This window comes from Armigeres subalbatus, chromosome 1, assembly GCF_024139115.2.
Source record: "Armigeres subalbatus isolate Guangzhou_Male chromosome 1, GZ_Asu_2, whole genome shotgun sequence".
NCBI classification, from domain to species: Eukaryota; Metazoa; Arthropoda; class Insecta; order Diptera; family Culicidae; genus Armigeres; species Armigeres subalbatus.
This window is the reverse complement of record NC_085139.1, coordinates 229,259,769-229,548,126: the sequence shown is the minus strand read 5'-3', so window position 1 is coordinate 229,548,126 and position 288,358 is coordinate 229,259,769. Positions and strand designations below refer to the sequence as shown.

At 42.9% G+C, this 288,358-nt stretch overlaps 2 protein-coding genes across 4 annotated transcripts; one reads left to right on the top strand and one right to left on the bottom strand.

The window, feature by feature from the left end:
- Positions 1-56,427: 56,427 nt before the first annotated feature.
- On the bottom strand, positions 56,428-283,444 carry LOC134211603 (carbonic anhydrase-related protein 10). 3 transcript variants are annotated; one of them, XM_062688638.1, is made up of 8 exons: positions 283,390-283,444; positions 199,968-200,769; positions 78,842-78,892; positions 58,937-59,073; positions 58,662-58,874; positions 58,286-58,603; positions 58,031-58,214; positions 56,430-57,947 (listed from the first exon to the last, which is right to left on the bottom strand). In XM_062688638.1, the coding sequence occupies exons 2-8, from the start codon at positions 200,023-200,025 to the stop codon at positions 57,925-57,927; spliced, it is 984 nt and encodes a 327-aa protein (XP_062544622.1). In that variant the 5' UTR covers positions 200,026-200,769; positions 283,390-283,444; the 3' UTR covers positions 56,430-57,924. The 3 variants fall into 3 exon arrangements, with proteins under 3 accessions (XP_062544633.1, XP_062544639.1, XP_062544622.1); XM_062688649.1 differs by lacking the exons at positions 199,968-200,769; positions 283,390-283,444 and adding an exon at positions 78,966-79,498 and having other exon boundaries at positions 56,428-57,947; XM_062688655.1 differs by lacking the exons at positions 78,842-78,892; positions 199,968-200,769; positions 283,390-283,444 and adding an exon at positions 75,551-75,611 and having other exon boundaries at positions 56,428-57,947.
- Positions 151,303-152,561, top strand: LOC134218730 (uncharacterized). Its single transcript, XM_062697729.1, has 4 exons — positions 151,303-151,401; positions 151,545-151,884; positions 151,945-152,394; positions 152,449-152,561. Exons 1-4 carry the CDS (start codon positions 151,303-151,305, stop codon positions 152,559-152,561), a joined length of 1,002 nt encoding a protein of 333 aa, XP_062553713.1.
- Positions 283,445-288,358: the final 4,914 nt, after the last annotated feature.

Sequence of the window (288,358 nt, the reverse complement as noted above, 5' to 3'; positions counted from 1 at the left end):
TTTATTAGTTAATCATTTCTAAAATATTGCTAACTACAACTCTAATATGTATGTGAAGCAAATACATCATTGGTAATAAGAAGCAATGTATGCGGTATGACATCTTAACGTGAGTTATCGATTTAACAGATGTCAAGAAACTTTTTGAAATATTTACTGAACATTTCCTTATTGTTCCACCTTAGTTCACGGATATTTTTTGGTACGAGAACAAGCTCGGGTTTTTATAGTGTACAGTATTGTATGCCATTGCTTCAGCAACGAGAAATAGTGCCGGATTCTTTTTGTGATTTTTTAGGGTTATACCGTTATACAAAATTTCTGCTAGTTCTCCTAATTTCAAATTCAGCCTCTTATCTACTATGTTTTTGATCCAGTTCCACACTATCCCGGATTGAGTGCACTTCTTAGTTCTATGAATAGTTGTGTCCGGTTTGTTGCATATTTCACAAAGATTGTTGTCTACTCTGTTTATATAATTAAACATTTTACTCTGTTTGGTATAACATCATTGAAAATAAGGTACAGCATCGACTTAGTCCTTGAACTAAAAAGGGGTTGTTTAATTTTCCCCAAAATATATTCCCACCAAAAATGGGGAACTTCACTTGAACTTTTGGTTTGATTTCCATTTCATCTATAAGATAATTGTATAAATTCCTATTAGTGCCCACGCACGCATTACTGGATAGTTTTTTGCATCATCAGTCCATTTTTACAATTTATTGACAGGCGACTCGAGTTGCTATTCTTCGCTAAAAAGTGCGTAATCTTTCTCCCGGAATCAAAAAGTACATTTCTTATGAATAATGCTCTACACTGACTCTCTGGGTCGATTAACTTCAAACCCTTTGTAATAGTCGAGTTATAATTGATCCCTATTAACCTTGAAGAAATATGAACTCCACAGGAAATAGCCTGTTTTCTTTTTTAGTTGACCTAGATGCGAGTTATTCGGTGGTAGCATGTGTGAGACATACCATAGTTTCGAGAGTAGATAGGTATTCAAGATAAAGACCTTTTCAAATAAATTTAGATTTCTAGCACTATGAATCTGACATGCAGCAGTAAAAGTATGTAGCAAGGTATCAAAATTTGATTTGATCATATTTTTCCAATTATCCTTAATTATTATTCCTAAGACTTTCAATTCATGTTTTTCTTGAATTATGTGTGGGCCAAGCTTACAATTATTGAATCGCAGAAAACCCGATTTTCTAAAGTTAATATTGATTGCTGCTAGTAATGAGAATTCTGTTACAATAGACATAACTAAGTCAAATTCAAGATCATTTCTAATTATTAATGTCAGATCATCGGCGTAGGCCATTATTTTCAAGAGTTTTCCGTCTATTATTATTCCCATCGTTGAGTCATATAGGTAATTGCCGGATCAGTGGCTCCACGTATAGTGCGAATAACAGCATCGATAATGGACAGCCTTGTCGTACCGAACGGTGTATTTTGAACGAAGGTGTCAAAAACCCATTCACCAATACCCGCGATGACGCGTTGGAATATAGCTTTCGGATGAAAGCCATGAAGTGACCAGGAAAGTTGAATTTCTGTAGTGTTTCCCAGAGTCGTTCATGATCCACAGAATCAAAGGCTTTTTGCAAGTCCAAACTGAGAAGTGCAAATTTAATTCGTTTGCTCTGTTGTGCTCAAAGGATTACAGTTCTTATTTTATCCAGATTCTGTGTACAAGATTTCCTTCCAAGCCAGCAGTTTGACCTTCTCCGATCAGCAGGTCCATACACACCTTCAGCCTTGTTGTACATATTTTTGCTAGAATTTTATAATCGGTGTTAAGAAGACTTATTGGCCGATAATTCTGTAGATCATTGCGATTGCCTGATTTGAAAATCAGAACAATTATGCCGTTAGCAAAATTTTCCTGCATAGGTATTGAACCGTCCAAGAATCCGTTGAACAAATGTCCGGCCCCGGTGATTTCTTTCTAGTTGCGTTCTTTATTGTAGCCAGTAACTCCTCTGCTTGTATCGGGGTTGTTAGGGTGATTCCTTGTTGTCAAACTAATTATAAAAACTGCCTTAAAACGTTATTAAAAATAAGTTAAGGGACAAGTAAAACGATATTGAATGATTTATCAATAAAATGAGGGTGCCCATAACCGAACCAGTGAAGGTACCCACAACCGAATTTCGCAGCCTTTTTGGAACGAGAAGAAAAAAAAATTCGCGCTAAAATTTTGATGGCAATCGACATTGGGCCTGAAAATAGATTAAATTTACTGTGTAAATACGCATTAGAACTCACTTTTTGAATTAAATCCTTTAATTTATGACACTTTGAAAAAGGCCAAAAAAAACTTTCGTGTTGTTTTTCTTGTACGAAAAATTTATTTGTTTCTAGTTCAAAGTAGAGATGCCCATCCGGTTTGATATTGAGCACAAAACATCATGCTATTATAGGAAACAAATGACGGTTGTCAGAATGACAGCATCTCTTATCTGTCAAAAGATACATAGGGGTGCCCATGACCGAACGGTGCCCACAACCGAAGCTCCTCCCCTACCATTCGATCAAGGATGAGTCAACGCTTATTTGTATTCATATGAAAATACTGATTTTTAACTATTTATAATCGATAATTGATAAAAAGTTTAGAAACAGGTAAACCAACCAATCACGTACATGCATCACTAGCACAGACATCAAAATGAAGCAACTTGCGGGCGGACACAGCATCACGGAGGCGCTGGTAACATTTTCAACGGAAATACATCGCATTGGTGATGGTCCTCGCTGTTGCTGCAGATCATTCAACCTCAGCGAACCAGCATTTTATATGAAGAAAGGGTTAACTACGAAAAGCACTGTTGCGATACCGAGACCCCAGTGGCGATGCTGATAATTCATTACAAATGGTGGTGTCAGTTAGTTGCTGGAAGGCGCATTGGAGAAAAAAAATTGATTATTCTCAGGACCAGCATTTTTTTTTTCGGTGGTTTCGGTGGCATCAGCGTTTGGCGTGGAAGCTTGGTTTTTGTTAGTGATTCCATCCATTCAAATTTACGGGCTTGAATACAAGAAAGCTGCTTTCCGACGCGCGACCCATTTTGATCGGGATTCCGCAAAGAGCGGTTTAACCATTCATAAGGCAGTGGCAACTTTATTGCCACCAACAAATTATATGTTCAATCAAAGTTAATTGCCTATTTCCGGGGTTTAAACCACCCGACTTGGACGTTAATTTACAATGTTATGAAAACTCATATGTGAATATGTACATTATGTGGAAGATATTGATTTGTAAAATGTATTGGAGGTAACCACTTTCCCTTCGATGGGACTCGAACCCATGACCCTACAGTACGCTAGACTGGTGCTTTAACCAACTAAGCTACGAAGGACCTCCGTCGGCCTTCGCAACCTAGTGGCTACTGAACGAGCTCGAGATTCCCAAATTGGACGCATAGTCACTCGCAATCCATTTGTCAAGCCAACACTTCCACGAGTCAGTTCGATGAGATAGGAATACGAAACGGCTTCTCCGATATCTGTTGATGGGTGACAGTCCATAGAGAGGTATCTAGAAGGATGTAAAATAGTCATGTTTTTAAGTAAGTGCAGTATGTGAAATCCTTTTATGCACAATTTGCTGTGACAAATAGTGCGAGAAACCAACATTAATGTATTCTTAAATAATTGTTAGTTATAATATCTGAGCTATACCGAATCTCATTCAGTGAAGCCGTACCCTTTTCTAGAAAACGTGTTACGAAGAGTTGAAAAGCAGTTGAAATGATGAAAAGCTGAAAAAAAAATCAAAGGGTGTCACGAAAATATGATAGACTTTGTAAGTTAATATTTCACCCGTTTCTCAATGGATTATCAATTTTTTGGAATATTCGAGCAAGGAAGGGTAAACGCTTCTTTTTATTTATCTGAAAATACTAACTTTTAACTATTTATTATCAATAATTGACAAACGGTTTAGAAACTGTTAAATTTCAGCCTTATAAGCAGGAGGTCGTGGGTTCGATTCCAGGCTCGTTCATTTCCTACTTTGTATCTCTATCTTAGCTCTTCCTGTGTTTCACGTTCAACCAAAACGATTCCTACTGTTATAACCACAATCCCAAAACCTCCAGTGGCACCTATGAGTGGTCGTAGAGTTCTTTGCATCTTCTTAAGTAGGTGTCCAACTAACCATCCTTCCTCTTCCTCAGCATTCGCAAGGACGTGGCCAGGACAGATCTCGACTATTGGAGAGTGCATTGCTTTCATCTAAAAGGTAGTGATTAGTCCTAAATCATTATCTGTGGTAACGGATGAAAGTAATGCTACTCTCGTACAATAGTCTTGGCTTGTACCACCTACGAATTTGTGCGAATTGCTCAATGCTAATGCTAAAGCTAACGGATTAGAAACTGTTAAATCAACCAATCGTACATGCATCGCAATCACAGACATCAAAATCAAACAACTTGCGGGTTTGGATCTAATCCACAGTTCGAACATCCATTCGAACAAATTTATTGCATTATAACCCTCCTACGGGCGCTTGTGATTGTGCTACCAAAGAGCAACTTTCTGTTGTCGCCAATCGATCAATTCAGCGGCATGGCAAACAAATTTTTGACTGCTCTGGCAACCGAGTGAACTCGAATGAATATTAAAATATTCAAATTATTTTTAAGGCGATAGTAGACGTGAGAACTTATAAAATTGCCTACAATCACCAAACTTAGCTGAGAGCCAATGGACGCGTTTAATCGGAAAACGGATATGATAAATATTTAGCAACTAGGAGAACACCAGGATAGATTATCAGAGGTGGGCCTGAAAGTTAATTACCTGATTACCAAGCTATATAGTATAACTTCCGTCAAAGATCGGTTTTAGCATAAGTAAAACTTATGGCCAGTTGGACCATCAAAATCTTATCTCTTGAAGAACTAGAGCATTTCTAAAGTTCGCTTGCAACCATCCAGTCGCGTGTAGTTGTATAACAGAGGTTCGGACGTAGGACTACATCTGTCTTTTTCTATATTGGGGTACATTTTACGATTGCGAAAATCGGGGACCGTCACGAAAATATGATAGACTTTGAACTTCAATATCTCACCTGTTTCTCGTTGGATTTTCAAATCTTTTCGTAGGGGAGGAGGTTCGGTTGTGGGCACCCTTTTGTGTTTGGTCCATAACTTTGGCCCTGGTTGATCTTATGTCGACATTTGCATAGCAATCGAAAGCTAAACTTATAACCTTACTACTAGCAAAGAAATTAATATGATTTCATCGATTTAGAAAAAATATTGACAATTTAGAAAATTTGACATTTTTGGACATTTTCATTTTGTGGTTCGGTTGTGGGCACCCTTGAAAACTTAGCTAAAAATGAAGAAGCATGAATAAAAACCACCCAGATTTAAAGACAAGGAATAGTTTATTCATTCTAAAAGCCAGGAGACGCTAAAAAAACTCAAATCAATTCACCTAGCAGTGATGATGCCTCCCTCGGTGCATTAAGGAGGATGTTGAAAAAAATTACATAAGAAAGGCCTAAAATAGCACTTTAGGTAAATGGGTTTTAATTTTTCCTTGATTTACGTTTTACTGGTATGCATCACAGTCAAAAAATCCTGATTAATCACCCTAGCGGCAATAGTGCCTTTCTCGTTCATTTCAAAAAATAATATTTTGGCCATAAATTTTGATCCCATAGTCCGATCTGACCAATTTTCAATAGGAAACAATGGGAAAGCATTCCCCGTCGAATGCAACTTGTTGCAAGCAAATCGGTCAACGCTTTGTTCCAAAAAGTGTGTGTATAATGACTAGACATGCCCAAAGAACAAAAATATTAAATAAACTCATTATTTCGAACAATTATGTCAAACTAATTATAAAAACTGCCTTAAAACGTTATTGAATATAAGTTAAGGGACAAGTAAAACGATATTGAATGATTTATCAATAAAATGATGCCGAACCAGTGAAGGTAGCCACAACCGAATTTCGCAGCCTTTTTGGAACGAGAAGAAAAAAAAATTCGCGCTAAAATTTTGATGGCAATCGACATTGGGCCTCAAAGTAGATTAAATTTACTGGGTAAATACGCATTAGAATTCACTTTTTGAATTAAATCCTTTAATTTATGACACTTTGAAAAAGGCCAAAAAAAACTTTCGTGTTGTTTTTCTTGTACGAAAAATTTATTTGTTTCTAGTTCAAATTAGAGATACCCATCCGGTTTGATATTGAGCTCAAAACATCATGCTATTATAGCAAACAAATGACGGTTGTCAGAATGACAGCATCTCTTATCTGTCAAAAGATATATAGGGGTGCCCATAACCGAACGGTGCCATCAAGGATGAGTCAACGCTTCTTTGTATTCATATGAAAATACTGATTTTTAACTATTTATAATCGATAATTGATAAAAAGTTTAGAAACAGGTAAACCAACCAATCACGTACATGCATCACTAGCACAGACATCAAAATGAAGCAACTTGCGGGCGGACACAGCATCACGGAGGCGCTGGTAACATTTTCAACGGAAATACATCGCATTGGTGATGGTCCTCGCTGTTGCTGCAGATCATTCAACCTCAACGAATCAGCATTTTATATGAAGAAAGGGTTGACTACAAAAATAGCACTGTTGCGATCCCGCGCCGCCAGTGGCGATGCTAATAATTTATTACAAATTGTGGTGTCAGTTAGTTGCTGGAAAGGCGCATTGGGGAAAGAAAATTGGTTCTTCTCAGAACCAGCATTTTAGCATTAGCATTGTTACGGTGTAATTCGTAGATTGGACACTAGTGATACTCATTTTTTTTGAGATCCTTATCTAGAATGCTATCAGAAATCAAGAAGGGGAGTAGTCCTTGATTCTAGTCCTCAACAAAAATAACAAAAGCATGAGGATTACTACTCCTGGCCACGCCCATCTTCACCGTAACTAGGGAGAGGAAGGAGGTGTTGATGTAGAACTTACTTAACGAGAGGCCACCGACTTAGCGACACCCTCATAAGTACTACGGAGTTGGATAATGAGGAAGGTATTCGTTGGGTCAGGATTCGCCTGTAGCTGGCAATGTAACCGTGGTAGATCTTACCCCGTAACACACCACGTAAAGGTGTCTACCCAGCATTACGGGTCACTCTTCTCAGAACCAGCATTTTCTGAACAGAAAGGTTTAATTGCGAAAATGGATTGTTTCGGTGGCATCGGCGCTTGGCGTGGAAGCTTGGTTTCTGTTAGTGATTCCATCCATTCAAATTTACGGGCTTAATGCTGCTTTCCGACGCGCGATCCATTTTGATCGGGATTCCGCAAAGAGCGGTTTAACCATTCATAAGGCAGTGGCAACTATATTGCCACCAACAAATTATATGTTTTTCTGTTCAGGCCGATACAAATATTTAAAAACTATTTTGTTGCCCCTCCCCCTCTCGTTTTTTTTTGCTAGAAAATAATATTTTGAGGGGGCAAAAAAATAAAATTCGGATAATTTTGAGGATTTTCAAAACATTCTTCAACAAATCCGATGATTTTTTTAATTTTACTATTTATTTTTTATTTTCCTTCCGAGACCACTTGGACAAAATGGTAATTAAATATTTGTAACAGCCTATCAACAGGAGCTCTACTTATTGTTTCTTATGTAGTTGGTATATTAACTACCTAGTAACCCTCCAGATAAATTTGAGCCATACAAATTTAAATGTCAATTTGAGAACGTTTTTTTACGAACAGATCGTAAGTTTCGAGAAGAAGATGGATTTTCAGTTATAATTCGTTAAAAAAAAGACGACAAAGATATACTTTTTCCCATAGGAAATAATTATTTTGACGCGCGGCTGCAATTATTAAGACGCGCGGCTACAAAGCAAGACCATGCTGAGGGTGGCTGGGTTCGATTCCCGGTGCCGGTCTAGGCAATTTTCGGATTGGAAATTGTCTCGACTTACCTGGGCATAAAAGTATCATCGTGTTAGCCTCATACGAAAGCAAAAATGGTAACTTGGCTTAGAAACCTCGCAGTTAAGAACTGTGGAAGTGCTTAATGAACACTAAGCTGCGAGGCGGCTCTGTCCCAGTGTGGGGATGTAATGCCAATAAGAAGAAGAATAATTATTTTGAATCTTAGATTATGGCGTGATTAGCGTGAAAAATATTTTGCTTTTCTTTGATTTTAAGATTTTGGACGAAACTATTTGGGATAAAAAAGTGCAAAAAAAACATCACTTTTAATGCATTTTCCAACTAGGATTCTTCACTAAAAAATGTAACGTGCCTTGGTTTGATTTGTATAACGTGAAACCTATTTTTATTAAATCTTTTATTAATTTTTTTGTTGTTTTTTCTCCTGCTTGCAAGCCAGTGACAAATTACATTCGACGTACGGCCCGTTGTCTGCGTCATCCCGATCAATATGGCGCGCGCGCGCCGGAAAGCAGCTTTCTTATATCTAATGAAGTAATTCCATTAGTTCCGCCCCTTCATTAATCGCTATTGGAAGTTGCATGAAGAAGAAGAAGCAGAAAGATGATAATCGAAAAAATCTCCACGGGAAACCATACGGAGTTTTTAAAAGTTTTCGCAAAAATTCTAAAAGCAATTTAATTAAAAACGGTAAGCAGTTGGACTTTTCTTATACTGTGTTTTAAGTGTAATATTAGAAAATAAAATTTCGAATAGAAATATTGTGTTTATTATACAGTAGAAGAAAAGTCCAACCCCGTACTGCTTACCGTATGGTTTCCAGTGGAGATTTTTTCGATTATCATCTTTCTGCTTCTTCTTCTTCATGCAACATCAAAGCGCCAATGAGTGCACATTATATTTACACCCATATCAGATCACAAAGGGGCGGAACTAACGAGCTTAATTTTTTTTTTATTTCTTCATTATAGAGGTTTGCAGCCCTGGGCTGGCTCACCTCTCTACGAGCTTAATTTATTAAATACAAGAAAGCTGCTTTCTGGCGCGCGCGAGCCAGTTTGATCGGTATACCGCAAAGAGCGGTTCGATAAAATTTGATGCAGAGAAGCGAACACAGCAGCACGAAGGCATGGGTAGCAGTGGCAATGCTGAAAATTTATTTCAAATGGTCGAGTAGCGGTCGGACAATTTTAATGCAAGGTGCCGACAAGCGTATGGATGCAGTTAAATATTGGAAAAGCGTAGTGGGAAAAGAAAATTGGTTCTTCTCAGGACCAGCATTTTATGGAAAGAAAAAGCTTATTGCAAAAATGGACTGTTCCGGTGGCATCGTGTTTGGCGTGGTAGTTTGGTTGCTGTTTTTTATAAAGGCTTCTACTTTTGAAGTGTTTCACATTTTCTAATTAGAAACTGCGGAAAATATGATAGAATAATGAATAAAATCAACTACTCCTGACTTGAAATCCGTTCACCTTGGACGGATTTCGAATCGAATTATCAAAATCCGTACAGCTATTTTTTAACTAAATATTTAAATTAAAGCAGTCTCCCGTATGAAGGGGGAGGGAAGAATATCAGTGTGGAAGCTGGCAAAAGGAAGGATATCAGAAAAAAGGAAGAATATCAGTGTGGAAACTGGCAAAAGGAAGGTGGTTTGACTATAGACACTATAGGTTCCATAGACGAGCTGAGGCGAAGGCGAGTGTAGCCAAACGAACTGTCAGTTAGTGTAGCCAAACGAGCATGACGTCACGATTGCAATCCAAGGAACGGAGCGTGTGACGTCAAATTCACGTGGTACACTGTGAAAAAGTGGAAAAACACACTTAATCGAAATGACCCAACCGTTCCTGCGCTCGTCTATGGAACCTATAGTGTCTATAGGTTTGACTTGCTTATATGCCATCGCGTGCGGAAGGATTTGCTATCGACGAGTACTGTCTCAAAATTTCTAATATGACATCAGCATTTAGTCGAATAGGATTTTTGTTGCACAGTTCTGTTTTCTCATTGCGTCCGTCTCGTCGCAACCAACTTGGCTTAGCATTTCCATATCATTGTAAATCGTTTAACTTCACGTAGAAGTAACACACACGAAATCATTAATTTAGTATAAGATAAATTATTTCTTCATTAATTACCTTTAACCCCTTTTAATTCATTGATATCTCATGAGGTGGACGGATTTCGGTCCAGCACGGTAGTCGGATCAACTTTTTTTTGTATAAAATGGTGACTTTTGTATAAAATCTTTAAAGACGCCACCTCAGTGGAAACTATCTACAGCAACAACCCATCGGCGAACGTAGCTCGGATAGACAGGTGCCAAGAGATAATGATTTGTAATATGAAGAAACTTCGTCTACAATATGCATCTTAGATAACCAACAGCTCGTAAACCATAACCATTCTTAGAATTTGTCATTCTTCCAACGGTCCGTTGTCTGTGGAATCCCGATCAAAATGGCTGGCGCGCTGTTGTTGTTGTTGTTGTTGGTGACGGGATTTGAATCCTTTGGATCATTCATCCCCGATGCTATCATTCAAAGTTGGCGTAGCAGTTTTGTTCTGACCAAAAACTGGATCAATATTTCTTCACATGGAGGTTACAAAATCTCTTCAAGTGTGCCGCTCAAATTCAAGGTCAAGCGTTGTTCATTATAACTATTGCATTCGACTAGGACGTGGTTGATTGTCAGGGGGATACCACAAGTAGTGCAGATTAGGGGGTCTTCTTTTGTGATCCGGAGACTATGGGTGAGACGGGTGTGGCCAATTCGTAATCGAGAGAGGGCTCTACGGTATTTAAAGTTGTTATTATGCAGTGTGGAGTGCAGTGTCTCTTTTCGAGAACCAACAAAGGTTCCAACTATCTCAGGTTTTCTCCTTGATCCATCTAACAGCATCTATGGATGGAATGGGAACATCCTCCCGAGGAGCATCCCGGCCAAGGTCGGCCTTCTCATTGCCTTGGATGCCAGAGTGACCTGGGATACAACAGAAGACAATATTATTGGCTAGAGCTCGCCTTTCAGCTACTTGTAACTATGGATGCCTCAGGGAGGAGGAACTCATTTCCCGGAGACAGCTAGCAGAGTCACTAAAAATAACAGTGGGTCTATTGTTTTGAGAAGGGTTTGGGATAGAGGATATCATCAAGGCATAGGCCTCTGCACTAAAAATGGAGCAGGTTGGGGGAAGGGAAGAACTGATATTTGTTGAATCGTTCACAACACCATATCCGACTTTTCCGTTAGACACTGAGCCATCTGTATAGGTATGTTTATGTTTAGAGTACTTGTTGGAAATGAGTTCATGAAAACAAGCCTGAATTTTAGATGGAGGGTCGCCAGCTTTAACCTGTTTTAGAAGAGAAAGGTCGATTTTAGGGGAAGGTTGATTCCAGGGCCTGGATTTGGGTCTGGTCTGTGTTGCTATTGCAGGTAGGTCAAGTTTTGTTAGGGATTTGAATAGGGCTTTGGCTCTTTTCGCTAAGGGGACGCTGTCACGACCACCAAGGCTTAAGCATCTGATAGTCTTGACTACCACGTTAGACGTTGTAAAATATTCAAACGGAAGTTGACCGCATTCGGCCATAATGGCAGAGATTGGACTGGTGATAAACGCCCCTGAGGCGAAGCGGAAAGCTTTGTTATATAAAGGACCCAGTCGTTTGCCGATCTTTGTACCACCTCTACTAAAGAATCCAATTCCGTAGAACATTTTAGGGAGAAGCCAAAAATTAATCACGCGAATAACTGTTGTTCTGTGTGCGCTGCGTATTTTGGAGCTTATGAGTATGAGCTTAATTAGGCGTATACGATTGTCGCTGGACTTCCGAACGGCATTGGCGTAGTGTTTGAAGGAGAGGGTTCTGTCAAGGTGGACGCCAAGGATTTTGAGGGATTGCTTGGATTTAATAACAGTGTGATTCAGGTTGAGGTCAGGTAATTTGCTTAACTTTTTCCTGTTAGAGCTGATGTGAAGAAGTTGTGATTTATCGGGGGAAATAGAGAAACCGTGATGGTCTGCCCATTTAGAGACAGAATTTACAGCGAATTGCATTCGTTTTCTGGCGATGGATTTGAAATTATGAAAGGTGAGGATGACTATGTCGTCAGCATAAACCAGAATATGGACATTAGGGGGAATGTTTTTGAATAGTGATTGCATACAGATGAGAAAGAGGGTGGGTGCTATAACAGAACCTTGAGGAATTCCATTCTCTTGACTCCTCACCTCGGAGCGGTTGTTGCCAATAGCAACCCTGAATCTTCTGTCCCCCAGGAAGCTTTGTACATAGCGACCCATGCGACCTTTGATTCCCCATTCCTCAAGAGATTTGAGGAGGGGAAAACGCCACGCACGGTCGTAGGCGATAGGTCCAGAGAGACAAAGTCGCCATGTCTGCTTGCTTCCAGGTGTGAGTCAATGATATCCTTAAGTTGGTTGGGACGGAAACTGTCGGCCCTCTGACAGTCCTTGTCAGGTTTTGGGATGGGGACTATTAGGCCTTCTTTCCAGGAGTCAGGTATATCACCTTTGTTCCAAATTTCATTATAGATGGTTACCCGATCAGGAATCCATAACAAAATTATAACTCAATTCTATCAATGGTTGTTATTTAAAACAACGTGTGTTATAATTAGATAATTCGATAAAAATATGTATTCTGCCAGTTTTATTTCATATCAAAATTATAACAACATTAGTTATGTATATTTACACAAAATAATTGCCTACATGTTTTGATATTGGAAAAAAGCGGAGGTAATCACCTCCAGTATAACTTGAATCAATGTTCGATGTTAATAGCTAGTACAAAGTTAATTGCCTACATTATGGATGGAAATCCGGCTTTGTAGCGTACCACATTTTTATACGTGATGTAGGCAATTACCATGAAAGTAGATTTTTGTACCTCATAATCATATCAACGGTTGTTATAATGTTGAAATGAAGGTAACAACCTCTGATATAATTATGTTACGGCTAGAGGGAATTTTGATATAATTTTTGTTATTTTAACAACTAACCAGCTAATTTTATAACACATTTTGTTACATTATTTTTCTGAAATAAATAACTCCCCTTGTTATAATTTTGTAATGCATTCTTGATCGGGTAGGAGGAGGGATTTGCCAATCAGAGGAAGATTCTTGAAGAGTGGATACCTGACTTCGTCGGAGCCATCTGACGAACCTTGGACTTTATTTAGGGCTCATTCAAGCTCATCATATGAAAAATCAAGGTTGTACTCGGCATTACTGTCGCTTTGAAAACTAGGGGTAGATGCTTCGAGCTCGGCTTTGTGAGATAAAACCCAGATTAATCCACCTAGCGGTGATGGTGCCTTTCTCGTTTCTTTCGAGTGAGTAATTTCTATGCACTTTTGATGAAAAAAAGTATTTTGACCATAATTTCTGAGCCTATATTCCGATCCGGCCAATTTTCAACAGGAAACAATGGGACCGGATTCTGCATCGAATGCAACTTCTTGCGAGCAAATCGGCTTAGGGTACATATGTGACTAAAATGAGTGAGATTTTGAAAAATGTATTTTGGCCATGACTCCATAATCCGATTCCGCCAATTTTCAATACGAAACAATGGGACAAGATTCCGCGTCGAATGCAACTTGTTGCGAGAAAATCCGTTAAAGATAAGTGCCTGATAAATTAGTCAGAATTTTGTACGTGTGTCTTATGTAAAAAAAATAATTTCAGCCATAACTTCGAAACCCATAGTCCGATTGGGCCAATTTTCAATACGAAACAATTGGACAATATTCTACGTCGAATGAAACTTGTTGCGAGTAAATCAGCTAAGAGTAAGTGCCTAAAAAGTGAGTGAGAATTTTTCTAATACATAAATATATTTTGGCCATAATTCCGAAGCCCATAGTCCGATTGGGCCAATTTTCAATACGAAACAATGAGATTCTACGTCGAATGAAACTTGTTGCGAGCAAATCGGTTAAGGATAAGTGCCTGAAAAATGAATGAGATTATTTTGCGCACACACATACACGCACACATACACACACACATACACATACACACATACACATACACACACACACGCACACACAGACATCACCTCAATTCGTCGAGCTGAATCGATCGGTATATAACACTATGCGTCTCCGGGACTCATATCAAAAGTTCGTTTTTGGAGCGAACATATAGCCTTTACGTATACTTTGTATACGAGAAAGGCAAAAATGGTATAATTTTCGATCCCATAGTCCGATATGGCCAATTTTCAATAGGAAACAACAAGACAGGATTCTACGTCGAATGCAACTTGTTGTGAGCAAATCGATTGAGGATAAGTGCCCGGAAAATGAGTGACATTTTTTACGCGTTTTTTTCGTATGAATTTGTATTTTGGCCATAATTTTCGATCCCATAGTTCGATCTGGCCAATTTCAAATAGGAAACAATGGGACAGGATTCTGCATCGAATGCAACTTGTTGCGAGCAAATCGGTTGAGGATAAGTTCCCGAAAAATGAGTGACATTTTTTACGCGATTTTTTCGTATGAATTTGTATTTTGGCCATAACTTCTGATCCCATAGTTCGATCTGACCAATTTCAAACAGGAAACAATGGGACAGGATTCTGCGTCGAATGCAACTTGTTGCGAGCAAATCGGTTGAGGATAAGTGCCCGAAAAATGAGTGACATTTTTTACGCGATTTTTTCGTATGAATTTGTATTTTGGCCATAACTTCTGCTCTCATAGTCCGATCTGGCCAATTTTAAATAGGAAACAATGGGACAGGATTCTGCGTCGAATGCAACTTGTTGCGATCAAATCAGTTGAGGATAAGTGCCCGAAAATGAGTGACATTTTTGAGTAATTTTGCACACACACACACACACACACACACACACACACACACACACACACACACACACACACACACACACACACACAAACACACACACACACACACACACACACACACACACAGACATCACCTCAATTCGTCGAACTGAGTCGATTGGTATATAACACTATGGGTCTCCGGGCCTTCTATAAAAAGTTTGTTTTTGGAGCGATCATATAGCCTTTACCGTATACTTAGTATACGAGAAAGGCAAAAAGGTATTTGGCCATAACTTCCGATTCCATAGTCCGACCTGGCCAATTTCCAATAGGAAACAATGGGAAAGGATTCTGCGTCGAATGCAATTTGTTGCGAGCAAATCGGTTGAGGATAAGTGCCCGAAAAATGAGTGACATTTTTTGAGTAGTTTTGCGCACACACACACACACACACACATACACACACACATACACACACACACACACACACACACAGACATCACCTCGATTCGTCGAACTGAGTCGATTGGTATATAACACTATGGGTCTCCGGGCCTTCTATAAAAAGTTTGTTTTTGGAGCGATCATATAGCCTTTACCGTATACTTAGTATACGAGAAAGGCAAAAGGTATTTTTGGCCATAACTTCCGATCCCATAGTCCGACCTGGTCAATTTCCAATAGGAAAAAATGGGACAGGATCCTGCGTCGAATGCAGTTCGTTGCGAGCAAATCGGTTGAGGATAAATGCCTGAAAAATGAGTGACATTTTTTACGCGATTTTTACGTATAAATTTGTATTTTGGCCATAACTTCCGATCCCATAGTCCGACCTGGCCAATTTCCAATAGGAAACAATGGGACAGGATTCTGCGTCGAATGCAATTTGTTGCGAGCAAATCGGTTGAGGATAAGTGCCCGAAAAATGAGTGACATTTTTTACGCGATTTTTACGTATAAATTTGTATTTTGGCCATAACTTCCGATCCCATAGTCCGACCTGGCCAATTTCCAATAGGAAACAATGGGAAAGGATTCTGCGTCGAATGCAATTTGTTGCGAGCAAATCGGTTGAAGATAAGTGCCTGAAAAATGAGTGACATTTTTTGCGTCGTTTTGTGCGCACACACACACACACACACACACACACACACACACACACACACACACACACACACACACACACACACACACACACACACACACACACACACACACACACACACACACACACACACACACACACACAGACATCACCTCAATTCGTCGAACTGAGTCGATTGGTATATAACACTATGGGTCTCCGGGCCTTCTATAAAAAGTTTGTTTTTGGAGCGATCATATAGCCTTTACCGTATACTTAGTATACGAGAAAGGCAAAGGGATCAGAATAGTTGGAGGAAGAAGAAGAGAGGGAGAAATGATCTGCAAGGTGTTCTGTGATAATGGAGGGATCATCAGTAGTTTGATTATTAATACGTAGTTTGATGGGTTTTCTGCTTTTAGTTCCGTTGAGTCGGTGGATTTTTTCCCACAGTTCTTTTGATGAGCTATTGGGGTTTATCGAATCAATGAATTTATCCCAGCTGTCCTGTTTTGCCTGCTTGATAGCAACCTTAGCTGCATTTCGAGCTGCTTTAAACTCATTATGGGCTGCAGAACCTTTCCGTTCACCTCTTGCCACTCTTTGAAGAGCACGTAGTTTTTTACGACGGAGTTTAATGACAGAACGAACTTCCGGATTCCACCATGGAACCGATTTTCTCCCGGGAGAGCCTTTTGTTCTCGGAATGTGACGATTAGCAATGGTAAATAGTTGTTCAACAAATTCGTCCGGAGAGGCAGGGGGATTTTTAGTGAAGCATTCGAAGACATCGTTCTGGTAGTTCGTCCAGTCAGCCAACTCATATAGCCATCTTGGACGGCAGGAAGTAACGGGTGGGGCTCTGTTCAAGGAGATGATAAGAGGGATGTGGTCACTACCACAGCAGTCGTCGTGAACACGCCAGGACAACTGGGATGTAAGGCTATGGGTACATAGGGATAGATCAAGTGCGGATGACTTCCCAGAAGAGGGGCAAAGTCTGGTGTGACTACCATCGTTCAGAAGAGTCAGACCACATTCGTCGATGAACTGTTCAAGTAGCCGTCCTCGGAGATTGTTGGAGGTGTGTCCCCAAAGAGTAGAATGTCCGTTAAAGTCGCCCATCAAAAGAGCCGGGGAAGATATTTTATCCATAATTTTAGAAAGACTTGGTTGGATTTGGTTAGAGGGATGATTGGGAGGAATATAAATTGAGACTAGGGTTACTTTTGTGGGGAATTCTATTTCGATGGCTATTGCTTGTAGTGTGGAAGCAAGATCAATTCGGCGATGGGGAATATCAGATTTAATAGCTATAGCTGTTCCTGTCCTGTTAGGGTGAACGGGGTTTTCGCAAAGGTATAACTTATAGTTTTTAATGTAATCGGGTGAAATTCCTGTAGCGCTAATGCAATGGGGTCATATTGAGAGCATTTGTAATTCTGGGAGCCTTCCTCGTAGTCCAAATAATTTTCACTGTAAAGCAAGGCAGGTTAAAGCTGGCGATTGGTCGGGGGAAAATTGATTATTTGTTTGGTTTCTTGGGTTGAACATTGTTCGATTGGGAGGTCAGATGGTTGGGGTTCAGAGTGCTTTGCTTATTGTTGGCAATCGTGTGGGGGTGTGTAAAGTTGTGGTTGGTACCAGTGGAGGAATGATAGTCATCGGAGTTTTGTGTTTGATCGGGGAATTCAGAGCTGTTTGCTGAGGGTTTCTTATTGAAAGGGGAGTGAATTTCGGTTGTGGGGTGTCTTTTATGTTTTGAATCGCTAGACCTTGAAAGAGCGGCACTTACTTGTGAGATGGGGTCGACCTCCTGTGTTAACGGTCCATCTGGTTTGTTGGTGGTTGTCTGCTTAAGGCTGGAATCCGTTTCCATCTCTGACCAGCTACCATCTTCCTTCGGAGTTTGTTTTCGTTTTGATCGTTTCTTCTCCTTCTTCTCCTTGTTCTTCTGCTCCAGATCTTCAATCCTCTGGGTGAGCTTGGAAATGGTTTCTGTCAGCTGCTTAATCAGGTTGTCTTTGGCCTTCAGTTCATCCGATACTTGAGAGCCCACCCGGGCAACATTCAGTCGTTGTTGGACTTGACTGACAGCAGCATATGAACCACCACCAGCTTGGATCTGTTTTGTCGCTTCTTGGTAGGTGATTCCCTTGGTAAATCGTAGTCTTGCAATTTCCTTTTCCAGTGCGTAGATCTGGCACGATCTGCTTGCAGGGCCATGATTTCCTTTGCAGTGTAGGCAGGAAGAAACAGCTTTGCATTCCTCCAGGGCTTCGTGGGTCTCAGAGCAGTTCCTGCATCTGGCAACTGACTTGCATCGGGATTTTGAGTGCCCGTATGCATAGCAGTTGTAGCAGATCAAGGGATCTGGGATGTAGATCCTGGTTCTGATCCGAAGTGGACCAACCTTCATAAACTCTGGTATGGATGTTCCGTTCAGCGTGAGGATGATTGTAGGTGTGTTGATTGTCGTTCCGTCTTGCCTGCGGGTGATGCGTTTGACGCCGATTACACCCTGGTCCTTCATCCAATCGCATACTTCTTCCTGGATAGCGCGCTGGAAAGCAGCTATCTTATATCTAATGAAGTATTTCTATTAGCTCCGCCCCTTCTACAATTGTTATGAGTCCACATTATATTTACACCCATATCAGATCACTAAGGGGCGGGGCTAACGGGCTTAATTTATAGAATACAATAAAGCTGCTTTCCAGCGCGAGCGAGCCATTTTGGTCGGAATTTCGCAAAGAGCGGCTCGACAAAATTTGATGCAGCAGTACGAAGGCGTGGGTAGTAGTGGCAATGCTGGAAAAATTATTCCAAATGGTGGAGGCTTAGCGAAAAATCATCGAGGACTGTGTGTAATTAGATCTTGAAATTCTCCTCACTTTGCCACGTAGGCTTCCATCGCGGGCGAAAACCAAACGTTTCAAACAAATATATTTGGGTTTGGTTTGACGCTACTTTTGATTTTGCTTATTTTTTCTTTATTCTGAACATTTTTGAGGATGGTGTCTTCTAGGGTTGTGATAACCTTCAATGAAAATCAGTCGAGTGGCTTCAGCGGCGATGAGGCCGATGAGTCATGTTAATTCCACGGTTGGAGACTCAAAGTCTATCTAACTGGGAGCAACTACTCATCTTCTTGATTCAGTTGTCCTCCGAGCAGTTTGCAAAATGTTAATAAAAAGTCACAAATGATCATGGCATATACTATCAATTTCGAATAGCTACGTATTCCTACGTCACCTTTGCGTACAACCTGATTGGGCTGCACCTTTGAGTTTTTTTATTCTGGTTGGGTTTAGTCGTCGGCAGTGCCGGTTTCTCTCCAAACGCAATCCCGGTGTGCTTGCCTCCAGGCAATATCGGTATCGTCAACTTCTTCGACATCCCTATTTCGAAGGAACGGAAAGGAAACTGGTCACCCGGGCGAGTTCAGTTTCAAGCCGTTGGCAATTGATCGTTAATCGACCCCACCAACACCCAGAGAAACTGTAAAAACGACCGAAGCCCTGTAACCTACCACGTGTCCGTGAACTGAGGTCCGCCCAAACGGCGGAGACCCGCACAAGTTCCTCGAGGTCCGTAATTCCAGTGGTCATAGACCACCACGATACTATCAAGTGCAGCATCAAAAGAAGAGTAGCAGACATCATCGGCCGCAACGAAAAACCAGGTACCTCTAGTGATAAGCCACAAACAAACACACTCAAATAGAAAACTATCCCTAGCAGCACAAGTCGGACTGAATTGGTTGCTCCAACTAAAATGTAATCAAATTCAGTAAAATATGTTGCACTGACGACCGCCGCGGTACGACCTAGAGCGACTGAAGCAACCTGATGTCGCCACTGCATACGCGCAGCATCTCGAGGCAGCGTTGCCGGAAGAGGGTGAGCTCGATGGGGCCCCTCTTGAGGACTGCTGGAATACAGTCAAAGCAGTCATTAACGACGCAGCGGAGAACAACGTCGGGTATATGGGACGAAGTCGACGGAATGATTGATTTGACAAAGAGTGCAGACAGATTCTGGAGGAGAAGGACGCAGCCCGGGCGGTCGCGCAGCAAGGTACCCGGCAGAACATGGAATCTTATAGACGGAAGCGGAGACAGCAGACCCGCCTTTTTCAGGAGAAGAAACGCCGCCTGGAAGAAGCGAAGTGCGAGGAAATGGAACAGCTGGATAAGAATGGGAGCATCTTGACGAACGAACGTGTGGAGCTAAAGACCAATAAAGCAGCTGGCAAGGATGGTATCGGAGCTGAGCTCATCAAGATGGGCCCAGAAAAGCTAGCCACTTGCCTGCACAAATTGATAGTCAGAATCTGGGAAACCGAACAGCTACCGGAGGAGTGGAAGGAAGGGGTTATATGCCCCATCTACAAGAAAGGCGACAAGCTGGAGTGAGAACTTTCGAGCGATCACCATCCTTAATGCCGCCTACAAAGTGATATCCCAGATCATCTTCCGTCGTCTGTCACCATTAGTGAATGAGTTCGTGGGAAGTTATCAAGCCGGCTTCGTTGACGGCCGCTCGACAACGAACCAGATCTTTACTGTACGGCAAATCCTTCAAAAATACCAGGTCCCAACGCACCATCTGTTCGTTGATTTTAAGGTGGCATACGACAGTATAGACCGCGTAGAGTTATGGAAAATTATGGACGAGAACATCTTCCCTGGGAAGCTTACCAGACTGATCAAAGCAACGGTGGATGGTGTGCAAAACTGTGTGAAGATTTCGGGCGAACACTCCAGTTCGTTCGAATCGCGCCGGGGACTAAGACAATGTGATGACATCGACATTGTCGGCCGAACATTTGCAAAGGTGGCAGAACTGTACACCTGCCTGAAACGTGAAGCAACAAAAGTTAGACTGGTGGTGAATGCGTCAAAGACAAAGTACATGCTTGTGGGCGGAACCGAGCGCGACAGGGCCCGCCTGGGAAGCAGTGTTACGATAGACGGGGATACCTTCGAGGTGGTCGAGGAATTCGTCTACCTCGGATCCTTGCTAACGGCTGATAACAATGTTAGTCGTGAAATACGAAGGCGCATCATCTGTGGAAGTCGAGCCTACTACGGGCTCCAGAAGAAACTGCGGTTAAAAAAGATTCGCCACTGCACCAAATGTGTCATGTACAAGACGTTTATAAGACCGGTTGTCCTCTACGGACATGAAAAATGGACAATGCTCGAGGAGGACTTGCAAGCACTCGGAGTATTCGAGAGACGGGTGCTTAGGACCATCTTTGGCGGTGTGCAAGAAGACGGTGTGTGGCGGCGAAGAATGAACCACGAGCTCGCCCAACTCTACGGCGAACCCAGTATTCAGAAGGTAGCTAAAGCCGGAAGGGTACGATGGGCAGGACATGTTGCAAGAATGCCGGACAGCAACCCTGCAAAGATGGTGTACGCTTCCGATCCGGCAGGTACGAGACGGCGTGGAGCGCAGCGAGCGAGATGGGCAGACCAGGTGCAGAACGACTTGGCGAGCGTGGGGCGTATTCGAGGATGGAGAGATGCGGCCTCGAACCGTGTATTGTTGCGTCAAATTGTTGATTCAGTTTTATCTGTTTAGATGTAAACTAAATAAATGAAATGAATGTTGCAGAAACTTTTATGCCACATATGTGCTACTCGGGATGGTGAAGGGCCGTTTGGCCGAATACTGTTCGGCCGAACGCCATTTGGCCGAAAGTTGTTTGGCCGAATATACCCTTTCGACCAAATAACTTTCGGCCAGATGGATTCCAGCTTAATGGTTTGTTCGATTGGGATGGATAGTTAGGTAAAGAAATACTTTAACTGTTAGAACGCAATAAAAGTAATGGCTTCACTCAAAAAGCAAATGATAGATGGAATTGAATGGAGTTACTTAACTCGTCTTAGACGATTGAACCCATTCCACTAAAAAAAGCTTAAAATATTAAAAAAAAAAAAATTTTATAATAAATAGTTGAAAATCTTTATTTTTAGAACAACACGATGAAGCGTTGACTCTTCCTTGATCGAACGCTCAAAGTCTATCATATTTTCGTGACGGACTCCGATTTTCACTATCGCAAATTGAAAACACCAATAGAAAACACAGATGTAGTCCTACGCCAAAAAATCGCCTGAGAATGATGTATTGTATTGTAAATGGGACTGGAATATACTGCACAATTTATCGGCTATTTTACTCATTACTGATTTTGAAAACACTATTATAAAATTTCATGGATATGATATGAACGTTTTTGATAATTGTACTCATTCGTTGTCACACGGTCACATCTGCGGCCTTTAATTCCTATTCTGTTGCAGCCTCAGCTTTCCCATTTCCTTCACCGCCTTCAGTCGAAGTGGCTTCATCCGGATTGAGCTTTGTCTTATGCTTAGCCTTACGCTTCGATCCCGCCTTTTTACGTTTATGATGACGACCACCCAAAACGGATATAAGAGAGCTCCGCATCGTATCTTCCGACTGATCGTCTTCCGTGGTCGGTGCAGTGTCGTCTTCCTCATCGTCACACATCTGTCCCGGTGGATACATCGTTGCGGTCGGCACGGTGTACTCGGCAGGTGCTTTACGAGTCGATCGTCCACAGCACATTGGGCAGCATGGCTGCGGAATGCCTTCAGATGATGGAGTTTTTGTGACAAGTAGAGTCAATAGAACTCCAAGTAATCGTAATAGAAGTACCATTGCAAAAGATTCGTTTCAGTGGTGTCAAAGGCAACTGTACTGTTGGTCAACATCATGGTGGAAGCAATAACTCACGATTTTCTTGTACAGATGGTTATGAATTGCACTTAATTAGATTCAAGGCAATGTTTAACTTTTGATTTTATAGTATACAAAACACATAACAATCAATGTGTCTGTACCAACCTTCGCCAGACATTCAAAATATAAAAAAAAAATAACTTAAAGGTATGTTGGTGATGTTAGTATGTCAAATGGATGTTTTCCATGCTTGTTCCTTTGAACAATCTATTAATTTATATCCAAACACGAAGGAGTTCCTGTTCGGGGATAGAAATTCAAAAATTAAGGGATTTTATGTTCGGGGATTCGAAGAAATTCCTTGTTTGGGTATTCAAAAGAATTGTTGTCCGCAAATTTGAAAAAAAAAATCTGTCTGGTGGTTCGAAGGAATACTTGCCCGAGGATTCGAAGAAATTCTTGTCAGGTGACTTGAAGAAATTCCTGTCCGGGTATTAGATGGAATCCCCGTCCAGAAGATTCGAAAATATATCTATCTGGAGGTTCGAAGGAATCCCTGTCCGGGAGTTCGAGGGAACCTCTGTTGGGGAACTCAAAGAAATTCCTGTCTAGAGACTTGGAGAAATCCGTGTCCTGTGATTTGCAGAAAATCCGAAAAAAAAGACCTGTCTGGAGTTACAAACGATTATCTGTTCAAGGATACAAAGGGATCCTTAGCCGAGTATTCGAAGAAATTCACAATCGGAAATACGAAAAGTTAATTCAGAGTTCAAAGAAATCCCTTTACGCAGACTTGGAGGAATCTTTGCCAAGAGATTTTTTTCGGATTTACAAGGATTCAATCGTGTGATTCCAAATCGAAAAAATGATATTTTCAGTAACTTCTAAAAAAAAATTCTTATGGTGGTAGACAAAAAAATCATTTGCGTGGTCAAAGAAGTGGTGAAGGAAATCCATTTTTAAAAGTAGCTACAGAGATATTTTTTACTACCTAAGATCGTTTGTCATCCTTAAAAATGATAGAAGCACACTGTTTGATTTGATTGGTAAAACGTTAATTTAACTGAATACATTTATATAATCATTACTTCATCGATTGTGCTGCGTTGGGTCATTGCGGGCTTCATACGGGGTCAGTTTCTTGCTGGTTCTCAGAGGAACTGCAATCCACACCCGGCTCGTAGCGAGTTGGTAACGGAATGGCGTATTCCCGGGCTTCTGCCTTCGGCTTGGGGCGGGAGCAACATGACGGTTTGCAACCGCATCCGGTTGCCGGAGGAACGATGCAGCTTGTTATGAGAAGGAGTGTGACTAGAATCGTCACCTGCAAATCGATGTTCATGGTTGAATAGTAATACGTGTTTTACAAAACTGTTAGAGATGGCAAACTAAAGCAAAATTCTTTCCAGTGCTGCTTATTTTAAGCGGCGAATTGCTACACAATTGCTCGCTAAGTTGATTAGAAAAGAACGAGCTATAAATTCTGTTTTATGTGCAGGTGGTTTCAATCTTGGAAAACATAAAGAAGTTGTACGTCTGGCGATAATAAGTAGAAGAAAATAGGCCTACCTAACTGTAGACAATCGTTTACTTTTTTCAGTAACGCTGTCAGAACCGGTTAATTATTTAAATTATATAATTTATGGAATTTGATCGCATTCATAGAAATTTTACTACTTCAGTTTTTCGTTTTTTCTTGGTTTTAGTTGGAATGTGCCATATGTGCATATTTCTCTCGGATGTGAAAGTTTATTGATTTGTTAGTGCTGGAACTAACTGCTCTCATTTTTTTTTTCGAATACCGTGGACCCCCGGCAGAACTGTAGCGCGCATTGCCCTTGGCGTAATCTGTTTTGGGCGCCCCTCTCTTCACTATTAAAGAAAAAAAAAGTGAAATATTTTACATACCAATTACTATTGGAATGTCACTTAAAAAGAAAATTAAAACGTTTAATGGACTCATGCGTTGGGTTTAGGGTGGTCTAACCGGTAGTACCGAAACCGGTAATACCGGTATTACCGGCCAATTTTGGGTACCGAAAATACCGGTATTAGAGACGGAAAATACCGGTATTTTCGGTATTGAAAATTTTGCTGTCAGTATAAAAAATCTGACTTTTTCTTCAATGAACATTGTTGATATCGTCCAGAATTTTCCCGCAATGTATGAAATTTTGAAAACGGTATGAGAAGTAGTAGTTCTTTTCCGTAGATCACCGTAGATCTAAACGATTTTCTGCAAAAATATGTCCTTTCTGAATTCGGAAAAGAATTTGAATTAGTGGCTGATACCAAGGCACGCTGAAATCATTCAAGCCCTCAAACATGTTCAAGCTGTTGTAGAACTACTGCTCTGTGAGTTCTGCACTCTATATGAAGCCGATGTGGCGTTCCAATTTACGTTGGAACTATTATCAAATCATGCCACATATATTTCCGCTAATATTTCGATGCTTTTAAGGAATGAATCCAAGAGAGAAGATCCAAATACGCCGATCTTTTTGCTTTTTTGAATAATTCTGCCGTGAAGCAATTAATCAGAAACGATTTTGGCATTTTCTTCAAGGCATCCAGACCTACTTTGATTAAGCATGCGAATGGGATCATGAAGCGTCAAATCATTCTTGATGCGATCGTTGAAACTGAGAAAACGAGGAGGAACTTCCGGAGGAATTCCCGGAGGAACTTCCGGAGGAATTCCCGGAGGAACTTCCGGAGGAATTCCCGGAGGAACTTCCGGAGGAATTCCCGGAGGAACTTCCGGAGGAATTCCCGGAGGAACTTCCGGAGGAATTCCCGGAGGAACTTCCGGAGGAATTCCCGGAGAAACTTCCGGAGGAATTCCCGGAGGAACTTCCGGAGGAATTCCCGGAGGAACTTCAGGGGAATTCCCGGAGGAACTTCCGGAGGAATTCCCGGAGGAACTTCCGGAGGAATTCCCGGAGGAACTTCCGGAGGAATTCGGAGGAACTTCCGGAGGAATTCCCGAGGAACTTCCGGAGGAATTCCCGGAGGAACTTCCGGAGGAATTCGGAGGAACTTCCGGAGGAATTCCCGGAGGAACTTCCGGAGGAATTCCGGTGGAACTTCCGGAGGAATTCCCGGAGGAACTTCCGGAGGAATTCCCGGAGGAACTTCCGAGGAATTCGGAGGAACTTCCGGAGGAATTCCCGGAGGAACTTCCGGAGGAATTCCCGGAGGAACTTCCGGAGGAATTCGGAGGAACTTCCGGAGGAATTCCCGGAGGAACTTCCGGAGGAATTCCCGGAGGGAACTTCCGGAGGAATTCCCGAAAGGAACTCCCGGGGGAATGCCCGAGGAACTTCCGGAGGAATTCCCGGAGGAACTTCCGGAGGAATTCCCGGAGGAACTTCCGGAGGAATTCCCGGAGGAACTTCCGGAGGAATTCCCGGAGGAACTTCCGGAGGAATTCCCGGAGGAACTTCCGGAGGAATTCCCGGAGGAACTTCCGGAGGAACTTCCGGAGGAACTTCCGGAGGAATTCCCGGAGGAATTCCCGGAGGAACTTCCGGAGGAATTCCCGGAGGAACTTCCGGAGGAATTCCCGGAGGAACTTCCGGAGGAATTCCCGGAGGAATTCCCGGAGGAACTTCCGAAGGAATTCCGGAAGGAACTTCCGGAGGAATTCCCGGAGGAACTTCCGGAGGAATTCCCGGAAAACTTCCGGAGGAATTTCCCGGAGGAACTTCCGGAGGAATTCGGAGGAACTTCCGGAGGAATTCCCGGAGGAACTTCCGGAGGAATTCCCGGAGGAACTTCCGGAGGAATTCCCGGAGGAACTTCCGGAGGAATTCCCGGAGGAACTTCCGGAGGAATTCCCGGAGGAACTTCCGGAGGAATTCCCGGAGGAACTTCCGGAGGAACTTCCGGAGGAATTCCCGGAGGAACTTCCGGAGGAATTCCCGTAGGAACTTCCGGAGGAATTCCCGGAGGAACTTCCGGAGGAATTCCTGGAGGAACTTCCGGAGGAATTCCTGGAGGAACTTCCGGAGGAATTCCTGGAGGAACTTCCGGAGGAATTCCTGGAGGAACTTCCGGAGGAACTTCCGGAGGAATTCCTGAGGAACTTCCGGAGGAACTCCCGGAGGAACTTCCGGAGGAATTGCCGGAGGCACTTCCGGAGGAATTCCCGGAGGAACTTCCGGAGGAATTCCCGGAGGAACTTCCGGAGGAATTCCGGAGGAACTTCGGAGGAATTCCCGGAGGAACTTCCGGAGGAATTCCGGAGGAACTTCCGGAGGAATTCCCGGAGGAACTTCGGAGGAATTCCGGAGGAACTTCCGGAGGAATTCGGAGGAACTTCCGGAGGAATTCCCGGAGGAACTTCCGGAGGAATTCGGAGGAACTTCCGGAGGAATTCCCGGAGGAACTTCCGGAGGAATTCCCGGAGGAACTTCCGGAGGAATTCCCGGAGGAACTTCCGGAGGAATTCCGGAGGAACTTCCGGAGGAATTCCCGGAGGAACTTCCGGAGGAATTCCGGAGGAACTTCCGGAGGAATTCGGAGGAACTTCCGGAGGAATTCCCGGAGGAACTTCCGGAGGAACTTCCGGAGGAACTTCCGGAGGAATTCCCGGAGGAACTTCCGGAGGAATTCCCGGAGGAACTTCCGGAGGAATTCCCGGAGGAACTTCCGGAGGAATCGCCGGAGGAACTTCCGGAGGAATTCCCGGAGGAACTTCCGGAGGAATTCCCGGAGGAACTTCCGGAGGAATTCCCGGAGGAACTTCCGGAGGAATTCCCGGAGGAACTTCCGGAGGAATTCCCGGAGGAACTTCGGAGGAATTCGGAGGAGCTTCGGAGGAATTCCCGGAGGAACTTCCGGAGGAATTCCCGGAGGAACTTCCGGAGGAATTCGGAGGAACTTCCGGAGGAATTCCTGGAGGAACTTCCGGAGGAATTCCCGGAGGAACTTCCGGAGGAATTCCGGAGGAACTTCCGGAGGAATTCCGGAGGAACTTCCGGAGGAATTCCCGGAGGAACTTCCGGAGGAATTCCCGGAGGAACTTCCGGAGGAATTCCCGGAGGAACTTCCGCAGGAATTTCTGGAGGAACTTCCGGAGGAATTCCCGGAGGAACTTCCGGAGGAATTCCTGGAGGAACTTCCGGAGGAATTCCCGGAGGAACTTCCGGAGGAATTCCCGGAGGAACTTCCGGAGGAATTCGGAGGAACTTCCGGAGGAATTCCGGAGGAACTTCCGGAGGAATTACCGGAGGAATTCGGAGGAACTTCCGGAGGAATTCCTGGAGGAACTTCCGGAGGAATTCCTGGAGGAACTTCCGGAGGAATTCCTGGAGGAACTTCCGGAGGAATTCCTGGAGGAACTTCCGGAGGAATTCCTGGAGGAACTTCCGGAGGAATTCCTGGAGGAACTTCCGGAGGAATTCCTGGAGGAACTTCCGGAGGAATTCCTGGAGGAACTTCCGGAGGAATTCCTGGAGGAACTTCCGGAGGAATTCCTGGAGGAACTTCCGGTGGAATTCCTGGAGGAACTTCCGGAGGAGTTCCTAGAGGAACTTCCGGTGGAGTTCCTGGAGGAACTTCCGGAGGAGTTCCTGGAGGAACTTCCGAAGTAATTCCTGGAGGAACTTCCCGAGGAATTCCTGGAGGAACTTCCCGAGGAATTCCTGGAGGAACTTCCGGAGGAATTCCTGGAGGAACTTCCCGAGGAATTCCTGGAGGAACTTCCGGAGGAATTTCTGGAGGAACTTCCGGAGGAATTCTTGAAGGAACTTCCGAGGAATTCCTGGAGGAACTTCCGGAGGAATTCCTGGAGAAACTTCCGGAGGAATTCCTGGAGGAACCTCCGGAGGAATTTCTGGAGGAACTTCCGGAGGAATTCCTGGAAAAAATTCCGGAGGAACTTCCTGAGGAATTCCTGGAGGAACTTCCGGAGGAATTCCTGGAGGAACTTTCGGAGGAATTCCTGGAGGAACTTCCGGAGGAATTCCTGGAGGAACTTCCGGAGGAATTCCTGGAGGAACTTCCGGAGGAATTCCTGGAGGAACTTCCGGAGGAATTCCTGGAGGAACTTCCGGAGGAATTCCTGGAGGAACTTCCGGAGGAATTCCTGGAGGAACTTCCGGAGGAATTCCTGGAGGAACTTCCGGAGGAATTCCTGGAGGAACTTCCGGAGGAATTCCTGGAGGAACTTCCGGAGGAATTCCTGGAGGAACTTCCGGAGGAATTCCTGGAGGAACTTCCGGAGGAATTCCTGGAGGAACTTCCGGAGGAATTCCTGGAGGAACTTCCGGAGGAATTCCTGGAGGAACTTCCGGAGGAATTCCTGGAGGAACTTCCGGAGGAATTCCTGGAGGATCTTCTGGAGGAATTCCTGGAGGAACTTCCGGAGGAATTCCTGGAGGAACTTCCGGAGGAATTCCTGGAGGAACTTCCGGAGGAACTTCCGGAGGAACCCCTGGAGGAACTTCCGGAGGAACTCCTGGAGGAACTTTCGGAGGAACTCCTGGAGGAAATTCCGGAGGAACTCCTGGAGGAACTTCCGGAGGAATTCCTGGAGGAACTTCCGGAGGAATTCCTGGAGGAACTTCCGGAGGAATTCCTGGAGGAACTTCCGGAGGAATTCCTGGAGGAACTTCCGAGGAATTCCTGGAGGAACTTCCGGAGGAACTTCCGGAGGAATCCCTGGAGGAATTTCGGAGGAACTTCCGAGGAATTCCTGGAGGAACTTCCGGAGGAACTTCCGGAGGAATTCCTGGAGGAACTTCCGGAGGAATTCCTGGAGGAACTTCCGGAGGAATTCCTGGAGGAACTTCCGGAGGAATTCCTGGAGGAACTTCCGGAGGAATTCCTGGAGGAACTTCCGGAGGAATTCCTGGAGGAACTTCCGGAGGAATTCCTGGAGGAACTTCCGGAGGAATTCCTGGAGGAACTTCCGGAGGAATTCCTGGAGGAACTTCCGGAGGAGTTCCTGGAGGAACTTCCGGAGGAATTCCTGGAGGAACTTCCGGAGGAATTCCTGGAGGAACTTCCGGAGGAATTCCTGGAGGAACTTCCGGAGGAATTCCTGGAGGAACTTCGGAGGAATTCCTGGAGGAACTTCCGGAGGAATTCCTGGAGGAACTTCCGGAGGAATTCCTGGAGGAACTTCCGGAGGAATTCCTGGAGGAACTTCCGGAGGAATTCCTGGAGGAACTTCCGGAGGAATTCCTGGAGGAACTTCCGGAGGAATTCCTGGAGGAACTTTCGGAGGAATTCCTGGAGGAACTTCCGGAGGAATTCCTGGAGGAACTTCCGGAGGAATTCCTGGAGGAACTTCCGGAGGAATTCCTGGAGGAACTTCCGGAGGAATTCCTGGAGGAACTTCCGGAGGAATTCCTGGAGGAACTTCCGGAGGAATTCCTGGAGGAACTTCCGGAGGAATTCCTGGAGGAACTTCCGGAGGAATTCCTGGAGGAACTTCCGGAGGAATTCCTGGAGGAACTTCCGGAGGAATTCCTGGAGGAACTTCCGGAGGAATTCCTGGAGGAACTTCCGGAGGAATTCCTGGAGGAACTTCCGGAGGAATTCCTGGAGGAACTTCCGGAGGAATTCCTGGAGGAACTTCCGGAGGAATTCCTGGAGGAACTTCCGGAGGAATTCCTGGAGGAACTTCCGGAGGAATTCCTGGAGGAACTTCCGGAGGAATTCCTGGAGGAACTTCCGGAGGAATTCCTGGAGGAACTTCCGGAGGAATTCCTGGAGGAACTTCCGGAGGAATTCCTGGAGGAACTTCCGGAGCCGGAGGAATTCCTGGAGGAACTTCCAGAGGAATTCCTGGAGGAACTTCCAGAGGAATTCCTGGAGGAACTTCCGGAGGAATTCCTGGAGGAACTTCCGGAGGAATTCCTGGAGGAACTTCCGGAGGAATTCCTGGAGGAACTTCCGGAGGAATTCCTGGAGGAACTTCCGGAGGAATTCCTGGAGGAACTTCCGGAGGAATTCCTGGAGGAACTTCCGGAGGAATTCCTGAAGGAACTTCCGGAGGAATTTCTGGAGGAAATTCCGGAGGAATACCTGGAGGAAATTCCGGAGGAATTCCTGGAGGAACTTCCGGAGGAATTCCTGGAGGAACTTCCGGAGGAATTCCTGGAGGAACTTCCGGAGGAATTCCTGGAGGAACTTCCGGAGGAATTCCTGGAGGAACTTCCGGAGGAATTCCTGGTCCTATCCATTGCCAAAGGTAAGGTCCCTCTCCGTCAATTTCTGTGGACCGGAGCCATCCGAGAGCGCGTGTCGTCCATTACACGCAGTAAGCTCTATCCGTAAGTAAGGATCGCCCCGGGGACATTATCGGCACTTTTACGCCGCCATTGCTCTCGCGGATCAAAACGGAAGCTTCCGTTCCAGCCGCCACTACCTCCGCATCTCTAGTTCGGCCATAACACACACGCGGGTCATCTGTACGTTGCGCGCCAAATCGCAGCGTGAACATTCCGGTGGCAGCCATCGCATCACCGCCATCAACGAGGTTTTCTCGAGCTAGAAGCTGCCAGATTCGTCGAAGTTCGTTGGGCCCCATCGATCATCAAAAACCTGCGCAGGGAAACTGTGGGTCGCGACCCCCAGGGGGGTCGTGGGCTGTTCAGTGGTGGGTCGCGAAAGACAAATCTTAATTCATAATTTTGTTATTATTTTCTCCCACAAATCTAATCCATTTTTTAAATTAGGATCTAAGTAATGATTGGATGATTAAAGAACAACATACCTGACGAGTTCAACGGCCTTTTTTTGTTATACGATATTTGGGCAAGTAGAAAAAAGTTCTATACAATCCAAATCTAAGCCCCGAACTCAATCCAAAACCAATCCTAATCCAATTCGAATCCAATCTAAATCAAATCCAAATCTAATTCAAATCCAATCCTAATCAAATCGAAATCCAATTCAAATCCAATCTGAATAAATTTCAAATCCAATCCAAATCCAACCCAAATTCAATTCAAATCCCATCCAAATCCAATCCACATCCAATTAAAAAAATTGACGAAATTTTGACAAATACAATGATGGGATAAAAAGCAATTTATTATGATTCGTCCAAAATCAATACATTTGGTATCTGGTGGGTCGCAAGCAATATGGGATTCTGCTAGGTGGGTCACATATCCAAAAGTTTGGGAACCTCTGTGTTAGAGCTTAGTTACATGGCCATGTTTGCTCTTATGTTTCCATTTCCGTTGAAAAACGTCCAGCACGAATAAACTATTCTAGAAGTAAAGTGATGTTGATTTAGCTTAATTACGTTTATCGTCAGTTTCTTAAATAAACGACTCACTAATTTCGGGACCCAAACACGTTATTTCTTGGTTGTATGGAAACTTTATGCGGTCCCTAAGGTCTTGCGGTGAATGAATGGGAGGAGATTTAGTTTGCGCTTGAGAGATTTTGCCAATTTCGCTTGCTAACCGTTCTAGGGTTTTCCCTGAGCCAAAAAGTCTCAAAAAGTCGGGCAAATAAAACGTGACCGGTGGTCTCTCGTTGAGACTGGCGCTAAAGCCGCCGATTAATTAAACTCGGTAAACGTATACGGTTATAAAATAACTTCCCTGAGGAATAGCTGCTGGAATCAAGACCTTCTGCCGCTGCCGATCAGACTGCTGCTGCGTTGTTTCGATCAACCTTGCCACTCGCCGCCCAAAATAAGAAAGAGTTAATTAAAATAGTAAGGTTCTTTTCAGAACCAGATGTTCCGAGGCGAACTGAGTGCAGGTTGGAAGGACACGCAGTAGTCGATGGTGGTGACAAGCTATCTCCGTCATCACATCGTTAGTTTTGGCATATTTTAGAACGCCATTCCGCCGGCGTTTTGCTATTACCATCGCCGTTACATTGGATCCGCCATCTTGCTGCTAGTGTTCTGTCTGGACGCTCGTTTTCTCTCCAACCTTTCTGGTTGAGATTTTTGACATTTGACACCATTTTACGCCGACCAACGCTGCCGCCGTCACCGAGAGCTTAAAGTAATCTATCACTCCGTCGCTGAAAATTTTTCATTCGGCACACAGGTCTACTACCTACAAGGTAGTCTTCCAAATGTTATGCCATCGACCAACATAAATTGTTAGATGTACCTGGCGGGATTCTTGGGCGAGCGCTGTACCACGGATCAGACGTTACGTTACTTTTTTGTCCGTTTTGGTAGTACACTTAACCCTCTTTTTACGTCATTAATTGGAGGGACATAAACCGAATGTGACGTAAAAAACATTTTTGCTAGAATTTCTAGTATTTCACTTAATTTATTGATCGTTGAATACCTTTAAATACATTCACTTGCGTCTTACATGAGGTATTGTAAGATCTCTCCAAATCCAGGCATATGAGATGTTACAAGATCTTGATACCGCGGCTGAGGACATCATGAAAGCCTTGGTTGATAGGCAGAACATTTGATTCAAACTTCAGGACAATGTGGAGATCTTGCAACATCTCATATGTTTGGATATGAGACGCGAGCGAAAGACAAATACTTGGAGGACATAATTGGGTTGATACCATGGCTGGTGACATCACGCAAGCCTCAGTTTATTCGGTAGACCATTTGGTCGGGGTTCAGCCAAACCGCACCAAGCGGCTTTTTGACTTACTTGTAATATTTTGTTCGTACAAGGACAACGGAAATTGTTTCATATCAATTCATGCGCACATTTGTTGTAGGATATCCTCAGTTATGGGGTTGAGGGATATCCGATACGATTTGCGATCAATTAAATCTGTTAAACGAAAACTTGGGCAGAAAATGAGAAACTTTTCGTTGGTACTTGGTGTGATTTGGCTGAACCCCGACCATTTGATTCAAACTCCAGAACAATTTGGAGATCTGACAACATGGCATATGCCTGGATTTGAAACGCAAGCGAAAGACAAATACTTGGAGGACATAATTGGGTGGTTACCGTGGGACCTCATGGAAGCCTTGGTTGATTTGACAGACCATTTGATTCAAACTCAAGGGCAATTTGGAGACCTTACAACATCTCATATGCCTACATTTGAAACGCAAGTGAAAGACAAATTCTCGGAGTATATATTTGAGATGAAACCGCGGCTGAGAAGGATGACCAGGATGACCTGGAAAGGTACGGCTGCCTAAGGCATATTGAGTTTGGTTTAGATCAAATAGGGCATGAACCATTTTCAAAAAGAGATAACAGCCCTTCGGTTACGCGGGTAGACCTCAAGAGCTATACTCCGGGTTATTCTTAGATAACCTGGAGCGGAATATGGTTTAATATATCAAATAGGGCATGAACAATTGTTCAAAAGAGATAATAGCTCTTTCGTTGCGCTTGTAGGTCTAGGTCCTTGGTTACGCGTGTAGACTCCAGGAAATTCTTGGATGTTCTGGAATAGAAAAATTGTTGAAGGCAAATGATGACTATACAAAGCATCTACTTTGTTCATTGGATTTCAAAGAGTGCCTTCTTATAGGCTTACTGTTGGATGTCAATAATGTTTCAAATTCTTTCTACGTCATGTACCGTAAAAAGAAGGCCGTAAAACGAAGTGACGCCGTAAAAAGAGGGTTTAGTGTACCACACGAAGCAATGAGGTTCTGAAACCTTCACCGGCTTCAAAAAAAAAATAACAAGGGGGAAATCGCTTGAACATTTAAGCCTATTCTAATACACAATAAAATACATGATGAAGCGACATGATGGGCTTCTACACAATGAAGTGTTAAATTTGTTAAATACTTCTTGAAATCGTGCACAGACACATACATCTTCTGCTTTTTGTAATGCAAAGTAGAGGTAATGATGATGATGTGACGTCTTACCCCAAATTCCCTACGTACATGAAAAATTCATATGAGTTTGTTCACGTAAAGAGATTAAAACCCTTCGATGACTCTCTTCTTATTTATTGCTTAACAATACGCAGAATTTTTTTTAATGCATTTCAAGGTTTGCACTTCAAGTTTTCTTAAATGTTCAGAAAATTTATAGAAAACTCTTTCACTACTGCAACTTTATTTCATTCAGCATTAGATCAACTTATCCTCTCTACTATTTCGGCTTCGTGCCCGGTTCATCAAACCAATACATCGGCTCTTCCTTTTTTGCTTTTATCGCGGACATTGGTGGTGGATCGATCACTGGCGCTGGATCTCCTGGGTCGTTTGCGTAACGAATGGGGCCAACTCCGTCCTGTTTATGCGTTCCCTTAGCTGCGGCAGGAATACCTGGTGATCTGGCTGCAGGTGCGGATTTAGTTTTGACCAGTTCCTTAGATTTGATCGCCCCGAGAGGGGATCTGGCACCCGCAACACTGGACTCTTCTTCTTCTTCTAACGCCGCTCCAATTCCTGATCTGGCACCATCATCTGCTTCCGGAGCTTGAACATGCTCGAAATTGCTTGCTGCTTGCGGCACGTAGGTCTCACTTTTCGTCGCACTAGGATTCCTTCCCCCACACCCTCCTCCGCCACCTCCACCGCAACCGCAACATAAACAGCACGACTGGCAACAGGGAGCTCCGTTCGTTACGGCAAGATACAACCCCATTAGTGCGATTATTTCCACTGCTCGAGCCATAGCGTTTCAGCTTAACAATTCATGCAAACTATCGCCCCACCGCCACAGCAGCGCTAATTATATGGTCTGATTTTTTACTACTGCTTCGATTGTTGTTAATTAAGGCCCCATTCATATGTTTTACGACCAACTGTTTTACCCTCGAACACGTAAGGCGGGTAGCTTCAATTTAAACTTCGGAGTAATCCCACCTTGATTCAGAAGTCCACGTAAAATCCGCCGAAATGAAATCGTTCAACCTCACGACGTTGATCGCCCTGTCGCTGGTGCTGGTGCTTCTCGTCGGCGAAACAATCGCATACTCGCGGAATCTGAAGAGGGATATCGACCGTCCGGATCATGATATCCCCGGGTATCTACCGCCGCGGCACAAGGGACTCGATCCTGAGCTTATTAAACGGAACCGCGAACGGCGCCGGTCGGCCGTCATGAAGGTACGAGCTCCGGTCGGGAAGAGAAGCTCCTCCAACTACAACAGCAGGGGATGAGCGTGATGAACGGTAAGGACCGCGAAACGACGATCAATTGAGCTGTAAATAAATTGTATGCATCATCAGTTCTTTTTTGGCATTTCTAATGCATTAAATGTCGGAAGCCATGAAGATTCGAAATTCCGTTCAGTTATTCAACTTGGTTGTGATGCGATGGTTTGTAGATTGTACAATTTTTCGAAAACCAATTCTCCGAATGAAATATCCCCAAATGAAGCAATTCCTCGAAAATAGAGTATCTCTTACAAACACATTATTGCAATCGACTGAATGCGTCCGTTCAGAGCAACGTTAAAAGATTCGGTATAAAAGGTCTCCTTGAAGATGCATAATCACCGAAATATCCTTCGATAGAATTGAATAGTTTTGATCCTCCAAGATGTATTCTCAAATTATAAAGATGTTGGGAGCAGTATTCCCAAGCATGTGCTTGGCGTAGGATTGCGTCCTTAGGAAAGAGCAAGACCGTCACGAAAGTGGTCAGGAGTACATGGGCCAATATCTCAGCCGTCTTCATACCGATTTCGGAGATTTTGGTATAAATCGATCAAAGAACTCTTCATTTTTTTGCCCAACTTTCTAAAAAAATGCGTCTAAAGCGCTAAACTATTAAAAAAAATTGGCCGTCGCCAACAGCAGCATTGAAAATCAGTTTTTTTTTTTCAAAACCGACTACATACAAGAGAAGGTAGAGTCAAAACAAATTTCCTTCAAGTGCAAATCATTACCACTTGGCAATGGCAGAAAGTTAGAGTTGGTAGCAGTTACCGAGGAAAATGCTGCCAAAATTTATTCGCATGGATGACTCCTCAAATCATCGAGTGACTGACGTTGGCGTCAGTTGCAGTCAAGTTCCATTTTTATCTTAATTCTGATTTCGTTTTAGTTGTTGTTTGTGATTGGAAAGGCATATTATTGAAAACAAACCAGTTTTTTACGGAATAAGGGCTCCCCCAGACCTAAGCGATTTCATCGCCGCGACGGCGACAACTAGTCGCCGCGATTCTATCTTTGGGTCGCTGCAGGCAATGTTCTATTAACGCTTCCATACCAACGGCGACAGAATCGCTGTCGCCAAGCGATAGAATCGCGCCGCGACTGTCGCGTCGCGTGTGTTTGGGGGAACCTTTATCATTTACACAAGAGAGCCGCCGGCTTTCGGTGCCATGATGTTTGGTTGCTCGGTGCTTCGTTCCGGTCGTTCTGCCGATTGGTCGCCAGAGCCCAGACATTTTCTTCAAAATGCAAATTATAAACGCTGAGGCGTTGGAAACAACGCTTTCTAGCACTTATCGGGAAAAGGCGTTGCGAAAATGTATTCGCAAGGATTACGTCTATCACGTTTCAGCGGCAAATAATCGAGTAAAGGAGGTCCCGTTGCGTAGTTGGCTGCACGTTCGCATTATAAGGGTTCGATAAGTTCGATTCCCATTTTCCGATTTGCGGGCAGCAGGGACTATGTCCAAGGGCTTGACGATCCCTCCCCAGGCCATCTGCGAGTTGTGGGGCTTGCCTAGGATGTGGTGGGGTTTGACAGTGGGCCCTGTTAAACCTCTATAAAAAGCTGCATGTATCCGCAAGTAGGCCCCACCAAAGCGACCGTGTGCGGCTCAAAGCGCACAAGCCCAAGTCCTGGTGTTAGGTGGGACGCTAAACAGCCCTGACACGACGGCCCCCCGACGAGACAGGAGGTTTGCGCAAGCCCAATAAGCCGCTTTTAAAACAACTATTACGAACGACATAGAAGATAATACGACTCGATACAATCGGCAACGACCTAGGCGACGAATGAAGGATCACGATTGGAAGCTTGGAACATGGAACTGCAAGTCGCTAGGCTTCGCAGGTTGCGATAGGATAATCTACGATGAATTACATCCCCGCAACTTCGATGTCGTAGCGCTGCAGGAAATCTGCTGGACAGGACAGAAAGTGTGGAAAAGCGGGCATCGAGCGGCTACCTTCTACCAAAGCTGTGGCACCACCAACGAGCTGGGAACCGGCTTCATAGTGCTGGGGAAGATGCGCCAACGCGTGATTGGGTGGCAGCCAATCAACGCAAAGATGTGCAAGCTGAGGATAAAAGGCCGTTTCTTCAACTATAGCATCATCAACGTGCACTGCCCACACGAAGGGAGACCCGACGACGAGAAAGAAGCGTTCTACGCACAGCTGGAGCAGACATACGATGGATGCCCACTGCGGGACGTCAAAATCGTCATCGGTGACATGAACGCACAGGTAGGAATGGAGGAAATGTATAGACCGGTCATCGGACCGGACCGGATAGTCTGCACACCGTATCGAATGACAACGGCCAACGATGCATAAACTTCGCAGCCTCCCGCGGAATGGTAGTCCGAAGCACCTTCTTTCCCCGCAAGAATATCCACAAGGCCACATGGAAATCACCTAACCAAGAAACGGAAAACCAAATCGACCACGTTCTAATCGACGGTAAATTCTTCTCCGACATCACGAACGTCCGCACTTACCGCAGTGCGAATATTGAATCCGACCACTACCTCGTTGCAGTATGCCTGCGCTCAAAACTCTCGACGGTGTACAACACGCGTCGAAGTCGGACGCCGCTGCTTAATATCGGGCGGCTACGAGACGGTAGACTAGCCCAAGAATACGCGCAGCAGCTGGAAGTGGCACTCCCAACGGAAGAGCAGCTAGGCGCAGCGTCTCTTGAAGATGGCTGGAGAGATATTCGATCCGCCATTGGTAGCACCGCAACCGCTGCACTTGGCACGGTGCCCCGGATCAGAGAAACGACTGGTATGACGGCGAATGTGAGCAGTAAGTGGAAGAGAAGAATGCAGCATGGGCAAGATTGCTGCAACACCGCACGAGGGCGAACGAGGCACGATATAAACAGGCGCGGAACAGACAAAACTCGATTTTCGAGACCGTGAAGAAACGGAGCAACTGTACCGCGCTAATAACACACGAAAGTTCTATGAGAAGTTAAACCGTTCACGTAAGGGCCACGTGCCACAGCCTGATATGTGTAAGGACATAAACGGGAACCTTCTTACGAACGAGCGTGAGGTGATCCAAAGGTGGCGGCAGCACTACGAAGAACACCTGAATGGTGATGTGGCAGACGAAGATGGCGGTATGGTGATGGACCTGGGAGAACGCGCGCAGGACATAATTTTACGGGCTCCGGATCTCCAGGAAATCCAGGAGGAGATTGGCCGGCTGAAGAACAACAAAGCCCCTGGGGTTGACCAACTACCAGGAGAGCTATTTAACCACGGTGGTGAGGCACTGGCTAGAGCGCTGCACTGGGTCATTACCAAGATTTGGGAGGAGGAAGTTTTGCCGCAGGAGTGGATGGAAGGTGTCGTGTGTCCCATCTACAAAAAGGGCGATAAGCTGGATTGTAGCAACTACCGCGTAATCACATTGCTGAACGCCGCCTACAAGGTACTCTCCCAAATTTTATGCCGTCGACTAGCACCAACTGCAAGGGAGTTCGTGGGGCAGTACCAGGCGGGTTTTATGGGCGAACGCTTCACCACGGACCAGGTGTTCGCCATTCGCCAAGTACTGCAGAAATGCCGCGAATACAACGTGCCCACACATCATCTATTCATCGACTTCAAAGCCGCATATGATACAATCGATCGGGACCAGCTATGGCAGGTAATGCACGAACACGGTTCTCCGGATAAACTGACACGGTTGATCAAAGCGACGATGGATCGGGTGATGTGCGTAGTTCGAGTTTCAGGGGCATTCTCGAGTCCCTTCGAAACCCGCAGAGGGTTACGGTAAGGTGATGGTCTTTCGTGTTTGCTATTCAACATCGCTTTGGAAGGGGTAATACGAAGAGCAGGGATTAACACGAGTGGTACAATTTTCAATAAGTCCGTCCAGCTATTTGGTTTCGCCGACGACATAGATATTATGGCACGTAACTTTGAGAAGATGGAGGAAGCCTACATCAGACTGAAGAGGGAAGCCAAACGGATCGGACTAGTCATCAACACGTCGAAGACGAAGTACATGATAGGAAGAGGTTCAAGAGAAGACAATGTGAGCCACCCACCGCGGGTTTGCATCGGTGGTGACGAAATCGAGGTGGTAGAGAATTTGGTATTAGAATTTGTGTACTTGGGCTCACTGGTGACTGCCGAAAATGACACCAGCAGAGAAATTCGGAGACGCATAGTGGCTGGAAATCGTACGTACTTTGGACTCCGCAAGACGCTCCGATCGAATAGAGTTCGCCGCCGTACCAAACTGACAATCTACAAAACGCTCATTAGACCGGTAGTCCTCTACGGACACGAGACCTGGACGATGCTCGTGGAGGACCAACGCGCACTTGGAGTTTTTGAAAGGAAAGTGCTGCGTACCATCTATGGTGGGGTGCAGATGGCGGACGGTACGTGGAGGAGGCAAATGAACCACGAATTGCATCAGCTGTTGGGAGAACCATCCATCGTTCACACCGTGAAAATCGGACGACTGCGATGGGCCGGGCACGTAGCCAGAATGTCGGACAGTAACCCGGTGAAAATGGTTCTCGACAACGATCCGACGGGCACAAGAAGGCGAGGTGCGCAGCGGGCAAGGTGGATCGATCAGGTGGAAGATGACTTGTGGACCCTCCGTAGACTGCGTGGTTGGCGACGTGTAGCCATGGACCGAGCCGAATGGAGGAGACTCTTATATACCGCACAGGCCACTTCGGCCTTAGTCTGAATAAATATAAATATAAGTTCGATTCCCAGCCCCTACACCGAACTCTCGTCATTCACCGGAAGGGTTGTCTATATGGTGTCCTCTTGAAAAACACGCCTCACCGGCTGCTTGATGACGACTTACAAAACTGTTCTCCCCGGAGGCATTCCTCCAACGTACCTGGATGAATAGCAATAACGATCATTGGAATTACAATATAGATAAATTTACACGATGAGATGGACTAGCTACGACCGACAACAATAACGAATTATGAATACCTACGATGTGTATATCTGTACAGCAGAATACCACAGTAGATCACGGCACAGTAGCGATTGAAGAACACAGAGTGGAGGAAATAAAAAGAAATGAGAACGTTTAGCTGACACGAAATTTCTCAAAAGTGGTACGATTTCCACTTGGATACGCAGACATTTTTCGTCGGTAGCTGCGCTGCAGAAATTGGTTCTCATTCAGCCGCAAATCACTGAGTGGCTGACGATAGCGCCAGTAGCAGTCACGTTAAATTATCTTTCACAATTTAGTTTAATAAAAAAGCTGCCGTCAGCAGATTCACAAGGGTCGTCGAAGGGTAGCGTTTCAGCCGTAAATAACAACGGTGGATGCGAATTAATCGATATAGAACAGCGGTTCTCCACCTTTTCCCTTAGAAGTACCACTTCGAGCTTTTGCATTCATTGCGGTACACCCTAGTTTTATACTGTGAATAAGCATCTTGAAAGGTGGCTTCCGAGCCTCTTGAAAGGAGGCTTTCGAGCCTCTTGAAAGGAGGCTTCCGAGCCTCTTAAAAGGAGGCTTCCGAGCCTCTTGAAAGGAGGCTTCCGAGCCTCTTGAAAGGAGGCTTCCGAGCCTCTTGAAAGGAGGCTTCCGAGCCTCTTGAAAGGAGGCTTCTGAGCCTCTTGAAAGGAGGCTGCCGAGCCTCTTGAAAGGAGGCTTCCGAGCCTCTTGAAAGGAGGCTTCCGAGCCTCTTGAAAGGAGGCTTCCGAGCCTCTTGAAAGGAGGCTTCCGAGCCTCTTGAAAGGAGGCTTCTGAGCTCTTGAAAGGAGGCTTCCAGCCTCTTGAAAGGAGGCTTCCAGGCCTCTTGAAAGGAGGCTTCCTGAGCCTCTTGAAAGGAGGCTTCTGAGCCTCTTGAAAGGAGGCTTCCTGAGCTCTTGAAAGGAGGCTTCTGAGCCTCTTGAAAGGAGGCTTCCTGAGCCTCTTGAAAGGAGGCTCTGAGCCTCTTGAAAGGAGGCTTCTGAGCCTCTTGAAAGGAGGCTTCTGAGCCTCTTGAAAGGAGGCTTGAGCCTCTTGAAAGGAGGCTTCTGAGCCTCTTGAAAGGAGGCTTCTGAGCCTCTTGAAAGGAGGCTTCCTGAGCCTCTGAAAGGAGGCTTCTGAGCCTCTTGAAAGGAGGCTTCTGAGCCTCTTGAAAGGAGGCTTCTGAGCCTCTTGAAAGGAGGCTTCTGAGCCTCTTGAAAGGAGGCTTCCTGAGCCTCTTGAAAGGAGGCTCTGAGCCTCTTGAAAGGAGGCTTCTGAGCCTCTTGAAAGGAGGCTCTGAGCCTCTTGAAAGGAGGCTTCGAGCCTCTTGAAAGGAGGCTTCCGAGCCTCTTGAAAGGAGGCTTCCGAGCCTCTTGAAAGGAGGCTTGAGCCTCTTGAAAGGAGGCTTCTGAGCCTCTTGAAAGGAGGCTTCTGAGCCTCTTGAAAGGAGGCTTCCTGAGCCTCTTGAAAGGAGGCTCTGAGCCTCTTGAAAGGAGGCTTCTGAGCCTCTTGAAAGGAGGCTTCTGAGCCTCTTGAAAGGAGGCTTCCGAGCCTCTTGAAAGGAGGCTTCTGAGCCTCTTGAAAGGAGGCTTCTGAGCCTCTTGAAAGGAGGCTCTGAGCCTCTTGAAAGGAGGCTTCTGAGCCTCTTGAAAGGAGGCTTCCTGAGCTCTTGAAAGGAGGCTCTGAGCCTCTTGAAAAGAGGCTTCTGAGCCTCTTGAAAGGAGGCTTCTGAGCCTCTTGAAAGGAGGCTTCTGAGCCTCTTGAAAGGAGGCTTCTGAGCCTCTTGAAAGGAGTCTTCTGAGCCCCTTAAAGGAGGCTTCTGAGCCTCTTGAAAGAAGGCTTCTGAGTCTCTTGAAAGGAGGCTTCTGAGCCTCTTGAAAGGGGGCTTCTGAGCCTCTTGAAAGGAGGCTTTCGAGCCTCTTAAAAGAAGGCTTCTGAGCCTCTTGAAAGGAGGCTTCCAGCCTCTTGAAAGGAGGCTTCTGAGCCTCTTGAAAGGAGGCTTCCTGAGCCTCTTGAAAGGAGGCTTCTGAGCCTCTTGAAAGGAGGCTTCTGAGCCTCTTGAAAGGAGGCTTCCAGCCTCTTGAAAGGAGGCTTCCGAGCCTCTTGAAAGGAGGCTTGAGCCTCTTGAAAGGAGGCTTCTGAGCCTCTTGAAAGGAGGCTTCTGAGCCTCTTGAAAGGAGGCTCTGAGCCTCTTGAAAGGAGGCTTCTGAGCCTCTTGAAAGGAGGCTTCCTGAGCCTCTTGAAAGGAGGCTCTGAGCCTCTTGAAAGGAGGCTTCTGAGCCTCTTGAAAGGAGGCTTCTGAGCCTCTTGAAAGGAGGCTTCTGAGCCTCTTGAAAGGAGGCTTCTGAGCCTCTTGAAAGGAGGCTTCCTGAGCCTCTTGAAAGGAGGCTTCTGAGCCTCTTGAAAGGAGGCTTCCAGCTCTTGAAAGGAGGCCTGAGCCTCTTGAAGGAGGCTTCCAGCCTCTTGAAAGGAGGCTTCCTGAGCCTCTTGAAAGGAGGCTTCTGAGCCTCTTGAAAGGAGGCTCTGAGCCTCTTGAAAGGAGGCTTCTGAGCTCTTGAAAGGAGGCTTCCAGGCCTCTTGAAAGGAGGCTTCTGAGCCTCTTGAAAGGAGGCTTCTGAGCCTCTTGAAAGGAGGCTTCTGAGCCTCTTGAAAGGAGGCCTGAGCTCTTGAAAGGAGGCTTCCGAGCCTCTTGAAAGGAGGCTTCCAGAGCCTCTTGAAAGGAGGCTTCCTGAGCCTCTTGAAAGGAGGCTTCTGAGCCTCTTGAAAGGAGGCTTCTGAGCCTCTTGAAAGGAGGCTTCTGAGCCTCTTGAAAGGAGGCTTCTGAGCCTCTTGAAAGGAGGCTTCTGAGCCTCTTGAAAGGAGGCTTCTGAGCCTCTTGAAAGGAGGCTCTGAGCCTCTTGAAAGGAGGCTTCTGAGCCTCTTGAAAGGAGGCTTCTGAGCTCTTGAAAGGAGGCTTCTGAGCCTCTTGAAAGGAGGCTTCCTGAGCCTCTTGAAAGGAGGCTTCCTGAGCCTCTTGAAAGGAGGCTTCCGAGCCTCTTGAAAGGAGGCTTGAGCCTCTTGAAAGGAGGCTTCTGAGCCTCTTGAAAGGAGGCTCTGAGCCTCTTGAAAGGAGGCTTCTGAGCCTCTTGAAAGGAGGCTCTGAGCCTCTTGAAAGGAGGCTTCTGAGCCTCTTGAAAGGAGGCTTCTGAGCCTCTTGAAAGGAGGCTTGAGCTCTTGAAAGGAGGCTTCCTGAGCCTCTTGAAAGGAGGCTTCTGAGCCTCTTGAAAGGAGGCTTCTGAGCCTCTTGAAAGGAGGCTTCCTGGAGCCTCTTGAAAGGAGGCTTCTGAGCCTCTTGAAAGGAGGCTTCTGAGCCTCTTGAAAGGAGGCTTCCTGAGCCTCTTGAAAGGAGGCCTGAGCCTCTTGAAAGGAGGCTTCCTGAGCCTCTTGAAAGGAGGCTTCTGAGCCTCTTGAAAGGAGGCTTCTGAGCCTCTTGAAAGGAGGCTTCCTGAGCCTCTTGAAAGGAGGCTTCTGAGCCTCTTGAAAGGAGGCTCTGAGCCTCTTGAAAGGAGGCTTCTGAGCCTCTTGAAAGGAGGCTTCCAGGCCTCTTGAAAGGAGGCTTCCAGCCTCTTGAAAGGAGGCTTCCTGAGCCTCTTGAAAGGAGGCTTCTGAGCCTCTTGAAAGGAGGCTTCCGAGCCTCTTGAAAGGAGGCTTCTGAGCCTCTTGAAAGGAGGCTTCTGAGCCTCTTGAAAGGAGGCTTCTGAGCCTCTTGAAAGGAGGCTTCTGAGCCTCTTGAAAGGAGGCTTCTGAGCCTCTTGAAAGGAGGCTTCCTGAGCCTCTTGAAAGGAGGCTTCTGAGCCTCTTGAAAGGAGGCTTGAGCCTCTTGAAAGGAGGCTTCTGAGCCTCTTGAAAGGAGGCTTCTGGAGCCTCTCTTGAAAGGAGGCTTCCGAGCCTCTTGAAAGGAGGCTTCTGAGCCTCTTGAAAGGAGGCTTCCAGGCCTCTTGAAAGGAGGCTTCCGAGCCTCTTGAAAGGAGGCTTCTGAGCCTCTTGAAAGGAGGCTTCTGAGCCTCTTGAAAGGAGGCTTGAGCCTCTTGAAAGGAGGCTTCTGAGCCTCTTGAAGGAGGCTTCCTGAGCCTCTTGAAAGGAGGCTTCCAGCCTCTTGAAAGGAGGCTTCTGAGCCTCTTGAAAGGAGGCTTCCTGAGCCTCTTGAAAGGAGGCTTCCTGAGCCTCTTGAAAGGAGGCTGGAGCCTCTTGAAAGGAGGCTTCCAGGCCTCTTGAAAGGAGGCTTCCTGAGCCTCTTGGAAGGAGGCTTCCAGAGCCTCTTGGAAGGGGGCTTCCAGAGCCTCTTGGAAGGAGGCTTCGAGAGCCTCTTGGAAGGAGGCTTCGAGAGCCTCTTGGAAGGAGGCTTCCAGAGCCTCTTGAAAGGAGGATTCTGAGCTTCTTGAAAGTAGGCTTCCGAGCTTCTTTAAAGTAGGCTTCCGAGCCTCTTGAAAGAAGGCTTCTAAGCCTTTTTAAATGAGACTTCCGAGCCTCTTGAAAGGAGAAACCCGAGCCTCTTGAAAGGAGGCTTCCAGAGCCTCTTGAAAGGAGGCTTCCGAGCCTCTTGAAAGGAGGCTTCCGAGCCTCTTGAAAGGAGGCTTCCGAGCCTCTTGAAAGGAGGCTTCCGAGCCTCTTGAAAGGAGGCTTCCAGAGCCTCTTGAAAGGAGGCTTCCAGAGCCTCTTGAAAGGAGGCTTCCAGAGCCTCTTGAAAGGAGGCTTCCGGAGCCTCTTGAAAGGAGGCTTCCAGAGCCTCTTGAAAGGAGGCTTCCAGAGCCTCTTGAAAGGAGGCTTCCAGAGCCTCTTGAAAGGAGGCTTCCAGAGCCTCTTGAAAGGAGGCTTCCAGAGCCTCTTGAAAGGAGGCTTCCAGAGCCTCTTGAAAGGAGGCTTCCAGAGCCTCTTGAAAGGAGGCTTCCAGAGCCTCTTGAAAGGAGGCTTCCAGAGCCTCTTGAAAGGAGGCTTCCAGAGCCTCTTGAAAGGAGGCTTCCAGAGCCTCTTGAAAGGAGGCTTCCAGAGCCTCTTGAAAGGAGGCTTCCAGAGCCTCTTGAAAGGAGGCTTCCAGAGCCTCTTGAAAGGAGGCTTCCAGAGCCTCTTGAAAGGAGGCTTCCAGAGCCTCTTGAAAGGAGGCTTCCAGAGCCTCTTGAAGGGGGCCCAGAGCCTCTTGAAAGGAGGCTTCCAGAGCCTCTTGAAAGGAGGCTTCCAGAGCCTCTTGAAAGGAGGCTTCCAGAGCCTCTTGAAAGGAGGCTTCCAGAGCCTCTTGAAAGGAGGCTTCCAGAGCCTCTTGAAAGGAGGCTTCCAGAGCCTCTTGAAAGGAGGCTTCCAGAGCCTCTTGAAAGGAGGCTTCCAGAGCCTCTTGAAAGGAGGCTTCCAGAGCCTCTTGAAAGGAGGCTTCCAGAGCCTCTTGAAAGGAGGCTTCCGGAGCCTCTTGAAAGGAGGCTTCCGGAGCCTCTTGAAAGGAGGCTTCCAGAGCCTCTTGAAAGGAGGCTTCCAGAGCCTCTTGAAAGGAGGCTTCCAGAGCCTCTTGAAAGGAGGCTTCCAGAGCCTCTTGAAAGGAGGCTTCCAGAGCCTCTTGAAAGGAGGCTTCCAGAGCCTCTTGAAAGGAGGCTTCCAGAGCCTCTTGAAAGGAGGCTTCCAGAGCCTCTTGAAAGGAGGCTTCCAGAGCCTCTTGAAAGGAGGCTTCCAGAGCCTCTTGAAAGGAGGCTTCCAGAGCCCTCTTGAAAGGAGGCTTCCAGAGCCTCTTGAAAGGAGGCTTCCAGAGCCTCTTGAAAGGAGGCTTCCAGAGCCTCTTGAAAGGAGGCTTCCAGAGCCTCTTGAAAGGAGGCTTCCAGAGCCTCTTGAAAGAAGGCTTCCAGAGCCTCTTGAAAGGAGGCTTAAAGAGCCTCTTGAAAGGAGGCTTCCAGAGCCTCTTGAAAGGAGGCTTCCAGAGCCTCTTGAAAGGAGGCTTCCAGAGCCTCTTTAAAGGAGGCTTCCAGAGCCTCTTGAAAGGAGGCTTCCAGAGCCTCTTTAAAGGAGGCTTCCAGAGCCTCTTGAAAGAAGGTTTCTGAGTCACTTTCAGGAAGAACTGTGAAGAATTCTAATAGGCAGGAGACTTCAAAGCCTCTTAGCAGGAGGCTTCGGAGTCTGTTGAAAGGAAGTTTGAGATCTGCTTTGGAAAGAGCCTTGTTTCCAAATTTTATGCAACGATGCTACTAAGCTTTTCGGAACGCGTAAAGGCATTCATGTCTATCATCTGGAGGCTTCCGAACCTATAGATTATAGATTTTAGTTTAGATGCGACATTTTGTGTCGATCAGGTAGATTACATTGAAGATTTTAAAACTTTTTCATACGTTTTCGGTCTTTCATCTCACAGTCCTGCATGCACTGTAGGTATTGCTTGAGGTGGACAGAATTCAGTTACTGATCGCCATGCATATTATGTCCAATAAAAAGTTTCAGAATAAAAAATATCAAAACATTATCAATAAGTTTCTATTGGAATTGTTATACATCCGCTATTACGCATTTTTGTTCGAGGTACCCCATGGAGCCAGCGAAGTAACCCCCAGGGGTATATGTACCCCAGGTTGCGAACCGCTGACCTAGACAACAGAAGAAAATTAGAATAAATGCTGAAGCGTTGCTTTATTTGACTGGGTACCGAAATCTTAGTACACGGAACCATAAAATAAGTTGATTGTATAAACTAATTATTGCTAATGTCGTTCCTGTTCGCGTGACTTACATCTAGGTTACCTCGATCTGGCAGCCAGAGTACCGGAACTATAAGTGTCAAACCGATGTTGGTGATGAAACCAAACATGCACCACAACATGATGCATAATTGATGGCCAATTGAAGCTTGTTGAAGCATAATTTGGCGAAATAATTCAAATGACTACAGATTCAGTAGCGTTCTAGTATTTATGCTTCTACTACAAAATGAGTACTAATTTGCTCTGGCCCCAACATATTGTTTATTATATCTAGAAAAAACATCTACACTGCCGTTCAGAAACAATGAATGGAGGCTTTCCTTGACTTTGTAAACCCGTATGAATCCGCTGCTGAGCTAGGAAAAAAATAAACTCCATCAGCGGAAAGCAGAGGTCTGTCCCCATATATTTGAAGATTCAGAATCAATCTATCTCCAATACTCTGGAAGTTTCCGAAGCATTGAATGAATATTTTTCGTTTCTTGTCACAGTTAGCGCCCCTCAAATCCAAAGAACTATCACCACTGAAACCCTGACCTTGGTTACCTTCTAAATCGCCGGCAACGTAGACACCTCTTATGCTCAAGCAAGGGGTCTTACGCCTACGTCTGCGACATTCTGTTGGTTATTGTCGACGACACACCAAGGCGTTCACAAATCTGCGCCCAAGCTGCAGTTTGCGCAAGCCGCCGTGCTACATATGTAGGGTTCACCATGAAAGCGAGCAAATGCGTTCGTGGGTACCTATATTTGGTAAGGAATTTTTTCCTCACCTGAAGGTTTTCAAAGAATATTGATCAGCGTCTAAGAAGGTTGATCGCCGTATAAAGCTCAACTTGTTCCAGACCAGGCACTCGCCTAGCCTCAAACCAACCTAAGATTGAGATACGTTTTTATAATTTATTCCATTGACTCCATCCAAAAGGTGCATTTTAGATGGATCATCTAAAGGCAAATTATAGTCATTCCATACTCTGCTGACCATCACTCATAACTATTAACAAGAATAGTAAGAACTAGAGCACAGTGTGGTAGATCTTACTCCGTAATACATCACGAAAATGTGTCTACCCCGCATTACATGCTCCGTTAACTGCCTGGCTAATTGTTTCACCCCCATTCATCCCCTAGGCACAGGTCGCCTGACACCTTGGGATTCGGGATTAGGGACGTCATATTGTCAGCTTCAGTGTTGTACCGAGCCTGGCGATATGACCGGATTTACACCGTTGCGCAAGTGGAAAACAGACTGCTGTGAGAACTTAAGCCCATGTACCATAGCCCCCTGAACCTATCAGATATTCTGATGCTATTATTTAATCAATAAGTCCGATCTGCCTTGATCTGCCTGGTCTCCTTTCCTCCACACCAAGTGAATTGCGTTGAAATAGACATCTTGCCATTCTGCCACCGCGTGCAAGCTGCACAAACACCTGTCGAACACAGGATTCGTCTCCTTATTTTTGCGAATTCGCATCAGTCCCCAAGCCCATCCTGCGCTCTGCTACTCGATTACCAAATTCCATGATTGAGCATTCAGAACAATTTTTATTTTCACTCATCCCCAAATGACCGTCCATAATAAGTGTAATCAATCCTATTCAGAATTTTGGGACCGAACATATAGCCTTTTCGTTACATTGGTGCTGTTCTTTGCGTTATGGATTTCGAAGGTAATTGAAAACAACAGCTCAACAACTCAATAGCAATTTTCTTCTTTTTATTTCAAACAATTGATCATTATATATAGTGCGTACTGGTTTTGCCCCGTCCCCACTTGCAGTTTATTTCAGTTCCCAGTACAAATCATTAGCACTTATAACGCATGCAGATCTTCTGCCGCTTCTTACTGCCCTATGATACAGAACTTAACACAACATTCGTCCCCCTGCTTTGTAAGGAGTTAGTAATTCCCGCCACATTACATACACATCAAGTGCGAGTGTACTGGATTTGTTTTTGTGCATTCTTTTGGATGATCACGCGCGCGCAGTTCTTTCTGTTCATAAGCGTTCCCATAGTAGGATTCATAGATTCGATTACTTGGGATTTGTATATCCGAATTTGTCTCTAAACAATTACATGAGATATGTGATTTTCAATATGTGTAACGGGTAGGTATCTGCTTCTTTTGCGGTAGCTACTTAAATAATCAATTGAATAACTAATTTGTTTGCTGACTTTTAACATTTTTATCCGAATTAGCTTAAATTTGTCTTTCGCTTTATCATAAGTTTGATTCGTTTCTCTTGTGTTAAAGGTTGATTTATTTTCAGTTTTGTAATTTAAGAACAACTGATATCGTTTCGCCAAAATTGTATCCTAAGCTAAAGGGTCCTTAGTGTCACTTATTCTGGTTGGATATGATGGTTTTCTTATGTTCAGAGCAGTTATTACTTTAGGTTTGATATTTACACTTCGATTAGTGCCTGATTGATTCTCTTTCCAGTATACTAGCTCAGCAGACTTATCTTCAAACTAAAGCTTCGCACCGTTGCATTGTTCGCTTCATGACTACATCTATTCCCGACAAATAAAAGGAAACAATCAATTTGAAGTTTCAACCTGAGATTTGCGGCTTTCCAATCGAAACGATTTATTCTTATTCCCACGCTAAGGAACTCAACTTAAGTACCGAGACCGCGGGGTGGTGGTCAAACACTGCAAACTTAATCAATTCCTAATCTCCTGTCTCGGCATGCCAGCCGGCATCTTAGCCCCAGTATTGCGGCGACAGCAGCGTCGGTCGGTGGTGAGTTTGATTGATGATGCTTGACCTTTTGAGGCGGCAACTGGCTGGGCTAGGGCCACTATCCGGAGAAGATTTGAAAGGATTTTTCGGTTCAAGATGGGGTCACACGAAGGTCAGGTCAGCCCTGGCAGGAGTCGGTTGCGACAAGATGACATTTATAGGGTTTGTTGAAGCAACAGCACAGCCAGCAGATTGATTAATGGTCAACGCTGTTCTAAATAGCTGCCGTTCCTTTAAAGGAACCGGAGAACCAAACCCATTTTGCGGTTAGAAATTGGGTTGACCGTAATGAAGTACGGTTAAATGTGAAAGAGGATGTTCATCATCATGTAGTTGAAAATTGATAGGCAGAGTAAATGTAATGGTTTGAGTTTTGTTGATGTTTAGATGAGAGATTTGGTCGAACAATTTGTGGTTTTCACATCACAAGCCCTTTCAAATATGGTACCTGGAATTAATTTTGTTTCGTGTTGGTTCATTTCCTAAGAAAATTAACAAAGGTATTCCGGAAAATAGTTTTTGAATGAATTTCAGTTCACTGGAATTCTTGTTACAATTGGCGAACAAATATTTGGAAAAAAAATTCACTATTTACGTTGCCAAAATTTCAACAATTTCGTTATGTACCTAAAAAGCGATTGGATTCTACGTCACGTTTCTCAAGCCATTTTTCAACAGAAGCGCCTCTAAAATCCCTGACAGATAATGAAATATCTCATAAGTCAAAGATTGATTAACTTTACTTCTAATACCACGAAATAAATACCCAATAAATGAACTTAATTCTTTGAAGTAAATTTATACGCCCACTGCCATGTTATATCTCGCTATTTTTATCTCATCGCACATATTTCAAAGAACTGATCAACAAAATAAAAGTTCAAACCATGCTTTTTCCAGCCATCCTTCGTCGCCGCCACAGGGTCATTTTCTCACAATTTATACTCTATCAAACTACCATCCGTGATGCTTATTCAGTAGTAGTATCTCATCTCCACCCGCTGCTGCTTACTCTGCCCACCTGTCGTCGTCCATCTATGAACTTAATGTAAGAAGGATTCCACCATTCCGCCCACCGCCGACTGCTATCTATGGAAAGCTTCCCCTTCCCATGGCATCACTTTTTTCTCTAACTTCGCCTTCACTCTTCCACAAACAAGCTTTTCACAAACTGCTTTCCGCCTTCCTCGTCCAGCTAACATCCCGGCAGCTGCAGTTAACCGAAGCGACGGCAGTAGCAGCTATCACCTTTTTTATAGTCTTCCCAGCTTGAAATTTATTTGCTACAATTTTCCCCCGCCCAGCAGCATCTGCTCGCGCAACTAGTTTCCTCGTCGTAGCTCACGGCCAGAAGTGTTTGCCGTCCCCCCTCCCCATCACATCATCGCCGACATCTTCACCCATTTGATTACCCTGCCCGGTCGTAGCGTATAGCGTTTTTTTTTCTACATTAATATTATTTACAAATTATTTTAAACTTTTAATAGAGTTTGCTTCTTCGCTTCTCTGATTCTGGTCGGTGATGCGGCGCGCCGGCTACTTGCAGCGCTCGTTTCGCGTTAGGGCAACCTCACCAATGGTGGTGGAAATCGGGCAGTTTTGAAACAGGACGAAAAAATGAACAATCAAAAAGCTTTCCAATTCTATTGCTTTGTGTTATTATGAAAAGCATTCGAGTTGAATTATGATAAGCATTCGAGGCCTATTAGTTAATATGAATTCACTTCTGTACAAAAACAACGATTTCGTAAATGTTTTAATTTATTTTTATTTCAACTTTGATTCCGATTCAGTTCCAATTCAGTTTAAGTTCAGCTTTAATTCAGTTCCAGTTCAATTACATTTCAGTTCAGTTTAATTGAGATTAAGTTGAGTTTTAGTTTGTTTACAGATCTGTTTCAATTTAGTACCAATTAAGTTGCTGTTCAGCTCCAAATCAGCCACAAATCCGTTCCAATTCTGTTCCAGTTCAGATCGAGTCTTTTTCGGTTCAGTTTCAGTTCAGTTCCAGTTTAGTTCCAGTTCAGTTCCAGTTCAGTTCCAGTTCAGTTTCAGTTTATTTCCAAACCTGTTTCAATTAATTTCCAGTTCAGTTCCAGTTTCAGTTCAGTTCCAGTTCAGTTCCATTTAAATTTCAGTTCAGTACCAGTTCCAGTTCAGTTTCAGTTCCAGTTCAGTTCCAGTTCAGTTCCAGTTCAGGTCAAGTTCAATTTCAGTTCGGATTCAGCGCAGTTCCAGTTCAGTTTCATTTCAATTTCAGATCCAGTTCAGTTCCAGTTTAGTTCCAGTTCAGTTCCAGTTCAGTTTCAGTTTAGTTTCAGTTCAGTTTCAGTTCAGTTCCAGTTCAGTTCCAGTTCAGTTCCAGTTCAGTTCCAGTTCAGTCCCCGTTAAGTTCCAGTTCGTTTCCAGCTCAGTTCCAGTATAGTTCCAATTCAGTTTCAGTTCAGTTTCAATTCAGTTTCAGTTCAGTTCCAGTTCGGTTCCAGTTCAGTTTCATTTCGATTTCAGTTCAGTTCCAGTTCAGTTCCAGTTCAGATCCAGTTCAGTTTCAGTTCAGTTCCAGTTCAGTTCCAGTTCAGTTCCAGTTCAGTTCCAGTTCAGTTCCAGTTCAGTTCCAGTTCAGTTCCAGTTCAGTTCCTGTTCTGTTCCAGTTCAGTTCCAGTTCAGTTCCAGTTCAGTTCCAGTTCAGTTCCAGTTCAGTTCCAGTTCAGTTCCAGTTCAGTTCCAGTTCAGTTCCAGTTCAGTCCCAGTTCAGTTCCAGTTCAGTTCCAGTTCAGTTCCAGTTCAGTTCCAGTTCAGTTCCAGTTCAGTTCCAGCTCAGTTCCAGTTCAGTTCCAGTTCAGTTCCAATTCAGTTCCAGTTCAGTTCCAGTTCAGTTTCAGTTCAGTTTCAGTTCAGTTCCAGTTCAGTTCCAGTTCAGTTCCAGTTCAGTTCCAGTTCAGTTCCAGTTCAGTTCCAGTTCAGTTCCAGTTCAGTTCCAGTTCAGTTCCAGTTCAGTTCCAGTTCAGTTCCAGTTCAGTTCCAGTTCAGTTTCAGTTCAGTTTCAGTTCAGTTCCAGTTCAGTTCCAGTTCAGTTCCAGTTCAGTTCCAGTTTAGTTCCAGTTCAGTTCCAGTTCAGTTCCAGTTCAGTTCCAGTTCAGTTCCAGTTCAGTTCCAGTTCAGTTCCAGTTCAGTTCCAGTTCAGTTCCAGTTCAGTTCCAGTTCAGTTCCAGTTTAGTTCCAGTTCAGTTCCAGTTCAGTTCCAGTTCAGTTCCAGTTCAGTTCCAGTTCAGTTCCAGTTCAGTTCCAGTTCAGTTCCAGTTCAGTTCCAGTTCAGTTCCAGTTCAGTTCCAGTTCAGTTCCAATTCAGTTCCAATTCAGTTCCAGTTCAGTTCCAGTTCAGTTTCAGTTCAGTTCCAGTTCAGTTTCAGTTCAGTTCCAGTTCAGTTCCAGTTCAGTTTCAGTTCAGTTTCAGTTCAGTTCCAGTTCAGTTCCAGTTCAGTTCCAGTTCAGTTCCAGATCAGTTTCAGTTCAGTTCCAGTTCAGATCCAGTTCAGTTTCAGTTCAGTTCCAGTTCAGTTCCAGTTCAGTTCCAGTTCAGGTCCAGTTCAGGTCCAGTTCAGTTCCAGTTCAGTTCCAGTTCAGTTCCAGTTCTGTTCCAGTTCAGTTCCAGTTCAGTTCCAGTTCAGTTCCAGTTCAGTTCCAGTTCAGGTCCAATTCAGTTCCAGTTCAGTTCCAGTTCAGTTCCTGTTCTGTTCCAGTTCAGTTCCAGTTTAGTTCCAGTTCAGTTCCAGATCAGTTTCAGTTCAGTTCCAGTTCAGTTCCAGTTCAGTTCCAGTTCAGTTTCAGTTCAGTTCCAGTTCAGTTCCAGTTCAGTTCCAGTTCAGTTCCAGTTCAGTTCCAGTTCAGTTCCAGTTCAGTTCCAGTTCAGTTCCAGTTCAGTTCCAGTTCAGTTCCAGTTCAGTTCCAGTTCAGTTCCAGTTCAGATCCAGTTCAGTTCCAGTTCAGTTCCAGTTCAGTTCCAGTTCAGTTCCAGTTCAGTTCCAGTTCAGTTCCAGTTCAGTTCCAGTTCAGTTCCAGTTCAGTTTCAGTTCAGTTCCAGTTCAGTTCCATTTCAGTTGCAGTTCAGTTCCAGTTCAGTTCCAGTTCAGTTTCAGTTCAGTTCCAGTTCAGTTTCATTTCAGTTCAGTTCAGTTCCAGTTCAGTTCCAGTTCAGTTCCAGTACAGTCCCAGTTCAGTTCCAGTTCAGTTCCAGGTCAGTTTTTGTTCAGTTTCAGTTCCATATCTGTTCCATTTCAGTTCCAGTTCAGTTCCAGTTCAGTTCCAGTTTCAGTTCAATTCCAGTTCAGTTCCAATTTAGTTCAATTTCCGTTCCAGTTCAATTCCATTTCAGTTCCAGTTCCAGTTCAGTTCCAGTTTAGTTCCAGTTCAGTTCCAGTTCAGTTCCAGTTCAGTTCCAGTTCAGTTCCAGTTCAGTTCCAGTTCAGTTCCAGTTCAGTTCCAGTTCAGTTCCAGTTCAGTTCCAGTTCAGTTCCAGTTCAGTTCCAGTTCGGTTCCAGTTCAGTTCCAGTTCAGTTCCAGTTCAGTTCCAGTTCAGTTCCAGTTCAGTTCCAGTTCAGTTTCAGTTCCAGTTCAGTTCCAGTTCAGTTCCAATTCAGTTCCAGTTCAGTTCCAGTTCAGTTCCAGTTAAGTTCCAGTTCAGTTTTAGTCCAGTTCCAGTTCAGTTCCAGTTCAGTTTCAGTTCAGTTTCAGTTCAGTTCCAGTTCAGTTCCAGTTTAGTTCCAGTTCAGTTCCAGTTCAGTTCCAGATCAGTTTCAGTTCAGTTCCAGTTCAGTTCCAGTTCAGATCCATTTCAGTTCCAGTTCAGTTCCAGTTCAGTTCCAGTTCAGTTCCAGTTCAGTTCCAGTTCAGTTCCAGTTCAGTTCTAGTTCAGTTCCAGATCTGTTCCATTACAGTTTCAGTTCAGTTTCAGTTCAGTTTCAGTTCAGTTTCAGTTCACTTTCAGTTCAGTTTCAGTTCAGTTTCAGTTCAGTTTCAGTTCAGTTCCAGTTCAGTTCCAGTTAAGTTCCAGTTCAGTTTCAGTTCAGTTTTAGTCCAGTTCAAGTTCAGTTCCAGTTCAGTTTCAGTTCAGTTCCAGTTCAGTTCCAGTTTAGTTCCAGTTCAGTTCCAGTTCAGTTTCAGTTCAGTTCCAGTTCAGTTCCAGTTCAGTTCCAATTCAGTTCCAGTTCAGTTCCAGTTCAGTTCCAGTTCAGTTCCAGTTTAGTTCCAGTTCAGTTCCAGTTCAGTTCTAGTTCAGTTCCAGTTCAGTTCCAGTTCAGTTCCAGTACAGTTCCAGCTCAGTTCTAATTCAGTTCCAGTTCAGTTCCAGTTCAGTTTCAGTTCAGTTCCAGTTTAGTTCCAGTTCAGTTCCAGTTCAGTTCCAGTTCAGTTCCAGTTCAGTTCCAGTTCAGTTCCAGTTCAGTTCCAGTTCAGTTCCAGTTCAGTTCCAGTTCAGTTCCAGTTCAGTTCCAGTTCAGTTCCAGTTCAGTTCCAGTTCAGTTCCAGTTCAGTTCCAGTTCAGTTCCAGTTCAGTTCCAGTTCAGTTCCAGTTCAGTTCCAGTTCAGTTCCAGTTCAGTTTCAATTCCAGTTCAGTTCCAGTTCAGTTCCAGTTCAGGTCCAGTTCAGTTCCAGTTCAGTTCCAGTTCAGTTCCAGTTCAGTTCCAGTTCAGTTCCAGTTCAGTTCCAGTTCAGTTTCAGTTCTGTTTCAGTTCCAGTTCAGTTCCAGTGCAACTTCAGTTGAGTTCCAGTTCCGTCCCAGTTTAGAGTCAGATCAGTTTTAAATCAGATTCAATTCAGATTCTTTTGAATTCCTGTTAGAGGTGGGCGACAGTTTTTACGCTGCCGATTATATTTTTGCATCGGCGCGCCTCTGTTCAAAATAAATCACGCCGCTGATCTAAAATTCCTCACGTCGAATAAAAAATCAGCAGAAATTCCATAGAAAATCCGAAGAATTTCGCGAAATATTTTCTGTGGAATATTTAAAGATTCTTCCGTGGAAATTCCAAAGAATCTCGCGTGAATATTTGCTGATATAAAATCTAAATAATATCTTCAGCGACTTCTTTAGAATTTCCTGAGGAAATTCCAAAAAAAAATACGCCGAGAAAAATTGGCAGAATTTTTCAAGGAAGTTCAAGGAACAAAATTTCCCTAGGAAAGAAAACCCAGAGAAGTATGGCGAATGAATTCCCGAGCAAATGCCAAACAACCTACTGAGAATCTTCCAAAAAGTTTGCCGAGGAACTACAGAAGAACTTCCTGAACGAATTGTGACCAATTTCCCGAGATTTTTTTTGAAGAATATCCCGAGAAAATTTGAAAGGATTTTCCGAGAATCTAAAAAAAACAAGTTTCCGTTGGAATGCAGATCCATTGAAGAAGAAAAAGACGAATCTCGAAAAGTTATCTTAAAAATTCGAGGACTTTGACTAATTTGCCAAAGAAATTCCAATGAAATGGCCGACGAAATTTTTGAGAATTTGCCGAGGAAACTAAAAAAGCAATTTTCGTAGTTAATCCCGAGGAATTCTCAAAGAACTTCCCGAAAAACATCCGAAAAATTTTCCAAGTTATTCCCGAAGAATTCGCCAAGGAAATTCCGTAGAATTGGCCGAAGAAAATTTTAAAGAATTTGCCGAGCAATTCCCATAGAATTTCACGAGGAAATCCCAAAGAATTTGCTATTTTTCCTAATTCCGAGAAATTCCAAAGAATGTTCAGAGGATTTCTTAAAAGAAAAAAAAAACAGCAAAATCATGACAAACGCAGGCGCCTACCGACGATTTCTAGACCGGCAAACAACTCTAATTCCTGTTGATTTTATTTTCAGCACAACTTGAATTTAAGTTCAGCTCCGAATCATTTCCAGTTTATCTTCTTCTTTTTCTTCTTTATTGGTATTACATTCTCCACTAAGATATTGCCGCCTCGCAGCTTATGCCCAGGGAAATCGAGACAATTCTCCAGATCTGACTGGGAATCGAACCCAGCCACCCTCAGTATGGTCTTACTTCATAGCCGCGCATCTTACCGCACGGCTAAGGAGGGTCCTGCCAGTTTATATAAGTGCCCAAAAAACAAACAGATGAGGTTGCCCTTATTCTGGAAACATCTCCCCGATTAGGGTGGCTCTTCACTCTTCACTCCCTAGTCATGAGTCTTTCAACTTTCAATTCCATTTTCCACTCCCGACCATTTTGACTACCCAGCTCGCCCAATCCAATGATGTTCGCACGTGATGCATTTTTATTCTACTCGCGAACTCGGTACCACTATACGAAGGGCAAACACTATTTCGTCTATTTTGACTTCTTCACTCGTTTCCAGCACATTCATTCAAACTCGTACTCGCCCACATACCATTCGAGCCAATTTGTTGGGTCTGAACGAATAATGCGTTCGTGCTGACCACAGCACGCCAACTCAAAGAACCATCGTGATCCGATTGTGACTGGGAGCGTGCGAAAGTTAACTCAAAGTATACAGAACTTAACATTTGTTTGCCAAGCTTACATCCATCTTATTTTCAGTTTCTTATCAAGTCGGGCTGCCCGTTCGTCCGCTTGGCTTGGTTACATTTTGATTTGTTTCATTTCGTTTAGCTACATTTTTTTTACTGATTTCTTTTAGCGACTTTGTAAGTATTGACTTTAGTTTTGTTTCGTTTCTATCCTCTGGAACTCCTCAACTAGTTCACTGTACAATTGGAAGCATGTTTGGATGAAGTTTGGTCAACCGAAGGTGACCAAACTGTCGTCATCGTCCTCGCCATCGTCGTCGTCGTCGTTGCCATTTCGGCCGTCACCGTCGCCGCCCATCTCTTCGAGACTCAGTCCGGCGAACTCAGATTGTTGCCGCTTTCGGCGCTCAGTTGTGTTTCCAACTATTAGCTGTTGGGAGAGAATGAAGAAAATGACATGACAAAAAGTTATTTTAGATTTTTGCGTAATATAATTCATTAGATAGGATTTACCTTTATAGTGAACGTCCTTGTACATAGTTGGACATATTTTTCCCCCTTTTTCCTGTTTATTTCGAAAGTCAATGTTCGTCCGCACGGGACGATGCAACAACGGTTGAGGCGGCCGGAAGTTGTTCCCCAGTGGTGCTTTCGGGTGGTCATTCCCTCCCTGCATCAACCTTCGGAACGCATGCAGCTGTAAAATATTCAATGTTTTCGATTAACATTTTATACGAATCGTCAGTTTCAATATTAGGTAAATTTCACCTGCTGTTTGGTGATGTAGATCGGTTTGTTCATCACGATCCACGTCACAGTTTCGTGACAGGCTGGCGCCGTCGTTGACCCCTCGTACGTCATATAGTGCTCCGTATCGGGTAGGAGATCTCGCACTGAAAGCCTCCGCACCGGGGCCGTCGCTCCGCCGAATCGTATCCTCTCCAGCTGGTCCGTGAGCATCCGAAGCTCTGGATTGGAGAGGTCACCCAGTTGGACCAGTATGGCCACGCCGACGATTCCTTGCGCTCGAAATATGGCATCGCTGAAGTTGGCGTACAGCTGCGAGTTGTATCCGAAAATTTGGATCTGCGAAAGAAAATATAATTTCGACAAAATTTCGAGATTCACTCTTGTTGCGTCAAACCTCCGCCGGAAAGGTGTACCCCTCGACGCTGTGTTCCGATCCGAACTGATCGTGCAGTCCGTAATGGACGTGAATCTCATGGAAGCGATACCGATACGATAGTGGGCCCCCTGTCAGGTTCACCGGAACCTGCAGTATCCCACTGGACGGGGCGGTTTCATTGTTCACGGTGAAGATCACACTGTGGCCGGTGTTGGCTATCGATCCACTCACCTGGAAGATGTTTCATCGTAAGAGAAACGAACCGTCATGTAAGTAGATTTGGTCATACTCACTCGGTGTTTGTCGATATGCAACGATCGGAGGTTGGGATCGAAGAGCAAACGTTGCGGTTCCAGGTTCACCGGACTCTGGCGACGGCCTTTGTTACAGAGGGACCATTCCGGATTGATAAGGCCCCAAAACGCTGGTCCTAAAGGGTGGGAAACATTGTAAATGAAAAGAGAATTATTTTCAGAGCTTGTTCAGTGGAATGTATTCGCTTGTCATTAGACGGACTAGTACTATTTATTCCAATGAATTCCAACAATGAACATTCGTCCGAAATTCGCTAATTAATCGCAAAAGGGCTGAAATGTACGTTTCGGCTCTGCAGCGAGGAAGTGAAAGTGATGCCGGTCAATAGGGACCACCATAAATCCGTCGTAGAGTTCCTCGAGGTCCACAAGACTCCACGACATGAAGGAAGAGGAGCTAAAAGCAGAGCACGAAAGTTGCGGAATGAAGCCAGTGGCCGTGCACAAGATCGCTCGTCACGACAAGGTGAGAAGATATTGCGACCAGCTTTACCTGATCCATTTGGAGCACGGTTCCACCACCTGGAAAATCCTGAAGCAGTTCGGCGTTATAAATTACACCTTCGTTGACTGTAAGCGATATCGACCAGTGCACCGTGACGTCACGCAGTGCACTAACTGCTTCAATTTCGGGCACGGTACCAGGAACTGCTGCATGAAGCCGCACTGCGACACGTGTGGCGAATCCTTTTCGATCAAAGAGTGCGACACGAGGGAGGCGGCCGATCTCAAGTGTGCAAACAGTAAGGGTATGCGATAACACACTTTTTCCTAACGAAACGAAATGAAACGAAATTTAAAATGTCTATGATGATTCGAAACGGAACGAAACGAAACATAGATTTACTTTCGAAAATTCGAAACGATACGAAATCAAGGTCCATTTAATTCGAAATTTTACGAAACGAAACGAATTTTTTTTTTTTTTTTCCGCGGAATTTTTATTAAATTGGTTTTACATTATGTACGCAATTCTGATTTCATTTTTTCAAAGTCCCTCCCCTCGGATTTGTGATCTTGCCGCGGTAGCTTACGGCATTAGCACTGATATGGCAACCAAAGACATATCCTGTCGTGGTGGTATCACATGTTGACTATTTTTGTTTAGTGCCGCGTCACATATCTGGCATTGGCGCACTGATTTAACGCATTGTTAGAACAGTTTAAAGTTATAGGCAACATTGACAAAAAATTATAATAGAACAAACTAAATTCTTTAATAGTTTCCATCAGGCTTCGGAATTCTCACTCATATGAATAAAAACCTGCGATTAATCCATTAAGCGGAGTGTGATTTTTCATGGTCCCCCTGTGAGGAAGTATTCTCACACAACATTTTTATCCGGATAGAATGGCGGGTGATAAATTCATGAGCACCGTGAGCCGGATAATTTAATTTTAATCCACAAATTTTCCTTCTTGTCGCCTCACTTGATAAATTTTACAAGCATATTTACAAAAATTTAAGACCGCAACGGGATTCGAACCCAAAACAATCTTAAAATATTTCGAGCGCCCACTATAACCACACCACCACATGATTTGGTTGAAAGCGTGGGGAATAACTGCTGTATTGAACCTTCTGCTTATCGTGGCGCATCGTCAGATTCAATCAGCTTGGAGAGGCAAAGTAAGCAGCATTTGATTTTCGCGGAACATGGGAAGAAGGATTACAATTTTTCGCACTATCGTTTTTGCCGGAGTGTATCGCACTGTAATTTATCCGGATAAAATGCATGGTGGAGTGATCAGTTGTCGCGTGAGTGAGTGAGAAATCCGAACCCTGGTTTCCATCTTTACATGATATATCTTACATTTAGTTTGTAGTGTCGACACAGCTTAAGAACATTGACGAAACAATGAATTAGGCAAGCAAAGTGATTTGACGAACGCATACCCTACACCCAGACCAAACAAAGTAAATTAATTTTCATTCTACCTAAAATACAAATTATAAAATAGAACACTAATACGCAATATTTTTTTTTTAATTTTCCATGTGGTTACATAAAGCTAACAAATTAAATAACTTATAATTAGACTATTTGACTAAGTAACCTTTCAAACCACATCAGCTGCTTCCAAGGCAAAAGAAGAAGACATTGCACTATGGTCCAGGATACAGATTTACGCGGAAAGATGCATTTCACGGCAAAACTTTATCTTTTAGAAAAAATGTTGTTCCACAAAATTGTTCGAAATAGTAAAGGCCATCATTATGGTGCAACCAAAAATAGGGTGGCCCATCAAATAATAAAAATTAGAAAATATTTTTTATTTCTCAGAATATTGACATGATATGTTCTACAAAGTTGTAGCGCAGCTTACTCCAATTAATTTTGCCAAAAAACTTTTTCTGTGGCTCTTAAATTAGGTGATTCAGAGCAATTTTACTTAATCGGATTAGGGTGTACCTCACAAAACAGTATTTTTGATCTACTTTTTTTGTTTTAGATTTCTCGAAAACTCGTCTTCAGGTGACTTTTAGAGCTCAAAAAGTTGCAACTTTTGATGGGTAAAAATGCTCAATATTTTTTCCCGATCAAAAGTTATAATCGTTATTCTGTCAAAATTACATTTTTTTCATAAGTTTATATCTCCGGTTAGGGCAGACCAAAAAAAATATGTTTTCACGGCATTTGAAAAAGAAATTCATATTCCTTACTAGCAGACCCGACGAACTTTGTTTCGTCTAAAATTGATTTATTATTTGATTATTTCTCGAGTAATGGAGAAGTTGATGTTTCATTTGTATGGAAGCCCCTCTCTCCAAAATGAGGAGGGGTCTCGGACCATCTTAAGAACCTTCCCCGGCCCCAAAAATCTCTGCATACAAATTTATTTTCAAATTTTTATAATAAGGAATATGAATTTCTCTTTCAAATGCCGTGAAAACATATTTTTTGGTCTGCCCTAACCGGAGATATCAACTTATGAAAAACATGTAATTTTGACAGAAAACGATTATAACTTTTGATCGGAAAAAAATATTGAGAATTTTTACCCATCAAAAGTTGCATTTTTTGAGCTCTAAAAGTCACCTCAAGACGCCTTTTTCGAGAAATCCAAAACAAAAAAAGTAGATTAAAAATACTGTTTTTTTATGTACACCTTAATCCAATTAGGTAAAATTGCTCTAAATCAACCAACTTGAGAGCTACAGAAAAAGTTTATTTCAGCAAAATTTATTGGAATAAGCTGCGCTACAACTTTGTAGAACATAACATGTCAATATTCCGAGAAATAAAAACATATTTTCTATTTTTTTTATATGATAGGCCACCTTATTTTTTGGTTGCACCATAATGATGGCCTTATTATTTCGAACAATTTTGTAGAACAACATTTGTTTCTAAAAAATATAGTTTTGGCGTAAAATTAATCTTTCCGCGTAAATCTGTATCCCGGACCATAGTGCATTGCATTTTAAACATTGCTTTTGAAAAGTATAAAAACGTTGTACTACAATTTTTGAAATTATCATTACCATTGACCATAGTTTGCATTCACCTACATTTTGCATTAGTGTCGAGTCGATTCCAAATCCGAACCTCACTTCACCCCATCCTTATCCTACCCCATGGCGTTCAAGTGGTTTGCAATGACTCTTCTGCCATTACCCTCTCTATTATTGGCCTTGGATTGACTTGCGCCCTAATTGCCCTCATTGTTTTTACGGCACCAGATTGCCAGGTATAAAGAAATATTTTTTCCTTTCTCATACAAAAAGTTACACCAAAGGCTATCATTTCCTTCCAAATTCGACCTTTTTATATGAGGCTCGGAGACCCACAGTCTCAGCTCGACAAGCTGCTGTTAGGAGAGGAAAATTAGTTCGACACTTATTGTTACAAGACCGAGGAATGCTCTGCATCTCCGCGAGCGTCACGCGAAAGGAATTCTTTAGTTAGTTGAAAGGGTAATTCAAGGCTTCACTTAATATTTAATATTTATTGAAAACGAAGTTATTTTGAAAACTCGAAAACGAAAATCGTGTTTCAAATCAATCCAACGCAAAATCAATGTGAAAAGGCGCACTAAAAAGACTGTCACAAAGTTTGTATAACATTAGGTTATGGAAACAGCTTTATGATTAAGTTTAGCGACGCAGCCAAATTTGTTGATAATACACGACCATACAAGGCAGTATGGTATAATTAAATCCTAAATTTGTTTCGAAATTCCGCGGAATTCCGTTAAATTTCGTTTAAAGCTAGTTTTTCCTAGCGATTTTTTTTTGTAATTTTACGAAACGAAACGAAATCAAGAAATCAGATTTCACCATGCTCAAATTCCGCGAAATTCCGCGGAATTTCCTTTCGAACCACCTGAAACGAAATTTTTCGAAATACCGCATATGCTTAGCAAACAGCGCAAACATTGATGCGGCTTTCATCACCGAAGCCCACCTAAAGCCCGAGGTAAGTGCAACAATTCCCGGTTTTAGGCTGGTGAGGTTCGATCGAACATGCTCTAGAGGGGGAGGAGTGGCAATCGCCTTGCGGAGCAACATCGCCTGCCGCTTGCTGTCGGACTTCAAGCTTAGAATTATCGAAGTCGTAGGAGTGGAAGTCACCACCTCCGTCGGAGTCGTCACGTTCATCGTGGCTTACTGTCCTACAGAAGCCAAAGTCGATTACGGCACGTCGTTCGAACTACAAAGGGATATTCCCAAGCAGCACGTGCAACATCTTTCAAATAGCTGTATGTTCCTAATGAGTTGCATTGAAGACACTCGCGATACATCGAGTCACTATCCAGTTTCAGAAACACACAATGTTTCATTTATGTGGCGTTGCAATATGCCACGCATCTGACTTCTTGGGTGATTTTGAATTAAATGTGTTTTATATCCGAATCAAAAGAGATAAGTTGCAGTTTCAAGAACTCTTCGGTTCATTGATGTTACGACAATGTTTCTGATATGTTGCGAAACACTTTGAGTTTAGCTGAGCAGTATTTTATGTTTGACAGTCCCCTGCATGTTCCCTATAAAATACAATGAAGTTACAAATGACTTTGTTGTTTATGTAGTGCACTCGTAGCAGTCTCCAAATAGAATTGATGGTGTGATGGTTATAGTTGAAGGTTACAAATCTCAAGGTCTATGGATCGATTCCCGGTTAATTTTTGTGTTTTTGTTTTCATTGTAGCCGCAAAATGTTGCAAATAGGCGCTTTTTGTGTCACAAAGGAGTTCCAAATACGACGCGTTGTGCATAACTTAGACCTTTAGTCATCATTGCCGGAGACCTGAACGCAAAGCACCAATCGTGAGGAAATACCGTCTCAAACCGGAACGGAGTCGTCTGGTCCAACGACGAGCCAGAAGGCCACTACACCATTCTGAGCCCTGATAGCCCTACCCGGTTGACACGGTCCGGGGCCCATGCAACGCTCGACATCTTCATCACGAACGTGAACGATCGCGTCTCCCAGCCGGTCGTCTTCCAGGAACTCAACTCGGACCACTATCCGGTCGTGGCGTAACTATCATCAAGTCGACTGGGGTCGGTTTCAACGGTTTCAACGTGGACGAGAACATCGACTACCAGCGGCATCCGGTGTCATCCGAAGATGTCGACGAGCAGTCGCACACCATCGAAACACTCACCAAAGATTTGATCCGTCTGCGAAATGTCACTCGCAGGCAGTACCAACGTACTGGGCTGCCTGCGCTTAAGACCCGGTGTAATCGCATGACCAAAATTATCCAGGCCAGAATGGTGGACCTCAGAAATAGTATTTTTTCCAATAAGACCCGCGCTCTCGCAGACTGTGCTAAGCCGTTCTGGAAGCTAACCAAAATTCTAAAATCTAAGCCTCGGCCCATTTCACCTTTGATCCCATTAGACAGCAATGGCTCTAAGGATCGCTTGATAACTCCTGCAGAGAAGGTTACCGAAATAGGTCGTCACTTCGTCAGCTCGCACAATCTTGGACAGAACATCGTCAGTCCACACGAAGCAGCCATTAACGAGCTGGGGATCACAGCTGGCGAATTGATGGCCTATAACAAATCATCGAAAAACATGAAGGCCCCAGGCTTCGACAGCATCGTGAATCTCGGGCTCAAACATATGAGAGCTCCGTTCTTTGAGTTTCTCCGTTTCCGTTTCTTTCGCAGATCTTTAATCAGTGTCTCCGTCTCGGCTACTTCCCATCATCCTGGAGTTGAGCCAAAGTCTTCCCCATCCAGAAGCCTGGGAAGGATCCTTCCTCTCCGGAAAGTTATCGTCCCATCCGCCTCCCCTCAGGTTTATCCAAGCTGTTTGAAAAGGCTATTCACAGCAGGTTACTTGCATCGGGCGAACACCACAACAGCTTACTCGAGGAACTGTTTGGTTTTCGACGCGGTCGATCAACCGTACACCAACTGACCCGAGTTACCAACGTCCTCAAACGGAACAAGTTTGTCTCAAAAACTTCCGACATGGTGTTGCTCGAAGTTGAGAAGGCGTTCGACAATGTATGCCATTGTGGTCTGGTGTACAAACTTCATCGCTACAATCCTCCCAGCTACCTGGTGATTTTCTTTCAATAATTACCTGGCAATGAGGCAAAGACATTCCGAGCTTCAATCAGCGGAGCGAGTTCCAATGCATGATATCGTCGCAGGCGTCCCCAGGGCAGTATCTTCGGGCCCCTCCTGTTTAATATCTTCATCTCCATCATTCCAGAACTAGGGCTTCCATTCCGGGAAACAATTTCCCGGGAAATTATGATTTCCGGGATTCACGATTCCCGGAAAATTAATAAACTAAACTGTTTTGTCATTTTTTCTTTCAACTTCTTCAAATACGATGGTGACTGATGGTTTCGGTGAATTAATTAAATTATTTAAAGTTTTTCCTATAGGATCACTTCAAAACCGAACTTTTGATAGAATGCTCGGAGACCCATAGTGTTATATACCAATCGACTCAGTTCGACGAATTGATGTGATGTATGTATTGCAAGTAATGGAGGAGGAATCTGCTCAACAGACTTCCTGGGTTGGACGTCCAGGAAGTGCGGGGTAAGGACCACCAAACGAGAGAGACAGGACTACGACCTCGACCCGCTAAACCGTTTCCATTGCCGCCAAGCCCATCGTCCCTTTGGTACAACCAGAAAGTAATGCTCCAAAGGGGGAGGCCAGTGCACAACGCACCCTCGAGGATAGCTGCGTGTCCTTGCAGCACCGAACATCGTGACTCGCTTTTTTAGAAGAACACCATGTTATCGACCAAGGGGGCCATCGTCCCTAACCCCTAATCCCAAGGCATTAAGCGACCCGTGTCGAAGGGATGCATGGCCAGGGGGTGAAATAATGAGCTAGGCCTTTAACGGAGCCTGTAGGGTACCTGGGCACCCTCCACAGTAATTGTCCCTTACCGCGTCATGCTGGGCTCTGGCGTTCCTAGCAACTTGTGGAATCAAAATGGAAAACCAAGTCAATTCTTCAATTAGTGGTAGTAGTGTAGGCGACAACCCCTTCGCAAGAGGTGGGTTGTTCAGGTCTCCGCCTAGGAGGCCAGAGGCAATAGTCGGCAGCACGGAGCGCAGTGCCAGCGTGGGCCACTTAACCTTCTCCCCGGCTTCGCCGGTAGAGGTTATGGACGGCCCATTGCTTGTGAGCGCGATCAACCGCAAACGCGATAGTCTTTCGGCCTTCGAGGTGGCGACGGAACAGCTGGACGCCATCATCGACTTTGCGTCATCGAAGCATAATATCAGTAATGACCTCAAGGTGAGCTTGCTGAAACTTCGAATGTGGATGTTGGACGCCAAGCTGGAGAGGGCGTTCGGGACGGCCAAGTGAGAACCCGTGAAACCCGTGGAGTCGAGCTCTACCCAGACTGAGGCCCAAGGATTCGCGGGCTCGGGCAAGGTCGAATCGACCGAGGGTGTGCCCGCGAAGACGATGGTGCCAAAGTCTACCTAGAGTGAGGCTCAAGTATTCGCGGGCACGTCGGGGGTGACTGCTCCAATGGAACAGACACAAAAACGGGGAAGACAATCTCCAGGAGATGAGCTCCCTGGGGCCGCTCCAAAACGCGGAGGGTTACTACCCCGAACAAGGGTAGTGGGGCTGGGAAGCTGAACCCCGGCCAGGTATCTTCAAAACCGGGGGAGGAAGGACCTGGAAAGGTCCGTCCACCCAGGAAAGACAATGGTAAGGCGTTACGGCAGGCTGAGAGCTCTCAGCCGCCCCAGACCAGGCAAATAGAGGGGATGAGGCATTCTGGACCCTGGTCAAGAGCAAGAGGAAACCGAAAACGTCAAGGGCCGAAAACACGTCCCAGGCGAATGAGGGTAGCAAGAACTTTAGGGTAGGCGCCAATCACTCCAGGGGCGATGCCCTAGTCATCAAGATGGACTAGCTAAGTGCTCGGACGTCTTGAAGGTGATAAGGAGTGACGTCAAGCTTGGTGAGCTCGGCGCCGACGTACGTCGAATAAGACGTACCTGGACGGGCGAGATGATCCTCTACCCGAGCAACACAATTCAGGCAAAAATGGTTGCAGCAACCTGGTTGTGACTAAATTTGGTCACATATCAGTTGCTGTAACCTATGTGGAACATGTGTGCTGCTAGGGTAGCTCAAGCGGGGCGTCTCGCAAAAGGGCGCCGCCTACAAGAAGTTGGCAAAATCACAGTGCAGGTAACGCAGCTAAACCTGAACCAATGTGATGCAGCCCAGCAACTGCTGTGTCAGACAGTTGCTGAATGGGGGATGGATATCACCATCATAGCAGATCCTTACCGGGTACCCGCCAGGAACGGTAATTGGGTCACCGATGGGTCTCAAATGGCAGCGATATGGACAACGGGGAAATACCCAGTCCAAGAGTTGGTGTCTTCGACACACGAGGGCTTCGTCATTGCCAAAATCAACGGGGTCTTCTTCTGCAGCTGCTATGCGCCTCCTCGATGGTTGATCGAGCAGTTCGGTCGTATGCTAGATTGTTTGAAGGCTAACTTGATGGGGCGTAGGCCGGTGGTGATAGCGGGGGACATCAACGCTTGGGCCGTTGAATGGGGAAGCCGTTCCACGAATCAACGGGGGCAGATCCTGCTGGAATCACTGACCATGTTGGATGTGGATTTGGCCAATATCGGTACCAAAAGTACCTACAGCTGGAACGGGGCCGAGTCGACTATCGACGTTACGTTCTGGAGCCCTGGCCAAAAAAGTAGTTGGCACTGGAAGGTAGATGATGGCTACACTCACAGCGAGCACCTGGCGGTTCGCTACAACACCGGTTCTCAACCTGGGGTACATGTACCCCTGGGGGTACCTTCGCTGGTCCCAGGGGGTACCTCGAACAAAAATGCGTAATGGCGGATGTATTATAATTCCAATAACAACTTACTGATAAAGTTTTAATATTTTTTTTATTCTAAAACTTTGTTTTGTACATAATATGCATGGCTATCGATAAACCAAAAAAAAAATGAATCCTATCTACCACAAGCAGTACAGTGTATGAAGGGCTGTGGAAGAAAAGATCAAAAAGACAAAACGTCGACTGAACACATTTTAAAAATCTGTAATGTAATCTATCGGATCTTGCCAAAATATTGAATAATATATTTCCGAACTGAAATCTAGAATCTAGAGGTTCGGAAGCCTCCAGTTGAGCGACATGAAGGCCTTTTTTTAAAAAAAAAACTTGAGTTTCTTTGCAAGAAGTTGGAGTTGGAAGCCTCCTTTCAAGAGGCTCGGAAGCCTCCTTTCAAGAGGCTCAAGAGGCTCGGAAGCCTCCTTTCAAGAGGCTCGGAAGCCTCCTTTCAAGAGGCTCGGAAGCCTCCTTTCAAGAGGCTCGGAAGCCTCCTTTCAAGAGGCTCGGAAGCCTCCTTTCAAGAGGCTCGGAAGCCTCCTTTCAAGAGGCTCAGGCCTCCTTTCAAGAGGCTCAGGCCTCCTTTCAAGAGGCTCAGAAGCCTCCTTTCAAGAGGCTCAGAAGCCTCCTTTCAAGAGGCTCAAGCCTCCTTTCAAGAGGCTCAGAAGCCTCCTTTCAAGAGGCTCAGAAGCCTCCTTTCAAGAGGCTCAGAGCCTCCTTTCAAGAGGCTCAGGCCTCCTTTCAAGAGCTCAGAAGCCTCCTTTCAAGAGGCTCAGAAGCCTCCTTTCAAGAGGCTCAGAAGCCTCCTTTCAAGAGGCTCAGAAGCCTCCTTTCAAGAGCTCAGGCCTCCTTTCAAGAGGCTCAGAGCCTCCTTTCAAGAGGCTCAGGCCTCCTTTCAAGAGGCTCAGAAGCCTCCTTTCAAGAGGCTCAGGCCTCCTTTCAAGAGGCTCAGGCCTCCTTTCAAGAGGCTCAGAGCCTCCTTTCAAGAGGCTCAGAAGCCTCCTTTCAAGAGGCCTGGAAGCCTCCTTTCAAGAGGCTCAGAAGCCTCCTTTCAAGAGGCTCAGAGCCTCCTTTCAAGAGCTCAGGCCTCCTTTCAAGAGGCCTGGAAGCCTCCTTTCAAGAGGCCTCAAGCCTCCTTTCAAGAGGCTCAGAAGCCTCCTTTCAAGAGGCTCAGGCCTCCTTTCAAGAGGCTCAGAAGCCTCCTTTCAAGAGGCTCAGAAGCCTCCTTTCAAGAGGCTCAGAAGCCTCCTTTCAAGAGGCTCAGAGCCTCCTTTCAAGAGGCTCAAGCCTCCTTTCAAGAGGCCTGGAAGCCTCCTTTCAAGAGGCTCAAGCCTCCTTTCAAGAGGCCTCAGAGCCTCCTTTCAAGAGGCCTCAGAAGCCTCCTTTCAAGAGGCTCAGAGCCTCCTTCAAGAGGCTCAGAAGCCTCCTTTCAAGAGGCTCAGAGCCTCCTTTCAAGAGGCTCAAGCCTCCTTTCAAGAGGCTCAAGCCTCCTTTCAAGAGGCTCAAGCCTCCTTTCAAGAGGCTCAGAAGCCTCCTTTCAAGAGGCTCAGAGCCTCCTTTCAAGAGGCTCAGAAGCCTCCTTTCAAGAGGCCTGGAAGCCTCCTTTCAAGAGGCTCAGAAGCCTCCTTTCAAGAGGCTCAGAGCCTCCTTTCAAGAGGCCTCAAGCCTCCTTTCAAGAGGCTCAGGCCTCCTTTCAAGAGGCTCAGAAGCCTCCTTTCAAGAGGCTCAGAAGCCTCCTTTCAAGAGGCTCAGAAGCCTCCTTTCAAGAGAGCTCAGAAGCCTCCTTTCAAGAAGGCTCAGAGCCTCCTTTCAAGAGGCTCAGAAGCCTCCTTTCAAGAGGCCTGGAAGCCTCCTTTCAAGAGGCTCAGAAGCCTCCTTTCAAGAGGCTCAGGCCTCCTTTCAAGAGGCTCAGAAGCCTCCTTTCAAGAGGCCTCAAGCCTCCTTTCAAGAGGCTCAGAAGCCTCCTTTCAAGAGCTCAGAAGCCTCCTTTCAAGAGGCTCAGAGCCTCCTTTCAAGAGGCTCAGAAGCCTCCTTTCAAGAGGCTCAGAAGCCTCCTTTCAAGAGCTCAGAAGCCTCCTTTCAAGAGGCTCAGAAGCCTCCTTTCAAGAGCTCAGAAGCCTCCTTTCAAGAGGCTCAAGCCTCCTTTCAAGAGGCCTGGAAGCCTCCTTCAAGAGGCCTCAAGCCTCCTTTCAAGAGGCTCAGAAGCCTCCTTTCAAGAGGCCTCGAAGCCTCCTTTCAAGAGGCTCAGAGCCTCCTTTCAAGAGGCTCCAAGCCTCCTTTCAAGAGGCTCGGAAGCCTCCTTTCAAGAGGCTCGGAAGCCTCCTTTCAAGAGGCTCGGAAGCCTCCTTTCAAGAGGTTCGGAAGCCTCCTTTCAAGAGGCTCGGCAGCCTCCTTCCAAGAGGCTCGGCAGCCTCCTTCCAAGAGGCTCGGAAGCCCCCTTTCAAGAGGCTCGGAAGCATCCTTCCAAGAGGCTCGGAAGCATCCTTCCAAGAGGCTCGGAAGCCTCCTTTCAAGAGACTTGGAGGCCTGGCTTCAAGATCCTTGGAATTTTTTTTTATGAGGCTTCCTTTCAAGATCATGTAAAGATACTCAGAAGCCTTCTCTATAGATGCTCAAGAGGCTTGGAAGCTTCCTTTCAAAAGGATCGAAGGGGTACCTCTCAAGAAAAAGGTTGAGAACCGCTGCGCTACAGTATCAGCTATACAACCACCATCGGCGGACGGAAAAAGGCGAGGCCTAGCCTTCGTATGTGAAAGACATCGAACTTCGACGAAGAGGTGTTTAATGGAACGTACACACGGTCAATCAGTTTGACCAACATTGACTCCACCTCTCGTTTGTTCAAACATCCAGCAAGTTTTACCAACAGCACGAACAATCAATTTATTCGACCAACAATATCACACATGAACGACCAAAGCGCCAACTTGAGCACCAACCATCAAAAAATATATGAGTGTTTGTGCAACTTCACTACAAATGCTCAAACATGTTCGGCGAACCTTGACTCCGCCCCCGACAACTCAAACCAAAATCAAACCGTTTTAATTTTTTCCAACCGAGCCGCCAACTGTCAAATGGTTGTTCGAACAACTTCACACACGTTCAAACAAAGCAGCAACCGAAGCGTTTTCTTGGGGGTGGAGTCAATGTTCGTCAAACTGCTAGACTGGTGTGTACGCTGCATAAGGAAGCGCTCCGCCGCGAGCACAATACTCTCGGTCTGAGCGGGGAGCAGCTGGTAACAGTACTCTCGCGTGCATGCGATGCCACCATGCCTAGGAAAGTCCACATTAGGAATAAGAGGCCACCGGCTTACTGGTGGACTCAAGCAATTGCGAACCTGCGCCGTGCCTGCCTACGGGCAAGGAGGCGGATGCAGCGAGCACGCACAGAAGAGGAGCGTGTTGAACAACGGGTGGCGTTCGTGGCTGCTAGAGCCGCTCTGAAGACTGAGATTAGATCAAGCTAAAAAGCCTGCTTCGAGGGCCTGTGTCAAAGTGCCAACGCGAATTCATGGGGTGACGCCTATAGGGTCGTAATAGCCAAGACACGTGGGGCAATGGCCCCTACAGAGCGGTCTCCAGAGATGCTGAGGAGATTCATCGCGGGGATCTTCCCACGTCATGACCCAACTCCCTGACCTCACTTTGCGGAGCTGCCAGGGTGACTGACGAGGGAAGAGTAACCGTGGTGGAACTTTTGGGATTGCAAAGTCCCTTAGTGTGTAAGTGTAAGACGCCAGATGGTATTCCGAACCTGGCCATAAAAGCGGCCATTGCTGAGGCTCCCGAGATGTTCAGATCTGCCATGCAGAGATGCCTGGACGAGGGAGTCTTCCCTGAAGCATGGAAAAGGCAGAGCTTAGTCCTATTGCCAGAGGCGGGAAAACCACCGGGGGATCCGTATATAGACCAATATGCCTGCTTGATACGGCGGGGAAGGTGCTCGAGAAAATCATCCTCAACAGGTTGTTGATACGCACGGAGGGTGCGAATGGTCTATCGAGTAACCAGTTTGACTTCCGTAAGGGTAAGGGACTCTGTCTTGTCTATCTAGGGGAGTTCGCTATTGTGCAGTAGTCACTCTCAACGTGAGGAATGCTTTCAATAGTGCCAGTTGGGCAGCTATTGCAGATGCGCTCCTGCGTTTTGGAATTCCCGAGTACCTGTACAAGATTCTCGAAAGCTACTTCCAGAATTGAGTACTGGTATACGACACGGAGGCGGGTCGGAAGTGCATTGACATAACCTCAGGGGTTTCGCAAGGTTCCATACTGGGTTCGATGTTATAGACGTCATGTACGACGGTGTCTTGAGGTTGAAGTTCCCGGTGGAAGTATGGAAGTGGTAATCGTCGGCATCGCTGATGAGATTACGCGGGAGGTCTACGGTGAATCGGTCGAAGCGGTGGAGTTGACAGCCGCCCACTCGATCGCAATTGTGGAGGAGTGGATGAGTTCCAGGAAGTTAGAACTGGCTCACCACAAAACTGAGGTGTTTGTTGTTAACAACCGAAAGTCGGAGCAACAAGCGGTGGTAAGGGCAGGCAACTGCGCGGTCACCTCTGAACGCTCCATCAAACGACGATAAGCCCACATTTGGTAGCCACGTCAATTACGCCTGCAAACGTGTCTCCACAGCTATAGTGGCATTGCCCCGGATGATGTCCAATAGCTCTGTGGTTTATGCCAGCAAGCGCAAACTTCTGGCTAGTGTTGCTCTGTCCATACTGAACTTCTATAAAAAGTTCATTTTTGGAGTAATCCTAAAACCTTTCGATACAACTTTGCAAAACTGGTTGTATCTCAAATATGAAGTGAGAAGTGATCAGTACGGTATATCTATTATCATCAGATTTCTTTTCGATTTTTTTTCGCGATACAGGTGGTTCATCTCTTCCAGGTCTCGATCTTCCTGCTGCGCTTTATTCTCCAAATAATACAGTTCTGTCTGCGTTTGTTTGTATTGTGCCTCGTTAGCCCTCATGAGGTGTTGTAGCAATCTATCCCATTCTGCATTCATTTTTTTTTTCAAATATCTCTCCAGCCATATTCACGGGAAGCTGCGCTCAGTTACCCTTCCGTTGGAATTGCTACCTGCTGGGCGCAGTCTTGGGCTAGTCCACCATCATGTAGCTGTCGCTACAATATTTAGTCACAGAGTACGACTCCGACGAGCGTTGCACACCGTCGAAAGCTTTGAGCGCATGCATACTGCAACAAGGTAGTTATCGGATTATATATATAGACCAACATTTGAAAAGGGCGTAACAGTCAAAAATTATTCCTTCTGATTCTTCGTCTATATATATGGCTATATATGTGGACGAAGAATCAGAAGAAATAAATTTTGGCGGTTACGCCCTTTTCAAATGTTGGTCTAGATATACGGACGTTCGTGATGTCGGAGAGAATTTACCGTCCATTGGAACGCGGTTGATTTGGTTTTCGGTTAAATGATCTCCATGTGGCCTCGTAGATATTCTTGAGGTTAGAAGAAAGTGATTTGGGCTACTGTTACGTGGGAGGCTGCAAAGCTTATATTCTGTACTGTGATTCGATACGGCATGAAGACTATACGGTCCGATCGCCGTTCTATACATTTCCTACCTTCCTACCTTAGCGTTATGACTACCTATGTCGACGATGACGGTTTTTAAGTTGAGCATCCATCTGTCCATAGAAGACTTCCTTTGACGTCGGGTCGCTCTTTGTTCGTTGCCTAGGTAGGTGCCGATTGTATAGTCTTCTTACTCATATGTCATACATAATGATTGGTTATTGGCCTTTTGACCAGTCGGGAGGCCATCATGTCGTGCTTAACAGAGCCCTCTCTCAAACCATACCATATCCTAGCCCCACAATTAGGGAGATGTCATTAATTTCTTGGACATTGTGCTTGCTACAACTAATTAATCACATGCTCCCTTATTAAAAATGTTCGTATAAGGCGCGGTTTCGGCTCTACTAATATTGATTTCCATTGCTACATATGTATCATGTGTGATCGCTACTGAAAAAAACCACAAAAATAAGAAATAAAACAATTTGCTCTGAAATTCTTTATTGTTTTTCAAGGAGCAGTAAACCTATGTTTGAAGAAGTCAGTCGCAAAACTAAAAGCATACTGATACTTTACTTTTCTCGTATGAAAACAGCTCCAGACAAAACAACGACTTACATCTGATTCAATGATCTTATATCGTCCATCTGATACCTCCATAGCGCCGTTAAAATTTAAATTTCATGACATCCATTCAACAGCACCGTCGAATGGACGTACAAAAGCCAAATAGTTCCTTCCGGTTTGTTTCAAATGAGACAATTCCGCTTTCTCGATTACGGATCAGCCAACAAAAAGTAAGGTGATTCCAGCGACACAGGACAAAAAAAGTGAAAACCTCAAGAGTCAAACACTAGGTTTCAATTTCCTTAGCCTTTCCAACCGAGCACTTGGTTCACCACCTTACCGCATTCCAAAGGCACCACCATCATCAGCAGCAACAAGAGGAATGGAATTTCATTTCAACCGAACCCTCTTCGTTTGTGTCACACTCTTCGGTACTCAAACGCAAATGCTTCCGTTCTGAGCATTTCAGCCTTTGTGCGAAACTACGGAACACGGGGACCAATCTTAATTAAGTCGAAATGAGATTGTTGAGATAATTAATTCGAACCCATACCGGAGCGAGCTCCGGTCTTTTCGATTGATTGATGAAAAACGCTTCCGAAAGAAATTTTATTAGCCTCTTCGTGATCCACCGGGGGAGAATGATTGAAATGCAAATTTCGGCGTTTATTCAAATCGGTCTAAACGACGGCGGCCAGGTGCCTGTTTTATGGTCAAATATTCGATCTTAAGTTTCTTTTAAAGGGAAATCGCTCGGCGCTGTGCAGTTGCAATAAAAGATAATGTGCTTTTGAGAGGGCTTATAGTTCTAGCGAGCGATTAAATTCAACTTTAGAGCTGACCTTTTCGCACGTTTTTCGCCCGAACTTGGCGCGCTAACCGATTTCAATAAACGGATCGTGCAGCTCGATTCAGTATAATTTTCGACCCCACCGCGTGGATGGAAACCAATTCTCAGTTGATGTTCTTTCAATTGAATTTTGCCCGAAAGCAAAACTTCTGTTCCAACAGCCCCAACAGAGCCAGGGAGTCAATCCCAAATAATGTCTTTATCCCCGCCTGGGACATTTTGCCAGAAGCCAGCAGAATGCTTTGCCCTCTTCCCCCGAAAGTCAAAGTTCTGACAAATGATCTTACTGCTGATTGCATGGGTTATCCACTTTGCTGGTCCCGACCGACCCCGGCCGCACAGCATACCTCTCGCCCGGTGATGTCGTTGGCTTTTCTGCTTCATTTTTCCACACAGGAATTTTTATTTGCCGAAAAAAGGGTGGCCCAACTACACGCCTCTTGCATTCCTACGTGGAGGGGCACTCCATCATCTTATCGTGTTAGCATTGTGGAATTTTCCGCCTTTGTGTTGTTGTTATTTCGGTTGGCTCTTCAGTCAGTTTTTCTTTTTCTGGCAAACACATGGGGGGATATGATATGGAATGCAAGGATTGCAAGAGAAGGGTTCAATTTACAGTATTAAATTTTTTCTGTTGTTTTTGTGAAAATTTTACAAACTATATAAATACAGTGTTATGAGCTCAAAACCTGTCAATAGTGGATTTGAATATTTAAAAAAAATATCACAAGAATTCAAACGAACTTCCAAATAATTAAACCAGGACAGCAAACAAATCCTCTTGCTCAAGTCTCACTACTGCAGTGAATTGTTACTGTTTTGTTTTAAATAATAGAAAGCAATTTAAAAATTATTATGAATTTTTGAGCTATCACGATAGCGAAGGGATATAAGAAAACGAAGATTCATAAAACAGAAAGTAAAAACTTTAAGCGAAGCAGCTTGGACCATCCTCCCCGATGACGACGACGACGACGAGAACGAGAGCAATGAAGTTACTGTCGAGGATAGATCGGCAGTCACAACAAAAGACGGGGTGTATGTACTGAGGATTTTCATGTAGGTGCTATGTTGTGTCATATTTTTTTGTCGGGCCCAGATTTGTCCCCAAAGGGAATGCAGGAACACTGTGAGGGAGGGTGGTAAACATTGTCTACCATTCGTTTGAGGATTTGAGTAAACGAAATAAATCTCGTCGGGCCATGCTTACCCAACCAATCATTTTCGGTTGAATTTTGTGGGGAGACGCCGTGCTTTAAGATTGAATGTGGGGAGATGAAGCAACAAAATGCATTATTATTAAAAATTCCAAAAATAATACATGGATTATAGCTCACAAAACAGCAGTAACAGAGTAATGCAAATATGAATAGCACCACAATTTGAATAAGTTAATATATTTTTTAAGTGTAATTTCATTAAATAACACGAAGAATATTACGAATTCAGCAAACAAACCCAGCTAAAGAATTTTAATTTATCTTTCTTAAAATATTCAAATTTTGCAAATTTAAGATGAGTTGCAGAAAAAATTCAAATATTGGATTGGATTTGGATTGGAATTGGATTGAATTTGGATTGAATTTGGATTGGATTGAGTTTGGATTGGATTTGGATTGGATTTGGATTGGATTTGGATTGGTTTGGATTGGTTTGGATTGGTTGGATTGGATTTGGATTGGTTTGGATTGGTTTAGATTTGGATTGGTTTGGATTGGTTTGGATTGGTTTGGATTGGTTTGGATTGGTTTGGATTGGTTTAGATTGGTTTGGATTGGTTTGGATTGGTTTGGATTGGTTTGGATTGGTTTGGATTGGTTTGGTTGGTTTGGATTGGTTTGGATTGGTTTGGATTGGTTTGGATTGGTTTGGATTGGTTTGGATTGGTTTGGATTGGTTTGGATTGGTTTGGATTGGTTTGGATTGGTTTGGATTGGTTTGGATTGGTTTGGATTGGTTTGGATTGGTTTGGATTGGTTTGGATTGGTTTGGATTGGTTTGGATTGTATTGGATGTGGATTGTATTGGATTGGTTTGGATTGAATTCGGATTGGTTTGGATTGGTTTAGATTGGGTTTGGATTGGTTTGGATTGGTTTGGATTGGTTTGGATTGGTTTAGATTGAATTGGATTGGTTTGGATTGGTTTGGATTGGTTTGGATTGGTTTGGATTGGATTTGGATTGGATTTGGATTGGATTTGGATTGGATTTGGATTGGATTTGGATTGGATTTGGATTGGATTTGGATTGGATTTGGATTGGATTTGGATTGGATTTGGATTGGATTTGGATTGGATTTGGATTGTATTGGATTTGGATTGTATTGGATTGGATTTGGATTGGATTTGGATTGGATTTGGATTGGATTTGGATTGTTTTTCAAGCATTTTATTTTCTGCAGTCTTTCAAACAGATTTTTCCTTTTTACTGTAGATAGGAGTTGAAAAAAAAATTGTTTTTCATTTTTTATGTTTGACTCCATAATACAGGCAATCTTAGTCATTTAAGCTGTAGCCTACTGCTTCTTATGGAGATATTTACCTTAATGATAGTATTTAAATAGAAAGCCTATAATTTTTTTTTTTACACTTACTCAAATATTTGTCCCCAAGGTCTATGACTACGTAACGTATTCCTAAATTTGTCTTGCTACACTTCCTTTTATTTGGTGTTCGAAATCACCTTACCGTAATTCGTGAATAAATCACCAACCTTCGCCCACGGGAGCTACCTCGTGAATAATCACACGGCGTGAAAAACAAACCAACCAAAACCGTGCTACCGCAGCAGGCAGGAAGCAAAACCTCACACCGCATGCTGAGCTCGTCCAGCAGCACTATTTGGTCCAATGACCAAGCCGTTTGTCCGATCGGGGCAAGAAACAGCCAACCAACTAACCGCACTGCAACAGACAATGTCAAACAGCTGATCGGGTTCTCACAATTAATTTTCATAATGGATTGTCTTGAGGCGAACCGAATTCGTCGGTGAGCGCCACCCCCAAAGGACGAACAGCGGGGCGGAACGATGCTAATGTTGTCGGATCATCCGCTTTTTGTGGAGCTTCCCCAAGACCGTGGTGCGATGCTGGCAGATGACGACGGTGATGATGAAGATGAGGTAATGAGGGTGACTATGAGAAACGGGGTTTTTCATGCCTGGTCTAGACGCCGCCGCTGCCGCTGGGATTATGTTTACCCGAGTGCGGACAATTAAGCTTTTCAGCGAGATAAGACTAATGACCCTTGTTATGGAGGGGCGAAGAGGCATCCGGTCAAGCGTGGAAACTTTACCCGCGGGAGTTTTCCGAAAAAAAAAAATGGATCAATTCACTGATGGACTGAAGTGGATTCTTGCGTTTTCAAATAGATTAAGAACTTTAATTTTACATCAGCTTGTTTCTTATTAGTTCAACATTTTTTACTACGTTTTGAGGTGTGACTAAAGCAAAATTCTTCTATTGGATTTGTGATACATTACACCATTCTATGGTCAAAGAAGGGTAATTAATAGTTCATTATGACGATGATTAAGCTTTCCCACCTGTGGGGGAAGCAGTTCATTAAGGTCCACTCACCGGAGATTCCATCGTAGGTCCACCACTCCTCCCAACTGACGGCTGACATTGCTGCAATAAAAACGAAACAAAAGAATCGATTGTAATAAGTTTTAGTACCAGGTGGCAAGAAGTTTATTCGTACCATAAGTGCACCATCCAAGCATTTAGTTTCTATTTCTTGCATAAGTCAATCAATCATCGGAGCTATCGATCAACCCCTGAAGGGGGACCACAAGTCTGCTACCACAGCCGACTGATTGGCCAGAGTTTTGAGCGCGGTTTCGAATTCGTGACTTAAAACATTGCACTTCATCAACCCTATGGGAAAAATAGTACGAAAATAAATTCGCAGAGCTGCCAAACTTTTCTGTGTTTATTCCCACTAACAGTTGGCTGGCGGTCGTTACGTGTGTTGAACTCGTTCAGACGAATGTAAGTTTTTGCTCCGCTCACATACGCGGAAAGCGATGGATTGCAAACTTTTGCCAATGGATTTTATAATGGTTTTCTTAGTCTCCTATTCGCGGATGGTTGAACGAGTTTATTTTCAAATTTGGCGAATTTTAACGACTGTGAATTAAATGCTTGTGCGTGACTTTACTGATGGCAGGTGAATTATTCAATTGTTTTCCTAAAATAAACTATAAGGAAAAGCGCCTAACTTTGCATTTAACAGTTTATGATTGATGCCAAACTTTAGTGATAAAGATGTAAAATTTGATAAGCAATCAAATTAAGAAGCAAATTTAAAAGTTCGTTACACTTAAAAAAAAGCGGAGCGAATTCGAGAAGCATGACAATCCTTGAACATTTTAAGAAAGTTTGATATCAAAAGCTTAACAAAGGTAGAAGGGGATGAAGGATTTAAAGATTGACAACTTTTGCGCGATGTATAGGGAAGGATAGTCAATATGCGCCCCTAAGAAAATTACTTAATTAAATGATGATTTCATCCGAAATAGTGTAATTTCGAAGTGTTTATCAATAATCTAGCATATCAGTTATTATATGGTCCAACAGTTTTTAAGAAAAAACAACAACATAACAAGAAAACGATTTTATTCCATTTAAAATGAACTACGCTGGGCAATATGCGCCGCCCAATAACGATAATCCAAATATTCCAATATTTTTCACTAAAATAGTCACATTAAATTAATGATTTCGTGTGTTACTTCTACGTGAAGTTAAACGATTTACAATGATATGGAAATGCTAATATCATCTTCAAAACTTGGACGTACATGTTCATGATAGAATTAGAGGCGAAAGTATAGAATTGATAGTTCCGTTAGGATACGGCAGGCATGAAGAATGTTTTTATAGAAGTCGAAATTAGAAATTTGGAAACAGTACTCGTCGATAGAAAATCCTTCCGCACGCGATGGCATATGAGCAAATCAAACCACATTCCTTTTGCCAGTGGAGATATATCAGCTCCCACACTGATATTCTCCCCTCCCCCTTCATACGGGAGCTTGGCAGAAGGAAGGTCGTGTTATATGTGCCATCACAAATATTGCCCTCCGCTCGCTTTCAAATCGACTTCTATAAAACATTCTTCATGCCTGCCGTATCCTAACGGAACTATCAATTCTATACTTTCGCCTCTAATTCTATCATGAACATGTACGTCCAAGTTTGGAAGATGATATTAGCATTTCCATATCATAGTCACATTCTTTTTAAAAAGATTAGTTATACTTTAAGATAGTCAATATTTTAAAATAATTAAAAAAAGGAGAAAATATGTTTTGTATATAAAGAAAAAGCATTATTGACATAAACACCGAAATTGCATCGGAAAGAGCCAAAAAACATTTTATTTTTAAAAATTTTAACACAGTGTTTTTGACAAAATTTTTTGTGTAACGGCCTGCAAATGTTTTTTGGCTTTAGCCGCTCACGATTTTGAGACAAAACTAGGGGTAATAACCAAAAAAAGGTGGTGGCGCATTTTATCCAGCCGGCGCATTTCACACGTATCTCCCCTACTTTGTGGATTTCCCTTAAACACGATTGAATTCAATTGAAATGAGCTCATGATACCACCGATAAGATTTCAAAGAATTCTTTGGCGCCATCGTTGTTTGTAGCTTGCATTTAAATTTATATCAAGAAATTATTTTGAGCTTTAAGTGGAATGTTTGCACTTGTCATAAGACGAGTTTGTACTATCCAATTTAAACTCGTCTTATGACAAATGTAAATTTAATTCCATCCTGAAATCACTTGGCCATTTATATTCAGAGATTGAACGCAATATTGAATACAAGCTCCATATTGACGTCAACCTGTAATTTTAAAAAGTGATAGAAAAATTAATTGAATCAAGTGTAGCCGTTTTTGTTACATCATAGGGGAACTGTTCCGATCTCAATCTCACTGTACATATATCCATCTCATCGCTAAACAAAGAAATACGGCATCAAATTCGTCGCTTCTTTTTGTCAACATGCGTGCTCACTGCTGAAAAAAATCACAAAAATAATAAACAAACCCAATTCCTTTCCATTGCTTTGTTTTTGATGGGATGGAAATAGGAGCTATGAGATGAAGTGGCGAACCGTTCCCCTATATGCTGTAACATTTTCATACTGTGTACGATAAACTACATTAGGGGCCAGCCAACTACGTGATTCTCGGTTAGGAACGTTACTTACTTACTTATGGATCCTGTACACCTCCGGTGGTGCAAAGGGCCGACTTGAAAGATCTCCATTCTGAGCGATGCCCGGCTATCGCTTTAACCTGTTGCCAGGTTAGATTTCGGTCGACTTCTTTTATTTCTTTATTGAGGCTTCGCCGCCATGAGCCTCTGGGTCTGCCTCTGCTGCGATGTCCCGCTGGGTTCCAGTCTAATGCTTGCTTACAGATTCCGTTTCCGCCCCTACGTAGAGTGTGGCCGACCCAGCCCCACTTCCGATCCCGAATTTCTGTTGCTATCGGCCTCTGGTGACAACGACGATGGAGCTCGTTGTTTGAGATCCAGTTGTGAGGCCACCAGGCCCGAATTATATACCGCAGGCATCTGTTAATGAACACCTGCAGCCGTTGAGTGTTCTCCACTGATACACACCATGTTTCGCTAGCGTATAACAGCACAGATTTCACGTTAGAGTTGAAAATTCGTATTTTGGTGCGTTCACTTATCTGCCTGTTTTTCCAGATATTTCTTAAACTCGCAAAGGGAGCCCTTGCTTTTTTGATCCGTGCGGCTATGTCGATCTTAGTACCGCCGTCTGACGCCATTTGGCTACCAAGATATTGGAAGCTTTCAACATTCTCCACTGGTTGCCCGGCTACTGTGAAACTGGAAGGAGTCACCGTGTTTACATCCAACGATTTGGTTTTGTTGACGTTGATGACTAAACCTGCCGAGGAGGAGCGATCGGCAAGGTCGTTGAGCTTACTCTGCATATCAGAGCGCCGTTGCGCGAGTAGTGCAACGTCATCCGCCAATTCGAAGTCGTTTAGGTGCTCCATGGTTATAGGCTGCCATAACAGCCCGCGGTTTGGTTCACGGTCAATCGCATCTACCAGAATCTCATCGATTACGATGAGGAACAGTAACGGTGATAGAATACATCCTTGCCTCACACCAGCTACGACCCGGATAGGGTCGGACAGGACCCCATTGTGCAGCACTCTACACGAAAAGGCCTCGTACTGTGCTTCGATGAGGCCGATGATTTTTTCAGGAACCCCCTTGCGTCTCAGGGCGCCCCACATATTCTCGTGATTGAGACGGTCGAAAGCTTTTTCGTAGTCAATGAATACCAAGTAAAGGGACTCTTGGAATTCGTTGACCTGCTCCAAAATGATGCGGAGCGTGACAATATGGTCCACACAGGATCTTCCGGGACGCAATCCGGCTTGCTGCCGCTGGAGAGTCGCATCGATCTTCTCCTGAATCCGGGCTAGGATAATTTTGCACAGAACTTTGAGAACGGTACACAGCAACATAATGCCTCGCCAGTTATCGCATACAGTCAGGTCACCCTTTTTGGGCACCTTCACTAAGATACCTTGCGTCCAGTCGACCGGGAAAGTTGCGGTGTCCCAGATATTACGAAATAAACGATGCAGTAGTTGAGCGGATGTCATGGGGTCAGCTTTGAGCATCTCGGCTGATATGCGGTCGACCCCTGGGGCTTTATTCGATTTCATGCTTTGGATGGCTGTTTGAATCTCTAGCAGTGATGGAGCTTCGGTATTGACACGTGTTATACGTCGGATCCTAGGCAGATCATGCCGAGGTGGTGATGGCCTGGTTGGCACTTGAAAAAGTTGTTCGAAGTGCTCGAAGTCCCCGGTTGCGGCGGCTCTCTCTCCTTCGTCGGCCAGAGAGTCTGCCCACGCTCGCTTGTCCCGTCGACATGACCGTTTTACTTCCTTCTCAAGAGCCGAGTATCGTTGACGGGCTAAGACTTTGGCTCCTCTGGTTTTTATTCGCTCTATTGCGGCTTTGGCTTCTCTTCGCTCCTTTATCTTCCTCCAGGTCTCATCGGTGATCCATTGTTTTCTCTGGGTGCACAGTTCTCCCAGATTGTTCTCGCTGGTGGCGGTGAAGGCATTCTTGTTGGCGGTCCATTGGTCTTCCACGCTGCCACCTTCCGGAATATCTGCAGTACGCGTCTCCAGCTCTTCAAGGACCGTTTCACCGTGGCATCTTCCAGTCAGCGCGTGTTGAACCGTCGTCCAACTCTTTCCTCCTGCCGACGAATCCGCGCAATGTGCAGGCGTATTTCGCCGATGAGGAGGTGATGATCAGACGCGATATCGGCACTACGTTTATTCCGTACATCAAGAAGGCTCCGTTTCCATTTTCGGCTGATGCAGATGTGGTCGATTTGATTTTCTGTAAAGCCGTCACGGGAGACCCACGTGACCTTGTGAACCGGTCGATGAGGGAAGAGCGATCCCCCGATCACCATGTCGTTATTACCACAAAATTCTGCGAACAGCTCTCCGTTTTCGCTCATTTCTCCGAGACCATGACGTCCCATAATGCGCTCATGGTTCGAGTTGTCGGATCCGATCTTCGCATTGAAGTCGCCCAAACAGATCTTGATATCACCCTTCTGAATTCTATCTACGACGGCATTGAGTTGACTGTAGAAGTTCTCTTTGTCTTGCAGATCGGCAGCATCGGTTGGCGCATAACATTGGATTATAGTAAGGTTTCGGACCCGTGTTCTAAATCTGGCAACGATTATCCTTTCACTTATAGGTTCCCACTTCATAGGCGCAGAGTGTGCCTGAGCGCTTAGTAGGAAGCCAACTCCGTGATGCCGGGGAGCGTGTTCACCTCGTAAACCAGAGTATAGCAGAACTTGTCCCGACGGCGTTCTGTGTTCTCCAAAGTTTGGCCAACGGACTTCACTCGGTTAGGAACGTTGAGTAACTACAATGCCACTAGCCGCAAGTCTGTCCCATCTGTATATGGCATCCATCCAAGTTAAAAGTGAGAAAAACAAAGTGAGAAGTGAGTAGCGGGAATTACATGAAGTGTACAGCGAGAAGTGAGGAATGGGATACTAATAAAACGTGGAAAACAGGAAGTGAATTGAGAGATGAGAAAGTGAAAAGTGAGAAGTGAGATATGATAAGTGAAGGGTGAGAGGTGTGAAGTAAGAGACCAGAAGTTAAAAGTGAGAAATTCAAAGTGAAAAGAAGAAGAAATAACAGAAGTGAGAAATGAAAAGTTAAAAGTGAGAACTGAGAAGTGAATAGTGAGTAATGAGTAGTGATAAGTGCGAAATGAGAATTGAGAAGCGAGTAGTGAGAAGTGAGAGGTGAGAAGTGAGAAATAAGAAATGACAGGTGAGAAAAGAGGAGTGAGAAATGGAAAGTAAGAAGTTTGGACCAAGTAGTGAGAAGTGAGAAATAAGAAGTGAGTTGTGACAAGTGAGATGTGGGTATTGAAAATTGTGAAGTTTATCCTGATTCCTTCTAACCAGTGGCGTAGCCAGAAAATTGGTCTGGGGGAGTGTTGTTTTCTCAATTGCGTTTGATGGAGCAATTTCGATGCTTCATCTCTTATACTGATTATGGACTTTATTCATACTTTGATTCAGCCCGACTTAGCGTCCTGCGTCTCCCAAATAACATCTTCCAGAATCTTCAAGTTTTTTCCAGTTTCTAGAGCTTGTGCTTGATCCGTAGTTGCTACTCCATTATGGACAAGGCCAGCTGTTATTGCACAGAAAACTTACAGATGTTTGCTTGGAACTAGCATTCATCTTCAAACGAACTTTTTTACTGCTAGAATACTCATGTAAAAGGTATAGATGATAGAAATGGAAGCCGTATGGAAGACCATTTTCAGTTCTAGCGATTGCTAGAACATGAGAAATATAGAGAAAGATACAAATTAGAAGAATTGAATGCGCCTGGGATTGAACCCACAACCTCCTGCGTGTGACGCAGAAACGTAAGCCATATAGCCAACCATGTCCGTTCTTTAAGTTTTCTCAGCTAAGTCTTAATAATACGGCGTTTCTTGACAAGTGTCTATCTATGCTTTGTTTTACTTTGGGTATGCAAATATATCTTGCCTCTTTATTGTTTGGAGTTCTCAATTTCGCAGTCTCCCAAACAACGTCAAACACTTCTGCAGGGATGTTGTGCTCAGCCCAGAGATGTTAATCGAAACATACCACTGTCCGTGAACTTGGTCCGGAGTACTCCACTGTTGATTCGAACGAATGCTTGTCGTGCTCTCCCACCTTCAGAAACGATGGGTTCCTCTACAACACCACGTACCCAGCACTTCAGCTTTTCTCCATTGAAGATATTTACACCGATGGTACACGCAAAAAAGCGTTCCCGAATTCGTGAACCAGCAAAAATACACTGCGATTTAAGTCATGGATTCGGAAGCACCAGTCACGTTCTTCAGAACGCTTCAGAAAACGTCTCTCCCAAACTCCCCCCATGTGGCGAGAGGCCGGAGGATTGAAAGTCCATTTCGTTCCAGATGACGTGAACTCATGGGCGCATTCCATCCCAATACAGCGAACCTTGTCAATTATTTCTCTACTCGCACCCCGCAGATTGGTTCCGTTGTCCGAGAAGATTTCTGTTGGTGTACCACGTCAGCACAGTTTTGGCAAAACTATGGGAAACTAAGGTCAAACGTTAGTCGATCGACAACGCGTTTATCTTTCTACGACAGTTGGATACATATCTGAGGACTATAGTTCATACCAAAACAGCCCATTTCGAAAATCGATGAACATCGATGATCGATGCGAGTAGCTGAATATCATGAGCCAATAGATGTACTTTTACTTCTTCCTGCGTGGATGCATACCTTTTCTGTTTTGGCCAGTCTTCCTCCTCTCGATAGAGAAATTTAGGCCCCACTCGCTGTCTGAATTTAAATTTGGATCGCGGGTCCACTTTGTTAGTTGGTCCGTCACGTTCAGCCTGGTAGGAATCCAACGCCATTCGCAAAGCTTGGAAAGCGTCAGGATCTCACCGATCCGCAATTCAACAAACTCCTTGTATATTCGTACGTCAGAGCTAATCCAGGACAATACGCTTGTAGAGTCGTTCCAGAAAATCTGTAATACCACCGTCTGCAGTTCCAACCGTGGCGCAGACATTGCTTTCAACGCTGCTACTTTGACACGGCTCGACACCAACACACACCGTGTATCCTTCCGTTAATAACTTCTCGAAAATATGCCGAGCATCCGCCTTTACTGGCATCGGTAATGATGTGGAGTTGAAGGTCTTGAATGTTCGCTGAACTTGCTTGCCCGAAATAGCTCCGGGGTATGCGAATGGCCTCGATACTCGGAAGTGCTTTCGTCCATCGAGTCCATTTTTCGAACGACTGACCATCGATGGGCTCGTCCCAGCTGCAGTCAGCTCTCCACAAGTCTTGTATCAATATTCATCCATACACTAGCCCAAGGGGGTCAAACATTGACATCACTGAGCTCAAAACGATCCTTTTGGAAGGAACAGAATCCCCATGAAGCATTAAATGATATTCAGGACGTGTCGCCGAGGAGAAAGAAGGAACATCATCCTCTGGGCTCCAGACAATTCCAAGGACGTGTTCAGTCAACGTTTCCTTGTCTTGATAAAAGTGCACAGTAGAGGTTATCAGCTGTTCTCCCATCGCTTCCAAGAAATTTGGAGAATTTGGCACCCAATTTCTGATGTGAAATCCTCCACGAGAATGGATCAATTTCACATCGGTAGCTATATTGATGGCTTCGTCTACAGTATCTACACTATCATAATAATCATCTACATAGTGTTTGTTGATTATTGGTGCAGCTGCTTCTGGAAATTGATGCTCGAATTGTGCCGCATTCAAGTTTTTTATGAATTGGGCAGAGCACGGATAACATGTCGCCCCAAATGTTCCGACGTCCATCACGTAGATTTCAGGAGAGCTGGCCGGATCTCGTCGGAAGAGGAAGCTTTGGAACTGTCTGTATGCCCTGCTACCTGAGGGATCGTCCACCAAAAACTGTGTACGCATGGCGTCGTGTAGCTCCTGGTTGCTCATTGGTTCCAACGAGTGAATGTTGACTCTGACTTCTGATACTACGGTTCCGCTCGGTTGCGGGCCGTAAATCGTCCAACTCAGCTTGATTTTCACATCGACCGGCGCGCCAAGTGTTCCAACTCGTGAGTCGGAAGGAGCAAACACATTTAGGTTATTCAGTCCAAGGATGATTCTAGGCTCTTCGATCACGTAGCTCGCTGCGGGAATATTGTTCAGATGTGAGTATTGGTCAGCTAATTTTTCATACTGGAGACTCTGTTTTGATAGTTTTAGTTCGGCAGCAGTGCGAACGTCTTTCAACGGCAACTTTTCATCCGAATCGCGCGCTGAAATCATAAGGTTGACTCTTTTGGACGTAGTTTCGAATCTCTTCACATTGCCTGTCCTTATTACTACCAGCGGTTCCGCGAGCTCTCGGGTATCCAACTCTCTAGCTACGGCATCTTCAACGAGAGTAGATGACGAACCTTCATCCAAGAATGCCAGAATATCCAGTGCACAGTCCCCGAAATATAGAGTAACGGGCACCATCCGAAAGATCAAGCTGCGGTTCAGTGCGCCGTGAGCGTTGCACGCAATGTCCATAAGCTGCACGAATCCCTCAGCATGATGCAATAGAGAGGGTGATGGCCACCTTAACATCCATTGATATTGAAGTGAATCCTGAAGGTACAACGACTTTGCCCGTGGTTGTGTAGCACCACGACGTTTAATCTGTTCGCAAAACTTAACTTTTTAAAATTGTCGCAGAAGCTGATGACGCCTACAGGGGTTATTCACTGGACCGAAGGTTGTTTCTTCACCGTAATGAAACGGCAATCAGCGGAATCACTAAGTTATGAGCCGTAGAGTACTGTAAATGGTTCTATCTTCGCTTTTTACCTAAGCACAAGTTTAGCACCGTATTATAGCACTAATCACTAGCTAGTTTGGTCGACAATAATCGAACCAGGTTCTGCTTTCCCACTTTATGACTAAAGTCGCGGACAAGCACTTTCGGACTTGGAAAAGATTTCGAGTTTCGTGTTTGGATAGCGCGCACGGACAGACTTTATTACCTTACTTTGACGACAGGTTGGTCTGAACTAACTCCCGTCACAATACGATCGTATAGGATTCTACATGTATGTGGATACCGACCAGGGGAATAGGATGCAAAACTGCTAGGGTAGTTATATAATAAATTCAACTGTGTAATTTTAACTTAAATAGTCATCTTTGACCACGACGAGTTGTCCAGTTTTTACAAGATGTGGAGTTTGGCAGCCTTGTATAGCCCTTAACTGCAGCTGCTGCAGGTACTCCGGATACCAACGTGCCCATATTCGTTGGAGATGGCGCTGGGTTTGTTCGTAATGGTTGAGACGGTTTTCAGGAACGTTCAATTTACTAAATTCAGGAACAGCTTGGAGATTGGAGCCCACCAAGAAATGTCCAGGTGTCAGGGCTTCCAGGTCGGATGGTTCCGACGACAAGGGTGTCACCGGACGAGAATTGAGGCACATTTCCACCTGTGCCAAAAGGGTGAGCAGGTCCTCGTACGACAAACTGGTGTTGCCGATTTCCTTCAGGAGGTGGGTCTTTGCGGATTTCACCGCAGCCTCCCAGAGACCTCCGAAATGGGGCGCCCTTGGAGAGATAAACTTCCATCGGATTTCATTATTGGCGCACCAGGAGAAAATTTGGTTTCGGTCTTCGTTGGCCAGCTTCAGTATTCTGTACACTTGGTGTAGAGCATGAGATGCTCCCTTGAACGTCGTGGCATTATCGGAATGTAGTTCGCAAATTTTCCCTCTTCGCGCTACCAGACGGCGCAGCTCCGCAAGGAATGCCGCCGTTGTTAGGTCGCTCACGAGCTCTATGTGGATGGCTCGTGTCGAAAAGCAGATAAAAATAGCGACATATACCTTCGTTGGCCCACGTTTCCGGATCGGTGACTTGACGTAAAAGGGTCCGCAATAATCTACGCCACAAACAGAGAAAGGCCGCGTCGGAGTAACGCGCGAAACTGGAAGATCGGCGACGGTTTGCTGGATCAAATTTGGTTTGCTGCGAAAGCAAGTAATGCACTGATGGTAGACGCCTCTGGCGAGATTTCTTGCTCCCAGTATCCAGAATTTGTGACGTAGACTAGCCAACATTAATTATGGCCCAGCGTGGAGTAGCGTGTTATGGTCCTGAACAGCAAGGAGACGTGCCAGCGGATGTTTGGCACAAAGGACAATAGGGTGTTTTGTTTGTTCCGGTAAATCGGCATTATGGAGGCGTCCACCGACTCGAACTCGTCTATGTAGACCTTCAACCACTTCAACGGACTGGATTTGGAAACAAGCAAACCAGCGGACAGATCGCTATGTTTTTCAGGAAAGCTTTCGCTCTGTGCCAAGCGACAAAGCATTCGATCGGCGGATTGGAGTTCTTCAGAGTTGAGTGATGTAGTAGCAGATATAGACAGTGCTGGTTTATTTATTTTTACAGGAGAACAGCGACGAGCGATTGCATGGTCACGCAGGGCTTGGACGTGATTCCACCTTTCAATAGTAGTCGTTGCTTGAATTTGGCTTACGCGATTTGCTACGAACGTTTTCCAACGACCTGGAGATGAACGGAGCCACTGGATCACTGTGGTAGAGTCGGACCAGAAAAAGGCCGGTGGAACGGTTTTGAGAGATGAGGCAACCTTTTTGTACAGCTGCGTCGAAAGATGAGCTGCACACAGTTCCAGTCGAATCTATACCATTTCGTTGAAAGACATTTCGTCGAATGACATTTAGTCGAATGACATTTGGTCGAAACGACATTACGTCGAATGGACATTTGGTCGAAGGGACATTTAGTCGAAAATAAATTTTTAATCCAGTAGAGAATTAGGACATTTTGTCGAATGACATTTGGTTGAAAGGAAATTTGGTCGAATTGACATTTAGTCGAAATCAGATCTTAGAAAGAAGAACCTTCATACATTTGGTCTATGACGTTTGATCGAAAGTGGATTTTCGAATTAATAACCTTGGTACATTTAGTCTAATGACGTTCCGTCGAATGGATATTTGAAAGAAAAGAACTTAAGCCAATATCAATTAAAAAATAAATGATTTATTGCGGTGTTCCTAAAAGTCATATAATTATGTTCCAATATTGTCCAAAGAATGAGGGGTTCAGAAAAAGAATAAATCATACGAAAACGGTGAATATAAACCATTTTATACTGAACTAATTATTGTATAAATATTGAGTGAAAGAAAGAATATCAATGAAAAGAATAAGAAAACCATTTCCATTCGACCAAATGTCAATCAACGAAATGCTCCAAAGCCGACTGCGATGAAGTATTGATATCATTGGTTTTTGACCATGTCCCGAAAAATAGAATAGATGGTATTTCACTATCAGTACCTAATATTTTGCTATTTCTGTAGGTTTTCCAGTTTATTCATGTATTTTGTGGATTATTTATTGAAATTTAACCAAAAATGTCTAAATGTCCTTTCGACTAAATGTCCATTCGACTAAATGTCCATTTGACTAAATTTCCATTCGACTAAATGTCCCTTCGACTAAATGTCCTTTCGACCAAATATCCTTTCGACTAAATGTCCTTCGACTGAACGTCATTCGACGAAATGTCATTCGACGAACTGTCCCAAAGCCGACATACTATAGCCAGACTGGAACGGCTTTGGGACAGTTCGTCGAATGACGTTTAGTCGAAGGACATTTAGTCGAAAGGATATTTGGTCGAATGACATTTCGTCGAAGGGACATTTAGTCGAATGGAAATTTAGCCAAATGAACATTTAGTCTAATGGACATTTAGTCGAAAGGACATTTAGACATTTTTGGTTAAATTTCAATAAATAATCCACAAAATACATGAATAAACTGGAAAACCTACAGAAATAGCAAAATATTAGGTACTGATAGTGAAATACCATCTATTCTATTTTTCGGGACATGGTCAAAAACCAATGATATCAATACTTCATCGCAGTCGGCTTTGGAGCATTTCGTTGATTGACATTTGGTCGAATGGAAATGGTTTTCTTATTCTTTTCATTGATATTCTTTCTTTCACTCAATATTTATACAATAATTAGTTCAGTATAAAATGGTCTTTCAACCATAATTCGATAGTTATTGGACGTTAATTTAATTTCGACCAAATGATCATATGACCTAATCTGCCATCATACGCATATTCGTCCCATGTTTGCTGGAATTTCCGATGTACGTGGGACAGTTATGCGTGTAACGATAGTAATGTCTATTCGCCGTCATGTCTAATGGCGAAACATCATTCGACTACATTTCTTTTGACCAGGTGGTATAGATTCAATGTAGTCGGTTAGAGGGGTTCGCGGAAGTCAATATTGACAGATTTTCTGGATATGATACACTGCGCGGCGTTTGTAATGTTCCCAAATGGGTACTTGCACAAAACTTCACGCGGCGAATAACTGTCGAAAGGTACGGCCGCGCCAAACCCATAAGAATCAAGTAAACGGGGTGCAGAAAGCGCGACGGTACCTTTCCTGAAGGGTACGCCGCGTGCAATTTTGAGAAAATCAGGCAATATCCAGTCGGGAATAACCTCGGAATATTCACCGTTTTTGTATTATTTATTCTTTTTCTGAACCCCTCATTCTTTGGACAATATTGGAACATAATTATATGACTTTTAGGAACACCGCAATAAATCATTTATTTTTTAATTGATATTGGCTTAAGTTCTTTTCTTTCAAATATCCATTCGACGGAACGTCATTAGACTAAATGTACCAAGGTTATTAATTCGAAAATCCACTTTCGATCAAACGTCATATGACCAAATGTACGAAGGTTCTTCTTTCTAACATCTGATTTCAACTAAATGTCAATTCGACCAAATGTCCTTTCGACCAAATGTCATTCGACAAAATGTCCTACTTCTCTACTGGATTAAAAATTTATTTTCGACTAAATGTCCCTTCGACCAAATGTCCATTCGACGTAATGTCCTTTCGACCAAATGTCATTCGACTAAATGTCATTCGACGAAATGGTATAGATTCGGTATGTCTAGCAGCGAGTGGAGAAAATTTCGATTTCGACGCCAGGAGCTTCACACCCACCTCACTGGTTGATTGGGCGTGGACATAGCAGCATGTTCCGTTTGGTCGAAAGGACATTTAGTCGATTGGACATTTAGTCGAATGGAAATTTAGTCAAATGGACATTTAGTCGAATGGAAAATAAGTCGAATGTTGAAAGTGTTTAGTCGGTAGTTAAATGGATAATTCGTCAATAGATTTTCAGTTAATTTGAATAAATAATCCACAAGGTACATGAATAAATTGATTAGAGGAATTCAGTGGACGTGAGAAAGTTCAATTAGCAGCGGAAGAAACGAATACGGATGCCGATGAGGATTTTTCACCTGAGCTAACAGAAACTTCTGGAGACCCGGTGTATTATAGAAAAATTGAAAACCTTCAGAAATAGTCAAATATTAGGTACAGATGGTGAAATACCCTCTATTCTATTTTCCGGCACATGGTCTAAAACCAATGATATCAATGTTATTTTGCCAATACTTCATCGTAGTCGGCGTTGGAACACTTCGTTGATTGACATTTAGTCTAATGACATTTGGTCAAATGACATTTCGTCGAAAGGACTTTTAGTCGAAGGGACATTTGGTCGAATAGAAATGGTGTTCTTATTCTTTTCATTGATACTCTTTCTTTCACTCAATATTTATACAAAAATTAGCTCAGTATAAAATTGGCTTCCAACCATAATTCGTTAATTATTGGCCGAAAATTTAATTCCAACCAAATAGTCATATAACCTAATCTATTCAACGTTATGTCTAATGACAAAACATCATTCGACTAAATTTCTTTTGACCAGATGGTATAGATTTATTGTAGTCGGTTAGAGGAGTTCACCAAAGTCAATATGCAGTCGGGAATATTCTCGAAATATTCTCCGTTTTCGTGTTATTATTTTTTCTTTTTATGATCCCATCATTCTTTGAACAATATTGGAGTGACAATTATGTGACTTTCAGAAACACAGCAATAAACCATTTATTTTTTAATTGTTATTGACTAAAGTACTTTTCTTTCAAATAGCCATTCGACGGAACGTCATTAGACTAAATGTACCAATATTTTTAATTCTTAATTCTAAAATCTGATTTCGACTAAATGTCCATTCGACGTAGTGTCCTTTCGACCAAATGTCCTACGTCTCTAAAGGATAAAAAACATTTTCGACTAAATGTCCCTTCGACCAAATGTCCATTCGACGTAATGTCCTTTTGACCAAATGTCATTCGACTAAATGTCATTCGACGAAATGTCTTTCGACGAAATGGTATAGATTCGACAGAGGTGAATCGGGGTACTCGAACTTCGCGAAGAAGATCGATAGTTGTGTGGAACTCTTTCCATTGTTGCTGCAGATTCGGAGGCAAAGGTTGATCCCATTCATACCGTTCGTTGTTTGGTGTCTTCAACGCCCATAAACATTGCATGAACAGCTTCGCTTTTGCAACAGTGGGTCCTACTAGCCCTAGTGGGTCAAAGATTTGAGCTACGTAGGACATGATTCTTCGCTTGGTGAGAATGGGGGCTGGCAAAGGTAGCTGTACCATGAAGCAGAAAGTGTTCCCGGCTCCCAAATAAGCCCAAGCGTACTAACGAACTGCGGATCTTGGAGGTCATGCCATGACTGAACAGAACGGTCTTCTGGAGAAATATCTTCAAGAACTTCTATTGAGTTAGATGCCCACTTTTTCATCGAGAATCCGGCTTATTCGAGCATTGCTGATACTTCACGTCGTGTTTGAATAGCGGCTATGACATCGGAAAGAAAGTCATCGACGTAAAAATCATTAGCTACAGGATTAGCGGCGGATTGAAATTGGTTGCCGGAATCAATTGACAGTTGCTGGAGAGTTTTCGTGGCGAGATAAGGGGCGGAGGCTGTACCGTAGGTTACGATCTGTAGCTGGTATGTGGTTATCGGGTCGGATGGATTACTACGCCATTTGATGCGCTGCAGCGGTTGGTCTTCTTCATGAAGGAGTACTTGCCGGTACATCTTTTCGATGTCCCCATTTAGGGCGATGCGGTGGAAGCAGAATCTAATAACGAGCGACAAAAGATCGTCTTGAACCAACGGTCCGACAAGGAGAATGTCATTGAGTGTGCTGCCTGACGTTGTTTGACACGAAGCATCAAACACTACCCTAGTCTTCGTGGTGGTACTTGAGAGTTTAAATACCAGATTGTGGGGAATGTAATAGTGCAGCTTGGTATTGTCAACCGGTTCATCGAGCCGTCTCATATGCCCAAGACGTTCGGAATCATCCATAAACTGATGGTAGGCAAACTTGATGTTGGGATCTCACTCTAGACGGCGTTCTAAAGCGAGGAATCGACGCTCTGCAATCAACTCTGACTTTCCCAATTTGATTTGGGGATTTTCTGTTCTGGGTATGCGAACGATGTATCGCCCACTTGGATCTCTGGACGTGGTTTTAACGTAGAATGCTTCACAAATCTTTTCGGAAGCGTAGTGTACGGATTGTTGGGGAATCGTGCCAATTTCCCAAAACCTTTGGAGAGTGGCATCCAGTTGGGCGTCAGAACTGGATAGTTGACAAGCTACTGACCCGACAGATTCTGGTGATGTCGAGCCACATAAGGTCCAACCGAAATGAGTTTCGATGAGGTAGGGCAAGCCAGGACCCAGGGAAAGTTTCTTGCCCGTGTGAAGATCCTAATATACTTCGCCACCAATGACGAGGTCGATTTTGCTCGGGGCATAGAATACCGGATCGGCTAATTCGACCTTGGGGAGTTTGCATTTCAAAGCTTGACTTCAACGGTAGGCAAATTGGCGGTGGGGTGGTCGATGACGAAGAAATGAAGTTTCGTGGAGAAAGTTCCTACTCTTGAACGGACTGTGGCGGCGATGGCACGATGCAACTTACGATGGGATTGGCCAATTCCTTCAACGCATACATCAACTTTGGATTGAGAGATGGCAAGGAGATTGGCAAGCTTTGGTGATATGAAATTCGACATTGAACCGGAATCCAACAACGCTCTTGCTTCGAAAGACTTCCCGTGATCGTCGACAACTTTGAGCGTGACCGTCTGTAGAAGAACCGTGCTGGCTTGTGATTGAACCGAGATGCTAACTTGTTGGGAGGCGGAAGACGGTCCCGGAATGGCCAGCAGGGCAGAATTGGACATCACGTCATGGGGTTTCGACATCACGGCAGGAGCAGCAGAAGACTCAACAGTCTGGATGGGATCATGCAGCAACGTATGGTGGCGATCGCGACACGTTCTACATGAAAACTTAGATGAGCAGCTTCTAGCATGGTGACCGGTTCGGAAAAAAATCCAGCAAAACTAGCTTCGGGCATCTTGGAGAATGTTTGGCACTGGAATAGAAAGTGCCGTTCAGAGCAAGCGAAACATGACGGAACGTTTGATTTACTATCGGATGATACCGCACTGGCGGCAAAAGCTGCTTTTTTGGAGGAAAAATATTGCGGGCCACCTTTGCTTGACCGGGCTAGGAACGAAGTCAGATGCTACGGACTTCAGGACGCGCACACGCTGGTACAAAAACTCAACTAAATCGTTGTATTTGACGTCATCATCCTGGCTGGTCTTCTCCTCTAACGCACGTAGAGAAGCTGGATCAAGTTTTTAGGAGAGGATATTCACCAGGGGGGTGTCCCAGTGGTCGATGGGTTCATTTAGCTTGGCGAGGGTCTTCACGTGGCGCTGAAACTGGTCCACCAACTAATACAGGCCGTTGGTGGTTTTTTTTTGACCGCCGGTAGGTCATAGATGCTACGGAAAAGCTGTTTCTTGAGAAAACGACGATTGTCATACCTTTTGAGTAGGGCCTCCCAGACGGCACCATAGTTATCGGCTTCGATGTCTACGGTCACGAACGGTTTAAGTGCCTCTCCTTCGAGGAACTGGATCAGATACTGCAACTTGGCTACAGTTGGAATGTCGGCGTTCGAGTGCACCATCGATGTGAAGGTGTCCCGAAAGAATAGCCACTTCAAGAAACCCCAGCGAATTTGAGAGGATCAATTTGTGACAATCGAATATAAAAGTTGCCCGGAACAGCTGCTGTTGTATTGATCACACTTTGGTTGTGATCCTCTGCACGCTTGGACAGCAAAAAACCTTTAGCTACACAATATCTGGCCTCAAACCCAACTCGCTCTGCTAGATGCGTGTCCATCATCGCACTTTTAGATTTCCGCTTGCACCTTGAGGAAATCTCGATACACTCTGTCCAGTCCTTCAAGTCTAACAGAAATCTGGAAACTATCACGATTTTCTTCGTAGTGCTTAACAAAATGTTTTGCTCCAGTACAATGGGCTTTCAGTCCTTTCCTCACTACGCTCAAATCGGTTAACTTTTTCTCGCGCTTTTTGTCCGGCATTTTTGCACCGATCTAGAACGGAACGATCGCGAACGAAATCGATTTTCTGCTTCCCGACGCGGACGATACGATTTTGCTACTTCCCGACGCGGACGAATTGCGCGGATTACGTCGCGAATACGCGGATCGGTGCAAACACTATCGTTTTAAGAGTCACTGGTATAACGTTCACTCCTTCCTTGCCGCCACCAAGGCCAAGGATAAACTTGTCGATTTTCACACTATTCTTCCCCACGGGGACCGTACAATGCCTAGACACAAGTGGTACGGTGGCTATTCACTGATCGCACAGTTGAAATCTGGCGCGCTTCAAATATCCACACTTTTTAGTCACTTTACTATGGCGCACTTTCACGGCCTCTGTGCCGACTTTCAGTGGCCACTTGGACCCGGAATTTGGTACACACACTCACTTAATTCCGTCTGACCGGGGTATCCTCGAAGGACCACTGATGACGCCTACAGGGGTTGTACGCTGGACCGAAGGTTGTTTCTTCACCGTAATGAAACGGCAATCAGCGGAATCACTAAGTTATAAACCGCATCTTGAAAATGCTACTGCAGCTTCTTACTTACTTACTTACTTATGAATCCTGTACACCTCCGGTGGTGCAAAGGGCAGACTTGAAAGATCTCCATCCTGAGCGTTATCCAGCTATCGCTTGAACCTGTTGCCAGGTTAGATTTCGGTCGACTTCTTTTATTTCTTTATTGAGGCTTCGCCGCCATGAGCCCCTGAGTCTACCTCTGTTGCGATATCCCGCTGGGTTCCAGTCTAAGGCCTTTTTACAGCTTTTGTTTCCGCCCCTACGTAAAGTGTGGCCGACCCAGCCCCACTTACGAACCCGAATTTCTGTTGCTATCGGCCTCTGGTGACAACGACTATAAAGCTCGTTGTTTGCGATCCAGTTGTGAGGCCACCAAGCCCGAATTATATAGCGCAGGCATCTGTTGATGAACACCTGTAGCCGTTGAGTGTTCTCCACTGATACACACCATGTTTCGCTAGCGTTGAACAGCACATATTTCACGTTAGAGTTGAAAATTCGTATTTTGATGCGTTCACTTATCTGCCTGTTTTTCCAAATGTTTCTTAAACTCGCAAAGGGAGCCCTTGCTTTCTTGATCCGTGCGCCTATGTTGATCTTGGTACCGTCGTTTGACGCCATTTGGCTACCAAGATATTGGAAGCTTTCAACATTCTCCACTGATTGCTCGGCTACTGTGAAACTGGAAGGGGTAACCTTGTTTACATCCAAAGATTTGATTTTGTTGACGTTGATGGCTTTCGACTAAATGTCCATTCGACCAAATTTTCATTCGGTCGAACAGTACTCGGCCATACAACCCTTCCCCGAAATGGAATATATGCTCTGTCTTACGGTGGCCATATCTTGCGTCGTGGTTTTCAGATTTAAGGCTATTCAAAGAATACCTTTGCAGGATACTGCTATTGTAGACATTAGAAGAAAGAAGATATACCACTAAGTGGTCTTTGTTGGAACATTCTTGCTGGGTGATAGAGACTGCGCTGAAGTAGTGGGACGCACCCGAGAGAAGTCTTCGTCCACGTAGTTTTCTGCAGCTTGAACGACCTCCATGATCCAATCCGCTTCACGTGTACCATATTTAACAAAGTTTCCATATTTTTTTATTTTATCCCAGTCCGGCGCTGCTTTTCAAAAATGCCTACAAGTTAGAGGCTTAATACGGATAATAATTATGTACAGATAAATTTTTGTCCAACGATTTTAAACCTTTTATGTTAGTATACGATGTCTTTCTTTTCTCGATTGCTGTCATCCATCACTGAGTCTGCGTCATACTGACGTATTCTAAGGACCATAATCACAAATGTACTTGAATATTTGATAAGATTGGTTCTCGATAACGATTCGACGGGCACAAGAAGGCGCGGTGCACCGCGAGTAAGGTGGTGAACGAAAACGACTGTTATGTACTGCAGAGGTCACTCCGACCTTAGGCTGAATGAATAATAATAATAGCTTGGAAAACTCAATCCAATATAATTAAAATACTGAATGTTTATTTGTTGGTTGAGAGTAGTTGTCGTTGAATTTTGAATATTGTTGCTGTGATACGCCATATCCGACTTACGGCTTCCCCTACTCGGCCATACAGATGACTACTGCAAAAATGCCTTAAACGATTCATAGTATCAACATCAACATTGTCTCTAACGAAACTGTTATGTTGATCATTGCAAATTATTTGTGCATGATTATCGCAAGGCATGTTGCAAGAGCTCCAGCTTTTCTTCTCATCCACCTACATAGAAACGATACAGTATTACAATTTCATCCGGACAATATAATTGAAAAATTGCTTCCGTCCCTGACCTTGCTATAGGAACTTCTCGCACAACCTTCTCTTCCCTAAACACATTCCCACTCCCTTGCCTATACAGGGAGAGAACTGTAGGGCCTCATATGTGAAAGCGTAATTGAATATAAAAGCTTATGCGATTTCAAGTATTACCCGTTCCAGCTTCTTTTTCTGCTCAAGTGCTTTCAGGTGAATCTCTCCCGCTGCATTCGGAGGTTCGCTTTTGGGAAAACTACCTCGGCACCTGACCAGGATTAAAGTGCGGTGCGGAACTTTGTGCTCGTTTCGACTCGACTCGGCCAACCAGTGTAGTGCCGAGGCATTGAACATTTCCTCGGAACATTCCGAACGATTACGTGCTATTATCGTTTGCGCCGCACACAACAATCTCCTTTATGGTGGGCGGAAGATGGCTTTGTAGTTCGGATACTAAAGATACCTTTCTGGAAGCATTGCTCACATTCTCTGCAAGGTGAAAAGGTTTAAAATGGTTCGAGAGTATCGGAAAGTGTTGGCGCAACTACATCAGGATGGTCTTAAATAAAACCAGGTTTATATAATTTTCAATCAAATAGACCAAAAGATAACGCATATTCCAGAATGTAAACCTAAATATATTTCCTCAAAATAATATTTTAAATTCAAAAAAGAAACCTTGAATCTTAAATTTCTGTGAATCTTCTAGAGCTCATATGTTCAGGCTTACAATGCATTTTCGTTGTTGTATCGTTGTAGAATCTTACCGAAAGATTTTCACAGAATTTCATGTAGCATACTTCAACAAATCTATAATTTCTCTAAAAAAATTAAAGATTGATTCAAACTAAATATTAGTACCCCGGATGTTGTTACTCCTATCATGATGCATTCCTTCTTTATTCTCACGGTGGTACAATTTTATACGAAGTGAGCCAAGGAACGAGCAAAATTAGGAATTAATCCTGTGGCTTTTGATGTGATTAAAATTTCAAATATTCATCAAAGCCGCAACGAATTAGCACCCCCTGCTCCACTTGGAAGACAATCACGTAGTTCCCCCTTCTCCTAATGGAGAGAAGGTGAGAAGTTAATTTGTATGCCGTCGTGTCTGGCAGTCAGCCGCCAGACAATTTACTTCACTTCGCTTAAGTTTCCTCAGTCTCAGTCGGGTTTTTACGGAACAAATTTTCCGAAACTTTACTCGGATGAAGCCAGCCAGCCAGCCAGCGTTTAAGGAATCGCGTCGGATGTTCAATCCAAAAACAGCATCACACCAGACGAAGAATTCCTCCCGCTGTGCGAGTGAAAATTTTTGCACCCAACTTATGGTCTTACAAGCTCAAGTTGATAAGCTAGCGAGCGAGAGCCGGACGGAAGCGCAACAAGACAAGAAGTCGTCTGACTTTAACACCTGAGTTCTGCTGGCTGGAAGCTTCTGCTAATCGTGCACTTATATCCGCACCAAGCTAGTTGCTTCCAACCGAGTGTATGAATATGTTCTCACATCGTACATAAACTTTAGGGGAACGGTGTGTGGTGGCGGAAAGTTTGCCGGTGGAGTGTTATGGCCGGGTATCAACTTTCTTCACGCTTCTGACGTTTCTGTGTTTTCATCATCATCATAAATTTACGCTCGTTAGACGTTGCATTCGTAAGAGTTCTCTTCAACAAGTAATGTTCGGAAGATTCACGAAATTGTGCAGGATGGGAAAGAAATGAGATTATGCAATTGGGGTGCGTATCCGAAAATGTGATTGTTATTTCAATGGTTAACCCTGTATTTCCTGTAGACCAGAGCACGTTTTAACAATATCTGCAGTGCACAGCTTAAATATTTTGCGACTTTAAATGTCTTGGTCTAAGTCAGGACTGCCCAACGTACGGCCCGCGGGCCGGATGCGGCCCTTGGCTCCATTTTTTGTGGCCCGCGGCGTTTGAGAAAAAATACTTCATAACCGGCCCGAAAGCTATTCTATCTGGCTTGAGAAGCTCTTTCTTATTGTTTATTAATAAATACTGTTGGTTATTACTAATTAGAATAATAGGCAAGTAGGAAGTCGAATAATACAGAACGAGCCAAGGGGAATTGATGATCATCTTCAAATTACAGGAATTAGCAGTTTTGATCTCAATAAAGGAAACGACTACCTCAGGTATAGACCTGAAGAAAGCTGTTAAGACTCTTCTTTGAATACTTAAGGCCTAAAAACTGATGGAGCTCCGGCAATGACGGGAAAGAACACGAGCGTTGTGATAAATAAAAATTAAAGCAATTTGTTTACTTGTAATACGATTATTGATTTGTGATATTTCTCTGCACATTGCATTTTTTTACCAAAAAAAGATCTATATGTGCAAAAACGATCAATATTCGTGATGTTGCGACGCTCGTTATTAACAAAATCAACTTTACCTACGCGTGGAAATTCAACCACCACTAATTCCAAATTATGTTGACGAATATGGAAGCAGAATACGGAGATTCGCTGTGTTATTGCGAATCTCGTTAGCTAACCAGTGGTACCTTGCTTGAAAATGTTTATTCTCTTGGAAAGGAAATCACACTATTTTTACAAGATAAAGCAAAAACAATGCCCAAGATGCATGATGCTGAATGGGTGAGTGGCTTGGCCTTTATAGTAGATGTCACCAGACATCTCAATGACTTGAACATGAATCTGTAAATCAGGGAACAACACATCGAACTTTTATTATCAAACATGCAAATTATTGAAACAAAATTGAAACAATTTGACCCAATTGATTGTCGAAAACTGACACATTTCTCAAAACTCGGAAGAAAACAGTAGAAGCCTTTCAGCAGAAATTTCCAAGCCTATTCGCTAATTTTTAATAATACAGTTCCTGAACACCGTTTACTGTTGTGAATGTTGGAATGTTTCAAATGGAGATAATTGACCTCCAATGCAGCAACGTGCTCGAATATAAATTTCAGAAAGACACATCTTTCGTAAGATATTTTCTCTGTAGAAGTACATATCTGTATGAACAACTTTACTTCATCGCCGACGTTTCGATCCGGGGTGGGAAACGTCGGCGATGAAGTAAAACTGTCAACGCTATTACCCGTGACTGAAAGCCAATCCGAAAATTAAGTTACAAATTTCACAGTCGTAATCCACTAGCAATCTGTATGAACAACTCTTATCGAGAATGAAATCAGTAAAAGTTAATATTTATTATCTTGCTTGTAATTCGATCAACGATTGTGAAATCAATATGCGTCTAGTATTGGAAGGAAGCTAACAATCCCATGTCACGTAAAAAGAAAAAAATACGCAAAAAAGATTGTTGAATTTAGTTTTCTCTTAAATAATTTTAGCTATTCTGTAAAACTAAATGGCATTCCGAAAATAAAAATTTGCTTTGGTTATTTTGAAAATGTATAAAAAAAATATGTACCGAATATTTTCCGGCCCACCAGCAAGTGGCCATTATGAAAATTGGCCCGTGGCTTAAAAAGGTTGGGCAGGCCTGGTCTAAGTCCTTCAAATCATTCGAGAGTTTAGACGATTTGCTCTACTAAAGCAAATCGGTTCGATACAAAGACAATAGTAACCCATAGGGTACCCGAAAGGATCATCCTGCCGAATAGGTTATTTGGCAGAATATGTCATTTGGCCGAATATGTCATTTGGCCGAAAGGGTCATTTGGACGAAAAGGACATTTGGTCGAATAGATCATTTGAAAAGTGAGAAATGAGGAGTGAGAAGTGAGACGCTCGGATGCTTCCGAGCCTCTTGAAATAAGGTTTTGCACATCTTGAAAAGACGCTATTGAGCCCCTTGAAGAGACTTCCAAGCCTCTTGAAAGAAGAATTCCAAGCCCCTTGAAAGGAGGCTTCCGAGCCTCTTGAAAGGAGGCTTCCGAGCCTCTTGGAAGGAGGCTTCCGAGCCTCTCGGAAGGAGGCTTCCGAGCCTCTCGGAAGGAGGCTTCCGAGCCTCTCGGAAGGAGGCTTCCGAGCCTCTCGGAAGGAGGCTTCCGAGCCTCTCGGAAGGAGGCTTGCGAGCCTCTCGGAAGGAGGCTTGCGAGCCTCTCGGAAGGAGGCTTCCAAGCCTCTCGGAAGGAGGCTTCCGAGCCTCTCGGAAGGAGGCTTCCGAGCCTCTCGGAAGGAGGCTTCCGAGCCTCTCGGAAGGAGGCTTCCGAGCCTCTCGGAAGGAGGCTTCCGAGCCTCTAGGAAGGAGGCTTCCGAGCCTCTCGGAAGGAGGCTTCCGAGCCTCTCGGAAGGAGGCTTCCGAGCCTCTCGGAAAGAGGCTTCCGAGCCTCTCGGAAGGAGGCTTCCGAGCCTCTCGGAAGGAGGCTTCCGAGCCTCTCGGAAGGAGGCTTCCGAGCCTCTCGGAAGGAGGCTTCCGAGCCTCTCGGAAGGAGGCTTCCGAGCCTCTCGGAAGGAGGCTTCCGAGCCTCTCGGAAGGAGGCTTCCGGGCCTCTCGGAAGGAGGCTTCCGAGCCTCTCGGAAGGAGGCTTCCGAGCCTCTCGGAAGGAGGCTTCCGAGCCTCTCGGAAGGAGGCTTCCGAGCCTCTCGGAAGGAGGCTTTCGAGCCTCTCGGAAGGAGGCTTCCGGGCCTCTCGGAAGGAGGCTTCCGGGCCTCTCGGAAGGAGGCTTCCGAGCCTCTTGACAGGAGGCTTCCGAGCCTCTTGGAAGGAGGCTTCCAGGCCTCTTGGAAGGAGGCTTCTGAGCCTCTTGAAAGGAGGCTTCCGAGCCTCTTGAAAGGAGGCTTCCAGGCCTCTTGAAAGGAGGCTTCCTGAGCCTCTTGAAAGGAGGCTTCCGAGCCTCTTGAAAGGAGGCTTCCAGGCCTCTTGAAAGGAGGCTCCTGAGCCTCTTGAAAGGAGGCTGAGGCCTCTTGAAGGAGGCTTCTGAGCCTCTTGAAGGAGGCTTCCTGAGCCTCTCGGAAGGAGGCTTCCGAGCCTCTGGAAGGAGGCCTGAGCCTCTCGGAAGGAGGCTTCCGAGCCTCTCGGAAGGAGGCCTGAGCCTCTCGGAAGGAGGCTCTGAGCCTGGAAGGAGGCCTGAGCCTCGGAAGGAGGCTTCTGAGCCTCTCGGAAGGAGGCTTCCAGGCCTCTCGGAAGGAGGCTTCCAGGCCTCTCGGAAGGAGGCTTCCAGGCCTCTCGGAAGGAGGCTTCCAGGCCTCTCGGAAGGAGGCTTCCAGGCCTCTCGGAGGGCTTCCAGGCCTCTCGGAAGGAGGCTTCCGAGCCTCTCGGAAGGAGGCTTCCAAGTCTCTCGTAAGGAGGCTTCCGAGCCTCTCGGAAGGAGGCTTCCGAGCCTCTCGGAAGGAGGCTTCCGAGCCTCTCGGAAGGAGGCTTCCGCGCCTCTCGGAAGGAGGCTTCCGAGCCTCTCGGAAGGAGGCTTCCGAGCCTCTCGGAAGGAGGCTTCCGAGCCTCTCGGAAGGAGGCTTCCGAGCCTCTCGGAAGGAGGCTTCCGAGCCTCTCGGAAGGAGGCTTCCGAGCCTCTCGGAAGGAGGCTTCCGAGCCTCTCGGAAGGAGGCTTCCGAGCCTCTCGGAAGGAGGCTTCCGAGCCTCTCGGAAGGAGGCTTCCGAGCCTCTCGGAAGGAGGCTTCCGAGCCTCTCAGAAGGAGGCTTCCGAGCCTCTCAGAAGGAGGCTTCCGAGCCTCTTGGAAGGAGGCTTCCGAGCCTCTTGAAAGGAGGCTTCCGAGCCTCTTGAAAGAAGGCTTCCGAGCCTCTTGAAAGGAGGCTTGAGGCCTCTTGAAGGAGGCTTCCAGGCCTCTTGAAGGAGGCTTCCGAGCCTCTTGAAGGAGGCTTCCAGAGCCTCTCGAAGGAGGCCTGAGCCTCTCGGAAGGAGGCTTCCTGAGCCTCTCGGAAGGAGGCTTCCAGGCCTCTCGGAAGGAGGCTTGAGCCTCTCGGAAGGAGGCTTCCAGGCCTCTCGGAAGGAGGCTTCCAGGCCTCTCGGAAGGAGGCTTCCAGGCCTCTCGGAAGGAGGCTTCCAGAGCCTCTCGGAAGGAGGCTTCCAGAGCCTCTCGGAAGGAGGCTTCCAGAGCCTCTCGGAAGGAGGCTTCCAGAGCCTCTCGGAAGGAGGCTTCCAGAGCCTCTCGGAAGGAGGCTTCCAGAGCCTCTCGGAAGGAGGCTTCCAGAGCCTCTCGGAAGGAGGCTTCCAGAGCCTCTCGGAAGGAGGCTTCCGGGCCTCTTGGAAGGAGGCTTCCGGGCCTCTTGAAAGGAGGCTTCCAGGCCTCTCGGAAGGAGGCTTCCTGAGCCTCTCGGAAGGAGGCCTGAGCCTCTCGGAAGGAGGCTTCCAGGCCTCTCGGAAGGAGGCTTCCGAGCCTCTCGGAAGGAGGCTTGAGCCTCTCGGAAGGAGGCTTCCAGGCCTCTCGGAAGGAGGCTTCCAGGCCCTGGAAGGAGGCTCTGAGCCTCTCGGAAGGAGGCTTCTGAGCCTCTCTGGAAGGAGGCTTGAGCCTCTCGAAGGAGGCTTCCTGAGCCTCTCGGAAGGAGGCCTGAGCTCTCGGAAGGAGGCTCTGAGCCTGGAAGGAGGCTTCCAGGCCTCTCGGAAGGAGGCTTCCTGAGCCTCGGAAGGAGGCTCTGAGCCTCTCGAAAGGAGGCTTCCAAGCCTCTCGGAAATAGGCTTCCGAGCCTCTCGGAAGGAGGCATCCGAGCCTCTCGGAAGGAGGCTTCCGAGCCTCTCGGAAGGAGGCTTCCGAGCCTCTCGGAAGGAGGCTTCCGAGCCTCTCGGAAGGAGGCTTCCGAGCCTCTCGGAAGGAGGCTTCCGAGCCTCTCGGAAGGAGGCTTCCGAGCCTCTCGGAAGGAGGCTTCCAAGCCTCTCGGAAGGAGGCTTCCGAGCCTCTCGGAAGGAGGCTTCCGAGCCTCTCGGAAGGAGGCTTCCGAGCCTCTCGGAAGGAGGCTTCCGAGCCTCTCGGAAGGAGGCTTCCGAGCCTCTCGGAAGGAGGCTTCCGAGCCTCTCGGAAGGAGGCCTGAGCCTCGGAAGGAGGCTTCCAGCCTCTCGGAAGGAGGCTTCCGAGCCTCGGAAGGAGGCTTGAGCCTCTCGGAAGGAGGCTTCTGAGCCTCTCCGAAGGAGGCTTCCGAGCCTCTCCGAAGGAGGCTTCCGGGCCCCTCCGAAGGAGGCTTCCGAGCCTCTCGGAAGGAGGCTTCCGCGCCTCTCGGAAGGAGATTTCCGAGCCTCTCGGAAGGAGGCTTCCGAGCCTCTCGGAAGGAGGCTTCCGAGCCTCTCGGAAGGAGGCTTCCGAGTCTCTCGGAAGGAGGCTTCCGAGCCTCTCGGAAGGAGGCTTCCGAGCCTCTCGGAAGGAGGCTTCCGAGCCTTTCGAAATGAGGCTTCCGAGCTTTTTGAAAGGAGGCTTCCGAGCCTTTTGAAAGGAGGCTTCCGAGCCTCTTGAAAAAAGGCTTCCAAACCTCTTGAAAGGAGGCTTCCGAGCCTCTTGAAAGGAGGCTTCCGAGCCTCTTGAAAGGAGGCTTCCGAGCCTCTTGAAAGGAGGCTTCCAGGCCTCTTGAAAGGAGGCTTCCAGGCCTCTTGAAAGGAGGCTTCCGAGCCTCTTGAAAGGAGGCTTCCAGCCTCTTGAAAGGAGGCTTCCTGAGCCTCTTGAAAGGAGGCTCTGAGCCTCTTGAAAGGAGGCTTCTGAGCCTCTTGAAAGGAGGCTTCTGAGCCTCTTGAAAGGAGGCTTCTGAGCCTCTTGAAAGGAGGCTTCTGAGCCTCTTGAAGGAGGCTTCTGAGCCTCTTGAAAGGAGGCTCTGAGCCTCTTGAAAGGAGGCTGAGCCTCTTGAAAGGAGGCTTCTGAGCCTCTTGAAAGGAGGCTTCCAGCCTCTTGAAAGGAGGCTGAGGCCTCTTGAAAGGAGGCTTCCGAGCCTCTTGAAAGGAGGCTTCTGAGCCTCTTGAAAGGAGGCTTGAGCCTCTTGAAAGGAGGCTTCTGAGCCTCTTGAAAGGAGGCTTCTGAGCCTCTTGAAAGGAGGCTCTGAGCCTCTTGAAAGGAGGCTTGAGCCTCTTGAAAGGAGGCTTCCTGAGGCCTCTTGAAGGAGGCTTGAGCCTCTTGAAAGGAGGCTTGAGCCTCTTGAAAGGAGGCTTCCGAGCCTCTTGAAAGGAGGCTTCCGAGCCTCTTGAAAGGAGGCTTCCGAGCCTCTTGAAAGGAGGCTTCCGAGCCTCTTGAAAGGAAAACTCTCATTTCTAGCCCCTGAGACAATTTCGAATCTTTTTGCATTCTTCGTTTAATGATTCGGAGATGGCTTTTCAGTCTTGACAAAATCTTGACAAAGTCTTGACAATGAACACTAGGGGCTCGTTCGTTGTTCCTTCACAAAATTTTGTCACGTTTCCCAAGCTTGCATAATCTATCTGGAGATTAGACGCGGATTGACTTCTCGATAGGACTCCACCGGCACTCCTTTCAGATTTTTAAATTTTACTCGATTTTGTTAATTTTTCTTTATTCAATGCCAGTTCCAATCCTGTCTTTGCAGTGGATGCTGTTTGACTTTTTTTTTTTGACGCGTAGAAGTTTTGTGTCCATTAATTTACCCAATTGTGTATGATTTCTTGCAGTAGTAGCCTTAGTTGCCATTTAGGCTCAAGTTCTTTAGCATCTGAAGTCTTATTTTATTACTAAACATTGATTCGACTATAACTATAAAGGATTTTTGGATTCCGGCTGAAACACGAATTTCTAAGATTTCAAAAAGGAATTTTTCATATGGGTACTTGTGAGATCTGTATCACTCGAACTTTTTTAGAGAATCCGAAAATGGAATATTTGATTTAAGTCATTCTTTTGTCTTCAATGTAATTTTTCAGATGAAATAGATTTAATGTAAATGATTCATGAACTCTATATGCTGAGGACGTTTATTTAAAAAAATTTAATATTTACCCTTCACAACATTTCAGACCTTTTTGAATCCTAATTTTAATAAAAAAAAAAACTCCAAAATCTTGAATGATTAATCATTCTGCTCGAAAATACGACAGGTGTGTCTGTTGACTATTTTATCTAGCTCAAAAATAAAAAGGACACAGTATCTGTTAAGCCTTTTCATTTCTGAAGCCTCTCAATGCCACCACCCGATAGAACAGTTCTATTCGCAGCAATGACCGTCTGCTGCACGGATCCAGATGTCAACAATGATTGCCACAAATCCACCAAATGAAGCCACAAAGTATCGCCAGTACTTTCCACCGCGCACTCACGGCCACAGCTTGACGCCTGGTCCGGGAGGGGAAAACCGGGTGGGAAAACTGTCACCATCCAGCGCGCGTTGTCCCACTGCTGTGTGGTCAGAGAACGTACTCTCTTGACTGTCCCGGGTGCAGTTTGCATCGCACTAGGAATCTACTACTGGCAACACCAAGTGGTTCTGTGGTAGCCGACCCGCCATGTGTCACACCATCATCGTCATCGCCGCTCTGTGTGCCAGCGCGCAGCAGTGCTCTGGGGATGGAAATGGATTTATTTCCAGTGGACATAAAAATGTTACGACCTCTTTGGGAGCGCAACGCGCGTCCATCACTCGATATGCCATTCGAATTGGGTCTACGAGCCATAGTAGGTATATCCCAAATGGCTTAATCTCGTGAAGTCACTAGGTTTATGGCGACAAAGGACAAACGACGACAGCGACAGTGATGATGGTGACGATTCCCTCATAGTCGGTGCCATCTTCCTCGCCGTCGTTGCCGGTCGGTCGTTTCAAAATCGATTTCCCCGAAAAGCCCGAAGGCTTACGGCCGGTCACTAGGCAATTTCCCTTTCCCGCCGAGTTCAACTCACTTAATATTCCATTTGACTTGATACTGTTTGCCGTTTGGCGATGAACTTCCTTCGAAAAATTTCACCGACCGTCAATCCGCACTCAACACAATTTTATGGACGCATCCACGCGGCCGTAGTCGAAGTCGTCTTCGACTTGTTTCGGCGCGTGTTATCTGCCTGGGAATCATCTTTATGCCTACCAAGTGGGGGAGGGGGAGGGGTTGCTCTTGACTGCGTGTATGTTGGTTCGCGCCATTAGGTGGCTTGTAACGCTTCTTAGAGGTACTTGCTCTGCAGTCAGTATGGTAAACGGGAAGTGAAATTGCAGCACGTACGTCTGGCTGTACGGAGGGTGAGAAACGGGGAAGCATTTCGTGGAAATACGATGCAATTACGCCTCAGTTGATATCGCTTCCTAAATGTAGTCGTATACGTTTTACAACACACTAGACTGATGGTAAATATACTGTGCAAGTACTTGTCGATGATGTGCGATTAGCGAAAAATAAATACGCGCGGATCCACAATTAGAAAAAGTTGATTGAGAATTTAAATACTCTAACATTGAAGACGTTGTTTTACATATTAGAAAATAGTTGCGGCACGTACCGTGCGTTATTCGGATTTGCTGTTTTTTATCGATATGTCAATTACTGAGTATATTGCGACGATTGAGAGCAAATCGATATCAAATTGGCCCTTGTATTGTATTTTGACAATTTCTGAACTGTTCAATCAAAGCGGGACATTAATTTACAATGTTTCGAAAAACTACGATGTCTATTATGTGAAATATTTTGATTTGAAAAATGGATTGAATATCACCACTTTCCATCGATGAGACTCAAACCCATGACCCTCAGTACGTTAGACTGGTGCTTTTAGCCAACCAAGATACAAGAGTCCGAGATCCCCGAAGCAATTCGAGAATTCTTCCAAAATCCATTAAAAATCTGTCGTAAATTTTTTAGGGAATATTCATTAAATTTTTGGAGGAAAATTTCTTTCAGTTTCCAAAGAAAATTTAACCTTTGATGAAATTTCGTTGGAGATTCGGATGAACTTCTGTTAGGAATTCGAATGAATTCCCGTTGGAAATTCAAACGAATTTCCTTTGGAAATTCGAATGAATTTCTGTTGGAAAATCGAATGAATTTCCGTTGCAAAATCGAATTAATTCCCAATGGAAATTCGAATGAATTCCCGCAGGAAATTCGGATATATTACCGTTGGAAATTCGAATGAATTTGCGTTGGAAATTCGAATGAATTTCTGTTGGAAATTCGAATGAATTTCTGATGGAAATTCGAATAAATTTTCAATAGAAGTTTTAATGAATTTCCGTTGCAAATTCGAATGAATTGGAAGATTGAATGAATTTCCGTTGCAAATTCGAATGAAAAAAATAGAAATTAGAAATTAGAAAAAAAAATTGAATGAATTTCCGTTGGAAATTCGAATGAATATCCGTTGGATTTCATTTTGGAAATCATTCATTGGAATTCATTCGAATTTCCAACGCAAATTCATTCGAATTTGCAACGGAAATTCATTCGAATTGCCTACGGAAATTCATTCGAATTTTCAATGGAAATTCATTCGGATTTCCAACGGAAATTCATTCGAGTTTCCAACAGAAATTCATTCGAATTTCCAACGGAAATTCATTCGAATTTCCTACAGAAATTCATTAGAATTTCCAACGGAAATTCATTCGAATTTCCAACGGAAATTCATTCCAATTTCCAACGGAAATTCATTCCAATTTCAACGGAAATTCATTCAATTTCAACGGAAATTCATTCAATTTCCAACGGAAATTCATTCAATTTCAACGGAAATTCATTCAATTTCAACGGAAATTCATTTCAATTTCAACGGAAATTCATTCAATTTCAACGGAAATTCATTCAATTTCAACGGAAATTCATTCAATTTCAACGGAAATTCATTCGAATTTCAACGGAAATTCATTCAATTTCCAACGGAAATTCATTCTCCAACGGAAATTCATTCGAATTTCCAACGGAAATTCATTCAATTTCCAACGGAAATTCATTCAAATTTCAACGGAAATTCATTCAATTTCAACGGAAATTCATTCAATTTCAACGGAAATTCATTCAATTTCAACGGAAATTCATTCAATTTCAACGGAAATTCATTCAATTCAACGGAAATTCATTTCAATTTCAACGGAAATTCATTCGAATTTCCAACGGAAATTCATTCAATTTCAACGGAAATTCATTCAATTTCAACGGAAATTCATTTCAACGGAAATTCATTCAATTTCAACGGAAATTCATTTCAATTTCAACGGAAATTCATTCAATTTCAACGGAAATTCATTCAATTTCAACGGAAATTCATTCAATTTCAACGGAAATTCAATCAATTCCAACGGAAATTCATCCGAACTTTCAAATGAAATTCATCAGAATTTCCAATGGAAATTCATTCGAATTTCCAACGGAAAATCAATCGAATTCAACGGAAATTCATTCAATTTCAACGGAAATTCATTGAATTTCAACGAAATTCATTGAATTTCAACGGAAATTCGTTCAATTTCAACGGAAATTCGTTGAATTTCAACGGAAATTCATTCAATTTCAACGTTGAAATTCATTCAATTCAAAATTCCGTTGAAATTTCAATGAAATTCCGTTGAAATTCAATGAATTTCCGTTGAAATTCGAACGAATTTCCGCTGAAATTCGAATGAATTTCCGTTGGAAATTGAATGAATTCCGTTGAAATTCGAATGAATTTCCGTTGAAATTGAAATGAATTTCCGCTGAAATTGAATGAATTTCCGCTGGAATTCGAATGAATTTCCGCTGAATTGAATGAATTTCCGCTGGAATTGAATGAATTTCCGTTGAAATTGAATGAATTTCCGTTGAAATTCGAATGAATTTCCGTAGGAAATTGAAATGAATTTCCGTAGGAATTGAAATGAATTTCCGTTGAAATTGAATGAATTTCCGTTGAATTGAATGAATTTCCGTTGAATTGAATGAATTTCCGTTGAAATTGAATGAATTTCCGTTGAAATTGAATGAATTTCCGTTGAATTGAATGAATTTCCGTTGAAATTGAAATGAATTTCCGTTGAATTCGAATGAATTTCCGTTGAAATTGAATGAATTTCCGTTGAAATTGAATGAATTTCCGTTGAAATTGAATGAATTTCCGTTGAAATTGAATGAATTTCCGTTGAAATTGAATGAATTTCCGTTGAAATTGAATGAATTTCCGTTGAAATTGAATGAATTTCCGTTGAAATTGAATGAATTTCCGTTGAAATTCGAATGAATTTCCGTTGGAAATTGAATGAATTTCCGTTGAAATTCGAATGAATTTCCGTTAGAAATTGAATGAATTTCCGTTGAATTTGAATGAATTTCCGTTGGAAATTCGAATGAATTTCCGTTGGAAATTGAATGAATTTCCGTTGGAAATTCGAATGAATTTCCGTTGGAAATTCGAATGAATTTCCGTTGGAAATTGAATGAATTTCCGTTGGAAATTCGAATGAATTTCCGTTGGAAATTGAATGAATTTCCGTTGGAAATTCGAATGAATTTCCGTTGGAAATTGAGATGAATTTCCGTTTTAAATTCGAATGAATTTACGTTGGAAATGCGAATGAATTTCCGTTGGAAATTTGAATGAATTTCCTTTGGAAATTCGAATGAATTGCCTTTGGCAATTCGAATGAATTTCCTTTGGCAATTCGAATGAATATCCGTTGGAAATTCGAATGAATTTCCATTGGAAATTCGAATGAATTTGCATTGGAATTTGGAATGAATTTCCGTTGGCATTTGGAATGAATTTCCGTTGGGAAATGAAATAAATTTCCGTTGGAAATTAGAATAAATTTTTTGTAGAAAAATGAACGAATTTTTTGCGCATTATATAATACTCTGAAGATATTATCAATTCAGTAGAAAACCGAATTAGCTGCCTGCGAAGTTGGATTTTTCGCACAACCCTTACATTAAATCTAATTTCGGAAGTGGTGCGCTGTATAGCGCATCACCAAATGACAACAGCGCACCACTTCCGAAGTTAGGGTTAGCGTATGGCTTGTGAGAAAAATCCAACTTCGCTAATCGTCCATTTCGGTTTTATACTGAATTGATAATAATTACCGAGAAATTCATAGGATTTTCCTTACCAAATGTAGAAGATTTGACCGCCGTCGCCAACGACGATTTTCGGACCGACGAACAATTGTTAACCTTAGAAACACTGCGCCAGCCTTCAATTTCATGAGGTACCACTTGATGCAAGAACGGTACCACTTGATGCAAGGTGTAACCGGTTTCATGGATTTCACGGAATCGGCCATATCTCAGATGTTTGTTGTCCGATCTGTGACGTCAACATATCAGCTTAGATAAATTAAGTCTATGTATTTAATTAGATCTAGTTTAAAGTTTAAAGTTAAAGTAAAATTTAATCTTACTAGCAAACATGCCTCTGTCGACAAACGGTGGCCAATCCCCGGAAAAGCTGTTACTTTTCAGGGACGCACCTTAAGGGCACCGGCTAATATGAGCTTGAACTCTGAATTCCCAGAGTCGACTACTTTCGAGGGGGTAATCAAGGTATTAATGGCGAAGTACACTACTTACAATCAACATTTGGTTTTTTTGGTGTATGTGTGTGGAGCCGGCCGGTTAAAACTGCGTCGTTTTCCACGAATCGACTTGGACAAAGTTGGGAAAGACCTCATGGGTTGTGGCTGAGTCTGACGTGCGGAGCAACTAGCGTCCGGTGGCCTTGGACGGTATGTTCAACTGGTCGAGAGACACTCGGGGGAGCTGAATTCGAGGGTTCGGCGTCACTGGAGTTCGAAAAGCCTTCCGATGTGGGTTACACGGTCGTATGTAACCCGAATTCATTCTCTGGATGGGCTTCACTTCCGTCAACAACAAGGAAGGCTTAGTTAGAAGTGCTCGACTTCTTAGACCTTGACTCGGCGTCCGTTTCAGGTTACGGTCAATGGGTCCTGATTAATGAGAGCATTTTAAATAGGTTAGGGTATCGCTGGGCTACTGGAATGTGGGATTTGTACGGCATAATTAAATGCTCTGCTAGCATACCTGATTTGATATGGATTTTTCTCGCAGGTCAATTTTGTCCACTCTCAAATACGTGCGTATTATAGCTCACAGCACAAACTGTATAAATAAACTTTTAGCTCTACTACGTATTGCTTGATCGGCGTACGATGTGGAAAAGAGCGCTATCATCGTACAGTACCCAGTAGCTTACCCTTTTTTTAAGAAATTCCCTTTTGCTCATAGTCCTATTCCCAACTCGCGACAAGACGTGTTCTGTCCTCTGCAGCAGTTTTTCTATGTTTTGTGTAGTGTTCATGTTATACAAACTTTGTTTTTAATTCTATTTGACGGTATATTATTTATTGGATTCCATTCAAATATTCTAATTTTATCTAACGTGCATTTTTTTTAAATTATTTTTATCTTTAATTTCAGCATAGATTATTTTTAAACAATATTTATTACCCATGCTTAATGTTTATTCGGTCACAATTGTAACAAAGCTTCGACGTTTGATTCGAAGAACGTAGTCACACTGCCACACAGTGGTAAGTCAAACTATTGCCCTGTTCGTTCCTCTCTCTGACAGTCAAATCTCCAGGTTCCAACAACGCCACCGACGTTTCTGCTCGCCTTCACGAGGGTGTGCGTTTTATGTATTGTAGGTATTTTTTTAATGTTTTTTGAATTTTTGTTGATGTAATGTTAGTGATTCTCCTTTGAGAATCCAGCATGCACACGCGGATCTGTATTGCAAGCTGCACCTATATTCTGCAGACAATGATGTTGACGTTATTGTAGACCAGACTGAAATGCAGAATACTTGACACACCACACTAAACTATCCGACTCTGATGTTGTTGATAGCTCGCCACCCTCTCTGCAACAAGGCTCACCACACCAGACCACTGAAACGCGAATAAGTTCGCTGCTCTATTCGCTTCTTCTTCGATCTTCTACAGTCACAATCAAGATTTCCTTCTTTCAAAAAGAAACACCATACTACACAGTTTCTGTTCTTTCCCGACCAGTCCGCGGGGGGAATTCGTTTTCTTTAATCAACGCTCAAATTGTAAACACTTTTACTAGTCACGATTTGTAGTAGGCACTTGGGTTTCCAGGACGAAACAATAATAATTTTTCTAAGGATATAGAATTTTTCCTCATAAATTACACGGATATGAATGATCTCGTCTGTCGTATGATCTCGGAACACAAAACACTTGTGCGCGAAGTGCCGCGAATTTCTGTTTGTCTGTGTCTTATACGCAGGGGGATCTTCTACTCGTCAAACTGTTCACAAACTGCTACAATGTGATGTGGGCCAATCTTCGCCGTCATCTTCGGAGCTGACGCTACCGGTTCTAAATCTAAGGTTACTATTATCATTCGAATTTCCAACGGAAATTTATCCGAATTTCCAACAGAAATTCATTCGAATTTCCAACGGAAATTCATTCGAATTTCAAACGGAAATTCATTCGAATTTCCAACGGAATTTCGTTAGAATTTCCAAAGGAATTTCGTTTGAATTTCCAACGGAAATTCATTTGAATTTTAAGGAAGCAGTGTCTTTGTGATCTGTGGTGACTTGGTAGCCTGTTTACATTGTACACAGGAGAATTAGGGAATTTCCATAATATTATCAACGCTTGAATATGCTAAATCGCAAGTCGTGTATTATCGATCACTTTTACCATTGAAATGGAGTGATGGACCTTGATTTCAGGCACAATATAAAACTCACGTAGCAAGTTTGCGTTACCAGTAACTCGACAAATATTGTTCACACTAGTCTCCCAAAGACCAAGGCCAAGGTTGAGGGATTTGACCGGGATACAGTCCCTTCCCGATTTTGGCAACACGACCGAATTTTAATGTTGCCAAAATCGGGAAAAAAGTTTCAAAGAAAATATAATTTTTTTTTTGTTTGCATGATTGAAGCTAAATACTTTGAATAAGTACTACAAAGCATGTGATGTGTGTTTAAATGATGCACGTGCATCATAATCGACATTTTTGCGATATTATTCGTTACTCGGATATTGTAGTTCAAACTAATTTGAAATAAACTCAAGAAGGGTAATCTAATCAGCCAATTTCATAATACAAACTTAATAATAAATAATATTTGAAACTAACAATAGCGTCGGTCACGTCCTTACAAAAATGTGTAGTATTAAAAACGATTCTAATGTAGTCCATTGTAGTGCTGACTTAAATCTGACATCTCATATAAATTTCAGTCCACCAAAATGCTTGTTTTAATCATAATTCACTATATAAATCAAATAAGGATCCGATGAATACAAGATGACTAAATGTGCTACAAATTTCAAATTCCTATATAATGGATTTGGATGGAGGCAAACTTTCTAGTGGTCGGTGTGATTAAGAGTAAAGTTCTGTGCACAATTATGGGAAAAATGAACGCAAGGCATAAGATGTTCCATTGTTTTAGAAAATGGTAACGAAAATTGGCATACTGCCCATTGGTCAAGCGTATCAAATGTAGTGTGAGTATGGGGTAACTACACTGGACTCACTAAAACCAAATACCTTTGCACTAGTCGGTCTCCTAGCACTCAACCCAGGAATATTTCAGGCAGCACTACGAGTGACAGTTTGGCCAAGTGGAAGCTGGAAGACCATTTGCGCCGTTCCACCACTGACACTCGACAGAAGTCAACCTACGGACAAACTTGTGCTCGCTGCAGGTCATCGCACTCCAGTTCTCCTTGCACTACTTTCATTATCATAACTTTGAAAAGATGGAAGAATCAGACATCATGCATCAGACTGAAGAGGGAAGCAAAGCAGATCGGATCAAGAGAAGACAACGGCCATTCACCACGAGCTTGTATCAATGGCGACAAAATCAAGGTGGTTGAGGAACTCGTGTACTTGGGCTCACTTGAAAGTGGCAGGAAAGCGTACGTACTTTGGACTCCAAAAAAAACACTCCGATCTAATAGAGTTCACCGCCGTACCAAACGGACTCCCTCATTAAACCGGTGGGGACACGAGAGCTGAAAAATGCTTCTGGAGGACCAACGCGCACTTGGATTATGGTTTAATAAAACGATCCGACAGGCACAAGAAGCGAAGGTGTGCAGCGATCAAGTTCGATCGATCAGGTGGAACACTATTTACGGACCCTCCGTAGACTGCGTGACTGGTGATGTACAGCAGTGGACGGAGACGACTGTTATGTACTGCAGAGGCCACTCCGGCCTTAGACTGAATAAATAATAATAAAACCGCATGTGACGCATCACTCGCCTATCGAAGCAGCTAGAATTATACCAGGGATCTCATGGGAACTTCACAATACCAATACGTTAATACATTTGCCAACTTTTTTTTGTAATGGAAAATAGCGTCAATTAATTATTATGATTGTACGACAATTCCCCGAATAACAATTCCCCGAATGCAATTTCCCCGAATGCAATTTCCCCGAATAACAATTCCCCGAATGTAACATTTCCCCGAATGGAACATTTCCCCGAATGGAACATTTCCCCGAATGTAACAATTCCCCGAATGTAACATTTCCCCGAATGCCTCCCTCTTTTATTTGAATATGCTGAATACGAAATGTGAGAAAATGCGTAAGATGGCCAATCCGGATATAGCGAGTTCGATTCCCGGCCGGCCTAGAACGCTCGTACTCGTTACACAAGATACATACTCGTGCAACTGCTGCACATAGGAAAGCTTTCAATTTAATCCGTGCGAATGCTAATGAAACACCAAGTTGATCAGTAGGCCAAGTTCGAGATGGAAAGTAGAGTCATTGAAGAAGAATAAAACTAAACCGTGAAAGAAGGCAATGCTTTCTTTGAATGAACGCATCTGGCCGGTATAAGGCGAACTAAGAAGAAGCTTTCTTTAAATGAATACGTTTACTCGGTATGATGAAGCATCAGTACGGTTTAATGCAAAGGGGTAAGATAATGCCTTCTTTGAATGACGGCATATGCCCGGTATAAGACAAATCGAGGAGATAATGCCTTCTTCCGGTACAAAGCGAAGGGAGGAGTTAATAAATTCTTCAAATTAACACATTTGGCCTGTAAAAGACAAAGAGGGTAGATACTCGCTTCCTTAAATGAACTCGTTTGCCCGGAATAATGCAAATGGAGGAGATAATGCCTTCTTTAAATGATTTTGTCTACCCGGTATTAGAAAAAAGGAATATTTTTGGAAAAGAAGTCTTTCCCATATAATGCAAGGAGAGAAGATAATCAATTAACTGCTCCTATTCTACACTACATTTATATGAGAAAATGCCAATTCCTCCAAAATGGCATTCCTCCAAAAGTCATTCTGAAAAAGTATAATCCATCAAATGTCATACCACGAAAGTTACATGCCACCAAGTGTTAAGGTTCCCCCAAACACACGCGACGCGATTCTATCTCTTAGCGACAGCGATTCTGTTGCCGTTCGTATGGAAGTGTAAATCAAACATTGCCTGCAGCGACCCAACGATAGAATCGCTGCGACTAGTTGTCGCCGTCGCGGCGATGAAATCGCTTAGGTCTGGGGGAGCCTTTAATCCGCGAAAACGAAATCAGCCAAATGTTTTTCGGTGAATGTTTTTTTTTCCTTTTTATTGAAGAGACTTTCATCCCCGAGCTGGTTCGCCTCTTGAGTGAAATGTTAAAAAATCGATACTCATTGCTTAACCTTCCGTGACTCCCCCCGATGAAAAAATGAAAACACCTTTGAAAAAAGCACGATTGTCGTTTACAAGAGCGGCGAGACTCCGTAAGAGATCCAGGACCATGAGAGTCCCAGAAGGTTAAGAAGGGATCTTATATATATTTTGCTTATTCTGGTCAAACTCGCCTACATCAAAATAAGAGATCACATTCATCCTTATTACGGACAAACACCAGCTCTCCAAAAGGGAAACTCATTTGACTTTGCCTTATTTCGAGCAAATGCCTGCTTCTGAAGAAGGGATCACATATAATATTTCCTTACTTCGTGAAAATGCCTTATTTTAAAGAATGGATCACATCCCCCGTTTCCCTATTCCGAGAAGATATATATCATAAAAGGAAGAATAAAATTCATTCTTTCATTAATCCGGGAAACAACCCAGTTTTAAAGGAGGAACACATTTATTATTGCATCATTCCGGAAGATGCATTCTTTTTGAAGAAGGAATCACATTCACCATTGCCTCATTCAGGACAAACGCATTATTTTTGTTCAAACGGATTCACATTCACCCTTGCCTTATAGTTCTTAAGAAGGGATATACAGGAGAGGATTTTGATGTCAAAGATAGAAATTTACCCAAACGCTATCAGTCAGAATTACTGTTCGCTATTTAACTTTTTCAGAAAATGCAGCCGTTGTTCGAATATTTCTGCAAAAAATTACCTAAACTCTAATATCTTTTCAATTTATGAACACATTTTGGAGGATCAAGAACAAGAAGACACTCTATAACGTATCTTTCAACGCTGCTCTGTTCGGACGCATACAATCGATCGCAAAGTTATTTTTGCAAGAGATACTTTCTTTTCGGGGAATTGTTTCATTCGGGGAAATGTTACATTCGAAATGTTACATTCAGGAAAATGCATTCGGGGAATTGTTACATTCGGGGAAATTACATTCGGGGAATTTGCATTCGGGGAATTGGTTTTCGGGGAATTGTCGTACAATCAATTATTATCGATCATAACAACATTTTATCTCCTACCTGGAAGAGATTGATCGAGTGTTATAGCTTTTTATTATTGATATGATTAAAAACTTCACGAAACTAATAACCATCAAATCACCTCACACCAACTCAACTTACTCTATTATACTTTTACTATACGTACCGACGATAATGAAATTATGCCGCAGTTGTTCCACCACTTTCAATGGTTAGAAGGTATCGCACACAAAGCTCCCATTCATCACACCGAGGCTGAACAAACATACAGATGGACAGGAAGCAACATTGTAGCAAAAAGCGAATCCCAGCTTTAGTGGCCAGCCGGCCGTCCGTCCAGACGTCAGACGGGTTGGTGTCATGCAAATAGACCTTGGTGGCCGCCACCATTCGTAGACCGTGCAGTCCATTGCCGAGCAGTTTCCACCGACAAACGGCAACAGACACCGGGCGAATGCAACTTTTTACATTTCCGCTGCCCACTGAGAATGATTTGAGTCACGCTTCCTGCCACCTTCCGAACCACCGCACCGTCGTCATCGACTACGACGACGACTACGAAGGTAACCATGTGCAAACTGCAAATCTGCGCTTAGGGGTGACGTCACCTGGCTGCGATCCGGTGAAAACGTTGTTCGCGGCCAACCGCCGGATAGTGGTGACGTTCCTACCGTTGCTGCGCCGGTTTGAAATATTGCCCGTAATATCTTTTTATGGCATTCATTAGCTCGCGAAATCGTCCTTCGTTGTTCAGGGCTGTAGGAACGGATTCCATTCAAACCGCGATTTGTAGACGGGAAGTGATGCCAGATTGCTTTTACGACGCGTGCTATTTCCGTCCTTGGTGCCACCTTCGTTCTATATAGTCTTTCGTAGCGCAGTTTTAACCGCGGGAGCCCATAACACAAGCGCATTGTTCTTTGATTAGCTCGGCAGAACTTCATCGCGTGTCCACGAAGGGAAACATTTGTGCAACAATCCGCAAGCCCGGCGACACCACAGGTGATGCACGGCTTTAAATCAGTTTTGATTTGTTCTGTTACAAATGACCCGCACGCGACATTGTAGAGGATTTGTTGGTTTATTGCACAATTTCCCGGAGGGACAATTAATGATGGCTCATCCGCCCGCATCACGAAATTGCAATAGAAAACCCCAGCAGGTTTTCTGCACGGAAAATGCAGTCGCTGCAGGCAGCTGAACGCCACCGGAATACCGTCAGTGATAAAATTCCCGTAAAACGCACATTATTCCACTTTCCAGCGGCAAGCGGCAAATGTTTTCCCTGAATAATGAATGCGAACCGTAAATGATGGAAAGTGGGCTGATGGTAATAATTCCGATGCCACTAAACTGTCTCTCATCCGAGCTCACGTCCGTTGCGGCCCGCTGGTAGCTCCTTCTACATCGTACTCGAAAGTTTATGACAAGTGTATGGAAAATGTATGAATATTGCTTCCTTCTCTTTGCATCTCCGCTCCGAATGACTACGAGGATACATTTGTGGGATTGTTGAAATGTACGTTCTGCTGTGGAAGGTAATAGACTATGCGGTCTCAAAACTTGTTGTGCATTTTTGATACCAAAACGGGAGTAGAAGCACAACTTTTGTTTTAAGAAATAATGATGACAACAATGTGGATGAATATTAAAAGAAAAGCATGATTTAGGTCAAACATGTCATTATTACAAACAAATGGAATGGAAAAGTAATACGAATCGAGGGCAAACCCTAAATCAGAGCCAAAACTAAAACACACCCACATGCAAATCAAAACCAGTCCAAAAAACACAATTCCAATCTAAATAAAATTAAAATATAATCCAAATACAACTCCAATCAAAATTCAGTCCAAATCCAATCTGAATCTAAACCCAATCCAATCCAAATCCAATCCAAATCCAATCCAAATCCAATCCAAATCCAATCCAAATCCAATCAAAATCCAATCCAAATCCAATCCAAATCCAATCAAAATCCAATCAAAATCCAATCCAAATCCAATCCAAATCCAATCCAAATCCAATCCAAATCCAATCCAAATCCAATCCAAATCCAATCCAAACCAATCCAAATCCAATCCAAACCAATCCAAACCAATCCAAATCAATCCAAACCAATCCAAACCAATCCAAACCAATCCAAATCAATCCAAACCGATCCAAACCAATCCAAACCAATCCAATCCAAATCCAAACCAACCAAATACAACCAAATCCAACCAAATCTAATCCAAATTCAATCCAAATCCGATCCAAATCCAATCCAAACCAATCCAAACCAATCCAATCAATCCAAATCCAATCCAAACCAATCCAAATCAATCAAATCAATCCAAATCCAATCAAATCCAATCCAAACCAATCCAAACCAATCCAAACCAATCCAAACCAATCCAAATCCAATCCAAATCAATCCAAATCAATCAAATCAATCCAAATCAATCAAATCCAATCCAAATCCAATCCAAATCCAATCAAAATCCGATCCAAATCCAATCCAAATCTAATGCAATCTAAATCCAATCTCCGCTCCGAATGGCTACGAGGATACATTTGTGGGATTGTTGAAATGTACGTTCTGCTGAAGAAGGTAATAGACTCTGCGGTCTTGAAACTTGTTGTGCATTTTTGATACCAGCACGGGAATAGAAGCACAACTTTTGTTTTAAGAAATATTGATGACAACAATGTGGATGAATATTATAAGAAAATCATGCTTTAGGTCAAACATGTAATTATTACAAACAAATGGAATGGAAAACAATACGAATCGAGGGCAAATCCTAAACCAGAGCCAAATAGGAATATGAATGCAAGATCAAGTTCAAGTCCAAAACTAAAACACACCCACATGCAAATCAAAACCAGTCCAAAAAACACAATTCCAATCTAAATAAAATTAAAATATAATCCAAATACAACTCCAATCAAAATTCAGTCCAAATCCTATCTGAATCTAAACCCAATCCAACCTAAATCCAATCCAAATCCAATCCAAATCGAATCCAAATCCAATCCAAATCCAATCCAAATCGAATCCAAATCCAATCCAAATCCAATCCAAATCCAATCCAAATCCAATCCAAATCCAATCCAAATCCAATCCAATCAAACCAATCCAAATCCAGTCAAGTCAATCCAAATCCAGATCCAAGTCCAAATTGATCCAAGTCAATCCAAATCCAGTCCAGATCAGTCAGATCAGTCAGATCCAGTCAGGTCAGTCCAGGTCAGTCCAGATCCAGTCAGATCCAGTCAGGTCAGTCCAGGTCAGTCAGGTCAGTCGGTCAGGTCAGGCCAGATCAAGTCAGGTACCGGTCCAGGTCAGTCAGATCTAGTCCAGGTTCAGTCAGTCAAGATCCAGGTCAGATCCAGTCCAGGTCAGTCAGTCCAGGTCAGTCCAAGATCCAGTCAGGTCAGTCCAGATCCAGTCCAGATCCAGTCCAGATCAGTCAGGTCGGTCCAGATCCAGTCCAGATCAGTCCAGATCCAGTCAGTCCAGGTCGGTCAAGTCCAGTCCAGGTCAGTCCAGGTCAGTCCAGATCCAGTCCAGATCCAGGTCAGATCCAAGTCAGTCAGGTCAGTCAGTCCAGATCCAGTCAGTCAGTCAGATCCAGTCCAGAGTCCAGTCAGATCCAGTCCAGATCCAGTCCAGATCAGTCCAGATCGGTCAGATCAGTCCAGGTCAGTCCAGATCCAGTCCAGATCCAGTCAGGTTCGGTTCAGGTTCAGTCCAGGTCCAGTCCAGATCAGTCCAGATCTAGTCAATCCAGGTCAGTCAGGCCAGTCCAGATCCAGTCAGGTCCAGTCAAGATCCAGTCAGTCAGTCCAGATCTAGTCCAGGTCAGTCAGGTCCAGTCGGGTTCAGGTCAGTCCAGATCCAGTCCAAGTCAATCCAGTCGATCAGATCGATCAGTCAGATCCGAGTCCAGGTCAGTCCAGGTCAGTCAGATCCAGTCAGATCAGTCCAGATCCAGTCCAGATCCAGTCAGATCCAGTCCAGGTCAGTCCAGGTCCAGTCCAAGTCAGTCAAGATCCAGTCCAGGTTCAGTCCAAGATCAGTCCAGATCCAGTCCAGGTCAGTCCAGATCCAGTCAGATGCAGTCAGATCCAGTCCAGGTCAGTCCAGATCCAGTCCAGGTCAGTCCAGATCCAGTCCAGATCAGTCAGAGGTCCAGTCCAGATCAGTCCAGGTCGATCCAGGTCAGTCCAGGTCAGTCAGGTCCAGTCAAGGTCGGTCAGGATCAGTCAGATCCAGTCCAGGTCAGTCCAAGTCAGTCCAGGTCAGATCCAGGTCAGTCGGTCCAGATCCAGTCCAGGTCAGTCCAGGTCAGTCCAGATCCAGTCCAGATCCAGTCCAGGTCAGTCCAGATCCAGTCCAGGTCAGTCCAGATCCAGTCCAGGTCAGTCAGGTCCAGTCCAGGTCCAGTCCAGATCCAGTCAGATCCAGTCCAGATCCAGTCCAAGTCCAGTCAGGTCAGTCCAGGTCGGTCAGATCCAGTCCAGATCCAGTCCAGGTCAGTCCAGGTCAGTCCAGGTCCAGTCCAGATCGGTCAGTCAGGTCGGTCAGATCCAGTCAGGTCAGTCCAGATCCAGTCAGGTCAGTCAGGTCAGTCCAGGTCAGTCCAGATCCAGTCAAGATCCAGTCCAGGTCCAGTCAGGTCAGTCAGATCCAGTCCAGGTCAGTCAAGTCAGTCCAGATCAGTCAGGTCAGTCAGATCCAGTCCAGATCAAGTCAGATCCAGTCCAGGTCAGTCCAGGTCAGTCAGATCAGTCCAGATCCAGTCCAGTCAGTCCAAGTCAGTCCAGTCAGGTCAGTCAGGTCAGTCCAGATCCAGTCCAGATCAGTCCAGGTCCAGTCAAGTCAGTCAGATCCAGTCCAAGATCCAGTCCAGGTCCAGTCAGGTCAGTCCAGATCCAGTCCAGGTCAGTCCAGGTCCAGTCCAGATCCAGTCAGGTCAGTCCAGATCCAGTCAGGTCCAGTCAGGTCAGTCCAGGTCCAGGTCCAGGTCCAATTGAATCCAGTCCAGATCAGTCCAGGTCCAGTCCAGATCCAGTCCAGATCCAGTCAGAGTCAGTCCAGGTCAGTCCAGATCAGTCCAGATCCAGTCAGGTCAGTCCAGATCCAGTCCAGATCAGTCCAGATCCAGTCCAGGTCAGTCCAGGTCAGTCCAGATCCAGTCCAGGTCAGTCAAGTCAGTCAGGTCAGTCCAGATCCAGTCCAGGTCCAGTCAGGTCAGTCCAGGTCCAGTCCAGGTCAGTCAGGTCCAGTCAGGTCAGTCAGGTCAGTCAGATCCAGTCCAGGTCCAGTCCAGATCAGTCAGATCAGTCCAGGTCAGTCCATCCAGTCCAGATCAGTCCAGATCCAGTCAGGTCAGTCAGGTCAGTCCAGATCCAGTCCAGATCCAGTCCAGATCCAGTCCAGGTCGGTCAGTCCAGGTCAGTCCAGATCCAGTCCAGATCCAGTCCAGGTCCAGTCAGATCAGTCCAGATCCAGTCCAGATCCAGTCCAGATCCAGTCAGATCCAGTCAGATCGGTCAGGTCAGTCCAGGTCGATCCAGGTCAGTCCAGTCGGTCAGATCAGTCAGGTCAGTCAGATCCAGTCCAGGTCAGTCCAGGTCAGTCCAGATCCAGTCCAGATCCAGTCCAGGTCAGTCCAGATCCAGTCAGTCAGATCCAGTCCAGGTCGATCCCAAGTCAGTCAGATCCAGTCAGGTCAGTCCAGATCCAGTCCAGATCCAGTCCAGATCCAGTCCAGGTCAGTCCAGATCAGTCAGATCCAGTCCAGGTCAGTCCAGATCAGTCAGATCCAGTCCAGGTCGGTCCAGATCGGTCAGGTCAGTCCAAGATCGATCAGGTCAGTCCAGGTCAGTCAGATCCAGTCAGATCCAGTCCAGATCCAGTCCAGGTCAGTCCAGGTCAGTCCAAGATCCAGTCCAGATCAGTCCAGGTCGGTCCAGATCGGTCCAGGTCCAGTCCAGATCGGTCCAGGTCAGTCCAGTCCAGTCCAGTCCAGTCAGTCCAGTCCAGATCCAGTCCAGGTCAGTCAGATTCAGTCCAGGTCAGTCCAGATCCGGTCAGGTCAGTCCGATCCAGTCCAGGTCAGTCAGATCAGTCCAGATCCAGGTCAGTCAAGGTCAGTCCAGGTCGGTCCAGATCAGTCCAGATCCAGTCCAGATCAGTCCAGGTCGGTCCAGTCCAGTCAGGTCAGTCCAGTCAGTCCAGATCCAGTCAGGTCCAAGTCAGTCCAGATCCAGTCCAGATTCGGTCAGGTCCAGTCCAGGTCAGTCAGGTCAGTCCAGATCCAGTCAGGAGTCAGTCAAGGTCAGTCCAGATCCAGTCAGGTCCAGTCCAGTCAGTCAGATCAGTCCAGGTCAGTCCAGATCAGTCAAGGTCAGTCAGATCCAGTCCAAGTCAGGTCAAGTCAGTCCAGTCAGATCAGTCAATCAGATCCAGTCCAGATCGAGTCCAGATCAGTCCAGTCAGTCCAGTCCAGATCAGTCAGGTCAGTCCAGTCCAGTCCAGGTCAGATCCAGGTCAGTCCAGATCAGTCCAGATCCAGTCCAGGTCGATCAGTCCAGATCCAGTCCAGATCCAGTCCAGGTCAGTCCAGATCCAGTCCAAGTCCAGTCCAGATCCAGTCCAGATCCAGTCCAGGTCAGTCAAGATCCAGTCCAGATCCAGTCAATCGGTCCAGATCGGTCCAGTCAGTCAGTCGGTCAGGTCAGTCCAGGTCAGATCCAGGTCAGTCCAGATCCAGTCCAGATCCAGTCCAGGTCAGTCAGATCCAGTCCAGTCGTCAGTCAGATCCAGTCCAGGTCAGTCCAAGATCAGTCAGATCCAGTCAGGTCAGTCAGGTCAGTCCAGATCCAGTCCAGGTCAGTCAAGGTCAGTCCAGGTCAGTCCAGGTCCAGTCGGTCCAGATCAGTCCAGATCCAGTCAGAGTCAGTCCAGATCAGTCCAGGTCAGTCCAGGTCGGTCCAGGTCAGTCAGGTCCAGTCAGGTCAGTCCAGTCGGTCTAGGATCAGTCCAGATCAGTCCAGGTCAGTCCAGATCAGTCCAGATCCAGTCCAGGTCAGTCCAGTCAGTCAGTCCAGTCAGTCCAGGTCAGTCAGATCCAGTCCAGGTCAGTCCAGGTCCAGTCCAAGATCAGTCAGATCAGTCCAGGTCAGTCCAGTCAGTCAGGTCAGTCCAGATCCAGTCAGGTCAGTCAGGATCCAGTCCAGATCCAGTCCAGGTCAATCCAGTCGGTCAGATCCAGTCAGATCGGTCAAGATCCAGTCCAGATCAGTCCAGGTCAGTCCAGGTCAGTCAGATCCAGTCCAGATCCAGTCCAGGTCAGTCCAGATCCAGTCCAGATCAGTCCAGGTCAGTCCAGGTCGGTCCAGATCCAGTCCAGATCGGTCAGTCAGGTCAGTCAGATCCAGTCCAGATCGGTCAGGTCAGTCAGGTCAGTCCAGATCCAGTCCAGGTCAGTCCAGATCAGTCAGTCCAGATCCATCCAGATCCAGTCCAGATCCAGTCCAGGTCAGTCAGATCAGTCAGTCAGATCCAGTCAAGTCAGTCCAGATCCAGTCCAGATCCAGTCCAGATCAGTCAAGTCAGTCAAGTCAGTCCAGATCCAGTCAGATCGATCCAGTCAGTCCAGATCCAGTCCAGTCAGTCAGTCAAGATCAGTCCAGATTCAGTCCAAATCGGTCCAAGTCGGTCCCGATCCCGATCCAAGTCAGTCCAGGTCCAGTCCAGATCCAGTCCAGGTCAGTCCAGATCCAGTCCAGATCCAGTCAGGTCAGTCCAGGTCAGTCCAGATCCCAGTCCAAGGATCAAGTCAGTCCAGATCCAGTCCAGATCCAGTCCAGATCCAGTCCAGATCAGTCCAGATCCAGTCAGTCAAATCAGTCCAGATCAGTCCAGATCCAGTCCAGATCCAGTCAAGTCCGGTCAGATCCAGTCAGATCCAGTCCAGGTCAGTCAGGTCAGTCCAGATCCAGTCCAGTCAGTCCAGATCGGTCAGATCCAGTCCAGATCCAGTCCAGATCCAGTCCAGTCAGGTCCAGTCCAGATCCAGTCAGGTCAGTCCAGATCCAGTCCAGATCCAGTCAGATCCAGTCAGATCGAGTCCAGTCAGTCAGGTCAGTCCAGGTCGGTCCAGGTCGGTCAGATCCAGTCCAGGTCGGTCCAGATCAGTCCAGGTCGGATCCAGGTCAGATCCAGTCGGTCAGGTCAGTCCAGTCCAGTCGATCCAGAGTCGGTCAGGTCGGTCCAGATCAGTCAAGATCCAGATCCAAGGTCAGTCGAGTCCAGATCCAGTCAGATCCAGTCCAGATCCAGTCAGGTCAGTCCAGATCCAGTCCAGATCGGTCAGTCAGTCCAGTCCAGTCTGATCCAGGTCAGGATCCAGTCAGATCCAGTCAGATCCAGTCCAGATCAGGTCCAGGTCGGTCCAGATCGGTCCAAGATCCGGTCCAGGTCAGTCCAGGTCCAGTCAAGATCAGTCAGATCAGGTCAGGTCAGTCCAGTCCAGGTCAGTCCAGGTCAGTCCAGATCCAGTCCAGGTCAGTCCAGATCCAGTCCAGTCAGTCCAGATCCAGTCCAGATCCAGTCCAGGTCAGTCCAGATCAGTCCAGATCCAGTCAGATCCAGTCCAGGTCAGTCCAGGTCAGTCCAGATCCAGTCAGATCCAGTCAGATCCAGTCCAGGTCAGTCAGATCCAGTCCAGAGTCAGTCCAGATCGGTCCAGGTCAGTCAGATCCAGTCAGATCAGGTCAGTCCAGGTCAGTCCAGATCCAGTCCAGATCAGTCCAGATCAGTCCAGATCCAGTCCAGGTCAGTCAGATCCAGTCCAGGTCAGTCCAGATCCAGTCCAGGTCCGGTCCAGATCCAGTCCAGATCCAGTCCAGGTCAGTCAAGATCCAGTCAGGTCAGTCCAGATCAGTCCAGGTCCAGTCCAGGTCCAGTCAGGTCCAGTCAGATCAGTCCAGATCCAGTCAGGTCGGTCAGGTCCCAGTCCAGATCCAGTCCAGATCCAGGTCGGTCAGGTCAGTCCAGGTCAGTCAGATCCAGTCCAGATCCAGTCCAGATCAGTCAGATCCAGTCCAGATCAGGTCAGTCCAGGTCCAGTCCAGGTCAGTCAGATCCAGTCAGATCAGTCGAGTCAGATCCAGTCCAGATCAGGTCAGTCCAGGTCAGTCAGATCAGTCCAGGTCGGTCAGGTCAGTCCAGATCCAGTCCAGAGGTCAGTCCAGTCAGTCCAGATCCAGTCAGGTCGATCCCAGTCAAGTCAGTCAGATCAGTCCAGATCCAGTCAGGTCAGATCAGGTCAGTCAGATCCAGTCCAGATCCAGTCCAGTCAGTCCAGATCCAGTCAGGTCGGTCCAGGTCAGTCCCAGATGCCAGTCCAGGTCAGTCCAGGTCCAGGTCCCGGTCCAGATCCAGTCAAGGTCAATTGGTCCAGGTCAGTCCAGATCCAGTCCAGATCCAGTCAATCAGGTCCAGTCAGATCCAGTCCAGATCAGTCAGGTCAGTCCAGGTCAGTCCAGATCCAGTCAGATCCAGTCCAGATCCGGTCCAGGTCAGTCCAGGTCAGTCCAGATCAGTCAGATCCAGTCCAGGTCAGTCAGGTCAGTCCAGATCCAGTCCAGATCAGTCCAGATCCAGTCCAGGTCAGTCCAGATCCAGTCCAGATCAGTCAGGTCCAAGATCCAGTCAGGTCCAGTCCAGTCAGTCCAGTCAGGTCGGTCAGGTCGGTCAAGATCCAGTCCAGATCAGTCCAGATCCAGTCCAGGTCAGTCAGATCCAGTCCAGGTCAGTCCAGGTCCAGTCCAGATCCAGTCCAGATCCAGTCCAGATCCAGTCAGGTCAGTCAGGATCCCAGGTCAGTCCAGTCCAGGTCAGTCAGATCCAGTCCAGATCAGTCCAGATCCAGTCCAGGTCCAGTCCAGATCGGTCAGGTCAGTCCAGATCAGTCCAGGTCAGTCCAGGTCAGTCAGATCCAGTCAGGTCAGTCCAGGTCAGGTCAGGTCAGTCAGATCCAGTCCAGGTCCAGTCCAGGTCAGTCCCAGATCCAGTCCAGATCCAGTCCAGATCCAGTCCAGGTCAGTCAAGATCCAGTCAGGTCCAGGTCAGATCCAGTCAGATCCAGTCCAGGTCAGTCCAGTCAGTCAGGTCAGTCCAGATCAGTCCAGGTCAGTCCAGGTCCAGTCCAAGTCCAGTCCAGATCAGTCCAGATCCAGTCCAGATCCAGTCCAGATCCAGTCCAGAGTCAGTCCAGGTCAGTCCAGATCCAGTCAGGTCAGTCCAGATCGGTCCAGATCCAGTCCAGATCCAGTCAGGTCAGTCAGTCCAGTCCAGGTCAGTCCAGATCCAGTCCAGGTCAGTCCAGATCGATCCAGATCGGTCCAGATCCAGTCCAGATCCAGTCAGGTCAGTCAGATCCAGTCAGGTCAGTCAGTCCAGTCCAGATCAAGTCCAGATCCAGTCCAGGTCCAGTCCAGTCAGTCCAGATCCAGTCCAATCCATCCAGATCCAGTCCAGGTCGATCCAGTCCAGTCAGTCAGTCGGTCAATCCAGGTCAGTCCAGATCCAGTCCGAGTCAGGTCAGATCCAGTCGGTCAGAGTCCAGTCCAGATCCAGTCAGATCCAGTCAGATCCAGTCCAGGTCAGTCCAGATCGGTCCAGATCCAGTCCAGATCCAGTCCAGGTCCAGTCCAGATCCAGTCCAGGTCAGTCCAGATCCAGTCAGATCCAGTCCAGATCCAGTCCAGGTCCAGTCCAGTCAAGGTCAGTCCAGATCCGGTCCAGATCCGGTCCAGGTCCAGTCCAGATCCAGTCCAGATCCAGTCCAGGTCAGTCCAGGTCGGTCAGATCCAGTCCAGGTCAGTCCAGGTCAGTCAGATCAGGTCAGTCCAGATCCAGTCCAGGTCAGTCAGGTCAGTCCAGATCAGTCCAGGTCAGTCAGGTCAGTCCAGGTCAGTCCAGATCCAGTCCAGATCCAGTCAGGTCCAGGTCAGTCAGTCGGTCCAGGTCCAGTCCAGGTCAGTCCAGATCCGGTCCAGATCCAGTCCAGATCCAGTCCAGATCGGTCAGGTCAGTCAGATCCAGTCCAGGTCAGTCCAGATCCAGTCAGGTCCAGTCCAGGTCAGTCAGGTCAGTCCAGATCCAGTCAAGTCCGGTCCAGGTCAGTCCAGATCCAGTCCAGGTCAGTCCAGATCCAGTCAGGTCAGTCAGATCGGTCCAGGATCCAGTCAGATCCAGTCCAGGTCAGTCCAGATCAGTCCAGATCCAGTCCAGATCCAGTCAGGTCAGTCAGATCAGATCCAGTCCAGGTCAGTCCAGATCCAGTCCAGATCCAGTCCAGATCCAGTCCAGGTCGGTCAGATCCAGTCCAGGTCCAGTCCAGGTCAGTCCAGAGTCGGTCCAGGATCCAGTCAGGTCAGTCAGATCCAGTCAGGTCAGTCCAGATCAGTCCAGGTCAGTCCAGTCGGTCAAGTCCAGTCAGTCCAGGTCAGTCCAGATCCAGTCCAGATCAGTCCAGATCCAGTCCAGGTCAGTCAGATCCCAGTCCAGATCCAGTCCAGATCCAGTCCAGATCCAGTCAGTCCAGTCCAGATCCAGTCCAGATCCAGTCAGATCCAGTCCAGTCAGTCAGATCCAGTCCAGGTCCAGTCAGGTCAGTCCAGATCCAGTCCAGGTCAGGTCAGTCCAGTCAGTCCAGATCCAGTCAGGTCAGTCCAGATCAGTCCAGATCCAGTCGGAGTCAGTCCAGATCCAGTCCAGGTCCAGTCCAGGTCCAGTCCAGATCCAGTCCAGATCCAGTCCAGGTCAGTCAGTCCAAGTCAATCCAGGTCAGTCCAGGTCAGTCCAGAGTCAGTCCAGATCCAGTCGGTCAGGTCAGTCCAGAGTCCGGTCAAGTCAGTCAGTCCAGTCAGTCCAGTCGAAGGTCCAGTCCAGGTCAGTCCAGGTCAGTCCAGATCCAGTCCAGGATCAGTCCAGATCCAGTCCAGGTCAGTCCAGTCGAGTCCAGTCAGTCAGATCCAGTCCAGGTCAGTCCAGATCCAGTCAGGTCAGTCAGATCCAGTCCAGATCCAGTCCAGATCCAGTCCAGGTCAGTCAGATCCAGTCCAGATCAGTCCAGGTCAGTCCAGGTCAGTCCAGATCCAGTCCAAGATCCAGTCCAGATCCAGTCCAGGTCAGTCAGATCGGTCAGATCCAGTCCAGATCCAGTCAGGTCCAGTCAGATCAGTCAGATCCAGTCAGATCAGTCCAGTCGAGTCAGATCAGTCCAGATCCAGTCCAGTCGGTCCAGGTCAGTCCAGGTCAGTCAGAGTCGGTCCAGGATCCAGTCCAGATCAGTCCAGGTCAGTCAGATCCAGTCCAGTCGGTCCAGTCAGATCGGTCAGGTCAGTCCAGATCCAGTCCCAGATCCAGTCAGGTCGGTGATCGGTCAGGTCAGTCCAGTCAGTCAGTCAGTCCCGATCGGAGTCTAGTCCAAGTCCAGTCCAGATCGGTCAAGGTCAGTCCAGGTCAGTCTGAGTCCAGTCAGATCCAGTCCAGATCGGTCAGGTCAGTCCGAGATCCGGTCAAGATCAAGTCAGAGTCAGTCAGATCCAGTCCAGAGTCAGTCCAGATCAAGTCCAGATCCAGTCAGATCAGTCAGGTCAAGTCCAGTCCAGTCCAGGTCAGTCCAGATCCAGTCAGGTCCAGTCCAGATCCAGTCAAGTCAAGTCCAGATCCAGTCAGTCAGTCGGTCAGTCCAGAGTCCAGTCAGGTCAGTCCAGATCCAGTCAGGTCAGTCCAGATCCAGTCCAGGTCAGTCCAGGTCGAGTCCAGAGTCCAGTCAGATCCAGGTCAGTCAGGTCCAGTCCAGATCCAGTCAGATCCAGTCCAGGTCAGTCCAGATCCAGTCCAGGTCAGTCCAGTCAGTCCAGATCCGGTCAGGTCAGTCCAGATCAGTCCAGGTCAGTCCAGATCCAGTCCAGGTCCAGTCCAGATCGGTCAGATCCAGTCCAGATCCAGTCCAGATCCAAGTCAGGTCAGTCCAGATCCAGTCAGTCAGTCGGTCAGATCAGTCCAGGTCAGTCCAGATCAGTCCAGATCCAGTCAGGTCGGTCAGATCCAGTCGAGTCCAGGTCGGTCCAGTCAGTCCAGGTCCAGTCAGATCCGGTCCAGGTCAGTCCAAGTCAGTCCAGATCCAGTCAGATCCAGTCAGGTCAGTCAGTCAGATCGGTCAGATCCAGTCAGATCCAGTCCAGGTCAGTCAGATCCAGTCCAGTCGGTCCAGTCAGGTCAGTCAGGTCAGATCCAGTCCAGATCCAGATCAAGTCCAGATCCAGTCAGAGTCAGATCCAGTCCAGTCAGTCCAGGTCAGTCCAGGTCAGTCCAGATCGATCAAGATCCAGTCCAGATCCAGTCCAGGTCAGTCCAGATCCAGTCAGATCCAGTCCAGATCAGTCCAGATCCAGTCCAGATCCAGTCCAGATCCAGTCCAGTCAGTCAGTCAGGTCGATCCAGGTCGGTCAGGCCCAGTCAGTCGGTCAGATCCAGTCAGGTCAGTCAGGTCAGTCCAGATCAGTCCAGGTCCAGTCCAGTCAGTCAGGTCAGATCAGTCAAGTCAAGTCCAGGTCAGTCCAGATCCAGTCAAGTCCAGATCGGTCAGGTCAGTCCAGGTCAGTCCAGTCCAGTCAGTCCAGATCCAGTCCAGATCCAGTCCAGATCCGGTCCAGGTCAGTCCAGGTCAGTCCAGATCCAGTCCAGATCGGTCAGATCCAGTCAGTCCAGATCGGTCCAGATCCAGTCCAGATCAGTCAGATCCAGTCCAGGTCAGTCCAGAGTCCAGTCCAGATCGGTCCAGAGTCAGGTCCAGATCCAGTCCAGATCCAGTCCAGATCCAGTCCAGGTCCAGTCCAAGTCAGTCAGGTCCAGTCAAGGTCCAGATCCAGTCAGATCAGTCCAGGTCAGTCCAGATCAGGTCAGTCCAGATCAGTCCAGGTCAGGTCCAGATCCAGGTCCAGATCCAGTCCAGATCGGTCCAGATCCAGTCCAGATCCAGTCAGATCGATCCAGTCAGGTCCAGTCAGATCCAGTCAGGTCAGTCCAGATCAGTCCAGATCAGTCAGATCCAGTCCAGGTCGGTCAGATCCAGTCAAGATCCAGTCAGGTCAGTCCCCAGATCCAGTCCAGATCCAGTCCAGATCGGTCCAGAGTCAGTCCAGATCCAGTCAAGTCCAGATCCAGGTCAGATCGGTCCAGATCCAGTCAGGTCAGTCAGTCCAGGTCGGTCCAGTCAAGTCTGATCCAGTCCAGATCCAGTCAAGGTTCAGTCAGATCCAGTCCAGATCCAGTCAAGGTCAGTCCAGATCAGTCAAGTCAGTCCAGGTCAGTCCAGATCCAGTCCAGGTCAGTCCAGGTCAGTCAGATCCAGTCCAGATCCGGTCAAGATCCAGTCCAGATCCAGTCAGGTCAGTCCAGATCCGGTCAGTCCAGTCCAGTCAGATCCAGTCGGATCCGGTCAGATCCAGTCCAGATCCGGTCAGGTCAGTCCAGGTCGAGTCCAGATCCAGTCAGTCAGTCAGTCCAGGTCCAGTCCAGATCCAGTCCAGATCAGTCAGATCAGTCCAGGTCAGTCCAGATCCAGTCCAGATCCAGTCCAGATCAGTCAGATCCAGTCCAGATCCAGTCAGGTCAGATCCAGTCCAGATCCAGTCAGATCCAGTCCAGATCCAGTCCAGTCAGTCCAGTCGGTCAGATCCAGGTCAGATCCAGGTCAGTCCAGATCCAGTCAGGTCAGTCCAGATCCAGTCCAGGTCAGTCAGGTCAGTCCAGATCAGTCAGTCCAGGTCAGTCCAGGTCCAGTCCAGATCAGTCAGATCGTCCAAGGTCAGTCCAGATCGGTCCAGGTCAGTCCAGATCCAGTCCAGGTCAGTCCAGAGTCCAGTCCAGGTCAGTCAAGTCAGTCCAGGTCCAGGTCGGTCCAGATCCAGTCAGGTCAGTCCAGTCAGTCAGATCGGTCAGGTCAGTCCAGTCAGTCAGATCGGTCAGTCCAGATCCAGTCCAGGTCAGTCCAGATCCAGTCCAGGTCAGTCCAGATCCAGTCCAGGTCAAGTCGAGTCCAGTCCAGATCGGTCAGGTCCAGTCCAAATCGGTCAGTCCAGGTCAGTCAGGTCAGTCCAGATCCAGTCAGGTCAGTCCAGGTCAGTCAGTCCAGTCAATCAAGTCAGTCCAGGTCCAGTCCAGGTCAAGTCGGTCAGATCCAGTCCAAATCCAGTCAGGTCAGTCAAGTCCAGTCCAAAGTCCAGTCCAGGTCAGTCCAAATCAATCCAAATCAATCAATCAATCCAGGTCAGGCCAAATCCAATCCAAATCCAATCCAAATCCAATCCAAATCCAATCCAAATCCAATCCAAATCCAAATCCAATCCAAATCCAAATCCAATCCAAATCCAATCCAAATCCAATCCAAATTAAATTCAAATCCAATCCAAATCCATTGTTTATGCCAATCAATGTTCATTAGGCACTTTCACATGTGTTGGCTTAGACTAAGTCAAGTTTCCACATTTTTATTCCTATGTTAGTTGGTCTTGCTCTAAAGCAACTGCGCATGTTAAGACAAGACTAAGAAAGAATTATAACACAACGACTAGAATGAAAACAATCAAAAAAAAAGTTTTTCAAACTCTACCATGGCTGATTCCTTATAATCTTTGTTTCGCACCAACAGAAACCACAAAGTACCTTTGACACTCAGCCGTTCTGACAATTTCATTCAAGCGCTCTTACTTGCATAGCCGTTCCGCAAACTTTCATTTCAATTTCCCTCTGAAAAACGAAAAGACAGAAGCAAATTAAACAGTGTTTCGCCGAATATCCACCACCGCCGCCGTTATAACCACTGACAGACTGCCGGGCATAAGTCTCCATCGACCACCCACAGAGCTCTGGAGTCACCCACGGAAAACAAAACGCTTTTCCTCTGGTTTTCTGGTACTGGTCCAGGATTGTTCTTTGTCGGTATAGAACAGCTTGGAGCCCAGGTGCGACAAAGTCGCTGCCGTCTGTGTTCCCTACCCGCTACTCTGAACGCGTTCGAACGGTTGGCGGTTAACAAGGCGCAGTAAAACCACCCCTTGGCCACGTTCTGTACATAGTCGTGGGAATATTTTCGGATTCGGTCAACTGAAATGCAAACATGACCAATGTGCACCTAAATATAGAGCATGTACCTATAGAGGGGACGTTAAAAAGATGAATAGAAACTTCCAGTGGAAATGCTAGTTGGGCGGGAGAGCTTTAAAACGTTTTCCGTACAATTTGCGCTCTACCGGAGCAGAGAGGGGGCAGCTCAACGGAACAGGTGACAATCCTGTCGCGTTCTACTAGTTGTACAACTGTTTCCGAGCGCCGACACAATGGAAACGGTGGTCGGTCGGTGCCTTTCCATACCGGCCGGCACCAGCAAAGAATGCAAATTCCCGACCCTTCCTCCCCTGACAGCGTACGCAAACATGGGAGCCGAGGGGACTGTTTTCATTTGTGCCAAGTTCATGTCGTCTTTTTTTCCACGTGATGCGATCCTTGTCGGAATTGAAATTTTCGTTGTACGTTTTCCGACAGGAATAACGGGAGAGCGGTCTCGGGATCTTCGACTGTCCTCTTGGGTGTCGTGAAATGCACGGGGAGAAAATCGTGGGCGTCATGTCCACGTGGCTAGAGGGGATCGGGAAACCCCGTTATTACGTGTTACATCCATTTCTATTTACCTTAATATTTTCGAACTGTGGCCTCAACTCAATGACTAGATCAATATCGTCAGCATCGCAACATAGAATTAGTCCGAGATTTTTTTCGCCGAAAAAGTTCGTCAGCCGGTGAGCGATGATCCACAGAGAACAGACATGGAGGCTCAAACAAAATTTCTGAAGAACATCAAAAGCTAAAAAGCAAATAATCTGTTTCTAATTTATAAAAGATTTTTATTACTCGAAACCAGACAAAAAATGTTTTTCGAAATGTGACCATAAGTTAAAAGAAAATACAAGCACCAATTATACCGAATCTAATAGTTAGCCATTTAAATTATTCTTTTATATTGCGCCTTTTACAGTGCAGCTAATAATAATATATTAGACCAAGAGTATAGTATCTATTAGATACAGTGTTGATCCGATGTGGTCACTCCCCGATTGTATCACGTCTTCGACCCAATTTTGCCACCCTAAAAAATTTTATTTGATAATTTTAGTCGTTCTTTTTATTTAATAATACCGCATATAAAATGGTTTTCATGAAATAGCTTTCACTGTCTGCGATTTACTATGAATCATTTCTGAATGCCTGTCAAGGATTTTTGTAAGCCTTTGACAAGAAACGGTGGTTGAGCATATTTGTGTTGATTGAGTAGGGTGGTCATTATCTCAGCTGTGCGTACGCCAATCTTCTCACCATAATCCAACGCTTGGAAGAAGAGAAGAGATCGTTGTCGAATCGTCAACGTAGTGATCAATCTACAAATAATGACCACCCTACTTAATTAACACCAATATTTTCAACCACTCATCCACCACCCAATATACACAACACACAGTAATCATCGATCTTTTGGCTGCAAAACACCCTCTATAGTATGTGACAAAATTAGTGTCGAAAAGTGTTCGAAGTGAACTATATTTTATCCAACTAAGATAATTCTAGATAAAGAAAAGCACTTTACTACACTAACTTTTACACCAACAGTGAGGACAGAAACAATTTCCACCAATCATGTCACAAAACTCCGTTCGAGTATAGCGTTAATTAACAAATTGACTGCCATCGAGTAAGTTTATATAAAAAGAAGAAAGTTTGAGTTTGTTAAAAAACAATATTTTTAATAACAACACACCTGAACAACAGAACAACATACCCTGAACAAGATCCCATCCCCGGATCGAAACGTCGGCGATAAAATAAAATTGTCAGCGCTATTATTCACGACTGAAAGCTACTCCGAAAATAGAACTGCAAATTCACAGTCGAAATTCATCTACGTTTCCCATAAAGATTAAGAGAAATTATTATTACATTTGATCAACTAAATATAAGTTTGAATGAAATGATTTGCTACAGTGACATAATCTTTATAATTCAAAATAAGTTGATGTTTCCGTTGTCGCGATGTTATTCGCGAAAATTTTTACCGATTTATACATCTTAGGATCAGCAGTGCTTTGTACCTATATAAAAATGATAGGACCAAACATTTAACTGGGAAATGAAACGTTGTGGTATGCTTTGATGTTGAATCATGAGGTAAAATAGATCTAAAGTACGCTGCTGCTACCAATTCAATGATTCACAGAAAAACCAACCCGGACGGAAAAGCCGGGGACGTTCGTCTAGTATTCAATAAAAGGACGTTAAACTTTTATTAATTCACTGATTTTATTGAAATTCAAAATAACCGGATATTAGAGTTTGTTATTATTTAGTTATTCTTCTATGCTCAATGTTCAACTGACTGTTGTTTACAAGTGATGACCATGGCATTAATATAAACACATTCCAGTAAATAAAAAAAGTGTAGCAAATTTATCACTTTTCTTTCCTGCTTCTCATGTGAGATTGATTGGAATGGTGCCTAGCGGCGGAGCCCTACAGTCGCTTGTTTCGTGTTCGAGTCCCGGTAACTTCATGCATATTTTTCACTGCCTGCCGAAGTCGGCAAAGCACATTCCACTATTTCGATTGGTTAGACAGTGATGACCGATAGCTACGATAACTAAATTTGTTATTTACTTACATAACATGTATACCAAAATGTGTTATAAACTTTGTCTCAGTGTTTACTCAATAATTATTGAGTATTATATTTTGAGTATTATTGAGTTCATTCGTTCATTTATTTAGTTTACATCTAAACAGATAACACTGAATCAACAATTTGACGCCAAAATGCACGGTTCGAGGCCGCATCTCCCATCCTCGGATACGCCCCACGCTCGCCAAGTCGTTTTGCACCTGGTCTGCCCATCTCGCTCGCTGCGCTCCACGCCGTCTCGTACCTGCCGGATCGGAAGCGAACACCATCTTTGCAGGGTTGCTGTTCGGCATTCTTGCAACATGTCCTGCCCATCGTACCCTTCCGGCTTTAGCCTTCTGGATACTGGGTTCGCCAGAGAGTTGGGCGAGCTCATGGTTCATTCTTCGCCGCCACACACCGTCTTCTTGCACACTGGCAAAGATGGTCCTAAGCACCCGTCTATCGAATACTTCGAGTGCTTGCAAGTCCTCCTCGAGCATTGACCAAGTTTCATGTCCGTAGAGGACAACCGGTCTTATACGCATCTTGTACATGACACATTTGGTGCGGTGGCGAATCTTTTTTGACCGCAGTTTCTTCTAGAGCCCGTAGTAGGCCCGACTTCCACAGATGATGCGCCTTCGTATTTCACGACTAACGTTGTTGTCAGCCGTTAGCAAGGATCCGAGGTAGACGAATTCCTCGACCACCTCGAAGGTATCCCCGTCTATCGTAACACTGCTTCCCAGGCGGGCCCCGTCTCGCTCCGTTCCGCCCACAAGCATGTACTTCGTCTTTGACGCATTCACCACCAGTCCAACTTTTCTTGCTTCATGTTTCAGGCGGGTGTACAGTTCTGCCACCTTTGCAAATGTTCGGCCGACAATGTCCATGTCATCCGCGAAGCAAATAAATTGACTGGATCTGTTGAAAATCGTACCCCGGCTGTTACACCCGGCTCTCCGCATGACACCTTCTAGCGCAATGTTGAACAACAAGCACGAAAGTCCATCACCTTGTCTTAGTCCCCGGCACGATTCGAACGAACTGGAGTGTTCGCCCGAAATCTTCACACAGTTTTGCACACCATCCACCGTTGCTTTGATCAGTCTGGTAAGCTTCCCAGGGAAGCTGTTCTCGTCCATAATTTTCCATAGCTCTAAGCGGTCTATACTGTCGTATGCCGCCTTGAAATCAACGAACAGATGGTGCGTTGGGATCTGGTATTCACGGCATTTTTGAAGGATTTGGCGTACAGTAAAGATCTGGTCCGTTGTCGAGCGGCCGTCAACGAAGCCGGCTTGATAACTTCCCACGAACTCGTTCACTAATGGTGACAGACGACGAAAGATGATCTGGGATATCACTTTGTAGGCGGCATTAAGGATGGTGATCGCTCGAAAGTTCTCACACTCCAGCTTGTCGCCTTTCTCGTAGATGGGGCGTATAACCCTTCCTTCCACTCCTCCGGTAGTTGTTCGGTTTCCCAGATTCTGACTATCAGTTTGTGCAGGCAAGTGGCCAGCTTTTCCGGGGCCATCTTGATGAGCTCCGCTCCGATACCATCCTTACCAGCTGCTTTATTGGTCTTTAGCTGTTGAATGGCATCCTTAATTTCCCTCAAGGTGAGGGCTGGTTGGCTTCCATCGTCCGCTGAACTTACGTAGTCATCTCCTCCATTGCCTTGACTTTCACTGCCTGTACTCTAAGCGCCATTCAGATGTTCCTCGTAGTGCTGCTTCCACCTTTCGATCACCACATGTTCGTCCGTCAAGATGCTCCCATCCTTATCCCCACACATCTAGGCTCGCGGAACGAAGGCTTTGCGGGATGCGTTGAGCTTCTGATACAACCTGCATGTTTCATGAGAACGGAGCAGCTGTTCCATCTCCTCGCATTTCGCTTCTTCCGGGCGGCGTTTCTTCTCCTGAAAAAAAGGTGGGTCTGCTGTCTCCGCTTCCGTCTATAACGTTCCACGTTCTGCCGGGTACCTTGCTGCAGTGAGACCGCCCGCGGTGTGTCCTTCTCCTCCAGAATCTATCTGCACTATCTGCAATCGTTCCGTCGACTTCTTCCTATATACCCGACGTTGTTCTCCGCTGCGTCGTTAATGGCTGCTTTGACTGTATTCCAGCAGTCCTCAAGGAATCTATGACAAAAGGTCGAAAGACAAAAGGTCGAAAGGACAAAAGGTCGAAAGACAAAAGGTCGAAAAGACAAAAGGTCGAAAGGACAAAAGGTCGAAAGGACAAAACGTCGAAAGGACAAAACGTCGAAAGGGACAAAAGGTCGAAAGAACAAAAGGTCGAAAGGCACAAAAGGTCGAAAAGGACAAAAGGTCGAAAAAGACAAAAGGTCAAAAAGGACAAGAGGTTGAAAAGGACAAAAAGTCGAAAGGGTCAAAAGGACTATCAAGAACAAGTTGATAACAAGTTGGGTGTATTCCGAAAGAATTTATGAAATGCAGTTAACTTCGAGTAGAAATAACACACTAATCACAACAATCAAAGTTGAAGAATGAGCAATTTTCAAAGAAGGAATGATTACTATAAAACAATATTATGAATATCTAGATAGTTCTGTTAGAGATAAAAATATTGTTGATTTAGGAAATGAATATGTATTGCGCGAGACAGAGTTGTCCTATACAGTTGACAAAAAAAGTTGCTTTTTTATTTTAAACTATTTTTAGCAATTAAATAAAATTAATTCAATGAGTGCAAATAATAGATGAAAATCTGAATGTCTCTTCGATCTGTCAAAATAGTGCACTCCGCAGCCACGCAGGCGCACGCATTGAAAATACACCGGTGTATTTGATGTGCGGCGTGCACCATTTTGACAGATCGAAGAGACATTTAGAAAACTCAACATGCATCTATTAGTTGTACTCACTGAATGTATTTTATTTATTTGTTAAAAATTGTGAAAAATAAAAGAGCAGAGTTTTTGGTAACTGTGTAGGGCAACTCTGGTGCTAGATTGACTCTTGCCGTTTCAGTTCCTTGTCCATTTCGATTCTTTGATCTTATTGATCTTTAGTTTCTTTCGACCTTTTGTCCCATTCGACGTTCTTTCCGTTTCGACCTTTTGTCCCGTTCGACGTTTTGTCCTTTCGACCTTTTGTCCCTTTCGACCTTTTGTCCTTTTCGACCATTTGTCCCTTCGACCTTTTGTCTTTCGACCTTTTGTCCTTTCGACGTTTTGTCTTTCGACCTTTTGTCCCTAACCCGTCCTCAAGAGGGGCCCCATCGAGCTCACCCTCTTCCGGCAACGCTGCCTCGAGATGCTGCGCGTATGATAACTCATTATTGAGTTATCTATTATAATAAATAATAATAAATAATAATAATAATAATAATAATAATAATAATAATAATAATAAGAAGATACTAGCCAGAACCGCCACGAAATCTATCGCGCTGTGTGTGAAGCTGACCACGGATTCAGTGCCCTGCATCTGGCGCAGGAGGACTATCAGCTGAATTGCGACATCAAATCTGTCGACGAGATATTGTTTATTTATTGTCAATCAACAGGCTAAGGCAGCCCCAATGATTGTTTACTTAATCTATTACAGTTTACAATAAATCAGGTAATTAACACATTTTTTTCTAGCAATAAAGAAAAATTAACATAAAACAAATACACGAAAAATTACAATTGCAAACTACATTTAACAAAAAAGCAAATCATTTGTTGATTTATGGCTCCCAAAAGCTATTTTCATGATTCACGAATTCCCTGAATAGCAAACCCGTCGGCCACGTTGATTTCGCCAAAGCCTTCTCTTTATCCTTCCAATTTACGCCAACTTTGAAAGATATGTATCGCAGATCGTCCAGGTTACTCCATCGCGGAATTAGTTTAAAAACTTCTGGTCTATAGCTTGATCCCAAAGCGTTCGAAACCATTTCACGCATAGCATCGTCGGATACATGTTTGGCTACTCTTGTGAAGAATATCCAGCACTTGCGAGTGCCAACGGAAACACTGTCTGAATTCGAGCCTCTCGACAACTGATCCGAAACATTCAAATTAGATGATAAAACATTGCGGTTGGGATTCATTCGGGGCGTTGAAATGCACGGTTCTGCTACCACAGTGTGAGTCGATTGACAATCACTGTTCACCGTTTGTTGCAGCTCTGCAATACTCTGCTTTATCGTCGACATCTCTGATTGAAGCGTACTCACGATCAGTTCGAGTTTATTCCCTTCCTTTTGCTCATTTCGTAGCAGTTCAACAGATTCGTTTCCTGCCGGTGGCGACGACGATTGCTTCTTGCGGAACGAAGATAAACAAATATCGCACAGCCAAATCACGTTGTCGAATTCACGGCATACTCGCCACTGGTATTGGTTCATCTTTTTGCATTGTAGATGGTATCTTTCATTGCATCCATCACATTCGATAAACTCCTCCATACCTCCAACAGGTAAGGAACAACTACCGCATCCAAAGCGCATTGTGAAGCGGGCTGCGGTTAGTTATTAAGAAAACGACGGTACTGCAACTGTGACGGTAATACAACAAAAACACGGCAATAACAATGATTGATACTTTGTCGTTTGCGAATAACTTTCGTGGATTATAGCTTTATAGGCAGTGCAAATCTAACGTTATCTTTTCCACTAGTATCAGATTTAACTATGCTTTTGCCGGTATACACTAAGCAAATTAAGGCGAATCAGATCAACTCGTATTTAACGCGGAATACGACGAACGAATAAAAGACGCACGCACGCAAATCACATCAACGAGATGATCGCATCGTGGAAGCAGAAGGAGTTACATGGGACGCACCCCCATCAACTGGAGCTGGAATATATCGACAAAGCGGCGTCGAATACGTGGCTGGTCCGGGGTGAACTTTTCTCGGAAACAGAAGGATTCATGGTAGCCATCCAGGACCGGGTAATTGCGACGAAGAACTATCGGCACTATATATTGCACGAAAACGTGGAGGACCGCTGCAGGAAGTGCAATTCAGTAGGAGAGACGATCGAACATATCGTGTCCGGGTGTTCAGCCTTAGCTGATTCAGCCTATCTCGGTCGTCATAACGAAGTAGCCAAGGTTGTGCACCAACAGCTTGCTTTATGGCTCACCTTGGTTAACCGGTTTGTCGCTTACTACAAATATGTGCCTGTCGCGGTTCTGGAAAATAGTTTCGTGGAGCTGTACGGGGAGCGCGAGATCATAACGGATGTCCTCATTCGTGCCTATCGGCCCGATATTATGATCTACGACAAAAGGATGAAGCGGCTAACCCTCATCGACATTGCTGTACCGCTAGACCATAATGTCCAAACAACATTCTCCAACAAGATAACGAAGTACCACGACTTGGCGGAGGAGTTGAAGCAGATGTGGCACCTGGAGGACGTGCGTATAATTCCGGTTGTTATCTCAGCAACCGGAATCGTCCCGAAATCTCTTCTGAGATCCTTAGGAGAGCTGGAACTATCTCATAACCTCCATAGCATCCAAAAGACAGTGGTTCTTGGAACTTGCAGCATCGTAAGAAGATTCCTGAGCCACCATAACTAATACATCCGGTGCAAACGTTTATTATAGGATTTTAAGTCAACCGGCGAATGAGATCCACAGAGCCTAATCCCCTTTGGCATTCAGATTGCCCGGGGTAGGTGAAAATTCCCAGCACGCTTGCTGAGGAAGTGCCAAAACTCTATAATAATAATAATAATAATAATAATAAATTATTTCAGGAACTAAATTCTGTTACTATTTTTGTTATTTTGGCTGTTAATTAAATCAAAATGATAATAAACTTAGTTATCAAAATAATAGATAACCGGATAACAGAAATTGTTACCATAAAGTTATCCATCTTTGATAGGGTAGGAAGTAGTTGATATTTAGTTCCGAACAAACGTAGGAGGTGTAAGTCCCCATGCATACCGTGCGGGTCTAAATAAGCAGAAAATGTGGGACCAAAACTGGCTATTATCGAGCATCATCATAGATTTAATCATAAATAATGAATAATGGGCTATTTAATCATTATTCTTCAATCATAATAATACAAAAAATACGATTCAATCATTATTCATTAATCGGTAATCATAGATTTTTGTATTTAATCATTAATCACTACCTTTAATAACATAATTTGGTAGAAAGGTTACTTGATTATCATTTAATTTGATTATTCATAATCATTAATCATTAATCATTAATCATATGGATCGTTAATCATTAATCATACACATATTGTGTCGACATTTAATCACGATCGGTAATCGTTAATCATAATTCAAACATTTTGTTCATTAATCATAATCGCTAATCATAATTCTACCGGCTCCGGACCTCCAGGAAATCCAGGAGGAGATTGGCCGGCTGAAGAACAACAAAGCCCCTGGGGTTGACCAACTACCAGGAGAGCTATTTAAACACGGTGGTGACCCGGGCAAAGTAGAATAACACGTTGGATATCACCTTGATAAATGATTTTGTTATCTAGAACTCATTATGATTTCCTTGTTATCAAATTAAATTGTTATGTGGTAACTAATTAAGTTCTCAGTTGTTATCCTCAGAAATAAGTCAAGATAAAATAAACAGTGTTCATTTTATAATTTATTTTATGAAATACGCACATGACTGATCCTTACAATTCTAATTAATTTGCGTGTTTGGCTTGCATGCTGAAATGTATTGGACACAACTATTGCCTTTTAAAACAGAAATGCTAACACACGGCCGAATTTGCTGCTGGATTAACTTCAGGTGGAGCTCAGTGCTATTTTTATATGAATGCATGTTATTGAAAATTTCGGTTGTGTACAATTTTTTCCCAATTATATAGTATTTATCATTCCGATCGACTAGTACATTTTCAATATTGAAAAATTCAGTCCCAATTTTTATGAAAGAATCATCGTAAGCCAATTGTTTACAACTCTCCCAAGAGCAATACTGAACTCCTTCATAAATTAATTTGCCATGCTGACTAAACTCTCGTTCTGAAATTGTTTCATCGATATGTAGTGTATCAGGCAATTCAAAAACACATTCTGGATTGAATTTGAAACGTCGGCTAGATCTACTGCTCCAAAGTTGAGAATGCCACGCTTTAATCAATTCGTTCTCAAAAAAAGATTGGTTGTGGCAAATACGATTCAAAATAAATTTGTTCGTTATTTGCACAACTGGATGGTTATTTCCCGTTCTGAATCCCAAAATCATCCCGTTCCCATTCTCATATGGAAAAAGTGATGAGTTCCACAAGGCTCCAAAGTATTTTGCACAGTCTGCTAAATGAGTCAACACGTGAACATTGAAGTACATGTTCTCCTCTCCGTATAGTTTTTGGAATATTCGAACGAAATCCTGTAACTGTTTTTTAAGTTTTGCGATCATGTTTTCTGTTAAGTTAGTTTCGAGAAGCTGGAAAATACTTGAGGATAGCAGCATAAAGTGGTCCAAATACTTTTTTGGCAAGATCCCGACGAAACATGGATAAAAGTAATGGAACAACATGTTCTCCCAATCGCTTGCCTTATTTTTTTTCATGTCCTCGATTTTTCCGGGATACCGTGGAAATAAACTAGGTGTCCTGATGTTCATCATTCTTTTCTCGACTACCGACATCTCGTGCCCGATGTAGTATGGTTTGGTGTGGTTTGACGATGCCGTAAATAGTTCCCATAATTGTTTGACAACGCCCAATAAAACTGAATGCATATAATCCGGCGGAAAACCTTTGGACAAAATAAAAATTAAGTACAATCAAATGCATAATGATAAAGAAATATACCTTTTACTACATCGAAATGAGGAACGCTTAAGAATACAGAAAGGCCTTTGATTCCTTTAATGGGTGTCCCAGTGTTGTGTGCTTCTATCATCAGAAGACGAGTTTCAGCATGATTTCTGTTGTCGCTCGCTTTGGATGGATAACGTATCTGGTTGCCCTTAACAAGCTTACCCTCGTGATAGCAAACCGAACATCCAAACTTACCATTAAATTGAGTAGAGTTTTGAAGTTTTGGTCTTGCAACAGAATCCAAGCAATTCTGGACGAGCACTACGTTATATACATCAGATTCGACGGAGAAGTTCTTGCTCAGTTTTATAGTTTCCTCGCAGAACTCTTTAAAGAAAAGAGGTATATTCGGTTCACCCTTACTTAACCAGATGCCGGCCATCAACAAGTTATTCTTATCGAAACGAATACGGGGTGGCAAATTATTAACGACGACAAATATAGGATAACAAGGCTTATTTATACTCCAGCGATATGCAGCCGCGCCATCAGTGTTAACTGACAAAGTTATAACATTCCCTTGGATTTTAGCCCGAATTTCTTTTACCACTTCTCCTTGGTTGATGTCGCTGATATTTTCATTTCTGACATATTTTGCGTAATCTGCTATTTCCTTACGATATTTAATCATTGTCTCTCTCAACTGTTGCTCGATAGGAAGGGTTATGAAAAAATCAAATTTGTTACCACCGCATTCAGCGATCGGACAAACATCATGTTTGGTTGGCGTAGATTTTCCAAGTCCACATTGGCATTCTGTACAGTAGTATACCCTCGAATAGTTGTACGGGTCAGGAAAAGATGCATTGAATGCTTCGAAGCATTCTGGAAATAATTTCGATCCTGCCATTACATTGAACATTTTTAGGAGATCTACCAAAGCTTTTTGCGTGAGACGATGCTTGATGAAATAATTGAGAATCATATAACGGACTTCAGCTGCGGTCAAATCGGAATTGAATTTCATCGATGCGCTTCCGTCAACAAATCCCTAAAAATAAGAATCAATTTGAAAAATAACCAATTACATTCAACATTGAAACTAAAAATATGTTGCACCGCCTTAGGTGTCGAAATTGTTGTAACATAGAACAGTTTAATCAAAAGTAAAGACATAGGATTGTCAATGAAGAATAATAGTTTGATTATCTGTCCGGTCTAGGATATTTTCTGGAGAGAATCATTCTCGATTCCCATTGTGAATCCATTGTTCCTGCCACACATGATAAAACTCATGCAATGGCAGGCATAGAAAAACTTTATAAACTCACTTGTATTAAAACTGTCTTATAATAAAAGAAGACATTCCACTAAAAGCTCAAAATAATGTTCTAATTTTTATTAACTAATAACACACTAAGTTGAAAATTAATTTAAGTTCCCATTTGGAATGTAAAGCCATTGAAAAAAGAGACTTTCGTATAATTTTTATAGAAGAGCATAATTATTACAACATACGACATTTACCGGTTATCTATAAATATTTATTTGGAAAGCATACCTCATTGAGTATGAATCGTTCACTGAGATTTATTTCTGGGCAATCAGCTTCGTTTGCTTCCGTCCCGTTTTCATCACCTGATGACTCTGTTCCTTCCTGATATAAGTCTTCATCGGCATTGGAGTCACTATTCGCACTTTGAATTCCAATCAAAGATATTTCATCCTGCTTACAAGACTTTTCAGCTACACAGTCCGGTACCATTTTCGCACATGCTTTGGGAGTCACTATTTCAAGCTGACTGAAATTTTCCAGCTCAGGTTGTAAGTAAAAATTTGCTTTGGGCTTCTTCCTCTGAAATATATATTCAAAATTATTTATTCTTAAACAAACTTGATCGTTATTATTTGTATAGAAACAAACCTTCTGTATATATTTTTTGTTGTCATACTCGTTTGATAAAAAGTAATGCCGTTTATTACGCCGTTCACTCATTCTAAAACGTTTACTCTTTGAGAGATACGCTTTATCAGATGTAAAAATAATAGAACTTAATTAACTGAAAAACTAAATTTGAGGGTAGAATTTAATAAAAATGAATAAAACCGTTGCTGGTAGAAGCTGATGTCACGGTATATGGAGAACAAGGCAATCCACATACTTATGTAAACATAATATGACGTCACCAATATCGGCGCTTGAATAAACCGAGATAGACTTATGCAGGGGTTCATCAAATTCACTCACCTGACGGATTTTGACATTTGAGCGGGTCTTCCACTCGAACAAAAGTTCATTTTGCGTTCATTATGCTCAAACGTCATAATTTTTTTGGGGGAGTTCATTTTGCGTTAGTCTATAATGCATTCAGTCGTGTGACGTCAAAGTTGTAATGTCATTTCTAGCAGGAGCATACCTTGTATTGTACATACGTATTGAATGTCATTCTTGTTGTAGAAGGTTGTAGGGATGTCCATATTTTTTGCAAATCGATATGAGAAAAATCGATTTTGCATTTTATTTTTAATCAGGATTATATGTCGCACTTCGTTAGCACTTTCGTTCTAAAGCAGGCTACTGTCATGTTATTGTTTAGCCCATCGCCAAATCGTAGCCAGGATGTCCCGGGCACAATTTTTTTTTCATACTACTTTTCAATGATGACAGCGGTCTATGTCTATGGATGATGATGACACCGCCCTTGTCACAGGCTCGTTCTAAAGAGCCCCATACAATGGATACGATTACGTACGTTTTGACAGTTTCCGTTTCCTGTGATTCCTTAACAAAAAAATTTTCGCTCTGCTCTTTGCAGTAAGAACGTGAGTGCTATTAATATTACATAATCGTCAGAGGGTGTTTTCGACAATGCGACGTGAACCATTCAGACCAAAACATAATCTAAAATCACGCATTTGATTAAATTTTCCGAGACCAATGGGAAAAAAAATACATATCTATTATATTTGCAATATTGTTAGTGAAAGTTAGGACGATTTTATACATTCCCAACAAACATTCACTAGTTTAACTAACATCAGTGTGATGATTCAGTTCAGCACTGTGTTGAATTATGTCTGTACTATTTCTTATCGCAACTTCCGTTCAGGCTTTGTTCACACAATTTTGGAGAAGTTATACAGCTACAACATCTCATTTTGAAAAACAATTTTATTACCTGATTCGTTAAACCTCTAATAAGCATTTTACTTAGCCTTAATTCAGCTACATGTAAATTCTTCGAAAATAATAACGCATTGAGAGTAACATCATCAAGATCTCCATTGAACGTATTGCAATTGCTATTTTCATATAATCATTTTAAAATTTTCCTAAATTGGGTCTCGAACTGCTGACATTTGATCATCTGCCGGTAACGTTGCCATCCGCGCCATCCTTGATTTGTAAGTTATGGCTTACCCAATGCAAAACATAAATAATCGTATGGCTGAATATAAATCATAATTGGACTCTTAATCAACAAGTCAATCTGTCAAACTACAGTTTGTTAGTAACTGTACAAGATTTTTATTTCAACCATTGTTCAGCCAGTCATAACGATTTAACACTGGGAGAAAATATAAGAAAATAATGTCAAAACGATAAAATAAAATTCGTCTCCAATGATGGGGTTTATGAAAATTTAATGAATTTATGTTCGACTTTGCTAGTCATCAATTATGTCATCAATACCACACGTGCAGCGAGTAAATAACTACACATATCGATATTTATTCACATATAGAAAAACAACTAGTACATAGGAAATCTGTAACAGACATCCAATATGGTCGATTTTTTATGAATTTGTTTGTGTTCGTTTCCGCACAACTTTACAACAACTGCGTGAATTTTCTTCATTGCTCCAGCAATTTTGTTCGTTGTAATCTCCAACAGCTTTATTGATCAGGAATCAATTATGTATCACGAAATAATTATGTATCACGAAATAATTATGTATTGCCCCACGAATATAAAAAGCCTGATTTTCACAGAGAGTGTGTCTAATTTTATAAAAAATAGGTAGAATATATTGGCATTTATTAAATAGTTATAGTTCCATATACTTTGAAAACGAATAGAGGTTACTTATGTTATTAATCATTATATTATTAATAAATAAATAAAATAAAGATCTGTATATTTTCTTTATAAATAAAAATGAATTTGCTTTTCCTTTGAAGCATGATTTATGCTGCTTCAATTCTGGAATGGACTGTGTTTATATGAAGAAAAAGACGTAGATTTTCACGGGAATAGTTCGAAAATCAACAATATGAAAAAAGATGGCAGGGGGAACAGAGCATTAGAAGAGAGGGTAACTCAAGTAACCTTCTGTTATTTGGGTGGGTTTAGTGGGTCCGGCGGTCTGGTCTTCGGCCTACCGCGTCAACCCCACTCCTTGAGTGATAATTTCAGGTGTCTGTATGCAGATTTGCCTTCATCCCTTCAAATTTAAAATGTTATTATTCTCAATTTGCGAACCACTGAATGTCTTCGGGGAAAGGGAACACTCTGTGAGATATCATACTACATATAAAAAATCCAAGAGATGATATACAACCTTTCTGTTATTCGGTAAAAAATATAATGCTACGTTCCGAGAAATATATCTATTAATTTGCATATACCCGCGCACGCACGCACGCAAAATCTTCAAAAATATGACCACGTGGTTTCTGGATGGGCCCTAGTAGTGTAGGCGAAAACCTCTTCGCAAGAAGTGGGTTGTTCAGGTCTCTGCCTAGGAGGCCAGAGGCAATAGTCCGCAGCTCGGTGCGCAGCGCCAGCGTAAGTCACTTAACCTTCTCCCCGGCTACATTTTTTTTCGTCCAAGTGAGTTGAACTAAAGTGTGTAGACTTTTTATTGACGTTCAAGTCAAGCGACTTGCTTAATTCACTTGTCCGATCTAAACTCATACCAAATTTTATTTCATCGATTAAAAAAATAAAGGTAATCGATCTTGTATTTTCGAACATATTCGATAATGAAAAAATAATAGGCATCCCTATAACTCTATATTTTTCGAGATTTTTCGGTTGACCACATGTCATATCGCCATCGAAGTTTTACAGTGATTCTATTATTTCATCTAAAAGTTAAATATTATAATTGTTAAACAGTATAATTGTTAAATAGTGTACCAAAAGATGGCTCGAAGAAGGTTGAATGCGGCAAAGAAAAATCTTTTGAAAAAGGCAACGAATAAAAACGCAGGGTTCGTTGCCCAAACGATTCCTGAGCTGAAGGTAAACATAACCTCTAAAGAAGGATCCGTTAACATAACGCCAAAATTGGACAAATTGACATCCTGATCCCATCTTTTTGCTTTTTGTGTGACTCTTACAAGTGTTCTTCTCTAATACAGTTTTATTTAAAATTTAACTTATAGCAACAAAACGAAGCGGAGTCAATTGACCTTCCACCTGGACCTTCCGGTGCACAAATGATCACACTCTCGGAGCAAAACTTTGATTTCTATTCCAATTCCGAAGAGGTTGATGCTGAAATGAGTCAAACATCGGTTGTACCAACTCTGGGGCCACTATTGCATACCTATGGCCGCCGACGATCTATTGAGCAGTTGCTGCAGGATTGGGAGACAGTTCCGGTCTCTGATATCAATGTTGATGATAATACGATCCAAATCGTACGTATCGAGTCCCTGAACGAGAATGCCAATCCACTATGCGCATCGTCACCGGGTGTAGTTGTGATGGATGCTCAATCAGGTGATTTTTATTTCCAATTCAAAAACGGTTCATCTATTAATTTATTTGTTTGTCTTTTAGGTTGCGCTTGTGGAAAGTCTGACGAGGTTGAGAAACATAAAGCTTCGATGGAATCTTTGCGGAAAGAGAGGGATGCATTGCTTTTAGAGAACGCTCAGCTAAAAGCTCAAAACTCGAGGCTGTTAGATTCTCTAACATCGAAACTTCTACCAAGGCCAGAGAAGCCATTTAATGAAGAGGAAGAGGGGTTTCTGGATTGTGAAGTTTTAATACGATTGTCCCATGAAGCTGGTGACAGCGACTATTTGTTCCTGAAGTTCCTCCTGATGAAGTTATTCCCAGATGGTTTGGTTGGACGCTCAGTAACGGGGCGCCCATCAAACAATCCTTCCGGCCGTCCAAAGAAAAGCGATATGGGGTCCTCTGAGAATATGCCCTCCATGAACCACGAAGTGAACAGAGAAACAGGAAAAATACAACTGGACCCGGTGAAAGTAAAGTGGATAAAACGTATGTAGATTAGCTTTTGGTTTTATTATAATCTAGTAATTTTTATGTTTATAGGACGTCTATACGAGCGCCGTATTTTCCTACGCGATGATGCTGTAACAGCTAACGTGTGCTACAAAGGCGCAGGCCGCCTGATGACAAGGGTCATTGCAAACGCTTCGCGGTAATTCAATTTTATTTCTTAAGGATTCCATGGAATCAGCGATAATTTTAACATGTCGTGAAGTTGATTTTATTTTAATCAGATTAACGTTGATGTAGTCAAAAAATTGTACTTTTTTTATTTTGAGGAAAATAATAAGATGTTTGGTAAGCGTTCTAAACTCAAAAATATCTGTATCATCCGGAATATGAAATCAATAAATTTGTTATAATTTATTTTTCGTGATATTTTCATTATTTTCGACGCATCATATCACAAAAATAGGAGAAAAAGCATCCTAATTAGTGGTAGCTACAAATATCATGTTGATAACAGAACTTGTTATCAAATCTCCGTAAAATTCCCGTTATCACTGTTTGACAAGAATATCTGCCTGATAACATAATGTGATGTTGAATAAATAAATTAATATAACAAGTTTACTTATCAAGTTGTTCATAACGATAACAATGTGAGCTATTAAAATGTTTTCAGAGCATCAATTTATTGTTATTAATTGTGTTATGTTGGCTGTTTATTCGACCACAATTAGAACAAACTAAGTTTTCGCAAAATTGATAACCGGGTATCAAAAGGTGTTATCAGTTTGTTTGCAAACTTTGCTCGGGGAGGCACTGGCTAGAGCGCTGCACTGGGTCATTACCAAGATTTGGGAGGAGGAAGTTTTGCCGCAGGAGTGGATGGAAGGTGTCGTGTGTCCCATCTACAAAAAGGGCGATAAGCTGGATTGTAGCAACTACCGCGCAATCACATTGCTGAACGCCGCCTACAAGGTACTCTCCCAAATTTTATGCCGTCGACTAGCACCAACTGCAAGGGAGTTCGTGGGGCAGTACCAGGCGGGTTTTATGGGCGAACGCTCCACCACGGACCAGGTGTTCGCCATTCGCCAAGTACTGCAGAAATGCCGCGAATACAACGTGCCCACACATCATCTATTCATCGACTTCAAAGCCGCATATGATACAATCGATCGGGACCAGCTATGGCAGCTAATGCACGAACACGGTTTTCCGGGTAAACTGACACGATTGATCAAAGCGACGATGGATCGGGTGATGTGCGTAGTTCGAGTTTCAGGGGCATTCTCGAGTCCCTTCGAAACCCGCAGAGGGTTACGGCAAGGTGATGGTCTTTCGTGTTTGCTATTCAACGTCGCTTTGGAAGGGGTAATACGAAGAGCAGGGATTAACACGAGTGGTACAATTTTCAATAAGTCCGTCCAGCTATTTGGTTTCGCCGACGACATAGATATTATGGCACGTAACTTTGAGAAGATGGAGGAAGCCTACATCAGACTGAAGAGGGAAGCTAAGCGGATCGGACTAGTCATCAACACGTCGAAGACGAAGTACATGATAGGCAGAGGTTCAAGAGAAGACAATGTGAGCCACCCACCGCGAGTTTGCATCGGTGGTGACGAAATCGAGGTGGTAGAAGAATTTGTGTACTTGGGCTCACTGGTGACTGCCGAAAATGACACCAGCAGAGAAATTCGGAGACGCATAGTGGCTGGAAATCGTACGTACTTTGGACTCCGCAAGACGCTCCGATCGAATAGAGTTCGCCGCCGTACCAAACTGACAATCTACAAAACGCTAATTAGACCGGTAGTCCTCTACGGACACGAGACCTGGACGATGCTCGTGGAGGACCAACGCGCACTTGAGTTTTCGAAAGGAAAGTGCTGCGTACCATCTATGGTGGGGTGCAGATGGCGGACGGTACGTGGAGGAGGCGAATGAACCACGAATTGCATCAGCTGTTGGGAGAACCATCCATCGTTCACACCGCGAAAATCGGATGACTGCGATGGGCCGGGCACGTAGCCAGAATGTCGGACAGTAACCCGGTGAAAATGGTTCTCGACAACAATCCGACGGGCAAATGAAGGCGAGGTGCGCAGCGGGCAAGGTGGATCGATCAGGTAGAAGATGACTTACGGACCCTCTGTAGACTGTGTGGTTGGCAACGTGTAGCCATGGACCGAGTCGAATGGGGAAGAGTCTTATGTACTGCACAGGCCACTTCGGCCTTAGTCTGAATAAATAATAATAATAATCGTTAATCATTGTCGAAAATTAATTTAATCATTAATCATTGTCAAAAATGAATAAATCATTAATCATGATATTTAATCATAGAGTTGAATGATTCAATCATAACAAATTTAATCATTCATTGGAAGCTTTATTCATTAACGCTCTGATCACCTGGCAGTGGATCATTCCACCAGACGGGATCGTTATTTGTGTTGGCTGCCATTTTAGCCGCAGCAACAACTCAATGGACTGGTGCTCTCATACAAGGGGAAGGGTCGTTCGGTCGAGTGCCATTTGGCCCAATATACCATTTGGCCAAACAGACCATTAGGCCGGAAGTAATATGGCCGAAAGGGTCATATAGCCGAATAGGTCATTTATCATTTAGCCAAATAGGACGTTTGGCCGAATAGGTCATTTGTCCGAAAAGATCATTTGGCCTAATAGGTCATTTGGCCGGACAGGTCATTTGATCGAATATGTCATTTGGTCGAATAGGTCATTTGGCCGAATATGTCATGCGACCGAATGTGTCATTTGACGTCTCATATCTTACTCCTCACTGTAAAAACTGATAAATAATAAGTTATAAGTGATGAGCGAGAAGACAGGCTCTCTTTTCTCACTTTACTCTTCTCACTTCACGCAGTAAGAAGTAATAGGTGAGAAAGGTAGCGTGAGAAGTGAGACGTCTCACTTTTCACTCCTCGTTTCTCACTTTTCACTGTAAAAGTGAGGAGTGAGACGTCTCACTACACACTCCTCATTTCTCACTTCTCACAGTGAGACTGGGAGACATAGTGAGACATCTCACTACTCACTTCACACTCACTTCACACTCCAGTAAGACATCTCACTTCTTATTTCTCACTTCTTACTGTGAAAAGTGAGTGGTGCGAAGCAAGAAGTGAGACGTCTCACTACTCATTACTATTGACTTCTCACCACTTCTGTGGCCACTTTCGTCTCACTGTATTTTATACGCTCACCGATGTTAACAGAAGCCAATACCAATTTTTTACCATACCAATTTTTTCGATGAACAAAACAAAGTACAATGATTATTTTCGCACATTTTTATTGTCTCGCCATTAAACATATCCGGTATTTCGGTATTTCGTTTCAGGGCATTCGAAACGAAATTCCGCGGAGTTTGAGTGTGGTGAAATCTAATTTTCTAATTTCGTTTCGTATCGTTAAATTTCAAAAAATTCGACGAAAAAATCAAACTTTTAACGAAATTAAACGGAATTTCGCAAAATTTCGAAATGAATTTTTAATAATTCAAATTTTCATATCATAAAAAAATTCGGCTGCGCCGCTGAATAAAGCCATTCAAACTCTATTCAAAATGTTATACCTACATATAAATTCTTTCACTAAATCTCACTACATAATACAAATCTGTACCATCTACAGGAACGCATTTAGCTTTTCACTTCAATAAAAGTCTATAAAAGTATAAAACGTAAGACATATCTGTTGATTTAATTAAATAATTTTGTTCAGTGAAGTAAATATAAATTGTAGATCTCATCGTTTTGGTATATTTTCACATCATGTCCTAGTTTCACGTATTTTGGCGAGAATTATGACGTTTTTTTGCTAAAACACAGAAAATAGTTTACTGAAAATCAGCAAATAACCGTATTTTTGTTTTACGGTAGTTTGTTCTTTATTTTGCTAAGTTTCAGAAATAAAAAATGACTGTGTACAGTATGACCCATAAATAAGTGTGATTCCTGAAAAAATAATTATGGAAGCAAATATTTTTTATGATTTCCCAAGTTTATTTGACATGTTTTGAATACATTTGTTCAATGTGTCCACCATGATTTTCAATTACCTGCTCCAAGCGGGGTCTGAATCTGAACCACACGGTTGTAATATACGACGCTGACATTAAGGCCCATGCCTTGCGAATGGATGATTTGAGTGAATTCACACTGGGATGAGAGGTTTCACAAGCCTTAGCCTGAATATTGGCCCATATTGTATAATCCAGTGGATTCAAGTCCGGACTGCTGGGGGGGGGGGGCAAAGCTTCTTCGACCAAAAATTCAGGTTTTCAGCCAGCCATGCTTGAGTTCTCTTGGATGTATGACAGGGTGCTCCATCCAGCTGGTAAACTTTAAGTTGGTCTTTTCCAAAGTTGGCCTTGATCCATGGCAATAGATGGTCCTTCAAGATCCCTCCGTATTCACTTTTAAACACTCTTTGATGAATAGCGGGGGCATTGCCAATCCATTGGATGCGACTGCCCCGAACACCATAACTCCTGCAGGGTGTTTGATGATAAACTTAAACTTTATGTGCTCAAGAACTTCGTCGACCTTCTTCGGCGAAATAAACCGGTCAGTACGCGTGTTGGACACCGCATCTATGTTGAATAGCTTTTCGTCAGAGAACATTGATTTTCCCTTTTTAATTTGGAGAGAAGCCGCTTGCTTCTCTCAAGCCACAGTTCCTTAATCCGGTTCGTTATCAGGTAGCGCACAGATGCACAATGGAATGCGAAACGTCCCGGGGAGACCAGTAGGCTGAACCCGTTTGGTCACTGTAGCCTAATGCCTACATGCAGATAGCGTGATGGTATTGCTAAAGTAAGCGTATCTCACAGCTATTTTTGTTAAGGTTCGACTCTCACCGCAGACCACCACCGATTTTTTCTAATTGTTCTCACAAAAGTGAGTGAGAGGTGAAGTGATGAAACGAAAACAAGGGTGACATTGCGCATCTCGAATCGAATCACTCGATTCGTACGTTTTTGCATTCGTTTCGAAAAAATTGCGGCATTATGTATTTCGTTCGACTTCATTCAGTTGCAGTACAAGATTTCGAATGGTGGTGTACTAGCTCAATCGAGTATGTTCTGTCAAACGAAATGTAAACAGAGAGAATGAGAGATAGCTGTCTCCGTGTTTATCATGCCGCCCGCTGGAGAGACAACCTTCAGCGCATTGCGAATGTGAGTATACAAAGAGAATAAGAGTAATTTCATCTGCGTGTAGCATGTTGCCTGTTGGAAAGGCATCCTTCATGGCATGAATTGGCAGTTAATTTATGAACAAGCAAATCGTGCTCAATGACTATGAAAGCAATATTATTTATTGAGCTGTTGAAACCGATTAAAACATTATTAAAACAAACATGTCGTATCGATGTTTTATAAATTGAGATATAGTTACGACACAAATTATAAGTTTTATTATTCGGCAACTCAGCCGTACGAAAACCATTTTGTTTTTGTTAAATGTTTTGGCTGTGCATGGCTTTGCTAAAGCATTTGTTTAGTTTGATTGCTCTAATTGTAATCAAGTGTCGGTCTTCCACCGTCATTAGTCGTCTGAGTACACGCGACCGCATGCGTAGAGCAATCAAACTCATCAAATGCTTTAGCATTTATTATATTTATTCGAGTTTATGCCACAGATCCAATTTTGAGCTAAATAATTTGAAGCTAAAAAAGGATTCGATAATAAATTACTTTGATGTTTCCATGTGTTAGTTAGATGCACTTGGGTCATCTCTTGCGCGTTTTTTTATTTAACTCAACTATTTTTACGTAGATTTTGGAATATATACGTTTTTACGCAGATTTACCCCATAGATTTTTCACACGGTTTATCGAAATCGTCAAGAAATACGTGAAAACTGCAAAAAAAAAACGATTTAAGTTGAAGTCGTTTTTACGAGGATGTCGGGATTATTAGAGATTGCATATTGTCTGGAAACTATAAAAGTAGGTATACTAATGATATTCTTTCCTTCAAGATACAATAATGAAACATTTATACTCTTCCCGTAGAGAAATAATAACAAATATAATGAAAAACTTTCAGCAAGAAATGACTCGAACAACATTCGAAAGCTATAAAGGTGACGAGTGATTTTCATTCGACTTGAGTCGTTTTTCAGTGTGCTATCGAGTCTCCATAATGCCAAAACATCTCGTTATTCTTGTACCTCCTCGAGCATGCTCGAACGATGAGTCGTTTTCGAGATAAATTCGAAAGCCGTAATGCCAAACATGTTCGACTCGATAGAATTACGTTCGAATCGAGATGCACAATGCCACCCCAGGTTTTCTTCTAGCAGTCACGATTTTTGTTTATCTTCCGAGGCTAACTCCATAGAAAAAGTAATGGATGGAAGACCATCTTGGAAAGTATTACAAATTCAATAAATCTTTATGAATTTGGTACTTTATTCATAATGTTAATTGAAATAGAGGGGTGGCACTTTGAATCTGTAATACTTTTCAAAATGATGATCTGATCATTATGAAATTTGTTGATTACACTTCAAAAATCGACTTTTTTTATTTTTACTGAGGTTTGTTGGAAATATTGAGAGTTGAATATTTGAATATATTAATTTGGTGAGGGGCATATGTACTTTCGAAAATGGTGAACAGGTCCAAAACTGATCTGTTACTTATGTCCTTTTGTTAAATCAAGCTAGATTCTCCCTATGGTATTTGGAATTAGACCGTTAAAAACATTTAATAAAAATTATATCCTACTGATCCCGGAAAGGTCAAGGGGGAGGGGGCTAATAAAAAAATTATACTAAAACTAAAAAAAATCAAAAAAACATCTCGGATTTGATAAAGAATCCTTATAATTTCCCGATTTTTTTTAAATATTTCAAATATTTTTTTAGGATAAAAAAACCCAGGGGAGGGTAGGGTAGGGGAGATGATTCTTTCTAAATATTTGTATTGGCTTTATTTGACTCTAAAACTATTGAACAATACTTATTTTTTCTGCGGTTTGTTTTTTATTCGTTTTTTGCATTATGTATATAATGCAAAAAAAAAACTATTCAATAAAAATTCCGCGGAAAAAAAATTAAATTTCGTTTCGTTTTGTAAAATTTCGAATCAAATGGACCTCGATTTCGTTTCGTTTCGAAGTCTCGGAAGTAAATCTGAATTTCGTTTCGTTTCGAATCAACAATAACATTTCTAATTTCGTTTCGTTTCGTCAAGAAAAAATGTGTTATCGCAAGCCCTTACTCGTCATCAAAACAAAGGAAAAATTGTATGGTTTCACGCGACTCATGCTGGAAACGTTCGCCATCATGGCTATCCGAAGGGACATTGACAGTTCGAGGCAAATTCACTCACACAGATCATGCGTATTTGAGACAATACTCAAAATTTTCATTCAGTGTGAGATTCGGCCAAAACGTCGCCGTAATGTGTGAAAGCTATTCAAGCGGATGTGTACTTATCTTTAAATATTCCTAGTTGCAGATGATTAACGTTTTTCTTTTAGAAACACTCGCTCCAGCTCGACAGGCAAACACCTCCGGAGGTTGTTATCGCTAGGTTTTTGCTTGGCTCTTTGTCTTATACCTGCTCGATCACTGTCGCTCTCGGTAGATTTTACTGTTTACTTTACTGTCGTTGTTAGCCAGGGTATTCGGAACCTTGGTTCGAGAAAAACACGCCACGGAACAAATACGATACGAGTTTGAATTTTGGATAAAACCTATGCTTTAGATTGACTTGACAAACGACATCGAGAACGAATTAAAATGTATCATAGTCATGAACTGACGACGGTTCTGAGTCCCAGAGGAACCTGTATCAAAAAAATACTGCTTAAGCTTCTCAATTAGGTAGTACCTAAACTTGAAGTTTAGTTATGTGAAACATAAAATTGCTTACGAATATGTGCTCTGATGATTTCAGCTCCATTTGACTTATAAACATTATTTCTGAAAGACGCCTCGTAAAAAAATATCGTTTTTCTTAAAGACCAGAATTTTATGTGAAGAAAAGGTTGATTGCAAGAATGGCGTCTATTGCGCGGTCCCGCAGTGGCGATGCTGAAAATTTTAACTAAGTGGTGGCGTGCCGCAGAAAATTTATTTTCACCGTTAGCGTGGGTTGAACACTAAGCTGCGAGGCGGCAATTTCCCAGTGGAGGATGTACTGCCAATGAAGAAGAAGTTGGCGTGGGTAGGACTTCGATCTTCACCTCAAGGATGCCGTCTATTGCAGTTTACTGGTGCTACTGGTTCACTTTAGTGCTGCTACTGTCCGACGGCCACTCGATAATTTTTCGCTGAGACGCCACCAATCAGAATAAATTTTCAGCATCGCCACTACTGGTGGCGTGAGACCGCGCAACAGACGCCATTCTTGGATAAAAAATATAATAAATAGTTTAAAATCAGTATTTTCAGAACAATACAAATAAGCGTAATAGTGCTACTCAAATATTTCTTATATGCAACTTACCTTTGCATTGCACGAGAAAGACCGCTAGGTTTTAAAGTAATGTTTCAGAAGAGTTTTATTTAAAAAATAGAGTCAAAATACATCAAACGAAAAATTGGTAGAAGCACAAGGGAATCGGAAATAATTCTGGCACTATCCAGAAAATGAACTTAGTTCGCGATGAAATCAAAACCTAGTCATTGCCTTTTGACCTTTACCTTTTGGATAACGTTTAACCTCAGAAACTTCTAAAGATTTGATATTGAACATGCAGAATAACACCTTTCCAAACACAAACTCCATCTCTGATTTACTTAATTTGATCCACACCATTGAATAAGTCCCAAAATACACATTCCATCTCCAAATCTCTCCACCTTCCTCGAATCGTCTCGATTGTGTATTGAATGGGAACATGATGTAATAAATGTAAATAAACTGAATCAAGTCCTTTCAACTGGATCAAAGCTGATTTACTTTTTTGCTCGTTTCGTCCCCTCCTATACCATCATGTTCCAACTTCCTTGCTTGTACCATGGTCCTACAACCTCCTCAAGGGAGAGCTTCTATCCATTGCCATCCATTCATTCACCGGCGATGACGACGACGACGACGTAAGAGATGGGGCAAAAGCTTGGTTCCACGAAATTTCTTCCTTCCTGACTGCGTTGGTTTGTCGTCATCGCTTATCGTTCTCTATCGATACGACGCAAACTGTTACCCGAGATGCAAATTTGTGAACAAAAATTCGATGTTCCTAAATAGGGGGAATGACGGCTTTGGCAGGTTTTGTTCTATTATTGGCAGGGGGTTTTTTTATGACTGACTAGACTCAAATTTGGCCTTTGCAAATTTGGCTCTTTGCATATCAAAGAATATTGTGGCCAAATTTCATAAAATTTGGTCGACAAAAACCCCTCTGCCAATAATAGAACAAAACCTGCCAAAGCCGTCTTTCCCCCTACCTAGTTGAAATTTGTTTTTGTAGACATTCTTCGTATGGTTGCGTTGCGTATGGTATGACCCAGAAAGTACTTACCTTACCCAAATATTTGTTTTTCATAACATTTGAAAAATCCTGTAGCAAGAACAAAAATTGAAGTATGAAAAAGTTGACATTCTCACACTTGAATGAAACATCTGAAAGTTTAGCGAGGCAAAACGATGCAAACCATCGAAGAACAACGTACACATGACGGATGAATGTCCATACCAAAAAAAATAAAGCGGACGCGTGGTGCTTTGTTCCCCAAACAATGCCAGCTAACAAGCGTTTTGCTTCCATTCCATATCAAATTTTCCGCGAGCGGTAATGGTCTCTGATTTGACATTTGTTAAGGTGAACTGCACCCACCGTCCAATTCAATTGAATATTGAATGTTATAATTCGTTTGTTGGGATTGACTGCAATTTTACACGTCGTTACATTTTTTCAAACCAATTTTTCAAAATCACCGCCTTTTAAAATATAACTATTACTAACTTTCTAATAATTATAGCAATATTTTCTTAGCTGGGACTCCCGAAAACATTCTGCACTTTTGGAGAAAAACGTAATCCTTGGAAATGAAACGTTTCCGTTCACAAATTTCACCCTCAGAACGCACTGTGCAGCGGGGGAGAACCCAGAACGGGTCGAAGGAGGAAATCATCCGGCATGAGAGCATGGCATAACCATAGCGCAAGTGTTTGATTTCTTCCGGAATGGATTTCCATTGCTGCCCTCGCCCCTTCGGGACTCGGGAACTGGAGGGAAAAGTACGACTTTTTGCTTCCCTGCTTCCCAGCTGGTGGTATGGGAGAGCCAAAGTTTGTGCAATGTTGGGAATATGTTTTGCCGCACGCGTCATCGTCGTCACCGGTTGTCGGTAGCTTTGATTGGCTGTCGGCAGCCACCGACCGACCGTCGTCGTTGCTGTTAATGTTGTGCCCCAGTAGGACCGGATCAGGATCAACTTTGCAAGAAGTGGTTGATCTAATTTTTCACGGTGAGCGATATGAGCCTTTGTTTTCACCAGTTTAGGACGATTGGAAAACTGGTCCATTGGATTGGGTGCAAAGCCGAATGGGGATTTACTGACTGCCGGGCGTTTGAAGCATTGAATGGTTTTGGGATTTGCGTTGATAAGCTTTTTATGTCCTGGGAACGACAACTTTGAAGGCAGGTGGAAATCTTTTATTGTGTTCGATAGTCATCATCGTTGTTGGTTGAATGAAATTTGATGTAAACGTAATCGCTGATTTATTTTAAATGTTAACTGATTTATAACTTACAGGGAAATAGGAAGTCAATTTTATTTTATTCAAATCCACCTGAATGGTGTTTATTTTAATTTTTCACGAAGAGTTGAATGACAATGGAATATATTTATATAAATAATGAATGCATAACATCGGAGATTGTTCTCACCAACAGGGCACTGCATTTCTGCAACGAACCACGCGGTAACGAAACAGCTCAACACTTGAATGATCTATACGAAAACATCCTGATTGAGGTTAACCTACAATAAGAACAATTGTTATGAAAACACACAACGATAATTATCGATGAAATAACCGACATAATCGACAATAAAAATAGGATGCCATTATTGAACAGGGCAATAGGAAGCGAACGCTACTGCTCACACTCGCAATGGCCGGCACAATGAGGCACGAAACAAGGGGCGTCGTTTACGCGTCAATGTTGATTAACCCTTTTCACTAGTGGGCAACATAATGGATTATTCCGGATCCGACATTTGTGCGGCAATGAGGCATGTTTGTATACAACTGATTCGCAGAGACAGAGAGGGAAAAGAGTGATCCACTTAGGCGTGAAGTGGACCATAGTCGTAACAGAATGAGATGAAAAATGTGAAGTTACCTGTGGTGAGAAGTGTACCTCAACAAGGCTCTCATTGGAAAATAGTATCAGAACCGACACAAAGTTTTAACAATAACTATCCATATCAAAACATAAAAAAGCTTAAATAGCCATGAGAAAAATATGTTTACTTAGTGAACCCGGTTTTATTTGCTCGACTGTTCCCCGGAGCAGTAAGGTAGAATAACCTGAGGCAATTTAGCAGAACTTCTCTTGGAAGTTTAGGAAAATTTCCCAGTAAAATTTGGGGAAGTATTCAAAAAGTTCTCTTATGATTTTTCCAAAAAATTCCTCTGGTTTTTTACTGCCCGATCTTCAATAGTTTGCACGTTTGCCATCGAGCAAGTAAGTGCAGTGCGTAATTCAGTCGTCTGTCGCATGTATTGCGCTTTGTGCCGGTCGAGACAAGTGCAATCGTCATTTCTTTGCAGTAGCTATCGGGCAAGTAAGTACAGAGTTTCGCACGTCCGTTCGGTCGTCCATAACGCGATTCTCCTCAGTTTTCATATGCCACCGGGCGTGCATGATTTAACTTTTGTTCTCGTGGCGGGACAGCGTATTAGCGTTATTTCCCATCCCACAGATCGCATCACTTACCGAAGTGGATCCAGATAAATTATCCTTTGTAACAAAAACTATACCGTGCGGGACCGAAATCCGTACAGCACCGAAATCCGTCCACCTCATGAGATATCAATCAATTAAATGAGGTTAAAAGTAATTAATGTAGGAATAATTAATCTTTCCTGTTCAGATACTTGACAGTATGCTTTTAGGGCATATAATTGGAAAGAAGGCTTTGAAATTAAATCAACAAAAATCAAAAACAAATCTCCACCCACCAAACGCGGAGTTCGTGCCGCCATTTTGTTTTCAGTTAGAGCATAACTGCACCAAAAGTAACTGTGTATTAATTGCTAATTGCAAATCATTACATAAGATAAGCGGAATATAAATCGAAGAAATCGCTTCTCAAGGTACGTATCGAACTATTTACAGTGGTAGTTTAGTCAATCAGACTGTTTCAATTTAAATATTTAGTTAAGAAATAGCTGTACGGATTTTGATCCATTGATTCGAAATCCGTCCACGGTGGACGGATTTAGAGTCAGGAGTAGTTGATTTAATTCATTATTTTATCATGTTTTTCGTAGTTTTTAATGAGTAAATGTGAAACACTTCAAAAGTAGAAGCCTTCATGCGCCTGTGTCAATGACAAACGTTTTCTTTACATTCGATTCCTATATTCTAATGACTTTTTCATATACTAAGGTGCTTAAGTGTACGGATTTCGATGCCCCACGGTATCCTATCCCGAAACAATAGTGGCGACGCAGAGGTATACTCAGTCTCTAGTAGCAACGAGAGTCGAGTTATTGACTTTAGATATTTGAGCTCCCGAAACGTGTACATTAAGAGTGGGTTGCTAGTCCCAAGGCCCATTTATTGTGTTCTCTGTACAATTTCGCAAGTTCTAGGCAATTACGGAGTAGCAACTATGAATTGTGCGGTCCTAATGTCCATGCTCATGCTCTACTCAGTGACAGTCGAATGAATGACAGTCGATGGAATAGTCATTTGTTTTGAATAATCATGCGATGTTTGTCAAAAATCGGACTGAAGTAGCTTCATGAAGTTGAATATTGTACACTCTGGACATAAATATAGGGTAAGGGAGGTATTTTGGACCACTTTAGGAGATGGACGAAAAAAGTTTCAAATAAAAGTTAGATTTTGTAATAATTCTTGATCAATTCCCTACGCAACTAAAAAGTGGTGAATGCTAGGCAGGATTTGTAGGTAAAAATGTTTGTAAATCCCACCGAAAGAACCAAAATATCATAAATTCTGAAGATATGTAAGATTTAATTTTGGACCACCTATTTAACATATTTTGGACCACTCGAATAATTTTGAATTGCTTGCAAAATTATGTTACTATTAGATTAAATTAGTGATCCCCAGCATTTTTGACGTTTCATCCTTAAAGTCTTTGTTAAGCAATACATTTTTATAAGCACTCAAAAGCTTAGAACAATACCAATAGCTAAGGGTATTGAAACTAATCAATTTCAATACCACTCGGTACAGCATCTTCAAAGCAAAACAAACGTGCGGCCCATGGTCGTGATGTATGTACCTGGTCACTTCTACCCTGCCATATTTTTTATGTAGTTTACCGATCTGTTACATTTGCGTCCTTGATAGTAGTGGGTTGCTCGGTTCTTCCTTGCTCCTTGCGCATTCTTTTTCCAAACGAAACATAATCGTAGAACACGGAACTCTGTTCCATTGAGCAACACGGACGGAGAGCTCTAGCAAAGATTGGTTTTTGTCATGGAGCTTTCTTAACTATTTTCTTATGAAAATAATGAAAACCATTACATGTTGGTTTAATAGACATTTTTCAAGGACTTACAACAATTAACGGTAATTTATAAATTCGGTATGAAAGGTAATTTATGAATGGTTTGATACTAAAGAAATAAATGATCGGTAAAAACAAATTTTTATTATTATTGTTTTCATGCTCTTGGCTGGCTCACCTCGGCACTATGGGGAAAGGGTGGCCATTAATCGAAAAAAATTCTATATCCAATTTGTCTAATTTATATATCATATGGAAGTATATACCCTAGATAAGAGAATCGGAAAATATTGAAGCGCTGTGTTTATTTAGTCAAAAGATATGGGCTGGCGAAGGGAAAAAAGCTGATGAAAATAAAAAATCATTCCTTACTTTGATTTGTATGTTATGAAGTCAATTTTTATCCAAATATAAGGTTTTATATACCATTTCAAAGCTTAAAACCTTAGCTTTGAGATAGTTTGGTTTGTTTTACACGCTAAGATTAATATCAAAAAGTTGTAGAAGAAAAACTTTAGTTATCATAAATCTTTGCTATAAAATGGTCCCGCAAACCTAATGTCCCCAAATGTCCCCTCATCTGTAAATGGAAGATTGAAATATAACCCTAGTATCACCTTTTTGTGAGTGATTTGCTTGCGCATATTTGCGCGTTTACGAGAACGCAGCAATCAAAGTTTTCTTGAAAATTGTGGTTTTTATTCTAAATACCTGGTAATGATTAGAAAATGAACAACATTATCACTAGAAATATGATTGTTTGCTATGTTATGCATGCTGTATTAAAAACAAACAAAAAAAAAGTCCAAAAAAATTTTTCTTTTCCTTTGTGACATTTTTTGCAATGTTAACGATGGCCCTTAAAGGGTTAAAAAAGGTTCCTAAATATGCCTTCATATAATATATGTTGCATAGAAACAGTTTTCATTGAAAAAATATTTTGGCCACCCATTTGTATGAGAATTCCCCATAGTGCTCTGGTAGCAAAAAGGCAAAAGAGATCTAGAACATAAAAAAAGAGAAATGTCGAAAATATGTTCGATTCAATGAAAAATGAACCTATTTTGGACATGCCTCAGAAAACAGTTTTTAAACTTAGAATGTCTTTCTCCAGGTCTGAAACTGCTTCAATTAGGTTCTAATAGGTCAACAAACATAATTCACATGTTTTAAATCTATATACAAATAAACTTACAGCTCTTGAAAGTTGAATTCCATTCTACAATGTCGTCATGGTTTTGGTCTTATCTAGCCGGAATGGGTAAATACGCGAAAATATTCTTAATAATGGCTATATTTTATAAGAAACAAATGTAGGAGATACTTTTTGGAGTTTCTTTTTGCAATAAAATATCAATATTGCATGTTTTATTAAGTTTTATGTGGAACAAATGCAAAATTCAGCAAGGTCGTCCAAAATATGAGCCCGGTCCAAAATACATGTTCAGTATGACCTTGCATGGAGGCGAAAGACAAGGATCGGACCGTCTAGGTAACATAAAACGCCTCAAAATATAAATCAGTTGTGTGCAAACATTTATTTTACATTTATCTGCCCATCTCACAGTAATGTTTTCTCTTGGTGTCTTAACAACTACCCTGCATGCCTGCTATATGTTTCCTACTCTCCTCTCCTCTTCTTCATCTTCTTCTTCCACTTCTTTCCATTTTCTACCACATCTCGTGGCTACTCACATATTCCACTCCATTCAGTTTAAGTTGCTTCCCCTATTTCATTCGGTGAGTTGTTACCAAGCTACCCCTGAGTGCCTGCTCCTGGCTTCCGGTGGGCACTCCTGAGGGCAAACTGGTCCACAGCTGGACTACCTCGCCGACCGTGCCTGAATCTAACTCTGACCACACGGAAAAATGCTGATTGCACAGTATACCGTCTCAGCTTGGACGCACACGACTCCGACTCAGCTTGGACGCAGCCTCCTAGTGGAGGCTCTTCTGGGTGGCAATCGTTCGGCCGACTGTCGATGATGATCTGCTTGATCTGGACCACAATCTGGAGAAGCAAATCGCTTTTTCGTTGAGCTTCGGCCTTGGCTTCCAGGTACCGTCGTTCGCTCTTAATGCGTGTCGCCTAAACCTTCACTTCTATTAAGAAGTTCTCTAGAGATTGGACTGATCGTGAACGTGGCGCAAAACCCCAATCCGCATTGGATTTTGTTGGTAATGTTGTCAACTACTGAGAATGCCCTCTCTGGTTCAACCGAAGTTGGACGAAGGGTTCCAAGGCCGTTAAAAATCACTGTCAAACACTTGGCCTTAATCCCTTCAGATTCATAGTAGGAGAATTCGTAGGCGTCAACGTATTTGCCACCAGAAACGCAAGTGTTTTACTCTGCTGCAGTCTCTTCACAAGTTGTTCTTTAGCCGATAAACCAGAAAAACTATCCATAGACTTTTTCAGATTACGGCAGATCAGGAATGATTAGACGCTTCAAGATCCCGTCCGCTTGCTTAACCAAAGTAGCTCTGGATGCCTCGAAGAAAATGCCAAAATCGTTTCTTATTAATTGCTTCACGGCAAAATTATTCAAAAAATTGAAAAGATCGGCGTATTTGGATCATCTCTCTTGAATTCATCCCTTAAAAGCATCGGATAAGTGGCGGACATTTCTGTGGTTTGATTTGATAATTATTCTAACATGAATTGGAGCGCCACGTCGACTTCATGTAGAGTGCAGAACTCACTGAGGTGTAGTTCCACAGCAGCTTGAACAGGTTCGAGGGCTTGGTTTATTTCAACAACACCAAACAATCATCACTGAAGGTGAATTTGTATTAAAGCTTTAAGGTCACTCCTCACGGAATCCAAGTTTCAAAGTGCTCGCGTTTTCGGGGGCACATCACTCGATACGGAAGCAACGCACAACTGTCATTTTTAATTTTTCACGCATGCTGCAACGCAGCAAAGCCAAATCAACAAAAATGACAGTTGAGCGCCGCCTCCGTATCGAGTAGTGTGCCCCCGAAAACGCTAGCACTTTGAAACTTGATTCCGTGAGGAGTGACCTTAACTCATGGATGCGTTTGAGCATAAATAACATGTTAGTCCAGCGTACCTAATTCAAATTCTTTTCAGAATTCAGAACGGACATATTTTTGCAGAAAATGGTGCTCATTGTAGATAGGCTTTGCCTGTGGACATAGCTTTATATTCGGTGCTTAATCTGTTTTCATGTCCTTTGCCGTTATCACCCTTGCTTCCTGAAACATCTTCTAGCAAGTATGTGTTCGTCCCCAGGATCTGTTTCACCATGGCTGGAACAAATTTAGGGTCTAGCTTTTTGTTGATGTGGTCTATCTTGGAGGATTGCGTGAAGGTGCGTCTCCACACGATGTCACCGATCTTGAAATCCACTTGTCTCGTACGCAGATTATACCTCTGCTTCGTCTTTTCGCGGTTTCTCCTTATGCGCAGCAGTACGAAGTCTTGGATTCTTTTCACCACTGAGAGCCGCATATCTTGAGCTATCTTCGGATCATCTGGACTATTCAAATCTTCCTGCACGTAAAGGTCTGTACTCGGACCTTGCAAGCACTCAGGTATTCGAGAGACGGGTGCTTAGGACCATCTTTGGCGGTGTGCAAGAAGACGGTGTGTGGCGGCGAAGAATGAACCACGAGCTCGCCCAACTCTACGGCGAACCCAGTATCCAGAAGGTAGCTAAAGCCGGAAGGGTACGATGGGCAGGACATGTTGCAAGAATGCCGGACAGCAACCCTGCAAAGATGGTGTTCGCTTCCGATCCGGCAGGTACGAGACGGCGTGGAGCGCAGCGAGCGAGATGGGCAGACCAGGTGCAGAACGACTTGGCGAGCGTGGGGCGTATCCGAGGATGGAGAGATGCAACCTCGAACCGTGTATTGTGGCGTCAAATTGTTGATTCAGTGTTATCTGTTTAGATGTTAACTAAATAAATGAATGAATGACGGAAAGGGCTGTGTGAAGTAGTAGATCTCGCCCAAAATTGGCAAAAAGCGGGCTTACTCCCGTCACTTCATTCTTTGCGCTGTTGATCGCCGCCGTTATTGCTGCCAAGTTTTCATCCCATTCGGCGTGGTTTTCGTCCAGGAGTGTTCGAACACAGGTAATCAGCACGCGGTTTACACATTCGCCGTTGTTCACCATTGGTGAATAGAAAGCTGTTTTCATACATATGTGTTGTAGCTGCGATTTGAAGGTGATCGAGTCGAATTCTCTCCCGTTGTCCGATTGGATGATCTTAGGACGCGAAAACTTCAAGAAGACCTGCTGCTCTAAAATACTCCACCATCTTTGCCGAATCTGCGCTGCGCATGGGATGAACGATGATGCACAAATAGTACGGTGTTGCCTCGTTTCGATCGAGTAAGCGGACCTACAAAGTCTACCGACACAAGTTCCCATGGAATCCTGGCAGGCTTCAGGTCTCCCATGTCTGGCATCATAGTGGTGTTCGTCGCTTTGCTTGCTTTGTATATGGCACAACTCCTGACGTACTGACCTATGTTCTCTCTCATTTTAGGCCAGTAGAAGTGTGACTGATCATTCCCAGTGCGGCATTGGACTGAGTCAGACGTTTGTATCTCTTCACGCGAATCACTCGAAAAAGTGCGCTTTTGTTATTCGGCGCGGTGTGTTTTATTGCCGAGTTTCGCAAGGTGAAATCCTGCCGGCTAGAGGAAGCGGGCTGCATTTGGTAAATCGCCAACCGGTGATCAGTGCAGTGCCGTGAATATTATTGGATTGGCTTCTATCACCATACGAGGACGGTCGTAGGTAGCAGCGAAGCAGCGACGAAAAGACTAAGTACCTAAACGCTTCTCATTGTTCGCATATCATACCACGCTTCTGTTCACACAGCGTGGAGTTGGCTACACTTTTTCTCGAACAGAAAAAATCGGGCAGTGCAAAAAGAGTGGGCATTAGCCTGGTTCAAAAAATTGTTTTTTTTTTCATTAAATAAATTTATTTAAGTTTTTTTTTTTCGCATACATGGACGAAGCGAGTGGAGGCGATTCGCCTTCAACAGACAATGTTGTTCGCACGCGATTTTACCAGGCCACATCACCTGGTCCCTGGGTTTTTATTTCCGTTGTTTATTTTTCTGGTTCGCTTCGGGTGACGTTCGCCGGTTCGATTCTCCCAAAATATGTGGATATTGAAAATATGTTATTTCCGGTGCGGCTTTTTGTGCCAAGGGTGTTTAATTGTACCAACTGCAAACAGTTGGGGCACACTGCCGAGTTTTGCGACAACAAGCCCCGTTGTGGCAAATGTTTTGAGAAGCATAGGAGGAGGCCTGCCAACAACAAGCAACAAAATGTGCTTATTGTGGTTTGGATCCTCCCCATGGTTTGCAAGAATGCCCGGTGTGCATGCTGTTTCAGCTGCCGTTCAAGTTAGTGATTTTTATGATATCATTTCCATTGACGAATCGAACTCTGGCGTAGCCGATATGGATGATTCTGCGGAGGTACACGTACCCGAAAAGAGGAAGAAACTGTCTTCCCCGGGATTGCGCCGTAAGAAAACAAAAATCATCCCTAGAAGCTTGCCGAAATCTGATGGTAATGGGGATTATTTAAAATTCCGAAGCAGCCTGTCTATACTGCTCCTTTTGACCCATGTTGCAGTAAGACATTCCCGCCATTGCCTAAAACTGATGTTACAAAGAAACATCAGTCAAGGAATATCTCTGAGCAGAAAACTGCTACTCGCACTTCCAAGAAAAGAATCTCGTCCAAGCGAGGATTGATATCCTTTAAGGACCTTGTGGATCGTATTTTGAACTTATTCAATATTCCGAATTCATTGAGGCCAATCATTGACCTCTTTATTCCAACAGTTGAAAGTTATCTGAAGCAATTGACTGTTTCATGGCCCCTTATTGCAGGACTTGTATCTTTCGATAGATAATACGACCATACAAGATACAATCACTGTGCTGCAGTGGAACTGTCATAGTCTGAAACATAAATTGGACGTGTTTAAGTTTTTAATTCGCAACTCCGATTGCGATATATTTGCACTCTGTGAAACATGGCTTTCTTCTGAAGATGAAATCAACTTCCACGATTTTAACATTATTCGCCAAGATCGGAATGATCATTATGGTGGCGTTCTTTTGGGAATCAAAAATGTCACACTTTCTACAAAATTCCCATACCGACTGTTAATGGTTTAGAAATCGTCGCTTGCCAAGTAAATGTAAAGAATAAAGACCTTTGCATAGCTTCAGTGTATATTCCCCAAATGCCTCACTTAATCGTCGGCATCTTTGGAGCGCAGTCTCTCTTTTATCATCCCCAGTTTTAATACTGAGGGATATGAATGCACATGGTATTGCATGGGGCGAAACTAGAGACGATAATAGAGCGCCTATTTTCTATGATTTGTGCGACGATTTCAACTTGAATATTTTGAACACAGGCGAAGTAACTCGAATAGGACCTCAAGGTCAGGAAAGTCGAATAGATCTGTCTTTATGCTCTAATTCACTATCATTAGATTGCACGTGGAAGGTAATCCAAGATCCCCATGGTAGTGACCACATGCCGATAGTCACCACAATCAAAAGTGGCTATCAACGATCAGTGCCAGTAAATGTTCCTTTCGACCTCACGAAAAACATTGACTGGCAAAATTTGCATCGGCGGTAAAAATTGGTATTGAATCAACTGATATTCTTCCTCCACTGGATGAGTATCGATTCCTTACCGAATTGATTCATAAAAGCGCACTAGAAGCTCAGAAACGACGCGTTCCAAGTACATCTGTCATAAGAAGACCAGCCACTCCTGGATGGGATGATGAATGTACTAAGTTGTATTCCGAGAAATCTGATGCCTTCAAGGCTTTCCGTAAACACGGAAGGTCTGAGCTTTTCGAAGAGTATTTGAGGCTTGAAAGAAAGCTCAAAAATCTTCTCAAGGCTAAAAACGTAGCTACTGGCGATGTTTTGTCGAGGGACTATCACGAGAAACCTCAATGACAACGTTTTGTTAAAGGACCCACAACATGCGGAACAGCTTCTCCACCAACGAGAGTGAAGAATATTCCAATCAATGCATGTTCAACTTCGCAAAAAAAGGTCTGTCCAAATTCCGTACCAGCAGAACCGCTATTTCCAGAATCAGTAGCTGATCCCGGTTCTTTGGGTGGGCCATTTTCAATGCTGGGCCTAGCTATTTCGGTTCTTTCATCGAATACTTCTTCCCCGGGATTCGATAACATTGAATTCAACCTTCTGGAAAACCTCCCTGATATCGCTAAAAGACGATTACTTGACCTGTACAACTGTTTCATGGAGTACAACATCGTACCCCCAGAATGGCGACAGGTCAAAGTAATAGCTATTCAAAAGCCTGGGAAACCAGCGTCTGATCACAATTCGTACCGACCGATTGCCATGCTATCATGCGTGAGAAAATTATTGGAGAAAATGATTCTTTCAAGAATCGACCATTGGGTCGAAAAAATGCATTGCTTTCAAATACTCAGTTTGGTTTTCGAAAAGGTAAAGGAACAAATGATTGTCTAGCGTTGCTCTCTTCAGATATACAGCTGGCCTATGCGCACAAGGAACAACTGGCTTCAGTTTTCTTGGATATTAAGGGCGCTTTTGATTCAGTTTCCATAGAAGTACTGTCGGAAAACCTGCACAGTAGTGGAATACCAGTCATTTTAAATAATTTTTTGTACAATTTGTTGTCAGTTAAACATGAATTTTACTCTCGGCACCCTGACAACTTCCAGAAATAGCTACATGGGCCTTCCCCAAGGATCATGTTTAAGTCCCTTGCTTTATAATTTCTATGTTAAAGATATTGACAATTGTTTGGAAGGACAATGCACGCTCAGACAACTTGCAGATGATGCCGTGATCTCTCTAAGAGGTCCATGTGCAGCTGTCTTGCAAGGACCATTGCAAAGTACCTTAGATAATCTGACTGTTTGGGCCAGACATTTAGGGATCGAGTTTTCACCGCAAAAAACTCAATTGGTTGTGTTTACTAGAAAGCGGAACCCAGCTCAACTGAAACTAAAGCTGTTGAATGATGACATCAACCAATCTTTATCTTCTAAATACCTTGGGGTCTGGTTTGATTCTAAATGTGCCTAGAAAACCCATATTGATTATTTGATAGATAAATGCCGGAAAAGAATACATTTTCTACGTTCTATATCTGGAACGTGGTGGGGTGCTCACCCGGAAGACCATTGGCGTAACTACAGGGGGGCTAGGGGGGGCTATAGCCCCACCTAGGATCTGGCTAGCCCCCCCTAGAAAATTTGTTACTTTGAATAAGTATTGCACATATCTAGTCCACTGATTATATACGGGGGTAAATGCAGAGAAAGGATTGTCTTCATTATCAAATCCCTCTCTTCCAAACATTACAAGTTGAATCTATTCGCTTAAGTTCTTGAACTTCGAGCAATTCTTATAAGACTTACTCACGACAAAATCTGGACCCCTCAAAACACGTTAGAACTTATGAAATACCAAAGGAAATACCTCATCAACAAGTAAATTAAAAAATATATTATTAATTAGTATTACAATTCTCCTTCTTCTTATTGGCATTACATCCCTACACTGGGACAAAGGCGCCTCGCAGCTTAGTGTTCATTCAGCACTTCCACAGTTTTTAAGCCTGGTTACCATTTTTGCATTCGTATATCACGATGATACTTTTATGCCCAGGGGAGGCTAGACAATTTCCAATCCGAAAATTGCCTAGACCGGCACCGGAGATCGAACCCAGCCACCCTCAACATGGTCTTGCTTTGTAGCCGCGCGTCTTACCGCACGGCCCGTATTACTACAAGTACTTAATGGATAATGGACAATTCCTTGAGATTTTCAAGTTTTTTCAGGGTTTTGTGAGTAATTATTATCTAAATCGAGCGTATGATCTTAACCTTCCTAACTAATACCAATCCTAAAAGCTGCAGCACATTTTAATTATCCCTGTAGGGTTCCTGAGAAAGGTTCGGTAAAACTCTTAGATTTCAAGTAGAGGTAACTAAAAGTGGAATAAGAAAGAATTTTGTATTTTTTCGGATGGATTTGTGAAACAGACCTACTGAGAGAAAAGATGTGTTAAATGTTTCTATGTGTTAACAAATGCTCCTATAAGTTAATTTGTTGCAATTTTTTAAATCAAATTGAAAATTAACGACCAATAAGTTGTATTGGGATGTAAAACTGATTTTTTTTATATCATCTTAGAAGTTATTCTAACAGAAAAAACCCAGATTAATCCACCTAGCGTTGGTGGTGCCTTTCTCGCATTTAGTTAAGACACCAACCTTATATGGGGTTTATATGGTCCGATGTACCATTTTCCTCATAACTTTTAAACGCAATGACCGATTGTTATAAAATTCAATAGTGATCAACAAGGCTTTGTCCCCTGTCGAATGAAACTTGTTGCGAGGAAATCGGTTAAGGATTTCAATACGAAAAATTGTTAAATGTTTTTTATAGATTTTGTGCACACACATACACACACACATACACACATACATACACACGGACAGACAGACATGTGCTCAGCTCGTCGAGCTGAGTCGATTGGTATATAATACTATGAGTCTCAGAGGCTTCTATAAAAAGTTCGTTTTCGAAGTGAAATGATAGTCTTTCGGTACAACTTAGTTGTACGAGAAAGGCAAAAAAGGTTAGTTTGTTGTGGTCAGATTGCCATTTGATAGCTCGTAGGAATTGTCAGGCCAAAGTTGGCGAAAAGAGTTTAACTATCTATTTTATCGAAGCAAATCAAAAAATCCTTTAAAAATCAGGTTTTTCTAACGAGACGAGCCAGCCTCGGGCTGAAAGTCTCGATAATAAAAACTTGCGAACAATATACATACATCAGTTGAATCGACTGAAAATGGTAAACTTTCTATGTTATCAGTGTTAAAATAGAAAAGTTAGCCCCCCCTAGAATTTTTCATTAGTTACGCCAATGCGGAAGACCTCATCAAACTCTATAGAACGACTATTCTCTCTGTTTTAGAGTACGGCTCTTTCTGCTTCCTCTCAGCAGCTGATTGCCACCTAATTAAATTGGAACGTATTCAATATCGTTGTTTGCGTATTGCTCTCGGCTGTATGCATTCAACGCATAACATGAGCCTGGAGGTGCTTGCTGGAGTCACTCCTTTAAAGCACCGTTACTGGGAACTCTCACTTAGAATACTGATCAAATGTGGGACAAGTAACACACTTGTCTTAGAAAATTTCGATAATATGCTTGAACTGATTCGTCAGTCAAGATTCCTGAGGGTCTACCTCAACTACATATCGTCAGATCTTTGTCTTCCATGTTATAATCCACCTCGAGTTAACTTCATCAACGACAGTTCCTCCATTGAATACGATCTGTCCATGAAACACGCTATTCAAGGAATACCAGATCATCTTCGACAAATGTCTGTTCCTCCATTTTTCTGAAAATATGAACATGTCAATTGCAACAACAGATATTTCACTGATGGTTCTCGCATCAACGGATCCACTGGCTTCGGTGTTTTCAATGTAAATTTAACCACCTTCCGAAAACTTCAGGAACCGTGTTCGGTTTATGTTGCTGAGCTGGCAGCAATTAACTTCGCTTTGGGGATAATTTCCGATCAGCCCGTAGACCATTATTTCAGCTTCTCGGATAGTTTTAGTTCTATCCAGGCACTCCGGTCGATGAAACCAGTTAAGCACGCATCTTACTTTCTTACAAAAATAAGAGAGCAGATGCGTAATTTGGTCGAAAGATCATTCAAGATTACCTTTGTATGGGTCCCATCCCATTGCCTAATCTATGGCAATGAGAAAGCGGACACGCTAGCAAAGGTGGGCGCACAAGAAGGTGAAGTTTATGTTAGACAAATCTCGAACAACGAGCTTTTCCCATTAGTCCGTCAGAGTACTCTTCAAAATTGGCAAATGAATTGGTCACACAACGAACTTTATTATTTTATTTATTCAGACTAAGGCCGAAGTGGCCTGTGCGGTATATAAGAGTCTTCTCCATTCGGCTCGGTCCATGGCTACACGTCGCCAACCATGCAGTCTACGGAGAGTCCGCAAGTCATCTTCCACCTGATGGATCCACCTTGTCCGCTGCGCACCTCGTCTTCTTGTGCCCGTCGGATCGTTGTCGAGAACCATTTTCACCGGGTTACTGTCCGACATTCTGGGTACGTGCCCGGCCCACCGTAGTCATCCGATTTTCGCGGTGTGAACGATGGATGGTTCTCCCAACAGCTGATGCAATTCGTGGTTCATTCGCCTCCTCCACGTACCGTCCGCCATCTGCACCCCACCATAGATGGTACGCAGCACTATCCTTTCGAAAACTCCAAGTGCGCATTGGTCCTCCACGAGCATCGTCCAGGTCTCGTGTCCGTAGAGGACTACCGGTCTAATTAGCGTTTTGTAGATTGTCAGTTTGGTACGGCGGCGAACTCTATTCGATCGGAGCGTCTTGCGGAGTCCAAAGTACGTACGATTTCCAGCCACTATGCGTCTCCGAATTTCTCTGCTGGTGTCATTTTCGGGAGTCACCAGTGAGCCCAAGTACACAAATTCTTCTACCACCTCGATTTCGTCACCACCAATGCAAACTCGCGGTGGGTGGCTCACATTGTCTTCCCTTGAACCTCTTCCTATCATGTACTTCGTCTTCGACGTGTTGATGACTAGTCCGATCCGCTTAGCTTCCCTCTTCAGTCTGATGTAGGCTTCCTCCATCTTCTCAAAGTTACGCGCCATAATATCTATGTCGTCGGCGAAACCAAATAGCGGCATAAAATTTGGGAGAGTACCTTGTAGGCGGCGTTCAGCAATGTGATTGCGCGGTAGTTGCTACAATCCAGCTTATCACCCTTTTTGTAGATGGGACACACGACACCTTCCATCCACTCCTGCGGCAGAACCTCATCCTCCCAAACCTTGGTAACCACCCAGTGCAGCGCTCTAGCCAGTGCCTCACCACCGTGTGTAAACAGCTCTCCTGGTAGTTGGCCAACTCCAGGGGCTTTGTTGTTTTTCAGCCGGCCGATCTCCTCCTGGATTTCCTGGAGATTCGGAGCCGGATGTCGCATGTCCTGCGCGCGTGCTCCTAGGCTCATTACCATACCGCCACCGTTGTCTGCCATATCGCCATTCAGGTGCTCTTCGTAGTGCTGCCGTCACCTTTGGATCACCTCACGCTCGTTTGTAAGGAGGTTCCCGTTTATGTCCTTGCACATATCGGGCTGTGGCACGTGGCCCTTACGTGAACGGTTCAACTTCTCATATAACTTTCGTGCGTTATTAGCGCGGTACAGTTCCTCCGTCTCTTCACGGTCTCGATCTTCCTGCTGGCGCTTTTTCCTCCGGAAAATCGCTGCTGGTGTACCATATCGAAATTGAGGCACGGTGAAACAGGTTGCTGTTAAAGTTACCATTCTTTATTCACTTCTTGCATTGTAGTTGCTCTCTGCTCTTACACCATTTTGATGTTTGTCTGTTTTGTTCCTACATCTGCAGCTCGTCTCGATGCAACACTTTTTTGATGTTAAAGTTTTGATTTTTTTCAATATTTAGAGGCATCAAATAATATGTTTTTTTGTGACATTTCACTTAAAATAAGTCAAGTACTCGACTGGTACAAAAAATCTAAATACCGACTCGGAACACTGGGCGTGAGAGAAAAAGAGAGTTATTTAGACTATAACTTGGTAAACATCGATTCCTCCTTAGTTTTTATATTCTGATTGGAAGTAAAAAAATCGAGGAATCTCATGTAATAGTGACGTGGTAAATAATAGACAGTTTTACAACTAAAAGTTTCCGTTTCATGGAGAAGAAAAAAAGTTGTTTGGGAATCCTAGGTAGATTTTTTTTTCAAATAATCACGAAATGAAAACTTAAGAGCTATATTTTCACTTAGAGAAAGTTTTAGCGATGCTCATTTTTTTGTCATAAAGGTCCCCCATACACATGCCGTAGATTAGCTTGATTTTATGAAATCAATGATGATTTTTTTTAATTAACTTGTATGCTTCTTCTTCTTCTTCTTATTGACATTACATCCCCACACTGGGACAGAGCCGCCTCGCAGCTTAGTGTTCATTAAGCACTTCCACAGTTATTAACTGCGAGGTTTCTAAGCCAGGTTACCATTTTTACATTCGTATATCATGAGGCTAGCACAATGATACTTCTATGCCCAGAGAAGCAGAGACTATTTCCAATCCGAAAATTGCCTAGACCAGCACCGGGAATCGAACCCAGCCACCCTCAGCATGGACTTGCTTTGTAGCCGCGCGTCTTACCGCACGGCTAAGGAGGGCCTAATTCGCATGCATAAGCCAATTTTTGAGAATTTCCAAATCGTTATCAATTTTTTAATAGGAGAACGGTTTGGCACTTACTCATAGCTCCCATTTCCATCTCATCAAAAACAAAGCAATGGAAAGGTATTTGATTTGTTATTTATTTTTGTGATTTATTTCAGCAGTGAGCACGCATGTTAGCAAAAAGAAGTGACAAGATTGGTGCTGGATTTCTCTGTTTTGCGATAAGATGAATATATGTACAGTGAGATGGAAAACGGAACAGTTCCCCTATGATTTGACAGAGAGAAACGAAATGTTGTGAACAATCTGCCCGATATGAGAGTCTGATATAAATACAATTCAAACAAAATTATGTTAAGAAAATTATTTTGAGCTTTTTAGTGGAATGTCTTCACTTGCCATAAGACGAGTTTATACAATCCCATTGCATTCCACCACTTAATTGTATCTTGACAGATACGTATTTCGACCTCAACAGTAAGGCCAGTAAGTCGAGTCAAGTACGAGACACTGAAGACGGCCTTACTGTTGAGGTCGAAATATGTATCTGTCAAGATACAATTAAGTGGTGGAATTTAATGGGATTGTACAAACTCGTCTTATGACAAGTGCAAAATTACGTTTTTGGTACAATCGCTATATTAAAAATTAGTTTGCATTTCCTTTGAGGCAATATAACTCACGAACGACTTTACCGATTTGTACGGTTTTCTCACTAATCGATTCGTCTTGAGGTCAGCTGTGTTTCTAATAAGATATCACTAAATTTTGAGGAGAAAGTTGAGAAATTGTGAAAATACTATTTTGATGCGAGTTGTAAGGAAACCCAATACGATCGCGCAAAAAATGATCTAGAGTGCGGCGCTGAATGAACTCAACAATTGACAGTAGGAAAGCAAAATATAGTCGACTCTCTACATCTAGATGTTCTATATCTCAATATCTCTCCCCAAGTCGATGGTTTCCTCGGTCCCTTCAATCTACATACATTTTTGTTTTCTTCATCTCGATACCCTCCCTATCTCGAAATCTCTCTTTCTCGATGTGTTGTAATCGTATTTTGTTCTGGATATTATGTCGATATGTTCAATTTTTTAGGCTACTACTATTATCTTTGGACGATAACAAACATATCAACAATAAGTAATGACATTTGTTTTGCTGCCGTTTTTCATAGTAACAAGCTTTTTTGGATCTAGTACCCATTTAAATTTTCCTATTATTGCATATTATTCGGCAACTCGGCCGTACGAAAACCATTTTTTTGTTAAATATCTTGGATGTGCATAACTGTACCGGTTTTGGCCATGTTCCTAATTTGGCCAATTTCTCGTATAACTCCGAAAATAAAGCATTTTATTTTCTTATTTCTCGTCCCTTTCATACTTTGTATTTCTATCTTAGTTATTTCTGTGTTTCACGTTCTACCAAAACGATTCCTACTGTTATAACCTTCCACACAATTCCAAAACCTCCCGTGGCACCTACGAGAGGTCGTAGAGTTCTCTGTATCATTCTTAAGTAGGCGTCCAACTAACTATCCTTCCCCTTCCTCAGCATTCGCAAGGACGCGGCCAGGCAGATCTCGACTATTGGAGAGTACATTGCTTCCATCTAAGAGATAGTGATTAGTCCCAAATCAATATTTGTGGTAACGGATGAAAGTGATGCTACAATAGTCTTGACTGTTTTATGTGATACTTCGGCCTTTCTGTGCGGTTAGTTCTTCAAAATATACAGCACTCATTTTTGATCGAAGTTAAAACGCAAAGTTGAAAATCACGTCCGAACCATAATCGCCAATCCGATCGATAAATGTGACAATATTAAGCCTCGATTGTTGATGTCGCGCGTTTAAAAGGTGTTGGCTTTTATGCTGTTAAGTGCTTCATTTGAAACAATTAAATGTTATTGGGGAAGGTGTGTATGTTGAGGTTGGCTCCTAGACTCAGTGAATGAAGTTGTTTTTTGCATAGTTTCTGAATTGTTTCATCGCATGTCTACTTTGTGTCACAATTTCATTATTCACAAACAGAAACAAAACGTTCCCCACCCCTTACTAGTCAAGAAGATTTGATCCCCTGATTAGCGTAATCAAAACCATATTTCATAAACGAAGCGAGTGGAAAATCGTTTCCCTGAGTTCGTCTCCCCCGTTGCGTTGTTCTGAACCGGAAGATTATAATTTGCATAAGCGCCAGGTGCCAAACGGTAGTCTGCATTAGAGGGGCGCGAAAAAAAAATCTTCCGCTTCGAAACAAAAATCCTCGAGCCATGAAAAAATTTCACCATGCAGTCTGGTGAAGTTTCATCTTCCGATGGGGCGACGACGTCGTCGGAGTACAAGGCTGCATTCCTTAGTCTGGCCCTCGTCATACAGGCAGAAAAGCGCCACGCGAATGCCATTCTTTCGAAGACCGGCGACGTCGTCGTTTCAGTGCAATACTTGATGGGAAGAAGGCACCCGGCCAAGACCAATGTATGGCCAGTGTTGCCAGTCGATGCTTTACCTGCCCTATATTTAACTGATATTCATGACTTCTCAAGTTTACGGGTCGATAAAAATATATGATCAGCAGACCGTTCCTTGCAATAACACCGCTGAAGCTCAAATGAAGTCTGGCATCATTGCCGCAATGGCACTCCCAAAGGATATGCTTCGCCACATCCAAACAAAAGGAAGCACCCTTTAGCGAGGCGAAGGTGTTGGAGGTTATTCTTACTCACCGTCGTGTGCCAAGGCTAGGACCTCCGTTAGAACGAACGAAGTGCCGAAGCAGTGTGAAAGCAGCACCCCGTAGACGTTTGTATAAGCTAATAATATCGCACCTTCTTCGCGTTTTTTATTCAGATGTTCTTCCGGGTTACGGTGCAGGTGTATGTTCGTTCATTGTTCTTCGGTCTTTTCGATGGAGTGAGCGCCTTTCTTCAGCAACAAAAACAGCGACAGCAGAAGCAGTAGAAAGCAGCAGTGAAATAACGTGTAATTTTTGTTTTCATAATTTATAAACCGTTTATCCCTGGCATATCGCTGTATCGTTTTTGTGCCCGTTCGGGTGCGACTGGGGCGAGTTGGAAGGAAAGGGAACCATTTTCCCGGCCGTTGGAGCTTAATGGATCGTGCATTACGACTACGGGGGAAGGCAAAACCAGACCGAACCAGAGTATATGGTGTCTTCATTATCATCGATGTCGATGATCAGAGGCAATCCTTCGATGACCATCAGCGCGTATCGGTGCAAATGGCGAAAAGGTTCAACGAGTAGATTAAATGATTTGGAAATAAGAATCTGACTTTATATAATAAGCATCAATAAGGAATAATTGACAAACTGATTTATGAAATAACTTTGCTACGGAGAATTAGACGGACTTGTAGGTCTACTGACCACCGCTTCTGCGACGTAAACAAAAATATGCACGTTCCACGACAACAAGATGCCAGATGGTATTATTCATAATCATTTTTATTTGGTTGAGAAGATATATTTACTCATCCAAATTTCTTCCAAACACTTAAAACAATATCTTTTCCACCTTTTGAAATCGAGATAATTATAAATAACATCATTACGTCAACGTATTTGACAGTTTTCCTAGTAATGATGAAGGATTATTTTCATAATAAAATAAGACTTATGGCCTTTTGGCAGTACTGTACAGCTAGAAGTTCTTGGGCCGAGGTGATTTTTGTTCGGTTTGAGGATACATTTTAAATGTATTCCAATATGTTTATATAAAATCTAGTGATACGAACAATTACAAAAGATTGAAGTGCGTGAGTTTAGCATTATTGTGTGGTGATAAACAGCCTGAAGCAATGGTTGTATCGAGCACTGTGACGATTTTCAGGTAAGTGTTTATTTGATGATACCGTTTTGTAAAAGTGGAAAGAATCACTCCGGCTCAGTGGTGTTGCAACGAAGAGCAAAAGTTTGAAATCTACATTTTTATTTTCTATAATTGGATCGATTAGGAGTGAAATAAATGGTTGAAAAATATTGAGTATTGTAAGAGATAAATAGGAGACTTTTTGAAAATCATCAATCATAAACCTACGGCTACTAAACAGTATAAATCATTAGCTTTCTGTGCAGTGAGCCGGGAATAGGGTCCATAGGCCCAAGTAGTGATTTACCCTATTATCAAAAATTTTGGCTGCGCCGCTGAACATAATCGTTAAGTTGTTTTCAAAACTTTAGGTTATAAAATATTCCTATTAACGCTTACTACATAACCTCATACTTAGTCGACAAATTCGTATGTTGTTTTCTTCTATATGAATGCGGAAACGATCATGTGGATGCTGGTCATGGGACGGCAGCTAGTCCGGGAGAACAAAAGATATTTTAGTTACAAGATAAAGATTGTCGCTTCGGTTCCCTTTGTTCTGCTGTCCGAAACATGTGTGGTACCTAACTGTCAAATCGCATGTATTTTGCCTTCATTGACAACTAGATCCCGTATCCTCGCCAGCAAAATATGTTCCGGACAGCGACGACAGCGACAATCTTTATCTGGTTACTAAAATATCTTTTGGGAGAACGCGAAGTGAAAAAAATCTACCTCGCGTAGCAGCAATTTGTTTAACCAGTGTGCAATCGATCGTGTTGATGCTGATCACGCCAACTAGTGTGGGAGAACGTAAAGTGATAAAACTAATGTCTGCATCGAACAGCACAAAATTATTTAGTACAGGATCGATCGTGTTGTATAAGATTATTAAACGAAACACACTGATCTTTTTTTAACTGGTTTATTCAATAGGCCCAGGCGCGTTATAGAAAAACTTCACGGAGCCGATATTTCATTCTTATTTTACTTAGTAAAACATAAAAAAAATCATTTATTTTTCACTTTTGCGAGGGCTATTCCTTGGGAAATGATGCTCCGATGATCCAGATTTAGCTAATTGTGCCCGATGCTGGCTCGCCACAAACTTTCGAGTTTGTTCCTCCATCGTTGAATTCGTTCACCAACTGGGTAGCATTCGGAATACCGCATGTATGATAATTTGTTTTGTTATCGATTATCGCATGTTGCTATTCCGGTGTCTGCTTTTCCAGGTCCAGCTCAAGCTCCTCCTCGAATATTTCTCCTTCCACGCATTCAATAATTTCATCAACTATTGGATCCGGCTTCTGATGTTGGTCTAGGTTTCTAACTATTCCTTCATATGATTTCTGCTGACTCCGATTCAATCTTTTTGGACAGGAATTTTTCTGGTGTCCTTCCGATTGACACACAAAGCACTTGTTTTTAGTCCATCATAGAAAACCTTTCCTTTCCTGTTGTATGCCTCAATCGATGACGGAATATCATCTTCAAGGTCAATATATACACCTCTGACGCCTATGTATACGTGATCGAGACCCAAGCCTGCAGGGAACTTTTCACGCACGATTCGATCCACTTTTCCATATTTTCCAAAGACCGAGGACAGTTCTTTGTCAGTGATTTTCGGATGGAGATCAAACACCCGGACATAGTGTACATTTTGCCCTGCAACCGTCATACACACTTCAATCGATTTTCCGTCACCGTATACGAAATTTTTGGTTGGCAAGTTTTTGACTATTGACTCCGTCATTGCCTCCTTCGTTTTGTACTTTATACAAGGTGGTGATGGCGTACATTGTAGTTTGTTTTTGCCGTGCTGTGTTAATTAGTATTAATTTCGTGTGAAATTGGTGAAGTGCCGCGGGAAAAGTTGTTTTAACGTGTGCCCATAAGTGGATAATATCAGGATAAGTAGGAGATAAATCATCTCCATAGCTTGTTACTGTTTAATTTGTGTTTTATTTCTCGCCACAGCGGCAATAAACGAAAGCCGAACAGGCTAATTCGTGGGCCAGCTGTGGTTGATTTTTTTTTATTGTTTTTCGATCGTCTCTCTGTGTGTATTTGCATGCAGCGCGTCCACTGCTGTGTAAAGGCATAAGCAATGGAGTGCTACAAATGCAAAGTGGGGATAGCGATCAACGCGAGGTCGAGCGTTTGCAGAATAAAGTAATGCGTTTGATTTTAAGATGCAATAGATTCACTTCCTCCTCCTTTTTGTTGGACGCTTTGCAATGGTTATCAGTGAAGCAGAGAATTGTTTATTTGACTATGGTGTTCATTTTAAAATAATAAATAGATTGCTGCCACGATATTTGTGTAATCGAATTAAAAGAGGAAGTGACATTCATGGATATAATACTAGAAACGCGGAAGAAATAAGAACACCTTTTTTTGCATGGTGCTTCACAAAATTCATTGTTTTATAAAGGAATAAATGTTTTCAATTCGATGCCTGCACATCAAGCGAGCAAATACACTATCACAGTTCAAGAGACTTTGCATTTCACACGTGAAAGCTGTTTTTAAACAGCTATTTATTTAAGTTTTTATTATTGACTAATTGTGTATCTTGACGAAGTTTGTGATAACGGATATTTTGTTTGGACGAATGTAAATGATTTGTTATTTTGGCGCTTATAGACTATATTGTTCGCCTCGATGATGATGATGGTATTTTTATTTGTTGATGTGTTTTAACTTTTATTCTTTATGTGTAGCCTACGAAAGTTTGAGACCCGCCCGCGTAATACAGGTATAAATGACTTTTTGTATTTATCACTACAATTTGAAATATTTGAAACTGTTTGAAAGATACTACAGAAAAGTAGGGAGCTCTCAGATAGAACGCGATTTTCTCGAAACTTTTGGTATCTACGGAGAGGTAACACAAGTTTTGAATGTTGTCGAGCTTTGTACAGTAAATTGATTGGTACTAGCGAGAATGGTTTGAGTACGCGCTTCCTGACGAAACTTTTGGCATCATGCGAGAGGTATCACAAGTTTTGTATTTGTATCGGACTCGCTGTATCACTGATGATGCTTGCGAACATCTGCAGTAGAACTCAACGGTTCTTTTACTTATTTATATGTTTTGCTGGAAAGCGATGATAATTTGTATTGTTGTTTATATCTGTGAAAATAATCGGATCGTTTATTGTTTTGCAAAATCTGATTAAATTGATCACAATTAAATATCTTAAAGATAAATCGTCTAGCTCAAACCTTTGTAGGGGTATGTGGCGGGACCATCATCACCATCATCATCATCATCATCACAAATACTTCGGATTTCCGTCATTTTATACACTGTTTCGACGTATGCAACATCAACATCCAATTGTTTGACAAAATTTGCAATTTCGCTCCACGACGGGTGCGGAGAATTGGCAGGAAAGCAAAATTGCACGGTATTGATGATTTCCATCATATCGTGCCGTTGCTGTTTGGATATCTTTGCAAACAAATCCAGACGACCAAGCGCGCGAACCGAGAACAATGCAAGTGCACTAACAATGGGTCGTATGAATAAAAAGTAGTAAGTTCAACTTTACTACATTTTCAGTAGTCACTTGTGGAACATTCTTCTTCTTCTTCTTATTGGCATTACATCCCCACACTGGGACAGAGCCGCCTCGCAGCGTAGTGTTCATTAAGCACTTCCACAGTTATTAACTGCGAGGTTTCTAAGCCAGGTTACCATTTTTGCATTCGTATATCATGAGGCTAGCACGATGATACTTTTATGCCCAGTGAAGTCTAGACAATTTCAATCCGAAAATTGCCTAGCCCGGCACCGGGAATCGAACCCAGCCACCCTCAACATGTTCTTGCTTTGTAGCCGCGCGTCTTACCGCACTACTAAGGAGGGCCAACATGTTCGTATGAATAAAAGAGACTTTACTACACTACACATTTCGAACATACTACAAACAACTGATTCGGTATGAATAAAACAAGAGTTTACTACTGATTTCTTGTAGTCTGCTCAAGACGTTGCTACTCATGTTCCAAATGCATTTTATTCATCAGAATCGAAGCGAATCGGCTTTGTTCTTGAAAATAGAAGTCCAATTTAGGGAAAACAAACAAAACAGACATGTCTTTTGTTGAGCCGCAAAAAAATGATGAAATCATCATCGTCATCATGGGGTCTATTTTGTTTTGACGTTTCTCCGTGTAGTAAATGGTAGTAAACTGTAGTAAAGGCTAAGTTCGAATGTAGCATTTGCCATAAGTTCGAAAATGTTTTTATTCATATCAAACATGTAGTTTTCTCTGTGGACTTTATTTTTGAGTAGATACTACAAGCGATACTACAAGTTTTGCTACTTTTTATTCATACGACCCAATAACTCCAAAACGTCCGAGCGAATATAATTCTGCAGAGCTATCTGCAATCGCGTGCGTCGAACACGACAGATAGAGAACAACTGACACACATTGATCTTGCGTTGGATTGATTGAAACACAGTTTTCGTCTTCTTGTTTTCAAAATAACTTCGTAATACATATTTTGTTGCTCACTAAGGGGTTTCACAAGAATTACCTTCTCAACTAACCAACGATACCTTTCCCGTAGCGCTCACGGAGATGCAGAGCATTCCTTGGTCTTTTATAACAATGAGTGTTAAACTAATTAAAAGGATTAGGAGATCCTAAATTGACTATAAGCACGTGACCAGCATCATTATTGGTCATGAATTGGAAATACCGAAGCAAGTACACAATAAGAATAACTTTTTTGTATCCCAAGAATATTATTTAATTGGTGAGCTGAGCATATTTGCTGTTTCTCGGAAAATCATGATTAGCAACTACGATGTGTACAGTTAATCCATAACCATATTTTGGAGTTGGTTTGTTGGTGGCCGGGGGTTGCCATTGAGCCTATTTGGATCAAGTAAAATGTAGCTTTGGACCACTGAACCCAGTTAGGACAAATTAAATCAAAAATAACTGTATGGTGTGATGATTGGTTGGTGGTCGAATTCTCCAACGGATCTACTTGGATCATCGAAAATTTAACTCAGGACTGTGTCTGTAGATAGTTTGAAGTCACTTCCTGTACATATTTGTGTTGATAAAATTGAACTATGCAGTGGAATTGCCGTCCACCTCAGGACCAATATACATTTGATTATAATAAGAAGAAATTAAAAAAAACTCAAACCGAGAAATTTATCTGAACTATAAATTACACAGAAACCCATACCACTACTTCCGGATATAAGAACAAAAGGCACTTCTAAATTTTGTCAATCGGTTTATTATGAATGTAACCTTTTAAAGATGTCCACTTAAAAAAGCTGAATAAATTCAAACCAATGAATTTGAGTGTGAATTGTCCTTTTTTAGTTAATTAAGTTATTTATTTATCTCATATATTGTATAGTGTCCTACAGGGTTACCCAATAATCGGACCACAATACAATAAAGTTTTAAAGCTTAGCAAAGCTGCTAGTTTCGGATAATCCTTTTGAATTGCGAAAGCTCCATAAAAATGTCCACTTCGTTGTAGCCCTCGTTGTAAGACTGGCATAAACGAGAAAGAGGTGCAGCTTTTCCCAGGTTTGTCCTAGATCAAGGATGTAGAATAGATGCAACTGACGTAGACCATGCGTGGGAAATCAAAACTGGAGGTCACTAGTAATGCTGCAGTGAATAGATCCATGTACAAGTCGATGACGCGTAGACACATCAAGGATGCGCCGAGTTAATGATGTGATCTGCATGCGACTTATTCTTCTCTGATATAGTTCAAAAGGGTAATATAATTTTCTATACAAAAACGCTTAAATGTATGCTGCACTGCTTCAATAACTTCTACATTTCGCGAATAGTCACTGCTATCAAACATTATGGCTCTGGAAATCCCTCGGTGGCCCTAATATGTAATAGCTAAAATTTTAAATAATCCGATTCACACAATGTTGATAATCAAAATCCATGATTGTCAAATAACTTGTTGAATATTATATTTTTGTTTTTTTTTCAACTGACCTCTTGTAACCGGTTTTGGAACTCCTTTAGAAATCGGATTAGCAGTCAAAACTAATCTATATAACATGTTGATGTGGAAAAAAGGCAATATTTTTGGCTTGCTCTAGATTATTCCACATATCTCTTCCTTGTCATAAGACATATCTCTACCATTGTACCAACCCTAAACAAAATAAATTTGTTATTTGCTTATAGCGTAAACCATGATTTCGGCGCCCCCTAAAGACTGGCGCCCTTGGCGGAGGCCAACCTGGCCAACCGCACGCTACGGCGCTGTATGTAAGGAAAATTGCAGATTTGTGGGCATTTCTAGATCTTCGCATGGAATTTGCAAAAATAAAATTCAGAACGGGTTGAAAGATCAATAAAATTACATAAGATTGCTTTCAGCTTATACTGACCATAACAGCTGTTTTCATATGTCAAGAACACACAGACAATAGCTCAGTTTGTCGAGCTGATTGTATATAAGACTATGGGTCTGTTAAATTCAATCGGAAATACATATCTTCGTACATTTTAGAAAGGTGCACAGGATTCTTCTAGTGAGCAAATGTATGCTATATATAGACGAAGAATAAGAAGGAATACATTTTGGCTGATACGCTCTTTCAAATGCAGGTCTAGTGTTACCAATTCTCTATCTGCGTATACGCCTGGCAGATGTGGATACATAATTGAGTATCCCACTAAATAAAAAAATAAATGTGGCGATTTATCACAGATTTCCTTTTCTGTTATTGTGACTCTTTTGGTCCCAAAACAGTTATTCGACTTCGGAACAGTGAAATCAGAATTGCGTACATAATGTAAAAACAATTTAATAAAATTCCGCGGAAAAAAAATTAAAATTTCGTTTCGTTTCGAAAAATTTCGAATTAAATGAACCTTGATTTCGTATCGTTTCGAAATATCGTAAGAAATCTTTATTTCGTTTCGTTTCGATCCGAATCAACATAGACATTTTAAATTTCGTTTCGTTTCGTTTCGTTAGGAAAAAGTGTGTTATCGCATACCCTTAAATATAAATGGAATATATCTTATTAACGCATAATTTTGACGTAAACTACGTCTAATGGGAAGGCTATTATACAGGGTGTAAAATGAAAATTTCAAAATTGGGGCCGTCGTGAAATCATGTAAAACTTTGAACGTAAATATCGTCTTTATCTTTCGATGGAATTTTGAGATTTATATATCAATCGATTCGAAAATTCTCCAAACCCGGTTATTGTACGCTCTCTAAGAACAGACATTGACAATGTTCTTCCAACTTTAGCAGCACAATCCAGATCAATTTGGTTGTAGCAACTCAAATGTGACTAAATTTGGTTGTAAAGAGGTTAGAGTAACTTTTGAGCAACATGTGTGCTGCTCGAAAAAGTATCATCCCTTCACAGTTGGAAATCGACTTCCCAGTTACGGAAGCAATAGGTACGAGATACATAGTCAAAGTACGAAACCAAGCGCATTCCAACACATTGTTCGATATGCAATGTTTGTTTGATGGTATGCCAGTTTTAATGACTGCAATTTTCAAATGCTTGCTAACTTCCAAAGTGTCGGTTCAGAACACTGTTTGCTCTGCTGGGTGCAACTTTTCTTGCTAACAGCATGAAGGATTCCGTTGGTAGCTGGGATGCTAGTGCTATGGACTATGGACAATGCGAAGCATTGCTCTCTTGGTTTACGGCAGCCAAAGTGAATAGTGCGATCAAGATTTCCCTCCGAAAAGTTAATCTGTTAATAGTTTTGTTGGCCAAGCCTGCACTCCTTCCGGATCTGGTTTATTTGGACTGAATTGGAAGCGTTCTGTCTCCGTTGGACAAGTCCACGTAACGCGCCATTCAACGGCCATTCCGGCGAATCACGTCATCAGTCGGCCGAACCCTCCATCGGCAATTCAAAGATTTCCGTCATCCTTCGACCAATTTTGGACATCCTTCAGCCCTCTAATCGGCCACGCCATCCGTCGGCCGAACCATTCATCGGCAAACCTGCGAATTTTGCATCGCTCCATCCGTCGGCCATCCCGACGAGTAACGCCATCCGTCGGCCGAACTATCCGTCGGCAATCCAGCGAGTTCCACCATCCGTCTTGGGCATCCGACAACAAATCGAGGACAACGTCATCCGTCAGCCATTCCGGGGGCCGAACCAGCTAGCCAAGCCAAGCCAATCCTGCGACTATCGTCATCCGCCAGCACGTGCTGCCCTACCATCAGTCGACCGAACCGTCAATCCAAGCCACCCATCGGCTAATCCATCGAGCCGACCCCCACATCGCCATCGGCGATTCGTGCACGCCCTCGAGCAGCAAGCTGGCTTTGTAGGCTGCCTGGCATTGTCACCCCCATACTTACCGTAAGTAAACTGTTCATAACCTTACCTCCAAGCTTCCGATTTTTAGCAAGTCCGAAAACCTCCCCATTACCTCCATCGACCCTGTGACTCGAGGAATAAAAAAGGCCTTGCGTCCCCACGACTACCGTTGGCTATAGACCAATAGTCTGGGGTTTAGGACGGTTCCTCTTGTATGATCTGTCGACGGTTCCCTGAGGGCAAGAGGCCGTACCAGAAACGGTATCACATCCTACACCCAACTTATAGTAGATGTATTGTTGGATGTCTGAAAGTTATGGAAATAACCAGGAGGAGCTGCAGGCTGAACTGGAAACGATCGATAAAGTGAAAGTTAACACCTCAACGTTGGTTTTGATCGTGAATAGTTGTTTTATGACCTCAGTTCATTTATTTCGGTGCGCTGAGAGTGCCAACGCTGATCCTTTTTCCGTTCCGGTGCTGTGTTATGGTTGCCTCGAATCTGGTCACTCCAGAATCAGCTGCCAGAATCCTTCCCGGTTCCCGTAAGGTTCTTCTCCAGATCACAGATCTTCTATTGCAAACAAGAGCATCAACCAACCAGCCGAAACTGCTCTATGTACAAAATGGAGAACGAGATTGTGAAGATCAAGGTGGAACAATGGCTAACGTATCCCGAAGCCAAGAAATGCTACGACAGTCAATTCAACTCGAAATCATACGCAAATGTCAGCAAGAAGTGGGATGAAATAAATCAGAAACCGCCATGCCAACCTGAAATAAGAATTATCCGCTCTCCGTAATCAATAAAACAATGAATGCAAGAAGTGTCAATGAAGCATGCGAGCGAAAGAAGTATCTCCAGAAACGACATCTGGATCAGATTTTCGCCCTCCATCCCTGTAAAAGGTGCTAGTCGCGAGCACCGAGTACAATGAGCTCAAGATACGTTAACACCAACGGAGTGTGGATACGTGAACACCAGCTCTCCATTCACTTCTCGGCTCTCACTTATCACTTCTCGTTTCTCACATTTCACATATCACATCTTTATCTCATTTCTCAATTCTCACTGTTCACTTCTCGCCTCTCACTTCTCACTTCTAGCTCCTCACTTCTTACTTCCCACTTCTCGCTTCTCACTTCCCACTTCACACTCCCCACTTCTATCTTCTCACTTCACCCTACTTGCCTCCACTTCTCACATCTTACTACTTTTCATTTCTTGCTCTTCACTTCTCACATATCAACTCTCACAACTCAGTTCTCTCCATTTCTTTCTGGCTTCTTACATCTCACTTCTCGCATCTTACATCTCACTTCTCGTATTGAATTTCTCATTTCTCATTTGTCGCTTCCAACCCACTTCTCGGCTCTCACTTATCACTTCTCGTTTCTCACTTCTCACATCTTACATCTCACTTCTCGTATCGAATTTCTCACTTCTAAATCTCACTTCTCATTTATAGCTTCTCATTTCTCGGCTCTTACTTTTCACTTCTCGTTTCTCACTTCTCATTTTCAAACCTCACATATTATCTCATTTCTCACTTCTCACTATTCGCCTCTCACTTCTGACTTCCCATTGACATTTTTTACTTTTCACTTCTTGCTTCCTACTTCTCACTTTTGGCTTCTTACTTACTTTTATGGGTCCTGTACAACTCCGGTGGTGCAAAGGGCCGACATGAAAGATCTCCATCCTGAGTGATGTCCACCTATCGCTTTAACCTGTTGCCAAGTTAGATTTTAGTCGACTTCTTTCATTTCTTTATTGAGGTCTCGCCACCATGAGCCGCTGGGTCTGCATCTGCTGCGATGTCCCACTGGGTTCCAGTCTAATGCTTGTTTACAGTTTTTTTTAGACCTGTGCGCCGATTGAAATTTTACCGGCGGCGGCGTGATAGATCATTTTTAGCCAGCAGCGGTGGCGTGGCGGCGTCACGCCGTTAGTGATCGGCGGCGGCGTGGATCGGCGTGAACCAGTTTCACGTGAACCGGAGTTTCTTCAAAAGTTCTTCAACGAATTCCTCAGGAAGCTACTCCACAAGTTCGTTAGGAAGTCCATCAAGAGTTTCTTCAAAAGTTCTTCAACGAATTTCTCAGGAAGCTACTCCACAAGTTCGTTAGTAAGTTCATCAAGAAAGTCCTCTGGACATTCCTCCAGACATTCCTCCGAAAGTACCTCTGGAAAGTTCCTCCAGGAATTCCTCCGGAAGTTCCTCCAGGAATTCCTCCGGAAGTTCCTCCAGGGATTCCTCCGGAAGTTCCTCCAGGAATTCCTCCGTAAGTTCCTCCAGGAATTCCTCCGGAAGTTCATCCAGGAATTCCTCCGGAAGTTCCTCCAGGAATTCCTCCGGAAGTTCCTCCAGGAATTCCTCCGGAAGTTCCTCCAGGAATTCCTCCGGAAGTTCCTCCAGGAATTCCTCCGGAAGTTCCTCCAGGAATTCCTCCGGAAGTTCCTCCAGGAATTCCTCCGGAAGTTCCTCCAGGAATTCCTCCGGAAGTTCCTCCAGGAATTCCTCCGAAAGTTCCTCCAGGAATTCCTCCGGAAGTTCCTCCAGGAATTCCTCCGGAAGTTCCTCCAGGAATTCCTCCGAAAGTTCCTCCAGGAATTCCTCCGAAAGTTCCTCCAGGAATTCCTCCGGAAGTTCCTCCAGGAATTCCTCTGGAAGTTCCTCCAGGAATTCCTCTGGAAGTTCCTCCAGGAATTTCTCCGGAAGTTCCTCCAGGAATTCCTCCGGAAGTTCCTCCGGAAGTTCCTCCAGGAATTCCTCCAGAAGTTCCTCCGGAAGTTCCTCCAGGAATTCCTCCAGAAGTTCCTCCAAGAATTCCTCCGGAAATTCCTCCAGGATTTCCTCCGGAAGTTCCTCCAGGAATTCCTCCGGAAGTTCCTCCAGGAATTCCTCCGGAAGTTCCTCCAGGAATTCCTCCGGAAGTTCCTCCAGGAATTCCTCCGGAAGTTCCTCCAGGAATTCCTCCGGAGTTCCTCCAGGAATTCCTCCGGAAGTTCCTCCAGGAATTCCTCCGGAAGTTCCTCCAGGAATTCCTCCGGAAGTTCCTCCAGGAATTCCTCCGGAAGTTCCTCCAGGAATTCCTCCGGAAGTTCCTCCAGGAATTCCTCCGGAAGTTCCTCCAGGAATTCCTCCGGAAGTTCCTCCAGGAATTCCTCCGTTAGTTCCTCCAGGAATTCCTCCGGAAGTTCCTCCAGGAATTCCTCCGGAAGTTCCTCCAGGAATTCCTCTGAAAGTTCCTCCAAAAATTCCTCTGAAAGTTCCCCCAGGAATTCCTCCGGAAGTTCCTCCAGGAATTCCTCCAGAAGTTCCTCCAGGAATCCTTCCGGGAGCTTCCTTCCGGAAATTCCTCTGAGGGTATTTTCTCCGGGAATTCCTCCGAAAGTTTCTCCAAAAGTTCTTCACGAGATTCCTAAAAATAATCCATCGAAATTAATCCAGCGATTCCTCAGAAAGTTTCTTCAAGAAATTCTTTCCAAGTTCCTCCACGAATTATTCGGGAAACTTCTTCCGGAATTCCTCGGAAGTTTTCTTCCCGGAACTCCAAACAAATTCCATCCAAATTCCTAAGGAAGCTTCGTCAAGAGTTTCTCGAATCCATGACCATCCGCTTGTAAGGCGAACGTGTAGCCAACTACGCTACGGGACCCCCCGTTTTTTTCAGTTTAGTATTTTAAAAAATAGGTGATACAGCTCTTTAACATTTTCATCGGTAATATTTTTTACAGTTGGTCGGAACAAATATCAATTTATCCTTCTGTCCCACTGACGATAATGAAGGGGTTGGGAAATAAAAAATAAATTAACAAATTGATAAAATCGAAAAATCAGTTTCCTTAAAGATTACAGGGTGTTCAATAAGTTCGAATACACTTTCAAAAAATGTTTAAAAATTGTAATTAAATTATTTATTTTCCCGGTTACATTTCATTGAAAGTATAGTTTACAAGGAACGTTTGTAACATTTCTTCTGGAATGACCTTTATTTTGTACTTCTTCACGAGCTTCAAACGTTTCTGGCATTTCGTTCCAGATTTTGAGAATTACGTCTTGAACTGGTCCAAGTTACTGACCTTGTATTCGTACAGCTTTAACATAATAAAAGACCATCGTCCTATTGGAGCATGTAGGACTGATCTCCGTCTTATGGGCCACTGGGGGAATCAATCTTCCCTAAAATCTCAGTTTCGTAGTACACCGCAATGATTTTGACCTACAAAAAATGCGGTTTACAATGCCCCAATCCATTTTCACCGCGCGTAATAAACAAACAATAAGTGACAGAATGTCAACACCACACACATCCGTTAGCGTATATATACCGCTAACGCTGACACCAATACTTGTACAGAATATGTACATTGGGCTTACAAACACAATGATCAAACATTTGTATTCGAACTTATTGAACACCCTGTATTTTTCGAAAGTTTAAAATTTTATTACTTTTCCGGTAAAATTTTGAATTCCTCCCTCAAATAAATAAATTTGACCACGAAACTTAGAGGGGAGTGGTGACAGAAGAATATATTAAAATTTGTTCCCGCCATCTGTGAATTAATGAAAAATTACCGAAACTCAGTAATCTTTTTTTACAGTTTCATATTAACTTGCGAAATATTAACGAAACTTCCGTAAAATTTCAGATCGCTGATCTTTTCAATAAATGAATGACCGAATTTCGAGTCCCTGTTTAAGTGTGTATATTTGACATATCCCGACAATTCTCACAGAAGCTCTTACATAAATTCCTTCCAAAAGTATGGGACAAATATGCGACCATGGGCAGTATACTCCAGAAAAAATTGTGTGGTGTATAATTAACTTTATGCTATACCCGTCCTATCCCTCATGCTATGAACGGCAACAACGCCATTTCAGCAGTTGGTAATACTGACACAATGTTGGCAACTCTGTGTACCGGAGTTGGCATCATCAACTAACGGTTGCTTCCTCTCAAGCCAGCCCGAGTCATTACAGCAGTGAACGTTGATCAGAGTCAGCTCTTCGAGTCATTGAGTGAACCATTCCAAGTGATTTCCCAGTATACGACCAAATACTGGCTTCCATCCGAATCTTACAAAAATCCTCCAGGAACTGCTCCGATATATTCCTCCAGCTGGAGTTCACGACAGAATTTTCTGGGATTATTCAAAAGAGTTCCTAGAAGAATTCTTGGAACGAGTCCTACATGATTTCTTCAAGAAGTTCCTGAAGAAATTCGAAAGGGAGCTTCTGGTTAAAATCCCTAAAGAAATTATAGAATAAATTCATCATTTCACAATGGATTTCCTCGAAGGATTCTCGAAAGAAAATGTGGAAGAATTGTTGATGAAATTTCAGCAGAAATTCCAAAAGGGTTTCCTGGTTTGAATCACAGTATACATTTTTAGATGAAATCTTGAAATAATTTCGAGTGGATTTTCCGATGGGCAGAAGATATAATTAAAGGAATTACTAAAATAGTTTCTGAATAAACTCTAAGAGATATTCAAGAAGATGAAGAATTTTGCACAATTTTCTACGCTGTTCATGTAGAAAAATATAATTATTATCCTATTTGAACTATGACCACTGGTGCTGCGTTTCAAAGTATTACAAAAATAATCTGCAAATAACGATTCTTCCTAATTTAAACATCTGCAAACCACCAGAGATGCAGCTACACAAATAGTGCCAGAGTTTCGCGATTTAATGACCATCTTCATTCTTCCTCCTGGTCATTCTCTTGACTTGCAGCACTTTACCTGCGCCCAGCCAAGAATGTACGTGTGTAAATGTGTCCCTTAATAGTAGTAATTATAGGAAGTCCGGAACCACGGGAAGCGAGAGACCACTTGCTGCAGCAGCCCTTGTGCATTATGCAGAATCCGGTAATGAGTTTAATTGTGCGGATAATTGTCTGCTGGTGCAGCTTCTTTTTCGCTTAGCAGAGTGAAAGAAATAGCTAAGAAGAAAATGGGAAATAAGGGTGGTAATTAAGTGCAGACCTTTGACCAGTTCTATACGAGCGTTGAGGGGGGACTCGCTAATGGTCGATAGCGGAAGCCGGTTGTACCGAACGGTTGTTGAGAAATTGACTTCCTTTTTCAAGGCGCTTTTCATTCTTCCCACTGAGACACTCCAATTCTTTCGCTTCAGGGCAATATTTACACACTGCAAATAAATCATACGGAAGCTCAGCAGTTCCAACAAATAGCACTTTGTCGGGCACAATGCTGGGGCGAGGTGCAGCTATGATTTCCTGCTGATTCATTCCTGGTGGATCGAGAAAAGTGCAATTTCGGTTACGGTTCAATTGGCTGGGTAAACTTTACGGTATGCCACGGGATAGTGTTCTGTGAGGGCATCGGGCACCGTCTTTCAGAGAATCAGCAAAAATATATCACAGTTTAATCGAATAATGCTTCTTCTGAAGTTGGATCGTTTCTCAAGAAAAGAAATGTTTTATTTATGACTGCAATTGTAGATTATGATTGTTATAAATAGGAAAAGAATTCGATTGCATTTTAAAAATAACAAAGGAAGGGTTTCTTTTGATCTTCAACGGCTGTTCACCTCTCCCACCACAAACTTATTAAATTTCTAGCATAAATCCTGAAATACATTCCACGATGGTTGATCACACCTACATCCGGAAATTCCTAACCGCTCCTAACTTAACACAGAAAAATTCTTCAAATCCTTTGCACTCCAGCAATGCTTCGTTGGTGAGAAGGAAAGTCACATGACACCCAACATTATGGGGTTGGTTCGACAGCCATTTACTCAGTCGACGCTTTTTTCATCTTTCGATCGCTAGCAGAGGACAATGTGGTAAATGAGAATCGATTTTCTATCGGCAATCAGCCTACAGGAAATTCTGCCGAAAAAAATGTTTTTTATGAAGCAATTCCAGAAGTAGTAATTCCGATGTCATACATTCAAAGTAATGCCTCATCTAAATGATGCAGATACATTTATTTTTTAATTGTGTCCCCCTCTTCGGACATCGGTTATGTTTATAAATGTATGAAAGTTTCAAGAACAAAAGTGAAGAATAATCTGATTTATTTTCAAATTGGAAAAATTACAATTCAAAGCACTGAATAATCAAAACATGTTTGTTGATGGAACAGCCTGTTCTAAGCAGTAGATGATGAGCACCATAAAGGACAAAATTCCTTTTCTGGAATGCAACATAGAACGAGACACCGACGAATAAGGAACACACCTCACCTTCCTGCTAGTTGCTGCAGCATTAGGTGAAAACGTTAAGTGAATGTGACTGAGGCGAAGGCGTCACACGAAGGTTATAATTTGTTCTTGGCTAATGGGACCGTCGTAAAACCGTCACACCCATTTAATGGCGGACTTCGATCGGCGTGTCTTGGCCTTTTCGCCATTGACTGCGACAGCGAAAATTAAAGTTGATGGAGGTATTTGATGGCTGCAAGAATCTGATAATTAAGTTTCAAACGAAAGTAGGTCAATCAATGCATTTGAGGAATATGTGAAGACATAACCCCAAAGCAATTAAGTTTAACAAGAGATTTTTACATGACTCGAAATAGAATTTGCGATTGTTTATTGGAAATCATCCACAATCTTGTTAACAATCGAATGCACTTTCAGACAAAAAATGATTCTTGTCTATTCCATCAAAATTCAATAGAGAAACAGTCAAACGACTGTCCATGGTAAAATTTTGGCTGATCTATAATTTTCCAAGTTGACTCAAATTTCTAGAAGTCCGCTGAATTCCCAGAATTTTTTCCTTGACATTTGGAAGAATTTCTCATTAAAACCTAAAAAAAATTGATTCGGATTTCGAACAATTCCTTGTGAAAACTCTACAAAAATCCTATTTCTTACCGAAGGTCATTTGGCTATAGAAGCCTTTTGACCGAAATTGTCGTCTGCTGAAGGATATCTGCTCAACATGAACTTTGCTGATCTCTCTTCTGGCCAAAGATCTAAATGTTCAGCCCACTGTAATCTGCCGTATTTTATCAGCCTACCGATGACTGCATTTTTGTACACTTGGTACAACTCGTGATTCATGCGTCTGAATGTCCATGCCGGAAAGTATTAAGCGCAGTGTTTTCCGCTTGAACACTCCGAGAATTTGATAGTCTTTCAACGTCGATGTTCTTTGGCCGTATAGGACGACTGGACGAATCAACGACTTGTACAGAGCTGATTTGTCCGTGTCTGTAAGCTGCGAGACTTCAGCTGGCTACGCAAACCGAAAATTGCCTGCCTGGAGTACATCAAACAGTGGAATACTCCCAGCCAAAGGATTGAGAACCGCTGATGTATCAAAACGCTCATTTTTATTTCTTTATACGCATTCAATGAAGTTATCAAAAAACATTGTTAAAAAGTTCACTCACCTGGAATGTGCAGCAAATGCAGCAACGTCAGCACAGTCGCGTAGCTCACCAATCCCATCGCGGCGTTCTCTCAATCAATTAATTAGCTATGATCCCTTGTATAACTTTATCTACTATAATGCACTCTATTTCCTTTTTTTATGTTTGTTTGTGTTTGTCCTCAGCCGGTGTCTATTTTTTCGCGCTTTTTCACACTTATCCAATTTCCTGCTGTGTTCAGTCCGTACACCATTCACCGCGCTCCACTACACGGCACTTTATGAATATCCCGCCAATTGGGTCCACCGAAACAAAAAAAGAACAACACACTCCGTCCAAACAGGGCGTCCAACCTTCATAAACCACGTATCGTCACCGTGCGCCGCTGACTGTTGTCGGCAGTGAGTCGAGTTAATTTGATTAAATTGACTATCGTCGTCGCCGTAGCTGCCGATGGAGCTTTTGCTGCTGTTGTCGCACCTGATGATGATGATGATAACGGTAGGGAGGATGCCACATGGTGCCGAAAGGCATCGTGGTCCAAAACATGCCACAGGCAGTTTGGTCAGCAATGCTTCTGCTGCTGTTGCTGTTGCTGTTTCCACCAATCCCACCGTAGTAGTTCTCGAAAGCTCAGCGTAGTCATCGGAGTGGTCTTCGTTGTAGGTTTCGCCATCCGTTGTTCACTTTGGGTTGTCGGATTCGTGTATGAGACTTTGTCCGTTGGAGGCAGGAATGGCTAATTCCACACTACTAATATGTGTTTGCGTTTTGGTGGGAGGGAGGAGCATTCCCAGCAGGATGTTGTTCCGGAAGAGCAGACCTATTTTTTGTGGGAGTAGAAATACGAGAGAAGTAAAAACGGATCATGAAGGAGTTGAATTTGAAATTGAGAATGTTAGGCAGAAGAATGGATTTTAAAATTAGAAAGTCATCAAAAAATATGTTTTGTGGGCTGTACATCTCTCAGGTATGTGAAATACATAATATGCCCAAAGCGCGTTCACTAGCCTCTCCAAGACTTTGGGGACACAAGAGGTCAGTGAAATAGACAGGTACTTTAGGATTTCTCGGGAGAGAATGTTGTTCTTGGGAATGGGTACAACAAGGCTTTTCTGCCATTCGTCCGGAAAGATTAGATCAGATCGATTCCTGAAACTGGATTTTGTCGGAAACTTTTTGATCATGGGAAACCTTATCCCATTGAGATCAGGTGATTTCCAGTTATTCCTTGAGAGGGCGAAACACAGATCAGGGGCGGAAAACGAAGAATAAAAATTGGCGTTTTATGAATCCGGGGGGACTTGTGAGTTGTAGAGATTTACACTATCAAACAGTGTCATCACAGATAGGGTAGAGATCCGATCGAAAGCGATCGTTAACTAGAATTTTAGACCATAACCACATAACATAAGTGGATCTTCGAACAAAATCCAATCCAAAAGTTGACCCCCTTTTGATGAGCCAAAACTGTTATAATTTGGAACGGGAACATCTTTCTGTCATTTTCAATTGTAAACAAATACCATATGATCAGAAAATTTTAACACTTTTTCCAAGACTACAAAGAGCAAGATCTGTAGCCGAAGTATAATGATATTTATTTTTCTATTATAAATTTGTAAGGTACCCCGGGGCAAGTGAAAATACGGGGTAAGTGGGTACTATGGCTGCCGATAAATAGGTGAACATTTTTAATGGTAACAATGTTCTAGGAAGATGAAGCAGAATTATCAACGATGTCGCCTGACACAAAAAAAAATTGGAATCAAAACCATTTGCGGCACCATACTAATGATATTGTTTAATCATGACTTTAAACTACTGGCAAAATCTATTACTTTTATTTTAATTCAATGGATTTCCAACAAAATAGTCGTTTCTGAATACATCATTGATGTGGAAAGTGAATATTTTGAGCCATTAAATAATTGTGTTACATCAAAAACGATTTAAAAGTTTTGATTGAAGCCAAAATCTGCAATTTTCATTTTCCCTTGACTTTTAACATACATGGGGCAAGTGGGACATATTTGAACAACATTTTACGACAGAGCCATTTTACCTGTTTTTAGATTCTTGTCTAGTGAAAAATAACTTGGAAACTCATATATCATATGGATCTGAATCAAATGCAGTTGATATCGTTGGTTTAGTTGTTAAGAAGTAGTGTACAGTTGATTTACCAAATGTGAATTTTACTTTCTGAAAATTATCTCCCTAATGGAAAAGAGCAATGGTTATAACTATGCAAAATTTTCCGTTTACAGTGCAAACAATCTATTTATTCTACAATAGATCAACAGGTTTTGTCTTGTGTTTTGTTATTTTTAAACTTCGTATCAGATTAACCGATCTTCAGATAAATAAAGTGCTTAAGACATAAGTTGGCCATTTCGTTCTATTACAAATTTACAACACCGCCTGAATAAAAACGTTACTTTTGAAGTTTTAGTTTATGTAATAATTTGTGTTAAACAGAGAAACATTCATTCGAAAAGTGAACAAAGATTTGCTTATCTCATGAATCTTACACATTTGGTAAGAAAGTAAGCTAATGTAAAGCCAGACAACAGACAATTAAACAGTAAACCGGATGTTGTCTTGTTTTTATATCTGCTAAAATTTTAATCCATTTCATTTGCCAAAAACAAAAGTCGGACAATCAATAAACCCCCATTCATGATCTGAAATACTACGACTCGGAAATTACATGAACATTATATCTACATTCTTCAAATTAGTTTCGTTCGACAGTGTAGAGCAGAATAGGTCCCACTTGCCCCGTTTGAAGGTGTAAGTGGGTCCTGTAGGTAAATTTAGTGATGTCACTACCCATACTTTTGTAACTGAATAAATGGCTTACGACATGTCTGCACTTCAACAACGGAAGCATATAATGATGTATCCATGGTTAATGTCCTGAAATACCCTGTTTTCTAAGTATGCGTTAGCGATTTTGCTGAACTAGCGTTGTTTAGGTCCCACTTGCCCCAGGGTACCTTACATTTTTTTTAAATGACGGATTGCATCCAAAAGAAGGTCTCTCCTATGCTGTTACTAACCAAATTGTATCTGATGAACTCTAATTGGATTCATTTGTAGGGTTAACTTCTATTTTCAGGCGATTTTTGATGAAATTTTCGTCTTTTATCCATTTTAACTTATTTATCATAGGCAGAGCCGTAGCGTGGACTCCCAGCGCCCTTGGCGAATCGTTTGTTGGGCGCCCCTTTTCTACTAAGAGAAATCAAATGCTAAAATTTTACATTTGGAAAGCAATTTGAATCTCATACCAACAAAAAAAGTTTAATGATTCAAACATGCTTTAAATAGCGTTCAATATTCAGAGATGTAGGGCAACCTGATACCTGAAATACACATAGAAGGATTGAATAAAATGACGCAAATAAGCAACCTTGTAGAGCCGGGTTAGAATCTCAATAAATTTGCTGAAACTTTTTACGGCCATCTCTAAATTATATTACGAAGAAGATGGGATTGAGTTTTTTTTATTCTACTAAACAAATAAATTCTTCTTTCAAAAAAAAGTATTCCGGCACCATTCATGAAATTTTCTAAGGAATACCTTAAGGAATTTCTGGGGCAATTCATGGAGGAATTTCTAAAAAGAATTTTTGAAGTAAATTCGCTGATATTACTGGATTTTTTTGGGAGAACTCCTTGAAGACCTCGTGGAAGAAAAATTGGTAAAATTTCCAGGGTAAATTCTTTAGGATATTCTGGGGTGAGTTCCAGAAGGAATTTAGCGGAAAAAAAATCCAGTAAAATTTTCTGGTTGATTTCTTGACAAACTGTTGGGGATTACCTGGAGAACTTTTTAAGGGAATTACGCCAGTAATGTTTGGATATGGGTACCTAGTAATTTTTCATATAAAGAATCAGTTATAAAACTAAGTAACTAAGTAAGTAATAATAAATACGATTTTTGCTCCGAGATTTCGATTAGCCGGATTTGATGAGAAATTTCCGGATGGATTCTCATAAGAATATCCAAAGATATTTTTATAGAAAACTTCGGACGAATTTTTGTAACATTTTCTGAATTTCTGAATTTTGTAGAATAAATCCTTAAGGAACTTTTTGAGCATTTCGAAAAGTTTTCAAGTAGAGTTCTTGGAATTTTTTTGGGGGAACACCTGGAGGAATTTCCAGTAGAATTCTCATGATCTGGATGGGATGGGTATAGATGAATTCTAAGTAAGTGGAATTTTCATGTGAATTTCTGGTGTAGCTCCTAGTGGAACTCCTAGCGGAGCTTCTGATAGATTTCCTGAGAAAATTCTGCAAAAATACTGGACGATCTTTCGGAGGAATTGGGGGATAAACTTCCGGACATTAAGGCTGAACAAATTTCTGGATGAAATCCTGCAATAAATTCCGGAGGAATTTCTTAAGTACCTTTTTTAGGAATTCTTGAAGAAATTTTCAGATATATTTCTGGATGAACTTCCGGAGGAATTCCTGAGGAACTTTTGGAAGAATTCCTCGAGGAACTTCCTGAGGAATTGCTAAAGGAACTTCCGTAGGAATAACTTGAGAAAATTCCGAATGAATTCCTGGAGAAATTCTTGCAGAAACTTTCAAAGAAATTCTTGGAGAAACATTCGGAGAAATTCCTGTAGGAGCTTCTGGAGGAACTAACGAAGGAAATCTTGGTTTCCTGGAGGTACTGTAGGAAGAATTCCTGGTATCAATCATAGGAGCAAAAGGGCCCTCGGGATTTGGTCACTCTCTTTTTTTTTGGACGTATTCATTTGAAGGAACCCACATGGAAAAACTGAGTCATTTGTTCACTATTCACTCCCCAATGCTGAAACATTACAATTCCGAAAAACTCTCGGTGGCCATAACAGTAACTAAAAATTTTACCAATCGCAATGTGGATATCAAACATATTGATTTTCAAATAATCTGATAAGATACTCTCAGATTTTTTCTTATTCAATTTACTCCTTCAACCCGGTCCCAGAGGTCCCTGAGAATATGTAGATTTGAAATAATGGAAAATATTTTTTTTTTTTGCTCCATCAAGATTACGCATCTACCATATACCTATAGATCTTTGGACTAACCGATAGTCGGTATGGTTATTACGTGGCCTTTAAGTAATAAAACTGTTCTATTTATTATAGAGCAAACAGTGATTTTGGCGCCCCCTGAAAGCTGGCGCCCTTGGCGAGGGCCAACCTGGCCAACCGCACGCTACGGCGCTGATCATACGGAAATAAAATTCCTCTAAAATTGATATAATATTTTTGAGTCAGCATGGTAAAAATCTAGATTTTATTCAACATGTGTAGAAACGTATATTCCTTAGAACTGTTCTACATTGGGAACGAATCTTTATATACGCGTTCTTCGGTTTTTTCGAAAGGATGACGAGGGATACACCAATGTTTGTCTACGATGCGCAACAATCACAAAATAGATAGATTAGAAGCAACATTATAAATTATCAATCGTACGAAAGCAAATTCGCTTATCATAATGCAGGAGAGCATCGCAACTGTGAGGTGTTTCCAATTCGGAGATCATATGGTCGGGGTTCAGCCAAATCGCACCAAGCTGCTTTTTAACTGACTTGTGGTATTTTGTTCGCAAAAATGAAACGCAAAAAATGACATCATTCCATACCAATTCATGCGTACATTAGTTGTAGGATATCCACATTTATGAGGTAGAAGGATATCCGACACGATTTGTGATCAATTTAATCTGCTAACCGAAAGTTTGGATAGAAAAATGAGTATTTTTTTTGTTGGCGCTCAGTGCGATTTGGCTGAACCCCGGCCATATAAAATGAAAATGTGATGATTCAACGTTGAAATCAAGATAATCTTTATCATGGCATTTTTTTCATTATTAGAACATTGCTTTTGGGTTGATGGTATTCCGAATACTCTTTACCAAAAGTAAAACAATTTCAACGACATGTAAGAAGGAAACAGATAACACCAAAAATGTGCATTGAACATTTAACTGAGGGTAATCCACCTTTTTAAAAATCGATCTTTCTTCAAAATAATCCGATAAATGAAACTCTAAATGTTGTTTTTGATAGTTCAAGAAAACATAGTGTAGAAGACTTTTGAAAGGCAAAAAGTCGGTTACATACATGTTAGAAAAAAAGTCAAATTCGGAAACTGGGAGAGAATGGGCCACACATAGGAATTGTTTGAGAAATGCGGTTAATATGCTCATGGCAATGAATTCATTCATTCATTTATTTAGTTAACATCTAAACAGATAACACTGAATCAACAATTTGACGCCACAATGCACGGTTCGAGGCCGCATCTCTCCATCCTCGGATACGCCCCACGCTCGCCAAGTCGTTCTGCACCTGGTCTGCCCATCTCGCTCGCTGCGCTCCACGCCGTCTCGTACCTGCCGGATCGGAAGCGAACACCATCTTTGCAGGGTTGTTGTCCGGCTTTCTTGCAACATGTCCTGCCCATCGTACCCTTCCGGCTTTAGCTACCTTCTGGATACTGGGTTCGCCGTAGAGTTGGGCGAGCTCATGGTTCATTCTTCGCCGCCACACACCGTCTTCTTGCACACCGCCAAAGATGGTCCTAAGCACCCGTCTCTCGAATACTCCGAGTGCTTGCAAGTCCTCCTCGAGCATTGTCCATGTTTCATGTCCGTAGAGGACAACCGGTCTTATTAACGTCTTGTACATGGCAATGAATGAGCATTTGATATGCTTTTGGAATAAAAACATAACATTTCCACCAAACAAATTTTTCGTTTACTGGTTAACAGCCCGTGTGCGGCGCTCAAATGGATTTTGTTCGAGTTTGTCGAATCAATATCAATACAATATTAAACCAGTTACATACCTTAGACTCCTTTCTCTTCTTCTTTAATATGTTTTACCCCACCCAAGTAACATTTTATGTTTTATAACGCTCCTGAAGAGCATAATTTACTCTACAAGAGTGTAATAAAAACAGTATAAAACCAAAATGTTACTAGGGCAATCTCAATTAATTAAAAAAAAACAATTTCAGTTCCTAAACACCCAACGCCACTAGGGAAATTTTTTTGAATAATTCCAACGCGAATCGTATTCAGATATACAATATGAGTCGCGTGACCCCTTGTTAGATCAAATACTGTTATACTATCTTCTGACGTTTCGATGTTCCGTATAACAAATAAAAAGTGTTATAAGGGTTCAACTTTTGCTACCCGAGTTACACATATGTTATGTACCATAACGGAACGACAAGAGAATGAAATGCCTTGTGAATGTTAATAAAATCTGTTCTTAATTCGCGATCGCGTTAGCAAGAAAAATAAGCGCTATTTTTAAATAAAACTTTTACCATGAACATTCTGACACGTCGTTAACGATTATATTTAATTAGGATTTCACAATTATATTATACGAAATTTGGAAGACGAGTGAGTTGACTGTTTTGGGGTGTTGAGAATTACGTCTTCAAGCGTGGTTTTGCTGTGGGGTAGAACAATTAAGTTAGCTGGGCACCACGATCTGTAATTCCTAACAGTAGAGGTGTGCGCCGGTCCGAAAATCGCCGGCGGCGGCGTTTGTCATATTTTTTGTCGGCGGCGGCGGCGGCGTGAATCGGCGTGGTGATTATTTTCATTGCGTTCGTTACTTGAATATTTTTTCTGGATTTTTTCAGAACATTTTCAAGGCATTAGGGTAACGGTTCCAATAGTGGAGGTATTAGTAGATCCAAGAAAGAAAATATTTTTAACAAATTGATAATTATGGTAAATTTACAGCTTTAACATCTTATGTCGAATTCGTTTTTAAACCTAGGTCAGTGCCAACCCGAACCCTGAATAAAAAAACATTTTCAGTTCCATATGTTGGTGTGCGTAGCATAGTGTTTGTTTTGATTCGAAACATATGATCCAGGACATCCAGTGCACTGGCAGTGCGTTGGCCTTGACTAATCAGATCATGATAAATAAATATGTTTAAGTGCGTGAACTGATTTTTGCGGATAGTGGAATTTACTTTTGGGTGGATATAAGAAAGGGAACTGCTCCTGGAATTCATCTCATGGCTCCGATGTTCATCCCATTAAAACCAAAGCAATAGAAAGAAATTTGGATTGTTTATTTTTTTTGTAATTTTTTTCAGCAGTGAGCACGCATGTTGACAAGAAGAGGTGACGAAATTGGTGCTGTATTTCTTTGTTTCCCAATGAGATGAATATATGTTCAGTTTGTAGGAGATTGCGACTGGTAGAATGGATATTTTGACGTTGGCTTTCTCAGTCTAATTTAATTAAGACGGCTAGTTTGGCATAGCCCGACGTTTCAGTCCCGTGTATTGGACCTTTTTCAAGGGATAAGCTTATCCCTTAAAAAAGGTCCAATACACGGGACCGAAACGTCGGGCTATGCCAAACTAGCCGTCTTAATTAAATTTGACTGAGAAAGCCAACGTCAAAATATATGTTCAGTGAGATGGAAATCGGAACAGTTCACCTATTTAATTATATTCAATAATCCCGTGCACATTTTTAAACCAAGAATTCCGTATGGAATTTATGTAAAAGGGATTTTATATTCTACAAAAATTCATCTATTTCTGCAGAAGTTTTTTTTTTTAGAACACTCAGAAGCATGTAATAAAAATTCTCCAGGATTCGCTAATTTTTTTCCTCGCTACCTCTCTTGATAAAGGTAGCCTCACACCTCGGGAAAATTTTCCGCCGGATTTTGGGCCCCGTGCATTTTCAATTTTCAAGAATCTACCGGAGGAATTGCTCAAGGTACTTCCGGGGAAACTTATGTACGAAACTTGAGGAGCAATTCTTGAAGGAAATTTTGAGTAAGTTCCTGTATTCCAGAATGATTTCCTGAAGGAATTATTGTAGAAATTTCCAACTTAATACCTGGAGCAACTTCCAGAGAAAATCCTGGAACACTATTTAAAGATATTCCTAGAAGAATTTCCAAAGGAATTCATCTCGAAAGGATCCTTTGGAAAAAATATGGAGGAATGCCTGAAAGATATCGCCAAAAATTCAAGAGAGAATTGAACCGGTGCCAGGGAAAGTGGTACATCTTACATTGAGTAAATTTTTCAGGAGACGCATTTTTCCAAAAACATCGAATAATAAATTCATATTTGCAATTTTTTGTAACTAAACTGTACCAACATGTTATGACTGATGTGCCTAAACATAGTAGTGAAAAATAAGCTAAGTTAATGACAAATTTCAAGTTTATTGGAGCAAATTGCACATGTATTATTATTAATGGGAACAAAAGGAAACAGAAACCGAAAAACGTTGACAGTAAAAGTGGTACATGTACATTTTTAAATTCATTCTAAACAACAGTAAACTCTCTTGAAATTCAAAATAGGATTAAAATCTGTTGTGGAAACAGTCATGTCGCCAAATTTTCTTTAAAAAAATCAGATTTTAGTGGGTGGAACTGTACATGTACCACTTTTTCTGGCAACGAAATGGCCATTGTGATATATACCAGAAAATAAAATGTGCATATCTCCAGATTTAGTTGCCAAAAATCACTTTTTCGTTATTCCCTTACTAGATCTTTGCAAATAGAAGCCGCTGGTATAAAAAACTCAAAATTGACAAAAATGGTTTATGTACCACTTTCGCTGGCACCGATTACTGACAGAATTTCTGAAGTAATTTTTGGCAGAATTCCCGAAGACAATTCTGAAACGCACGAAAGAGTTTTGGAAGAATTTCAAAAGAAATACTGCATGAGAAATAATTCTATTCGGTATTCCTCAAATATATTTTTATGACAATTCTTAGCGGATTTTGTGAACGGGTTTCAAGGGGAATTCCCAAACTACATAATTGCATCCACCGACCTTTAGGACACAATGACTAAGGAAAACCTGAATGAACTTATGAATACATAGTTTCCCTAACAATTATTTTTAAAACTGAATCTAGACAGCAGTACCGGTTTAATTTCATTTGAAACTACAATACCAAATATCACAAAATTATCGGAAAAAAGATTTTCAACGCGCTTTTTATTTTAATAAAGAGACAGTTTCGTTTCTCCCTTCTGCTCGTTTATTCCGCTCAGTCCCACCCACCCACGTGGTTTTGACAGTTGAAGTGCAGTTGTATTGGTGAACCCGGTGCGAAACCGTGAAACAACACAGTGCGAACCCGACAGCTTTTGGGTTGGAACTAGTGCGAACCTAGTTCCAACCTGAGCGAATAAAAAAACACTTTGACAGCACTTAGGTTGGAACTGGTTCCAACCTAGGTTGGAACTTTTTAAAAACGAATTCGATATATTGACTAATAAATTTGCTATCAAAAATAAAATTGATGTCATTTAACATCAACAACGACCAAATATTGTTTGCACCACTAATAGGTACACTGTTCCTTTAGTGGCGGTAAAAATTAGTTTTGGTTCCCATAGTGGTGCTATCCATTGATTTCTTATGGGACTCGCCACTATTGGTACAGTTGCACCACTATAGGTGCAGGGGAGTCAAATTTATTAAGGAAAATCGTTGTTTTCAATAATTTTTCGAGCGAAATTTCAGGATAAGTTGCATTTAACAGTATACGGGAAACACGGAATTTCTGTTGATTGTTCTTCAAAATTTACACAGAAAATTCTATCCGCGGAAAAAGTTTTTAAGAGAAACTCTTTTTAATTTTCATCAATTTATCACGGGAAATTCCTCAGAACTCAAAATAGGGATTTCAACAAAAAAAAATCTGTTAAATGGAACATGATTCGGAATTTCAATACGAAATTCTTTGAATTTTGCAGGCATTTTTTAAAATTCCCTTGGAAAATTATTCGGAATTTCCATGGTGAATTTTCCGGAAATTCTACTAAAACTTCAGAATTGCTACGTTATATTCTAAAATTTTCATGGAAAACTTTTTGGTTTTGAACGTAAAATTTTTCGGAGTTTCTATTGTCCATGAGATTTTTTTGCAATTCCACGTGAAATTTATAAATCCAGCTTTCCACGCTCGGTAATAGCGGTTTGTCGGTGTGTTAAAATCAATCGGTCACTGTACTTTTCGACACTAGCTGGAGGAAAGTTTGCTGGCGTTCCTGGTTAAGGGGAAGGGAAAGAAGGCCTTTTCGCCAGTGAATTTTCCTCCAGTTATTGTGTCAAAAAGTGCAGTGACCGATTGATTTTTGCACACCGACAAGCCGCCATTACCGAGCGTGGAAAACTGGATAGAAGGAAGGGTCATTTGACAAAATCTTTCGGTGGAAAGCCATTTGATCGAATTACGTGTCAAGCCGAAAGTCATCGACCCGAAATGAACGTTTGAACGAAACGGTTTGGCTGAAAATTTCATTTGGCCAAAGCGTTAACCCTTTTTATCATTTGGCCAAATAGTAGTTTGACAGAATAAGTCATCTGCCCGAAAATGCCGTTCGGTTGAAATGGTTGCTTGACAGAAAAGGTCATTTGGCAGAAAATGCCATTTGTTCGAATGAGTCATACGGTCGAAAATTACATTTTCTGAACGGGTGTTCCCGGGCAGAAGTCGTGAGCTTAATAACAAAACATCATATGGACTCGATTGGTATAAGAGATAAAGCAATGTCACAAATTTGCACCGCAAAATCATTTTAATACCAAGATATGCTATTGATAAAAACTAGTAGCTCTAGTAGCTCGAGATATTTATTACTTTATATAAACAACATAACCTGATATATTCATGATATTTCAGTGAAAAATATTCATATTTTCGTCTGATCTTTTTTCTTATATATCTATCAAGTCCATATCTCATTTTGCCATCGAATCACGATTTGTTATTATTGTGCTATTTTCTTTTGCGTTGTATGTCGACCCGTTTGGCCAGAGGGCAAACGGCATTTTCGGTCAAATGACCTATTTGTCCTAACGACCTTTTCGACTAAATGACCAGCCAAACGATATTTTCGATCGCATACCCATTTTTCTAATAGGTATGCCCCTTTCGGTTAAACAACTTTTTCGGCCAGATAGGTTTAGGTAAAAAGATGTATTCGGCTAAACAACTTTTCGGCATTGTGACCTCCTCCTAATCGTTGTTTGGCCGAATGTCCCTTTGGCTGTATGTCGCTTTCAACCAAATGACATTTTCGGCCAAACCATTTCCTAATAACCGTTTCGGACAAATGGAATTTGGCTAGATGACTTTCGGCTTAACGAGCTATCGGCCAATTAGCATTCGAACAAATGGTTTTCCGCCAAATGTCTTTCGGCCAAACGATGGTAATTTGACCAAAAAAGTTGTTCGCCCTCACAGGTCATTTAACTGAAAATGCTGTTTACCCGAAATAATCGTTTGACCGGAAATATCGTTTGATCGAATAGATCATTTGGTCGAAAATGTCGTTTGGTAGAAAGGATGTTTTGGCAGAAAGAGTCATTTGGCCCGAAAATGTCCTTTCTGCCAAACAATCAGTCGGCTAAACGACTTTTTCGAAAAAATGGTCAGTTCAGCCGAACGACACTTTCTGTCGAATGTCCATTTCGACCAAATGACCCTTTCTGACAAACGACCATTTCGACCTGAGAGAGAGAAGCCAGCTCGATGACAAATCGTTTATTTACTATGTTTTCATCTTCTTTATTTGTGACAAAACCGTGGAAACTTATCAAAGTAACATTTCATAACGCCGGAAGCAACATTTTTCACTCCATTGCAAACTGGTTTGAATTAGCTGAATAAACGTGGAAAAGAACGTTTTCTCATAATAACAGGTAGATATAAAAATAGTTGCGAACATAAATCTCCATATAAATTATTGTGGTTACGACCGTTTGAGGTTTTTTTTTTTCTTTTATCTTCTTTATTGGGAGTAGGGAAAAGCCCGTTCGAGTAGTGCTCGTATAGGCACTTTCTCGAATGGGCGCAAAACCTTCTCATCTTTTCGTATCAACAGAATTTACATTGACTCCAAATGATACATTATGGTCTTAAATATACAATTATACACTACTTATAACTAACATATGTACAGAAACGATTTCAAGAAAAACACTATACAATAAAACAAACAAAAAACTTGCTAACGTGTAGAGTTGGTAGTGGTAGTGATAAGAAGGGTGAATTTCTTTTTGAGGGACAATCGCATCGCATCGCTGTATTTACTTTTTCGGTTCGCAGTAACTAATTTACGGTGATATTACGATGAACATAAACAAAGCGAGCTGTTTTCTCGCTCTCTCTGATTTCGAGCTTTTCGGGCAACCGAATTTTTCAGCAAAAGGAACTATTCAGAATTTCCATTGGAAGTTCGCCTTAGTTTTTACGGTGAGCTTTCCGAAATTCCGACAGAAATTTGTATGGAATTTTCAAGGAAACCATTTTCACGTATTTTCACGAAAAAATCTCCTCAGTTTCAATGTGAAATTCACGATGAGCTCAACGGTCGTTTTAAATTCGACTGCTTGCGAATTCCACATCCAGGGCCTTTTGACATCTCACACTAGCGCTTTCTGTTAACATTGTCGTACTAAACTCTATTACGTGCAGGTGGTAGTAAAGTAACTGGGCGATGGATTTTAAAACAAATTGTTCTAGCTGTTACGCCTGTTTGTCTGTGGAATATCTATCTGAAAATTCTATAGAATCTCCATGGAATCTTCGGAATGTCCGGAAAAAATTCTGTGGACTTCTACAAATTTGAATCGGCGTGAAAAATTTCAAACAGCGGCGCGCCGATGCAAAAATCTCGGCGGCGGCGGCGTGCCAAAAACCGTCGGCGGCGGCGGCGTGGCGCCGCACACCTCTACCTGACAGACGATCTTAGATTTTTATTATTTCTTTATTAGCGAGACTTTCAGCCCAAGCCTGGCTCGTCTCGGAAAATAACATTGATATTATTAGTTTTTGAGCTTGTGCCAATCAAATTAATAGAATAGAAGGTATTTCCACACCGGTACCTTATATTTGGGGAATGCCGTTTGGCCGAAGTTTACTAGGCCAAAACTGCCGTAATCTGGAAAAGTGCCGTAACAGCCATTTTACAACATGCATGTTTTCCATTTTTCTGTTAAAGAGCTCGATGAGTAGTACTCGTTAACACCATTTTTGGAAAATGGCGTATACGTCACTTTTTTAGATTACGGCAGCAAAGTTGATTGGTAGAATAGGTCATTTGGCCGACTACGACATTTGACCGAATATAACAATTGATCGAATATGACAATTGGCCGAATAGGTCATTTGGCCGAATACGACATTCGACAGAATACAACATTTGGACGAATTTGACAATTGACCGAATAGAACATTTGGCCGAATATGACATTTGGCCGAATACAACATTTGGACGAATTTGACAATTGACGGAATAGAACATTTGACCGAATATGACATTTGGCCGAATAGGTTATTTGGTCGAATAGTTCATTTGGCCGAATAGGACATTTGGCCGAATACAACATTTGGACGAATTTGACAATTGACCGAATAGAACATTTGGCCGAATATGACATTTGGCCGAATAGAACATTGGACCGAATATGACATTTGGCCGAATAGGACATTTGGCCGGATAGGCTATTTGGTCGAATAAGTCATTTGGCCGAATAGGACATTCGGCCGAATGGGTTATTCGGCCGAATAGTTCATTTGGCCGAATACGACATTTGGCCGAATACAACATTTGGACGAATTTGGCAATTGACCGAATAGGATATTTGGCCGATTATGATATTTGGCCGAATAGGACATTTAGCCGAAGAGGCCATTTGGCCGAATTTGACCATTGGTCCAATAGGTCATTTGGCCGAATAGGAAAATTGGTTGAATATAACATTTGGCCGAAAAAGTCATTTGGTTGAAAAACCATTTGGTCGGAAAGGTCATTTAGCTGAATACGACAATCTGAATACGAATACGAGATTCGAAAATTTCTTTGGCACAAGTACGACTCAGACTCGCTCATTTCGTCTACGAACCGGCTGGAGAGCAAAAGTGCGAGAATAAAATACTTCCGTTAAGTTTTGGAAGGTTAAATTTTTTGGTTGAATGATTTTGTTCAATTAAGTTTAATTTGAAGGTAAAATTAGTGAGTGAGTTTAAAAAAAATAGGTGGTGTTAAATGTTCTGTGTTTTTCTTTCTAGCTTAGTGGACCGAGGTCCAATTGATTGCGTATTCTGTCCAGATATTTTTACTCAAGTGAATGAATACGAAAAAAAGTAATTAAATCTAATTTTGTTGAGTCATTCATAAATTTTATGTGATCATCAATCCAACACAAAAAGCATAGAATCCAAATTTCCATGAACGTAAGATGTCCAAGAAGGGGGCTCTCCTTAGCAGTGCGGTAAGACGCGCGGCTACAAAGCAAGACCATGCTGAGGGTGGCTGGCTTCGACTTCCGGTGCCGGTCTAGGCAAGTATCATCGTGTTAGCGTCATGATATACGAATGCAAAAATGGTAACCTGCTGGTAACAAGGTACTCTCCCAAATTTTATGCCGCTGACTAACACCAATTGCAAGAGTTGATAAGATAGCAAAATCAGATTTGGACATGATTGATAAAAGAGATAAAAGATCAAACGACAATATCAATATTTTGCACTAAAATATCATGAGGAGATCAAGTTATGCTATTTGCAATAATTGATCAATATCATGTGCCATTGATTTGTTTCTCTCCATAGCATATCTGGTTGTAGGACAGAAGGTCGAAGGTCAAAAGGTCGAAGGACAAAAGGTCGAAGGTCAAAAGGTCGAAAGGACAAAAGGTCGAAGGGTCAAAAGGTCGAAGGGACAAAAGGTCGAAACTAAAAAAGTGCGTCAAAAGGTCGAAGGACAGAAGGTCGAAAGGACAAAAGGTCTTTTTTATCCCTTCTATTCTCTTCTTCCTTTTTCCTACTTACTTCATATGTTTCCTTCCTTCTTTCTTCCTTCTTCCTTCCATATTTCATCTTCTTTATTTTTATCTTCTTTCTTTTTCCCTTTTTTCTGCCTTATTTCTTCCTTCTTTTTCACTTTTTTCTTCCTATTTGCTTTCTTCTTTTTTCCTCCTTTCTTCATTATCTCTTCCTTATTTTTTCTCTGTTTCTTCTTTCTCTCCTTCCCCTTTTTTTTCTTCCTTTTTGGTTTCCTTTTTTTTTCCTTCTTTTGTTCTTTACTTCTTCTTTTCGTTTTTTCTTCCATTTTTCTTCTTTCTTTCTTCTTTTTTCTTCGTTCTTCCTTCTTCCTTTCTTCCTTTTTTCTTCTTTCTTTTTTCCGTTTTTATTCCTTCTTTCCATCTTCTTTCTTCTTCCTGTTTTTCTTCCTTTTTTCCTTCTTTCTTCCTACTTTCTTTCTTCATTTTTCTCCTTTCTTCCTTCTTTCTACTCTATTTCTCCCTTCTTTTTTTCTTCTTCCTTCTTGTTTCCTGTTTTTCTTCCAACTTTCTTTTTCTTTCTGCCTTCTAACATCGTACTTCCTTCCTTCTTTCTTCCTTCTTCCTTTCTTCCTTCTTTCATCCTTCTTTCTTTCTTCTTTCTTCCTTATTTATCTCTTCCTTATTCTTTATTTCTTCCATCTCTCTTTTTTTTTTCTTTCTTCCTTCTTTCTTCCTTGTTTCTCTCTTCTTTCTTCCTCATTTCTTCCATCTTTCTTCTCTTTTCCTGTTACTTCTTCCTCCTTCTTTCTTTTGTTTTGCTTCATTGTGTCTTCTCTCCTTCTTCTTCCTTCCTTCTTTCTTCCTTCTTCTATTTTCCCTTTTTCTTCCTTCTTCCTTCTTTTTTCCTTCTTCCATCTTCCTTCTTCTTTCTTTCTTTGTTCTTTGTTCCTCTTCTGTTCTTTTTCTTTCTTCTGTTTTCCTTTTCACTTCTTTTTCCCCTCTAACTTCTTACTTCTCCGTTCCTCACTTCTCACATCACATTTTTCACATGCCACTTTGTACTTCTTATTTCTTCCTTTCCACTTCTCACTTCCCACTTTTCACTTTTCACTTCTCCCTTCTCATGCTTTCTCTATGCTCACTCTATCTCTATCTTCCTAAAAGTACCTTGTTTCTATTCAGTTTCAGGCATTGGAAAACCATCAAAGCACGAAAAAGTTGCATCAAGATGTCAAAAACGTTCGAATTGTGACCAATGTTTCATTGAAATTGCAATGCAATACGTGTTTATTATTTGGAAACAAACAAACAAACAAAGAATACTGAACTTCATGTTGCAAACAGAGTTACCGTGCACGTGCTTTAGTTGCCCGGGCAGAAGCCATAAGCAGAATAACAAAACATGATATGGACTTGATTGATATAAGAGATAAAAGAACAGGCAACAATATCAAAAATTTGCACCGAAATGTCATTATAAAATCAATATATGTTATGGATAAGAACAAACTAATGGCACATGATATTGATCACTTATTACAAATAGCATAACTTGATCTCCTCATGATATTTCAGTGCAAAATATTGATATTGTCGTCTGATCTTTTATCTCTTATATCAATCATGTCCATATCTCATTTTGCTATCTAATCAACATTTGATATCATTGAGCTATTTTCGTCTACTCGGGTGGTGGTGCCTGAGACGCGTTTTAAGCCTTCTCGTACGAACGAAGTAGGTGATGCGCTTCTAAATTGCACGCCTCCGTCTAGTTACTATGCGCCTCATGTGCAGCGCATGCGATCCATCTCATGCGCTCGTCGCATGGGCTGATCACCTTGTGAACGAGCGTTAGGAAGAATAAACAAAGTCAAGTAAATTGCACTTCTGCAGATTAGTTGATGGTACTTGGTACACAATCAGATGACATTGCCGATTGTTACCAAATATACGTTGCGTTACTCAAGGCATTATTAAGAGGTGTGCTTTAGAAATACTTTAGTATAATAAATAACCAATTAAAATATATTTTATAGCTTTCGTTCGCCGTACTAATTAATTGGATTTAAGAGATTCTGTGCTAATTGCATTTTACTGGTACGTATAAAAATGTCGGGATCGAAAATTAGAAACATTTAAAATTTTATTGCTTTCGAGTCCCGTCCAAATATTATCTTCAAATATTTTTCAACTATTTTGGACTACTAGAAAGTGATTAAATTTTAGGATGTGAATCACATACGATCTCATATTTACAGCAAATCAAATGATAAATAAAGATTTATAACTAAGTAAATGTCGTATTCGTCCACCAGAGAATGACTCAAAAACAGACAGTCGCGGATGAGGAATTATTCAAAGTAAATCTTCTGACGAAAGAGGCTATCCCCGGGTAGAAGATAACAGCAAAATAATATCAAATTTTACTATTAATATATGAATAACTAAATAGCAAAATCTGATATTAGTTTGTTTGATATAGTTGCTAAAATAGCAAAAATAATAACAGGCATTGCTCTAGCAAATAACTCATAAATAACTCATTTTGCTATTATAATAACAAACCAATAGCAAAATATTTGAAGAAAAGAAAATATCAAAATCAGTTATTATTGATATGTCTAAAATGCAAATGATAAATGAATAACAAATTTTGCTATGATTGCAAAATGTGTTCTTCATTTGTTGTTCTGCTCTTTCTTACAATAACATATAAATAATTAATTTTACTATTATAACAAAACTTGTTGTTGGGATGCTACTTTATGTCATTTATGAATAACATAATAATAACTAAATTTGATATCATAGTAAAATTTGTTATTATTATGTTATTTGTTTGTCATTCACCTCTACCCGGGTCTGTGTGCAATGTGACAGAAAAATAACCGATTTACGCAACTATAGTTGTTATCGACACTATAGAAGTATGCACATAGAAGTAGCGCGAAAATTTGGATTGTTGCATAACGAAGATGATGAAATCAATGGTGAACCAGCGAAAAAAATTCCAAAAATTCGAATCGGTTCATGCCCGGGTAGAGGTGAATAACAAACAAATTACATAATATGTAATAACAAATTTTGCTGTGATATCAGATTTTGTTATTCCTATGTTATTCATGAATAACATAAAATAGCATCCTAACAGCAAATTTTGTTATAATAGTAAAATTTGTTATTATTATGTTATTGTATGGAAGAACAGAACAACAAATGAAGAACACATTTTGCAATCATAACAAAGTTTGTTATTCAATTATTATTTGCATTTTCAACATATCAATAATAATTGTTTTTGATATTTTCCTGTCTATGAATATTTTGCTATTGGTTTGCTCTTATTATAGCAAAATGAGTTATTTTTAGCTATTCGCTCGAACAATTTCTGCTATTATTTTAGTTATTTTAGCAAATATATCAAACAAATTAACATCAGATTTTGCTATTTTGTTATTCATATATTAATGGTAAAACTTGTTATTCTTTTGCTATTTTCTTCTACCCGGGTGTACACTAACTTCGTCATTAGTGGAACTTCTCATCGTAAATGGACTTCCGTTCAACCTGCTTCGCTATCCTGCTTTTCAACGAATCATAAGACCAATCGAGGATGGTCTCAAAACATCGCGACATATGAACCCCGAGTCAATGAAGCATGTCCTCCATCAAGTCAGCTCTCAGATTAAAAAACATATTATCTCTGACATCGACGGTATGTTCATCTTTGTCAAGATTGATTTGGTGACCCGGATGGATAGGAAATTCATCTGTATAAATATCCAGTATGTCAAGAATAACCGTATTGTAATCCGAACCCTTGGCATGATAGAAATGCATGTTTATCATACTGCTGCAAATTTAACCGACGAAATATTGAGAATTCTACACCCATATGGTATTGATGTACGGAGAATCTTGTCGGTGACTACCGATAATGCCAGCAACATGATTGCAACAGTCAATCGACTTAAACTTGTGCAACAAGAAGCTTTGTTGGCTTTGTTTGATCTGATGGAAGACGGAAATGCAGAGGAAGATACGATGATCCGGCTAATTTAGAGCCGAATGACGATGACCCTGGGAAATCGAATTAAATAGAAGATCAAAGTGAGAAGAAAATGGAACTACTAGAACCAATTCTGCACTGAGTACGATGTGCGGAGCACACACTTCAACTTGCTGTTAATGACACTTTTAACGAAGCAGAGATGAAAAGTGCCGTACAAACGGAAAGCCGTGAAAACTCTGAGAAAGCGACCGTACAAGGGAATGTTCAGTCTGAATAAGAAGAACAGGCCGAAACTCGACTGCGTGACGAGGTGGAATAGCACTTACCTAATGCTCAAAAGCTTACATACGGAGAAGGAGTTCATTTGCTCATTAGTAGAAGGAGATGATGATAAAATAATAGACGAAGCATTGTGGAAGTTCATCAAAGATTTTTGTACAGCATTCTGTCCTGTGGCGGAAGCAACTATAAAATTGCAAGGGACGCAGGTTACATTTGGAGATTTTTTCCTTATTTGGGAAAAATGCACATTTGAACTGAAAAACTCGCAACATGATTTTGCTATTAAAATCGCTCAAAAATGGACGAACGACGAAAGAAATTAATGAAAAATCCTTTATTTCTGGCAGCCATATATTTGGACCGAAGGATAAATTTCAAAAATAGCCCTTTTATAAGTAAAGAAGAAAGGAAATTGCTGTGATAGGTTTTATTCATATTGGTCTCAGGGACACAATAAGTTTTATTTTTATTCATATTTGTAGGACTACTTGGTAGATATATGGAATCAGGTGGGAATAATTTTCAATCCAAATAATATTATTAATGGCGGATCATCTGAAAAATCAATCAACGAAGAATCGTTCGAAGCATATTTTGCAATTCTTGATGAGGCAAACGATATAGCAATTACTACGGATATTCGTGATGAATTGATTAACTTGTCGCGTGGTCCACGTTTAAAGCTATACTCAACAGGACCAGAGGCACAAAGTATTCTAGATAACTGGCAAAGCATGAAATCTTCTAAACCTGATCTTTTCAAGGTGGCTGCTGTTTTCTTGGGAATTCCTTGCACACAAGTCAGTGGCAAAGGGTCATTTAGCGCATTACTTATTCGATTGAATTGCGAAATTTTCAAAAAAAATGATTTTAAGAACATTTGAACGATTTTTCCAAGCGAAATTTTTATTACTACATCTAAGTAACATTCATCATCGATTAAGTATTTATATGAGTTACATAATTGTTTGAATTAGTTTTCAATAAAAACATAAGAGCGACTTCATAAACCTCTTTTAATGGGAAAGTTTCTGTTCAGTTGCATTCTAGAGGCTGTCCATATATCACGTGAACATTTTAGGTCCAAACAAATTTTTGAAAAATTATATGAACAAATGTCCACACAGGGGAAGGAGGGTATTTAAAACTGACCAAAACCTGTCCACGTTGTCTATATTTTGCATCTAATTCTATCATGAAAATTCTTAGTTTGCAAATAATATTAGCATCTCTTCTCCTTTATTTAAGTTAGTTTTAGTGGATACACGGTTGGGAAATTTGATTTACTTTTCCTTATTATCCAAGAAAAAACAATTTTAAACATTGACCACAATTATCCAATATAGGAATTGGAATCTGTTTCCAAATTGAGGCGATTCACATATTTTAATATGCGACATTGCACATTGCCATTACTTTTCATCATTCACTTTTGTTGGTGAAAAAAAAAAGGAATACGAATGATAATCTTTGAAAATTTATTTTGGAAACAGTGCTTGAGATAGCGCGGGGCACGCGCACTTAAGTTTTCTGAGGTGTCACATCCAAAGCACGCTCAAAATTTTGATTGATGCGTCCCTTGATTGCTCAGCATACTTCGATTCTTATGTGCTATGAGCTGGTATAGTATTGGGTCAAACACAATAGATACGTTTGCGTGCGTTTTGACAGTTTTCCCATGGGAAAACTGTCAAAACGCACGCAAACGTATTTATTGTGTTTGGCCCATAAGAGTCTCAGTAGCACATTTGTGTACGCATGAGAATAAAGTAACTCTGGTTGCAAACACGAAACAAAATCATTAAATTGCATATTTTTTACCATGTAACTTCAATGCGTCTTTCAAAATTTAATTGTTTGTTTAAATTAAGTTGCAGATAAGTTGAATGTGTTTGCATGTTTAATCTAGCATCGTTCAACGTTTTGACAAACTCTCATTTTTTCCTATGATAGTGCAATCAAGTAACACGAAACCCGAGTACAAAACATCATAATCATATGGTTTTTATGGTGAGTCAACATGCAGTCCCTTCGAAGTGTTGAATGGTGCTGTGATAGAGTGAAGGACTATCAATCACAAGATCCAAAAATCGAATCCAGTTTCATATTTTAATTTTATTTTTTTCCGCTGTAGTATTTTGCAACATTATTGCAATTTTACTGCAATCGAAGCATGTTTCAGTAAGCTCCACCTCTTGCGCTTTTTAGATTGCAAAAGAGTTATATTTTATAGCACATACGCACAAGATTGTTTCTTTCCGAATAGTTGCAACACAGTGAAATGTTCAGTAGTGAATAGAGTTTCCATTTCCCGGCCATTTTCGTTGTCCCGGGATTCGGGATGAACTTGTTCGTACATCCCGGGAAATCCCGGGATCCCGGGATTTTTCGATGTTTCCTTAGAAAACTTTTTTTTTTTAATTTAAAAACGATTTCATTCAATGTTCAGGGGTAAAGTTCATATTTTAGAAAGGCCAGATAATACAGATTTCAAAATGGAGCTCAATTCTAATTTGAATCGATTCTTTTGAAAAAAAACGACATCAAGAAGCAAATAATATTCACGTTTTTCTCGGAAGGTAGAGTACCCTTTTGGAATTATGATCGCCGAGTCCGAGAAGAAGGGTTCGCTGGCGATTGAAATTGGCTTGACTGTTTGCATTGTTTTGAATATGCATTGGGTTTAGACAGTTGCTGGGATTGAATTCAATACCCTAGTGACGAAAGATGGAAGATGCGCAGTAGAATCGTACTGGGCCCATAACCTATTGGATATATGGGAGCCCCCTCACAAAGAAAACACAATACTAGAGTATCCTCCAATCCATGGCAGGCTACTAATTGATACTTTTGCCAAGCTCTTCCTAATCTTGAACAGATCACTAAATTAATGATTTTGTGTGTGTTACTTCTACGTGAAGTTAAACGATTTACAATGATATGGAAATCCTAATATCATCTTCCAAACTTGGACGTACATGTTCATGATAGAATTAGAGGCGAAAGTATAGAATTGATAGTTCCGTTAGGATACGGCAGGCATGAAGAATGTTTTTATAGAAGTCGATTTGAAAGCGAGCGGAGGGCAATATTTGTGATGGCACATATCACACGACCTTCCTTCTGCCAAGCTCCCGTATGAAGGGGAGGGAAGAATATCAGTGTGGAAGCTGATATATCTCCACTGGCAAAAGGAAGGTGGTTTGACTTGCTCATATGCCATCGCGTGCGGAAGGATTTGCTATCGACGAGTACTGTCTCCAAATTTCTAATATGACATCAGCATTTAGTCGAATAGGATTTTTATTAGACAGTTCTGTTTTCTCATTGCGTCATTCAGGGCTGGCATACTCCTCAGAGTAGTCAAAATGTGCGTGTTATTTGCACTCCTCAAAAAGACCGCAGAGAGTGTGTTTCGCTTATTGCTCATTCTTTCTCTTCCACAACGCAGTGAGTCCTCTTTGTGTTTCTACTCTGCAGCGAATGCATTTGTCAGACACGAAGAGTTGAGGATAAATGATGAAATAAACACACCGTGTTCCTCAATGAGTTTTGACAAAACGGTGAATCAAACAGAATGAGAATAAACATTGTCAAAGAAAGTTAAACGTAGTTGTTGATACTATTTATGCGTAATAAGATGTTTTTGTTTTTGCTGGCTTTTGGGATGTCTGTGGGCAAAACTATTTAGAAGCCTTGTACTACCAACATTATTCCGCCCCACTTGGCTAAAAATAAGTTACTGACGAGACGATTTCTAAATACAATTTCCGTCAGGTAATCTTGGTAAATATAAAAGTTATAAATTCGGAACAAAAACAGGAAACAGAAAACTTCCCTGCCAATGGGTTTTTGTGTGTTTGTCGTCGAAATACTGATCCACCTTTATTATTTGAACGTCACCTTAAATGAAGTTATTTCGTTGTCTACAACCTTCAGAATAATGTTCACGACCGTGTGAAAGTGTTCATACAATTTCATAGCAAAACACTGTCTATTTTGCACAATTTTGTGTAAAATAGTTTAAGAAAAGATTTATGATTCACGCCAAGCTAAAAATAATCAGTTTAAATTTCCCTTCCGTCTCTAAGCGAATAAGGTTGCATGAAGAAGAAGAAGCTGTAAGATATTTGAAAAAGAAAATGACTCGGTGAAATTTTTAAAACTCTTCTCACAAATTTTATATCACAAAATAAAATTCAAAATCGAAATTATGTGTTTTTAATACAATATAAGGAAAGTTCATCCCCGTACTGCTAAACGCTTTTATCTAAATTGCTTCTAGAATTTTCGAGACGCGTTTTAAAAATTCCACCGTTTGCTTTCCCGTGCCATTCCTTTCAAATATCATCTTTTGGCTTCTTCTTCTTCTTATTCTTTTTGTTTCAATCCTTATTCGCCAATGTTATACTTTTTAGCATGGAGCACCATACTTTATTAAAACGCCCTTTCTAACTGAGACGTAGTTAACTAATTTATCAAAGCGAAATATGTTTGTGTTCCAAAAACAAATCTGGGAGCTTCATAGAAAACGATATCGTTTCCAAAAATATTGCACTAAGTGGCACAACTTTGTGTTGGCCCAACTCTCACCGGAATGATTCTCTCATTCTTCGCCTTCGTCCTCACTCACCGTGTTGGCTTTGTTACACAATGAGTATCAGCGTCACTCTATGTGGTGTGTATTAAAATCTCCTCATTGTGCACAGTGTGTGAGGAAATGCCAGCTCTGGCGTCATTGGTACAGCAGAAGTGCCTTTCTCTGCTTTGTTCTCTCCGAGGCAGCCAAGTTGGTTGCGACGAGACGGACGCAATGAGAAAACAGAACTGTGCAATAAAAATCCTATTCGACTAATATTAGAAATTTGGAGACAGTACTCGTCGATAGCAAATCCTTCCGCACGCGATGGCATATCTTCTTCTTCTTCTTCTTGGTGTTCATTTAGCACTTCCACAGTTATTAACTGAGAGGTTTCTAAGCCAGGTTACCATTTTTGCATTTGTATATCATGAGGCTTGCACGATGATACTTATATGCCCAGGAAATCGAGCCAATTTCAATCCGAAATTGCCTAGTCCGGCAACGGGAATCGAACACAGCCACCCTCAGATTGGTCTTGCTTTGTAGCCGTGCGTCTTACCGCACAGCTAAGGAGGGCCCCGCGATGGCATATGAGCAAGTCATACCACCTTCCTTTTGCCAGTGGAGATATATCAGCTTCCACACTGATATTAGTTATCATGCGCCGTTCCTGCTACACATCAGTCGTTTCTGCTGCACATCAGCTAGTCACAACATTTATCAAAACATCCAGCCGATGCCCGCATTCCTTTGACCGGTATCGCACACAGTTCTTATTTCAATTTAAAACACAAACAAAATTGTCAATTATAAAAGAGAAATCAACAATAAATCGCAAGCAGTTCGATTATAACCATCATAGCGTGTAGTCGTTTTAATTTTAATTGTAGTTTTAGTTTTAGTTTTTAAAAACTCTTTTGCACATGCAAAAAGTTTAACTGGCGCCCGAATAGGGACCAGCGCAAGTAATTTATTGTGTCGCGAGTGATAAAACATCGAGAACAATTTAAACTTCAACTTGACCGCCGCATCAGCCGCAGCCGTGAGGAAAGGCCCCCTAGTCACCAGCAGGAAAAACGGGATTTTGCCGCCTACACTGGGAGAGTTGGAGACTCGTGTCTGGTCTCTACCTGAAAGGAATCCAACCGATACAGGATAAGGATCCGAAGGAAAGTCAAAATATTCTCTGAAAAAGGATAGAATATTTGCGCTCTCGGCGAAACAGCATAGAGAGCTATGCTTAAGTTTGTTTTGTAAGTATTACTAATAAAAAATTCTAATTTCAGCAAGGAAAGAAAATAAAAAAAGTGTTTTATCAATTACTTGAAGTGTATTATCAAATAAATTAAATCAATCAAAGTTTTATTGAAGTGTTTGCGTTATCTTTTATCTAAAAAGCCCCAAATTATTTTTAAATAACATAATAAATTCCAAATGGCTGAGGAACAAATAAATTCAATATTAACCAGACTTTTGGCTATTGAAACTGCAATAACTACTGCAACACCAACCACCCCTGACTATTCTGATCCCCACTATATTTGGTGGATCAAAATAATCAACCAGTTGATCCCGAAGCCATAGAAGACATACCCGATCTGGTCAAAGCTCTTCCAACTTTTAACGGCGAGCCAAGTGAATTACATGTTTGGCTTGACGATGCGGAAAAATTAGTGAACTTATATCGGCCTAAAACAAATGGTTCTATCAACCAATTTAATAAGTTTCACATAGTGTGCAGAACCATAAGAAGGAAAGTAAGAGGAGAGGCGAATAACGCCTTGGTCTCCTCGAATGTTAACTTAAATTGGCTTATGATAAAAATACCTTATTAACTTATTATGGAGAAAAGCGAGATTTGGCAACTTTGGACTGTCAATTAATGAGTGTACAACAGCGAGGCAAGGATCCTGAGAAATACTACCACGAAGTGAGTGCTATACTATACCATATAGCTAATCACGTCAAGAGTGAGAGTCGGTATAATCACCCCGAAGCCTCGAAATCCATTATTGAAATGTACAATGAAAAGGCGATTGATGCTTTCATACGATGTTTTGACGGATATATGGGTAAAGTCCTAAAAATTACAGGGCAGAATCATTAGCCCAAGCTTACAATTATTGTAACGCATTTATTAATGCGGAATTCAGGAAAAACTACACAAAATTAAAACCGACACTCCCATCTTTTCACAACACCCACAGTATCAGCAACAAAAATACCACCAAAAATACCACCCAGAATACCAACTACATTCACACCACAATATTTTCAACCACTACCTTCACAACACATGATTAGACAAATTTCGAGACCACAATATAATCCATTCCTTCCAAGGCAACCATTCATTCCTAAAACCCACAATATAATCCATATATTCATAATCGACATGTGGTAAATGCAGCCCCACAACCAGTTGTCCCCAAAAATCCACAATATAATCCATATGTTTATAACAGACAAGTTGTAAATCCTTCCGCGCAACCATTCGTTCCCAAAAATATTAAGCCTGAGCCAATTGATACTGATGTATCTATGAGAACGGTAAACTATATAAACCGGCCTTTAATACATAATAGGAATCCGAAACAATTCCATATTGAAACAGAATGCGATGATATTGATACGCAACAATACTTTGAAAATTTACCTTATACATCGCACGAAGAATGTCCAGCAGGACCTTCATTCGAAAGATATGCTGAAAATTTGGAGTACCAGTATCCTCAAGAATTAGAAGAACATAACGAAGAACCAGAATTAAATTTTTAGAATAAAGTCTGCATTACCATATTTTCTATTCTATGGTAATCGAAGTGATCCTTTAAAAATATTAGTCGACACTGGATCGAATAAAAATTTTATTCATCCGAAATTCGCAAGAATTTCACATCCAGTAAATAAACCTTTCAATGTTTCTTCAGTTGGAGGAAATATTCAAATTCAAACTTATTCCCAAGCAAAACTTTTAGGCCATATTCTGACGTAAATGTGAAATTGTATCACATGGACAAGTTGCGATCATTCGACGCAATTATCGGCCATGATACATTAAAAGAAATGGAAGCAATTATTGATACCAAGGAAAATGTGTTGATAATCAATAAAAATGTTATACCTTTATTAGCGCATCGATTACAGGAGGTAAATCAAATTCGCATCCGAGATGAACATTTGCAACAAGACGAGAAGGACAAGGTACATAATTTGTTAAACCATACCAAGATTTATTTCAACCACCTGATGAGAAGTTAACTTTACCACAAAAATACGTGCAGATATACGTACCACTGATAATGAACCTATTTATTCAAAAATCATATCCTTACCCGCAAGCCTTTAAAAATGAAGTAAACAATCAAATTGAAAATGCTACACGATGGAATTATACGACCATCTAGATCTCCGTATAATTCTCCCGTGTGGATTGTTCCAAAAAACAAGATGCCTCATGTCAGAAAAATACCGACTTGTTATTGATTACCGAAAATTGAATCAAAAACAATAAGTGACAGGTATCCGATACCTGATACCTCTACAATTCTAGCAAATTTGGGAAAGATGAAATATTTCACAACCATTGACCTTGCATCTGGTTTTCACCAGATTCCTTTGAATAATAATGATATAGAAAAAACAGCTTTTCGGTAAACAATGGAAAGTATGAATTCGTTCGTTTACCCTTTGGTTTGAAAAATGCTCCTGCCATCTTTCAACGAGTTATGGATGATGTTCTCCATGAGCATATTGGAAAAATATGTTATGTCTATATAGATGACATTATCATATTTGGTGAAACTTTAGATGAGCAAAAAAAAACTTAAAAATAATATTGGAAACATTACGCAAAGCTAATTTTAAAATTCAACCAGATAAATCTGAATGGTTAAAATCTGAAGTTGAATTTCTTGGATTTATTGTATCCCAAAAGGATTAAAACCAAATCCAAAGAAAATTGAAAGTATTCAAAGATATCCAGAACCCACTAATTTAAAAGAATTACGTGCGTTCCTTGGACTATCTGGATATTATAGAAGATTTGTTAAAAACTATGCCAAAATTGCGAAACCTTTAACAAAATTTCTAAAAGGAGAAAACGGTCATAAGCAAGTTTCGAAGAATGAATCCAGAAATTTTAAAATTGAATTAGATCAGGATGGAAAAAAGCTTTAAATTATTAAAAGATATTTTATCCTCAGAAGATGTATTAGCATTTCCTGATTTCCAAAACCATTTTTACTAACCACTGATGCTTCTAATAAAGCAATTGGTGCCGTATTGTCACAAAATTTTCATGATGGAGAAAGACCCATCACTTTCATTTTAAAAACTCTTTCAAGTACCGAAGAGAATTATGCAACTAACGAAAAAGAGATGCTTGCTATAGTTTGGGCACTGCATACTCTCAGAAATTTTATATATGGTCACAAAATTTTAATTTACACAGACCATCAACCGTTAACTTTCACAATTTCGCCAAAAAATAATAATGCAAAATTAAAAGATGGAAAGCTTTTATTGAAGAGCATGACCATCCAATTTTTTACAAACCAGGCAAAGCTAACGTTGTAGCTGATGCTTTGTCTCAGGTACAAATAAATTCTTTAACTGCAACCCAGCATTCATCTGATGAAGATGATAGCTCATTCATTCCTTCAACGGAAGCCCTATTAATGTTTTCAAAAATCAACTACTGTTCAAAATTGGGAATCGGTCGAGTTATGGCTTAGTAGTTCCTTTCGAAAATTATAAAAGACACATTTTATCGAAACCCGATTCACAAACGAATTTCTAATAAATACATTGAAAAAATTTCTAAATCCGAACGTCCTTAATGGAATTTTTACTACTGAACCAATAATGGCAACTATTCAAGAAATTTATAGGCAAAATTTTAATCCAAGAACTATTAAAGTTAGATTTTCGCAAAAAAGGTTCAAGATATCAATACTGAAGAAAGACAACTTGAAGAAATCAAAAAATTCATCAGTTCGCCCACAGAAATGACGTAGAAAATACAGAGCAACTTCTAAAAGATTTTTATTTCCTAAAATGGCAAAGAAAGTAAAAAGAATTTGTAAAAACTTGTGAGGTTTGCAAAACAGAAAAATACCAACGTAACCCCAGAAGTTTGTACCATTTAAAACCCCAATACCCCAGCAACCTGGAGAAATAATTCATGTTGATATATTTGTTTACAATATAGATAATTTATTTCTAACAACCATTGATAAATTTTCCAAGTTCTTAAAATATAGAGCAATCGACTCTAAATCCCTTCTAGATGTAGAAGATGCCTTATTTGACCTAATTTATGAATGGAGTATACCAAAAATCGTAATAATGGATAATGAAAGTACTTTTAATTCAAATGTTATAGAGCAAAGATTACGAAACTTGAATATTCAAATTTTTAAAACCCCTGTTCACAGATCAGAGACAAATGGTCAAATCGAAAGATGCCATTCAACTTTAAGAGAAATTTCAAGATGCATAAAAAAGATTTTCCAGACATGGATGTTGCTGAATTAATGAGATCAACTGTGTATAAATATAATCATTCAATCCATAGTTTTGTAAAAACACTCCTAATAATATTTACATTGGAGAAATTAATAAAATTTAGATGCAAATGAAATTAATAAAAGAAAAACAAAAAGCCATGAAAAAGTTATTCAGATGTACGACAAAAGAACGAAAAAATTCCCGAAGAAACTTATCCAACTTTTGAACCAGGATCTGATGCATTTGAAAAAACACATGATATCTCAAAGCGAAAAAGTAAATATAAAAAGATCAAAGTTAAAGAAGATTATAGTACTTATATTATTGACATCAATAATCGCAAAATTCACAAAATGAATTTAAGAAAAAACTAATGTTTGTTCAATACTTTATTGTTTCAGAATTTTGATGTGTACTGCAATTCCTATGCAAGGACAAATACAAATACATGATTTAAATAAAACCCAATAGCCATAATACCTCTAGGAAAGCAAAAATTAAAAATGGATACGTGAGAATAATACAACCCATTAATTTATCACAACTACATGACATAATTGTAAAATTTGACGAATTGATAAAAATAATGTATACAATAATCAGCTTTACAAATTATTGGAAAATAGAAACAATCTGTTGTATCAAACCTTTTGAAAATTATACCATCGTTCAGTCGAGTGAAACGTTGAGACACAATTGGAACGATTTTAAAATGGATTACTGGAACACCCGATGCCGAGGATCTCCACATCATCAACAAAACCATGAATGCCCTAATTGACAATAACAATCAGCAAACCTACATCAATGAAAATATCAACTACCGAATTAAACATCTAAATCAAGCCGTCAACGAATTAGTAGACTTGGATTTCAAATCAACACAACAACATGCAATTGAAATCAACCTCCTCACAATTTTGCTAAATCTTAACGCCGCTCAACATCAACTAGAAGTGCTAGAAGATGCTATTTTACTTGCAAAAATGGAATCCCTAGTAGTCAACTCTTAACTATGAAGGACTACTTAAGAATTAAACAGTTCCTCGAACACCAAAATATCCACGTAAAATCCTTTGAAGACTTATTAAGTAAATCAAGTACACAGGTCGCAATGAATAATACACACGTTATGTACATGTTAAAAGTTCCACAGTTCTCAAGTGAAATCTACAGTTATGAGTATGTTAGTCCACTCATTTTAAATGGAAGTCGAATCCACATCAAGTCGAACTATCTTATCAACAATAATTCACACATCTTCGAATCCTCACAACCATGCCAAGAGGACTCAGAAAATTTTATATGTGAATCCGAAATGCTACAACCAACAACTCCTTGTATTTTAATTTGGTCCAATTACATCATGCAAATTGCACATACGAAAAGGTCTATTCAACTGGAATCATCAAGCGAATAAATGACGCTACTATCCTTTTAAACAACGTAAACACAACATTACAATCCAACTGTATTAAATTGAATCAACGCTTAGAAGGATCATACTTAATCCATTTTGAAAAATGTGAAGTAAGCATTGATAACGACAGCTATACGAATCTCATCATACAAACCCCAAAATTATCCTTCAGACCTACAACCGGAATACTAGCCCATGCCGAAAACCTAATGGTTATTCCACCACACGAATATTTGGCAAATCTTACATTAAAGCACAGATCAGTGCTCAAGCACATGTACTTGACTAATAATTCTTTACAGTGGAAACTTCACGTTTTTGCCGCTTTTACAATCTACTTCATCATCACCAAGAAACAATCTAGGATTCCAAAAATAGAAATCAACCTACAGGATCAAATGAAAGCATCTGCACCAGAAGAAAACCCAACGAAATCCCCATATTCGGATATTACCAATGAAAGACTTCAAGTTATCAATAATTATCTTAACATGCCAACAGCCAATCGTCCGATAAGACTTTGAGGGCAAAGTCATTTTAAGAAGGAGGAGTTATCATGCGCCGTTCCTGCTACACATCAGTCGTTTCTGCTGCACATCAGCTAGTCACAACATTTATCAAAACATCCAGCCGATGCCCGCATTCCTTTGACCGGTATCGCACACAGTTCTTATTTCAATTTAAAACACAAACAAAATTGTCAATTATAAAAGAGAAATCAACAATAAATCGCAAGCAGTTCGATTATAACCATCATAGCGTGTAGTCGTTTTAATTTTAATTGTAGTTTTAGTTTTAGTTTTTAAAAACTCTTTTGCACATGCAAAAAGTTTAACTTATTCTTCCCTCCCCCTTCATACGGGAGCTTGGCAGAAGGAAGGTCGTGTGATATGTGCCATCACAAATATTGCCCTCCGCTCGCTTTCAAATCGACTTCTATAAAAACATTATTCATGCCTGCCGTATCCTAACGGAACTATCAATTCTATACTTTCGCCTCTAATGCTATCATGAACATGTACGTCCAAGTTTGGAAGATGATATTAGCATTTCCATATCACTTGAACAGATCGCTTCCTAATCTTGCTGTTAATCGTTAATTTATCGTTATCGCCGATACAGTTAATTCTTTTCAACGTAATTGTTTGCTGCGATAAAGATAAATCAACTCAATTATTATCGGAGTTCGAGAATTTAACGTGAATTAACTCGATGATTTAACGATAATGGGGTTAATATGTTACGCGATTAAAGATGGTATATAATTTTGGCAGAAGCCGAGAATTGGACAAATTGATTGTTGATTTTGGTTGAAGCGATACTCAAAAAAAAAATAGGCAGAGCATCGGGGTCGGATCACTTGTACTTGCGCATTTGCTGGAAAGTTTGTTGTACGACCGTCGATTGGAAGGACATGAAATGGATCAAGAATTGTTTTGGAGGCAAGAAGCTCAGGAAGACTGACTCAATGTTGGGCGGCGCGAGGAGATTAGTAAGGCGAATATCAGCTAGTGTACACAACCTCACTGTAGACGGGAGATGGGTAGGAAGAAGAAAAATTACACTGTTTGCGACCCGGAAATTTAACAGTATTTTTTGTCCCGGGAATCCCGGGATTTTCGGGATTTCAAAAATAATATCCCGGGAATCGGGAAATCCCGAATTTTCCTAAATCCCGGGATTTTTTGTCCCGGGATGTCCCGGGATGGAAACTCTAGTAGTGAAACAATTTGTGCTGCTTGGGTAATTAAATAATATTTCGGTGCAAATTGTGGATATTGCCTGTTCTTTTATCTCTTATATCAATCAAGTCCATATCATGTTTTGTTATTCTGTTCATGGCTTCTGCCCGGGATATGATACAATCGATCGGGACCAGCTATGGTAGCTAATGCAAGAAAACGGATTTCCGGATAAACTGACACGGTTGATCAAAGTGACGATGGATCGGGTGATGTGCATAGATCGAGTTTCAGGGGCATTCTAGAGTCCCTTCGAAACGCGCAGAGGGTTACGGCAAGGTGATGGTCTTTCGTGTCTGCTATTCAACATCGCTTTAAAAGGGGTAATACGAAGGGCTAGGATTGACACGAGTGGTACGATTTTCACAAAGTCCGTTCAGTTATTTGGTTTCGCCGACGACATTGATATTATGGCACGTAACTTTGAAAGGATGGAGGAAGACTGAAAAGCGAAACTAAACGGATTGGACTAGTCATCAACACGTCGAAAACGAAGTACATGATAGGAAGAGGCTCAAGAGAGGTCAATGTAAGCCACCCACCACGAGTTTCTATCGGTGGTGACGAAATCGAGGTGGTTGAAGAATTCGTGTACTTGGGCTCACTGGTGACCGCCGATAACGATACCAGCAGATAAATTCGAAGACGCATCATGGCAGGAAATCGTACGTACTTTGGACTCCGCAAAACGCTCCGATCGAATAGAGTTCGCCGCCGTACCAAACTGACTATGCAGAGTGCAGATGGCGGACAGTATGTGAAGTAGGCGAATGAACCACGAGTTGCATGAGCTGCTGGGAGAACCATCCATCGTTCACACCGCGAAAATCGGAAGACTGCGGTGGGCCGGGCACGTATCTAGAACATCGGACAGTAACCCGGTGAAAATGATTCTCGGCAACGATGCGACGGGAGCACGAAGGCAAGGTGTACATCGGGCAAGGTGGATCGATCAGGTGGAGGACGATTTGCGGACCTTCCGCAGACTGCGTGGTTGGCGACGTGCAGCCATGGACCGAGCTGAATGGAGAAGACTTTTATGTATAGCACAGGCCACTCTGGCCTTAGTCTAGTAATAAATAAATAAAACTACGAGGGGTACATTCAATCAAGCTAAGCTAAGCTAAGCTAAGCGAATAACCTATTCAGCCAAATGCCCTATTCGGCCAAATGTTGTGTCCGGTCGAATGGCGTATTCGGCCAAATGACCTTTTCGGCAAAATGACCTATTCGGCTACATAACATTTTCGGCCACATGACCTTTTCGTCCAAATAACATATTCAGCAAATGTCGTATTCGGCCATGGACATTAAATTCACCTACAAGGAGGAAAAGGAAGATAAATATTTTTTTTTATCTACTGGTTATCCAGGGAACAAATGCAACATTAGACTTTGAGCTGTGATTCCTCCTCGGTCGTAGTCACTTCCCATTCCTGCATTTTCTACGAGCAAGTCTTTGATCCACCCCACGCGTAAACTCCGAAGCTGCCACTATCGACAGATAATTCACTTTGTTCGTCGCTGAATTTACGATTTTGTTCGGGGTATTACTATTTTACCATCGTTCACGTCCAGTACGGGGAGACAAAAAAAGTCATGTCAGTAAGTAATATGCACGCTTCCTGTTGTCCCGACTGGTAAAGGCAACTCGGAAATTATTTGCTCCTACCAGTCTCTGACTGGTCTGGTGCTGTAAAAAAAATCCTCGGACCTCTTCTGATTCTCATAGGTAGTGCTTCACCGTGCCATGGGGTCCTCTACATTGTCGGTCAGCAGCGTTCGTCCGCCGAAGCTCTTCCTCTGTGATACTCTGTGTAGCGTACGTACATCGGATAACAGCGTCGCTGTTTGAATGTGGAGTGAAATGCCCGACTCGGCTTGGCAGGGGCTTTTGTTATTAATGTTTTATGATGTTTTATACGTGCGGAGAACACATAGACTGGGACGCTTGGGCCATCGAAATAGCGCGGGACAGGCTTCCGACAAGCCATCCGGCGACGCGACGGGTCGGTGTTTGTTGGTTGAGACCATATCGCGTGGAACAAAGAGTCGAATCTTGTTTTAATTGACAGCGGCAGAATAGAAGTGGCGCTGAATAGAATCCTGGGGACCGTGGTGTGGTGGATCGCCCGGTCGAATGGCGATACGAGCGCGGTTCAATTGATGGTCTGTGAAAAAGGGGCAGCTGCATTTTAATCTGGTGGCAAGAGTCGAAGCAATAAATTGTTGATCCTTTCGCAGCAGATTGCCCCCTGTTGGGAACAAGCATCCCGACTGTTATGGATATGTTTGCAGAATGTGGAACATATGTTTTTTTTATATTATGTGAAATTTAAGGTTATGGGATTTCTTAAACAAAAACTGTCGTGGAAGTTTATGATATACAAATAATTTAATAGTATCATGATCAGTAAAATTGAAACTTTAAAAATGCTAATTAGAACACTTTGAGTGATTCGAGGGGGCGTCGTTTTTTCACGTTTTGTTTCTATTCAAATTACTTTTTCGCGATTTTCGAAATCCAAAGTTCAGTTTAAGGTTAATTGATGTAGCTGTAAATGAATAAAAGAACTACAATAGAGCTTCATGGATAAGTCCAGATGTCCACCAGATTCTCACTTTGGTGAAAGATACCATTGCATATTGGACAACGCACCTACAGACGAAAAGCAGTAGCAATGCCAATGCTACTCCACTAACAATCTAATTACTGTGCCAAAATATGTACCTTTCTCCACGCACTCAACTAGTACCAATCATATCGTATCATAGGACCGCAAGTTTGATTATTCCAATCGGCAAAGCTGTTAATTACTGATCTAATCTTCCGGATGCTGCTCAGACTCGATAGGTCACCAACAACCCTCACTCCATTTTCCCGCGTTGTCCTTCCTGGGAATTCCTCGTTTGCCACTCGCAAACAATATCAATGCCTCCTACACTACCGACGCCGTTATCCACAGCGGAAGACCAAAGGTATGAGGCTTCTGCTACTCGGCCGACTGGCCGAGTAAATACACGCAACCAAGCGTGCTCCCCTTCCTGGTCGATTCTGTTGGTCAACAGAAGTCACCACGTCATTGTGTGGCGTGTGTTTGATTCCGGATAGCGTCGGCCGAGTGGCAATGGCAATTTGCCACGCCGACTGCCTCGCAGCCATGATATCGAATGACAGCGTTGCAAATTGATGCAATTATAAATAGCGCGTGGGCAATTGTGGCACTAGTGTTACTGAACTAAAAGCATAACAAGTATTTCATATACTGGAGATGATTTCCCCCCAACTTAGAACTTGTATGCCACAGTCCGACAAACCTTGGTTCTACCGCAGAGCTGTCTGTCTATCGCAACCGGCCGGCATCTATCGGCAATGCACAAGTGCAGCATCCACATGATCGGATCTCAGATCTCATATTCTAATCGACACTTAATCTGATTTGGTTCGGGTCATGAGACGACGTCGTTTCGGTTGCAGTGATGCGTCTGCTTCCTCTGGACGTGGAGTGTGGCCCACTTATAGACAGCCGAGCGACGTTGTGTTTGTGTGTCGTGCCATGGCGTTTGGAGAAGGAGAAACTGAATAGCGATTCCTTCCAACGAATGCATGTTGTCGAAATGAATCGAACTGAAAACCGAAATTGGCATGACATGTCAAACTCCGCACTGCGAGGAGGGGGAACACACAAATACATGTCTTTGCGGTAAACGTCGGCCTTTACCTATTTGATGGACTTATCGCCCGTTGTAGTCGATTCGCATAGGTTTGGCCAAGGGTTTGGCTATCTGGGCTGGTCAGTTTGTATAGATTTAAGCAGTGTAAACAATGATTAGGTTAACGACGCTTGCTTCAAAATTAACAGAATAAATTGACTTTTTTGTCATGTCGTCTGCTTCATTTATTGAAGTTCTTTATTTTTTAGCTCTCATATCCATGCCATGGTGCGCCGAGAAACCTTGATGTGAAGTTTTAAGCTAAGAAATTTCAAAAGAACTCGAGTCAAGTACGAGACACTGAAGACGGCCTTACTGCTGAGGTCGAAATACGTATTTGTCAAAGGAACAATAAACTAGTGGAATTGAATGAAATAGTTCAAACTCGTCTTATGACAAGTAAATACATTCCACCAAAAACTTAAAATAATAGATATCCCCAAAATACCTACAAAGCCGTTAAAGGAGAGCCCAACAAACATTGGAAGCTGATAGAGCGCTTATTCAACCAAAAATAGCCTTCTTCAGCCAAAAAACTAGCTTATTCAGCTTAAATTGTTTGTTGGGAGGTCCAAGTTGTGTTCAACCAATTTGCATTTGTTCCGAAAAACTCCGATGTGAATATGCACATTATTTGGAAGATTCTGATTTGTAAAATGTTATCTCCAAAATCACGTCCCCCCTTGCCTTGCTAATTATGAATATTAACAACTGATTAAATTGAAATATTTTGGGTTTTTCAGTCTGAAATATTCAAACGGGTTTATAATTGCATTGTCCGACGTTTCGGCCCGTTTATTGGGTCTTTTTCAAGGGAAAAGCTGTCTGCCGTTCTTCGTACAAAGCTTTTCCCTTGAAAAAGACCCAATAAACGGGCCGAAACGTCGGGCAATGCAAATATAAACCCGTTTGAATATATCAGACTGAAAAAGCCAAAATATTTCAATAAACACCCCAGTCGAACTGTAATCAACTGATTAAACTCACCAAACTGTCTGTATTATGTATGCTATTCGTATGGCTTAAATCGGTCTATCTTCAAGAATGAAACCTCTAGTATAAAGCCGTTCAAGAATTCACGTGCAGGCTACAGACTCTTTGTTTATAAGCTTTCGGGCCTCTTGAAAGGATGCTCCCAGCCCGAGCAGAACAGGTCGGACAACAAAGGTGGCGGAAACTTGATTGTGATCATGAGAGTGGAACATGTGTGCTGTTAGGGAAGTCTCTTGTAAGAAGGCTTTCAAGCCTCTTGAAAGAAGGCTTCCGAGCCTCTTGAAAGGAGGCTTCCGAGCCTCTTGAAAGGAGGCTTCCGAGCCTCTTGAAAGGAGGCTTCCGAGCCTCTTGAAAGGAGGCTTCCGAGCCTCTTGAAAGGAGGCTTCCGAGCCTCTTGAAAGGAGGCTTCCGAGCCTCTTAAAAGGAGGCTTCCGAGCCCCTTGAAATAAGGCTTCTGAGCCTCTTGAAAGGAGGCTTCCGAGCCCCTTGAAAAAAGGCTTCTGAGCCTCATGAAAGGAGGCTTCTGAGCCTCTTGAAAGGAGGCATTCGAGCCTCTTGAAAGGAGACTTCCGAGCCTCTTGAAAGGAGGCTTCCGAGCCTCTTGAAAGGAGGCTTCCGAGCCTCTTGAAAGGAGGCTTCCGAGCCTCTTGAAAGGAGGCTTCCGAGCCTCTTGAAAGGAGGCTTGGAGCCTCTTGAAAGGAGGCTTCCGAGCCTCTTGAAAGGAGGCTTCTGAGCCTCTTGAAAGGAGGCTTCCTGAGCCTCTTGAAAGGAGGCTCTGAGCCTCTTGAAAGGAGGCTTCCGAGCCTCTTGAAAGGAGGCTCCCGAGCCTCTTGAAAGGAGTCTCAGAAGCCTCTTATGAAAGGAGGCTTCTGAGTCTCTTGAAGAGAGGCTGCTGAGCGTCTTGAAAGAAAGCTTCCGAGCCTCTTGAAAGGAGGCTTCCCAGCCTCTTGCAAGGAGGCTGCTGAGCCTCTTGAAAGGAGGCTTCTGAGCCTCTTGAAAGAAAGCTTCCGAGCCTCTTGAAAGGAGGCTTCCCAGCCTCTTGCAAGGAGGCTTCTGAGCCTCTTGAATGGAGGCTTCCAGCCTCTTGCAAGGAGGCTTCTGAGTCTCTTGAAAGGAAGCTTCTGAGCCTCTTGAAAGGAGGCTTCTGAGCCTCTTGAAAGGAAGCTTCCGAGCCTCTTGAAAGGAGGCTTCCGAGTCTCTTGAAAGGAGGCTTCCCAGCCTCTTGCAAGGAGGCTTCTGAGCCTCTTGAATGGAGGCTTCCGAGCCTCTTGAAAGGAGGCTTCCTGAGCCTCTTGAAAGGAGGCTTCCTGAGCCTCTTGAAAGGAGGCTTCTGAGCCTCTTGAAAGGAGGCTTCTGAGCCTCTTGAAAGGAGGCTTCCGAGCCTCTTGAAAGGAGGCTTCCGAGCCTCTTGAAAGGAGGCTTGAGCCTCTTGAAAGGAGGCCTGAGGCCTCTTGAAAGGAGGCTTCTGAGCCTCTTGAAAGGAGGCTTTCCTGAGCCTCTTGAAGGAGGCTTCCTGAGCCTCTTGAAAGGAGGCTTCCGAGCCTCTTGAAAGGAGGCTCTGAGCCTCTTGAAAGGAGGCTTCTGAGCCTCTTGAAAGGAGGCTTCCTGAGCCTCTTGAAAGGAGGCTTCCGAGCCTCTTGAAAGGAGGCTTTCAAGCCTCTTGAAAGGAGGCTTCCAAGCCTCTTGAAAGGAGGCTTTCAAGCCTCTTGAAAGGAGGCTTTCAGGCCTCTTGAAAGGGGGCTTTGAAGCATCTTGAAAGGGGGCCTTCAAGCCTCTTGAAAGGAGGCTTCCAAGCCTCTTGAAAGGAGGCTTCCAAGCCTCTTGAAAGGAGGCTTCCAAGCCTCTTGAAAGGAGGCTTCCAAGCCTCTTGAAAGGAGGCTTCCAAGCCTCTTGAAAGGAGGCTTCCAAGCCTCTTGAAAGGAGGCTTCCAAGCCTCTTGAAAGGAGGCTTCCAAGCCTCTTGAAAGGAGGCTTCCAAGCCTCTTGAAAGGAGGCTTCCAAGCCTCTTGAAAGGAGGCTTCCAAGCCTCTTGAAAGGAGGCTTCCAAGCCTCTTGAAAGGAGGCTTCCAAGCCTCTTGAAAGGAGGCTTCCAAGCCTCTTGAAAGGAGGCTTCCAAGCCTCTTGAAAGGATGCTTCCGAGCCTCTTAAAAGGATGTTTCCAAGCCTCTTGAAATGAGGCTTTCAAGCCTCTTGAAAGGAGGCTTCCAAACCTCTTGAGAGGAGATTTCCAAGACTCTCTAAAGGTGGCTTCCGAGCCTCTTGAAAGAGGGCTTCCGAGCCTCTTGAAATGTGACTTCCAGGCCTCTTGAAAGGTGGCTTCCAAACCACCTAAAAGGTGGATCCCAGGCCTCTTGAAAAGTGGCTTCCAAGCCTTCTGAAAGGTGGCTTCCAAGCTTCCTAAAAGGTAGCTTCCAAGCTTCTTGAAAGGATGCCTCCAATGATCTTGAAAGGAGGCTTCCAAACCTCTTGAAAGGTGGCTTCCAGGTCTATTCAAAGGTGGCTTCCAAGCCTTTTGAAAGGTGGTTTCCGAGCCTCTTGAAAGGTGGCTTCCAGGCCTCTTAATAGGTGGCTTCCAAGCCTTTTGAAAAAAGGCTTCCAAGCCTCTTAAAAGGAGGCTTTCAAGCCTCTTGAAAGGAGGCTTTCAAGCCTCTTGAAAGGAGGCTTCCAAGCCTCTTGAAAGGAGGCTTCCAAGCCTCTTGAAAGGAGGCTTCCAAGCCTCTTGAAAGGAGGCTTCCAAGCCTCTTGAAAGAAGGCTTCCAAGCCTCTTGAAAGGAGGCTTCCAAGCCTCTTGAAAGGAGGCTTCCAAGCCTCTTGAAAGGAGGCTTCCAAGCCTCTTGAAAGGATGCTTCCGAGCCTCTTAAAAGGATGTTTCCAAGCCTCTTGAAATGAGGCTTTCAAGCCTCTTGAAAGGAGGCTTCCAAACCTCTTGAGAGGAGATTTCCAAGACTCTCTAAAGGTGGCTTCCGAGCCTCTTGAAAGAGGGCTTCCGAGCCTCTTGAAATGTGACTTCCAGGCCTCTTAAAAGGTGGCTTCCAAACCACCTAAAAGGTGGATCCCAGGCCTCTTGAAAAGTGGCTTCCAAGCCTTCTGAAAGGTGACTTCCAAGCTTCTTAAAAGGTAGCTTCCAAGCCTCTTGAAAGGATGCCTCCAATGATCTTGAAAGGAGGCTTCCAAACCTCTTGAAAGGTGGCTTCCAGGTCTATTCAAAGGTGGCTTCCAAGCCTTTTGAAAGGTGGTTTCCGAGCCTCTTGAAAGGTGGCTTCCAGGCCTCTTAATAGGTGACTTCCAAGCCTTTTGAAAGGAGGCTCCCGCGCCTCTTGAAAGGAGGCTTCCAAGCCTCTTGGAAGGAGGCTTCCGAGCCTCTTGGAAGGATGCTTCCGTGCCTCTTGAAAGGAGTCTTCCAAGCCTCTTGAAAGGAGGCTTAAAACCTCTCGAAAGAAGGAGGCTTCAAAACCTCTCGAAAGGAGGCTTCCAAGCCTATTGAAAGGAGGCTTCCAAGCCTTTTGAAAGGAGGCTTCCGAGCCTCTTAAAAGGATCTTCCCGAGCCTCTTGAAATGAGGCTTACAAGCCTCTTGAAAGGAGGCTTCCAGTCCTCTTGAGAGGAGATTTCCAAGACTCTCTAAAGGTGGCTTCCGAGCCTCTTGCAATGTGACTTCCAGGCCTCTTAAAAGGTGGCTTCCAAACCACCTAAAAGGTGGATCCCAGGCCTCTTGAAAAGTGGCTTCCAAGCCTTCTGAAAGGTGACTTCCAAGCTTCCTAAAAGGTAGCTTCCAAGCTTCTTGAAAGGATGCCTCCAATGATCTTGCAAGGAGGCTTCCAAACCTCTTGAAAGGTGGCTTCCAGGTCTATTCAAATGTGGCTTCCAAGCCTTTTGAAAGGTGGTTTCCGAGCCTCTTGAAAGGTGGCTCCCAGGCCTCTTAATAGGTGGCTTCCAAGCCTTTTGAAAGGTGGCTTCCAAGCCTCTTGAAAGGTGGCTTTCAAGCCTCTTGAAAGGTGGCTTAAAAGAAAAAACATTAAAAGGAGGAAAAAACTTAAAAGGAGAAAACCACGGAAAATATGCTACAGAATAAGCTTTTCTCTTTCTTATAAGGTAATCAAATTTGGTGAAAAATGCTTGCATATTACGGAATCTATAAAACAATGTTTGATTACAAAATAAGTTACGCCCAAATCGCAAGTCAGTCCTGATATATTTCGTTTTGCATAGGCGACAATGCTCAACGCCGTTATGTGGCGAATGAACAACTAATTCTAAAAATTGTTTCAATCGAGAATTAATAATTTCGTTTATTCATCACCCACCTACCCCTTAAAGTTAAACCAAAAATGTTCCACCGAGTACTTCGACCAAGGTAACGAACGGCTCAACGCGGAATGTTAGCAGGATGAGTGGACAATAGAACAATGGCCACCGGCTCCCGGCATGTCGACGATTCATGATGGTGTGATAATGTTGGGACGGTACGTTGTTGTTGATGGTGGTGGTGGACGGAGGGCGTACCGGGACCAGCAATCGACGGGAGACTCATAATTCATTGGCCCCATTGTTTGCGGTGCATTTTTGCGGCAAAATGAAAATTGTACACACAGACACTCGCTCGGCAGTTTCGTTCGATTCTGTATGATTAATGGGATGGTGCCGAAAGTTAAAAAATAGCATAAATATTTGGGAAGTTTAAATTTAAGGAAGCACTCCTAGGCTGCTGGATTGTGAAAATTTAGTTCAAATGCCTTCTCTCACGATTAAGATGTTCATCGTAAAATTCAACACTATTTTTACCTATGTTGCACCGGAAGGAAACCCAAACGAAAACATCACATTTACCGATCTATCGTACGTGTTTTATAGGCGGAAACGTGTTGTGTCGACTTGTTTTGAGCTCAAGCATTCCATAACGAGACGGTCCACTACCTGAGCACAAATAAATAACTAATTGATAACAAATTCTGTTATCCGGTTATCGGACATATTGATAACTGAACTTGTTATCATTTTGGCTGACTTAACAGCCAACATAACAAAAATGATACCAGAATTTTATTCGTGAAATAACTACATGAAAACAAATTAAGTTATCACTGATACCAAATTGATAACACATTTTGTTATACATATTATTTACTCAAATAACTAATTTAGTTATTATTTAGTTATCAGCCATCACTGTTTTATCGACCAAAATAGTTGAATCTTCTTTGCCGACTTCATTACGCATTGAAAAAAATGTTGTCATTCACTGGGATTCGAACTCGAATCGAGTGATTGCACGGCGTCGTCTCTAGGTACTCACCCAATTACGCTTTCTTGAGGAGCAGAAGAGAAGAGCAATACGCTTTCTACAATCTTGCATTTACTGAAAACTATTTATAATCAAATCATGATGCCATATGACCATTTTATGTAAATAACAGTCAGCTGTACAGAGTTGAGAACAGAATAACTTATTAATAACAAACTTTATTATTAGAAAATTATTTTGAGCTTTTTAGTGGAATGTTTTCACCTGTCATAAGACGAGTTTATACAATCCCATTGAATTCCACCACTTAATTGTATCTTGACAGATACGTATTTCGACCTCAAAAAGTAAGGTTGACTTCAGTGTCTCGTACTTGACTCGACTTAGACAAGAAACTTTATTATCCAGTTATATTGATAACTAGAATTGTTATTATTTTGGTTGAATTACCAGTCAATATAACAAAAAAGATAACCGAATTTAATTCAAATAGCGAACCAGCAATCAATTTGAATAAATACGGTTTATCGTACTTTTATTGATTTTATTGATTTTTCCAATATAATAGGTTTATACATAATAGGCCAAATAATAGGCTTAGGTTAGTTTTTCTCTCTAATTGTCAATCATTAGGTTACTAGCAGCGCCATGCTGTAGATTGATTTCGGTTCTAGTTTTATTCTAACTAAACCACAACCTTGTAATTCGCAGTGAAACGTTTCATGTTTTCATATGCATATATAAACAGCAACACTGCTGATCCCAGCAAGAATTAATCCGTGAAAATTTTGCCATTTGGTGAATCCAGAGTCGGGGTCGACAGTTTTCGGGAGCTCCTAAATGTACGAAAAAGGTTGACTTTGGTACATACGGTTATGTGAGGGCCCGGGGCCATGACTCAAAGCCCCCCTCCCCCCTCTTCCTCAATCCGGCCATGAGTGAATCCTCTCGCTAGTCAAATCAACCTCAAGTAGTTTTTATTTATATAAATTCAAATCTATCAGTTCAGTCAATGTTCTATGACTTAATTCCTTCTGCAGATATGTTTTTATCGTTTCCGGCGGGTTTATATGATATTTGCTCATGCGAAAATCACGAGTAAGGTTGAGTAAATTGTGGAAAACTAAAATTAGGATTCGTATGGGTACCGAGTCCACAACGTGCATTTTAACCTACAATGTCTGCCACGTTTGCCGGGTCGAGTAGTTAAAACATATTTTTTGGGTTACTGTGACAAAACACCTTCCAAAGGATTTTCTATTTCACATCTCAATATTCCCATGCGTCGACCGTCCTTTCAACATCGACTATTGAAGGTTTGGCTGCAGATGATCTAGCTCTGGTTTGTGTTTTTTGTCCAAACCTAGGTTTAAACTGTCAATAGTTGAGCCCATTGCTAGATCGACTAAAGTGTGACCATGATTGTTTCCTCCACAACAGACCAGATCGTTGCAATTTCTTGATTATCCGACATTTCCAGTTAAAATTTCCGCTTCTCAATATATATAAGCACTGTGGATCCCAAGATGAATTATGTTATTCACCGTTCCTGATCCCTTGGATCATATGTTCCGGGAGCTGCAAGGCCATTTTAAGTACTTAATAAACTACAACGCTTAATTGGTTCTCAGATACATATTTCATTATTCAACGATACCTGAAATGAAAGTAAAGTTAATAAGCATAGCATAAAACAAATAAGAAAATTTCAACTCTTGTGTAAATTCCTTTGTTGACAGAGTAATAAACAAATCAATAGATATCGAGGGTAACGGGGAAAATCACTCTCTGCTTAGACAAAAAATTCAGTTCAGTGTTTGGAAACAGTTCTTGTCACAATATTCATAGCATAGGCCGGCTACAGAAGTAGAATGTTGGCAAGGGTAGAATGCTTAGCCCCATTTCTGAACGACGCGAAATTTAGAAGAAAATTTGTATTGATAATAAAATTTGTTATTATTCAGTTATCAGTTAATCACATGATTGATAACTAAATATCAAAATGATAATAAGGATAACTAATCGTGTTATCTGTTTGATATCATTTCAGTTATCTGCCTTTGCTCGGGTACTGCACACATTTTTATAAGCAACTTTCACGTTGGTTAAAAAGTGTTCTACTTCCAATCGATATGCATGCTCATTCATGGAGAATCCACTTGAGTAAGATAGAGATGTTCATTAGTTTTCAAATGAGCAAAAACATAACAAAACATGGTACACTATATTTGATTGTTAATGAACAATGGAATCCATTTTGGATTCAGAGGAACCTTTTTCGACGAATTCGAAGGAATCCCTCAAAAAACTCGTTTGGAATACTCTCGAAAAAGCCCTTGTTTTATATTAAAACAGTTGTCTGCCAAATAATCTCTCCCAACAATTTGAATGAATTTCTTATGGGGGGTTCTAAAGAATTTTGTCACAATAATGTATTTTCTTCTTTCATTTTGAGCATCCCTTTGATGTCATGTAAATTCGTCTGCTTTCGGTCCACCATCATCCCCTAAGGGATACACGTAAACGTTGTTGTTGTTGTTCCATGTCCATCCTCTTTTCCCGAGCAACAACAGCAACCACGAGAGGCCGTTTTTGTTTGTGTTTGGGTCTCTTCCGTTCATCAAACGGAGAAGGACTGTCATGTCGGCATACCGGCGGCAAACTGTGCATCGATACTCCCATGCAACCAAGGTGTCAACCGAATATTTGTGTCAACTTGCACCTGCCCATCTCGTCTGTCCGGAAGGTGAAACCCGTGAGGAGCAACCGTGCATAATAGCTTCCCCGTATGCATGGCCGTCTCGTGTATCCATTCTTCTGTCGTTCTCTAGGTCAAGATCTACGTGTCCACACTCGATTGTGTCTATTGAACCGACTACCGACTGGGGGTGCATTCATACTCGGACCCATATCAAAGCGCACTCACTTCACGTGTGGGAGTATGAATGAGGCGAATGAGAATGTGTTTAAGTTCAAAGGTTAATTGCCGTCGTGCCGGTCGTTTCATAGCATCAGGTTCTACCATTAGCAGCACCACCACTTCCCATATTGCGTAACTTCGGGTCCGGTAGGTGGAAAATTCCGCCTTCCATCTAGATTGAGCAGAATCCCTTTGAAGTGACCTCGACCGGTCAAGCCAAGACCGGGCTGCAGTGCGCAGTTGTTTGCCACTGGAAGTGTTGCAATGCAAGAATTTTGCAATTTATATTCCATACATTCCTCCTCTGGCTAAAACTTTGGTTGTTTAACTTTATCCTCAAATATCCGACCACCGAACCCCGTGCGGACAAATTGCTGCCCTCGTCCACCGGTACGGTGGTGGTGAGTATGAGAAGGGAGCTGAGTTCGTCTTCCATGCATGGGCGTCAATAATACTTTAGCTGTTCAACACCAGTGCAGGAACGGTGCAACAAGGAACAGAGAAGCTGTCTGCCTGGAGCTCAGACGGTACACTTCGGTCCAGTTTTATGCACACCAGCTTTCCAGTGCTAATAGAAGACAGCTCAAGATTGTGTTGGATTTTCCTTAGATTTGTGCATTGGTTTCATGGGAGCATAGGTGTATGAAAGGACGATTTTTGGAGCTCTTCTTTCTTATTACTTATCTTAACGGACTTATCCGTTCAGCGGCAATCGTGTTCATGGGAATAATTGTTGAGTTAGACATTTTCGGCACCGTTAGGATAAGAATGTTGCCGTCTTCAATAAATGTATTCAAAAGGTCGAAATCATGCTGTCGCAAATCATCAATTATAGAATTCATCCGCTCGGCGGCGCTCGTGCTAGTGAGAAAGTCATTGGGATTGAAATTTTGATATAAATTTTTCACAGGAACGTTCATTTCCCGGAGGAATCCTAGGAAAAATTACAGAAGGAATAGTCAAGGGCCGGCGAAATTTTGAAATAATTTCAAGTCGGTTCTGTGAACAGATTTCCAGAGGAACAATCAAAAAAATTCCTGAAGGAACTTTTGGAGAAACTACTGTAGGAAATTACAGAGGAATTCCTCTAAAAACTTCCTGAGGAATTGCCGGAGGAACTTCCGGGGGAATTCCCGGAGGAACTTCCGAAGGAATTCCCGGAGGAATTGCTGCAGGAACTTCCGTAAGAATTTCCTGAGGAACTTCTGGAGGAATTTCGCAGGAACTTTGGAGGAATTCCCGAAGGAACTTCCGGAGGAACTCCCGGAGGAATTCCCGGAGGAACTTCCGGAGGAACTTCCGAAGGAATTCCTGGAGGAACTTCCGGAGGAATTCCCGGAGGAACTTGCGGAGGAATTCCCGGAGGAACTTGCGGAGGGATTTCCGGAGGAGCTTCCGGAGGAATTCCCGGAGGAGCTTCCGGAGGAATTCCCGGAGGAACTTCCGGAGGAATTCCTGGAGGAACTTCCGGAGGAATTCCCGGGGGAACTTCCGGAGGAATTCCCGAGGGTACTTCCGGAGGAATTCGGAGGAACTTCGGAGGAATTCCAGAGGAACTTCCGGAGGAATTCGGAGGAACTTCCGGAGGAATTCGGAGGAACTTCCGGAGGAATTCCTGAGGAACTTCCGGAGGAATTCCTGGAGGAACTTCCGGAGGAATTCCGGAGGAACTTCCGGAGGAATTCCGGAGGAACTTCCGGAGGAATTCCCGGAGGAACTTCGGAGGAATTCCCGGAGGAACTTCCGGAGGAATTCCCGGAGGAACTTCCGGAGGAATTCCCGGAGGAACTTCGGAGGAATTCCCGGAGGAACTTCCGGAGGAATTCCCGGAGGAACTTCCGGAGGAATTCGGAGGAACTTCCGAGGAATTCCCGGAGGAACTTCCGGAGGAATTCCCGGAGGAACTTCCGAGGAATTCCCGGAGGAACTTCCGGAGGAATTCCGGAGGAACTTCCGGAGGAATTCCCGGAGGAACTTCCGGAGGAATTCGGAGGAACTTCGGAGGAATTCCCGGAGGAACTTCCGGAGGAATTCCGGAGGAACTTCCGGAGGAATTCCCGGAGGAACTTCCGGAGGAATTCCCGGAGGAACTTCCGGAGGAATTCCGGAGGAACTTCCGAGGAATTCCGGAGGAACTTCCGGAGGAATTCCCGGAGGAACTTCCGGAGGAATTCGGAGGAACTTCCGGAGGAATTCCGGAGGAACTTCCGGAGGAATTCCGGAGGAACTTCCGAGGAATTCCCGGAGGAACTTCCGGAGGAATTCCCGGAGGAACTTCCGGAGGAATTCCTGAGGAACTTCCGGAGGAATTCCGGAGGAACTTCCGGAGGAATTCCCGGAGGAACTTCCGGAGGAATTCCCGGAGGAACTTCCGGAGGAATTCCGGAGGAACTTCCGGAGGAATTCGGAGGAACTTCCGGAGGAATTCCTGAGGAACTTCCGGAGGAATTCCCGGAGGAACTTCCGGAGGAATTCCCGGAGGAACTTCCGGAGGAATTCCCGGAGGAACTTCCGGAGGAATTCCCGGAGGAACTTCCGGAGGAATTCCGGGAGGAACTTCCGGAGGAATTCCGGGAGGAACTTCCGGAGGAATTCCCGGAGGAACTTCCGGAGGAATTCCCGGAGGAACTTCCGGAGGAATTCCTGGAGGAACTTCCGGAGGAATTCCTGGAGGAACTTCCGAGGAATTCCCGGAGGAACTTCCGGAGGAATTCCCGGAGGAACTTCCGGAGGAATTCCGGAGGAACTTCCGGAGGAATTCCCGGAGGAACTTCCGGAGGAATTCCCGGAGGAACTTCGGAGGAATTCCGGAGGAACTTCGGAGGAACTTCCGGAGGAATTAGGAACTTCCGGAGGAATTCCCGGAGGAACTTCCGGAGGAATTCCCGGAGGAACTTCCGGAGGAATTCCCGGAGGAACTTCCGGAGGAATTCCCGGAGGAACTTCCGGAGGAATTCCCGGAGGAACTTCCGTAGGAATTCCCGGAGGAACTTCCGTAGGAATTCCCGGAGGAACTTCCGGAGGAATTCCCGGAGGAACTTCCGGAGGAATTCCCGGAGGAACTTCCGGAGGAATTCCCGGAGGAACTTCCGGAGGAACTTCCGGAGGAATTCCCGGAGGAACTTCCGTCACGCTTGGATCCAGTGACACGGAGGGGATGGGAAGAGTTTTCATCGTCCAAAGAAACCGATTTTCTAGATGAACTGAGAGAGTTTCTCAACCGACGAGTACACGTTCTGGAGTCAATGTCAGCCGAATCGATGGACACTAGGGGTGTTTAACAACCACCATCGCAAGCGAAACAGAAGCCGTCCTTTTCACGAACAAGTTTTACTTCGGCTCAAGCGTCCGCGGGGCGCTGTTAAGCTTGTTCGGGAAATTATCCACTGTTCCAATGCAGCTCTTTCCAACGGTTATCAGTCTCAGACAGGGACGGCCTGCTGAGAACTCACTCCCTCTGCCGAAACTGCTTCAGGCAGGGGCATTTGTACAGGAACTGAAAGGGTTGTCATCACACCTTGGTCTGTTTTAAGCCAGAAAATTGTGGTGAAGGCAAGTTCAAAGCGGTTGCAAAGAGCAACATTCTATCTTCAAACAAGAAAGCGCAAGGGGCTCCAAATCTAAATTCCTCTCAAGTGGCTAATACGGCAGCCACTAATACAACGGTTTAAAATGCGGCAATACTCCTCTCAAGTCCTTCTGGCTACGGCAGTCATCGTTATGGTTGACAACGATGGTAACCAGCATCTGGCACGTGCTCTTCTGGATTTCGGCTCCGGTTGTGCAGAACGGTTGTGCCACCGTATGAAGGTGACTCGAAATAAGGTGGATATTCCGTTCCTTGGCATCGGACAAGCTTCAACAAGAGTCAAGCAACGGGTTCGAGCCACGGTGCGCTCGCGAGTTTCTCAATTCTCGCGAGAACTGGATTTTCTTATTTTACCCAAGGTAACAGTTAACCTGCCAACAGTTTCGGTCAAAATTGATGGCTGGTCAATTCCAAGCGGGATCGAATTGGCGGATCCGGCCTTTTTTTGAGTCTAAGGGAGTGAACATCGTACTCGGGATTGAGTCGTTCTTCGACTTCTTTCAGACAGGCAGACGGATTTCATTAGGGGAACAACTTCCAACACTCAACGACTCGGTATTTGGATGGGTCGTTTGTGGAGGCATGTCAATTCCTTCCAATTCTCTACAACCAAGCTGCAATATTTCAACCTCCGAAGGTCTGGACTCGCTTTCGGAGCGTTTTTGGCAATGTGAGGAACTTGGTTCGGAAAAGGCATATTCTCTGGACTCTGGAGGAGCGATGCAGTGAGCAGCTATAACCAGCACACAGTTCATCGTGAGTAGGACGGTCGGTATCACGTTACACTGCCAAAGAAAGGACGTCGGGAGTTTCATTGAACGATATTTCGCTGGTGGGGCCAGTGATTCAAGAGGACTTGAGGTCCATAACTTTGCGAAGCCGTACTCGACAAATCATGTTGGTATGTGATGTGGAAAAAATGATCCGTCAAATCAAAATTTGCGAAACAGATAGACCACTCCAATGTATTTTGTGGAGGTCTTCACCGATTGAGGAAGTTGAGCTCAAAACATATGAGCATATGAGCTCAACACCGTGACGTATGAACCAAACCAGCTCCTTTTGTAGCCACACGTACGGTCAAACAAGAAGATGTATACATGGACAATGTCATCACGGCAGCGGACTACGGCTGCTATTCTCCAGAGGCAACTTAACGAAATGATGGCAAGTGGCGGATTCCGGCTTAAAAATGGGCTTCTAACAATACTAAGATACTGAGAGGTGTTGCTCCTGAGGATCTGGCAATCCCACTGTCTGTTGAGGTCAATCTTGGTTTCGATTCTTTAGTGAAAACCGGAGGGCTGACCTGGGTTCCAGAGACAGATGTCTTAAGATTCCAATTTAAAATCCCCCCAGTGGAAGAATATAAGGAATATACAAAGCGCCAAGTTTTGTCAATAATCGCTACACTTTTCAATCCATTAGGGCTACTGGGAGCCGCGATTACAACTGCAAAGATATTTATGCAGTATTTGTGGTCAGTTCAGGACGAAAATGATCAAAAACTCGACTGGGATCAACCACTTCCTTTCGCGGTGGGTGAGGTTTGGAAGAAGCTTCACCGCCAATTGCCGACGTTCAATCTGATCACAATTGATCGCTGCGTCATCATTCCTGGAGCGAAATCTGTCGAAATACATTACTTCTCGGACGCGTCAGAGAAAGCTTTCGGAGCATGTGTTTATATAAGGAGTGGAAATGTCGATGTAGCGGTATTAATCCGAATTCTAACCTCGAAGTCACGTGTAGCACCCTTGAAATGTCAATCGATTCCGCGGCTAGAACTGTGTGGAGCACTACTAGCAACTCAGCTCTACCATCTATTTTTGGACCGATTCGACTTGCGTACTACGTTTGACTGAACTACATACGTGGCAAACCGAGTGGCGAAGATACAAACTATCACCGAAAAGGGTTCACTGGAGGCACGTACCTGGTGTGGACAATCCAGCTGATCTCATATCCAGAGGAATTCCGCCAGCAGAAATCGTGGAAAACCGATTTTGGTGGCAGGTTCCAACGTGGTTGGAACTACGATCAGAATTTTGGCCAAAAGCACCTACAAGTTTTGGAGAAGAAGAAGAGGACGAAAAACGTCGGATGGTAGTTGCAAGCTCAGCGTCACCATATTCGGAGTTCAATGACCGATACATTGCAAGGTTTGCATCATACACCGACTTGATCCGTCGGACTGCATATTGGCTGCGTTTGATGACATAACTTCGCAAACCAAGGGAACAGAGGAAGGATGGGTCGTTCTTGTCCACCGCAGAACTGCGACAAGCGGAAAACGTATTGGTTAGAAGAGTTCAAAAGGAGGTTTTCGGTAGAGAATGGAAGGCGATCATCAATAAAACCGTTTTACCATCTAAATCACCTCTACGGTGGTATAATTCTCTTCTTTCAAAGGATGGAATCATGAGAGTCGGCCGTTTGAACAAATCCCAAGAAGCCGAAGAGAGCAAACATTCCATCCCATTACCAGCTCGACACTCTTTTACTCGTTTGTTATTAAAGCATTACCACGAGAGGCTTCTACATGCTGGCCCACAGCTTATGCTGGCCGTAGCCAGACTACTATTTTTGCCGCTAGAAGGGAGAAGTGTTACCAGGCAAATTGTTCACGAATTCTTGATGTGGTACCGTTCAAAACCAACTGCCATTCAGCAATTCATGGGTGATCTACCAGCGTCTCGAGTGACGGTTGCGAGGCCATTTTCCCGGACAGGCGTGGATTTTTTCGGGCCCGTCTACATCCGTCCAGCCCTACGACGACCCGCAGTAAAGGCCTACGTCGCCCTCTTCATCTGCATGTGTACCAAAGCGGTTCACCTGGAGTTAGTCACAGATTTGTCCACTGAACGTTTTCTCCAAGCTCTACGTCGGTTTGTGTCAAGGAGAGGAAAATGCAGCGATATTTATTCCGACAATGGCACCAAATTTGTAGGAGCCAGAAATAAGTTGCAGGAATTTTTTAAACTGCTGAAGGATCCAACTCACAGGAGAATCCTAGCCAAGGAGTGTTCAGCGCAAGGTATACAGTGGCACTTTAATCCACCCAGTGCACCACACTTTGGGGGCCTCTGGGAGGCCGCAGTTCGTTCGGCGAAGAAGCATCTCTTGAAGGTTGTCGGAAGGGTGTTTGAATTCCCTAGCACTCACCCCTATGCCGGAGGATCCCGAAGACTTGGAACCGTTGACTCCCTCGCATTTCCTAGTCGGAACGTCACTTCAAGGAATACCCGAACCCAACCTTACAGACATTCCCCTCAATCGGCTTGATAAATACCAGCTTATGCAACGAAAGCTCCAAGATTTCTGGCGCAGATGGCGCGGGAATATTATGCCAACTCCAGGCGAGAACCAAACGCTGGAAACCACAAGTTTCGATGAAAGTATGACGGTTGCTCGTAATTCAAGACGACTGTGTTCCTCCGATGCGGTGGAAATTGGGACGAAAACAAACCCTTCACCCTGGCAACGACAATGTGGTTCGAGTAGCCTCTGTAAAGACGTCATCCGGCATGTTTACTCGTCCAGTAGAAAAACTATGCATTCTGCCGTTACCGGATTGCAACGAAGAACCGAAAAGTCAACTTGCCTCGTCCAACATTTAAACGTAATCATCGTTCCATTCTCCCACCTTGTCGAAGAGGATATTCCTGTTTTTATTTTCTTTTCTGAAATTTACCATTTCTAAGCAACAAACTAAGTCTACCCACCCAGAATCCAAAGGAGAATGAGGAAATCTCTCACTTATCATGTCTGTATACACTCTCGATAGGTTTTTCAGTAGCTGTTACGATAATGAACTGATTCGGGGGGCTACAACCCATGATAAATTTCTTAACCTTTCCGTCCCCAACGTCTGTTTTAAGGGCTTTCAAAAATCCAAACTGCTGTAAAAACCGCATTTCTTGACCGATTCTTTCGCAACAAGTTGCATTCCATCCGGATGGATCCCAATTTTTTATTTATACTAGTTTCGAGACTATCCACAGTACGGTTCCAGAATTATTCCAGATTCCGTTGGGGTCAGTTGTCCCCGGAATAAGTGGCCATTTACAATTTTAAGTCAAAACAGGTCGTGCGACACCTCAAACTTCATGATTTTACAAAGCAATGATGGGAATGATATGTTTAGGGTTCCTGGCCCACTCGGATTCAATCCGGCCACATCAGTTCCAATCCGGGGACCAACTGAATGGCCATTTTCTGAATTGATTCAAAACAGGTCGTGCGACACCTCAAACTTCATGATTTTACAAAGCGATGATGGAAACGATATTTTTAGGGTTCCTGGCCCACTCGGATTCAATTCGGCCACAATCCGGAGGACCTACAGAATGCCCATTTTCTAAATTGATTCAAAATAGGTCGTACGACACCTCAAACTTCATAATTTTACAAAGCAATGATGGGAATGATATTTTTGGGGTTCCTGGCCCACTCGGATTCAATCCGGCCACATCGGTCAGAATCCGGAAACCAACGGAATAGCCATTTTCTGATTTGATTCAAAATAGGTCGTGTGACACCTCAAACTTCATGATTTTCCATTGCTTGGGATGGGAATGATATTTTTAGGGTTCCTGACCCACTCGGATTCAATCCGGCCACATCGGTTACAATCCGGGGACCCAGGAATTCCTTCGAAAATTTTTACAGAAAATATACCGTAAGTGAAATCAACAATTGAATTTTCGGAGGAATTCCTAGATTAATTCCCAAAGAAGTCCTGATAGAATTCCGGTGGAAACTTCATGATTTCTACTGGGACATCCTCCAGGAGTTTTTCTGAAAATTCCTCCTGGAGTTCCTCCGGGAATTCCACCGGCAGTTCCACAAAGAGTTCCTGCAGGATTTATTCCGGTAGTTCTATCGGCAGATCCTACGGGGGTTCCTCTTTCGGGAATTTCTCCAGAATTTCCTCCGGGAATTCATTCAAGTTTTCTTTATGGAATTCATTTAGGCTTCTTCAGGAATTTATATAGAAAATCCTTCAGAAGCTCCACCGAGAATTTAATAAAAGAAATTAATAAACTCCGGGAGGTCCTCTGATGATGATGGTAATCCAGCTCAGCTACATACCCCTAGAAAGGTTTCAGCTAGACGAGATTTGTGTATAAGATGAATTATCCAAGAATTTTTTCGAGCATTCTTCTGGTAGTTTCACTGGCACTTCCTTCGGGGGTTCATTTGAAAATTCTCCCGGGAGTTTTTTCAGAAATTCCTCCGGAAGTTATTTCAAGAATGCCTCCGGGAGTTCCACCGGTAGCTCTTCCAGGAAATCATGCAGGTTTTTTTCAGGAAATCATTTAGTCCTTCTTCAGAAATTTAGCCGGAAATTCCTCCCAAAGTTCTTCTAATAGTTTCTCTGGGAGTCCCTCTAGGAATTCTGCTAAAAGTTCCTCCTAAAATTCCTCCGGGAGCTCTTACGGGAGCTCTTTCGGCAGTTACTACGAGAATTCCTCCGGGAGATCCAACGGCAGTTTCTATGAGCATTCCTCCGGAAGTTTCTACGGCAGTTCCCCCGAGTGTTCCTCTAAGAAGGAACTCCTGGAGTAATTTCCGGAGGAGCTCCTGGAGGAATTTCTGGAGGATTTTCCGGAGAAATTATCAGAGGATTTTTCAGAGGAACTTCCGGTGGAACTTTTGGATGAATTTCTTAAAGAACTACAGCGAGAATTTCTACACGGAAACAAATGCATACCCACAGGCATGAATAAAAAATCATGAAATCATGAATCAGGTCAGTTCATGAAACCATGATTATAATTCAAGATTTCAGGAACATTATTCATGGTACTAGGCCATCCTCATCAGTCGACAGTATGCATAACCGGTTATACTTCGAACACTACATATCCAAGAAGTAAGAACGGTTGAGAGGTAGCACGCCGGACTCTCGCTCAGTGTACTCGAGTTCAAATCCCCTGTTGAACTTTTTTTTATTCTGTCGATCTTAACAACCAAATTGTAACGCATTGGTTGCGTTACGCGAAAATAAATCATGAAATCATGATTTATATTCATGGTGTATTTTCATAGCATGAAAGCACGACGGATTCATGGAATCATGAATTATTTTCTCATTTACGGGAGCGGATTTTTACCCGTGTAGAGTAACTCTCGTAAGAACTCTTGGATGAACTCCCAAATGAACTTCCGTAAGAATTCCAGGAGGAACTCCTGGAAGAGTTCTCAAAAAATCTCCCAGAGCAACTCCTAGAGAAATTCTCCGAGGAACTTCTGGAGGATTTTGTAAATAAATTCTTTAAAAAAAAAGCCTAAATGAATTCCCGGAGGAGCTACTGCTGGAACTCCCGAAGAAATTTTCAGAGGAACGGTCGTTGGAATACCCGGAGTTGAATTTCTAGAGGAACTTCCGAAATCCCATTTCCCGTGAAATTTCTGCCGTATATTCTCCTGGATTTCCCTGTGAAGTTCTTGGAGGGATTCTAAGAGGAACTCTTGGAAAAACTCCTGGAGGAGGTCCCATAAGCACTTCCGGGAGAATTCTCACAAGGAAGTCCTGAACTAATTCTTGGAGATGTTCATGAAGGAATTTCTGGACAAATATCTGAAGGAATTTCCGGAAAAATACCAGGAGAAATTATTGCAGAAATTCCCAGATGAATTGCTGAAGAAATTACCGGATGAATTCCCAGAGATAGTTCTGAAGAAATACTTGGAAGAACTCTTGAAAGATATCTTGGAGGAACTCTCAAATTAATATCCGAATGAAATTCTGGAGTGAATTTCTAGTGAAGTCCGGAAAGCATTCCAGGACAATTCCGCGGAAAAAAATCGGGAGAAATTCCTGAAGGAATTCCTGGAGAAGTACCTGAAGCAACTCCCGGTAAAATACCTGGAAGAATTTCCGAGGAAATATATGGACGAATTCCTGGATAAATTTCTATAGAAATTTTTAGATGAATTCTTGAAAGATATTCTGAAGTAATAGCGGAAAGAATTCCAGAATGAAATCCTAGAGGATTTCGCTATTAAATTTATGGAGGTATCACCGGAAAAACTCCTGAAAGTTATCCTGGAGGAATTAAAGGAAGAGTTCCTGGAGGAATGCCCGGAGAAGTTCCTAGAGAAAGGAATTTCTTATAGATTTATAAGTGAAATTGTGGAGCGAAATCGGAGGATTTCCGTCATAAATTTGTGAAGAAACTTCTAGCGGAATTTGGAAGGAAATTCCGTTTGTATTCTTGAAGGAACTTCGAATGTATTCCTGAAGGAAATGCCGGAGGTTTTTTTCTGGGAGAATAGCCAAAGAAATGTCTAGAAGGAAAAATTGGAGAAGAAAAGAAATCTTCAAGGAATTTCCTCATGAATTTCCTAAAAAACTAATTTAGTGAGGGGTTTCTAGATAAGTAGAAATAACAATTACATGAGAAGCTTCTAGAAGAATTTCAAGGAGAATTCTTGAGCCCGAAACTTTTCGAGTTGTTTTGCCTCAACCTGCTCACTCTGGCTACGCCCTTGTATCATTCCCATCATTGCTTTGTAAAATCATGAAGTTTGAGGTGTCACATGACCTATTTTGAATAAATTTAGAAAATGACCATCCCGTAGGTCCCAGGATTGTGACCGATGTGGCCAGATTGAATCCGAGTGAGCCAGGAACCATAAAAATATCATTCCCATCATTGCTTTGTGAAATCATGAAGTTTGAGGTGTCGCACGACTTATTTTGAATCAATTTAAAAAATTACCATTCCGTAGGTCCCCGGATTGTGATCGATGTGGCTAGATTGAGTCCGAGTGGGCCAGGAACCCCAAAAATATCATTCGCATCATTGCTTTGTGAAATCATGAAGTTTGAGGTGTCGCACGACCTGTTTTGACTTAAAATTGCAAATGGCCACTTATTCCGGGGACAACTGACCCCAACGGAATCTGGAATAATTCTGGAACTGTACTGTGGATAGCCTCAAAACTAGTATAAATAAAAAATTGGGATCCATCCGGATGGAATGCAACTTGTTGCGAAAGAATCGGTCAAGAAATACAGCAGTTTAGATTTTTGAAAGCCCTTAAAAACAGACGTTGGGGACGGATAAAGCCCAATTGCTGGGGGCTCCAGTTCTGATGATGCATTTCAACTTGGTTTATACAGCTGTGCGAAAAAAATATGGTCCCCAACATAAAATGAGCGAGAAAAACGTGTTTTATCAAACCCCCTCGGTGGGGGCCGCCTATCGGAATCCGTTTTTTTTTTTCAACTTGTATACAAGTGCGATAGCTTTGTTTTCATGGCTTGTTATGATTCGAAGAGGTTTTACCTCTCTTTTATCGTTGCTCGTTACCTATCGAGAGCGATTTCTGCAAACCCTGCCCAGACTACATCCCTGGTTCAACCTCTGATGAAGACAAGGCTCCTACAATGATAATATCATCACCACTATCCGACCATCAACAATCGATCTGCTGCCGGTCCACGAATGTTCTACGAATCACCAACTAGGATAGGTAACCGAACTAATGTCGGTGATAAGAGAGTGAGTCCCTCGCTCTTCTGTAAGCATTTCGCGGCTCTTCACAAGCCGAACCTTGACCTCGACTCTGAAAGATGCCAGATCGAGTTAGTGGAAACTGGACTGCCGGCAAAAGCACTGGGCATCGAGCTCATTTGTGCAATTAAAATTTGTTTAGCTCGTAAGATCAAATATATGTATAAGTGCGTTGAATATAGTTTTTGTTGTCCCTCAATAAAATGGTCGAGTGTAATTTTGTAAAGATTACACCTGCGAGTTTGTTTAATGAAGTGGATTTGTACCGAAAACTGTTTCATATTTACTTCATTAAGACATTGGTTTGATGAAGGTGAATACTTAAATAAATAGAAAAGAAATAAATCGACCAATGCGTTGAAAAGTTTTACAAACCGGTTCGTTTCATTGATATATGCTCCTTTCCTTTCCTTCATGACACTCCCACCCAGTCTAATATCATCTTCCTATAACAGGGAATATGTGTTCCAAATTTGGTGGAAATTGGTCAAGAGGTTCAGAAGCTACACAGAGTTGATCGAGAACTAAACCTATTTCACCTATTCGGATTCCAATTCAGATAAAAATCTAAATTCCATACCCTCACTAAATGAAGGTAGGTTTGATTATGCTAAAGCATGCTCTTATATCGTTCTATCGGTGTAGTTTTTTCCTGTTGATGAATCATTTCATTTCGATTATTTTAAACTGGTGGGATTCTTCTTTATATCATCCGTGATTTCCACATCTGCCAGGCGTGTACGTAAACAGAAAATAGATAATTGAATGCATAGGTCCATTCCTGGAATCCTCTGAAACCATTCATAACCACCAGAATATATGATTGGATTGTAATCGTAAAGTTTTCATGCCATTTGTTCGCCGGGACCTTAAGATCTATACGTATAACAAAAGATCTGTACCCTTTTCGAAATACCGCATATCCTTAATCGAAACACTACACGCGATCATAAATTAAGGACGAACTTTTCGGGATCCAATTTTATTCCACCTCGCGTTTTCAAGGGCACCACTTGCAATCATAAAGCAAGGACCATCAGTCATATTTTTTCACGCTTTCTTCGACGCAGCGATGCTAAAATAAAAAGATGACAGTTATTCGTTGCTTCACCGGTGAGATTGGTGTCTCTGAAAATGCGAGGTGAAAATTATTTAGATTCCGGATAGTTTCACCTCGAAGATTTTGTTTAATATATTTTATTTAACTGATTTTAATTTTTTACTTCATAATTTGAGGCTTAATAAACATAAAACGTTAAAGTACCTATCACGTGTTCTACATTTGAGTGTGTTAAATAGCCCGAACTTCATAACGTTAAAATATCCATTCCATGTGGCTCACTTCCAAATCTTATGGTTGATTATCTCCTACCGATGCCTCTGATCAGCTTGACCGGTCCAAGATCCGAAGATAATCCCATGCTACCACATAGCGTGATGGAAAGACTTTTCTCTTTCCATGTTATGGTTGTTTTCCAATTTAAATGTTCCCCGGAGTTCAGACCATGTGCTACATGCCGCTAAGAGATAGCTACTTTTACATCACATACGAGTGCAACCGAACTTATAACATTTCTATTTGTAATTGAACTCGAGCTCATAAACGGTAAGTTTTTCGAAAGAGGTATGTAGAAGACTAAAAAACTGCCACAACAACCCTCTTAGCTTGGAGTAACAAGTTGAGAATCAGAAATCGTAGAGTCGGGGTGAACTGAGGGCGAGGGTTTTCATACCACCACCAGTCAGGAGTGGTACCTAATAGAATACGAAAAGGATTGAGGTATAGCTACTTATATGTGCATGTGTAACATTTAGCAAACAGCAAAGTTAAAGTGCAACCAGGAGGGCTTAATCAGATAACATACCACTGTTTGTTCATTCATTCGGCGGGTGTATTCCTGCTGCAGCTTGTGGTTGCCGGTGCGAAAATGCCTCGACCAACTCACATGTGTACGATTCCGACAGACAGGGAGGAGACTCCTACTTGAACGTTATGATGAGAGAGCGTGCCACGTTCGTGGCGTATAACACAGCCAGCACCCGCGCAATTGAAATCCCCCAATGTACCGCAAGGCTGCAACCGAGTGAGGCGGTGAACTTTGTCTGTCGTAATCGCGGGTGCATCCTTGAACTCGCCGACGAAAGCCACTCCCAGCGGTGCTAATCAGCTACCAGAGCTCGTTTCAATTCGAGAATACTGCTTAGTAGCCTATGCAAAGGTTACGTAAATCAATTTTAAAATTAGGTAATTCACAATTGAAACAATAATAAATAAATTCTAATTATTCTTGAATATATTTTATCGTATAATATGTTACGCTTACTAGGAAAATATTGGAAAATAAATCAAAATATAGTTATCAGTAACACAAACTATCAATCAACAAAAAGCTATCTTATTTTGAGCACTTGTCGAAGTCACACCCAACCACACTCCGTAGCTAATATTATCGATCAAATTCGAGACAGGCCAATGTTGAGCTCCTCCGGAGGTTCTTGACTTCCCGCAGTGGATTGTGCTCGTCTCGAAGATGGGGGAACTGGCACCAGCAGAGTGAGAGGATCGGCTTTTCCAGCATGTGTGAAATTGAACTCATCTCTGCTCGGTACCGACGCGACGACCGAACTAAGCGGAAGAAGAGGTGCCAGTTGTAGGTTCTACCGCTTGGGGGTAGCCCGAGAGAGCGGAAAGCAATTACCCAGGATATTGATCCGCCTTCGATAAGCCTCTCCACTTGGTGCTGTGGCGGTGGCGGCCCTTCAGCTGGGTTGTATATGATGATAGTTTTCACGTCTTGCCTCTGTTTTAAATGGGAAAGCTGGAAGGTAGCTTGGTTAATTCCATGCCAAAGGAATCGATTATTCGAAGTTTCGATAAATCGACTAAGAAAACTTTATAGAAGCATAAAAGTCAGGTTTAGTATTGTTTGTACTTAACTTTAATCTGGTTTGTTGGTAACAATACCAGTGTCATAGCATAAAGACAAGATCTTATTTCAAAGTATTTTATCCTTTGCAGGCTTACCATTAATTCCTCGCTCAGTGGAAAACGAGCAAAAGTCATAGAATGAGAATGAGAATTGAGGAGCAGATATTCGCAACAAAACTCATAATACTGACCATCATCAAAACCGAGCTTGAGCACCGCTAAGGAAGAGTGGGTCTGTACGTTCATCTTTGTCTTGTGGTGCGCAAATCACACTCAAAATAACCTCTATGATTTTTGTCACAAACAAAGTGTCGCTCCGGAAGCTCAATGAGTGCTATTTTACCCGACGATAAACTCGTGTTTTTTTTTTTTTGTTGCCTTGGAAAATTATTTCAAAAGTTGTCATTTTGTTGCAAGGCACAATATTATCTCCATGGGGGTCTTCTAATATGCTAAAAATGTGTAACCTTTGCCCGCTGAATTCACCAACTTTTTATACATACAAACCTTACAGGTTCCAAGACGAATTTATTAGGAAGAAAATCTTGCAGATCCGTCATCTCGTTTGTGAGTTAAATCGTCAGGAAGGAGATCTCAACTCATTTTTATTTGAATAGATAGTTAGATAATTTTAACTTTTGGTCGATTCACTGTTCATTTCTCACTTTTCATTAAATAAATAATCGATACTTACTTCCCGTTTCTCTCTTCTCACTTTTACTTATACTATCGACAGACAAGTGATTTCTGCACAATGATTTCCGTATAACGCTGTACGCGTACAGTAACGAGATGACATACATATTTTCTTTCCAGTTTCCACCGTTGTATTGCGCTTTTTGCACTTTATAAGAGATTTTTTTACGAGATTTTTTTTCTCACAGTCATCTTTTTCTCACACTCAATACACTCAAAGAAGATTGATTTTCCGTGTATAATATTTGTGTGTGAGTGCTCAATCTGAAAACAAATAGACGTCAAATCATGGCGGGAATCGATTTAGTGTACACGCTTACATGTGACTAACGAGTAATGGGTTATAATTGGGTAAATTTCAGTAACAAAAATCGATCAACCCGAAATGAGGAGTGAGTGTGAGAAAAAGAAGCTGGCAAATCACAATCTACACATCTCTCTTCAAATTGGTGAAATCGGCAATATCTATTTGACAGCTTGTCGTGAAACTGATTATACCGCTTTCCAAAACTATATTGTTCATCAACATGTATAGAAATCATAAACTGTTACTATAGTTTTTATGAGTATTACACAATATTTACCCATATTTTTTTTAATAAATTATGAATTCGTGTCAGCAGTTCATTCATCGATATGAAAACGTTATAGTTTACCAATTCTTCGTATATTTTAGCAGAAATATGCGAGTTCTTGCAAATATTCCGCAGGGAAATTATTTCTGCGGACGTTAATCACTCTATTCTATGGCTTGGGGTGATTTCAGTGCAAACGACACTGATCGTTTCATTTGAAGGATAAAGCAAGTATCGTTTAATTGGATCATAGATCCTGTAACAGGTTTATTTGGATACGGAACTCCGGGTTTTTCAAACACTTATTTACTTCACGCTGACTACCGTTTATTTTTGCACTCCACTTTTACCTTCACGAGATCCTCCTCTTCTCTCATCCCTCCCTCTTCTCCAAACACTACAGATCCAATTTTGAATTTGTCCAAAACAACTGTCAAGGGGGGTAGGGTGAGGCGAATGACGAACCAGGTTTGCTAGCGAAATGTGCTTCAAAATTTGGTGGGCCTACGCTACTCGGCACACCCTACAGAATTTTACGATGACACGTGTTCTTCACGTTGTTTTTTCTTTTCAGGTTCTATTATTTTATTTTCTTCCAGGTTTCACTAGAAGGATTATCACGGCGGCTATTTTTGCGATTTGGTCTAAACGATCAATCGAAATAAACAACAAATTCACTTCTATTCAATTTACCACTAGAAATTCACTATTCATAGCACTTAACTTTATGCCCAACCGGCCACATTGACTAGCTTATGCTGAATGGTCGAGCCAGTCGTCCCCGGAAACGATCCTGTCAACTGTCAAATGCCTTGTCAAAAACTCTGCGACGCGTCGCGTCGATCCTCAGCGCAGCGACGCGTTGCTTCGCTCGTCGGCGCTTTGACGCTCCGCTTGTGGATGGTGAAAAGTGTTGCCTGCTTGACAACTGTGTCAACAGTCTCCCCCAGGTGTGATCCGGAACTATCCGGAGTCCCACGTACCTCCTGAATGTCGAGCAGTGCCAACCGCGACACAGGTCTGACTAAATGCTTTTCTCTGATCTTCACAACGGCTTGTCGAGGTCGGCCATCATGGTTAGAGATAGTACGGATGATTCGTCCTCGTTCCCAACCGTTGCGCTTCGTTGGTTCGACGACCATGACCAAGTCTCCGGCCTGCAGCGTTCGAGTTTCATCAAACCATTTCGGCTGACGACGGATCACCGGCAGGTATTCCGTCAGCCAACGTTGCCAAAAAACACCTAATTGGCGTTGTATTAGCTCCCAAGATCTTCCCAGGATTGCACGGCGGGTCAGTTCCCCAGGCTGACCGTAAACTAAAGCCTCACTCCTTTTGCCTCGTTGTCTTTCCCCATTCGAACTCAACAACAAAAAATGATTTGGTGTGAGTGCCTCCTTTTCGTCGGACTCGAGCGGTAAATACGTCAGAGGCCTTGAGTTCACCATACTTTCAGCCTCCACGACCAGTGTCTGAAGCCCCTCGTCATCTAACTTTCCTTCTGAATATGCTTCGCGCATTGCAGTTTTGACTGACTGTACTAGGCGTTCCCAGGCTCCGCCCATATGTGGTGCGCCTGGCGGTATGAAGTTCCACTTCGTATTGGTGCTGGTGAACGTCGCAGATAGTCCCTGGCTTATCTGGTGCTGCAGTACTCGATCGGCCCCCTGGAAATTCGTCCCATTATCGCTAAAGAATTCGGCTGGTGGTCCACGGCGGGCCACAAAGCGACGGACGCACGAAATGCAGGACTCTGTTGATAGTGTGTAGGCAACCTCGAGATGAACTGCGCGTACTGTCAAACATGTGAATAATGCGATCCATCGTTTCACGTTCGATCTCCCAAGCTTCACCATCAACGGACCGAAGTAATCCACTCCTGTGTATGTAAAGGCTCGTTCGTGGTGCGCCAACCGCGCAGGGGGAAGTGGTGCCATTGCAGGGATTGTCGGCCTAGCCCGACGGATTTTACAAGTTGCGCAGTTACGACTTACTTTTTTGACCACCATACGAAGTCTCGAGATGGTGTAAAGCTGGCGGACCTCATTCACCACTGTTTCCGCGTTTCCGTGACGATATTGCTGATGGTACCGGAGCACCAGAAGCTCCGTAACTGGATGTTTCCTTGGAAGGATAACGGGATGCCGAACATTGTAATCGACGTCTTCAATTGCATCGATCCGACCACGTTCGCGTAACAGGCCATTGTCATCCAGGATTGGCATCAATCGATAGATGGCGCTGTGTTTGCCGATGTTCTCCCCCCCAGTTTCATTCGGCCCTTTTTTGGAGAGCGCTGCGATTTCATCTGGGTAAGATTCGCTCTGCACTTGCTTGAAGATAATTACTTCTGCGGCCTTCAGTTCAGCTTGCTGAAGATGTCCGGTGTATTTAGGATCCTTTTTGGACAGATTGTGTAGAAATCGAAGGGTGTATGCTGTTGCTCGTAGCAGGCGATTCCAGGAAGAAAACCTTTCGAAATTTATTGCAGGCTCGAACGCGCAGTGGTGTAAGATCGATGCTCGAATCTCTTCGGTAGTGGCAGCTGGCTCGTTGGAACGAGGCCACTCGTTTTCCGGTAGACGCAGGAAGTCTGGACCCTGAAACCACTTAGTGTTGTCGGTGAAGTACGGTCCGCTGCCCCATTTAGTGGCTTCATCCGCAGGGTTTGATTTCGATGGTACCCATCGCCAATCGCTCGCCGTCGTGTGCTCCAGTATCTCACTCACTCTAAACGACACGAACTGCCTATAGTTTCTTGGGTCGGCCTTGATCCATGCTAGAGCCGTTCTGGAGTCCGTCCAAAACACCATCTTGGAGACCGGAATAGTATGGTTTTCTCTGACGAACTTTGACCAGCGAACTCCCAATACGCAGCCTTGTAATTCAAGCCTCGGGATTGACCACGGCTTCAGTGGAGCGACCTTTGATTTGGCCGCAATCAAACAGCATTGTGGATGTCTACCTTCGACGAACGTTCGTAGATAAATCGCACAGGAATACGCCACTTCACTCGCGTCAACGAATACGTGGAGTTCGGATCCGTGGTAGGTTTGTTGGTTGGCGTGGGGGATGTAACACCTTGGAATTCTAATCTCGCCGATGTACGTAATCATCTCAACCCATCGTTGCCACTTGGCGTATACGTCTGTGCTGATTTGTTCGTCCCATTCAGTACCTTCTCTCCACAAGTCTTGGATGAGGATCTTACCGTGTATGATGAAGGGTGAGAGCAAACCCAACGGATCGAATAACGTCATCACGCACCGTAGCACTTGCCTTTTCGTCGGTCGGGTGGCTGTGCTGATCAACGTTTGCACCTCATCGCTCATCTGGGTAGAAAAGCTGAGCTCGTCGGTTGAAGGACTCCACAGCATTCCGAGAACTCTTTCCGTCTTTGCACCGTCGGCAAGATTCAGTCGTTTGTCTGCTTCGGATCGCACTTCGCCGAGTTGTTCCAGTACTTTGGCGCAGTTCGACCGCCAGTTGTGAAGCTTGAAACCTCATTTTCCGTGTACGTATCGTACGTCACGAGCTACTTTCGCTGCTTCTTCCTCCGTACCAAAACTCGCCAGATAATCATCGACGTAGTGGTCGTCCATGATCGCCCTCGCTGCTTCAGGATACAGCTCACGATGTTGCTCGGCGTTCCTATTTTTGACGAATTGCGCCGATGCCGGAGAGCAAGTGCTTCCGAAGGTAGCGACGTCCATTAGGTAGATTGTTGGCTTCTGAACTGGGTCGCTACGCCATAAGAAGCGCTGTGAGCTTTTGTCTGCCTCTCGTATCTGGATCTGATGAAACATCTCCTGGATATCGGAGCTGACTGCCACCCGGTACAATCGGAAGCGAAACAGAACAGCAGGAAGAGAAGATAATTGGTCTGGGCCTTTTAGCAGAGCACTGTTGAGAGATACGCCGGCAACTTTGGCTGCTGCGTCCCAGATGACGCGGACTTTTCCCGGTTTCTTGGGGTTCACCACTGCTTCGACTGGGAGATACCACATTCTCCTTGGATCCGCTGCTTCCAGTTCCGCTTTCGTCGCCTTGTGTGCGTAACCTTTCCCTTCGTATTCGCTAATTTGTCGGTGGAGATTCTCCTTCAGCCCCGGATCACGGTCCATTCTGCGCTCAAGACACTCCAAGCGACGTACCGCCATCGAGTAGCTGTTCGGGAACTCTACTTGGTCATCTTTCCAGATCAGGCCCGTTTCGAAGCGGTTTCCTACTCGACGGGTGGTAGCCTCCATTATAATTAGCGCTCGTTCTTCTTCCTTCGTTGGAGGGACGTTTACCGGGCCTGCTCCAGCTCCTTCAATTGTGAAGAAGTCTTTCACCGCCTGATGTAGCATTTTGTCGCAGGGGCATACGCAAATGTGGAAGCTGAAGGATCCACGATTGTCTCGGCCGCGTGGGCCATAGACGCACCAGCCAAGCCTGGTCTTCACCGCCACCGGGGATAATCCATCGCCTTCTCGTACCTTCAGTGGTAGTGCCAGACGTAGGTTATCGACGCCGATCAGGATCTTAGGTACCGCATTCTGGTAGCTGGCGATTGGGACTCCTTGCAGGTGTTTGTGCCGTTTCACTGCTTCATCCATCTGGAAAGTTTGCGCAGGGAGTCCGAGGTTGTGCACAGTCCGCGCATTCAAAAGTTTGTGCCGCTTATCCTGGCCGAGCCCGTTGATGTCGACAGTGATCTGTTGCGAGCCCTTTTCCACGCGTGATGTGTTGCCAGTCCACCGCAGGCATAGAGGGAGCGGAGTCCCTTTGACGCCAAGTGAAGCAACCAAGTCGTTCTCTATCAGAGTCAAATCAGAACCCTCGTCGAGAAAGACAAATGTATTCACGGAACCGTTAGTCCCGTGTAGGGTCACTTGGACTATTCGAAACAGCGACGACGAAGTCGGATGGCGATGTGTATGTGTTTCTGCCACCTGTAGCGTGCGCTCCGACATCGGCGGACCTCTTGGTGAATGGAGAAGTGGGTGGTGGCGATATTGACAGCCTTCGATATCGCAGATTGTGCGAATTCGGCACGCGCGCCGCCCGTGGCTGAATAAACAGTTCTGGCACAAACCTAGGGATCGGACTCGTCTCCAACGATCGTCGAGTTGCAACTGTTTGAATGCAGTGCAATCGCGCACCCGGTGCCCGCTCTTATTGCAGTGAGCACACCCCAACTGTTTCGGCTCGGATTCTTTGGATTTTCCCACTACTTCTGTCGCGTGGGAGTTGACGAATCCTTTACTGTTCTTGGATCGCTCGCGCGTGATATTCCGCTTCATCTCTGGTTCGAAAGTCACCACGCTAGTCGCGTCGCGGACCACAGACGCCATGTAATCTCCGAACGTTTTCAAGTCGACGTGCTGGAATCCACGTTTATATCCGGCCCACATCATCCGTTGATCCGCGGGAAGTTTCGCGACGAGTTCTTGCATTAGTGACGGGTTGGAAAGATGCTTCAATATGGTCGCATAGTGTCTGCACCGCCATCCCAAAGTCAATGAGCCCTTCCAGTCTGTCGGACCTTGGGGCTGGAATTTCCCGAACTTTCCGAAGCAGGGCGTTGATTAGCAGCTCCGGGCGACCGAACCGCATACGTAGTGTCTCGATTACTTGCGGCACTGCTGCTGGTAGCACCAATCGACTGCGCACCGTTTCGAGCGCGGGTCCGGACAAACACCGCTGTAGGCGAAGCATATTTTCTCCATCGGAGAATCCACAGGCATCCGTGGTATAGCGGTAATTCGAGATGAAAATTGGCCATTCCGCTGGATCGCCGGTGAATCGGGGAAGCTCCTTAGCCAGGGACTGCCTTGCTGCAAGCTGCTGCTGTGTAGGGCGGACTGGATCTGCTTGGGGAATCGCTTGGTTTGGAAGGAAGCTATTTGTTTGACGAGGGGGAATAGACAGTTCAACCGCTCGCGGGGGGAGGTTTCGCGTTTGCGCACCGGTTGAGTTCTGCTTGGGCTGACTTTCTGGTAAGGACATGTCACCCGACCGCGCGAGGGGAGCTCGCAGCTGTTCACGAGTGTTTGTGGGTGGTGAACAAATTTCTCCCGGGTGCGCGAGTGCTGCTCACGGTAGTTTGCAGGTTGTGTACCAGTTTCACCCGGGCGCGCGATGAATCGCGGCTGCTCTCGGGGAATGAATTTATTGGTCGTGGGGCAATGGTTTGGGTTGAGTTTATTTGACATTTCGTTAGAGCTCAAGGCTTGACGCTTACCTGTGGTTTCCAAGTCTCGACTTACCGATGGCCAGCCGGATTGGCTTACCGTTCCTTTCAGTGGCCAGAGGTCCTTCGGCAGGTGAGGCCCTACAACTCCAGCTTTAGGCTGGCGATCGGGCTGCAGTTGGTCGTGGTTTGTAGCTGCTTGCACCCGGCTACCAGATTTCGGAATCGCACCGCGCGGCGGGTTCGCCACTGGCTGCTGCTTTTCCTGCTCCTCTTCCGGTCGTATGACTGCTTCGTTGTCCCTTGTACCGGTCTGGAATCCCTCCAGAAGTTTCCGGCACAATTCCAGCTGAGATTGTAGGTCCATCAGCTGCTCAGGTGTTGGGTTGGCGCGTTGTTCACACAGCTCAACCTGGTTCCTGAGATTTTTTAGTGTAGTTTGGGGATCCTTTTTTGCCTGAAGGTACATCACGGTTTTCGGTTCCAGTGTAGACAGTGGAATCGATACCATGACTGGTTCGGTACCAGCGACAGTTCTTGGTTCCGCTCGCAGAGTATTCGGTTCCAGGGCGCTCAGTGGAATCGATACCATAACTGGTTCAGCAACTGGAATCGGTGGATTACACGGAGCTAGTGGCCCTCCGAGAGGGGGGGTTCGAATATGCGCCGCCGGAGGGGTTTGGAGACGGTTGCTGTCCACTTGGTTGATCAGACCCCCATGGTGGCATTCGATTTCTTCCCCGCCAACAGCATCGTCGATCAGCTTCTGCTGCTCATCCAGATGGCGGCGTTGCATCTCCAGCTCTAATCGAGCTCGTTCAATTTGCTGTCGTTCAACCAGCTGGCCCAGGCAGACGGAGAAGGCTGATGTTGAGCTAGAACGACTGTTTCCACTACGCACCGAAATGACGTCTTCGGGAGCCTGAATTGAACAGTCACCGCAGAGGAATGAACGGCCGGCGACGCTCTCGTTCACCTGCGCACACGAGAAGTGCTTCCATACGTCGCACCGATCGCACTGCACCATGTCCTCCTCATTATCCGGTCGCTGACAGGCCGTGCAACTGGATTCCTCATCGATTCGTCTTACCTTGTTGCTCCGGTAATCCATAACCACAAATTTTGAAGTTTTGTCAAGGGGGGTAGGGTGAGGCGAATGACGAACCAGGTTTGCTAGCGAAATGTGCTTCAAAATTTGGTGGGCCTACACTACTCGGCACACCCTACAGAGTTTTACGATGACACGTGTTCTTCACGTTGTTTTTTCTTTTCAGGTTCTATTATTTTATTTTCTTCCAGGTTCCACTAGAAGGATTATCACGGCGGCTGTTTTCGCGATTTGATCTAAACGATCAATATAAACGAAATAAACAACAAATTCACTTCTATTCAATTTACCACTAGAAATTCACTATTTATAGCACTTAACTTTATGCCCAACCGGCCACATTGACTAGCTTGTGCTGAATGGTCGAGCCAGTCGTCCCCGGAAACGATCCTGTCAACTGTCAAATGCCCTGTCAAAAACTCTGCGACGCGTCGCGTCGATCCTCAGCGCAGCGACGCGTTGCTTCGCTCGTCGGCGCTTTGACGCTCCGCTTGTGGTCGGTGAAAAGTGTTGCCTGCTTGACAACTGTGTCAACAACAACGGTACAAAACATTCTTCCCATCTAAAAAGTAGATGCTGACTAATGACAAATCAAAGATCCCGCATCCTTCCCAATCCCCAGACCTCATTCCAATTAAAACCCATGGGATACTTGCACAAAATGTTCGAAATCACACATTACAGAACTCAAACCATTGAATATCATGCAAAACGGACGGTATAGACCTTCACGGAAACAACCCATAAATTGGGAAAATCAATAGGAAGACATCTTAAGAGCATCATTGTAGCAAATAATGGGCTTACGAATAATTATTTTGCCAATGTTGTGAAAAACATCATCCGGAATTGCAGGAGAACGAATTTTACTCAGTCAGTTTGCAAATGTTTGTATTTATTTCCTATGTCAAACGACGTATTTGACATTTCAGAACAACAAATTATGTTCTGTTTCGTACAATACAACGGTCGAAGGGCAGGGTACGGAAATCATCGTGCTATCGTGATAACAGCGTGATTCTGGGTGACAGACATATGATTTTATGCTGTAAAGTGATATTGATATCATATATGTGGCACAAGTATTACTAACTTATGGATCCTGTACACCTCCTGTGGTGCATGGGGCCGACTTGAAAGATCTCCATCCTGAGCGTTGCCCGGATATCGCTTTAACCTGTTGCCAGGTTAGATTTCGGTCGACTTCTTTCATTTCTTTATTGAGGATTCGCCGCCATGAGCCTCTGGGTCTGAATCTGCTGCGATGTCCCGCTGGGTTCCAGTCTAATGCTTCATTACCAATTTCGTTTTCGCCCCTACGTAGAGTGTGGCCGACCCAGTCCCACTTCCGATCCCGAATTTCTGTTGCTATCGGCCTCGGCCTCGGCCTGGTGACAACGACGATGGAGCTCGTTGTTTGAGATCCAGTTGTGAGGCCACCAGGCCCGAATTTTATACCGCAAGCATCTGTTGATGAACACCTGCAGCCGTTGAGTGTTCTCCACTGATACACACCATGTTTCGCTAGCGTACAACGGCACAGATTTCACGTTAGAGTTGAAAATTCGTATTTTGGTGAGTGAACGCCTGTTTTTTTAGATATTTCTTAAACTCGCAAAGGCAGCCCTTGCTTTCTTGATCCGTGCGCCTATGTTGATCTTAGGAACGCTGTCTGACGCCATTTGGCTACCAAGATACTGGAAGCTTTCAACATTCTCCACTGGTTGCCCGTCTACTGTGAAACTGGAAGGAGTCACCGTGTTTACATCCGACGATTTGGTTTTGTTGACGTTGATGACTAAACCTGCTGAAAAGGAGCGCTCGGCAAGGTCGTTAAGCTTACTCTGCATTTCAGAGCGCCATTGCGCGAGGAGTACAACGTCATCAGCCAATTCGAAGTCGTTTAGGTGCTCCATGGTTATAGGTTGCCATAACAGCCCGCGGTTTGGTTCACGGTCAATGGCATCTACCAGAATCTCATCGATTACGATGAGGAACAGTAACGGTGATAGAATACATCCTTGCCTCACACCAGCTACGACCCGGATAAGATTGGACAGGACCCCATTGTGTTACACGAAAAGGCCTCGTACTGTGCTTCGATGAGGCCAATGATTTTCTAAGGAAACCCTTGCGTCTCAGGGCGCCCCACATATTCTCGTGATTGAGACGGTCGAAAGCTTTTTCGTAGTCAATGAATACCAAGTAAAGGGACTCTTGGAATTCGTTGACCTGCTCCAGAATGATGCGGAGCGTGACAATATGGTCCACACAGGATCTTCCGGCACGGAATTCGGCCTGCTGCCGCCGGAGAGTCGCATCGATCTTCTCCTGAATCCGGGCTAGGATAATTTTGCATAGAACTTTGAGAACGGTACACAGCAACATAATGCCTCGCCAGTTATCGCATACAGTCAGGTCACCCTTTTTGGGCACCTTCACTAAGATACCTTGCATCCAGTCGACCGGGAAAGTTGCGCTGTCCCAGATATTACGAAATAAACGATGCAGTAGTTGAGCGGATGTCATGGGGTCAGCTTTGAGCATCTCGGCTGATATGCGATCGACCCCTGGGGCTTTATTCGATTTCATGCTTTGGATGGCTGTTTGAATCTCTAGCAGTGATGGAGCTTCGGTATTGACGCATGTTATATGTCAGATCCTAGGCAGATCATGCCGAGGATGTGATGGCCTGGCTGGCACTTGAAAAAATTGTTCGAAGTGCTCGAACCAGCGTTTCAGCTGGTCAGTTGGGTCGGTCAATAACTGATCATTCGCGTCTTTCACAGGCATCGTTGCATTCATCTTCGCCCCGCTTAAGCGTCGTGAGACATCGTAGAGGAGGCGAATGTCCCCGGTTGCGGCGGATCTCTCTTCTTCGTCGGCCAGAGAGTCTGCCCACGCGCTTTTCCCGTCGACATGAGCGTTTTACTTCCTTCTCAAGAGCCGTGTATCGTTGACGGGCTAAGACTTTGGCTCCTCTGGTTTTTGATCACTCTATCGCGGTTTTGGCTTCTCTTCGCTCCTCTATTTTCCTCCATGTCTTATTGGTGATCCATTGTTTTCTCTTTGTACGCAGTTTGTCCAGATTGTTCTCGCTGGTGGCGATGAAGGCATTCTTGATGGCGGTCCATTGGTCTTCTATGCTGCCACCTTCCGGAATATCTGCAGCACGCGTCTCCAGTTCTTCAACGAAGGACCGTTTCACCGTGGCATCTTCCGTACATCAAGAAGGCTCCGTTTCCATTTTCGGCTGATGCAGATGTGGTCGATTTAATTTTCTGTAAAGCCATCACAGGAGAGAAACGTGACCTTGTGAACCGGTCGATGAGGGAAGAGCGATTTCTTGATCACCATGGCGTTATTACCACAGAATTCTGCGAACAGCTATCCGTTTTCGCTCATTTCTCCGAGACCATGGCGTCCCATAATGCGCTCATGGTTCGAGTTGTCGGATCCAATCTTCGCATTGAAGTCGCCCAAACAGATCTTGATAACATCCTTCGGGATTCTATCTACGACGGCATTGAGTTGACTGTAGAAGCTCTCTTTGTCTTGCAGATCGGCAGCATCGGTTGGCGCATAACATTGGATTATAGTAAGGTTTCGGACCCGTGTTCTAAATTTGGCAACGATTATCCTTTCACTTATAGGTTCCCACTTCATAAGCGCAGAGTGTGCCTGAGCGCTTAGTAGGAAGCCAACTCCGCGATGTCGCGGACCGTGTTCACCTCGTAAACCAGAGTATAGCAGAACTTGTCCCGACGGCGTTCGGTGTTCTCCAAAGTTTGGCTAACGGACTTCACTCAGTCCCAGGATGTCAAGCTTCATGCTGCGTACCTCATTGGCAAGTTGTGCCAATTTACCCTGCTAGGGCTAGGGTTAAAACGTTCCATGTTCCTATTCGTGTCCGTTGTTTCGCACTAAGAGTCGAGCGCTTTGAGCGGCACACGGTCACTTTGACACTTGGGGGCACATGCAGTTTTTTATAGAAGTTCAACACTGTCGAACCCCACCACATCCTATGCAGACCCCACAGGACGCACCCTTTCACTCTAGCTGATGTCAGAAGGACAACAGGCTACACTACCAGCTAAGTACGCAACCCTTAGCTGGCGATCAATTGTCATCGGAAGACCCGTGGAAGCGTGAGTATTGGAACTTGTGAGGACCAGAGCTATGTTGGGCGCCCCATCCCGGATGTCAACTTCTCACTTTTGACAGTGCGAAAAGAGAGTAATGAGGAATATGCAACAAATAAGAAATGAAATGAGTAGTGAGACATCTATATTCTTTCTTTTCATTATAAAAAGTAAGAAGTGATCAATAAGAAGTGAAACGTATCACTGTAAAAGAAAAATGTGTAAAAGTAAAGTAAAACATCTCACTTCCCACTCCTCATTTTCATTTGTCAATTTTCACTTATCATTTAACTTGTTTCTGTGACAAATGTGAAGTGAGAAATAAGAGATGAAATAAGAGAAAATATAAGTATAAAGTGAACAACGGCTTGATAAGATAGGATTGATTAGTGAGAAACAAAAGGTAAAAAGTTAAAAGAGAGGAACGAAAACTGATTTGACCTAATAAGTAGAATGACATTTTCGGCCAAATAACGACTACAAAGCAAGACCACTTGGGAAAAAATCCGTTGCTGTATTCATGACTAAAAAGTCATGAAAACATAAAACTGGTTGCTTCATGATATTAGGAACACAATTCCTGAAATCATGACCTAAACATGTTAAATGAAAGTCATGTCATGCACAAGCGTTATCAAAAAACATTTCGCCTTTTCATGATTCTGAGTAAGGAAATCATGACGAAAGTTTACGCTGTAACGCGGAAACATGACTCAGAGTCATGAAATCATATGACCTAATTGTCCGAAATCATGACTCCAAATAAACGAATTTGATTGAGTTTTTCTCATGGTGACTCGGCAACTTCACGAATTAGCTACATGGGTCTCCCTCAGGGCTTATGTTAAAGCCCCCTTCTTTCCAATGTTTACGTCAGAGACATTGATGAATGTCTCATGCCAAATTGCTCGTTAAGACAGCTTGCAGATGATTGTGTTGTTTCCTTTTCGGGGCCAACAGCGGTTGCTCTGCAAGGACCATTACAAGATACTTTGGACAATTTGTCTACTTGGGCTTTAAAGCTGGGTATCGAATTCTCTCCGGAGAAAACTGAGTTGGTTGTCTTTTCAAAAAGCATAAGCCGGCAAAGTTCCGCTTCAACTCATGGGTAAGACAATCACTCACAGCATGTCTTCTAAATACCTCGGGGCCTGGTTCGATTCCAAATGCACCTTCAGGAAGCACATTGTGTATCTGGCACAAAAATGCCAAAAGAGAATTAACTTCATGCGTACAATAACCGGTACATGGTGGGGAGCCCACCCGGAAGATTTACTTAGGTTGTATCGAACAACCAAACTTTCGGTCTTGGAGTATGGTAGTTTTGTTTTCAGTCGGCGGCTAAAACGCACATGCTAAAAATTGAACGGATTCGTTATCGCTGCCTCTGCTTCGCGTTAGGTTGTATTAACTCAACTCATACGATGAGTCTAGAAGAACTGACGGTAGTACTTCCTTTTGCCGATCGTTTCGCGGAATTATCGCTCCACTTCCTCATTTGTTGTGAGGTGCTAAACCCAGTGGTCATTGAGAACTTCGAGATGCTACTTGAACGTTACCCTCAAACTCGTACTACCGGTACATGACGTTGAAGGTAGCCCCCTTTTCGGTTAACACCAAACGTGATAACTTCTTAGATTCCCACAGTTAGATTCCCGCTGTAGTTTTTGATACAACCAAGAAACAAGAGATTCATGAAATATCCGGTTCCCATCGTTCGATGGTGATACCAAGATTATTTGCAAGTACGGGCATGTCAGAGCAAACAGAAGGTTTTTCACAGACGGATCGTAATAAAGTTTAAAAAAAAAAAAAAAAAAAAAAACAGACGGATCAAAATTCGAGAATTCCACTGGTTTCGGTGTGTATAACAATTTTCGAAGCGTCTGCTTCAAAATGCAGAATCCATGTTCGGTATACATTGCTGCACTAGAAGCTATAAACAATGCACTGGAGTATATTGCAACACTTCCTGCCGAGCACTTCTTCATCTTAGCCAACAGTCTAAGTTCTCTCGAGGCTGTTCGATCGATGCAGACAATTAAGCACTAGGCGTATCTCTTAAGAGGGATACGAAAAGCATTGAGTGCTTTATCGAAACGCTCCTACACCAGTACTATGGCATGGGTCCCTTCTTATTGCTAAATTCCGGGCAATGAGAAAGCGGACTCCCTGTCTAAGGTGGGCGCTATGGAAGGCTAGCAACAAATCGCTTTTGATGATTTTTTTGTTGCAATAACTTGTCAGGAAACCTTGAGCAGTTATCAGCGAAAATGGAAAAATAGAGATATGGATAGATGGGTGCACACCATTCCCCCTCAGGTATCGAAGAACCATCATTCAAAGGGTTAAACGTGGGGCGTGATTTCATTCAAACCATGTGTGGACTAATGTAATGTCTAATCACTACTTGCTTAATGCACATACGTTTCGAATTGGGCTTCCGGAAACCAATTTCTGTGCGGAAACTATCAGGATATCGAGCACTTCGTGTGGGGGAACGTCGAGCATCGTGACGCCAGGTCTGAGCTGACTGAATCTGTCCGGGTCCGAGGAAACCAAATAAAACCCGTCAGGGAAGTGTTGGCAGGCCTTGATTTAGAGTATATGAACCTTATCTATCTGTTTTTGAAAAAGATTGATGTGAGAATTTGAATCTTTGTGAGTCCCCTGTATGTAGCATTTCCCTTAAAGTGTCCTCTTCTTTTCGTTGTCTCTTTTTCTTTATTTTTGTTTCTCTTCCATTACAGATCAATGCAAAAACCACCATCAAACCAAGTCAACAACATCGCAATCAATAATTTAAAACCCTAAGCCCCTCCTATTTCTATTGTGTATTTGTGATCCCTAACCTGGAGTCTGTCGCGTGTACGTCGGCTACCCAAACTAACTTTAGTTATGAGAATCACAAGAATTGTAAAATAAATTGTACAAAAAAACATATTTCCGGCTCCGTAGCGCCAAATGGCAAATGAGCCGCAAGATTTAAAAAATAAACGAATTTGGAAATTTTTAGCGTAACGCGAATCTATCAGATTTTTTTCATTTTTATCTTGTCGTCTCTTCCAGATGTTTTCGGTGGTATTTTTGCTACAAACTTTAAAAATATTTTGTTTTTGTAATACTAATGTCAGTTTTTTTGCGAGTGAGAGACGAGCTCGGTGGTCTAGTGGCTACCGCTTCTGCCATATAAGCAGGAGGTCGTGGGTTCAATTCCAGGTTCGTCCCCAAGTAGCACACGCAAAATATTCCAAAAAGCACATTGTTTCTATTTAGTTTCATTAAAGGCATTGGAAAAACATCAAAGCACGAAAAAGTTGCATCAAGATGTCAAAAACGTTCGAGTTGTGATCAATGTTTCATTAACATTGCAATGCAGTACGCGTTTGACATTTGGAAACAAACAACCAAAGAATACTGCACTTGATGTTGCAAACACGAAACAAAATCAACTAGCTGCATATTTTTACCATAACATCAATGCGTCTTCCAATTAATTAAGTTTAAATTAAGTTGCAGATAAGTTGAGTGTGTCTTCATGTTTAACTTACCATCGTTCAACGTTTTGACAACTTACAATTTCTTCCGGTGATGGTGCAATCAAGTAACAGAAAACCCGAGTACAAAACTTCATAACCGTATGGTTTTTATGGTGAGTCAATATGCAGTCTCTTCGAAGTGTTGAATGGTGCTGTGGTAGAGTGAAGGACAATCAATCACAAGATCCAAAAATCGAATCCAGTTTTATATTTTTATTTTATTTTTTTCCGCTGTAGTATTTTGCAACATTATTGCAGTTTGACTGCAATCGAAGGATGTTTCCGTTGGCTCCACCTCTTGCGCTTTTTAGATTGCAAGAGAGTTATATTTGATGGCACATACGCAAATATTGTTTCTTTCCGAATAGTTGCAACACAGTGAAATGTTCAGTAGTGAAACAAGTTGTGCTGCTTGGTTCCCTTTCCTTCTTTGTATTGCTAACTTAGTTCTCTCTGTGTTTCAAGTTCTACCAAAACGATTCATACTGTTATAACTGTCGTGATCCGCCTGAAGAACCTGAAATGAATTTGACATATTATATTGTACGTGGATTTCCCTATTGGACCCGACCGTTCGAAATAGTCGCTCCTTGAACGGTCGTTGAAATCGCCGTTTTCACCTTCACACCCGTCTTCATAGTAAAATCTGTCAAAACTGACAAGTCTGCCACGTGTTTTTTGCTGTTTCCCTCGGACTTCTCTTTCTTTTTCCGATGTTTTGACATCTGTTTTGATAGTCAAAGAGCAAAAAAACAAGGTAATCTACCAAACATTTATTGAGTTTGGCAAACCTTGCTGGAAAAGGGAACGTTTGAAATAGACAGGTGAACCGACCTTCGAATCCATTGGTCAAGTACATCCACAATATCTCAACACGAATGGAAATGCTGATTTTCGTTTTGCTATCATGAGTTGAGTTTTTAATGCTCAAGAACAACAATCAAGCAACAAAATCAGAAAGGTATCTCAAGAAGGTATCATTGTTCACGTTGAGTTTTTCAGACTCATGAAAATCAGTCAAGGAACAAATTCAGAAAAAAATTAATTATCCATTCTGTTCAAAAGGAACAAAAATTGCCAACCGATCACTGCAAACGACGAAATTTATTGAGCGAGGTTTTGTATTATCGCTAGGTATTGCACTAACATTTCGTTGCATTTCGTTGCAACGGATGAAAATAGACAAATGGCAAAACGACGATAGTGAATCATTCGAAGTTTTTTTTTTCGTCCAATGTGTATTACACCTTAATCAAACTTCACATGTTAGAAATTATTCGCATCACTTCACCCGAAATTGATTCCGTTCATTGCAACCGGACTAATTTCACTTTTTTCGCCATATCCGCTTTCACTATTACCGTGGAAACCGTACATTGCAACCGGATTTCGATTAATATAAAAGCACTCCGTCCATGACAACCGGATGCTTACAATTCATTATTTGGACTTCGGTCATTTCTTCCGAAGCCTATTCCCTCAATTTCATCCAGAAAATTTCCCTTTCAATTTTCTATGGGATTCAGTCATTCAAGAAAACTCCGTTCATAGCAACCGGAGCTTTGCATTACATCCATCAATATCTGCCATCCTACAAAATATTATTGGATACCGTTCATATCTCCCGGAATCCATTTTGTTAAAAAGCTATCCGTCCATCGCAACCGGAGCTTCATTTTCTACATTAGGCTTTGTTCATCACACCCAAAGCCTGATTCCGTACATTGCAACCGGATTCTTTTCATTATATATTTTTTATACCTTCCTTGGGAGCACTGCGCCATTTGTCGTGATCCGCCGGCCATTTTCGAGGCCCGATCCGGTGGTTCACCTGACTGGGTGACGTCCGTCGCTAACCACATTCTACACCAAACTGATGTCTCATTTCAAATGGGCTTTGCTCAAAGCCCCTTCCGAATCTTTCTTTCTCTTTCTATCTCCATCACGAACTTCTATCGTTGTTCTCGAGCTATTGTTCGCTCCGTTGTTCGTTACCGCCAAAAATCAGATCGGTAGGTTTTACTAACCCATGTCAAAATTTGGATTCGACCATTTTACCGAATGTAAATAATAATGGATTGGCGTAGGACCACAACTTGACTAATTTAATCTGTTTCATATACTTTCCTCTGATCCCTACAATAACCTCCCACGCTAACAATTCCATAACCTCCCGTGATACCTATGAGAGGTCATAGAGTTCTCTGCATCTTTCTTAAGTAGTTGTCCAACTAACCATCCTTCCCCTTCCTTAGCATTCGCAAGGACGTGGCCAGGACAGATCTGGACTATTGGAGAGTGCATTGCTTCCATCTAAGAGATAATGCCGCACGCGATTTTTTTTATATTTTTTACCCGACTAAGGCCGGAGTGGCCTGTGCAATACATAAAAGTCCTCTCCATTCAGCTCGGTCCATGGCTGCACTTCGCCAACCACGCAGTCTGCGGAGGGTCTGCAAATCGTCCTCCTTGATCGATCCACCTTGCCCGCTGTGCACCTCGCCTTCTTGTTTCCGTCGGATCGTTGTCGAGAACCATTCTCACCAGATTATTGTCCGACATTCTGGCTACGTGTCCGGCCCACCGCAGTTTTCCGATTTTTGCGGTGTGAACGATGGATGGTTCTCCCAACTGATGCAACTCGTGGTTCATTCGCCTTCTCCACGTACCGTCCGCCATTTCCACCCCACCATAGATAATACGCAGCACTTTCCTTTCGCAAACTCCCAGTGCGCGTTGGTTCTCCAAGAGCATCGTCCAGGTCTGGTGTCCGTAGCGAACTACCGGTCTAATAAGCGTTTTGGAGATAGTCAGTTTGGTACGGCAACGAAATCTATTCGATCGGAGCGTTTTACGGAGTCCAAAGTATGTCGATTTTCTGCCATGATGCGTCTCCGAATTTCTCTGCTGGTATCGATATCGGCGGTCACCAGTCAGCCCAGGTACACGAATTTTTCAACCACCTCGATTTCGTCACCGATACATGGTGGGTGGCTTACATTGTCCTCTCTTGAGCCTCTTCCTATCATGTACTTCGTCTTCGACGTATTGATGACTAGTCCAATCCGTTTAGCTTCGCTTCGATGTAGGCTTCCTCCATCCTCTCAAAGTTGCGTGCCATAATATCAATGTCGTCGGCGAAACCAAATAACTGAACGGACTTCGTGAAAATCGTACCACTCGTGTCAATCTCTGCCCTTCGTATTATTCCCTCCAAAGCGATGTTGAATAGCAGACACGACAGACCATCACCTTGCAGTAACCCTCTGCGCATTTTGAAGGGACTCGAGAATGCTCCTGAAACTCGAACTACGCACATCACCCGATCCATCGTCACCGTATCAGTTTATCCGGAAATCCGTTTTCATGCATAAGCTGCCATAGCTGGTCCCGATCGATTGTATCATATGCGGCTTTGAAGTCGATGAATAGATGATGGGACATAGCAGCTACAATAGAACACACCATTGATCTTGGCAGAGAAGAATGCAGCATGGGCGAGATTGCTGCAACACCGCACGAGGGTGAACGAGGCACGATATAAACAGGCGCGGAACAGACAAAACTCGATTTTCCGGAGGAAAAAGCGCCAGCAGGATGATCGAGACCGTGAAGAGACGGAGCAACTGTACCGCGTCAATAACGCACGAAAGTTTTATGAGAAGTCAAACCGTTCACGTAAGAGCCACGTGCCACAGCCTGATACGTGTAAGGCCATAAACGGTAACCTTCTTCCGAACGAGCGTGAGGTGATCCAAAGGTGGCGACAGCAGTACGAAGAGCATCTGTATGGTGATGTGGCAGTCGAATATGGCGGTATGGTGATGGACCTGGGGGAACGCACGCAGGACATAATTCTACCGGCTTCGGATCTCCAAGAAATCCAGGAGGATATTGGCCAGCTGAAGAACAACAAAGCCCCTGGGATTGACCAACTACCAGGAGAGCTATTTAAACACGGTGGTGGCTAGAGCGCTGCACTGGGTCATTACCAAGATTTGGGAGGAGGAAGTTTTGCCGCAGGAGTGCATGGAAAGTGTCGTTTCCCCCCCATACAAAAGCAGCGATAAGCTGGATTGTAGAAACTACCGCGCAATCACATTGCTGAACGCCGCCTACAAGGTACTCTCCCAAATTTTATGCCGTCGACTAGCACCAATTGCAAGAGAGTTCGTGGGGCAGTACCAGGCGGGTTTTATGGGCGAACGCTCCACCACGGACCAGGTGTTTGCCATTCGCCAAGTACTGCAGAAATGCCGCGAATACAACGTGCCCACACATCATCTATTCATCGACTTCAAAGCCGCATATGATACAATCGATCGGGACCAGCTATGGCAGCTAATGCACGAACACGGTTTTCCGGATAAACTGACACGGTTGATCAAAGCGACGATGGATCGGGTGATGTGCGTAGTTCGAGTTTCAGGGGCATTCTCGAGTCCCTTCGAAACCCGCAGAGGGTTACGGCAAGGTGATGATCTTTCGTGTCTGCTATTCAACATCGCTTTGGAAGGGGTAATACGAAGAGCAAGGATTAATACGAGTGGTAAAATTTTCAATAAGTCCGTCCAGCTATTTGGCTTCGCCGACGACATAGATATTATGGCACGTAACTTTGAGAAGATGGAGGAAGCCTACATCAGCCTGAAGATGGAAGCCAAGCGGATCGGACTAGTCATCAACACGTCGAAAACAAAGTACATGATAGGAAGACAGGCTACAGAAAGATAGGCTACACGTCGCCAACCACGCGGAGGGTCCGCAAGTCATCTTCCACCTGATCGATTCACCTTGCCCGCTGCGCACCTCGCCTTCTTGTACCCGTCGGATCGTTGTCGAGAACCATTTTCACCGGGTTTTTGTCCGACATTCTGGCTACGTGCCCGGCCCACCGCAGTCTTCCGGTTTTCGCGGTGTGAACGATGGATGGTTCTCCCAACAGCTGATGCAACTCGTGGTTCATTCGCCTCCTCCACGTACCGTCCGCCATCTGCACCCCACCATAGATGGTACGCAGCACTTTCCTTTCGAAAACTCCGAGTGCGCGTTGGTCCTCCACGAGCATCGTCCAGGTCTCATGTCCGTAGAGGACTACCGGTCTAATGAGCGTTTTGTAGATTGTCAGTTTGGTACGGCGGCGAACTCTATTCGATCGGAGCGTCTTGTGGAGTCCAAAGTATGTACGATTTCCAGCCACTATACGTCTCCGAATTTCTCTGCTGGTATCATTTTCGGCAGTCACCAGTGAGCCCAAGTACACAAATTCTTCTACCACCTAGATTTCGTCACCACCGATGCAAACTCGCGGTGGGTGGCTCACATTGTCTTCTCTTGAACCTCTTCCTATCATGTACTTCGTCTTTGACGTGTTGATGACTAGTCCAATCCGTTTAGCTTCGCTTTTCAGTCTGATGTAGGCTTCCTCCATCCTCTCAAAGCTACGTGCCATGATATCAATGTCGTCGGCGAAACCAAATAACTGGACGGACTTCGTGAAAATCGTACCACTCGTGTCAATCCCTGCCCTTCGTATTACTCCTTCCAAAGCGATGTTGAACAGCAGACACGAAAGACCATCACCTTGCCGTAACCCTCTACGCGTTTCGAAGGGACTCGAGAATGCCCCTGGAACCCGAACTACGCACATCACCCGATCCACCGTCGCCTTGATCAACCGTATCAGTTTATCCGGAAATCCGTTTTCGTGCAAAAATGTTATATGCAGTTTTTCAAACAAACGGTTCATTTGGAATTCCGAACGAATTGGTACAACTTAGAAAAAAATCAGTTTTTCAAAGGATTACTAAAATCAGTTACATTTCAGCATGTTTTGTGTTTTGGACAATTTCATGGTATTAAAGGAATTACAAAAAAAAACCTCAAGGTTTACATGACAAGGGCTTACCTGTAACTCCGAGTAATTATGCTCCAAGCTTTCATCCGATTTTGGTGCATTGGACATTTAACATTCGGTAGAGCTCCTGCGAAAGAAGAAAATATTTTTAAAAATGTTATTCTTTCAGATTTTTCAGAACTAAATAGAACACTGGCAGTGAAATGTAAAGGTTTGGAATTTATATTCGTACGGATAATTGGGATTTCGAAAGTACGGATTGTAGTACATCTATAGGCTGAAAAAACAACAGCAATGAAGCATGGAATCACCCAATCGGATGTCTTGCACGTCTATCGACGAAGAGGAAATACTAAACTTGAAGAAAATGATGATATGTAGTAGCAATAGCAGCACCACCACCTCACCGGATATGGCATGATTCATGGGAGTTGCTGAACATAACTTACGTATGTATAGTTCGTTTCTATTTTGGCCTGGTTCGTATGCAACAAGGAGACTACTCTGCCTCGTGCCAGCAGGTGAATCAACGAACAAGAGCATCGTCTCCGACTCCGACCGGAAAGGGAAAAGTGAAAGCAAAAGCAGGGCAGCAAAAAGTGACACCATAAAGGATGATAAACTGGTGGCAATTTGATTGAGATAAGTTCGCTCTAGATTGGGTCTATCCGTGTCGATGTGTGGGAGGAGATGATGCTGTTCTAGACGATGACGATGTCGATTTCTACGTTAGATGGTAGGAATTTGGGCTATAAACAAGTTATTCAAGTCATAATATTCTTAGCGGAGCAGCTTATATAATCATGAACAGCTACACGGCTTTTTCGCTCATTATGTATGATGAGTTGTGTTATGAACTTGTTCTCAACAATGGTGTGCTGTTTTATGTTTGGAACTGTTTCAATTAGACTGAATTGTATAAATTTGTTCCTCACTTCTTTAATCCAGATTCTTGCTTAGCTACTTCAACGGAAATATTCAACATGCACTAGTTGCCATGACAGGATTCAAATGGGCTTCTCATACAGTTTCACACACTATCGCAAGATGTTTACTTTACAGATCAATTTCAATTTAATTCCTGTGAATTCAATTAAATGCTGTGATGGAGAACAGTATGTCGAGATCACATACTAGATTTAATATTTTGAAAAAAGGGCATATACAACACAAAAAATCTAGACTCTCCACTCTGTTCATTGGCATCATCGGTAACGGTGGGCATTCCCAATCAAAAACACCATTCAAATGTGCATACAACCTTAATTCCCTCCGGTAGACTGGAAATCAATAAAAGCTCCTAGACATTACCTCGGTTGCTCATATTGCAGCCTACTGAACAAGATGCAAAACTGGTAGCTTTCGTCCAACATGACTGGGCCAAGCAATCTCATTCATCGTATGCCCCATGTTCGATCTGGCTGCTAATCTGACCACGATTGGCCAACCGGCACTGCACCGCACCGATGGATGGTAGATTCCCAATCGTCCGTAGAGTATCTGCCTCGGCCATAAAATCGGCCTGAGCTGGAGATTATTAGCGTGTCTATTTGCAAGTCATCCGGATCAGACGGTGCTGCTTTGCCGGATGAAGTAGATCCGGGGGGAAGCCGGGGAAGGTGAGTCATATCGCTTCGGTGATGTCGATGATGAACATGTTCGTTCGTTCTGCTCCAGACTGTTGACCGGTCAAATACCTCTTGGGTCTAGCGTTGCAGCAGGGCCCCAATAAAACAGATGGTTTCGAACTGGCGCGAAAAAAAAGTAGTATAAAAGCGGGCCCACTCTTCCATTTACTGTTTGCTCAATTCGATCCAAAAAGGGATCACCAAAAAAATGGGAAGTGGGAAAAAGGACCAACAATATCCATAAAAACAGACGCTTATCACATGATAGGCCATCGAGCTTTACCGAAAACCCGCCAAAGTCAATCGTCGATACACGCTGGGCGGGCATTCCCAGTAACGAATTCGAAGCGTACCCTTCGCTTGTACCACAAACGGGCAGAACCGGATGTGGAAAGAATATAGACTGACTGGCGAAAGCAAACGAAAAGCTTTCAAATTAATTGAAACAAACACGTATTGGACAGCTGTTATCCATCCACCCCCGGCAACCTAACCTGTGGACATATTTCTTCCCACCCGCAGGATCAGAAAAGTAAAGCCTAGAGGAAGCGATGGCAGCTGAATATTAATACAGAAAAACGGGTCGATGATTGCATCGAGTGCTGTAGTTTCGAAATAATTGCCTTAGATGGATGATTTATGGGTTTGGCTAACTTGGGCTCAACGGAGGCAGATAGCATATCGATAGCGAATGTAAACTCATATTTCAGTTTATTTATTTTTAATCTCGATCGAAGTTCCATTTTATTCGCAAATTTTGATTACTATTGTTCAGATAGACAAACTTATTGGAAACGCACTTCGTAAGTCGTAAGTTTGGGAAAATCCTATAAAAATTGTTTTGGTTGAATCTCAGCTGCTTTTAATTTGTTTGTGAGTTTCCGGGAAATTTGAATGAGAATTTCAAAATCCTCCAGAAATAATTGCGGAAATTCCTTCGAGAAGTTACGCGGACGTTCCTGTCGAATTTACTGCAAAGGGTCCTGTCGAAAGTCTATCCAAAGACAAATGAAATTCATTCAAGGAGCCCTGCTTAAATTCCAGGAGATTTTTTACAGTAATTTACCGTAAAGCCCCCTGTAACATTGCTGCAGTAAATCCCGGAGAAATATCAGCGAGATGACCTGAATTTCAGTAATTTCTGCGAATATTTCTTTGGAATTCCTGCCGAAATTTCTTCAAAAATTCCTCCGAAAATTTAAATTGGATTTGGATCAAATTTGGATTGGATTTGAATTCGATTTTTAATGTATTTGGATTAGATTTGATTTGAGTTTGAAGTAGATTTAAATTGAATTGGGAATTGGAATTGGACTGAATTTGGGTTTGAATTACACTTGGGTTGGATTTGGATTAGAGTTGGATTAGATTTCAATTTAATTGGGCTTGGGTAAAATTTGAGCTAGGATTGGATTTGGATTGAAGTTGAATTATATTTGAATTGGATTTTATTGCATTTGGATTGAATTTGTATTTGATTTGAAAGAGATTGAATGGATTGGATTTCAATTCAATTTAGATTGGATTTGAATTAGATTTGGATTGGCTTTGGATAAGATTTGGATTGGATTTGAATTTCATTAAGTTTTTCAATTTTTTCAATTTAATTTAGATTGGATTTGAATTAGATTTGGATTGGCTTTGGATAAGATTTGGATTGGAATTGGTTTGATTTTGGATTTGAATTGCAATTGGGTTGGATTTGCATTGGAGTTGAATTAGATTTTAATTTAATATGGATTGCGTTAAATTCGAGTTTAGATTGGATTTGGATTGAAGTTGGATTGAATTTGAACTGGATTTTGATTGCATTCGGATTGAATTTGGATTTGATTTGAATAAGATTTGGATTGGATTAAAATTGAATATAAATTGGATTTGGATTCGATTTTTATTGGATTTGAATTGGATTTGGAATGGCTTCGGATTAAATTCAGGTTGGATTTGGATTAAAATTAATTGGATTTGGATTAGATTTAGATTGGAATAATTCAATTTATATTGGCTTTGGATCAGATTTGGATGGGATTTCATTTCAATTTAGAAAGCATTTGGATTAGATTTGGATTATCATTGGATTAGATTTGGATTCGAATTGGACTGAATTTGGATTTGAATTGCAATTGGGTTGGATTTGCATTGGAATTGGATTAGACTTTAATTTAATTGGGATTAGGTTAAGTTTGAGTTTGGATTAGATTTGTATTTCATTTGAGTTGGATTTTGTTTGCATTCGGATTGAATTTGGATTTGATTTGGATTAGAGTTGGGTTGGATTTGAATTGGATATAGTTTGGATTTGGAATGGTTTGGATTAGATATGAAGTGGATTTGGATTACATTTGGATTGGATTTGGATTACATTTGGATTGGCTTTGGGTAAGATTTTGATTTGATTTTGATTTTAATTGGATTAGATTTGAATTTGATTTGAACTAGATTTGGATTGTCTTTGAGACGAGCTCGGTGGTCTAATAGCTACCGCTTCTGCCTTATAAGCAGGAGGTCGTGGGTTCAATTCCAGGCTCGTCCCTTTTCTACTTTGTATTTCTATCTTAGTTCTTTCTGTGTTAAACGTTCTACCAGAACGATTCCTACTGTTAAACCTTCAACACTAACGATCCAAAAACCTCCCGTGGCACCTATGAGAGGTCGTAGAGTTCTCTGCATCTTTCTTAAGTAGGTGTCCAACTAACCATCCTTCCCCTTCCTCAGCATTCGCAAGGACGTGGCCAGGATAGATCTCGACTATTGGAGAGTGCATTGCTTCCATCTAAGAGATAGCGATTAGTCCCAAATCAATATCTGTGGTAACGAATGAAAGTGTTGCTACTCTCATACAATAGTCTTGGCTTATACCACCTACGAATTTGTGCGAAATGCTCAATGCTAATGCTAATGCTAATTAGATTTGGATTGGCTTTGGATAAGATTTAGATGAGGTTTAAATTCAATTTAAAATGGATTTAAATTGAATTTAAATTTGGTTTGGAATAGATTTGGATTGGATTTGAATTGGATGTGGATTGGAATTGGATTACATTTGGAATGGATTTGGATTGGCTTTGGATAAGATTTGGACGGAATTTCAATTCGATTTAGAATGGATTTGGATTAGATTTGAATTTGCATTGGATTATATTTGGATTGAAATTGAATTCGATTTAGAATGGATTTGGATTAGATTTGAATTGAGTTCAAATTAGATTTGGATTGAAATTGGATTGAATTTGGAATTGAACTGCAATTGGGTTGGATTTGGATTAGAGTTGATTATTATTATTTATTCAGACTAAGGCCGAAGTGGCCTGTGCGGTATATAAGAGTCTCCTCCATTCGGCTCGGTCCATGGCTGCACGTCGCCAACCACGCAGTCTACGGAGGGTCCGCAA

What these genes read in the sequence shown, in the direction of transcription:
- LOC134218730 (XM_062697729.1), top strand. Translation starts at nt 151,303, where the DNA reads ATGGCTCGAAGAAGGTTGAATGCGGCAAAGAAAAATCTTTTGAAAAAG. An exon ending in AAACGATTCCTGAGCTGAAG is followed by an intron (nt 151,402 to 151,544) that starts GTAAACATAACC and finishes TTTAACTTATAG; the next exon opens with CAACAAAACGAAGCGGAGTC. An exon ending in TGTGATGGATGCTCAATCAG is followed by an intron (nt 151,885 to 151,944) that starts GTGATTTTTATT and finishes TTTGTCTTTTAG; the next exon opens with GTTGCGCTTGTGGAAAGTCT.
- LOC134211603 (XM_062688638.1), bottom strand. Translation starts at nt 200,025, where the DNA reads ATGGGATTGGTGAGCTACGCGACTGTGCTGACGTTGCTGCATTTGCTG. An exon ending in GACCTACGATGGAATCTCCG is followed by an intron (nt 59,074 to 78,841) that starts GTGAGTGGACCT and finishes CCCACCCTTTAG; the next exon opens with GACCAGCGTTTTGGGGCCTT. An exon ending in GGTACACCTTTCCGGCGGAG is followed by an intron (nt 58,604 to 58,661) that starts GTTTGACGCAAC and finishes TTTCTTTCGCAG; the next exon opens with ATCCAAATTTTCGGATACAA.